This window comes from Canis aureus, chromosome 35 (genome assembly GCF_053574225.1).
Source record: "Canis aureus isolate CA01 chromosome 35, VMU_Caureus_v.1.0, whole genome shotgun sequence".
Taxonomy (NCBI): domain Eukaryota; kingdom Metazoa; phylum Chordata; class Mammalia; order Carnivora; family Canidae; genus Canis; species Canis aureus.
In genome coordinates this window covers 7,919,822-8,207,351 of record NC_135645.1, presented here as the reverse complement: position 1 = coordinate 8,207,351, position 287,530 = coordinate 7,919,822, and the positions used below count along the sequence as shown (strand labels likewise).

Here is a 287,530-nt window from a genome sequence, read left to right as displayed (position 1 = left end):
TATCAGAGTCAAAAACTCTCTCTTTGAGAACACAAGAACCATACCCTCGTCATTACTGTAATAATTGTTCATCTAAATCAGTTTCTCAAAGGGGAACTATTGACATTGTAAGTGAGACTGTTGTGCCAGACTTTTGAATTTGAGGATGTTTTGGTGGTTCCACCTCCAGAGGCTAGTAATATCCTTCCCTCCAACCAAAAATGCCCTCCATAGTTCCTGCCCTCTGCAGGGTTTGATATCATTTCTGGTATTAATTTCGTTTCTGAGAAATCTTCAGTATAAAGCTACTTGCCAGAACTTGTCATAAGTATATATTTTCCCAGTTTATCACTCATTTATAAAACCCAGAGCCAAGGTATAGACCTGTTGTTTTTATACCAATTAATTTTAGGAAGTTGCAGCGATAGCTTTTTTTCTACGGTTTAGAAGACCAGGAAGGAAATTGCCATAATTTTTTCTTCATTCGACAAGGACACTTTGTCAGAGTTCCTATACCTGTCAGGGAATAGGAGGCTCAGTCGGTGTTGCTCATGCCTTAGCAGATACTCACATGGTGTGTGTTCTAATAGCTCCTGTTTCCTCAGCTCTCTTTCTGCTTTCACCTCAGCGCTCCTGTAGGAAGTCTTTTGATGGCATTTCAGAAGTTCTATGGGGAGACTGTCCAAGAGAGAACACAGAAGGATCGCAAAGCACTCCATGAGCTAAAACTGGAAGAAAGGTAAGGAGCATGTGAAGATGAGGGTATCTGATTTTCCTAAACATTGTGGTGGTCTCTTAACCCAGGTCTTCTAAACCACCTCTCAATTCAGAGATGAGTTTCTAGGGTACCTGGCTGGCTCCGTCGATGGAGCACTCTTGATCTTGGGGTTGTGAGTTTAGGTCTCATGTAGAGATTACTTAAAGAAAGAAAGAAAATCTCAAAGAAGAGTTTCCTTTTCTTCAACTTGTACCCTACCTGGTCATTTAATCTTTTTAATGAAGGAATGAGAAAATGAAAAATACTAATTTTATTTTTAATCTGATGAGGCTCATTCTTTAGATACTTTTTTTAAAAGTTAAGATGTTGTAAATCTCATTTGATTGCATTTTTTTTTTTCTTTTTCTATGTTCTTGACTGCATAGGAAATTACCTAAAGGAAATGGACGGCAATGAATGAGTTTTAACTTGGCTTTATTTAAAAGATGATATCCCCGGTTACACATGCATCTGTGAACAATACAGAGCATGTTAGGTCTCTACATTCAAAGATTCTACTTGCTGTGGATGCCCATGAATTAGGTAGTTATAGCGGCTGCTCATAGACTGGATGCCACTGAGGAGGATAAAAACTTTCACCTGTTCCACCTAGTCATTCCCTAGGGTGCAGTTATCAGACTGAGAGTGGATTTTGTGCTGATTCTTTGTAAGATTACCAGAATAGGCTGCTGTTAGCGCTCCTGGTACAAATGATTCTCATGGCTCAGCTTCCTGTGTACAACTAAAGCTTCTGCTGTTTTAGTAGTTGATAGTCTTTTTTCCCTCATGTTTTTACTTGAAGCTTCCATTTATGCTAAGCACACATACACATATGGAAACTCTTAATATCCATAGGTCAGTTATTCAGGGACTTAGGTTCGATAGGAGAAAAAGCATGGATTTTGCAGCCAGTGAAACCTTGAAAATGAATCCTAAATCCCAACTAGGCTATTAATTTTGTGACTTAGATATTTTACTTAACTTCAAGCCCTCTGTTTTCTCAGCCAATCTGAGGGCAGAATCACACCACAATGCTCAATATGTGTTTGTTTCATTCACTCCTTTAGTAAGAGGGTAGATGGGATATGTAGTTGTCTAAGTTCTAGGATAAAGCACTTAAGATTCTAAATGCCAGGATAAAATGTAATGTAGAGAATTAAAAGCATGAAAGCATTAGCTTACTTTTAGTTCTTTAGGTGTCATAAGAAACTTTTTTTTTTTTTTAAGAAAAGAAAGCTTTGAGTAAGAAATTGGAAAGGTAAAGAAAGTATATTTGATACAGAAAGTTGCAGGAGAATTTACATTTGGAAAAATATGAACATAATAATTGTATCCCAATAAAAAAAGGAAAACAGAAAAGTAACTAGAGAGGTCGATCGGTTATTTAGAGATGGAAAACCCACGAATGGCTAAAAATAATAACTTGAATTGAATTATAGTACTGAAGGATACTTTAGAAGGAAATAAGGCCAAAAATTTATGGGGCACTTAAATGTCTGTGATCTATATGTGTCATTCCTGAGGAGTTAATTTAAATCACAGTTAAGAGCTTATTCTATGCCTGCTTCTCTGCTTGAAAATATAGAGAAGTCAAACAAAGTGAGAGTATAAATAATTGCCTTAGTGAGCCAAAAATGTGGAAAACTGTAGAGATATGGAAGAAGAAATGGTCAAACCTGGTATGAAGAGTCGAGAAAAAAGTTATGGATGACCTTGCTAATCACTTAAAAAAAGGAGGACACTAATAATAGATTTAGAAAAAGAACTGATCTGTTATTTGGAAATTGATTTTAACTCCTTGTAAATAATACATTTATAATGTTGTCCCATCTGACTTTTCCATATTGAGTTTACCATTGTTCTAGCCTTTGTGCAGTTCTCACAAGGTCTGGCAACAGAGAGTTAATGGAGTGGCAGGGGGCTCATATTCACCCCGCAGCCCTGAGGGCAAGAGGACAACCAGTTTGCAAGGCTCACACTTGAGCATGACACCCTACAGGAACTCTGGAATATCTTAGGGATCAGAGCTGCTGCCACAGCACACACCATTTTGGTGATATGAGAAGTGTAGTTGGCACATGAATGGAACTAGTTAGGAGAATGAAGAAAGTCATTGTTTTTGAAGTGTAAGGAGCAGTGTTTGCTTTTAAGGCACAGGGAGAATAGATAAACACTTTCTTTAAAAAAAAAAATCTGAGAACTAAGAAACAGAGCAGTACATGATATATCCTTTTCTTTCTTTACAGTAAAGCCAGACTACAATTTACTCAGCTCCTACCTGAAGAAATTGAAAGTAGCTTACAGAAAAATCAATCCAAAGATGATGTTAAGAAAATCGAAGCACTGCTAAATCTTCCTAGAAACCCTTCATCAACACATAAACAAGACAAAGACTAAAAATATTCTGAACTTAAAATTCATTGGTGAATCAAAGGGATCTATGTCATTGTATGCCAATAGTAGGCTTCTCCTTGGTCAGCCTGGTGACAAATGTAAGTGCAGGCACCTCTAGTGGCAATGGCCCCTTACCTTTTTTTTAACCAAGAATTGGGCTATTGTATGGTCACTTTACTCATCCTTAAGTTTAAATACACACTTATGTCTTTTCTGATTGATCTATATATTTGAAATTATATCTGTACTGATCAATCAATACAATACAATACAATACATAATTCTTTTCCCTGGATTTTACTACAGAAAATTTAAAATTTCCCAAGATTGGAGTTGACTTCTGAGGGTTGTATGTTTATTCTTGCGGCCCTTTATTTTTTTGTTTTTTTTTTAAAGATTCTATTTATTTATTCATGAAGACACAGGGAGAGAGGCAGAGACACTGACAGAGGGAGAATTCAGGCTCCTCTCGGGAAGCTTAATGCAGGACTCAATCCCAGGACCCCAGGATCACGACCAGAGCCAAAGGCTGACACTCAACCACTGAGCTACCCAGGCATCCCTCTTGCAGCCCTTTAAAAGGATACTCTAGGCATCACTAGGAAGAGGAGAGGAAAGAACCAGGTGAGGCAAATGGTCTGTAATGAAACCTTTGTGCCTTTGGGTCCTTGAAACATCATGGGCCTAAGTGTGTAGGGGCTCCTGGGTGGCTCCCCATTGAGTGTCCGACTCTTGATTTTGGCTCAGGCTGTGATCTCAGAGTCATGGGATTGAGCCCTGTGTGGGGCACCATGCTCAAGCATGGAGTCTACTTGTCCTTCCTCCCTACCCCTCTGCCCCTTCCCCCAAAAGCATGCACTCTCTCAAATAAATAAAATTTTTAAAAATAAAATAAAAAGATAATTCCTATGCCATTTGAAATATAATATAAATTTAACAAGCATGAAAAAAAATTTAACAAGCATGAAGTAGATAAGCATTATTTTTAAAAAAGAGCCAGACTTTGTTTCATCTCTTAGTGTTGCTGACAAAGTATCTATGCAAAAGTTAGAATAGCTACACAGTCTTTATACTCTAGGAGCTTGCTCCATAAGAAGGAAGCTGTCCTGCAGATTTTAACTTTTACTGAAGTGAGGGATGGGGCAGCCCCCAGTGGCTCAGTGGTTTAACACCGCCTTCAGCCGGGGGCATGATCCTGGAGACTGCATGGAGCCTGCTTCTCCCTCTGCCTGTGTCTCTGCCTCTCTCTCTATTGTCTCTCATGAATGAATAAATAAAATCTGGGGATCCCTGGGTGGCTCAGCAGTTTAGCGCCTGCCTTTGTCCCGGGGCGCTGTCCTGAGGTCCCGGGATCGGGTCCCGCGTCGGGCTCCCAGAGTAAGCCTGCTTCTCCCTCTGCCTGTGTGTGTCTCTGCCTCTCTCTGTGTCTATCATAAGTGAATGAATAAATATTAAAAAAATAATAAATAAATAAACAAATAAATAAATAAATAAAATCTTTAAAAATTAAAATAAAGTGAGGGGGGTGGGGATGTACTGCTTTAAGTGTACTAAGGGGTAAAGACTGCTAGTACTTTGTTTCAGTGTTAGACCTCTTTGTTTTTAGTTCCTGCTCTAAAAATAACTATTTTCAGAAACCAGGTTTGTGTAGCTGTGGGATATAGTGGCTAAAACCAAGGGTTCTGGAGACATCACTGTCTTGAAATCCCAGTCATGTAGCTTTGCAGCCATGTGACCTATATAACGAAGCCATTTTACTTTTAAGTCTCAGTTTTCCCTTCTGTCCAATGAGATGGTATCTACCTCAGGATGGGTATGAAATGAAAAGCATAGCACAATACCCTGGTGCACAGGGGATGATAGATAGAACAACAAATATCAGTAATTATAAGGATAGAAGAATCTCTGCACAAGTGTATTTTTACCATGATTTACACGTTATCACCACACTCCATAAAACATGTTTTTCTTAATTATCCCATTCATAAATTGCTGACAACTGGCAATTAGTTATTGTTTTATTCACATCTACATATAGGTTAAATTCTCCAACTAGAAATTATAAAACTAGATGATTGGTTTTAAAAATAATTTTATTCATATCACAAAAATATCAATAAAAGTATAATTCTTTGGAAAATAGTACCAACACATTTATCAAATGTAATAAGTAATGTAATATAATTTATTTTAAGTATAAATAAGCTGTCTCCTAGATGTGTCCTATTTTGTGATTACTTCTTGAGGTCTCCTTTTGAGCATGTCTAAGGATTATTAATTTTAATTAAATGCAGCAGTTCCCATTTTTTTTGTTTCTTTGCTTTGAGTTCAGGTCAGTCTCCAACTTTTATTTCTTTCAGTGATTTTGTTCTGAGGGCAACCATTTAAAACTGTACTTCTGCTCCTTAGACTATATAGCATAATCTGGTCCCTTGATAGCTGCCAAAATTAAACATTGTAAACCCAGCTACATGTGAGAAACTTGGCCAACTTGCTGTCCAACGTCAAATTTTCAAATGAGAATGTCTGATTCCTCCAGTCAGGTCTACCTCCAGGTCCACTGAGTTATGGAAGACAACTTCAGAGAAAGGAATCATGAGTAAGTGACACAGGAACAGCAGTTGGCCACTTCTTTATTTTTAATTCTCTGCTGATGTCAGAAGGATCAGAAATACCAAGGAGGAAGAGCAACTTGAGGAATCTAGGGAAACCCTATGGAATGCTATTTTCATTACCTCAATCAAATTCTAAGGACAGCTACTGTTTAGTAATATCTGTTTAGTAATATACAATTAAAACCTATCTCATTTTAAATGAGAACTTTCTCATGTTTTATAAATGAGTTTAAACTAGCATAAAGCCATTAAGGAGATTATCAGTCCAATATGAACCAGTAGGATGTGACTCTCTAAACCAACCTATCCCTCTCCAACGTGACTATCGCTTTGAGGTATATAAGTCATTCATCTTACATGTCAGCAGATATTAGTTTTGGATAGATCTACTTTCTCCAGAACCTGATGGAGAAGTGGGAAAGCAACAGAGGAGAACACAATGAAAGATGAGATACTGAGTAAACCCCAGTAATTTTTCCATCATTCTCATATTGGTATATATACCATCATACTACCACACATTAGCATCAGATTGCTTTTGACAGCAACACAAAACCTTCTAGTGTTGCATCAGATGAAGTCTCTGAAGTTGACCTGACATTGGACATACTCTTTTTCCAGAAGCATTTTGACTGGTGTGTACACCTGTACACACCAGTTAATAGCACAGAGCCAGACTACTGATGGAAAAGAGCACCCGAGACAGGAAATCTGGGTTCTAGCTCAGACCTTTATCATTCAGGTCACCCCCTAGGCCTTGATGTCCTTGTCATTAATGAGACAAGTATTTTCCGAATGTCTCTTCCAGGCCTGAACAATTCTTTGACCAAGGCTACCAGAGAGCTACTTATGTCCCCACCATATTCCTCTGGTCACTTTCTGCAGGGCCACTGAAATGAACAGGCTCCTAGAGAACAGATGCATGAAGTGCAAGGTGGGATAATCCTGGCCATCTGAGGAAATTCAAAGATGAGGTCAATCTAAGATGGAGGTGGGACCTGAGGAAACAAAAAAATAAACGAATACTTGAAACTCTAAATTCCCAAAGAAGGAAAGCATTTTAAAACTTTATATTTTTTACCATAAAAGTGCTCCCAAATTGAGGTGACGCTGTAGAAACTACTATTTATGGCCAAAGAATATAAAAAGAAATTAAATTATGGGAGAATTTCGAGAATTTTATTACATGAAATATCAGGCAAATATTAAGCACCAGCAATCATCAAGCAACCAAATGTTATTGATCAAGGTAATACTCTTCTACATATGAGGCAAATAAATGTATCAGGCATGGTTGTTCTCAATAAGCCTACAATTTAGTAAAGAATATAGGGAAGCCTGGGTGGCTCAGTGGTTGAGCGCCTGCCTTTGGCCCAGGGCATGATCCTGGAGTCCTGGGATTGAGTCCCACATCGGGCTCCCTGTATGGAACCTGCTTCTCCCTCTGCCTATGTCTCTGCCTCTCTCTATGTGTCTCTCATCAATAAGTAAAGTCTTAAAAAAAAAAAAAAAGAATATAAGGCATGGTACATGAAAATAACCCCAGGACGGAATGCTGTGTACTAGAGATAGCAATACTCCAGCAGTTCAAAGGCAGCACTGCTTGAACTGTACAAGACGGCCACGTAGAAGACCAGACCCATGGCTTCAATATGAGGTACCAGCTGACTGAGCAAAGGACTATTAACAAGGAAAGTCAGGGAAGTTCTAGGTAATCGCAGAACTGAGGCAGACATCCTTGAAAGGGCCTCCTGAAGAAGTTGAAAAGAAAACATGATAGGAAATGAAGACTACTATGGGGGAAACGTGCCTAGGCTGCTATGGTGCCATGAAAGAAACCGGTCTTAATACCCAGTTTGAGTCCTGGCTTTGTTCCTTGCCTGCCTGGCCTTAGGCAAACCACTCAACCTCTGGGAGGGAGCCTCAGGTTTCTCCTATAAAATGGAGATAAAGATCTTGCTCACAGATATTTTTATAAGACTAAAATGAAATGTTTTTGTAAAACATTACCTATTATATAAGTCTCAGATGTTCTATTTCATTTCCTTTTATTTTTTAAAGGTAATTGCAGACTCTCATTTCTTATGCATTTTCACCCTAGCTTCTTAAGTCAAAAAGGAACTGTTTATGGAGACTATAAACCACCCTGGACCTAGTATCAGTCTCTTGGATTCCAATGTTTCTCTTGCATGAAAAGGCCTGGGTAGTTTAGAATAACACAAAATTGATATAAGTTAATAGTGTGACTCAAAAAAGCTGCTGCTATGTTAGGCTTCCTTAACAGAACATTTCAGATATGTAGAATTAGACCATATCTATAAAGTTTTGGACTCCCATTTATTGACATCTAGGGTGTTCACATAAGGCTTCTGGAAACTACCATGTGGAGAGTAGTTCAAAGAACTGAGAACGTTTATACTGAAGAGACCAACTGAAATATGGAAAGTTAAAAGTCTTGAAACTTTTCCTGTAGGCATTGGGGTCTCTTCTGAGTTTTTGAGTGGGAAAATAACGTAGAGAAGGGATTCTTTATGAAATTTGCCTATTACTGGTTTAGTAGGATGACTCTGTAAGAGGCAGAGAGACCAATGAGGACATTACTGATCAGGGTGGTACAGAGTGACCAGTAAGTGACCCTAATCTGTGTCCATCAGTAGTGAGGGATACAGGGGGAAAAGGAATGATCAGAATAAGCAGCTGGGCCACGAATATTACTTCAAGATGAATTTACAGTAGTGTTTTATAGATAAGGACAGACACTGAGTTGACTGACAGGAAGGGGACATTTCAACATGGTGGAATGGCAGAGCAAAGTGAGAGGTTATAATCCTCTGTGGGGAGAAAGGCGAGATCTCAATCATCTGTGTAGAGTAACCTGAACTAGGTTTTTGAGAAGGTGCGGTAGTAGGTAAAAGTTTAATCTGGTGCTGAGTGGAAGAAAACACTGTGCCTCATTATATTCCATTCTGGTAGAGAAAAGCTAGAGGTTACCTCCAGATGTTCTGCTCATACAGATGCTTGGGCAGATCCTATGTTTATAGGGGACATCTTTTCCAGGTCCATGTCCTCTTTGTTCCTATTTCTCTGTCTCCATCTTGCAGCAGATCCTTGAAGACACGCACAAACAATAAAGATTTAGATAGGTGAGTTTCCCCAAAATTGTGCCCATATATTTCAGCAAGCTTTCACTGGCTTACAACTTGATCAGTGGTTCTTAAACCAGGAAGATTTCTTTTTTCCTTTTTTTTTTTTTTTTTTTTTCTAACTGTGCCCAGCACCCACCCCTTCCTGGGACATTTGTAATGTAATAGAGACATTTTTGGTTGTCATAACTGAGGCAGGGGTGCTATTGGCATATAGTGAGTAGAGCCCAGAAATGCTGCTAAGTAAACTACAATGCACTGATTAGAACCCTAAACAAAGACTTATCTGGTCCCAAAAGTCAGTAGTGTTAAGAGTAAAAAATCTAGTTCGATTGTTAAGGCTGGGCAGTCTGTATCAAAAACATCCTCAAACCACCAGACCTCTTTACCCTACCTGTGGGGTTGGGTTGTTGGTAGCAAAGAGTTTTAATGACTTCCCTATGCTTTGACAGTTTTTGTGCAGAAGTTTGGGAAAATCAGCTGATGGTGGTCTTCCAGTTTTCTTTGTTCAACGTACATGATTTCTACTCCAAGAAAGGTTGGTGCCTCTTCATGGTGACTATGGCCTCAGCTCTGGCCTAGCAGTTCCTCTTCATTTAAGTACAGAGATAGAGGGTAGCATATGTGTAAGGCCAAAAATTTAAACTTGTAGGGAAAACATCCTAGATATCTCTTCTTTCCTCAGCCACTCCTTATCTTATCCAAAAATGTATTCTGAGGAATTGAGAATTGGTAAAATCACTTGTGGCCATGTAATTTCTCAGTGTCATCAGTGCATCTTACCTTCCTTCAAGAAAATGATTCTTGACCTCAAATCTTGTCGTTCTGACTTTCCTTCACTTGAAAATCAAATATTAGAATACCACTTTGCATCAGAAGTGTTTTCAAATTAGTTTGCAAGCCCCAGCGCTTCCAAGAAAATATAAAGTTGAGGGGGGGGGGAAATGGACTAAAGTAGAATGTGTCTTGGGGGCATTGAGTCATTGTTAGTCACTCTGGTGCCTAGGAGAGAACTGAACACATAGTAGGTGTCCTTGAAATGCCTGTCCAGTGAATGAGTAGAACTTGGTGAGACAAGTAAAGAAGACACTAAAACCTCAGAGAAGTGCTGACACATACCAATAGAATTTGGGCTTCCAGAAATTGAGGTCAGAATGATAGCATGATAGTACTTACTGTGGGCTAGGCAGCCTCCTGTAATGGCAGTGATCACAGCAATCACACCACTTACTACTAAGATCAGGATGACCCAGAGCTGTTGCTGGTTATTGGGAGGGTGTGGCTCGACTGCTGAGGGAAAAGAACAGTGTCAGCTCTAACGTGTTTCCAGCTACCGTATTCTATGCCTTTTATATTAACACAACTGTAGAGAGTATTTTTTTCACTTCTTTCTCTGCTCAGCCCTCCACTAGGCAGCTGCTAGCATTTTTCTTGCGGAACTCTTTGATCAGACACATATTTATGGGCAACTAATATCCAATGTCAGATATCAAAAGTGAAAAAGAAATTTTGAACTTTTGCATTTGCCGAATTAAGTTGGCATAAAAGAGATCCTAAGAAGATAACTTTAGAAATATTCTTTTCTTGGGGCTGCTGGGTAGCTCAGTTGGTTAAGCTAAGCAGCTGGCTCTTGGTTTTCACTCCGGGGATCTTGGGGTCCTGGGATTGGGCTCCACATGGGACTCTGCACTCAGCAGGGAGTCTGCTTAAGGATTCTCTCCCTTTCCCTCTGCGCCTCCCCCTGCTCGTGTGTGCACTCTCTTTTTCTAAAATAAAAATGAAAAATATTTTGTCTTGTATTTACATCTCACTTTTATAGTTGATATTACTATGTATTACTAATTATAGTGTGTATGTGTGTTAAAAGAATATACTAAGAGAAAGGGAAAAGGCATGACAGAAAAATAAGATCTATCTAGAACATTATATCTTATTTTTCTCTCTGTCATGCCTTTTCCCTTTCTTTTAGTATATTCTTTTAACACACATATACACCATCCTTACAGTAGCTGCCTAAAGCTACAGGAGCTATTTTGCATTCATTTTCAGATGCACATTTAATTTTCACCATCCATCCTAAAGCTTCTGGAAAGATAGAAGAGGCCAACAAAGAACTAAGAGTAAATGTGGCTAAATGTTAGTGGGGTCATCCTGGAAGGGAGCTCTGCAAAACTGGCTCTCAGCTGTAGAGCACAGGGAATGGAGAGACCACAGGGGATACAAGGAAGGATGTGGGGGGAGAGTAGACAGATATATGGGACTGCTGTCTGTTGCTCCTGATTAGGAGCAGCAGCTACATTGTTTATTCTTCAACCCCTTTGAGGAATAGTTAGCAACAAACAGCATCTGAAGAAAGGGCCCCGGGCACAGACTGAATATTAGCAGCTCATCTTCTGATTTCTCTGGAATAGTTTACAAATAAATATTGAACATTTACTAACTTAAGCGCTTTTCATTTTTCTGACTACCAAGCGTTGAGGATAAATTTTGGTCTTTAGTTTGTTGGACTTCTCATCAGCATTTGGCCCAGCTGAAACTTCCTCCTCCTTAGACTTCTATGACAGCACTTTCTTCTGTTTCTGTTTGTTGTGACTCAGTTTTTTTCATAGGCTCTTCCTCTTCTTGTTCTTTAAATATTGCTGCTTCCCATTGTTCTGTCTGTGGTCCCATTCTCCTCTCGCTGGCCCCAAGCTTCTCGGGTGATGTCATCATCCACACCCAAAGTTTAAAATACCACCTGATTTCTAAATCCATATATCATATTTCTGATCTCATTTCTTTTTGTCCCCCTTAGACACATACATTTTATTTAAAATGCACATTTTAATTACAGATTGATTTACTTTAAATATTGCACAGGCATTGTCACAAAGAAAGTACTGGGTTTGTTTATTTACTTTTAAATTCTAGTTAGTTGATGTACAGTTCAACATTGATTTCAGGAATTGAGTTCAGTGGTTCATTGTTTACATACAACACCCAGTGCTCACCTTAATACCAATCACCCACCCAGCCCATCCCCCACCCCTTCCCTCCATCAACCCTGTTTGTTCTCTGTAGTTGTCTCTCGTGATTTGTTTCCCTCTCTCTCTCTTTTCCCCCTCCCATATGTTCATCCATTTTGTTTCTTAAATTCCATATATAAGCGAAATCATATGGCATTTATCTTTCTCTGATTGACTTATTTCACTTAGCATAATACATTCTAGCTCTATCCATGTCATTGCAAATGGTAAGATTTCATTCTTTTTGATGAATGAGTAGTATTCAATGGATTGTCATATATATTTACTGCTATAAATATCGAGATGCATGTACTCCTTCAAATGTGCATTTTTGTAGCCTTTGGGTAAATACCTAGCAGTGCAATTGTTAGATCATAGGGTATTTTTATTTTTAGCTTTTTGAGGAACCTCTTACTGTTCTCCAGAGTGGCTGTACCAGTTTGCATCCCCACCAACAGTGTAAGTGACACGATTCATTCCCCTTTCTCCCCATCCTTACAACATTTGTTGTCTCCTGTATTTTTGAACTCCAGGTTTGATTTTCTAGCTGCCAGCTAGATGGATGGATGCCAGCATTTCCACCTGATTTAAAATGAACTCACTATATTCTTTCCAAAGCATATCTTCCATCTATATTCTCCCATTTCAGTGAACAGCAATACCATAGTTACCCAAATAAGAGTGAAGGGTTTCTATGGACTTTCTACTTTGTATTCAGGATACTCTGCAATTGGTTCCTTTTCCCAAAATCCCATGCAGCAGCTGCCTTAGTTTAGATTTTTTTCTTCTCTCCCACTTGGTTGTCTCCATTCTGGTCCCTTTGCCTCTGGTTTCTCCCTCTCTCTCTCTCTGTCCCCTGCCTCTGGTTTCCTGGGCTCTACTAACTCCTACACATTGTGCCACAGTGATTATTCTAAAATGCATATTTGACTTTAGTGCACCTCCCACTTAGAGACTAAGGAAAGTTTTTTTTTTTTTTCTTTTCCTCTAAAACACCACATTGCATGAAGGTGAGTGATCACCAGAAGTGGCCTCTACAGACCAGAATGACAAGGAGGCTCTCGCTATTATACTGTGAGTCTAAAAGTGTCACAGGTTCTGACTCATTCCTGCCTTCCTCTCAGAGGCCATTCTCCCATCCTCAAGCCTCCCTCAGCCTAGAAAGAAGATATATGTTTGAGAGAAAGAAGGGGGAACTAGTAATGACAAACTGGCTCTGTCATGATGCCAACTAGGAACCTAATAACGCACCACTGAACAGACTCAGAATTCTAATTGCAGAGTTATGTGGGGACATCTGCACATATAGCATACTAGATGCACCATGAGTAGGACTCCCTGATTCACTCCCTTGCACACACATGTGTCTTCCAGTATATCAAGGGTTAACCAATTTGGCAGGCCCAGACTAAAAATATCATGGACCAAATCTGTTTAATTAATAAATTTGGGGGTTTTTTTTGAGTGGTTATTTATATAAAGCTTTATATAAATATTTTTTGAGAGAAAAGGCACACACGAGCAGGAGGAGGGAGGGAGAGGGAGAGAGAGTATCTTAAGCAGGCTCCACACTCAGCAGGAAGCTGGACACAGGACTCCATCTTACCACCCTGAGATCATGACCTGAGCTGAAATCAAGAGTCACGCTTGACTGACTGAGCCACCCAGGTGCCCCTATGTAAATATTTTTATGTAAATATATTTATATAAAGCTTTACTCACATGTCTGGTAACATTGCTATGAACTATACACCTAATTTTTGTTTATGCAGCCAGCTCTTGACCACCCACAAATGCATTATTTGCTTTAGACTCTAAATGATGCCTGCAGTTCAGTTTGGTTAAGCATCTGACTCTTGGTTTTGGCTCAGGTCACAATCTCAGGGTGGTGAGAGCTGAGATCGAGCCTCATGTCTGGCTCCACGCTGGGTGTGGTACCTGCTTAAGATTCTCTCCCTTTCTCTCTGCCCCTCCCCACCCCTAAAAAAAAGGGAAAAAATGGTGCCTGTAGTTCAATTAATGAGATTTGAAGTATTTATATATTAAAGCTCTCTATCATACCTAGCAAGATGCTTGGTATCTACTTGATAACTAATAAAGATTGAATGAACAAAGAAATGAATAAACCCATACACTTAATCATCTTTCCATTAACTATTGTAAATGTAGGGCAAAGAGCTAGTATTTTTCATTAGACTGAAAAGGGATATTGTTCATCCTTAGCATGAGGGAAGAATTGAGAGAAGGCATATCAGGGAAAAGATTAAAACTGGGTGTCTAAATCATCTTTAAATAAGAGCTCCATTCTTTTATTTGAATGGGCTACATTCTGTTTACTATATGTTAGCAAACTACAGTACACAGGCCAAACCTGGCCTACTGCCTCTTTTTTAAAATAAAATTTTTCAAAAAATAAAAATAAAAAAATAAAATTTTTCTGGAACACAGCCATATCCTTCATTTATGTCTTGTCTATTGCAGCTTCCATGCTATCACAGCAAAATTGAGTTTTTGCCAGAGACCATATGACCTACAAAGACTAAAGTATTTACTATCTGACCCTTTCCTGAAAATATTTGCCAATTCCTTTCCTAAAATATCATATACACTCATATTCCAAATATAATGTCCAAAATAAGATGATTGAAGCTGCTGCTATTACTATTTTGTGTGCAAATCCCTACCTTACTCATGACAATCTAAAATTGATTAAATAATGATAGTAAGGTGAAAATTAATGCTGAATTAATAAACTACATGATTCCAACCTCATTTTTATAAATTTTTTAGAACACATAAAAGATGACTGAAAGAAATGAGTTTGGGCTATTAATAAATCATGTCGGGCAGCCTGGGTGGCTTAGCAGTTTAGTTCCACCTTCAGCCCAGGGTGTGATCCTGGAGACCCGAGATTGAGGCCCACGTTAGGCTACATGCATGGAGCCTGCTTCTCCCTCTGCCTGTGTCTGTGCCTCTCTCTCTCTCTCTCTCTGTGTCTCTCATGAATAAATAAATAAACATTTAAAAATCATGTCAAAATTGTGTTTGTATTTGAACTAATTTCCCCAGGAAATTTATCTCATTACCAACTGGAGAAAATAATGAACAAGTCCACTTCAAGATGGAAAGACCTAGAGCAAATCATTCACTAGAATGATCTGCTAGACCATCTAAAATATCTCTTCTACTACAAGTACAGATAAGAGAAAGACATGCTGTATATTATATATTATATATCCATGTGCCACTATATATAAAATTCAGTATATTGTTTATTACTATGTAGCCACAAAATGTGTTGTTAAGAGTGGGTCTGGGGGGTGGAGGAGAGGCCTGGTGGTCTTCATACAATCAGTCCCACAAGTTAGACACTTATTTCAAGTATCTGTGTTCCCCCATTTTGGGTTCAACATGCATAAATTAATATAAGCTCAACTTATTCCATTGTACATTTTCAAATGATTTCATCTCTTAGGCACAGAAAATTCTGTACATTTACTATCTGTAGGGCAAAGTATTTGGTCATGGTATTTGGGGAAAATGACCTCTATTTTCAGGCTTTGTCCTCAAGTAGTTTGTCATTTACCTTCTTTACCAGATTTGGTTCTGAATGAACCAGTAACTCTTTTTTTTTTTTTTTTAATTTATTCATGAGAGAGAGAGAGACAGAGAGAGAGAGGCAGAGACACAGGCAGAGGGAGAAGCAGGCTCCATGCAGGGAGCCCAATGTGGGACTTGATCCCGGGACTCCAGGATCAGGCCCTGAGCCAAAGGCAGACGCTCAACCGCTGAGCCACCCAGGCGTCCCTGAACCAGTAATTTCTTTCTCTTTTTTTTTTTTTTTTTTTTTTGAACCAGTAATTTCTAAAAGGCACATTCACCCACAAAAGGCAACGATTTGATGCCATGGGATGACGGGAAGTAGGTATCCAAAAAGAAAGTACCAAAACCCTGAGGGAAAGTCAAAAGAAGGACAAATTTTAGTGCTTTCAGTATCAACAATATTGTTATAATACTTGCTGACTACTTGATGGAGAACATTTTTTTGGATGTCTCAGTTTTAGAAGGTTTATTAAAGGAAATAAAATTAGTAACATTATGGCCATACCTGTACAGTGACCTTAACAAGTCACAATATCACTTCATTATCATTTATGGGTCTAAAAATACAAGAAATGCTATCAAAGTTAACATACATAATTCCAAAATGTATCTGGCTGAGTTATTTTCTTTTTAGATTTTACACAGTAGAAACTCCTCAGAACAATGTTACTTACATTTTTGCCAGTTGAAGATCTGTGATACTGTTAAGTCTCCATACTTGACAAGACACACAAAGCTATGGTTGCTTGTTATATTGAAATCCAGTTCACTACTAATAGTGTACAACTCAGTGTCCGGGTCTTGGGAAACTGTTGTGTTGGCAGCATTCAATTCTTCTTCATTTTCCCACCAGGAGAGGTGAGGCTTTGGAAAACCTCCAGAGGTTGAACACATTATCCTTTTGATGTCATGGGATGGATTTCCAAGGTCAGTTATACTAGGGACAGGGAAGTCAGCTTAAGAAAGAAAAAGGATATAAGTACATATTATACTGGGGTGGGGATTGGGCAAGGGCTTTTTAAAAAAATAAATTATCTAGCTTTAATAAGAATAATAAAATTAGATATAATTTGCAACTTCCCATAAATCATTAATAGTTATGTGTAAGCCAAAGATTACTTTGGTTTGAATTGGGTATGTCAATTCTTCATTACTTTTTTTGTCAAAGATTTTTATTTATTTAAGAAATCTCTACACCCAATGTGGGGCTTGAATTCATGACCCCAAGAGCCACATGCTCTTACAACTGAGCCAGCCAGGCGCCCCAATTCTTCATCACTTTTGATGCAGGTAGAAGGGCACTTAGAGAAAGAGGTAGATCTCTGTGAATAAATAGTGGCATAGTATTTGGGATTTGTAAGAGATGAAGAGAAAAACAGACAAATGTATTGAGTTCTTGATGTTGTTAGATCTTGGACCCTACCTCATTTCATCTTTACAACAACCCTACAAAGCAGATGTACATCAAGAAAGATCAAATATCAACAACTTCATTTGATTTAACCTAATATGGTTTCCATTTTATAAATAATCAAATTGAAGTAGAAAGAAATCACAATGAGTAAATGGCAAAACTGGGAAGCGAATTCAAGTTTTTCTGATACTATATCCTTCTCTTTTCTTATCTTCTCTTCCCTTCCCTTGTCTTTCTTTTCTTCTCTCTTCCTAATATTTGACGTATACAAAGTGGTTCTCTTATTTATCTATTTATGAATTAATATGCTAAAAAACACCTGTGAGCCCACCATTCAACTGGAAAGCTAGCACATTGACTGTATCTGATGTAAATCTACTCATCTGGTCTCACCTTCATTGTCTCCCCTATTTCCCACACTTGAGATAACCACTACTCTAAATTTTTCCTTAGGATTCCCTTCCTTTTTTAAAGGTAGTCTTTAGTAAGATAAACCTCTGTCCAAACTGCATAATATTGAGCCTATAATCTCAACCACTCTACTGACTCCTTTGCTATTCTTGTGTGCATTACGAGGACAGAGGGGTCTTCCTAGCATTCCTCCAAGATACTTGAGGCACTCTTGCATTTGTATATTTGACCCCCAATAAGATATTAAAATGTAAACACAATAAATCATAGTGAAAATGACTACCGAGAACACAGGAAAAAGCTCCCGAACCCACTTTTTCCCTTATTCTTAGGCTTAAAGAGATTTATGCTTCTCAGCCTGTGTGTGGGGAACCAAGCCCCGCATACTTCATCCCATCCAGTTAGATTTCTTTTTACAATTCAGAGTTCCACAGAGAGATTAGTATATAGCATAATGGTCACCAACATTTTTTTAAGAATTTATTTTGAAAGCTTCATAGTGCAAACAAATTGTACCACTTGGATGTCATGTCACAAGACATATGATGCAAAGCCGAGGCCATTCATGAGGATTGAGCTTTTGTAGAAAGTTGGGGGTTTTTGAAAGAACAACTGTGAATCATACATACATAATTAATAAAGATTTCCTTTGAAGCACAGGCTGGCCAAGATCTAACAGGTTTTAAGACCAGTTTTGCCTTTTAGCTCTGGGCCAATTACTTAATCAGTTTCAGTTTTAGTTTGCTCATCTGTAAGATAGGGATAATAATACCGGCCTTCCAGAATTGTAAGGATTAAATGACATCATTAATAGAAATCATGAAGCACAGAGCCGGACACAGAGCAGATTAATTAATAGACTGAGTTAGTGGGTCTTAAACTTGCACTCTCTTAGATGAGTGCCCTCATTTAAATCAAGTTGCCCAGCGAAAACTTCCAAAACCACCCAGTAGCACTGTGAATAATAAGAGAAAGGGGAAGTTATGACAAGTGACAAAACTGCCAGGAAAAGGAAAAAATTGCATTTGGTAGGAGGTGAAGTCACCATTTTTGAATCAATCCTGTCTCTAAATTAAGTTTGACATTTTCCTGAGCCATTTTTAGCTGACATTTCCTACTCTTGCAATTTGTCTTATAAGATCAAATCATTACAGTGGTAGCTGACATCAAGAAAGAATATTCTCTTTGTGGGGTGCCTGGCTGGTTCAGTCAGTGGAGCGTGCAACTCTTGATCTCGGGGTTGTGAGTTCAAGGCCCACAAAATAAAATCTTAAGAAAGAATATTCCCTTTGTTTCTTACAACAACGTTATGTATTATATATAGCCTGGAATAGCAAATCCAAGTAACCCATATCCTAAATTATGGTTCACGTTCATTTCTGTGTCTGCTTTTTTGAGAGATACTTAACCACGAGACTATTTTAAAATATTCTGTATATTAGAAACCATCTTTGCAAGGTCTGGCGAGGCTTAGCACAGCCTTAGCTGTCTTCTATTCCTTCAGTGAGATGATCCATGTCAAGTAACAGCAGTTAAGGCCTTATGAGACTAAACTAGCAAAGAATTACTCCTTTGTGTCTCGTTTTAATGCATTAACCTACATTTTCACCATTCCTAATAGGTAGGGTAAAAATATCTTATTAGGAAAGGAAAAGGTGCACGTGTGTTAGAAAGGTAAAAATCTGTTACCCTAGTTAACCTGTTAACTAGGATAGCTAGTTCCCCAAATGCTGGTTAATGGAGGCTTTTATATACTGCTGTGCTGATTGTATCATTTTGCAATCTTTAGCAAATGTAGAGAAACCAACTTGTTCAGTGCCAAACCTGGTGAAAGTCTCAGGTGTCTGAGGAAACCTCTCAGTCCCTAGCAAAATGGGACAGCTGATCATCCTAAGCAAATAAGTGATTAATTTCTTATTTCTCAAACTGTGGTCCTCAGCAGCCATACAGGCATCACCTGGTAGTTTGTTAGTACAGAATCCAAGATCCAACCCCACACCTACTGAATCTGAATCTGTGTTTTAACAAGATCCTCAAGGGAGTCTTAGAGACCTTAACACAACAGAAGCACTATTGTAATAGATGCAAATAGAAAAATCAGAATTGGTTGGTTCTGAGTCAAATTAAGCAGGCCAAGTTTCCCTTTTTGTCTTCACTCACCTGACTTTGGTGCCCAGCCCCTCCTGGCCCTTTCAAGGCCCCCAGCACTCTTGTGTTGCCCTTTTAGCTGTCCTCGGTCTCCTGCTGTAGTCTGCTACTAGGGCTTGCCCTTCCTGAAATTCTGCTTCTCCCTCTTGGGGTTTATTCTTTATCTTTCTATCAAAATGTACATAGTCCTGAGTCTACTTCCTTTTGGGCATTGTTAGAGGATTGCCTATATCTAATGCAATTAACTAATATAGGTTAATATGTTTGTGTTGCTATCCCCCCAGGTAACATTTTCATTTTTAACAGAGATCTTATAGGGGGAGAAAATGCTGAAACTGTCAGCATTTGGTAACAGTTCCAGCAATAATGGTGGGAATTCTAGGATTCAATGTGGGTCAGAATTTTGGACAGGGTGGGCTTTGTAGAACCCCTAAAATCACACCATCACATAATCATTGTTCTCTCCATGAGTAGGGAATACACAGAGTGAGGTTTAAGGTAATCCCATGTAACTGGCTTACCTCCTAAGCTTTAGGTGTGATTTGGATGCTATAGTGAAAGATTCAACATAGCTTTGTTCTTTGAAGAACAAAGCAGGGAAGAGTAGTGAAGAATTCACCAAGGATCCACTTACATTACCTGTTATCAAGGTTAATGATCATCTTTTATTAAATAATAAGTTCGGTTTCCACTAAAGGCCCAAGTGTCCAGGAAGAAAATGAAACGTGGTTAAATTTCAAATATGGGGGAAAGGTCAAGGGCTATCATTTCTCAGCAAGGGCTCAAGGTATATTAGTAACCACTAGTCCTATCACCTGGGATAAACACAAGGCTCCTTCCTACCCAAGAAATGCTTTCTGTCGCAGTAGATATAGAAGTAGGGCTTTGATTTATGAATTATCCTTCTTTCCCATGACATAAATTATGTACCCAATCCTCTGGTGTCTAACTTTGTAGGAATAGCCATTAGATGAGAGCTTCAAATATAATAATAAATATAAATAGTATAATAGCCATAGCAATAGGCATTCAGTTACTATTTGATAAATATTTCTGCCTGCATTATTCTTATACCTTTCAATATACTTTCACAGAATGTATTACTGGATAAAGTGCAGTTAATAGTACAGCTACATTAAATCAAGTGTATCCCTTTATGATTCAGAAGGCACTATAGGTCATTCTAATGCCAGGATGACTGTAATGAATTTGGATGGTCAAAATGCAAGAAATGCACACTAATAGATACTTCCAGGATGTCTTGAGAATCAGTTAGGGCTTATTGTAAAACTACAGATTTATTTAACCCTAAACGAAGATACCTCCCTCTTTGGTAAGATTTTCAACCTAATCAATAGGAATATATCTTTAAGGGCATCAAGAATCTGCCAGTTTATAGTAAATCAGAAAAATCCCACTGACCTCTGACCAATAACATCACCGAAGTCATGTGTTTCACTTTGTAAGACCTTTTTTCAGTCTTTTGAACGATACAGGTGTATTTGCCATTGTCTGACAGGCGCAGAGCCATAATCACGATGGAGAGGTTATTGGTGAAGTCAGCAAAGGTGCGATTCTCATACTTGGACCACACTTTCGTTTGTCCAGATGTGACAGCCAGCACCACTTCATCATCCTTTTGCCAATAGATTCGAACTTTCATCAGTTCTGTAGTGGAAATGTTGTAATCACAGGACAGTACTGCTACTTCTTTCACTGTCTTGTTCACCTGGATGATGCCTAAGGAGAGGCAAACAGAAAGGATTTTATGTCTATTAAATATGGAGTCCTGCACAAGCAGGAATTCAGAGTTGGCAATAACAGAACTCAGGGTGTTGTATCTAGTGGCTATGCATGATCAGAGAGTTCAGTTTGATTTTGATAATTTTAGTCCCCAGTGCTTTTTTTTATTGTGGTTAAAAAATTGTAAAATACACCATCTTAACCATTTTTTAAGTGTACAGTTCAGTGGTGTTAAGTATATTCCCGTTGTTAAGAAACAGATCTCCAGATCTTTTCATCTTACAAATCTGCAACTCTGTATGCATTAAACAGCTCTCCTTTCTTTATCCCCCCAACCCCTTGGTAACCACCACTCAATGTTCTGTTTCTATGAATTTGACTACTTTAGATACTGCATATAACTGGAATCATGGAGCACTTTCTTTTTATGACTGGCTTATTTCATTTACCATAGTGTCCTCAAGGTTCATTCATGGTTTAGAATGTGCCAGAATCCTTTTCCTTCCTTTTTAAGGAATAATAAGCAAATGATTATATATATATATATATATATATATATATATATATATATCACATCTTCTTTTCTATTCATATGTCTATGGACAGTGGGGGAGAAGGTCCACTAGTCCCAGAAGAAGGACTTTAAGAGACCTAGCACATGAATGCCAACTATGGGTAGACAATGTACTCAGCCGTGATGGGGGATATGGAAGTCACTAGAATGTGAGATCTTGAAGGGATGTCCAAGTTCATTCATTTTGGTGTTCTTCTGGAAGGTTCTTAGGAAGCTGCCCCAGCTTTACAATTTCTGGTGCAGACCTTTCAGGCCACTTTCCTAGTTAACTGGTTTCCCCAATTTTTTAGGCCCAAGTTCCAGAACAGCAGGCCAACACCACCCACACCCCAGCCAAACCCCAATGTTGAGCTCTGCCTTGAGAAACAGAGTCCTTTTCTTCCCAGACCTGGATTGACCTCATAACTTCAGGCTGAATTCTCCCCTCATCCCCACCAGACAAGGTATAGTTTACACCTCTAGACTATTTCTATCCTCTTCTGTGACCCTAAATTATCTATATCTCATCTTTATCTCTTTCAACTATCTGTAATCCATGTAACAGTTGGCCCCCATTTAAAATATTCTGCCAATTTTCCTATCAGTGTATTTCAGAAAACCAACATTTCAGCATCCAAACTCCATCTTTTTGTTAGCTCCTAAGCCTTTGTCGGTAGCACCAAACTCCCCACTGTCAGACTCTGTCTTCTGATTTTTTTGGTCATTCTTCCTATCCTGGGCTTGATCTACAAGCAGAGTCCCTCAAGCCCAAGATCTTTCACAAGTAGCCACTGCCTCCCCCACCGGACAGTATCGTGTCATCATGCCCCACATCCCCCAGAGCCACACAGCATCCCCTGGCTGGGGTTGGGAGGGGTCCCCTATCTAGAGATCAAGTCTCCAGTTCCTCTCTCTCGTTATGGTAGGATCATGGAGCACTAGCCCCTTTCTATCTCAACAGCCATTCTTCAGGCCTTCACTTAAGAAATGAGTTTTGTGCTGGCAGTATCTTCACAACAATATAAAGTAACTCAGAATGATCTAAGGCACCCCTTTCAGCACTTGTGCCAAATGTTGCCAACCCCAGCTTTAAGCAGCATATCTGAAAAAAGGGTAGCCATGAAAAGATATACTCAAGGGGAGCATATAATAGCTAAATAACCCTAACTCTCTTTAAAAAGATACAGCAGAAGCAAGCTGATAGGTATAAGGAGCATAAACTATGGATTCCTATTGACTTGGCTCAGCCATTTGCTAATTAATCTGATTCCTCAGGGTATGATATGTACCTCCCAGGATCATTGTAAAATTAAATTCAGTTAAATGATATAAATGGAAAAATCCTGAGTATATACAAGTCTTCTGTAAGACTTTCCTTTCTTCTCTTTCCCAACTCTTGCTCCCAACTTCTACCCTCTGGTCCTTTCATTGCCCTCAGGGGTTATGTCAGATACACAGGACCCTGGTCTTGCTATGGGCCAAGCAGATACGACTTCAGAAATCAGCTCATTTATCTGGGATTCTAAATAGGATATTTCCCTATGATCTGTTGGTTCCTACCCAAAAAGAATCCAGAATTTCTAACTGATTTTGACATTAGCAAAAGAGGAATCTTAACTGAAAATGAGCTACTTTCAATGATGACTCTTAAGGAGTTTTTGTCCAGCCATCTGAGGAGAAGTGTGGGTGTTCCTCTAAAGGTCAGTAAAAATCAATGGGATCCTTAATGTTCCTATATGAAATCGGCTCACCACACACTCATGGTGAAGAAGAACCAGACTGAAAAGAGGAACTAAAAAAATCTTCTGAGCAGTTTGGAAATTCCACCAGGACCCGGCTTCCATACTCAGGCTTGCTGCATTTACAGATAACTGAAAGCTGTCTGAAGGGTTTGGTCTGCTTCAGTGGCTCTGAAGGGGAGAGTCAGGTCCCTGAAATCTGAGTATTACTGCCTAAACCCAGCTGAATTTTGACCTTGCTTCACCATTTTGCAGATGGGGACACCTAGCAAAGTGGGTGTGAGAATTCCGCCCACATAACACGCCTCTGCTGTCCTGGGCACATGACAGGTACCAGTGCCCTCGCCAGGCATTCACACAGCCCAGTTCCTTGCTTTCCTCAGATTTCTGCTCTGGGATCCCCTTTGTCTGGTACTCTCCCTAACCAGCACCCCCTCCCAGACCTTATCCATTCTGCTGCTCATTAGTCCCTTGTCCTGATTTATTTCTCTTCAAGCTCATCTCTAGCACTAGTTACTTTTGAGGCTATGAGAGTGGGGGCTTTATCTGTTTAGTTCATTGCTCTACCTGCAGAATCTAGAATAAGGACTGGCCCATAGTAGGTGCTCAATTAATATTTGCTGGATGCATGGTTAGGCATTAGGAGATGAGATCTGGCTCCATCTGCTACACATTAGAATCATAACCTTGATTGAGTTGGTTCCTTGGGAATTTCTGCAAAATGGGCATGATACATTCTCCTCTAAGATTTCATGGAATTATCATGGGGACTGTATGAAACCCAGATGTAAAAGTGCTTTGCTAACTATAAAACACCATACAGATTTTTAAATGGGGCCATTCCTCTCATTCACAGCACATGATTTGTTGAATGGCACCCAGGATAGGGCGGAATCAATCTGGTAATCGGCTGACGACTGGACTGAGCCAAGCGCCCAGAGCTGGGCAGAGCAGCTCATATCCCCATGTGCTGTGATGTGTGTTATCTCACTGGGGCTTAAGTGTGCTTTTGAAATAACGGTGTTCTCTGACTCTATGGGAAACACATGTTAAATTCATAGAATAGCAAATACAGGAAAGCATAAAAGATATCTATAATCAATCCCATCATCTAGAGATCTACTGTTAATGGGCTGTGTATATCCCTCCAATGGGAGGGACCCTTTGGGACACTTCTAAGTGCTCTGCATGAGATTAACCAGCACCCATGGGGTTTGTGTGAGCCTTGGGCTTGGTGCTGGGAGAACAAGGAGAATAGGTATCTGCTCTCCAGCAGCTGACAGATTTGAGACCCGTCACCTGATTTTTGCACCACTTCTGACTTCTCTCCTCTTGAGACCTAGCCTATACACACTGTATAAATCTGATCCTTTATGTCCCCAAATGGTATTTAAGTCTCCAAAAAGCTCAGGGACACAGCAAGAACCGTGGCTCATAGGACCCCTTGGCTAGCAGCCTTCAGATAGTACAGGACAACAGGAAGAGTCTCTGTGACACTCTGGGGGCATTCTTTTCCCTCTGGCTCAGTCTCCCTCATGCCATAGACATGCAGGCAACACCTTTCCTGTGTCCCTGGCCCACAACCACCAAAGGCCTCTCCCCTTCCCTTAGACTTGTGCTTCCCTGAAAATGCCCCACTTCTGAGAGAAAGCTGCCCATGTCGGCCCCCCTGAGAGCGACCTGTTAGACCCTATGCTGTATAACTACCAGTTTCTGGAGTACGTGAGTCCAGTGTCTTTACCTCCACAGACCAAACCAGAAGTGGAGAGGAGTTCAGGCATCCCCTCCCTTTTCAGGACAAAGTGGTCACCTGTCCTGGGCAGCAATGGGTGGGGATAGGCGGAGTGCAGCTTCCTGGCCCAGACCAGGAGAGGAGGGTGTGTGGTAAATCCCTGTCCCTGAAGCAAAGGCCTCCATGATCTCACCCAGCCTTGCCTCCCACAGGCCATATGCAGCTCCCAGCTGCACCCAGTCTGCCAAACCCTCCCTGAGACTACACCACACATACACTCTCCAGTCTCCACATCTCCCTCTGACTCCAGTCACTTCGTCAAAGCTCTCTAAGATAGCCTCCTGACAGGTTTTACACAATCCCTCTGGCAGCCCCACAGGCCATTCCTTATGCTTTAGCAACACTTCTTTTTTCAAACATCATTTCAGAGCTTTACTACTCAAACCGAAGGTCTGTGGCCCAACAGCATTGGCATCACCTGAGGGCTTGTTAGAGATGCAGAATCTTAGGCCCCTCCCTGCCCCACCCTAGCAGAAACGTATTTTTCAAAAAATTATGCCTACTTTATTTCAGAGCATTTTAGGTTCACAGCAAAATGAATGGAAAGTAAAGAGAGCTCCCATATACTCCATCCCCTTGGTGCACACAGCCGCCCCTTCCCTAGACATCTTCTGCCAGAGGGTACATTTGGGACAATCAATGAACCTTCATTAACACATCATTACCACTCAAAGTCTGCAGTTTACTTTAGGGATCATTCTTGACACTATACATCTAATGGGTTTTCACCAACGTAAAATGACACGTATCCACCATTATAGTATCATACTGAGTCTCCTCTCCTCATTGCCCTGTGCTGGAAACTGCTTTCAACCTACCAGGTGATTGGTATGTATACCTGACGTGTAAGCAGCATTGGTATAGACCATGTCAGTCCTTAAAACCCTTCCGCGGCTTCCCAGTGCCCTCCAGACAACATTCAGATTCCTGACCATGGCCTTTAAGCACTGTGGAGTCTGGTCCCTGCCTCCACTTACCCCACCATGTCCACTGTCTTCACTTCCCCTCTCCTCTGTTTCTTTCGTATGTGGCTCTTCCGCCTTCACCCAACTCACTCTAACCACCCTCTTCTCTGGCAGAGAAAGACACTGTACATCCTTCGTACATTCATTTGAGTGTTTCTTTGATTAATTTTCATGTTCTTCCTAATGACCGTAAATTCCATGAAGGCAAAAGCCATGTCAGTCTTGCTCACAACTTGTCCCCAGGACCAAGAAAAGTATCCTCCACATAGGAAATGCTCAATATTTGTTGAATTAATATGAGTAAACAAAAGAAAGAACCCTTGTGCCAGACTCATCCTTACCTTTGTGCCTCTGTGCTGTTGCCCCACCCAGAATTCTCCTACCATCACCCATCCTCCACCATAAAGCCTGCCAGCTGCCTTAGCCCGTCCTGGCCCCATCTGTCCAGGTCTTGGCCCCTCACAGTCAGGACCAGACACTGCACTGCTCTTCACTTGCTTGTAGGTTAGTTTTGCCTTCTTCAACTAACACACTCAAATCTCCTAGAGGGCCGGAATCCCAGGTTCAGTTTTTGAGTACATAGTAGGTGTTCAAACATAAGTTGCTCATGGATTTGTTTGTCGATTCAGTACAGAAATAATAAAATCTGAATGTAGCTGTAGGACAAAGTGCTTTCCTAAATATTTTTCTTTAGCTCAAAGATCATCTCCTTCTGCTTGCCCTGACTAATTTCCCTGGTATAATTGCTAAAACCCTAGTTTTAATTTTATATTTTCTTTCTCTTTTTCATCGGTACTTTCCCCCCCCCGCCCCCATACACACATATTTCTAGGAAGCCTGTATAAATTTCTTTCTAAATATTTTAAAACTCTTTGGACTCTCTCAGAAGATTCATTAGCTCCCCCAGCTTCCCAGAAGAAAACTAGAACTGTTGCAAATGTCATATAAGTGTAAAATATATACAATTTCTGATGCATAAATTATAAAACTTAAGTCATGGTTCTCTTGGTTCAGCAGCCGTGTAAAATAGCAGGCTTTCCAGCCCAGGACAGAAAATGTACTACTAGCACCACTGTAGGCCAGTAATCCAGCACCCAAACTCCTCTCCCATCCCTCTTCCTCCGTCCCTCACACTTAGACATTCCGGTTGATGCCTGCAGTGCAGACATACTTCAAGTGAACAGCTCGTAAGACAAGGAGCTCTGAAGCCAAGCTGTGCTGAAGCCAAAGCCTTCTCTTTACTTGGGAGAAACAAGGTGGCATGCTGATCAGCAGAAAGAAGATCTTTTGTTTTGACTTTAAAAATAAAGTCAGAACCATTCTTCAGCAGGATGAGCCCCACTCTTCTTAACAGCCCCCTGGATCCAGCCCTTGAAGCCCAGCCTGGAGGGTGGCAGAGAGGGACAACACAGAAAACCCCACCTCCTAAACCCTGAAGCAGCAAACTGAGTCAAGTTCCTGAAAGTTCCTTACCTGAACAGAAGTAAAAGAGACTAGCTAGCACCAAGAGCTGAGAGACCTTGAGATATGGGTGTTTGAGTGGTGGTGTTCTCCACTTCGCTGTGTAATCCATGGCTTCTGCTGCTTAGGGTAGAGAACAAAAACAATTTCAAACCAAGTGAAACCTGGGTACCTCCCAGTAAGCGCCACGCAGGAGCAGAAGACAATTCAATTGCCTCACACAGAGGGTTCTCCTATGATGTTTGCAAAAACACCATGGATGGTATACCTGGGTCTCCAAACTCCTGAATATAAAAGATTGTGGATTTATTTTCACAACTTGAAAAGGAAAAAAATTAAAATCACCCAGGAAAGAAGGTTGGCCTCATGTGGGTTATAAAGCTCCCTGGTTGTCTGCCTGAAATGAGTCAGAAGCTTTTAATCTGAGCATTCTCTAAACCACACAATCTCAAGGGCAAAGCAAAGGTTGGGGGAACTCCGAGGAGGTGATCCTGTTTTGTATATGTTCCCAAAACTAACCGCAGGTCTCCCATGGAATTGTTCTGCTTAATGGGGACAATAAGACTTTGGTAAGAGGACAGAGGATTTTAAGAGTCCTCAAGAGCAGTTAGCCAAAATTCAGAACCTCTTCAAAACATACCAAGAAACACATAGCACCAGTGAGATCCTATTTCGTCCAAGGCAGGACTAAAATTATAAAACTACTTCCTTCTCAACACATTAACGTAAAAGAAGTACCTCCATTCTTAAAGACCCCATGCGAGGAATACGTCTTAAACTGGCAGAGGATCTGAATCAACAGAAATCTGTTTGTAAAACGGGAAAAGATGTATTACAAAAAATACTTATTTATATAACGTATACCGCATGAGGAAGCTGTTTTTTTTTTCAGTAAATTTACAAAATTTAGAACTGAAAATGAATGTCGTGCTCCACTGTGATCTTCTGAGGTTGCCACCACAGACATAGTCCAATGCTACTCAGAAGCCATTCAGGACCCCTCTTTGGGAACCACCCCAGAGCTCATTTTCCAGCCACACTTGACTATTTTATTAGCCACACTCCATTTTAATCAGGATTAGTTTGCATTTGCTTCTTCACCAGAATTTTTTGAGCCATAACTCTGTTGATGATTCACCAACCAAGCTGGGAAGCCCCAGCCCCCCGTAAGAATGAGACCCCAGGCAGGATCTTCTGGAAGTATGCATCTTGAAGATAGAAGTGATAGTATGTTTATTTAAAAAGCAGTCGGGTTGTTGGTAACTATCCCTATCAAGCTATCCCATATGAAGATAACAGTAAATGTACTTACCTGCTGAAGGATAACTCCTCTTTTTTTTTTTTTCTTGTGTTAGAACAAAACAAAACAAAACGTCAAAGGATGAGGCCCCAGTTCTGAGATGTTCCTTTCTTGCTGTCTCCAAAATAATGGCAAGTTGCTCAGCTTTTCTTTGGGTGATATACCAGAGGCAATCCCCTTTCCAACTTCCTTTTACTCGCTGGAAGATCTAGCTGATGTTCATTACCAGCAGTATTTAAGTCAAAGCAGGGGATGTGTAGATGTTATGTATAACTTGAGGAAGCTGGTTCTGCTGTCCCTTTTTGTCAGCCACCTCAGAGAGTGTGGCTAGGACAAAGCACACAGCCCCTCCCTCACCATCTCTCACCATCTCTCATAAAAAGTCTCAAGAGCAGAGCAGCCTGTGGGAGAGTGGGAGGGGCAGGCTCATTGGCTTTGGGTTAGATTGTGAAATCTGTGAACCAGCTGTTTCTTTTTTCTTTTTTTCCAAAGATTTTATTTATTTATTTATTCATGAGAGACACGGAGAGAGAGGCAGAGACACAGGAAGAGGGAGGAGAAGCAGGCTCCAGGCAGAGAGCCCAGTGCAGGACTTGAGGATCACACCCCGAGCCAAAGGCAAGTCACTCAACCACTGAGCCACCCAGGCATCCCGAACCAGCTGTTTCTAAGTTGGTCTCAAGTTTTGTTTTAGCACCCAGTAACCACCTTGCTACTCAACAGTCATGTCACTGCAGGAGTGGGCGGTCTACCTTGTATGTAGTGGCCACTTTTTGGAGAGTGCTGAGTTCAATAGACGGCCCTTAACTGCACCTCTATTATCTTCACAGACTGGACTTTCCAGCAGCCATGTTGGACAGGAGCGCCATAGACGAAGTTGAGGGCACCTCAGGTGAGCACAATGACAGAACCGAGGGATAGGGTGAGGAAGATTTTAGGTAGTCCCCTAAACCCCCACCCCCCACCCCTGAACTCTTATTTTCAATCAGCCTGCTACCCCTGTGTAGAATTTTGGAGCATTCTGTGGGTAAACAGCTGACTCATGCTGGCCCAGTGAACCTGTTTTGCACAAATAGAACCTGATAGCACCTTGCCTGGGCCTGTACCTTTTACGGTCTGCTCCTGGCCCCAGGGCTCCTCTTTTGCTTTGGCATGAGATATCTTTGCAAGTTCTCTACTTAAACGTGTGCAGCCTGGGAATATGGTGGTAGTCAGTGCCCATGGAGTACTCCTGACCAGATGGGATTGGAAGCTGACAGCTTCCAGGTGGAGAGTTCTGAGAAACATTTCATGAGGGTCTTCAGAAGGTCCCAGTGGGATTGAGTACCAGCTGTCTGTGGCAGAGGCCAGTGTGGTAAACCACCCTTGTCCTGGAGTTTCTTTCTTCCTAAGTCCTCCTGTGTTCTACACCACTGGACTGCATCCCCAATAAACTAGACTTTTGTTTCCAGCTTTGCTTTCTGAGTACTCTAGGTTAAGCCAAGAGGGATGCTCTCGTGGTTTTCCATCTAAATTTGTAAAAGTAGGCCCTCATATCCCTCCCATCTTGTCCATCTTTCTGTAGAGGTAGAAACGTGGCACTGGAAACAGATGTGTTGTAATGTGGGGTGGCAGGGGTGGCAGCAGCTTTTACTGAACAAACGTGGCCTCTTCTACTTCCTGTCTATTGGCAAACACACCGTCTCTTCCAAGGCAGCCAGAAAGAGCAAAGAGAGTAGGAAACAGGGAAGGCAGAGGCATCTTGCTTCAACCCAGTGACAGGTTTGTGGCAGGGTTCAGTGGGTGGCTGCTCTGTCAATCTTAGATTTGGAATATTCAAGCTCTATAAAGTGTGCCAGGCAAGACTTTATATGACAGGGGCCCATTACATTTTCATCTTCTCTGCGAGGGAAAAAAGCTTGGTGAGCATTTTCATGCATCTGTGTCTTGGTCTGTGCATCTCAGCTGCATTATTTTGAATAATGAGGAGGAAGGATGTAACAACTTCTACCTTACAGTTGCAGTGATCTTCAGCCTCTCCGTGCAGGGGCTGATGCTCTCCTCTGGCTCCTTTCACTGCTTCATTCAAATTTGCTTATAACCTGCACCCAGCATGGGGTGGCTAGATCTAGGCTTTGAGACACCTTAAGTTCCCAAGCAGTGCCACAGTATGCTAAAGCTGGTGGAAACGTCATCAGTGTTAAGAGTGGTCACCTCTTCCTCTTTGAATATTGTCACACTCTTTCTGATTCTCTGAAACAGAAATCACTGGAATTCTTAAAGTGAAAAGAGAAGTGGAAATTCAGAGTTAACCCCTGTCCAAACTATCCCACTGCCCCTCTTCTGCCTACATTTGGTGCTATATTCTCTCTGCCTGAAAACAACTGACTGTTCCTTAACAGTTCCTCCAACTGTTTCTAGATGCCTTTCCCTGCTCTCTGTCCATCCAAACATCTTCCTTCCTGAAAGGACCAGACCAAATGCCAGTTCCTCAAGAAGCTCTCTTTAAGTCTTCTAATCCCTCTCTGCTCTTTCTGTTCTCATATATGCACCACTCCTTTGGCATGTCAAGACAATTCCCCTAAAATTTATTGAGTTTGTACTGTAAGCCTGGAACTGTGCCAAGGACCGGGCATACAAAGATGAGTAGAATGGGAAAAATAAGAACAAGGTGGAGGGACCGTAAGCAAAAGAAGCAAGCAATAGCAGAAAAAAGGAGCAGAGCAATCAGCTGAATTGGAGTCTGCAGAATGGGAAGATGCCCCCCACCCTACACCTCCCCCAGAGCAGTAGCTCATGGCTATAAGTCACTAGTTCCTAACCTTGGATTGGGAGATCCAGTCACCAGTAGATTTTTTTTTAAGATTTTATTTATTTATTCATGAGACACAGAGAGAGAGAGAGAGAGGCAGAGACACAGGCAGAGGGAGAAGCAGGCTCCATGTAGGAGCCTGATGTGGGACTCGATCCCGAGTCTCCAGGATCAGGCTCTGGGCCGAAGGGGGCACTAAACCGCTGAGCCACCCGGGCTGCCCCCACCAGTAGATTTTAAGCCCTTCTTTGGCACGCTCCCTACCAGATGACCTCGGCCTCTCTGCTCAGCTGCCCAGCTGAATCCCCAGCTCCCCTCCCAGGGTTTGCGATGGGGCTCTGATGCTCCACTTCCACCGGCTGGCTTTCAGTGGGTAAAACTACAGCCTCCAGAAAACAGAAAGCACCTATTCCTGCAGTGAAGCTTGGGGTGGGGAATCTAAAAAGAGTGAAACCAAAAAAAAAAATAAAATAAAATAAAAAGAGTGAAACCACTGACTTCACAATGGCAGCTGGTTTTGGCATAGTGGTGTCAGGCCCCTAAAGAGTCCCTCAACCTCCCCCGCCGTAGACCCGATAAATCAGTATGAAGCTGGAGGGAGTTATTCTGAGAGCACTGTTAAAGCTCTTCACTCCATCAAATGCTGCCTTCGTGGTGGGTACTTGCTCTCTGCAGAGGCTTCAAATAGTCAAATTCCTTCTCGCGTTCAAATAGCAGCTGAATGTCTGTGCAAGGTGTGCTTTAACAGGTGCCATTTCTGGGAAGCCCTGCTGAGAGATAAATTTCCCTTTCCATTCAAGCTATGCAATTTCTCTTTAATTTTATGAATAGAATTCAACTACTACTCTCTGTCAGCCTTTTTGAAGCCTGGTGACCATGACCTTTTGCTTTGACCTTTTGGTTTTCCCCGTCAGTTTATATTACATTGTCCATAAGAAACAAATGACAACTATTACTTCACTTTTCAGAAAAATATTCCACGAAGAAGAAAGAGGAGAAGGGGGAGGAAGGAAGGAGAAGAGGAGAAGGAGAAAGGAGGAAGATGAAGGAGGGTGTTTACTCCATTTTAGGGGTCGATAAATAACTTAGTGTGTTTAAGCAGCAAATAACACGCTCCCGTTAAATCTTTAATTCACATAACCTTTAATTTACTGAAGTTTGCTTTCGTGGTACTACACTGTCCCATTTTGAAAACACGAAGATCAGAGACACCTGGGTGGCTCCATGGTTGAGCTCCTGCCTTTGGCTCAAGGTGTGATCCCAGGGTCCTGGCATTGAGACCCCCATCAGGCTCCCTGCAGGGAGCCTGCTTCTCCCTCTGCCTGTGTCTCTGCCTCTCTCTCTCTGAATCTCTCATAAATAAATTAATTAATTAAATCTTTTTAAAAAATGAAAGCACCAAGATCATTTCTGGGTTCTCCTCCTGCCTGGTGCTTGGCTTCTTACCATGTTTCTCAGGGGACAAGGAAAGTGAAATAGAAAACTGAAAAGAGAGACTTTTGTAAATTTGTTAATGGCTCTGGTGGACAGTGTGGGTGAGGGAGTGGCAGCCAACGGCTGTAGTGACCCTTAATTCCCCCAAATCCTAGAACAAGGATTGGCCAGGATTCCAGGGCAGGTCCTACCCTCAGACACAGAAGCCTCAACTTTCCCCAACAGTGTTTGTCTCTTCTTTTCTTAAAGGGTCAAGCAATAAAACACTGTAAGCTCCTTTGACAGGTGCCCTTTCTAGTTTTGTCAGAAAAAAATTCTTTCCTAAACACAACCAAACTCTCTCCTGCTTTGCCTTAAGATTATGTTCTCTCCTTCAGTCATCCACAGAAGGGGGGGGGGCATTTATGTCCATTACAAGCTCAAAACAAATTAATAGAAACACTGCAAGACGATAGAGAATCATTTCGAACCTCCTCAAAACCACTCCTCAAAACAACTCCGGACTGCGTGAAAAAAAACCTCAGCTCTGCATTGCTCTTTTCTCTGAGTTACCAGTTTGGCAGCCTTTTTATTATTGCTTGTTACTTTTCTCTGCATCCATTTTTCTACCTGTAGTTTGAATCTGAATGTAATAATATATCAATAGGGATCTGGGTTCATTTAGAAAGAATCCACATTGGGACACCTGGGTGGCTCAGCGGTGTCTGCCTTTGGCTCAGGGCGTGATCCTGGGGGTCCTGGGACTGAGTCCCACACTGGGCTGCCTGCAGGGAGCCTGCTTCTCCCTCTGCCTGTGCCTCTGTGTCTTTCATGGAGAAATAAATTTTTTTTTTTAAAAGAAGGAATCCACATAAATAATTCCTGGCCATGGTATGTCATATTTTCACTCATTATTTCCACGATTTCCACTCAATATTTCCACATATTTCCGTGAATATTGTTGCCATTTTCACCTTCCTACTGATGTATATTTAGCTAGTTGCTTTGGGCTGAGAAAATGCCAACTTAAAGTTGCATTTTTGGTTTTACTTTTTTTTTTCTTCTCCCATGTGTTTTTTAGGTTATTTCTGGGCTTCTGGCAATTTTAGTTTATCTTTTTAATTATGCATCAAAAATCAGCCCAGGTGTAATTTTCTCTGGATGCCTTCTATGAACACTCTAAGCTGTTAATGTCTCTTTCATATCTGCCGATCTTAGATCTTGAACATTTTGCCACAGTCCAAGTGGCCTAATGTCATTATACCCTACCAAGTCTCCTGTGTCACATGATTTTGGCCTTACCTCTGTAACTGCAAGGAGCAGCTAGCAGAGTGCCATGCTATATTAGTAAGGATTCTCTAAAGAACCAGAACCAAAAAGTATACATATGGAGGGAAAGAGGTTTATTTTAAGGAACCAACTCACCTGATTGTGGAGGTTGGCAAGTCCAAATCTGTGAAGTAGGCTAGCAGGCTGGATGGAGATCCAGGAAAGAGCAGATGCTGTAGCTCAACTCTGTCGTTGCAAAATGAATAAACCTTTTAGAATTTTTGTTTTAAAGACTTTACTTATTTATTCAAGAGAGACACAGAGAGAGAGAGAGAGGCAGAGACACAGGCAGAGGGAGAAGCAGGCTCCCTGTGGGGAGCCCAATGTGGGACTCGATTCTGGATCCTGGGATCATGACCTGAGCCAAAGGCAGATGCTCAACCACTGAGCCACCGAGGCTTTCTTTTTTAGAATTTCTAAAAAAGAAAAGGAAGAGAGTTTTATTTGAACCTGAGTTAGGACAGCTGCCTGGGATACACAATCTTCACAAAGACAGGGCTCCTGTAAGGGAACATTGAATAGGGTTATGTACTTTTTTACATAGAAAGTTACAAATTCTGGGAAGCCTGGGTGTCTCAGCGGTTGAGTGTCTACCTTCAGCCCAAGGTGTGATCCCGGGGTCTTGGGACTGAGTCCCACATCGGGCTCCCTGCATGGAGCCTGCTTCTCCCTCTGCCTGTGTCTCTGCCTCTCTCTCTGTCTCTCATGAATAAAAATAAATAAAATCTTTAAAACAGGGGATCCCTGGGTGGCTCAGCGGTTTAGCGTCTGCCTTTGGTCCAGGGCGCGATCCTGGAGTCCCGGGATTGAGTCCCATGTCAGGCTCCCTGCATGGGCCTGCTTCTCCCTCCTCCTGTGTCTCTGCCTCTCTCTCTCTCTCTCTCTATGTCTATCATAAATAAATAAATCTTTAAAAAAAATCTTTAAAACAAAAAGTTACAAATTCTTAGACACAGCACTTCAGAATGTTGCAGACCTTAAGTTTCTAATATATGCAGGATCGTATGACTAATCTTCTGGGAAGGAGGGAAATTTCTTACTTTTTCTTGTCTTTTGTGTTCAGAAAATACCTTTTTGGTGATTTTCTTTCGTCAAGCAGATGTACAATGTGGGCTCTGGGCAGAAATAGAGCACATGCTTTGAGGTCCTGCCGAATCAATTTGACTTGGTAAATATTAAAGTATAGCTTCCCTAGGAGCCCAGGAGCAGGGCCCACAAACATTAAAAGTTGAAAACTTGGGGCTCCTGGGTGGCTCAGTCAGTCAGGCACCTGCCCTCTGCTCAGGGTCCTGGGATCCAGCCCCCCATCGGGCTCCCTGCTACTTCTCCCTCTCCCTCTGCAGCTTCCCTTGCTTCCCACACACACTCTCTCTCTCTCAAATAAATAAATAAAATCTTAAAAATAAAAATTTTTTAAAAGTTGAAAAACTTCCTTTATCAAGTCTCAAGACAGTCTGCTGGCATTATTCCTCCGTCCATGGTGGAGGTCAGTCTTTTTTTCTCTTAAGGCCTTCCACTGAATTGGTCAGGATTGCTGGCATCATGGAATATCATTGGCTTTCCTCAATATCTACTGATTTCAGTGTTCATCCCATCTAAAAACTACCTTCACAGAAACATCTAGAAAAATGTTTGACCAAATATCTGGGTATCATTGCTTACCCCAAGGTAATATGCTCGCCGAGTTTTCTGAATTGAGTTGATGTTACAGGATCTGTGAACAGTGGCTTTGGGCTTCCAATTTCTCCTGTACTAGCTTTTTTTCTGTTTTCTTCTAAAAAGCCTCTACTTCATTTTCTTCTCCACTGTGTCATTTTAGCAAGAGTATATTGAACTGTTCTGTGGTATGATTTCCTTTGAATCTTTTTGTTATTTTGTGTCTGTTAGAGAGTTCAAGGGGCCCTGCCTATTAACCATTTCCTGTTACCAAGTGCACAAAGCTTTTTTTCTCTCTCTCGCTCTCAAGCTTTAACTAGGTGTGGTATTACTTGGGACCATGAAGTGGCAAAGATTTGTTTAATTTCCTGTTTTTCAGTTATTTGTGCTTCTGTTTTCCTTGGAATGAACCAGCTTTGACTACCTTGGCTGGAGAACAACAAAACAGCAAGGCTTCATTTTCTTTGTATCGATATGAAAGGGAGTTTATTCCAGAGGCACTATCTTATCTGAGCATTTGGAATTAATGATATTAAAAATACTATCACTAATGACAGAAATGCTCACAATGTAAAGCTTAGTGGTTAAAAATAATATAAAGTTGTATATACAAAATGATCCAATTTTTTTCAAGAAACGTGCATAAGATAAAGACTACATATAGTATGAGTGAGAAAATGTGAGTGGTTCTGTTTTTTTCTATATTTTCTAAAATTTCTTTATACACATTAACATATAAAAATTCTAATTGTGAAATATTAAAAGTTTCTCCTTAGTCCTGGCAAACTCTCCCATTACTCTCTTCAGAGGTAATCATAATCATTATTAACAACTTGATGTGTATCCTTTCAGCCATTTTCTCTCACACACAGAGTTTTTTTTTTTTTTTTTTTTACATAAGATCATATATATTCTTCATTTTAAAATTTGATTTTGGGGGGACACCTGGGTGGCTCAGTGGTTGAGAGTCTGCCTTATACTCGGGGCGTGATCTCTGAGTTCTGGGATCAAGTCCCGCATCGGGCTCCCGGCATGGAGCCTGCCTCTCCCTCTGCCTGTGTCTCTCATGAATAAATAAATAAAATCTTTTAAAAATAAATAAATAAAATTCGATTTTTTTTTTAACCTACAAATGTCTCTAAGCTCTTTCCATGTAAGCTTATTTACCCAAAGTCTTATTTAAATATCTACCTCATGGTTTTGAACAGTTCCATAATTGTGCCATGATTTAGGAGGAGGAAATGCATACTCCCTACATGGGACATATTGAAGTTATTTTCAACTTTCTTCTATTAGAAACAATTCTGCAAAGAACATTCAGGAACATTTATCTTCATGAACATGTGTGGCTATTTCTTTAGGAGAGTTTTCCCAACATTTCTGCTGGAAGTATGTATTTTATCATTAAAAAATTGTAAACAAGGACGCCTGGGTGGCTCAGTCAGTTAAGCATCTGCCTTCAGCTCAGGTCATGATTTTGGAGTCCTGGGATGAGCCCCACATAGGGTTCCCTGCTCAGCGGGGAATCTACCTCTCCCTCTCAATCTACCCCTGCCCCAGCTCATGCTTTCTCTTGCTCTCTCTCAAATAAATATTTTTTAATGTAAACATTTCATTAAAAAACATTTTTAAAATATCATGAGTCAGCAGCCTAAAATGAGATCACATGCCTGGGTCCATTTCATGAGAGAGGGTTCTGAGTCAGGGTCTAGCGTATACCTGGTACACAGTAGGTGTTTAATGTCTGTGGGATATAGAGAGATCACTCCCAGACATTGTTAACAGCTCTTTATTAAAAGTGCCTTTATTGGAATGCCTGGATGGCTCAGCAGTTGAGTGTCTGCCTTTGGCTCAGGGGGTGATCCTGTGGTCCTGGGATGGAGTCCCACATCGGGCTCCCCACAGGGAGCCTGCTTCTCCCTTGCCTATGTCTTTGCCTCTCTCTCTCTCTCTCTATCTCTCATGAGTAAATAAATAAAATATTTTTTTTAAAAAGAAAAGTACCATTATTTCCACCTTACAGATGAAACATCTCAGAGATCGGGTCTGAGTCCCATAAGTTTGTTTCTCAGTAAAAACCTCAAGATGGCAAATAATACTTGATTGGTGAGTAATGAAGTCTTCAGTATGTCTTCTTCAGTAAAACTGGGGAAGAGGACCTAAATCTCCAACACCTTTGTCTTTCCAGTATCTATACTAATGTCTAGCACCAGTAAAATGCCAGATAAATATTAGTTTTTCTTGGCAGAACAGAATTCACTCTTTCCTTTATGAACAAAATCTTGGGTTTTGTATATGTATCCACTTCTCAGGGAAGATGTTTTATCCTTGATCAAAGAGGAACTCATAATCTAACTTGCCTGCCAGTGATCGGTTTAGTCTCAGAGCTGGGCACAGGAAGAGGCTTTCCTAATAGTTTCTTCATCCTTGAAAGAAGAGACACCGTCTTTCTCATCAGAATTGTAATCGTAATTGGATTTTGGACCTGTCAGAGAAGTCAGCCTGGGGATAAAGCTAGCATGGTGAGAACAGCAGGGCAGAAAGATGGAAGAAATTGGATCTTTGATGATAGTAATTAACCCTGGGGATTTTCTGTTATCTAAGATTTTTTTTTTGTCAGTCAATCTAGAAATGTCTAAACATTTTGTTATATAAGATAATAAGTGTCTTTATTATTTAAACCTTGTATGGGGAGTGGTGGGAGAGGGGAAGAGGGAGTATAACGGTTATATGCAGGTATTTGGAGCTAACTGACAAATTATTCTTTTGGTTTGTATGACCATGTCCTTGACGTCCCAGAAATATTTTCCAATTTTTGACCAAGGAGGAAAAAATGTCAGTAGGTCAACCTTAAAAATAAAATAGCCAGTTATTTTACCAGCAAAATGAGTTTATTCAGGAATAGCAGAGCAATTGCAATTTGGGACATGCAAACTCCAGTAAAATATAGTCAAGATCCAGAGACTATATGAGAGGGGCTTGCTTTTATGGAGGAACAGAGCAAGTTGGGAGAGGTGGTTTTGAATGAAAGCTTACTGGAGGAGAGCCAGAGTTCAGGGTTGTGGCTACTTCTCAATTGTTGAGATGTGGCAGTTCCTCATTGGCTGGGTTGTTACTGGGCAAAGGGAAAATCTTCACTCCTCCTGCAGGGGAGGGAAAGTGACCTTCTTCCTGTCAGGATATATATATACAAAATAAACTGCAATGCATGGTACATGCATGAGAGCTCCCCTCTTCAGGGCTGCCTGATTCCATTTTGAATAAAGCTTTCTTTTATTCATTTTCACATTTCCCCCTTTTGTTCAAGATATTTTCTTGAAAGCACCACTGACCAGGAGTCAGGTTTTCTGCATTTAGTTGTTTTGTCCCTTGGTGCCAGGAAAGACCTTTCTTGGTTGTCACATCCCATGTCAGAGAGTTGGAAAACACTGAAGTCACATTTGAGTAACAAGGAAGGGTAGGAGGAAGAACTCTCAGGCATTTCCTATCTAAAGTTTATATCTTATCAGGATGTTAAACAACTACTAAGGAAGCCCCAGTGGCTCAGTAGTTTAGCGCCGTGTTCAGCCCGGGGTGTAATCCTGGAGACCCGGATTCGAGTCCCATGTCGGGCTCCCTGCAGGGAGCCTGCTTCTCCCTCTGCCTGTGTCTCTGCCTCTCTCTCTCTCTCTCTCTCTCTCTCTCTCTGTGTCTCATGAATAAATAAAATAAAAATCTTAAAAAAAAAATACTGGAGATCATCTTAGAGTATTGAGTCTGCATCACCCCACTGGGCATGTTGCTTTTACAAAGGCTTGACAGGCTATAGGTACAAAACTTCAAAATGATCATACAAAACAGAATTAAAAGTAATATGACAAGTCCAGTTTGTGTGACGACTCTAAATTAGGATCCTAAACCTGAAGGTAACCATATAAAGAAGCTAAAGGACCATGGATCATTACATGAAATTTATTGTAGCCAATGTGCTTGTTCCTTAATTTTATGCAGCTGGGTGTCTACTTTCCCAGAAGAATTTATCCATGTATGACAGGTGGTATTGCCTATTCAAATACCTCCTTGTTCAACAGATGAATAATCAAGGGCTATTCGATTATCCCAAACTACTTAGGTAGCAAGCCAAGTGATTGTTTTTGGGCTGCTATTGCTTTGCCCATGGTTGGTTAACTCTCCCAATATTAGGGAGAGATTCCTGATCATGTGTTCATTCAAACTTACTCTGGCTCAAGGGAGAAAGGCCCTCCCTCAGCAAACCCAGAGTCCTGTATGCCTAACTGTTTAAGTTGGCCATGGAGGTTTAGTGGAGTGGACAGTGGTAGGCTTATGATTTGTTATGAAAAGAAGACAGAACAGTAAATAGATGAAGAGCACATTGCCCTTTCATCCTCCAGTGGTCAAGACAGTGAGCTGCACAAGTATAGGGGCCATTGCGAAAACTTCCTCATATAAAGGAGTAGCCAAGTGGTGCTCATAGGGCTTCCTCAGAAGTATTAGCATTTACAGACCCTTTGTTGGTAATAGAGGCTTTAGCAGCATTCAGCCAAGACTCAAACCCTGTTATTATCACATGTTGAAAGACAACCCTAATACATGGGTTTGATAGCAAGCCTATAAATAGTCTGATTTATGCTGATTGCAGTATCATATATATATATATTTTTTTTTTTTTGACGCATATTGTTCTCCTACCGCAGGGTTAGGTTAAATTGAGGCAAGGAACAAGGGTATGTGGATTTAGTATTCTAACTTTATAAAAGGATGTGTGGAACAATTTAGGCATATAGCAGCGTCTGGGATTTCAGCAAAATCCCTTACAGGGTAAACTAAGGAGTCACTGCTGTCAGGACAGACTGAGGTTTCTGATGACAAATATAACACTTGGAGAGGTTTCCCCCTTTTACAAGGGGTTGGCAAATGCTGACAAAAGCATTGTCTTCCCATGAAAGAGAAGGTGAAAAAAGAATGAACAAGGGAAAGGAGGTTTATAGGCTTGTTCTGGTCATCTTAGGTCAAACTTCTAGGAGCTGCCTTCTTTACCTGCCATCTGCTTCAACTTTACTTTCAGGTCACTAGCTCATGTGCCCAGTTGGGGTTTGGTGGATTCTTTAGTGTGACACATGGATTATTCCCAGGGTTATTCCCTGGAGTTTAGTGACATTGTGGTTGGTTAACAGTACCTGATAGGGGTTCTTCCAATGAGGCTGAAGAGACTCTTTCTGGAATTGTTTTTTCCAAGAGACAAAAATCTCTGGGTTGTAAGGAGTGATGCTTGAGGTCTTCATCTCCTGGGAATGTACTATGGAAAGACTGTTCTACAAGAGCATGGTTATTTTCAACAGAAGCAATTAGGCCTTTACAGAATCGAAGTATTCCTCCTTTTATCAGTTGTAGATCAAAGGAAACAGGAGCCATGTGCATTGGACACCCTGTGATTATCTCAAAGGGTGAGAGTTTATGGGCTCCAGAAGGTATGTACCTGAGACTTAGAAGGACTGATGGCATTGCCTTTGGCCAGGGTATTTAAAGGGTCTCTACAAATTTTGCCAACTGAGTCTTAACAATGCTGTTAGTGCATTTAACTAGATGTGAGGATTGAGGGTGTAAGCACAAAGTGTCACAGAACTGTCCAAATAGCACAGACCTTTTGACCAATGAAGTGAGTTCCCCAGTCACTATGAAGTTCAAGGTGGGGGCATTCCCCAGGTAGAGATAATATTTTCTAACAGGATTTTAGCCATAGAAGAGGCAGTAGACTGCCTATAGGGAAAAGTATCAGTCCAATGAGAAAACATACAACCCATGACTAAAACATCATTTTTATCCCTTAGGTAGGAAAAGCTGAATGAAATCCATTTGCCAAACCTCAAACGGCCCATTGGGGAATTTAAAGTGTCCAGGGACAGTTGTATTTTGTACTTCTCTAGGTTATGTTTTGGGAAAGTGGAGCAAACAAAATAGGCAGTTTTTGCAACTCTATTGTTATTTCCCCACCAGTATGGGCTCATAAATACAGTGAACCAATGATTCAATATATGTACATTAGTCAGTAATGGGAATATTAAGGCCTCTGGCAAGACTGAGTTTCTTTTTTTTTAAGATTTTATATATTTATTCATGAGACACACACACACACACACACAGGCAGAGACACAGGCAGAGGGAGAAGCAGGCTCCATGCAGGGAGCCCGATATGGGACTCGATCCCAGGACTCCAGGATCACACCCTGGACCAAAGGCAGGCACTAAACCACTGAGCTACCCAGGGATCCCCAATACTGAGTTTCTATTTGGGCCAAGCCAAAGTTCTCTTTTTACTGAACCAACAGTTATTAGATTTCCAATTTTGTTTTCCCTTTTCTGGGGCCAATTGCTGAGCATCTCTAGTCAATTTTTCTAGATTATCATTGGGGGAACATCCCCATGGACCATGACAGAGACTTGGTTGTTGGTTCTTCTAAGTGCAGTGTGCATGGTGGGAATGTCAGCAAGGTGTTTGGAACGCCCAGGGACCTGAAAAATAGCCAAAGTGACTAGTAGAAATATGGTATCTAATAATATTAGTATGACATCTAATAATACGGCATTTTGAAGGTAAGAACCATTTAAAATTTTACCTTTGTTGGAAGTTAAGGAAGCCTCAATTTCCATAGCATTCCAAAGTCATGAGCTACTCCAAAGACCTATCTCAGGTCAGTATAGATATTTGCAGTTGGCCCTTGGCTAAACACAGGCCTCCGTGAGAGTGTACAATTCAGCCTGCTATGCTAAGATAGCCAAAGGCAACGGTGCCACCTCAAGAGCTTCAAAAAGGAGTTGCTGTTATATAGCTATCATAATATTTGTCATTTTCACCTTTTAAATAGGAAGCCTTAGTAAACCATGAAAAGTCAGCATTATCCAAAGCACTTTCCTGTAAGTCATCATGGGGGGTCAGAAGGTGATATGTCAGTATTGAGCAGTAGTAAGAGGTTTTGTCCGTGGAGGAAGGAAGAATAGCGGAGTTAAGGTTATTACAGTGAGGAAGAATCTGAGAAGTGGTTAGCAAGATTTTATAGGAGGTGAGGCGACTAGATGAAAGGTGTAGAGTATGGTGAGAATTTAGAAAAGCTTCTACCACATGGAGTGCAAGCTTTTCCTACCTAAGCTTCTACCACATGGAGTGAGGGGAAGGGAATCTCATGATAAAAGAACTGTGGTAGGAAGGGTCTGAGACAAGTTTAGGGTACCCTTATATTGTAAGGTCTAGCTATTGGCTATAATACCCTTGGGGTCAATGTGGTCCCCATGTTTTTGGATAGTACCGTAAGAGCATTCTTCCCATTTTTTTCTTTTAAAGATTTCGTTTATTTATTCATGAGAGACACACAGAGGCAGAGACCTAGGCGAAGGGAGAAGCAGGCTCCTCTGGGGAGCCTGATGTGGGACTTGATTCCAGGACCCTGGGATCATGACCTGAACCAAAGGCAGACACTCAACCACTGAGCCACCCAGGAGCCCCATTCCCCCCCCCTTTTTTTTAACATACAAAAAAGAAGAGAAATTGATAATTGGGATGCCAAGGGATTTATGAAGCTTTCTCTTAAGGCTTCAAAGGCAAGGTCATCTGGCACCTGGGTAGCTAAGTTGTTTAAGCATTTGCCTTTGGCTTAGGTCATAATCCCAGAGTCCTGGGATTGAGCCCCATGTCAGGCTTCCTGCTCAGTGGGGAGCCTGCTTCTCCCTCTCCCTCTGCTGCTCCCCCTGCTTATGTGTCTCTTGCTCTCATTCTCTGTCAAATAAATCTTTATTTTAAAAAGATTTTATTTATTTATTCATGAGAGACACAGAGAGAGAGAGAGAGGGGCAGAGACACAGGCAGAGGGAGAAGCAGGCTCCATGCAGAGAACCCAATGTGGGACTTGATACTGGATCCTGGGATCACACCCTGAGTCAAAGTCAAACGCTCAATCGCTAAGCCACCCAGGTGTCCCTCAAATAAATCTTTAAAAAGGCAAAGTCATCTTGATCTTCCTAAATAATATGGTCAAGTTTATTGTTTTTTAGGAAAACATCTAGAAGATAGGCCATAAGAGAGAAGTTTGGACAATTTCCACAGTCGGTAGCTAGGTAGCCCCTTAAAAACCTCATAGTTGGTACTTAGTTTTGGGTTTTGGGAAATTGAAGATGCCATGAAACCTATTTGGATCTAAATGTAGTCCTTGTTCCAAAATCAGGTGCCCTAGGTATCAAACCTGAGTTGTTTTTTTGTTTTGTTTTTTCAAACCTGAGTTTGAATAAACCAGTTTTTCCTTGGAGGCTTTATGTCCCTTTAAGGCTAAAAGTTTTAACAGATGAATGCTGTCTACCTACAAAGAGGCTTGGGCAAGGGATCAGAAAAGCAAGTCATCTACATAGTGTAATAGGGTAGAATGTTCAGGAAATCTTTTGGCATCTAGATCAACCTTTAAGGTTTGTGAGAAGTAAGAAGAGGTTTCAGTACAGCCCTGGAGCATTACCATTCAGGTGTATTAATGTGGTTTCCAAGTCAAGGCAAAGCTATCAGCTGGCCTCATGCACTGGGGTGCTGAAGAAGGCAGCACATAAAATCAACCGCAGTAAATAATGTGCCTTCAGCAGAGATGGAGGCTAATAAAGTATGGGTGTTGGTAAAACGAGGCGGTGAAGGATGACAACACTGTTTATGGCTCAGAGGTCCTGGACAACCCTCCACCTGAAGCCATTTGGTAGCGTGAATGAGTCAGCAGTCTAAGTGACAGCAAGGTTCACAGGCACCATTAAGTGAAAGGAAACTAATGCCTAAGACACCCCCCCCCCCCAGTTATTATTTATATCCAAGCCAAAGAAACACTTTTCCCATGGATTCTTGCAGAAAGAGCAGCATGAAATACGGACCATATCCTCAACAGGCATCTTAAACTGAAACAGTTAGGAGTTTGATAGGGATACTTATTAAAAATGTCCATGAGTGGGGGAACTTTGACCACATCCTTGGAGGCTGAAGGTGATTTGATTTTTGTAAACGATCAAAAGTCATTTTGGGGGCAGCCTCGGTGGCCCAGGGTTTTAGCGCCACTTGTGCCAGGGGTGTGACCCTGGGGACCCTGGATCAAGTCCCACGTCGGGCTCCCTGCGTGGAGCCTGCTTCTCCCTCTGCCTGTGTCTCGGCCTCTCTCTCTCTCTCTATGAATAAGTAAAAAAAGATTTAAAAAATCACTTTGGCTCAGGGTGGTGGTGGAGGTGGAAGACAGCATAAGGGAGCACTCTGGAGTAATGAGAATCATCTGTGTCTCGATCGTGGTTATGCAGGTACACACATTTATTAGAACTCATCGAACAGCACACCCAAAGGAGTACATTTGCATCTCGGTTAAAAATAAGACCCAAGAAACTCCCAGGCCAAGTCTGGGGAATTACACCCATTAAGATAGGCACAGCAAGTTAAAGTTCTGGACAAGGGTATGGAATACCTACAAACGGTGATTCTGATTCTTTTCAAGGGTGACATTATTCACTTATCCAGACTAAAATGCCGTTAGTTTTTCTTTGCCTTCTTCTACTATCAGGATGCAAAAAATCCTAATAGATGATGATGACCAAATAAATGATGCGTTAAAATGAATTTAATCCTTATAGCCACCATCACAAGTCAGTGCTATTTTCCCATTTTAGGAGAGGGGCTCGGACCCCCCCCCGGGCCCCCCGCGCGCCCCTTGCACTCAGTGACCTCTCTGCAGGGTCTGGCCACACGGGGACCCACCAGAATCCCCCAGAGCCGGGAAAAGGGCTGCAGGTGAGTCATCGTCACTCAGTCCGAGAGTCTGGTCCCCTGAGCCGCGACAGCCGCGACATTCCGACATGCCAGGCGCTGTCGCGGCCGTCGCCAGCCCAGGTGGCCGGGGACGCAGCCCGGGCAGTCCCCGCTCGCGCGCGGAGGGATGCGCTGCCGGGAAGCCGGGGCCCGGCGCTCGCCACGGTCCGTGGGCTCTGCGCTCCCGAGTGCGCCTGCGCGGCCCCGCCCCCGGCCCCGCCCAGGCCCCGCCCCCGGCCCGCCCCGCGCCTGCGCGCCTTCTGCGCACCCGGCCCCTCGCGCGCGCCTCCGCACCTGCCGTCAGGTAACCCCTCCCCGCCGTCCTCCGCCTCCGCGGGCGCTCCCCACCCCCGCTCCCTCCCGGAGGTGCCGCGGCCGCTCTGCCCTCCTTCCCCCGCCACCTCCGCCGCCCCCTGCCCGCGACCGCGTCCCCACCGCCGCCTTCAAAAAAAAAAAAAAAAAAAAAAAAAAAGCGAGGGCTGCCGGGGAGCAGCTGCCAGGCCTTAGTGTTGAAGTTTTGAATGTATTTGGATGTGCAGTTCGGGGCCAAGGATGCAGACGGTAGGAGGGAGTTGAAGGGAGCACGGCGTCCTGGAGGCGGGAGGCTGAGAGCCGCCGCGCGAGGGCGGAGAGAGAATTTCCGAGGACAGAGGTGGCCTCGTCCCCCCGCCCTCGCTCGCAGCTCGGAAGAAGCCCGCGTTCAGACGGAGCCGGGAGGGACTGCGGAGGAGGAGCCCCGACGGGGGGGGGGATGCAGGGGGGTAGGAGTTGGTCCTTAGAGCGACTAGGGGCAGCCGGGCGGCCCAGCGGTTAGCGCCGCCTGCAGCCCGGGGCGTGACCCTGGGGACCCGGGGTCCAGCCCCGCGTCGGGCTCCCTGCGTGGAGCCTGCTTCTCCCTCTGCCTGGGTCTCTGCCTCTCTCTCTGTGTCTCTCATGAATGAATAAATAAAATCTTAAAAAAAGACAAAAAAAAAAAACACAAAAAAAAACAACTAGGCTTGGGACGGCTGGGTGGCGCAGTGGTTAAGGATCCCCCTTCAACTCAGCGTCCTGATACCGAATTCCGCGTTGGGCGCCCTGCAAAATAAATAAATAAATAAATATCTTTTAAAAAATAATAATAAATAAAAATCTTAAAAAAAAAAAAAAAACAACTAAGCTTGGTCTCCGAAGGTCGCAGCGCAGGATGGGAGCTCCTACTCTTTTTTTTTTTTTTTTTTTTTTTTTACAGACGGGGAAATCAAGGTCCTGAGTGGGGTGGCTTGTTCACAGTCGTGTACCTGATTCTTGGCAGAGCCAAGAAGTCGAGTTCCTAGGCATCCTTTTGTAAATGATAAAATATGATAAAATAACGTTTTACAAATCTCCTTTGTAGGTCAAGAAAGTCAGCAGCATCAGTAACTTGAGTTTGGTGTGCTCAACCAGTCTTTTTTTTTTTTTTTTTTTTTTCAACCAGTCTTCATCATTCCTTCTTCTCCCAGTGCTTGCCAGCCTGCCCTCCCTGGCCCACGGCAGTGCCGCTGGAGAGGGACTTCTGGAAGCCTTGGGACTTGACCTTAACCCAGAATAAATAGGGTTTTGGTAAGTGGAGGGGAGGAAGAGCGTGGTGGGGGGTTCCTGGAAAGAGCTTGAGCTCAGGAGAAGGTGAGCAAGCCCAGCTGCAGTGGGCGGTTAAGAGGGCCTGGCCTGTGCAAGGGAAGTAGGTGGGTAGAATTGGTGACCAGCGTGGAGGGCTCTGAACATGAATGCAGCAGGCAGTAGGGCATAAGGGAGAATTGGAAATGCACCTGTGGGAAAACCAGCACTTTACCAGGTATTAGATTCATGGAGGGAATATTAGCCGAGATCCCAAGACATTTAGCAGGAAGACCAGATTAAAATATAGCTGTTGCCAGGAAGGCCGTGGGGAGAAAGGATTCTAGTTCCATAACAGAAGAATCTTTTCCCCTGGTTGTGTATGAGTAATAAAAGCGGTGCTTACTGTGTACTAAGCACTGTTGTAAGTGCTTTACAAACATTCCTTATTTCTCACAACAAACCAATGAGGTTGTTACCATTTTGTCACCATTTTCAAGATGTTGAGGCTGAGGCACAAAGGGGTTGCCCAAGGTGAGTAGATCTCTGCTGAGGAGAGGTGGCATGCAATCAGAAGATTCGAGTCCCAGTCCCTCCAGCACTGGCTGTGTGATTACCCTCTGAACCTCAGTTTTCTTATCTGGGAAGTAGGTATTGTAATTCCTGCCTCCTGTGGAGGCAGAGAATGTGCAGATACTTTGCAAACCGTGCATTGTGGTGCTGGTGGAAAGTACTACCATTTAATAAACAAGGGGTGCCCTTCCAAGGCCAAATCCCAACCAACAAGAGAAAATGACAAACTTGATTTGACTTGCCGAATTGAATGGGCTTGCTGCTCACAGAGAGGCAAAGATGGAGTCATAGTTAAAATCGTTGGCTGTGGAGTCAGAAGGACCTAGAATGGGAATCCCAGCCCTGCCACTTGTTAGCTCTGTGACCCAAGGCAAGGCACATAACGTTTCTGATACTGCATTATCTCGATGATCCTCAATGTACTCAGATGTAAAATGGGTCTAATATGTTTCCCCCTAGAGCAGTTGCGAGGATTAAATGAGATGCACCTAATATATTGCCTACAAGTAGTGAGTGCTCAGTAACATGTAGATGGGGCCATTATATCTTCTGACTTTTCTTTTCCTTATCCCCTGTGTGTCTTAATATTCCCGCAGAGACAGCCTCACCATGTGTGAAGGACTGATGGAGAGGTATGTGGCTGCCATGGTGCTGAGTGCAGCTGGAGATGCCTTGGGGTACTTCAACGGGAAGTGGGAGTTTCTCCGGGATGGGGAAAAGATTCACCAGCAGCTGGCCCAGCTTGGTGGGCTGGACGCCATAGATGTGGAGAGGTGGAGAGTCAGTGATGACACAGTGATGCACCTGGCCACCGCAGAAGCTCTTGTGGAGGCTGGCAAAGTCTCGGATTTGGCTCAGTTGTATTCTCTACTTGCTAAGCATTACCAAGACTGTATGGAAGACATGGATGGCCGGGCACCAGGTGAGTGCAGCCATTGGAGGTCACGAGAGGGGGGAAAATAAAGCAGGCCCAAGGTAGTCCTTAAATATGTTTATTGAAATTTAAATATCAAGGAGACAGTTATTTTTGGTAGATGTGATAGAAATAGAAACAACCTAAATGTCCTGTAATTTATTTAATCATGGTGACGTGTTCATAGCCATTTAAAATTATGCAGGTAAGAATTTACTGATATGGAAAGATGTTGTAGGTAAAAAAAAATGAGGATTACAAAGGGCACCCAAAGGCACCTTGTTGCTCTGGACCCATTGCTCCTTTTCTGAGCCTGGTATTCGTCACTCTCGAACCTGCAGCCTCTTTCTGGGCATTCAGGATCTCCAATGGTCAAGTTCTCCTTGGGTTCTCTAAAGGCTTGGGCTCAGAGTCTGATGGTTTTGGTGGGGCCACTAACTAGCTGGTTAAGTGCTTCTGAGCAAGGTTCTTAAGCTCTGAGCCTTAGCTTAGTTGTTTAAGAAAAGACAGTAATTTGTTAAACCTACCTTTTTGAGTTACTGTGTGGTCTCAGTAATAACTGATAAAGATTCCAAGACTCTCTATATGAATCTGATTCTTTTATCATCAGTCTTATCATACTAGGGGTTATATAGAAAGTATGGAACAGTGTTGGCTTGGGGTTTGGAGGCATTCATCATATTTTGGGGCTTTCCCTTTCCATCAGAGAAACTTTAGAGACTGAGCTTGGTTCTTTCCTCCTGCTGGGGCCTTTCCTTTGGTTATACCGAAACTCTGCTCTACCTGACTCTTCCCAGGGTGTGCTTCAGTGCAGAATGCCATGGTGCTGAAGCCAGATGAGGCCAATGGCTGGAGGATTCCCTTTAACAGCCATGAGGGTGGCTGCGGGGCTGCCATGCGTGCCATGTGCATCGGTCTCAGATTCCCTCACCACAGCCAGCTGGGCACACTGATCCAGGTGAGCATCGAGAGTGGCAGGATGACCCACCACCACCCTACAGGCTACCTGGGAGCCCTTGTTTCTGCTCTTTTTACAGCCTATGCTGTGAACGGCAAACCTCCCAGGCAATGGGGAAAAGAACTGATGGAGGTGCTACCAGAAGCTAAAAAGTACATTATCCAATCAGGCTACTTTTTGGAGAAGAATCTTCAACACTGGTAAGTTGGTAGGTGCACGCTCCTGCTAAACAATGATTGAATCTGGGGGCACCTGGGTGTCTCGGTCAGTTAAGCATCTGCCTTCGGCTCAGGTCATGATCTTAGGGTCCTGGGATCGAGCCCCTCATCACATTGGGCTCCCTGCTCAGCGGGGAGCCTGCTTCTCCCTCTGCTTCCCCTCCCCTGCTCATGCTTTCTCTCTCATGCCTTCTTTATCTAAAATATATGAATAAAATCTTTAAAAAAAATAGATGTTTGATTCTGAGTTTCATGCACATGTAAGCTTAAGTAGCCATCTTGGTTCTCATGATCCATTTTTGCTATCTGCTGTGCCCAGCACCACACCCCACATCCCCGCCCCACCACCTGCTAAGGATTTCAAGTTTAATGCCAGCAGTGATTGCCACCAAGTAACCAGTGAAGACCTCGATGAGTAGTACCTGCAGCTCTTCTCTGTTGTGTAGGGATCCTGTTCTGTATTCTAACCTTCTATAACTTTTGTGGTTATCTTATACTGCTGTAAACTTTCCTGCTTATTTCCTGGAACTTGTTTTTTCGGTGTTGCCATGACACATGTTTTGAAATACTTGATTACAGTGCCCAAGAAATAGATTTTTTTTACTAGTTAGTTAAAAGTAGTAAAGCCACAACTTCCCTTTTTGGTGAGTTCACGTCACATCACCCTTCTTAGAATAAAAAGGTCCAGAAGCTTTCTACTGACATCACCTGTGGTTGTGATGTTCCAAGGTTCTATCTTGAAAAAACAATACAAGTATATAAGGAGATGATATGCTAATTAGCTTTACCATAGTAATGTATTTACTATGCCTCTATATGCTGCCTGTATTATATCATCATGTTGTATGCCTTAAACATATACAAGTTTTGTTAAGAAAATAAAGTGTATGCCTTGGTTGGCTAAGCATCTGCCTTCTGTTGGCTAAGCATCTGCCTTCTGTTCAGTTCTTGATCCCAGAGTCCTGGGATCAGGTCCCACGTTGGGTTTCCTGCTCAGTGGGGAGCCTGCTTCTGCCTCATTCTGTGCCTGAAGCTCCCCCTGCTTTTATGCTCTCTCTGTCAAATAAATAAATGAAAAAGAAAAGAAAGAAAGAAGGGGTTCTGGGCAGGTCAGTCAGATAAGCTTCTAACTGTTGATCTCTGTTCCAGTTTTAATCTCAGGGTTGTAAGTTCAGGTCCCATGCATTGAGCTCCAGAGAGGGAAACAGAGAGAGAGAGAAAGAAAATAAGTTGAATGATGACACTTGACACTATTCTCAAATCAGGAAAAATAGGCCTTCATTTCTCACATTTAACTTCCTGTGTATCCTTTATTTAACAACAGTATCAGTGCCTTGATTATACAAAACCTTGGCAAAAATTTATTGAACAAGTCCCACTTAGAGCTCATTCTGAGTTTTTCATATGATTTTGATGTTAGTACAAGAAGCTGAAGTCATCTTGGAATTTGCCTTGTTCACACATCTATCTGGTACCTTCCCTGATGGCTTTCAAAGTTATTTTTTCAATTGACTGTAGAATTTTTCCTTCCTACAGGTCCTACTTCCAAGACCAATGGGAAAAATACCTAAAACTTAGAGGGATTTTGGATGGCAGATCAGCCCCCACCTTCCCCAAGCCCTTTGATGTGAAGGAGAGGGATCAGTTCTATACCTCCGTGAGCTACTCTGGCTGGGGTGGCAGCAGTGGACACGATGCCCCCATGATTGCCTACGATGCCATCCTGGCTGCAGGAGACTCCTGGAAGGAGCTCGCCCACCGTGCCTTTTTCCACGGTGGAGACAGTGATTCTACAGCTGCTATTGCGGGCTGCTGGTGGGGAGTGATGTATGGTCTGAAAGGAGTGAACCCCTCCAACTATGAGAAACTAGAATACAGAAACCGGCTGGAAAAGACAGCCAGGGCTTTGTATTCTCTGGGGTCAAAGGAAGATACCGTAATTGCCCTTTAGGGAGATGTGATGTCATTTCTTGTGGTTTTTCCTCTTGTGTGGTCCAGTTTCTTTTCGCTTTTTTCCAAAGTCAAGAGTTTTAAGCTTGTACTCCAGGAATTTTGAGATGACATGTCCCTTGAACACCTGAAGCTCGTCTTTCCAGATTCATCCTGTTCCCGCCAAATTTGACCCTCTTTTCTACCCTGAAAAATCTTGAGCTCAGTTGACAGGGTCCTCGTCCTCCCAAACTAGAAGTCTTGTAGTCTCATATTTGAGTCTTCATGTTCATCGTCTAAACTTTCACTAAATTTTTTCTGTTTGTTTCAGGTTGAGTCCCCCAAAAGTGGACTCTGTGAGATAAAGATTTAAGTACAAGTAGTTTATTGGGGAGGTGATTCCAGGAAGCAGAGATAGGAGAATGGGGAAGTGAGAGATAAGGAGGTGGGGGGAAGCCAGTACAAGGTGCATTACTGAGCATGTTACCACTCTGGGCAGTTGGGACTTAGTCTATCTGGGTTTTCTGTGTAGGCCACTCCCCAGAGTTGTCCCACTTGAAAGGCAAGCAAACCTGAGGTGTTTATCTGCCATCTTCCATCTGATAGTGGTTGAGGACCATTCCTAGGGATGCCAGCTATCCGGTTCTTCTTGGCTTGCCTCTTGTGCAAGCCAAACACAGATGTCTTCAAGAAAAGACTCCGAGATGCTTGCAGTGGCAAGCTGTACAGTGCATGGGAACAGTAAGGGTGATTATATGGGGTCCCAATGTCATCTGCCAATGGTTATACCTCCTAAATATCCTTTACATCTACTACCTCTTTTACCTTCTTGCACCAGCCGTTTTTCAGCTGATTTCTGCAGTCCAGGCTACTCAGGTCTGGGGAGGTGCTGCTCCTAGCTGCACTCTGTACATTACTGGCTGCAACTCTTAATGCATTACCAGTTTTACTGTTTGCTTGTCTTTCTTCTCCTCTAGACACAACCTCGCACAGTGCCTGGGAACACGGGTGCCTGATTAGGTACCTAACCAGTGTATAATAAATGAATGTTAATTAACCTGTCTGGCGCCTTAACTTGCCTTTCTTCTTGCACTCCAGAGTTACCTTTACAAATAACCAATCAATCATGTTGAACTTCTACTCATGTTCTACCCAGTGAATACTCACCCCCTTCATTTCCTGGTGCTCTTCCCCTTGCACTTTGACTCGGTAGATTCTTATTCATCCTTCAAAGCCCAGCTCGGGTAGATCCTTCTAGGTGAAATCTGCTGAGTGTTCGGGCACTTGGCCACTTTCTCCTTGTACGCCTATAGCCTTCTGTCTCCAGCTCCACCACCACGCTGATCCTGTCATGTGGTAACCATTGAGTGTCTTCTGAGGACAATCTCAGGTTCCTTGTGAGGACTCATTTATTCTCTTTGTGGCCCGGCCCATGGGAGACATTCAAGTAAGCATTTACTTTGGAGGTTCATCAAGTAGTGTGGCTGTGAATGCTTTCAGCATGCAGTTCCACATCTGTTTCAGACCCCTGCCACTTCATGGCTGCTCAGAGTAACCTGCAATGCACTGTGAGAGATGGAGAGTCTGCTGCTTTAGCCATGCACAGGTGTGAACTTCCACAAGACAAAGCTCTCACCTCTGTATTTCCAGCAGGATTCCAGCAAAGGCATGCAATTTATAATTTTATATGTAAGAGGAGAAGGAAATTCCAAAGTTCATTTTATGGCTCAAAAAACTTTTTTATGTATTTATATATTTCAGAAAACAAACGTTTTAAATATTATGATATGAAAACATTCTTCAGTAAGACAACCAACTGGAGTTGGAGACTTTCAAGGGTGCTGGGCTGCAATTCACAGAACAATAATAACTTCTTAAATTTGGGTGTCTTAAAGATTCTTTTGTGTAAATATGCTGAGGACAGCTTTAGAATAATAGAAAACATAGTATATACATTTTTACACAAGATTCCTGAGCAGAAGATGTAAGTTGGAGACCCTCATGACTACTTTCAATTTCCTAGTTGGTAAGAACTGACTTTATAGCACAGAATAGTAGGTGCATTCTGCAGATGTAAGAAAAAAGGAAACATTTCTCCTTGTCTTTCTGAGGTTTCTTTTCCCAATAGTTAGGTGCCTGCACTTTCAAGGTGGAACACGAGAATTCTCTTAGCACTGACCAAACAACAGACCTGAGATGCTTAAACCTTACAGTTAGCAAAGAGCAGAAGAGAATTTTAACAAGTGGAATATGAAACATGACCTGTTTTATCTCTGTACCTGGTTTGGTAACTTGTTTGAATTTATTGAGAAACAAACATAAAATTTTATTTTTTCTCCAGCCACTGCCTTCAGAGTGCTCTGTTGAAGCTGCTTTTCCTGTTCCTTAGCAGATCACATAGTGTTTGGTCTTTTGGTGGAGGGGTGGGGGGTGGGGAGCATAGTAAAATCCCAGTCCAATATTTTTTTAAAATTTCAGCATCACTGAAGCATAATTGCCTATAAAGTTGTAAGATTTTTAAAGTTTGCTGATTTAAAGTATGGTGATTTGATGTACATACACATTATGGAAAGACTCCCCCCATCTGGTTAATGAAAACATCATCACTGCACATAGTTATCTTTTGGAGGGGGTGGACAGTGAGAACATTTAATTTCAACTCTCAGCATATTTCAGTTATATAATAGTGTTATCAACTGTCCTCATCCTGTTATACCTCAGGTCCTCAAACCTTATTGATCTTACAGCTGAAAGTCTGTACCCTTTTACCAACCTCTCCCTATTTCCCCACCTCCCAGTCCCTGGCAACCACTTTCCTACTCTGTTTCTATGAGTTTGACCTTTTTTGTTTTTGTTTTGTTTTGTTTTGAAGATTCCCCATATAAGTGATGCCATGCAGTATTTTCATTTTTTTTTTTCTGTCTGGCTGTTTCACTTAGCATAATTCCCTAAAGTCTATCCCTGTTGTCACAAATGGCTAGATTTCCTTCTTTCTCATAGCTGGATGATACTGCGTTGTGTGTGTGTATATATCACATCTTCTTTATTCATCTGTTGACACTTAGATTGTTCCCATATCTTGGCTATTGTGGATAATGCTACAGTGAACATGGAAGTGGAAACCCTTTGAGACCCTGTTTTGATTTCCTTTGGATTTCTTTTTTAAAATAATTCATTCATTTATTTGAGAGAGAGAGAGAGAAAGCGCACAAGCCGGGGGAGGGGCAGAGAGACAAGCAGACTCCCTGCTGAGTGGGGAGACCGGTATGGGGCTCAATCTAGGACACTGAGATCATGACCTGAGTATAAGATGCCTGACTGAGCCACCCAGGTGCCCCTGATTTCCTTTGGATTTCTACCTAGAAGTGGGAATCCCACTCCAGTTTTATCAATTCTAGAACTTTAATGTGATGCCATCCTTCCCACCACTGTTCCTGGGCCCAAGGAACTTAGAGAAGAAATGGGGACATTCCTCTTGTCCCTTTACTGGGCTCCTTGCTCCTCCCCAGTGTTGCCTCGAGACCCTTCTCATTGGTGGAGCACTGGTAGGAAAGGCTCAAGACAACTGTCTTTCTAGGGGGTCACTCAGCCCAAGGGAAACTTGTCCTTCCTGCTCACATCCAGCAGTGGGAGTGCAGGCTTCCCACCTGCTGCTATCTTACATTGCCCCCTCAATGTCTCAAATAGGCCCTGAGACATCCAACTCAGAAAGAGATAGATGCCAGTGTGACCTTGATGTGGTCATCTTCAATCTCAGCTGGTAGGCCCTCCCTCACTGGCTCGTGAAGGATAAGAAAAAGCACCACCTCTCCGACCCCTTCAAGAAGGTAAGGGAGATGCTCCACAGAAGTGTAACTCTCTTTATTTTTCATTCAAATCACTAGTTTTTAGCTGGGGGAGGTGAGGGAAGGGAGGTCTGATAATAGAGTCATTGTGCTAGCTCCTAAATCCTATGGGATTTGTCTTTGCAAGTCTTCCCAGTCCCTTTAGAATGTAGTGGAGGAGGTAGGAGGGGGAGGAGAGGGGGGCCTAAGCATTTGTTATTTCCCAGGTAGGATTTCAGCTACAACCAGAGACACTAGAGAAAGACACTAGAGATGCCTCAGGCTATATTTGCTCTGAGATTCTCTTTCTTCATCACAGGCACACTTCAAAAAGAGTTCAAACTTTCAGATTCTTTCTTCTCAAACCTCAAAACCTTGTCTTCAGACTTTATTCCCAACTGGTGACCTTGCTTTGCTATCTCTCTCAGAAAGGAGAGGTAACCAGAAAAGAACAATTGCACACACACCTCACCACCTCTGCCCACCCACCTGCATCTGGCTCATGGTCTCCACCTTTGCTCCTGACTCTGAGTATGTGTGTGTGTGTGTGTGTGTGTGTGTGTGTGTGTGTGTGTAGAAGGAGGAAGAATGAGAATGAACTGATGGAAGAGATGATAAACTTATTATATGCATGTTAAAGTAAATTAGAAAATGACCTGATTAAAAAAAAGGAAAATGATCTGATGCACAGTATGAATTTATCATGTTTATCAAGTTAATCTGTGTACTAAAACAGGCAACAGGTCATGTGTAACATTACAGGAATTAAAGATATATTTTTGACCTATATGATGGTCATTCACTTTCTTTGTTATCTAAGGTTGCTAGATTTGTCTAGAAGTCTTGGCAATATTTTTTTTAAGATCTGCAAAATTAGCTTTGACCTAATCCAGCCTTCTTCAAGCTTCTTCAGCCACCATATTCTCTATTTACTCCCCTCCCTAACCTCTCAAGGGCATATTTTTTTGAGACAACCACATTGCTATGGGAAGTGTGGGGAAGGAATGGAGATTCTGAGGATTTCACAACCAGCCAGCCTACTGGATCAGTTCCTCAAGGAATGGCTGCTGGAGTCTGGTTAGGAATCCAGGGATCATCCAGATAGGGCATAGTGGGGAGCCTTGCCATCATTTGTCATCTTTAGGGTTTGGGGGTTGGAAGAAGTGACATCTAGGGAGTAGGGTAGACTCTTTCCATTTGGAGAAGGAAAAAGAAGAGGAGGAAGAAAGAGCTGCTCTATGTCAGATAGTTCACCACAACCCACCAACAGATGAAGAAATGGCTCCAAGAAGCTGCCATCTTTCCAAAGTCACACGTCTAGGGTGAGAAGGAGATGGGGTTTAAACCCAGGCCGTGTGTCTTCAGTCCTATCACACTACAGCTATTAGCTGTCATTAGAAAGTTTTCCTTAGACAAAGCCAAAATTAAACCCAAGAGTTACACGGGTGATGGTAGAAGCCTGTGCCCTCTGTTTACCTTCCCACAACTATGAGAAGTCAGGACTTCAAATGTGGATTCGGATGCAAGGGTAGGGAGCGGCGGAATGGGGCCCAGGTCAGGCTGTGAGATGGACAGAGTCTCCACTCTCCTCCCAGCATCCCTTCCCTCCTCAGAGAGCCTTCTCTTGCTCTGACACCGAAGACACTCCAGCCAATGCCTAGGCCATGATTGGGACTTCTCTCTCCATACTGTGCTTGGTCACGCCTGCCCCACTTAAGGTTCCTCCTTTACCTTTTTGTGTCTTAGTATCATCATTTATTCAGGCAGGGCAGTCAGGCAAGTGTCCTCTCTCAGGGTCTCTGGGCTCGGTGCCCATGGACTTCCAACTCTAACGTCCAAAGAACATGAGTCAAAAATTACGTTGTCTGAAGATTGGGAAAGAATCCAAGAAAGAATCCTATGGTTTCTCCTGAGCTACAGAGCTGCAGATAGAGCTTTGTGCTGTGAAGAGAGGGCCATGCTTCAAACCAGTGTTTTCCATCATTTTGGATGGTCTATGGGCAACCATCCCAACCCACCCCGCCCCTGTTGCTAATGCCATCAGCTGGAGGTGACCCAGTCTGCTTGTCAGACCACTTCTGGGGCTCGTTATGTTTTCTTTTATTTTATTTTTTTATTTTTTTTTTAAATTTTTATTTATTTTATTTATTTATGATAGTCATCAGAGAGAGAGAGAGAGAGAGGCAGAGACACAGGCAGAAGGAGAAGCAGGCTCCATGCACCGGGAGCCCGATGTGGGATTCGATCCTGGGTCTCCAGGATTGCGCCCTGGGCCAAAGGCAGGCGCCAAACCGCTGCGCCACCCAGGGATCCCCGTTATGTTTTCTTTTAATACAAATCATCCTACTAAAGTACATTTATTAAAGTTTACTTAAGTGAAAACTTGAAAGACATGTAAGACATGGTGTTAAGTGGACATGAAAAGAATAGGGAAAGTGGAACTGAATGAAATTGGGAAACATGGCCTTCATCAAACAAATGAATCTTCAGCAAGATGATTTCTACTGAAGACTGCTCTAGTGAAGGTGACATTTTGGGCTGAGATGTGGCTTTCTGGTGTCCCTCATTTCATACCAGCCCTGAATCTAGGAAAGTGGGAAGAAGGCACTCTCCGAAGGCATGCATTTTTTTTCCTTCTTGTGGGAACATGGTAATCAGACCTAAGAAAAGGCACATTCTGTGCCATTTTGCAGAAAGACCTGCTGCTGAAACCTGGCTCTGCCCCTGGACATGATAGTTACCTCTCTGAGCCTCAGGTTGCTGAGGGCTAATGTACATTTGGGCTAATAAGGCCTCCCTTGAAGGCTGTGGTGAGGGTACGACTAGGTGTGAGATAATAGAAAATATGTATATTGGTCTGTGTCCTTGGGCCAGAGTTCCCCAAAACCCCTGTGATTTTCTACATTATAAGAGTACTAGGAGCATCTGTAGTTCTAATATTTGGTCTCTGACCCCAGGTCTTGACACAGGGCTCCTGAAACCCTTATAAATTTTGGGGTGATACGAGTGTTTTTGTTCTAATGAAGTCACTCTGAATGGGTTCCTGGATGGCTTCTGGATGAGGGCTGGTCACTAGCAAGATCATCCATGATTGGAAGCTTGGGTTTTTCAGCCCTGCCCCCCCCCTACATTCTCTTGAAGGGAGAGGGGCTGAAAATGGAGTTAGTGATTGAGCATGCCTACATGATGAAGTTTCCATAAAATCCCCAAAGAAGAGGGCTTGGAGAGCCCTAAGTTGGGGGCTGGTGAACCCATGGAGGTGCTGGGGGACTGGCATGCCCAGGTAGGGCATGGAAGCCCTGCATTCTTTCTCTACATACCTCGCCATAGGCATCTCTTCCATCTGGATGTTCATCTGCCTCCTTTTATAGTAAAGTGGTAAACGTTAAGTAAACAGATTTCCTGAGTGCTGTGAGTTGCTCTAGCAAATTGATCAAACCCAGAGAGGGAGTCATGGGAACCTCCAGTTTAAAGCCAATTAGTCAGAAGCACAAGTAATAACACACACAGAAGCAATTGGCATCTGAAGTGGGGAGTATCATCTTGTAGGGGTGAACCCTCATGGGGCTGAACATATCTCTAGGTAGATAGTGTCAAAGTTGAGTTAAATTGTAGGACACCCAGCTGGTGTTGCAGAGAATTGCTTCGTGGCAGAAAATCCCACACGTCTAGTCTCTGCAGTACCATGAGTGTAGCAGTTGTGTGAGGAAAGGAGACACACAGGAGGAAAAATTTTTTCTGAAACACTAAGCAACCTATGAGTCATTGTAGTGGATAAGGACATGGTCACTGGTGGCAGTTTTTCAGATTCAAAAACTTGTTCCACAGCTTATTAGCTTTGGGCAAATGATTTAACTTCACTCTGCCTCTCTTCCCACATGTGTAAAATGGGACCAGTAATAGTACCTTTTCTGTGGAATTGTTTTATGGGTCACATAGATAGTACCTGGCATCGTAAGCACTCAAACAGAAGGGTGGAAGGAGATGTGTCAAGGATATAGAGAATACATTTTAAAATATTTCTTGGTGTTTCCTTTCCATCAGCCTGTCATGAAATGGAGACCCAGGGAAGATCCCAGATGGACCACTCATAGCCATTTCCTTCCACCACTTGGAAGACACAACCCAGGGGGACCCTGGAGCTTCCAGCCTTCTCGTACAACCTCCCTGCAGTACTGCACACCCAGTGATAAGCCCTTGAGGTTCACAAATAATTTTGCTTTGAAGTTAGGGGATCTAAGGAAACAAACATGAAACCATAGAATTTTAGTATCAAACTGTCATTTAAAAAACTACAATTAAAAAAAAAAAACACTACAATTTTCAGTCGCTCTCAACACTCGAGACTTGGAAACACCTATGGAGTACACACTTCTCCATTCTGGAAAACCACATGTGGCCTTTTGCCCGGGCAAATGTAAAGCAGGCTCTACCTTTTCTTCCCCAGAAAAACAGAGACAGAGCAGAGATGGTATTAAAATTAAAGCAAAATTATGTGGTTTGGGGCACAAGGGGCATGAAATATTCTTCCTCCATAAGTATATCGATTGTTCTATGCTCATACATTCTGGCTTGTTCTGAGAAGAGGGTGTGTGTGTGTGTGTGTGTGTGTGTGTGTGTGCTTGTGCCTGTGGATGCAATATTCACTTCAGATTGGAATGGAACCTGGCAAAACATTGGACTTCCCAAAAATTGAGTAGGATGGGGCTTGAGCCATTTTGAGTTGGGCACTAAAATTTCACAAGATAGCCTATCTAATGGGATTTTATGCAACCTTTAAGAAAAAAAAGAACGAGGCAGGTGTAAAGTATTTTGTTGAGTGTGAAAAGCAAGGTACAGAAGGGTTTGTGTAGAGGTTCAGTAAGTGGGTAAAAAATTTCCAAAAGGATGAGATCGAATATATGTAGAGGAATATGCAAGAAAACGCTAACAATGACTGCCTTCTGCTGGGCCTGCAAGTGGCAGGGGTGAAGGTCATTTGCTATTTATTTATTTATTTATTTATTTATTTATTTATGTTTTTTTATTTAATATTTATACCACATGGTTTTGTGCTTGATTTTTAAGAAAGCCATATACATGTACAACTACTAAAAAACACACTTTGAAAATCAATGTGACTTCATTTTGTAGTCCTAAGCTGGTGAGGCCTAGAAATATTTCCTAGAATGAGTCCCTACTGGTTATGATATTAGTTCATAGGCCTGCGCCCCACCCCCCAGCGAAGGCAGTGATGCCACAGACACGTGCGGACACACAAACACAAGTAATTAAAGGGATAGTCCCATATGGAACTGTCAGCTAGGGATCCTGCCAGGAGGCGAGAAAGCTGGCAATCTGAACTGGGAACAGGCAGACAAGGAAGGCTGAAGGGGATTCAGTGGACTCCAGGGTGGCAGCCTAGAGGCCTCCCTCTCCTCTCTCCAGTCCCTCCCTCCTTTTCCTCTTCTCTCTCTGTCTCTCTCATTTTTTTTCCAAACAAATATTTAGTGAGCACCTATTGTATGCCAGACGGTGTTCTAAGTGCTGAGCATGTAGCAGGGGACTCTGGGTACCGAACACACATCCTTGGACTCTTGTTTGCTGCCTCGTGTTCTTGGATCCCAGGCAAATGAAGCCATCTGACTGCACGAGACAATGCGGACCAAAGTGTTGTCTCAGCTCAGGCCCGTTGCCACTGCCCTCTCCAGACGAGCACACCCTACCAGATGTACCATGCCTTCTCCCTTAGCAAATATTGAGCACCAGCTGTGTGGCAGGCACTGTACTAGGCTCTAGGGATACCTCACTGAGCAAAAGACATGAGAATTTTGTCCTGAGGCTGACATTCTCCTTGAGGGAGACAGACCGTATACACTGATTATAATTGGTGTTCCCTCAGGGTCTCCTGATAGAAGGTCTCTATCCTCACCTTCAAAAATCTGCCACCACCACCCCCTTCCTTGGTCCCTTCCAGCTGTGCTCCCCATGCTGCTGGGCTCTTTGAGCTTCACGCTCATCTCTGGTAAAATGGAGATGACTGTAGGAAGAGTTAGCAGAAAACTAGTGATTCTAGCATGTGTACAATCCTCTGAGGAGCGTGCTGGGACTGCAGAGTCCTGGGCTCAACGCCAGAGATTCTCATTCAGTGCAGCTGGGTTCAGGTCTCCTGGATGAGGCTGAGGCTAGTGATCCTGCGTGGGAGCACTCCAACCCCACCTGAGGAGCACTGTTCTAGATGACAAAGGGGAGAGGGAAGGTGCTCTCTAAACGTCAGCTGTATTAATGTCGCTCCACAAGGAATACCGTGCTGGAATAACTGGAGTAACAGGCTTGACGTGCCAGCCTTGGAGGTGGTGTGAATGGCTATGAAAATGGAGCCCTCAATCTGCTGCTACAGAGAACCTAATCAATTGATGGTCCCAGTTGCTGCCTTTCTGGATCTACCCTCGTCTTTGTGTTGACAATGACCCCAGCTAGTGACTGAGCCGGGTAGAGATGCTCAGCCAAGTTCATTCCTATAAGACACAGGACTGCATTGACAAGAAATTTCAGTTTGAGGATTCCCCAGTTCCCTTGCCAGAACATTCCAGGAAATGAGGCAGTGCAAGACTGTTCCTATGCTTTCCTCTCTCCTTTCCCCTCTCCTTCACAGGTGTCAGGCCTGCATCACAGTCTAAGGGTTGTCTCTAACTTCTCTAGCTCCCCTTATCCTTGACACATGTTACCTCCAGTAAATCTCTTACATGTCTAGTCCCATCTCAGTATCTCTTCTCTGAGGACCGGGACTGCCACACCTGGCTGGTGTGTGACCCCAGAATAACCTTCAGTAGTGCCCTGTTTATCGCCCCCTTTCCTTCCTGGTGGCAGCAGTGCTTGGCCTGTGGGATCACATGCACAAAGGGAAGCAAGGGCTGCCCCCTCCAAAATCATTTTATCCTCACTTGGGTAGGTCTGGCATGGCCATGCTGGCATGGCACCCATGCCTCTCTGGGGGTCGTTACTGTCTGGTACATGTCAGACCATGGCCACTGGGGTTAGTTTGTCCTAACTCCACATGACCTTATGCAAGTTATTCAACCTCTCTATGCCCTACAGCTATACTCACCTCACAGAGCTATTGTCCAAGAGGTTTAGTACTGCCCTGTTGTCGCAGTGTGCTCGAAGGAGCGTTGGGCAAGTACCTTGCCTTCCCCTTTCTCCTGACCTGCTTAAAACTCGCTCCCTGTGGTTTCTATCACTCCTTTGGGTGAAGAGGCCATATGGTATACTGGAAACGCCCTGGTTCCAGGCCAGCCCAGTCACTTCTAGCAACGGGGTTTCTATAGGTCACTTTCTTTCACTACTGTTCAGTTCCTTTATTTGCAAATTTTAAGAAGTTGAACATCTCTTTTTAGAGGTTGGGCTTTACTTCTAGCTCCAAGAGTCTATGAAGGGATAGTACTCTCAGAGGCAAATGTCATATTCTTCTACACTTTCCTGTTAAATGTATACGAGACACGTATTGGTTCAGTTCTATTCTAGGCCCTGGGGATCCAAAACTGAAAGGGGGATGCCCGGGTGGCTCCATCTGCTTTTGGCTCAGGTCATGATCCCAGGGTTCTGGGCCTGGGCCCAAAGTCCTCCGAGCTCGCTGCTCAGTGGGGCGTCAGTTTCTTCCTCCCCCTCTGCTACTCCCCCGTCCCCTACTCATGTTCTCTCTCTCTCTCTCTCAAACAAAAATCAAAAACCCCCACAAAAAAACTGAAAGGAGATGGTCTTTGACCTGAAGTTGCTGAGTCTTCCTAGGGAGACAAACAAGTCCACAAATGATTCCAGTACGACGACGGTTTTGTCACCACCTAGAAGATGAAAGACTTCTGCCTCGATTTTTACTAACATTTTACAATAGGAAGTGGGAGAGGTACAGGAAATCATTTCCTGATGATGTTTGGCTCAGAGAGGAAGGACAATGTGTTTCAATGTCCCTTGCTTTAAAAAGAGAAAACAAAAGTGTACTTATTTTCATAGAGAAGAAGAAACCAAAAAACTGTGAAGGTTAAACAAATAGGGAGAGTTTATTTTTCTTCTGCAGGTCAAGAGGCCAGTTAATGATTACTGAGACCCAAGCGAGTATGTGGTGTCCAAAACTTCAAGAGGCCGGTTAGTAGTAGTCGGCTTCACCCCAGCTCTGGGACTTCCAGCTCAGCGATGCCCCCGGGCCTCAGGGAGAGACACTTCTGCTCGTGGGGGCTCCTTCTGTGGCTCAGCATTGGAAGTGCAGGTAATTCGGGAGCTCGGGCCTTGAGTGGCATTTCTTTCAGTCAGTGGTTCTGTTGCTTAAGCCATCTATTTATGCAGTGCTAACCTTTGGAAGGTCCCCTAAAAGCCCTCTCTTGAGATGAATTTAGAAGAGGGAGGAAAAAAACCCTACAATCATAAAGGGACTGATGACGACCAGGACACCTTCCCAAGTGTCTTGTTCTTGTCCTCTTTTCTCCAAAAGCTGCATTATAATCCTCTTTGCCCGGCACAAGCCAGGATGAACATCAGAAAACAAACCTTGTGATCCCTGGGTGGCGCAGCGGTTTGGCGCCTGCCTTTGGCCCAGGGTGCGATCCTGGAGACCCGGGATCGAATCCACGTCGGGCTCCCGGTGCATGGAGCCTGCTTCTCTCTCTGCCTGTGTCTCTGCCTCTCTCTCTCTCTGTGACTATCATAAATAAATTAAAAAAAAAAAAAAAGAAAACAAACCTTGATCGATTCCAAAATATGATTGACATCCACCCTAAAAATATCCACTGTGCCAAGATACATTTAACTTTAAAATTTAAAATTTCCTGACTAAAGAAGATTTTTGTCTCTGAGAAGAATAGATGTCCTTGCTAATCTGCCGACCCAAATCAAATTCAGGTTTGTCGTCTTCCCTGGGAGGACTACGATAGCTCATCCCTGCTAACCACAGATGACAGGATGGCCTTTAGAAAACATTCCCGCAGGTGCTACTTGCATCTTACCTTTCCCCAGGTAAAAAGTCCACCCACCACGCCTGCTGGTTTAATGTAGCAAATCTAAACACTCCTGTGGCCTGGAGGTTCTCCTGCTGGTGAAGATCCCTCTCCTCCAGGCACCGGTCCTCCCCTGTGGACCCCCTCACTCCCCAAGTTCCCCATAACAGGCCCCCATTCAGTTGTGTCACAAGACATTTAATTGTCCCTGCCCAGCTTTAGAATGTGTCAGTCCTTCTGCCTGGAGCTGCTCATGCCTTTTTGTTCATCTATGCTCCTCACACCTCCCAGAAAGTCTGCCAGCATTCTCCCTCTCTTGCAACACCTCCTGCCTCTACTCCACACCCTTAACTGCCCAGATGTTCAATGAGTAGGACAGCATTCACCTCCGGCATTGAAGGGTGGCTTTTAAAAGGTGCTGCTTAGCTGCATGGGTGCTTTCCCTTAAGCGCTTATTTGTGTGTGTGTATAAAACGGCCTCCTTATATCTTGTGTGTGAAATTCTTCCATATGAACATACATGGGACACCTGGGTGGCTCAGTGGTTTGGCACCTGCCTTTGGCCCAGGGCATGATCCGGAGTCCCTGGATCGAGTCCTGGGTCAGGCTCCCGGCATAGAGCCTGCTTCTCCCTCTGCCTGTGTGTCTCTGCCTCTCTCTCTCTGTCTCTCTCTCTATGTCTATCATAAATAAATGAATAATAATTAAAAAAAAAGAACATACACAGCTATCTTGTTATTTGAAATGGCTGTTCATACACAATATACTAGATCTGAAAGGATTTCTATCTTCTACGTTTTTGATAGACGTGGGAAATATTGCCCTGCAAAGAAGGTGTGACCATTTACTAGTAAGTATGCGAGCATGGCTGTTTCCCCACCTCTCAGCCAATGCTTTGTAGTATCAGACATTTTTCATATTGTCGCCTTGATAGAAAAAACAGTATTACATTGTTGTCTTAATTCTTACTTCTTATTATAATTTGTGCTTCTGGTGTCTTGTTTAAGCAATCTTACTCTAAAGACACTTTTTCGTATTTTCTTCTAAAGCCCCATGTGCTAGCCTAATCAGACTAAGATCACCAGGGACAAATTCTTTAATCATGGTGTGTTTTTAAATATAATACTGAATTTTATTTTGCCACAATTAAAAAAATTTTTTTATGTATTTACATGTATATTATTTGCATATATGTCCATAAAAAATTTATCCATCAGTTTATTTTCTTGAGTTACCCTTGTCCTGTTGATACTAGGATTATTATTACCTCATGAAATAAGTTTTTATTCTATAAACAGTTTATATAAGATAAAGATTACTTATATTTTAAAGCAGTGGAGTTCTCAAATAAAACCACCTAGCTCTAGTGTACTTTAGGGCCAGAGAAGACTCTTGATTACCAATTTAATGTTTGGATGCTAGTAGTTTTATTTGGGCTTATTATTCCTTCTTGATTCGGTTTCACTAAATCACATTTTTCTAGAAAATTATCCATTTCTTGTAAATGGTGCAATACATTTGGGAATTTTTAAAAATATATTTTTTTATCTTTGATGTTCTGCTGTTACAATCTACTGATAGCTAGATAGATAGACACATAGATACATAGATAGATACATAGATTTATTTATTTATACTTTTAAAAATTCATTTGATAAAGAAGGGGGGCAAAGGGAGAGAGAGAATTCTGAAGCAGACGCCAGGCTAAGCATAGAGACTGATGCGGTGCTCATGATCTGCACAGAAATCAAGAGTTGGGTGTTTAATCGACTAAGCCACCCAGGCGCTCCTATTTGTTTTTTATCTCACTCATTACCCCAAGTGTAATTTTTGATTGGAGAACTCATATGTTTTTTTGATTATGGAAAATTTTTAACCATTACCTTTTCAAAATATTGCTTCTTTTCCTATTCTCTTCCTTTAGAGAACAGCTACTGGATAAAAATTGGAACCTCTCCATCTATTGTCTATACATTTTAACTATACTTTCATGTTAAAAGCTTTTAACTTCTGTACTGAATATTATAGTATTGATTCCTTTTTTAAAAAAATTTTTTAAATATTTTATTTATTTATTAATGAGAGATACAGAGAGAGAGGCAGAGACACAGGCAGAGGGAGAAGCAGGCTCCATGCAGGAAGACCAACATGGGACTCAATCCCGGGTCTCCAGGACCACGTCCTGGGCCTGCTGGAAGGCAGGCGCCAAAATGCTGAGCCACCCAGGTGTCCCTGATTCCTTTTTTATTTTAATGGTCATCTTTTTCATTTCCAATTTTCGAACTAGTTTTTTCCTAAATACCTTAATTTATCATTTATGCATGTTTTTATTTCATAATTTCTTATGTTTCATCTTTATTTTTAACCTTGATTCTCAGCATACTTATTTTAAAATCTTTGTCAAAGGCTTTTATTTTATTTTATTTTTTTAAAGATTTTATTTATTTATTCATAGAGACAGAGAGAGAGAGGCAGAGACACAGGCAGATGGAGAAGCAGGCATCATACAGAGAGCCTGATGTGGGACTCGATCCAGGGTCTCCAGGATCATGTCCTGGGTTGCAGGCAGCGCTAAACCGCTGCGCCACTGGGGCTGCCCCTGTCAAAGGCTTTTAAAATATTATTTTACCTGGAATGAATTCATGGTTCACTTATTGGCTTTATTGACTATCTTGGTAAACATTCAATTTCTGTATATATTTAGACACTTTTTTAAGATTTTATTTATTCATTCATGAGAGACAGAGAGAGAGACAGAGATACAAGAGGGAGAAGCAGGCCCCCCGTGGGGAACCGGATGCAGGACTCGATCCCAGGACCCTAGGATCACGACCTGAGCCAAAGGCAAGCCACCCAGATGTCTCTGTATTTAAACATTTTGTTTGCAGGATTTAAAAAAGTAAACTCATTACTGAAATACAGCATATATACAGACAAGTGCACAGATTATTAATATACAGATTAATGGATTTTCAGAGTGAATTCCCCTGTGTAACTATCATCTGGATCAAGAAATAGAACATTACTAGGTTCTTAAAACCCTTTGCACATATCTCCTCTCTCTTAAGCACTACCAACCCAAAGATATCTTGACTTCTAACATAATAGATGAGTTTCATTTCAATGTTTAATGAGAAGCTTGTGTCTGGCCTCTCCCTACTTTCTCCCATCACCCCCTTCCCTTCTCTTCTTACTTTCTTTCTTTCTTTTTTTTTTTTAGATTTTATTTATTCATTTGAGAGAGAGAGAGAGAGAGACAAAGCAAGAGTAGGGGTAGGGGGGCTGGGTGGACTCCCTGCTGAGCCCAGAGCCCAGCTAGGGGCTTGATCTCAGGACCCCTGAATATCATGACCTGAGCCGAAGTCAGACACCTAATTGACTGAGCCACCCAGGCACCCTCCCCTCACCCCTCATCTTTAGACTGTCTTCTTCAGTTCAGCTCAGATCTTATTAGTGAGGCCTCCTCTTTCCATCCTGCCTCCCTAAATAAAGCTATAAGCCACAGTCAAAAAGTCAATAGCAATGTTTTTTTGGTTATATTGCTTTTGTTTTTAGCTTCCTTTACTGAGTTGCAGAGCCCCTCCCTACCTCACAGGGGCCTGGTGCTGACCTTCCACACCTAACATGGAGCACTCTAGGATCCTGCTTACTTCACAGAGCTGAATTCTCACAACCATTGCCTTCTGCCAAACTAGGAACCCAGCACCATACTGGAATGGTGACATAATCTTTATATTTAAGATTGGCTATGTCTTTCTCTCTCTCTTTTGATTTTCAACTGTGATTAGTCTTTAGTTGGAGTGGTGGTTGGGGAGAAGGGATATCTGAGCATGATTCACTGTGCCACCTTCCATACTCCCAAGTGATCAAAAGTTTTATTCTATCATATGCAAATCTTGGCAATTTTCTCTCCTCCTTTTGAAACTTTGTAACTTTCATCCCATTTTATTGTCTTGTTTCCCTGGCTAGGACTAGACCTTCCAGTACAATATTTCATAGAAGCACTGATAACAGATATTCTCATTTGTTCCCAGTTCTAAATGGAATGCTTCTAACATTTCATCCCAAGTATGGTCATTGCAATAGATTCTTGGTAGATACATTTTCTTAAGAAGTGTTGGGTATTAAATTCTACTGTGCTTTTTCCTTCTACATCTATTAAGAGGAGCATATGGGCTTTTTTTCTTTAAATTTTTATATGTCAATTACATTAATACATCTTCTAATGTTAAGCCATCTTTTCATCCATTGGATTAAACCCTGCTTGGAAAAAAAAAAAAAAAAAAAAAAAAACCCTGCTTGGCCATGATGTGTGTTTCATTCTTGTTATCTTTGATGGGCTTAAATTTGCTGATAATTTATTCAGGGTTTTTATGTCTGCGTTAAATAGTGAAATTGGCCTTTCCTTTCTCCTGTCCTTGACCAGTTTTGATATCCTGGCTATTATCATAGAATGAATTTATTTATTTATTTATTTAAAAGATTTTATTTATTTATTCATAGAGACACACACAGAGAGAGAGGCAGAGACACAGGCAGAGGGAGAAGCAGGCTCCATGCAGGGAGCCCAACGTGGACCTGGGACTCAATCCGAGGTCTCCAGGATCACGCCCCAGGCTGCAGGCAGCACTAAGCTTCTGCGCCACTGGGGCTGCCCCATAGAATGAATTTAGATTCTCCAGAACAGTAATAAGAATTGAAGGATTGGTAGAATTTTTCTGTAAAACTGTCCAGCCTGCTAGAGTTTTTTGATAAATAGATTGAAAACTATGGTTTCAATTCCCTAATGCTACAGTTTTAACATTTGACTTTCCATTTTTTCTTTCTTAAGTTTCAGAAAGGTAAATTTTTCTAGGAAATTGCCGATTTTCTAGGAAAATATTTGTATTTTGAACTTTTGGGTGGGTATAAATATGCTCTTTTATGGTTTTAAAAATCTACAGTAGATTTTTAAACTATATTGTTTACTTGTGACTTCCTTCTTTTTTTTTCTTACTCTGTCTTATCAAAGGTACATCTAGTTTATTATTCTTTCCAAGAACTTGCTTTTCATGTTTATTGTGTGTGACAGATACTATTCTAGGCAGCACAGTGAGCAAAATGGATAAAAATTTCTGCCTTCTTTGAAAGTATATCCTACTGTAGGGAAATCAAAGAATACACCTAAATAATAAACTAGTGAATTCCATGGGAGATTAGAAGGGGATGATTGCTATAAAAGGAAATGATCAGGATGAGGAAGATTGAGAGAACTTGGGTGTGGGGCACAGGCAGATGGCAATTTAAACAAGGTAGTTACATTTGACAAGCAAAGACTTGAAGGAGAAGAGAGCGTTAGCCAGGTGGCTGTCTGTGGAAAGACATTCCAGGCAGAAGGGATGGCCAGTGTAAGCACCTTCAGGTGGTCTAAGACTGTGTAGAGGGAAAAGAGCTAGGAGGACAGGTGGTCAGAATGGAAAAAGCAGTAGTTGGACAGCAAAGTGCTCCCAGAGCCTGTGGCTTAGATCATTCAGGGCTTTAATCCATTGTTAGGACTTCAGATTTCATTCTGAGGGAAATGCCTCAGAGGCATGTTTTGCATAGAAGTGTGACCTTTGACTTAATTTTGGCTTGCTGTTGGCTATCTACTCCATGTGTCTTCATGTCTTTCCTCTTTGTCTGTATCCAAATTTCCTCTTACAAGGACACCAGTTATACTGGATTAGGACCCATCCTGTTGGCTTCATTTTAACATAATAACCTCTATAAAGACTCTATCCTGAAAAGCAGTCACATTCTGAGGTCCTAAGTGGTTAGGACTTCAACATATGGAGTTATGGGGGCAACTCAGTTTATCTCATAACAATATCCACTTCACCATGGCCTTTAATCTGCTCTAGTTGAGTAACAGTCATATCCTTTTCTGGCATTGTATCTTTAGACATGGAAACTATGCACAGGTTTTGGTTACAGAAGTGATGTCTTTATTAAATTAATCTGAATATTGCACTAGCTGATTTATAATAAATGCTTGTAAGCCTCTAGTTCTTTCTTCTTCTCAAGAACACTTTTCTTCCTTCTAAGAACAGATGAACTCACCTTGGTGATCTTTCTTGTTTTTCTTTTTGTTTTTTTCCTCCAGGAGATGCACCTCCTACCCCACAGAAAAAGTGCACTGACTTCCAGAATGCTAATCTTCTCCAAGGCACCAATCTCAAAGTCCAGTTTCTCCTCTTCACCCCTTTGGAACCCAGCTGTGGGCAGCTAGTGCAGGAAAGTGGTGACATCCAAAACTCTGGGTTTAATGCCACTCTGGGAACCAAACTAATCATCCATGGATTCAGGTGGGAGTAATCAGCCAATAGAAACATCTCAGCTAAAAACTAGAGAGTGACCAGATGCCATAGGAAGTTAGTGGGGAGCAAGAGGAGAAATGAATTTACTGACAGTCCCATGTTTCATCTCTCACCTCTTGTTGCTTTTGAAGGTATTTCAGATCAACATGAGCACACACTGCATTGTTTATTCTTGTTGGTCATGTGCATTACTTCTCTGCTCAGTCTTGTCCAAATGCACTCAAACACTAAATATGTATAACCCTGGGCAAATTGCCCTGGCACATAGAGCCTTGGTTTCCATATCTGAATAAAAGGGAAGTTGTAGAGATGGTCTCAGTGATCCTTTTCTCCCTGAAGCATGGGTTAGATGATTCATCTCAGCCAATGAGGTCAGAGGCTTTGTGCAATTGGGGTAACAGCATGGTGTTTTTATCCAGGAGTTTATTTCCTCTTCTTCATTTCTTCCCTAGTTTCATGATTTAAGAAACTTCTACGCATTGGTGCTGCTTCCATCATCTCCTGAGGTTAACCTTTCTCAGATGCTAGGTGCTTCTCTTCTTCAATTTCTTTGATGCCCTACAGTCCAAATTTTGTTATAATACTGAGTCTCAATTCAACCACCATCCTTCCTTCCAACATCTTCTCTCTAGAGCCCATCAACAAGGCCAGAAACAGAAGAAGGTTGGTGGGGGGAAAGAGGGAGAATGCAGTGAAACAGTAGCAGTATAGAGCAACTAGAGATGGGGGTGTCCAATGAAGAAGTGGACACAAAGGCACTGCACAAAGTATCACCATTTCATGGTCTCTGGGTTCTCTCTGCTTCTCAAATCCCTGGACTCCAGGGACCCAGCCACATCTCTCCTTAGGCATTCTTCTTCACTCTTGTGCTAAAGTATCTCCTCTAGCAAATCTTATATTCAACCACTATCCAAGGCTGGGTGTGTATCCCCAACCCAGAGATAGCTAAAAGAGCTGGAGAGCTCAGCAGGCTGTTACTGTGTCTGCTCTTAGATCCTTTGAATCCACATTCTATGGCATACACGTTTGTGCTCCTCTGCCCACAGGAGCATGCTCTTACTGTTCCCTTACTGTGGGCCATTGAGAAAACTTCTCCCGATTTCAATCTCTTGGGAAAGTTTTATGAAATTTTTTCTATCACTCTCCTTTTCCTAGAAAAGCCCTATTACACTGTAAGTTCCAGAAGAATAGAAAATGTATCTCGTTTTTCTTTATTTCTCACAAAGCACATAGCATACTGCCTGGCTCATTGAATTAATGAAAGGATGACCGAATGGACAAGTAAATAAAAACATCCCTCAAGGAGAGTGCTTATATTATAGAATGAGAATTAAGATTGCAAAGCATAACTCTAAGGTACAAAGTTACCTATTTTTCCCTATGATTAACACAAGCAGTGTCAGTGCAAATGGTTTTGTGTAGTAGACATTGCATAAACATGCCTGACTGAGGGTTGTTTGGGGTTGAAATCCAACCTAAGTTCTGAGCCCTGACATGAGGCTGCATCTACCTGGAACAAAAGGTACCCTTTAACAATTTACGCAAAGGTTCCATATACGTAGGCAGAAGCCCTGGTGACTTTGGGATTGCACTCTTCCTATGCTCAAAGTGGTATATGATTTATTGCCCATATACTCCTCTTATTTGTTTCCACCTTTTTTCTCCCTGGGTTTGTTCTGTTAATAGAGAGTGGCATTGTAATTTCCATGACAATGGACATTGGCCTGGGAGATAATTTTCCTATCCTTTCTTGGCCCTGTCTAGGGCCTTAGGTACAAAGCCTTCCTGGATTGATACATTCATTGGCACCCTTCTCCGGGCAGCAAATGCTAACGTGATTGCTGTGGACTGGGTATATGGCTCTACGGGTGTCTACTTCTCAGCCGTGGAAAATGTCGTTAAGCTGGGACTTGAGATCTCCCGTTTCCTCAGTAAACTCCTGGTAGGTGTTAAAGAGCTTGGTGTGAGTTTTGACTGGGAGGAGAAAGGGGACCCAAAGAAAGAGTCAACACATGAAGGGGAGCTTCAGGGTGGTAGCAGAGCCACCAGTAGCTTGTGGGTCTTCCCTTCCAAGCTCAACTTTACCACTTACAGTGTCGACTTTGGGCAAGCTGTTGACCCTATCTGAGCCTCCTGCTTCTCCTCTGTAAAATGTGCCACTCATGTCGGATAGGGAGTCTCTCAAGAGGGAGTGGCCATGGTCATTGCTCACACACTTTGGGCACCAAAGAGAAAGTGAGGCAGTCCTCAAGGTGGGGTATCTAGGAAGAGGGCAAGTGATGAATGGAATGAATTCTGACTTTTTACCCCAAAGCATATGTGAGGCATATGTCATGCCCAGAGCCCTTTGACTCTGAAGCTTCAGGGAAAAGTGTGATCCTGTGGGTCCAGAAGTCTGCTGTGGCCCAAATGCAATTCACTGTAAATGCCCCATTCTAGGTGCTGGGTGTGCCGGAGTCTTCGATCCACATCATTGGTGTTAGCCTGGGGGCCCACGTTGGGGGCATGGTGGGACATTTCTACAAAGGCCAGTTAGGCCGGATCACAGGTAACATTCTTGCCCATTCTCCCAAGTTTGGAGATAGAGAGAGAATGCCCAGGAAATGCCTCTGTTGAGGCAAGCAGAGGGGATCTTTGTTCTTATGATTATCTACTTCTGCTAAAATCTGAGGCCCTATGATCTCTAATGTCAGTTATTACCTAATATTACCTAATATTACTCTAATGCCTCAGTTATTACCTCTGTAAAATGAGTTGTAATAGCTCATTTCTCCTTGGCCCACTATGGAAATCACCTTTAGACAATTATGCTAAATACTTGCAAAAGCACTAGGGACTTTATGCTTCAGAAGCTACCCTCAACCAATAAAGGACTAGAGTTGTGTGGTAAATACCCTTACCTTCTGACCCTTCAGTGGGACAATTCTGAGTCATGTACTACAGAGCCTCTCAGAAGGGTCCCAGTGGGATGAGACCAAGTCACTCAAAGTGATAATCCATCCGTTAATTTTTGTTATACTCTGACTCATTTTTCTACTCCCTCACTATACTTCCTGTGATCAACTCCCAAATAAGCTACTTGTGCTTGAAATCCTTGTCTCAGGGTCTCCCTGTGTTGTTATGAAGACTAGCACAAGACCTGACACATAGTAACTGCTCAAAAAATTATAGCAGTTGTGATGAGTACATGTGGATTAAAATTACTTACATTAGCCCTTACCAAATGGTTGATGTTATCAAGCTTATTCCAGAGCCAGGGAAGCTGGGTCATTGAGAATCAGAGAGAACAGCGTGGGGTTTCCTGGGTACGATGGTCTTCTTGCCCTTGGGTCCTGAATACAGTTTCCTCTTGTCCTTGGGTCCTTGCTGGGGGACTCTAAGAGCTGACCAGGAAGGGCTGCCTTGAGAGATATGCGGTGGATCCATGAGGGTTCCTGTAGCTGAGAGGAACAGGGCCCCTGACATCAATCTGTCCCAGCAGGCCTGGATCCTGCTGGACCAGAGTACACCAGAGCCAGCCTGGAGGAACGCCTGGACCCTGGAGACGCCCTCTTCGTGGAGGCCATCCACACAGACACTGACAGTGAGGAGAAGCTGACCTTCCTGGGGTGGGAGGACTGAGCACGGCAGGGACTAGGAGGCTGGCATCTATCTGTGTCACCCTGGGCAGCTTCCCTCCCTCCTGAGCTTCTGTTGCAATGAGGAGCTTATCAGTGTCATCTTGATCTCTGATTACTACTAAACCTTGTGATGAGGCTGTGGGGGGAGGGCATTGCTGCCGGGCTGGTATATGGGAAAGTCACACTGCTTTTTCAGGGTGAATGTGGCCGGCCCCATGGGACTGGGACATTCCACTTCTAGGGCAGATCCTCAGGCCTGTCAGGATTTCCCTCCTCCCCAGGGAGGATCCCAGCCCTTCAGTGCAGTGAAGAATGAGAAACCTCCTCTCCAACAATGACAAGCATCGGAAAGACCCCCAACCCTAAATCTATTATGGCCAAATTAAGCTATTCTGACCAGTTAGGAAAGAGGATGGGCATTCCTCCTCATTTCTACTCTTTATGAAATGCTCAGGAGTCAGCCAGGCCTTGTGCTCGGCATGGTGGGTACAAGAAGAAATAATGCCTATCCCCCACCAGAAGAGTGTGCGGTTCAAGTGACAGGTGTCTATGTCTCATTCTTTTTGATCAGAAGCCTTCTTTTAGCACCCAACACTCAGATTTATAATTCTGGAAGAAACCCAAGCAGTCACATTATTCAACCCTCTTTCCCACTTTCATCATCTCACAGACAGGAAAGCAAAGCCCACAGGCCTCCACCTAGCTGCTGGGTGAACCATGTTAATTATCAAGGTTAACCTCTTCTGTTTCTAAATTTGCTGAATAGGGGACTTACTAGGTCCCCATTTACCAGAGCTAGGCCTCGCAGTCCCCTTCAGAGTTCCTCCTAGTGTGACCAGAGGGGAAAAAAGTATTCCATTTGTCTAATTTTTACTGAGCTATGCAGTCAGCCCGGAGAATACTGCAATGCACACGGCATTGAAGAAGGTCCCTGCCCACGTGGAAATATAGGCTTCATTGAGCAGGCATTCATTCATTACTCCCTTCAATAAATATTAGGCACACACATGTGACAGGCATGGTGCTGGTATTGGGGCTACAGCAGAGAAAAAGACAGGTAATGTCCCTGCTGTAAATTGCAGAGCTTATGGACGAGGAAGCAGATGTAATTACACCCTGTGAGCATGATGATGGAGGATGTGGGGCAGAGAGTGGGGGTGGGGACCTCTTCAGGTAAGGTTATTGAGCAAAGTCTGCTCAAGGAGGTGATATCTGAGGTGATATTATGCGGGTCAGAATGAGCCAGCCCTGGGAAGCGCTAGGAGAACATTCGAGGTGGAGAGAACAAGATGCCGGTGGGGACAGGAAAGCCAACCACGTGGCTACAGGACAGGGAGTGAGGCTGGAACCGGGCCAGGCTGGCCAAGGTGAGGAGCTGACGGCAAGAACAGAGGGGCATTAGGAGTTCCTGTAAAGATTACTGTGGCTGCTGTGCAGAGAGTCAGCTCCAGGGGACACTAAGGGAGGTTGGAGGCTCATTAGAGGTTGTTTGCAGTAGTGGTGTGGGCGAGAGGTGGTGGTGGCTTGCACAGAGGTGGGCGCAGGAGAGACGGAGAGAAGTAGAAAGATTCAAAGTATATTTTGGAGGTAGAGCTGACCAGACAGGTGATGGGCTAAGTGTAGGGAGTGAGGGAAAGGAATGAAGCAAGGATGACTTCTAGGTCTTTGCCTAACTCTTGGATAGATGCCATTAAACAAATAACATACGACCAATCACTTGCAGTAGTGATGGATGTGGGAAGGGGAAAGATGTTATGAAGGGGAAAGTTGGGGTCTTTGGTAACTAGCTGCCTCTGACCCAGTCTGAGGGGTCAGATATGGTCACGTGATGCGATGAGGGCGATAGTCTCTCAAACTAACCAGGTCAAGACAGCACAAAAATATGAGGGACACTGTGGAAATGTGGCTCCAAATATATATATATAAACTATTGCTCAAAATAAAATAAACACTTGCTTGACAAGGAAGTTTACCCAGCTTATGACATTTAGTGATCTGTAAGAACTTATATTAAGGGATATTTTTCCTGATTTTGTTAGACAAATATGAATATCTTCTCATGGCGTTATTCTTCTTGGCTTCCTTTCAGTGTAGATAAACGCCTGTAGAAAACTGAGGGCGTGTTCTGCAGTGTCACAGCACTTAAGGGTGAGGTGGGCACAGAGTGTGGGGGGGTGGCTCCCAAAGTTAGAGTTCAGGCTTTGCTGCCAGGGGACCCTGCGTTGGGGCCTAGAAAACATGCCCCTGCAATAAGAAATAATGGGGTTTTGCCTTCTTTCAGATTTGGGTATCCGGATTCCTGTTGGACATGTGGACTACTTTGTCAATGGAGGCCAAGACCAACCTGGCTGTCCCACCTTCATTCACGCAGGTCAGAAAGCCAGAAAGGGTTGGTATTTGGCTGCCCCAGAGGCTGGAATTCACCAACAGTTTTCATGTTGAGTCAGCCAGTGTGGGCCGCAGGAGGTCTTCCTTCTAGTGTCCTTTACTATGCCCCGTAAGACCTCTCGCAGCACTTATTGAATGGATGTCTATAGGAACCAGGGGAATTCTGGGGGAAGAGTGCCTGAAATTGAAAGCTTGCACCATACTTTTGCTGGTCTCCCCACTTCTTAGGTCCTACAGTGTATATCATCACTCCAGCCAATATTCTGTTCTTCCTGGGCCCCACTTTGTGGTATGGTCCACACTAGCTACATCTCCTGCAGAGCCTAGTTGTGACAGGAGTAGAATGATACACCCAAAGGTGGCTACCTGAAGGATCAATTCCCCAAACTTATTAAATTTGACAGTTCTCCAAAATTGTTTTCAAGATAATCGTCTTGAGTACATTCAATGAATATACATTTCTTCTTTTCTAAATACACTATTGATCCTTGACCAACATGAGTGTGAACTGCACAGGTCCACTTGTACATGGATTTTTTTTATAAACACAATATAGTACTATAAATGTATTTTCTCTTCCTTATGGTTTTTAACATTTTCTTTTCTCCAGCTTACTTTACTGTAAGAATATGGTGTATAATATATATAACATGCAAGATATGTGTTAATCAACTGTTTATGTTATCAGTAAGGCTTCAAGTCAACAGTAGGCTATTAATAATTAAGTTTCGGGAGAATGAAAAGTTATACATGAATTCTCAACTGCATGGGAGGTGGGGTGCCCCAACACCCCTGTTGTTCAAGGGTCAATTATATTCTTCTGGAATGCTCTTTTGTTTTTTAAGATCTTATTTATTTATTCATGAGAGACACAGAGAGAGAGGCAGAGACATAGGTAGAGGGAGAAGCAGGCTCCCTGTGGGGAGCCTGATGCGGGACTCAATCTCTAGACCCCAGGATCATGCCCTGAGCCCAAGTCAGACGCTCAACCACTGAGCCACCCGGGTGCCGGTGGAATGCTCTTTTTGAATACATTCTTCTTAACATTATCTTAAATAACATTAAATTTGTCAAAAGCTAAGGATCAAGGGTTGTTTAGTCTTTTTATAGTCTTCTTATGAATATAGGCAACCTATCAGCATTTCTTCTTTTTTTCTTAGATTTTATTTATTTATTCATGAGAGACAGAGAGAGAGAGAGAGAAAGAGAGGCAGAGACACAGGTGGAGGGAGAAGCAGGCTCCATGCAGGGAGCCCGACGTAGGACTCGATCTCCAGTCTCCAGGATCACGCCCTGGGCTGAAGGCAGCGCTAAACCGCTGAGCCACCGGAGCTGTTCTATCAGCATTTCTTATGAGAATTTTATCCTGATTTGTTTACTACGTTTTTAGTCTTTTCCTGCTTTACCACATTTTTTAACATTTTAAGGATTCTTTTAACAATGTTATTGAATAACCCCTAATCTGATTTACCAAACTTAGTGATTTTCAAAAACATGTTTATTTTTATAATTTATAGATTTCCTAGCATTTTTTCTCAGATGGGATAGTTTGGTTTTATGACCTTTGGATATATTTATGTGGCATTTTAGTTGGCCCTTTTCATTTTTCCTCATAACACAATTGTAAGAAGGGTTTAGTTTGTGTTCCCCAGCTCCCTGTTGCAGCTGGAAGGAGCTTGCCCATAAAGAGTGTCCCAACCATAGGGGAAGGCAAGTTAACACAGGCTCAGATTTGGTTGCTGGTCCCAGAATAGGGAGTGGTGGTCCCAAGATGAAGGGAGAATGTGAAGACCCCAGAACCCTAAAACGGTAGCTCACCATAGACCTCTTAGCCCAGCAATTCATCCAGTGTGAGTTACTTCAAATTTTTATACAGTAAACAAGGTTTTTTATTAAATTGGGACATTTGGCATATTCAGTGTATCAGTCATTTGGCCAGGTAAACTCGGAAGCACATTGACTTTCAGATTTACCATGAACTGCGGCTGACTCCCTTGATCATCTCATTGCTAGGCTGAGTATCATGAGGTTGTAAAAAGTTTGATTGTGTAGGTGACTATGAAGAAGCTAAAATGTGCAGGCAGATATTCATTGTGAGAAGTTGGTCAAGATCACCAAATCCCCGTAAGCTCCCATTTTCCAAAAGAGCGTTTGCATGATTATGAAAGATGGGTCTCAATTTAAGTAATTTTTTTGATAGATTAAGCTTAGGTATCTCAGGAAAATTAAAAAGAAGAGGGAGAATGTAGTAACCATTTCCATTAACATTTTAAAACGTGGTTCAGGAGACTTCCTGCTGGAATTTAAAATTTATAGCCTGCTGGAATATAAAATTCAATAGAATTACAATAAGTAGCATGGAGGGGTTTTCATTTGTCTTAAACTAAAACCATGGTTATATTTTTCCCCTGTTCAGGCTACAGTTACCTGATCTGTGATCACATGAGGGCTGTATACCTCTACATCAGTGCCCTGGAGAATTCCTGTCCACTGATGGCCTTTCCCTGTGCCACCTACAAGGCCTTTCTTGCTGGACAATGTCTGGATTGTTTTAACCCTTTTCTGCTTTCCTGTCCAAGAATTGGTAAATGCCACCCCTTTGGCAATTTGGGGCAAGTTCAAGTCTTGCTAGTTGTCACCTCTGTAAGTCCTGATTTCCTATGGTCAAGAAGTCTATCCAACTGGATAAGGAAATTCACTGATCGATGTTCAGCCTATTTCCATCTGGAAGATGGCATATGGCCTTCTGTGTCCCTCCCCTCACCCTCTATACTGCTGCCTGATGCCATACTTGCTCTGCACACACTCTTCACACACAGCCCCTCATCTGCAAGCCCAGACTCAGGACCTGTTGGAAACATTGGAATAGCCCAGAGCCGCTGCCCTCACTCCAAGACCAGATGCTTGCCATAGGTCTTTCTAGCTAGGCCAGCCATTCTCCAAGTCCTGATAGACTGTAAACCAAGGCTTTGTGAGGAATCCCCAAGAATGGTGTACATGACCCTCTTTAGAGGTGTGAGGCTGTGGCAACCATGCACCAACTAGAGGGCTGCCTCCTTGCTGGTTGGCTTGGGCACATTTCTGGATGATCCAGGATAGTCTGGGAGAAGGGCTTGGGAAAGGCTAAGGGATCTGGCCTCAACTCACCCTGTGCTGGTCATTGCTAAGAATATCCTAGGGTTCTCCAAGATGGATTTCAGGAAGAACTCTGGGAAATATAAATGGTTCCTTCCTCTCTCCCATTCTCACCCCCCATCCCTGGTTGCCACTCAGAACTGCAGCAACCTGTCATTCCTTATATGAATGAAATGGATATCAGCTTGAGAAAATGTTAAAGTAGATGTAGTTTCCCACAATAAAGCAAATCAACATTACTTCCTACTCAGGGGGCATATGCCACAGTTTCCCCCAATGTGATGGTCCTGCTGCTATAAACAGCCACCTCATACTATCCGCCAGCGTCACCTCTCACTACACTTTGCCTGGCACTGAACACCAGGATGCTAACTACTTGTACTTCCAAGAATATTTCGTGTTTCCTCACCCTGTGTGCCTTTGTCCAAACCATATTCTCTGCTTGGAATGCCTTTCCCTAACTTGTTAACCACTATTCTTCAGGTCAAATGCTTCCCTGTGCTTTGTCTGCAAAGGATATAAAAAGCCATTAAAACAACTGTCTTATAGATTATTTTGCAAATTGGAGACATAATTTCAAATTTCTGATAAATACCTCCTGGAATGGGCCCAATGATCTGAAGAATGTGTGTCCTGTTTACTTGTATGTTTATCCTTGGCTGGACTGGGCATGGCATGTAATGAGCATACAGCGTAGTTGTTTATAGAATGATCGGGTACATGAATTAATCAATACATGGGTGGGTGCCAAGGGACACTGAAATGGCCTTCTCAGGACTCTGCTGTCTTTGTCTTTGCCTCTCTACTTCCAGGGCTGATGGAACAAAGTGGTATCAAGATAGAGCCGCTTCCCAAGGAAGTGAAAGTCTACCTCCTGACCACTTCCAGGGCTCCATATTGTGGTGAGTTGGGGGAAACATGTGTAGCTCAGCTCTGCTAGTGTGCTGTCCTGCAGAGTCCAGGGTTTTGATTTGGCCTGTGTCTAGCACAGCATGGAAGCCAAGGTGGGAGGTGAAAGATTGGGGCAAAGATGCTATAGAAGGGGTGGGAGGGTGGGCAGCAGCTAGTCTTAGATCCTGAACTTTCAGAGCTAGTCCAACTGCAGATGAAGAGTTAAGGACATCTTACTCTCCATATATTTATCCTAGTTCCTCCCTCCTTCTCTCCAGCGTGGGACTCTGTAGTCTGATATTTGGGAGGACCTTCTGGTTCCCCACTTCTTGCATACTTTTTTACCCCTTCCTTGGTGCCCATCTTATGGGTCTCTCCCCCCACCCACTCGCAGCCCTCTTAGGTCAGGATCTCTGAGGAATATTGAACCTTGCCCTCTGCCCTCCTTCCCCTACACATACATATTCCAGTTCTTCACTGTTGTTTCTAACCACTGCATTTCACTGAAGCGAAGATGCCAGTAAAAGATATGAAATGTGAGAGGAGAGTGTGTCTTAGAACCCATGAAATATATCACAGGTTGGAGCATCATCTTTTCCGGTGCTATTTGCATCTTAAGTAGATCGACTGTACTTCCTTTTTGACATTTGTTATCCTGGGATCTTGTCTAGTTTATTGTTTATTGAGTGTATAGGACAAGTATGCTGGTTAAGATGATAAATTGTATGGCCACACTAATTCCGACTGATTTTCTGATTTGCTTGTGTCTGGTTGGTGGAGAGATCTTTTATTTTTTAAAAAAGATTTTTTTTTTTTAAATTCATGAGGGACACACAGAGAGAGGCAGAGACATATGCAGAGGGAAAAGCAGGCTCCCTGAGGGGAGCTCAATGTATGACTTGACCCTGGGACTCCGGGACCATGCCCTGAGCCAAAGGCAGATGTTCAACCGCTGAGCCACCTCGTATCCTGGTGGAGGGATCTTTGTGGCTATTCCTTCCTTGTACCAAACTCCTAGTGCTATGTGTTATGGAGCCCAAAGCTCAGATTGTAGTCACACAAACTTGGAGTTGAATCTCAGCTTCTGCACTTACCAGATATGTGATCAGGAGAATCTTACTTAAGTTTTCTGAACCTCTACATCCTTATGTAGAAAATGGGAACAATAACAGTACCTACTTCAAAGAATCAACGTGAGGATAAAATAAAATAGTATACAGGAAGTTGCTAGCACAGGGACTGGAACTTGCTAAGAAATAATTGCTTTCCCTTTGTCAATCAGAGAATTGGAGGAGACTAGATGCGGGTGTTTATGATGCTAGAGAGAATTCCTGGCTACCTCCTACGAACAAGTGGGTTTCAAGAGTCAACTGTGGGCTTCTCACATATATCTATTCATTTGACAGCCCAATTCTTGGGTTAGGTATGAGGAAGGGGAGGCTCTGAGACACTCAGCCTTGTGCCCAAGGCTACACAGTGGGGTGGGAAAAGTATAATTCAACTCCAGGTCTTGTGACTCCAAAATCTACACCCTTTCATGCCACCACCTGCTTCCACACTGGCTTCTCTGCCTCTGCTTCTGAAAGAGAATCTGTTCTTTACAGCCATATTTCTAGGTTACTCCTCTGTCCTCACTGCCCCCTCCTGAGGTCAGCTGGAAGGAGGATGCTTTGTCCAGTGACAGAGGCAGTGATGCCAGGACCAGATGTCCAGTTTTACTTCCAGCTCTGGACAGCTTAACAGCAACCTGAACTGGCTCCTCTCTGTCTGCACAGCCAGGAACACACATGGTAGGGAGACTGGGGCACACTTGAAGTTAGAGGCATTTTCAGTTCCCTGCTAAGGCAGGTTCACATAGCCACAATTTTTGTGACTGTTTCATATTTGTTGTGAGACTCCCTCTTGGTGCCCCAGAAGTATGGCCCTGTCTGTTCACAAACCTCAGAGAGGCACAGAAAGAACCAAGGAGCATAATACCTGTTTGCCTACATGCTCTGAGCCTTCCAGTGCTGAGCCTTTTGTTCTGAGCATTGGAGCTGGGATCCTCCTTTACCTCGAGTTCGGGTGGTGCCAACAGCCTGTAGCAACCTGCTCCTACCCACTCTCAGGCCACCATGGCACTGGGCTCCCATTGCCCAGCTCTCTTGGCCTGCCTGGGCTACAGCAGTGTTCAGCAGGACAGTGGTCACCCTTGACTCCTGCCAGGCATGTACCAGCAGGGCAAAGAATCAATCTTCTCCAAATAATAATCTTTTCTGACAATATTACTTTCCCTAGTGTTTCACATGAAGTGTGTTCTCCCCATTACTTCACTAATCCTTGCCATGTTCTGTGAGGTCATGTCAAGGTTACTGTTTACATATGAAGGGACCAGGACACAGAGAGGTTCAGTAACTTAGGGAGAAGGACACAGCAAGGAAGCAAGGCTGGACCGTGGATCCAGGTCTCCTGACTAACCGTCCAGGGCTCTGTGTGCTGCTTCCCATGTCTTACTCCTGCACCGATTGGATTCCACTCCCAGTTCATGCCCACCCAACATTAGTAGACCTGACTCTCCTGGGGCTTCCAGATAATGAAAGGGGAGAAGCAGAACCTTAGGAAACTTACTTGATGAGGTGAGACCTGCCAGCAAAGGAAGAAGTGGTACAATATATCAAAGTCAGCCTAGGGAGTTAAATTCGTAAAGCTTATGCAATTTAGTGTTTTTCCCACATTGCAGTTATCCACTCCCCTTCTGCCCTTACCCATCACCAGAACAATCTGAACCCCCTAGCAAACAACTGAAAGACAGGAGGGGCATGGCATTGGATGTCTTCCTCTGTGGAGGGGAACCATACCATGCTTTCTTTCCTTCCTGTGGGTTCTTGGCATCTTAGCACCCATCAGTGAGTCTTGTTACCAACCCCATGAGCCCAGATGGATCACAGCACTCTTCTGACTTAATGCTCAGTCTACCTAAGTCCATTCGATGTCCCTCCTATATCTGCCTATTAAATATGACAAATGAAAAAGTACAAGTAGGGTAAGAGGCAAAGGACTGCCTCTCCAGCTGTGTCCCAATCACCAGAGAAGTGTGTGAAAATGCCCCAAGACCAAAGATACAGCAAGATGCCACCAGATGGGCCACCCCCGTAATAAGGAAAGGATAGGATGTTAGAGAAGCTGTACTTCTTAACTTCTCTTGCCAGAGAGACAGCAGGTCGCAGGGATATCATCATGAGCCAGGCTCCTCATCTAGTCTGTGTCACTGACATGAGCTTTGAAAGCCCCAGGATCCATGCTGCCTGGGAGGGTGGAGATGCCATGTAGGCACCCAGGCTGCCACAGAGAGGAAAATAGTCATCTACACACAAGTGGGCTTCCTGAAACTGTGTGTATGGTGGGAAGTCGAGGAGTATCATTACATTTTATGAGTTAATTATTTAGTATAAGAGACATGCTTTTCTTTCAGAATCACTACACCAACACAATGTCATCAAGCAGAGAGGAGTGGGACATTTTAGTGTTATAAGTAATAACAAGAACTAACATGCATTGAATGCTTCCTAGCCACAGGCATTGTCTACGGAATTTCCAGTATTAACTCATTTAACTCTCATTCAGACCTATTTTTATTATCCCCAGTTGGAAGCTAAGGATTTGGGGGACAGCAGGTAACCTGCTACTAAGAGGTAGATCTCAGATTCCTGCACTGCTGCTCTCTGGGGCTTTGTGGGCAGTTTGCACCGCTGACCTCTGGCCCAGGCATCTGCTCTGCTTCGGTTTCCCAGTGCATCACAGCCTGGTGGAGTTTTACTTGCAGGAGCCAAGGAACAAGGATACCTTCATCTCAGTCACCTTCCTTAGCAGCAACGTTACCTCCCAGGTCAAGATCACCATGTACGTAAGTGTCCCGCATCACACGCACACACATCTCCCACAACAGGCACTGTGTGATCACTAATGGGTGGCCAAGCCTGCTGGGCTGGAGGTGGAGGTGAGGGCAGGACCTGCTGCAGATGCACCCACAGACACATGCTGGGCAACTGTCCCAGGTTCATGATCAGTACTGGATCCAAGGGTAGTTTATTTAGACAACAGCAGATGAGGCGGGTGAGCCGAAGATATGGGGTGTCTCAACAGGTGGTGAGAACATGAGAACCTAGATAGGAAACATGAGTCAGGAATCCAGGAAGGGGGCATCAGGAATGTCAGCAAGCAGGAAGACCTCATCACTGGCCAGGGAGGGCTGACCAGAGCCTGGGAAGCACCTACTCCTGGAAAGTGGGGCAAGTACTAGGTGAGTTATTAGAACTGAATCACAGGCAAAGGGGCTAGTAAGCAAATGAGTACAAGGTGAGGCCAGCAGGGCTTGATGCCATGTGGTGCTAATCCCTAGAAGCAGGCTGAGCATTTCCTTCCCTTCTGGGATCACATTTGGGCCTAGCAGCTGGCAGGACCAGGCTTGAGGTGGGAAGATAGAGAACTTCAACTATAGGAAGGCTCAAGCCTGACAGAGGATAGGAACAGCAGCAGAGGTGCATGTTTCTTTACAAAGCAATTGGTAAGTTACTCGCAAGCCAGCAGGAGCCGGTCTAATCAAAGAAGTCACTGTCTCAGCAAGCAGGTCCCGTCCAGAAACCAGAGCCCAAACTGGGAGTCCAACAGAAGATATTTAACCCAAGGAACTAATTACAAATATGTCCAGAGAGCTGAAAAGCCAAAAGGAGGCGGGGGGACAGTGCAGAAATCAGCAACAGGGGGCAATCCTCCTGTGGGGTCAGAGGAACAAGGCCAGGTGATGTTGGTAGTGTGTCAGCAGGATCCACCGAGGTGGCTGTTTGGCGGGAGCTGGAAGCAGGCAAGAAATATAGCCCCTCTGAAAAAAAAAAAAAAGAAATATAGCCCCTCTGGAATCACAGCCCAAAGTGGTCTCGCCACTAAGTGTGCCTCCTGCAGGTTAGCTCTCACTGGAGTTTGCTGGCAGGGGAAGCTGAGAAGTGTAGTTTGCAGGTGAGCGGATGAAGCACAACCATAGAAATGCATGCTTTTCCACAGTGGCAGGTGCCGTGAGGACAAGTAGGACAGAGCCTGACCAAGACTGAGAAGGTGAGGTTTCAGTAGTGATTTGACGGAGTTACCCAGTCCAGGGGTTAGTGAGAATGCAGAGAGGAGGCGGGGGTGGCGAGGGGAGTACGGGGCAGCCGCTCAGAGCCACACTGTGCCAGGTGTTGAAGGACAGTTAGGGATTTTGGGTTTTATCCTGAGAGCAGTTTGGGGGGCCAGTGGGACTTTTAAGGAGGAGAGTGACCAGATCAGAGTGGAATTTGGAAACATTTCTCAGGCTGCAGTGTTAGACATTAATGGTACTGAGAGGAGCACACTTCTGGACTCCCAGACACCCTGGCACTGGTCAGGGCTCCAGCTCACACAGACCACAGAGAGAGGTATGGCAGTCAGGGTCCCAACACGGATCTTCAGGTGCCCACCAGAGTCTTGCAGATTACAGCTGAATGATTTTCATTAGATCAGTTTAAGGTCGTGTTACATCCACAAGGTGCTTTCATTGCCTCTCCTGCACCTTGAAAGATGAGCCAATACCGGCAGGGGTCAAGACAACCACACAACTGGTCACTGATTAGAATCACCTGCAGAGTCCTAAACACCACCGACTCCCTAAGCCTCATCCCAGGCCAATTACAGCAGAGACTCTGGGCACAGCCTCAACCACTACACTTTTAAAAACTCCCTGAGTAACTGGAATGGATATCCACAGTTTCTTCCTTCTCCCAAAAGCAATTTGCATTACTCTTTTGAAGAAGACTCAAGACACAGCTATCTTCAATTCCTTGTTTTATTTTTTCTTCCCGCCCCCCTTGCAGAATAGAAATTGAAAAAAAGGAGGGGGGTTTATGTGTGGTCTTTCCCTTCTTTGTATAATTTTGTGAAACCCCAGGATTTCCTTCTAATTAGAAAATTTACCCAAACCAAGTCCTTAGGTCACTCACTCACAGCGTCCTTCATATCCTGCTAGTTTGCAAGTCCTTCTATCCATGTAGCTTCTGAAAAAGAAAAATCTTATTTTTCCTCTGAAATATTTTTTTTAATTAATTTTTTTTTTTTTTTATTTATGATAGTCACAGAGAGAGAGAGAGAGGCAGAGACACAGGCAGAGGGAGAAGCAGGCTCCATGCACCGGGAGCCCGATGTGGGATTCGATCCTGGGTCTCCAGGATCACACCCTAGGCCAAAGGCAGGCGCCAAACCGCTGCGCCACCCAGGGATCCCTCCTCTGAAATATTTTAAAATACTTCTAAACTTAAAAAACAAAAACAAAACAGGAACGGCTCTGGAAGACATACAGAATCTTCCTCAAAAGAAAAAAACAAACTCTGACTAACCTTGGGTTAAAGAGTACACAAAGAAGACATTTTATCACTCCGCAAAGGCCAGAAAGGAAAGAGAAACCATGTGGCTGAGCCATAACCCCTCTACTTTCGATGACCCCAACGCTCATGCGTGAAGGTGAAAGTTCCACCCCCTCACTCCTCCTCCTTCTCCAGTCCCCGTTCCTTCTTCCGAGGTGGAGGCCAAAGCGGCCCAGGCAGGGCCCAGGAGGCAAGTGTCTTCCCTGCTCCCCAGGACTTTGCCCACCTTGGTGACTTCCCGGCAGGCCTCCTTGCTCCACACCTGAGTCTTCTCTTTGTCACCTCTCTGGATGGGTGACTTCATGCTCCTCCTTCCATCTTGAGCCAAGAGAGACCTGGATTCTGCTTTTACTCTGGGTCACCTAGGCTGCCTTCAGAGGTGTACCAAGCCTGTGGGTCAAGCTCATGGCTCATGCATGGGAAAGCTGGGGTTTAGACCTAGGGCTGTATGACTCCAAAGCCACATAGTTGGGAAGACACAAAACCTGCATAGTACCACAGCAGCTCTGTCTGGTTTCAAGATCCATTTTTTTTGTTTTGTTTTTTCCCATTCACACATTCATACTCAGTATAAAATACAAAAGTCCACACAAAATTTATGGAACTGAAGGCCCTGAAAGAGGGCTCTACTTCCAGTAGGTAGATCTGAAAGTGAAGATTTTCTCCAGTTAGGAATCTAAGAACAGGGACATTTTTCCGGATATGAAAATCCAAGAACTACCATTTTGCTGCCATGTCCACTTGTTTTCTTTAAAAAATCAACAACTATTTTCTGAGCCATGTTTAAAGCTGTGAGTATACACGCAGAGGGGCTGGTGAGTGTGATATAAAAGATTGTGGTCCACACCTTCAAGGAGTTCTCTTGTGTGTGAGAGCTAACCAACACTACCTGCAGAGCCCCATAGGAGCCAAGGGGAGGCAAAGGCCAAATGCTCTTGGGTAATTTAATTTACCTCTCCCTTGCAGACCTAGACAGGAACTCCAGGGGAAAGGAGTCATAGCTCATGCCAACCCTCAGTGCCAGATAAACCAAGTGAAACTCAAGTTTCACTCTTCCCACCGAGTTTGGAGAAAAGACCGGACTACCATTGTTGGGAAGTTCTGCACTGCTCCTTTGCCCGTCAATGACAAGTAAGTCTACCCACCCCACACCACTCTACGCTACCGTGACACACCCATGAGGACCAATCCTGACCTTTGATGTGACATTTGTTGAGGTGCAGTCTCATCACAGCAGTTAAGTTCTTCAATGGAGAGATGACGAAGACCCAGGGTTTTCTTGAATTTCCAGTGGGGCCATCTTGGTTTGGAGGTGTTAGAAAGCCAAAGAGGATGAGGAATGGCTGGGGTGTGGGTGAGGAACAGAGAGATACGGCACGCACCTTCACCACTCTTTCCACAACCCAGTACTCTCCGGATTCTTCGGTACTTAATCTTTTCAACTCTTTAAAAAATCACTGTAATCATTTTTAAGTGTACAATTCAGTAGCACTAAGCACATCCATACTGTTGTACAACCATTACCACTTTCAATTTCCCATTCCCACTTCAGTATAAGATATTTCATTTTTTCTGATCTATAGCTGGATAATTTTATATAGAAATATAAAATCTGCTTTATGTATGTCTTACTTAGTTTCTACGTATGATTTTATTGGAACAAGACTTCTCAGTGCACAGCCTCCACTGGTTACATTCACAGGCATGGATCCTCCTGTGCCTCTAGCAGGGTTTTACACTAGTCTTACCAGCCCTGGCAAGAGGAGGACAGGAGTAGTAGATGCCTATAATAGACGATTGTAGACTTCTTGCACCTGACATCATGGAAACACAAGAGCACGTGACTGCTAGCCCTCTCTCCTGACCAATCAGGACCCTGCCCTGAGCTCTACTTTCTTGTTGCTCTTCTTTTGCAGCAAAAAGATGGTCTGCTTACCTGAGCCAGTGAACTTACAAGCAAGTGAGACTGTTTCTTATGACCTGAAAATAATGTGTGTTTAGTATAAACCTGGGCAGGATACATCTCCCTGAATTTCAGAGGAGGGTGGGAGCTATGTTCAACTTATTCTAGGCCACTACTATTAGAAGGAAGGCAAAAACTCTTGGTTGTTTTCCCTATAATTAGCCACTTTAGAGGGGAGAGTTAGCTCATCTAACAGAGCTTTGTCTCTATTACCAATTTGAACAGCCTTACAAAAATACATTTTGAACTTTTCTATTCATATTTAACTGCAATTGCCCCATATCCTTGAACATTTGTATCTAGGATTCAGTAGAAACATTCACAGGAAGAATGCTTTTTTAAAAAATAAAATATCTGACTGGCTTCATTGTTTTATTGGAATGGAATTCTGTTATGTACAAAAATATGATTGTCTATAGGATTGGAGAAAACAATCCTACAAAAATTGTACAGAAAACAATACAGAATTCTCTGTATTAAAATAGCAATGGGAAAGAAGTTCTTGGAACAAGAGAGGGGAAGGAGGGCAGGCTGGAAGGGAAGATCCCTTCCTCTGGGTAGCTGGAAAATTTTGGGGATCAGAGAGATCTTTGGGGAATATAGGTGGATTTTCTTTGGGTCATTGTTTCCCCAACTTTGTTATAAGTTACCTTGTATCAGCCATAGTCCAGCATGAAATCGATGATGTGCTCAAATTGGGTAAGTTGAGGAGAATTTAATAAAAGGACTGTTTACAAAGGTGTTAGTAGGAAGTGGGAAGACCACAAGGGATAGTGCAGTTCCAGGGGGCCAGGGTCATGGCAGCTGCTACTGGCCTAGGTCTGAAGAGGCAAAGGGAAAAAGCACCAGACTCCTGGGACAGAGAGGGCCTGCCAGGCCTTCAGAAAAGGGTCATGGTCACCTCACCTGCAGCAATCCTGCAGGGAGGGAACAGAGGAAATAGACTCTCTGACCTCACTCTTCCCTCTGCCTCATCCCCTGCTAGTGCTCCCCATCGAATGACTCCAACCAGAAGCCAGAAGGCAAGAGGCATGTTGATGTGAGCCAGGGCATAGAGCAGGACACAGAAGGGTGGAGAATGGGGAGGTGGGGCTGAGGAACAGAGATCTTCTCCAAGAAGATGTGAGGCACACATCTTCTCCACTCTCTCCACAGCATGGTACTCCCTGGTTCTTCCATACTGAATTGTTTTCTTTGACTCTTAAAAAAGTCATTTAAGTCATTTTTAAGTGTCCAATTCAGTAGTCTTAAGTACATCCATACTGCTGTGCAACCATTACCACTTTCCATCTCTAGAACTTTTTCAGCTTCTCTAATTGAAACTCTGTCCCCATTAAACAATGGTCCCATCGCCTCTCCCTGCAGCCCCTGGTACTCTACTTTCTGTCTCTGATTCTAGAACACCTCATACAATCATATAATATTTTTCCTTTTGAATCTAGCTTATTTCACTTCGCATAATGTCTTTAAGGTTCACTCTGGTTATAGCAAGTATCAAAATTTCCTTCCTTTTCAAGGGTGAATAATATTCCACTGTGTATGTATATATATATATATTTTTTTTTTTTCCCGTGCTTTGTTCATTGATTTATCCATCCATGGACACTTGGGTTGCTCCACATTTTGGCTGTTGTGAATAATGCTGCTATGAACATAGGCATACATATATCTATTCAAGACTTAAAAAAAAAAAACTAAATAAATGTGCTTTGAAAGAAACTGCTGACTTGCTGACTCATGCTCCACAGTAAAGGCAGGAAAATGATGTAGGCTACTGGCTGCAACTGCTCCACCTGAGCCAGGTCAACCAGCTCACCAGAATAGAGAACTTGGGCCTTTGTCTAGGTTGCAGAAATGCCACAAAAGGACAGGTGACACATTGGCTTTATGTAGGTAGGGATGTGTGGGGCTCTAAAAAAGGGAGAGGTAACAAAGAACTCTGCTTGACGGCAAGACAAAAGCATGGGTCTCCCTTCCACACCTACATTGCTCACAACTCCTTTGAAGATCTTTTCATGAACAGAAACTATTACAGAAGCAACTCACTTCAGTAGTCAGCCTGTGTCCTTAAGTGGCACTACAAACATGGTTTCCAGACCCTTCTCCTCTCTGGTCACTCTACCTTGAATATGTTCAGTTTGTGCCATAATCCCAGGACTGGGCTCGATATTTGAGGCCTTCCTCTCACAGAATATACCAGGAGTGTGTCCTCACATGTTCCTTGTTACAATCTTCCAGCAATTCAACCCAAGAGTCACTTCAGGGTAACTGTAGAGTCTTTATTTTTATAGAGTCTATATTCTTATTGCTCCAGCTTGCTTTCTTTCTTATGGAGTTGATTTTTGAACCTGAATGAACTTTTCATATATGAACTTTTCATATAACCCAATTCCACTACATATTATTGTTGTAGTCTCTCCAACCTGTCAAGAATTTCTTATATCCTGATTTTATCCTTAAGAATATTTAGTTCTAAAAAAAAAAAAGAATATTTAGTTCTCCCTCCAAGCTTTATGCAATTTTTATGTATTTACTTTACATATATAAATATATCTGCACATTTATATATGACATTTTTATAGACTCCTTTTTTTTTAATTTATTTTTTATTGGTGTTCAATTTACTAACATACAGAATAACCCCCAGTGCCCGTCACCCATTCACTCCCACCCCCTGCCCTCCTCCCCTTCCACCACCCCTAGTTCGTTTCCCAGAGTTAGCAGTCTTTACGTTCTGTCTCCCTTTCTGATATTTCCCACACATTTCTTCCCCCTTCCCTTATATTCCCTTTCACTATTATTTATATTCCCCAAATGAATGAGAACATATAATGTTTGTCCTTCTCCGACTGGCTTACTTCACTCAGCATAATACCCTCCAGTTCCATCCACGTTGAAGCAAATGGTGGGTATTTGTCATTTCTAATAGCTGAGTAATATTCCATTGTATACATAAACCACATCTTCTTTATCCATTCATCTTTCGATGGACACCGAGGCTCCTTCCACAGTTTGGCTATCGTGGCCATTGCTGCTATAAACATCGGGGTGCAGGTGTCCCGGCGTTTCATTGCATTTGTATCTTTGGGGTAAATCCCCAACAGTGCAATTGCTGGGTCGTACGGCAGGTATATTTTTAACTGATTGAGGAACCTCCACACAGTTTTCCAGAGTGGCTGCACCAGTTCACATTCCCACCAACAGTGTATGAGGGTTCCCTTTTCTCCGCATCCTCTCCAACATTGGTTGTTTCCTGCCTTGTTAATTTTCCCCATTCTCACTGGTGTGAGGTGGTATCTCATTGTGGTTTTGATTTGTATTTCCCTGATGGCAAGTGATGCAGAGCATTTTCTCATGTGCATGTTGGCCATGTCTATGTCTTCCTCTGTGAGATTTCTGTTCATGTCTTTTGCCCATTTCATGATTGGATTGTTTGTTTCTTTGGTGTTGAGTTTAATAAGTTCTTTATAGATCTTGGAAACTAGCCCTTTATCTGATATGTCATTTGCAAATATCTTCTCCCATTCTGTAGGTTGTCTTTGAGTTTTGTTGACTGTATCCTTTGCTGTGCAAAAGCTTCTTATCTTGATGAAGTCCCAATAGTTCATTTTTGCTTTTGTTTCTTTTGCCTTCGTGGATGTATCTTGCAAGAAGTTACTATGGCCGAGTTCAAAAAGGGTGTTGCCTGTGTTCTTCTCTAGGATTTTGATGGAATCTTGTCTCACATTTAGATCTTTCATCCATTTTGAGTTTATCTTTGTGTATGGTGCAAGAGAGTGGTCTAGTTTCATTCTTCTGCATGTGGATGTCCAATTTTCCCAGCACCATTTATTGAAGAGACTGTCTTTCTTCCAATGGATAGTCTTTCCTCCTTTATCGAATATTAGTTGCCCATAAAGTTCAGGGTGCCCTTCTGTATTCTCTATTCTGTTCCACTGATCTATGTGTCTGTTTTTGTGCCAGTACCACACTGTCTTGATGACCACAGCTTTGTAGTACAACCTGAAATCTGGCATTGTGATGCCCCCAGATATGGTTTTCTTTTTTAAAATTCCCCTGGCTATTCGGGGTCTTTTCTGATTCCACACAAATCTTAAAATAATTTGTTCTAACTCTCTGAAGAAAGTCCATGGTATTTTGATAGGGATTGCATTAAACGTGTATATTGCCCTGGGTAACATTGACATTTTCACAATATTAATTCTGCCAATCCATGAGCATGGAATATTTTTCCATCTCTTTGTGTCTTCCTCAATTTCTTTCAGAAGTGTTCTATAGTTTTCAGGGTATAGATCCTTTACATCTTTGGTTAGGTTTATTCCTAGGTATCTTATGCTTTTGGGTGCAATTGTAAATGGGATTGACTCCTTAATTATATCTATAGCCAAGAACTTGAAAGGAGAAGCCAAGAACTTGAAAGGGTAAAGCCCTACTTCTAGAAGTTTCCTTAAGACTAATCAATACCCTGGGTCTGAGCCTTCATACATATTTCTAAGTCATGTTTATCTTGAGTACTTACATATTATGAGAAAAGTTTCAGTACTTTATATCTACAATGATCCCCTGATTTGAAGGAAAGAGAGAAAAGAGAAAAAATATGATTAACTGAATTTTAGCATGACTTAATTTCCTGGGGCCCATGTAGGCTCTCCTACTAATTCCTACTTCATTTCCTAAATATATACAAGCAATGTTTTTAGTGATTTGCTCCTGGACTTTGCTGGTGACATGCCAAACTTTCTAGGAAGCTGTGCTTTCCCTCTTTTTGGTTACTGGAGCAAATGTAAACCTACCCACCATCTTCTAACTTCTTTTCTTTGGGATTATTCAGTGGTTACTGAACAAAGAGCTCAGTTACCCTACAAAGTCTTTCTAAAGCAAGATTGTGATTCAGGATCTGGGTCCTGGGATTCATTTAAAGCTTCTGGGTGATCTCTTTTCAATTTTGGTCTTCAGATTAATTTCCAAAAAAAAACACCTCCTCTACATTATTAAATATATTTTTTTAAACTACAGAATCAATAGATGTTCATTTTAACAAGTCAAACTGTAAGTATATAGCTACCGTGGCCCTGTGGTAATCAATGTTAATAGCCATATATACGTTCTTCTACACATTTCTCCATGTAAATACAAATATATACAAAGCTTTTCTTAAACAAAAATTAAATCATAGCTCACCTATCATAGGCTCTGTAGTTTTTCTTTATCATTTAACAACATATCATGACTTCACTCCAATTAGACATAGGTCTAATTTACTCACTTGATGTGTGATAATCCACACTATGGATCTGCTAAAACTCAGTCAACCGTTTTCTTTGTGATGGATATTGAGGTTGTTTCAACTACAAATGATGCCACAAGAGATATTTTTGTACATCTCTCATGTACTGGTACCTCCATTTCTATATGGTAGATTCCTATGTGAGAATTGCTAGGTCAGCAGATATATCAAGAGATAGTAATGACGGGTTACTTTCCAAAAATATTATACCAATTCACATGATCTCTGACAATGGTTCAAAGAAAATGTTCTCTTGAAATTACTTATCCAAGTATTTGTCTTCCTAAGATAAATTACTCAAATCCTCAGATTTCTTCTCTGGAGTTTCCATGGGGTATTCAACTGGTTCCAAGTTGGCTGACCCATACCCATCTGTGAAACTGGAATGACACTTTCCTTCAGAAGTATAGGGGCCTGAGATTTAATTACTTTTTAAAAAGGGCATTCATTCAGACACCATCGTCTCTGAGCAGTGAAACCCACTGGGAGGGGAGATCTATAAAGAACTTTTAAAAAATAAAGGCTTACTTTTTTATGATTATAAAATTCAACTCATTTAAAAAATTTCACCCAATGCAGAAAGTTAAGAAAGAGAAAGTGAAAAACGAAAACTTCCTGAGCATTTAGTATCTGCCAGGTAGTGGTCTAATTTCTTTATATAAATTATCTCATTGATCCTCCCAGCAAATCCATGTATTACCTCATTTTACATATGAGAACACAGAGGGAGAGGGGAATTTAGCAAGTTGCCCATGGTCATGCAGCTAGCAGCGGGTGAAATCAGGATTCACACCAAGGCGTGTTCCTCCTAAACCTGGGCTCTAACTATCGAGTGAAACACGTTAGCCTGCTCAAATTGGTTTCTAGCACATGCAACCAACTGTCTTACTGAAATAGAAACTTCCTCAGTCTGGCCCCACTCTGCCTAACTAGAATTACCCGCCATGTCCCCAGTGTGCTGAAGCCAGTATCCCCCTAAAACATACTGTAGACGATGTCACCTCCTTGCCTTTGTACCTGCTGACCCAACCAACCCCTTCAGAATTTTCCAGGCATTAAAGGTCCACTTCCAGTTCTATCTCTTCTAGTAAGGCTGGCCATCAATATGTCTTTTCAGTCAGTATCTATGCTGCTTTGTGATCGTGGTCAATATTTTCCTGCATGTATGCCAGGTTTATAAAGAGATTATAAGGTCCTTAAAGGCAAGGGCTATGTTTCTCCTTCTCTGGGCCCTCTACATTGTAAGCATGCAATAAAAAGACGATAAATGTCTGCAATAAATGACATGCAAATAAATGACATGCAATAAATGACAATAATAAAATGCATTAAAGACAGCATTCTAATGATGTTGACAAAAGCAAAGGGAGATTAGGCTTAACTGATCTAAGAGGCTTAATTCCAACAAGGGGTTGGTGTCTTTTCATCAGTGTCAGAATGGCCTTCATTTATTCACCTTGTTTTAAAATTTTAATCGCCAGTGTTACATTTTAAGCTTTAAAAAGCACTACAGGGGGCACCTGGGTGGTTCAGACAGTTAATATATTCAGTTTGTGCCATAATGCCTTTGGCTCGGGTGGTAATCCCAGGTCATGAGATGGAGCCATTGGTCGGGCTCCCTGCTCGGGAGTGGGGTGGGGTGGCATGGGGTGGGGCGTGGGATGTGCTTCTCCCTCTCCCTCTCTCCCTGCCTGTGCTCTCTCTGTTAAATAAACAAAATATTTTTTAAAACATAAAAATTAAAATCTCTACAGGAGTGGGGTGCCTGGCAGGCTCAGTTGGTAGAACATGTGACTCTTGACCTTGAGGTTGTAAGTTCAAGCCCCACGTTGGGTGTAGCGATTACTAAAAACGAAAAAAAAATTTTTTTTAATCTCTATAGAAGGAAGCTCTGAGTGTATGAAAGGAATTGTACTGAAACATAAATCTTCTCGAATTGCTGAAATCTTACCCAGTCCTGGTTCTCCCTATTCAGTGGTCCTGAGTGACCTCAGAGAGACAGACCCTTCTGTCCCCAGCCTTGAACATACCTCTGACCTCACTTCTGGGCACTCTCAGGCTCTGGGGCAACCATTACAGCCCTACCTTTAGCCCAGAGAGGTTGGTTTCTTCCCCTCAGAGGGGAGCCTGGAGGTGATGTGACCATCCCTGTGCCTGAGTTCCTCCATTCCCCAGGCCCTAAAATTCTCCCTATTCCCAGTATTCACCTTCTCATTTACGAAAATACAACTGTTTGCTTTATGGGACCATTCAGTGTTCTGACAACAGCTCAAACTGAACCCATTCAAAATCAGCTCAACATCTCCCCCAAAGTTGTTCCTTCTGTCCTCAACAGTAATAGCCACAACACCATCATCCAACATCCAGGCTTGAACTTGAGTCATCTTTGGCTTAGAACACTATAATGCTTTAAAAAAACCCACACACACACAAACAGAATCATTATCCTCCTTCCTTCCTCCCAAAACCTTATTCACACTTAGACACTATGTCTCTCAATTTCTTCAAAATGTGTCTGATATTTGTCCCTTCCTCTCTGTTCTCTCAGACATGTGGTAAGACCCTGGATTAGTCAACAAGCCACAGAGGGTCAGAGGAGGAAACCAGAGCCCAGAAAGATGGAGGGAATTGCCTGAAGTACAACAGCCACTAGAGATAAAGCACAACCCGTTTGCATCACACTTCCAAACCGCTTAGTAACTTTTTGGAGATTAACAAGGGACAGTGTTTACCTGGAAGTAAATGCCTGCTGCTACTTGAAGTTCTGGGTCTTTCCCATCTATCCAGGCCTATGCCAGTATTAAACAGATTCTTATTTTGGACAGAACCAGAAGGTGGAGAGGTAGAAAGAGATCTAGGTAAATATCCAGGGAAGGAGAGCCCACTGTGTGAACCCTTCTCTTCACGGCACTGGGGTCAGACTGAATCAAGTGGAAAATGTCCCTTCTCTTTTGCAGTTACCAGCCCTCACAACTGTACAACTTCCGGTGTTCATTTGGCCCTCCTGGTTTGGACTTGAAACTCGGTCCACCCCAAACTCAAGATCACTCCTTTTCACTCTCAGGCCAGGTTTCATTTCCAGAGCTGCCCTCTGTTGTATTTCTTCTCTGGAGAGTACAAGGAAATGGGCAAAACTGGAGACAAGTGATCATAAAACCAGAATGTTCTTCCATTCATTCATTCATTCATTCATTCACTTATTTGGCAAAACTTTATTATAAGCCTACTATGTGCCAGGCGTGGTTTTAAGTTTCATTCAACTCCTACAACAACATATGAGAGAGGTTTTTTTTTTTTTTATTGTCATTTTACATATGGGCAAGCTGGGATGCAGAGCTGTTACGTAACCAGGCAATGAAAGTGGCAGCACTGAAATTCGTACTGGGATGGTCTAGATCCAGAACTTTGTTTTCTTAACCCTACACTATGTTGATAGGACATCCTAACTCAATGTCTGCTTATGTCATCCCCGTCTCCTTCTTGTTTTCTAAACATGATTTACTGGCAACAGCAAGGTGTCTGGCCATGTTGCATTAAAGTGGGTTTAACCGGGTCAGATAAAGTAACATAGCATGGATAGGAGGGTTTACAAAACATGTGTTTATATTTCTGATGAAGAAATGACGGGTGTTAACATAACTTGAGAACTAATGAAGGTGGAAAAGGAGAAGAGAAATAGAAGTATGTGGTAAATAGCGAGGAATAAGGTTACAGGAAGCAAAATTCAGGGAAAAGAGAAGAAACCACATTGGAAAAATTAGGAGTGACCAACGTTCTCTCCTCACACATTTCAGGGAGGAGCAGGCAAGCAGTCTGAGCTGTCCACAGGCAGGAGATGGGAGGACAGCAGGCCTGAGCTCCTCTGCTGGGCCTGGAGAAACCAAACAGAAGGGCCCTCCTTCCTCAGTCACACATGAGTCAAAGACAAAGTGTCCTAGCTTGAATAGGGGGCAGAAACAAAAGAACACTGGAAAGCGGAACTAGAAGTTTCTAAAATCCTAATCTGACCCACATTGAAATGTTTAGCAGCTGAGTTTAACAAAGATCTAATAATTACCAACTAAATGCCAGGCACATGGCACTGTGTAAGGTGCTGGGACCACGGCAATAAGTAAGAATCTACCCAGCCCTCAGGCGCCTGGAAAGGAAGTCTGGAGGGCGATGAGAGCTGAGGGAGCTGGTCCCAAAGGACTAAACATGATTTACTGGCAACAGCACGTTGCCCATTTCCTTGAATCCTAGAGGGGACAGATTAATGCTGGCAGAGGTGGGGTAGATGGCAGGGAGAGCGTGGGAGGAGAGGGGACATTTGTACTAGCCTTGAGGAATGAATAGGATTCAGAGCAGAGGGTGGCTGGGAAGAGGGCAACTCCGGGCCATTGAGCAACTGTCAGTTGGCAGTTGCCAGTTGGCAATCATGTGCTGTGCAGGAGAGGACTCTTGGTAGGGATCACGTCAGAGGAGTGAACCAAAACTGAAATAGTCTCATGATCTCCAGGGAAATTTCTGAGTGGGAGACATGTGTCAGTGTATGAATTCCATAACAAATAGAAGTGAAACCACTGAGAGCATTGTTCACATTTTTCAGTCAAGATTTGTGGGGAAGTCTATAGGAAACCAAGGTGTCAAGAATATATGGGAAAGGAGATGCAGAACCTCGAAGATGGATTTTGACTCTTCTCCCAAGCAATTCTCCCCAGCCCATTTCTCGGGTATCTGCCTCTCTGTTGCCATCACCATCATATGTTCTGGCCCTTGGTACCTCACAACCCCAGTGATCATCTCAATGGCCAACACTCTTCTCCTGGCTTTGTATTCTCAAGTCTCTCAGGACATGAACATTTATTAAACAGCTATACTCGCCAGGTTCCGTGTACACACTCAATACCATCTCCCTCAGCACTGCTCTGGGTGCACCATTTTCCTGCTCACTTCCCATTGCCTTTTGATTAGAGCTCAGACTCCACAAGTAGTGACTAAGAGCTTGGGTTCTCTTCCCTAGCTGTGCTTTTCATGTACCTTCCAGCCTTGCATCTTTGACTCACACATTTCCTTCCCCTGGATTGTTTCTGCCTTGCCTAACCCTTGTCTTTGAAGGGACAGCTCAAAGTCAGAAATAGGAAGTTATATCTTCTGCTGAACTTCTGTAGGTCATACAGTGGTTTCAAACACTCGCGTAATGTTTTCCACAAGTGGATTGACATAGTGCTTATTTGTATATACGTCAAGGATCCAGCTACACCTTAAACTATTTATGGGCCACAAGAAGCCTATTTATACAGGGACTGAGGAGTCTTCTGGGAAAAGATTAATCCTCAGTGGAGTCAGGCCTTGGTGGGGAAGGGACAGGTACCTATGATTCATGTTTTTCCTTTGCTAGAGCTCAAGTTCCTTCAGGAAAGATATCATGAATGATTCACCTTTTGAAGTATGTGGTGTCCTGCATAGAGTTTGACAGCAAGTGGATATTTAATAAGCATTTATGAGATAAAATAATATTTACTATTTTCTCCTTAGGGAAAATCTGACTATATGTCAGACTTTATTGCTGAATATATTAAGCTATATCCCAAAGATTTTTTCACAAGTGTGGACCTCTAGTGAGGGGTTAGTGTAGGAGGTTCACAAATCCATATCATGTCAAGAATTTTCCATAGACTGAGTAAATAAAATGCTTTATATCTACATGGCATGCTACATTTCAAATACATAAAGATACCATTGTTGTTAATTTTAAAAATCCACAAACTTATCTAAAAACCTTATAAGAATCCAGATATCTTTTGCCATTACATATACCATTAGATAATAAAAGCACAACTTCTACCATATAAAGTCTGTTCCTTTTAAAAACAAATATACATACATTCAAAGGGGTTTGCATCCACTTTTGGTATATATCACATGTGTGTAACAATAGACTTACTTAGGCAGTCCTCTAGCTTGAGGGCTGGCACTATGTCCCAGGTACAGTTGAGTCTCAATTTAAAATGTATGAGCTTTTTGTTGATGTTTATTGCTTCATTTATTCTCCACAACAGCCCTCAAGGGTTGACAAGAGAGCTATTGAATTTCTCAAAATTGACAGGGGAGAAGTACATTGTGAAATATATAGGGAAGAGACAGAAATAAAACAAGAAAAGAAATACACAGTGTAATTTCAGAAAAAAAGAGAAAATAACACACTGAACAGTCCTATCAAATGCATAATTGGAATACCAAAAAGAGAGGAAAGAGGAAATAAGACTGAAGAAAGTTTGAGCAGGACAAAGGGACGATGGTGACGGTGAGGTGAGTGGATATCTTAGCTGGGATGGTGACAGGGGCTGAGAACAGAATGGCCAGAAGAAGTCAGCCAGGAGAAGTTATGAGTGAAAAGGATTTCAGAGAGAAAACACAACTGTAAGTGCCCAGAAGAATAAGACTCACCAATCAAGCCTTTTGCTTCCCCAACATTTCCCAGTCTCTTTAATCAACAAAGCACAAAGCTGATTATTAAGTGGATCCACGTGACTACCTTTAGTGGGTCCATATGACTACCTTTAGCCAATGGGCTCTGGCCAGATGTGATTTGTATCCTTTCTTGGCTACAGCATCAAAAAGCTAGCACCGGAATGTCAAACTGTTTCTTTCTTCAGGTGACAGAGCCAGAAGGTCAAAGTAGATTGAGTCACTGAGTTGCAACATGATGACAGTTGCCATCATGAAACATGCAGACTCTCAGTAAACTTTAAGAGAGAAATAAACCCTTGTGCTATTAAGTCATCATAAGCTGATCCTGACTAATATCACATAGTAAGAAGTTTGGATTTTATTCTAAATATAATAGGAAGCCATTTGAAATTTTGAGCAAGAGAGTGATGAGATCATATACATGTTTAAGTGACCACTTTGCTGTGTGTATAGTAGATTATGGGGAGGGGAAACAGGAGAGAGCAGAGGGCCAGTTGTAAGCCTCTTGAAGTTAACCTAGGTATGAAATAATAGTAGCTTGAAATTAGTGGTCACAGTAAAGGTGGTGAATTGAATTCAGGATATATTTTGAAGATAAAATGAAAATGGATGGAAATATTCCAAGGTTTAGTGCATGGGCACCTGAGTGAAAAGACAACAGAATAGAAGGTAAGGTGGGTGGGGTGGTACTCAAGAGTTATAAAGCTGTTTGGCTTGAAGATCTCTTCCAAAGAAGAGGAAAGAAGAGAGAGAGAATACTTCCTAACTCCTTTTAAAAGTCAGCATAACCCTGATATCAAACCTGACAATGATATTGCAAAATACATAGATGTAAAATTCCTAAAAAAAAAAAAATTGTAAACTAAGTTCAGAAATAGGCAAAGAGGAAAATGCAACATAATAAACTTGGATTTGCTCCAGGATGCAAGGTTGTTCCAATATTCATATATCTATTAATATAATTCATTAACAAAATAAGGGAGAAAAATAACCTCAATAAATGCAGAAAATCATCTAATGCAATTCAATTTTCATCCATGATTTAAAAATTAGGAATAGAACTTATTTAATCTGAGAGGGGTATTATAAAAACCTAATAACACACATCATACTTAATGGTGAAATACTGAAAACATTTTCCCTAAGTCAAGTATGAAAGAAGGATGTCTTCATTATCCCTTCTATCCATCCCTGTCCTGGAAGTCCTACCCAGCACAATAAGCATCAAAAGATAAAGAAGGAGAGAGAGGAGGGGTGGGGAAGATATAGATTAGGAAAGAAGAAATAAAACCATCATTATTTACAGATAATATATTTGAATCTATGGAAAATCCTGAAGACTCTATGGATTAATGATTAGAATCGATAAGTGAATTTATCAAAATCATTGGATGGAATTTGAAGATACAAAGATCAACTATATTTCTATATGCTAGCAATAAAAAAATCAGAAAGTAAAAAAATGTTAAATGGTAGCATTTACAATAGTATCACATTCAACAAATACCTAGAAATAAATCTAACAAAAGTTGTACAAGGATATCTCCATGGAAAGCTACAGAACACTATTGAAAGAAAATAAAGAGGATCAAAATAAATAAAGCGCTATACTATGTTCATGGTTTGAAAGTTAATATCATAGAGCTATCAATTATTTGTCAATTTGATTCACAGGGTGAATGTAATTCTGATAAAAAAAAAACCAGCAGAGTTTACATTTTTGTGGAGATTAACAAACTGATCCTAAAGTTTTTATGGAATACAAAGGGAAGAGCCAAGAATAACAAAGATTTGAAGAACAAAGTTTGAAGGCCACCAGATACCAAAACTTATTATAAAGTTGCAATAATTACAACCAAGTCGTATTGCCAACGGTGGACGAACAGGCTGATGGAACAGAAGATCCGGAAACAGACCATACAGATATATGAAGATTTGGTTTATGACAAGGGAGACACTGGATACTAGTGAGGATAGGATAATTACTTCAGTAAATAGTGCTCAGTCTATTGGATATCTACTAGAAAATAAAGAATTTAATCCTTACTTCATACTATACACAAAAATCAAATCCAGATTGTCTGTAGATCTAACTGTGAAATGTAAAACAATAGAATATCTAGAAGGTAAAATAGAAGGATATCTTCAGAGGAGGAAAAGATTTCTTAAATATAACACAGAAAGGACTAATGACAGAGAAAAAGATTGATAAATTACTACACTAAAATTAAGAACATATGTCCAGGGGCACCTGGGTGGCTCAGTCAATTAAGTGTCTGACTGGAGATTTCAGCTCAGGTCATGATCTCACGGGTTGTAGGATGGAGCCCCGAGTTGGGATCCATGCTCAGTGGAAAATCTGCTCGAAATTCTCTCTGTCTGCCCCTCTTCCCACTCATGCTCACTCTCTTTCTCTCAAATAAATAAAACAAACTTAAAAAAAAAAAACAACGAACATATGTTCATCAAAAGACACAATTTAAAGAAAAAAAAGAAAACTCACGAAGTGGGAGAGAATATATTTGAATATATATAAGCAATGAAGGACTTTTAACTTGAATATTTAAGTTTTTTTTTTTTTTTTTTTTTTTTTTTAGAAGCAGGCTCCCTGCAGGGAGTCTGATGTGGGACTCAATCCCAGGACCCCAGGATCACGCCCTGAGCTGAAGGCAGACGCTTAACCACTGAGCCACCCAGGTGCCCCTAAAGAATTTTTTTAAGTTGATAGGCAAAAGCATACAAACAAATAGTGAAATGGGCAAGAACAATTATAGACAACTTCACAATATCTATGAAAACATGAAAAGGTACTCAACTTATTACTCTTCAGGCAAATGAAAACTAAAACCACAGTGGTATGCTGCTACATACACCCAGATGGCTAAACTATTTTTTTAAATGACAATGTCAGCAATTGGGAGGATGAGAAGCATCTAGAACTCTCACATACTGCTGGCGGAAATATGAATTAATACAATCACTTAGAGAACCGTTTGATGGTATTTACTGTAGTCGAACATACACGTACCCAATACTTGAGTAATTTCAGTCCTACATATACCCCAGAAATGTACACTTGTGTGTACCAAGAAATGCATTCAGGAATGCTGATGCCAGTACTATTCATAATCACCCCAAGCTAGAAAGCACTCCATGCCCATTAGCAGAATGGATAAATAAATTATGATATATTCATGCAACAATAATCAAGACAGCAATTTTGCAAACAGCAAAACAAATGAACAAACCATTGAGAGAGAAAGAGAGAGAGAGAGATGCCCGAGGACTCCCAGCTGTTTCAGTCCTCAGCTGTTTGAGTGTCTCCAGACTCCGCCCCACACACGAGTGAAGAAGGCTTGGAGAGGACTCTAGCTCGAGCCATTATCTGCACACGACAGCATGAGAGACTGAGTGAGAACAACCCAGCTGGGCTCACTCAAGCCCCACGTGTATCAGAAAAATAAACTACTGCAGGTTACCATTTCAGGTATGAATGTTACATGACAATAGATAATAACCACAATATGTGTTGAAGTATTTAGGGAAAAAGTAAAATAGAACGTGTTAAATTTATAAATCCACTTTAAAATATTTAAGGAAATTTAATTGACTGAGTTTGTTCAAGTCCCCCTAAAAACTACTGTTTAATGCTAGGGTCCTGAACAGAACCAGGGATTTGGAAGTTGAACTTGAAAGCTTAAGGGAAAACTAGGTTTTTAAATATCCACTTCTATAAATTGAATCTAAATGGGAAAAAACAAACAAGCAAACTTCTTGGCTAGTTGACTTCAGAGACCCTTTCAGACAGTTCAAAGAAACCACATAGGGAAAAAAAACAACTGAGCGATTTATTGAGTGGCTACTCAGTGTCACACCATGTCTGAGGTGTGTTACCTAAGTCAGCTCATTCGATGCTCACAACCACCCTGTGGGATGGTTTTCATAAATCCCAACTTTACAGGCGAGGCTCAGAGAGCCTATGTAACTTGCCCAAAATTCTGCAGTTAGTGGAGGATGGAATCAGTGCTTTTGCACTTTGGGGTGCCTTCTCCTGGAAGGACAGCTGGTGAAGGTAAATTTCCACAAGTTGCTTGGGGCCCTTGGTGTAGCTGTAGTGCCAGAGTCTTCCGTGTCTGCTCCGACCTGGCCAGTGGGCCTTCCAGTGGGTAAGACCGGGTGTGCACTCCAGTGACCCTCCTGCGAGGATTAGTATGGCCAGAGAAAAAGATAGTCCGTGGATCCTTAAAGTCCGGGAGTGTGGGTTGGAGCCAAGGGGGCCTGTCCCCTGGACATAGCTTGAGAGTAACTGTGGAGAGGACTTCTAGAAGCTGTGGGAAAAAAAAGAGGAAGGATTTCAGTGCTGTGTCTCCAGGTAGCTTGCCTAACTTCACAGGGTTCTTTACAGTTTTGTTTTTATTTTTTATTTTATTTATTTATTTATTTATTTACTTACTTACTTACTTACTTACTTAGTCATTCATGAGAGACAGAGAGAGAGAGAGGTAGAGACATAGAGGGAGAAGCAGGCTCCTCGCAGGGAACCCAACATGGGACTGGATGCCCGGACCTGGGATCACACCCTGAGCCCAAGGCAGATGCCAACCACTGAGCCACCCAGGCGTCCCCCAATTTTATCTTCTGCTAATTCCCAACGTATTAGCTGCACCCAATGTCTGCCACGGTAGGGCCAGTCGTATCTTTGAATCATTTCATGCTAGAGTATTAGGATAAACCTGCTTTGAAGTTATTTAGTCCAACCTCTCGTTTTACAAGGGAAGAGGCCAAAACATCCACGCCTGGGACTTCCTTTTTTTTTTTTTTTTTTTTTAAGATTTTATTTATTTATTCATGAGAGACACAGAGAAAGAGGCAGAGGGAGAAGCAGGATCCCCACAGGGAGCCTGATGTGGGACTCGATCCCAGGACCCCCAGGATCATGACCTGAGCCAAAGGCAACACTCCACCGCTGAGTCACCCAGGTGCCCCTCCTGGGGCCTCCTATGAAGAATCTATGGAACTCAACTTCCTGTCTGGCACTACCGAATGAGTTGCCAAAAAATCTGTATCACAAAATGATGAGTTTAATAAGGCCCCTGTCTTTTATTTTTACAAAGAGGGGGGTAGGTGACTGAGGCCTGTAGAACACAAGTAGGAGAGCAACGAGCGGGCACGGGTGGCAGGCGGCTGGGCTCCCGAGGGCCGGGAGGGAGCGGCTGCCTCAGCTGAGCGCACCCAGCACGGGGCCTTGGCGGGCAGTGGTGCCACCACCCAGGGAACCCGAGGCCCCGGGGCAGCTCCTGCCAGGCCACGGTCAAGGGCACGTTTTCCGCTCCAGGAATCTTTCCAGGGGTCCTGTGAGAAGAGTTGTGACCAAACTGCCAGCTACAAACGGACGTCAGAGCCCCCAGAGAGAGACACGGAGCGTGGCGGGTAGAGTGTGAACCGGGTGAACGGAGTGTGAAACTGTTGTCTCCTCTGAGCCAATAAAGGACACAGGTGAGGGACTGGCCAGTTCTTGGGTCCTCGGGGACTGAGGAGCTCGTCACGTGTGTTTTCTTTGGGTCACCACCTTTTTGCTGACCCTTTTGTTCTTAGGGGCCTCTGCCACTTGCTGCCTCCCCTGGAAAGCCAGACTGGGGGAAATAAGAGGGAAAATCAAGGGACGCCTGGGTGGCGCAGCGGTTTAGCGCCTGCCTTTGGCTCAGGGCCTGATCCTGGAGACCCGGGATCGAGTCCCACATCGGGCTCCTTGCATGGAGCCTGCTTCTCCTTCCGCCTGTGTCTCTGCCTCTTTCTCTCTCTCTGTCTCTCATAAATAAATAAGTAGAATCTTAAAAAAAAAAAAAAAAAAGAAGGAAAATCATGTACCTCTGACAGAGGGAGAGGGAGATTGCCAAACCATTCCACACACAATAGGATATTGAAATTCCTTACACATCCATCCAGCACTTTACAGATTACAAACTACCTTTATATTCGTTATCTCAACTACTCCTCACAGCAACCTGCCAAGGGAGACAGAGGCTACCTGTCTACCTATGAGTAGGTATGAATTATCTATGAGACCATTAGTCCCGTTCTGCAGATGAGAAACTGGTCCTTATGGTGGTTAAGTGGCAGAACCAGAGTCCGACCTCGGAAGCACAGAATCATAGCATCACAGAGTTAGAAGGCACCTTCACAGCAGTAACCCAGGGCATCCTTCTCTCAGAGCCTGAATCACCTTATAAGGTTTCTGAGATTTCCTCTTCTTCTTGCTTGGCCTCTTCCAATGGTGAGAAACTCACAATTCTTTGAGGCAACCCATTATTAACACTGAGCAAAGCCCTTCTCCTTGTGACATTCAGCTCTTAAGTCATCTCTGCCCTCGAGAACTGTACCAAAGGAAGGCAAATTCTAATTCCCCTTCTTTTTGAAATTTGGGGTTATCACTCTTGCTCATCTCTTCCAGGTTAAATACCTGCACTTCTTTCTCCTGTTACTCATGATGGTTCATGATGTAGTTACTGGGTACAGTGCCTGAAATATATAGTAGATACTCAAATGTCTGTTGAATTGGTTCTCTGGCCCTTGGTCCTGTGCTCCTTCCCTGACCACAGTTAGCCCCCATGTTGTAATCTGTTTCTCATTTGCTTGTTTATTTAAATAATAGGGAGAAAGACACCATCATATGGTTTCTACTTTCGAATCACAGAGTTTTCAGAATAATTTGAAAACATAATCAAAACTGTCCAGATTTCAAACAGCTTTTAATTAATTTGCGCTAACAAGACTTGTTCTCTGACTTAATTGCTCATTAGAGAGTTGAATTCACTGAGCATCTCCTGTACATAAGACGCCACACGGAGCACTGTGGAGAGTGTCCATGTAATTAAAACCTGTAGTGGAGGCCGGGTTAATGTGAGGTCTGACTGGAAGACCCTGCAGGAGTGTATCATGCAGTAGTGCTGTTTTGCCCATTAAAAGAAGCAGCATTCAACTCTGGGCACCACCAGATGAAAAGCCAGGCTCTGTCTTCCAAAGACAGTTCCAGTGGAAGCCCTGACTATTTTTAGCTGGTCTCGGTGTGAGAAACAAGCACCCGTGTCAAAGTGCTGAAGCTGTGTCATTCTCAATGAGGCAGGATGCAGCCAGCTTCGTGCCTCTTACATAAGCGCTGTGCCAGGACGAACAGCAAACAATCCTGGTAACTCAAGAGCCAGGGAACAGAGGGTGAGTCGTGCCCTGCGTGTTTAAAGGAAACCAGAGTCAATGGCTCCCCATCGCAAGGGACTATGCTTACTCATTAAAGTAATAACCCTAGAAGGGTTTTGATGGCAAATAAGTCAAACCAAGCACCCAAACACACAATTCCAGACAAGGCTCTCTGGTTTAAATTATCCCACTATCACAGACTGGATTGAAAGCCATTTGAAATTTGTACAACTTGATCAGGTTTTCAAGTCGTTCCCAAAACTCTGTGGTTTGGAAGTATATGTTTTTCCCATTCTATTACCTAAATAAACAAATGTTTAAAAACCTACTCTCTTTATATCGCCAGTGCTAATACTTTAGAAATGGAGTGATATTAGCCCTTTTCTCCTCTTGAGGTTCACAAAAAGCTGCATTTGCAAAGGGGTATTTCATATGATAGTCTTAAGGGCAGAGGAGCTTCGAAATTGAGTGGTGACCTCCCTTCACACAGAACATCTGCTCTGTCATCACATGGGAGGTGATAGAGTCTTGACAGGTACAGCATGGAGGGGACTTCGAGTCAAGTAGGACCCTCCATTCAGCAAGGAGGAGGACAGCCCTGAGTCAAAAGAGAAATTGTAGCGAAATATGGCAGATGGTTCTTACTGGAGGACACTTGGATGCCCTGGAGCCTGTGCCCATAATACTACTGACTGTGCTTTCTCTTTTCCTCTTCAGAAGAACTCATCCATGGCCTTCTTACATAAACCCAAGGAGACCTTTGGGGGCCAGTTGGTCCAACACACTCAAACGAAGAAAGTGAGATTTGGCGAGGTTGTGTGGTTTGCAAAAAAAATAGCAGACCCAGACGTAGAAGGCAGGACTGCAGCACCCAGTCTGGCCCTCTTTCTTGTTTATCATGCTGCCTCCTGATGTCTGGGAAGATTCACGCAGTGAATGTGTAGCTGCCCACAGCTGGGCGTTTTCACCCCTTCACTTGAGTGGTTTTATCTACAGGTGGAGGGAGAGGTACCGATCTCAGAAGAGTATGGGTTAAAGACCGAGGTGGGGGTGCAGGGTAGTTTAGGAGGGAGAATAGACAGAGCGAGGCAGGAAAGTGGGGATAAAAAGGAAAAGAAGGTACTAGAGCAATACATGAAGAATAAAATGGGGGACGTGTAAGGAACAAATACAGAGAGGAGAAATTGCCTGAGAAGAAGAAGAAAAGGACTTTTTTCTAATTATGAGCAGCAAACTGAGGCAACCCAGGACCGAAAAGAAGTCAGAAAGAGGGAAGAAAGAAGAGCAAATGGAACCAGGGAAAGAGAAGGAAACAGGGAGATCGTGAGAACCCCAGGAGCTGCATGGGCTGAGTGTGTACAAGCAGGTAGGCTGGACCGAGACGGGGTCCGCGGGGTGAAACCCATAAGTGTGGATGGGGGGCCTAGTGGGATGGTGGGAAGGGCGCCATCAGAGTGGCCGGTGCAAACGGGGGAACTCAGCACGTGATTGCAGGTCCTGGGTAGATCCATGGAATTAGTCCAGAAGCCCCCCAACTCTGCTTCTAGGGACCCAGGGACTATAGGAGACGACAGATTGCGAGTCTATAAAGCAAGCATTCTCACCTTTTATCACCCGCCCCCGCCTCTGTCATTTCCACGACTTGTTTGACAAAATCTACAGACATTCACTCGTTCACCTCGTGTCCCCTGGAAACCTTCCTCGCTGGGCTAGCTTCTTGAAAGGTGTGTCAGCACTTCCCAAAGGACCATGGGTCCCTTAGGCCCCTGTGCCACACACGCACTTGGAATCGCCTCCCCAGTTGGCAACGGTGGGATTTTCCTTAGGAAAAGCCAGGCCCCACCATGGCTGGGTGGAGTCCCAGAGGAGAAGGTCACAGCACTGTGAGAGCAACCAGGGGGAAGGTGAGAGCAGTTTCCCAGAACTACTCAGTACAGCCTTTCTAGGACATTCTCCTGAGCTGTGAGGGAAATCCTGCCCTTCCTTTTTATGTTTTTTAACTTTTTAAAAAAAGATCTTATTTATTTATTTATTCATGAGAGACACCGAGGGAGAGGCAGAGACACTGGCAGAGGGAGAAGCAGGCTCCATGCAGGGAGCCCGATGCGGGACTCGACCCTAGGACCCCAGGATCACCCCTTGGGCTGAAGGCAGCCGCTCAACCCTTGAGCCACGCAGGGCTCCCAAATCCTGCCTGCCCTTCCTGTTAGGCCCTCCCACATGGTGCCCATCCACCTCACACAGGTGTGTGGTTTGTGAGGGGAAAACCAGGCGGCCGTGTGACCCGTATGATCAGAGTGACCAAGCAGCACCCAGTCCTCTGGCTGAACAAGAAGCGTACTCTCCGCTGGGCAAGAGGACAGCAAGGTGGGCGATTTGCCTCCCGGGGTCATCAGCCTGTATCACAAGCCCCTTAGAAGGATATGATTTTAACAGAGATCGCTGCCAATCCCAGCTACAGAGCGGCTGCTTTCCAGAAGCTACCTTTAGGCTCGCAAGAAACTGAACCCATAGGAGTTAGAACCGTGTGAGCTTTCTTCCCCTTTAGACCCAGGCTACAAACGGACTCCCCTTGAGCCCTAGCGAGCTAGGCCTTGACTGCTCACACACTGGCGACCAATTTAGTGACCATTTGCTTGCTCAACATGTCACCCAGCCCCCTTTCCAAAGTGCGAGGACACTTCATAAAAAAGGCGTTTTTAAAAGGATCCCCCTCATGCCTTGCATGCACCTGGAGGGAGCTCCCCCTGCAAGGTTGAGTTAGGTCACCGAGGGGACGGGCTTCACGTGGGGGTTTTGCCCTTGCAATGGGAGGCCTCTGAGGGGACAGGCTCCATGTAGGGGTTTTGCCCTTGCAATGGGAGGCCTCTGAGGGGACAGGCTCCATGTAGGGGTTTTGCCCTTGCAATGGGAGGCCTCCAAGAGGACAGGCTCCACGTGAGGGCTTTGCCCTTGCAATGGGAGGCCTCTGAGGGGACAGGCTCCATGTAGGGGTTTTGCCCTTGCAATGGGAGGCCTCCAAGAGGACAGGCTCCATGTGAGGGCTTTGCCCTTGCAATGGGAGGCCTCTGAGGGGCCGGGCTCCATGTAGGTGTTTTGCCCTGGCAATGGGAGGCCTCCGAAGGGACAGGCTCCGTGTGAGGGCTTTGCCCTTGCAATGGGAGGGCTCTGAGGGGCCGGGCTCCACGTGAGGGTTTTGCCCTGGCAATGGGAGGCCTCTGAGGGGACAGGCTCCATTAGGGGTTTTGCCCTTGAAGTGGGAGGCCTCTATGTAGGAGTTTTGCCCTGGCAATGGGAGGCTTCTGGAGGCCAGACTCCAGGTGGGGGTTTTGACCTTGCAATGGGAGGCCTCCACGTGGGGGTTGCCCTGGCAATGGGAGGCCTCCTCCACCTAGGGGTTTTGCCCTGGCAATGGGAGGCCTCTATGTAGGGGTTTTGCCCTGGCAATGGGAGGCCTCCGGGGGGACAGGCTCCACTGGGGGTTATGCCCTTGCAGTGGAAGGCCTCCGGAGGCCAGACTCCAGGTGGGGGTTTTGCCCTGGCAATGGGAGGCCTCCACCTAGGGGTTTTGCTCTTGCAATGGGAGGCCTCCGGGGGGACAGGCTCCACGTGGGGGTTGCCCTTGCAATGGGAGGCCTCCCCGTGGGGGTTGCCCTGGCAATGGGAGGCCTCCCCGTGGGGGCTGCCCTGCAAGGCGGGCTCGGGCCCAGGCGGCCGCTGCCTGCCGAGTACTTACGCGGGCTGGCGAGGCGGCGGGGGGCGCCCGGGGGCGGCCCTCACCTCATGTACTCCCCGTCACTCCTATAATCCATGAACGATTCTGATCCCGACACCTCCTCAAAATCCTCCAGCACCAGACTGGCGGAGTCCTCCCCCAGGAGGCCGCTGTCGGGCCTGGCCCCGGCGCGGGGCGGGGGCGCGGGCGGGGGCGCGGGCGGGGGCGCTCCGCGGGCCCGGGGCTCCCCGGGGGCCTTCTCGGCCTCGGGCCCGGCGTCGGCGGCCGCGGGCCCCAGCACGTGGTAGAGGCTGGGCAGACGGATGTCAAAGCGCAGCCCGAACTTGGCGAAGAGCTTGTCGTTGAGGGCGTAGAGCTTCTCGGAGATGTCGTAGCCCAGCAGGGCCGAGAAGAGCTGGCAGGTGTACCGCTCTTTGGTCAGAAGAAGGTGGAGGCTCTTCCGCGGCCAGGAGATGTAGCTACAGGGGGTCTCCGCCGTCAGAGTGACCTGAGGGCCCGGAGGAGAGAGCGGAGGCCTCATTAGCACCCCCTTAGACAGGCAGGGGCTCTGCAAACAGCTGCACTTGCGGGGAAGAAGCCGTGGGAGCCGCGCCCTGGCCTGGCCTGGCCTGGAGGGGGTCACATCCTGAAGGGGACCTTGCCCCTGCCCTGGCTCCAGCCCCCGCTCTTTGGCCTCACTCCCTGGAGCTGCAGCTTCACACCCGGTCTCCTCAGCTCTCACATTTCTTATTTCTCTCTCTCTCTCTCTCTCTTTTTTTTTTTTTTTTTTTTTTTTTTTTGCGATTGCATTGATTTATTCATGAGAGACACACACACACAGAGAGGGGCAGAGACACAGGCCGAGGGAGAAGCAGGCCCCATGCAGGGAGCCCGATGTGGGACTCCATCCCTGGACCCCAGGATCATGCCCTGGGCCAAAGGCAGAGGCTCAACCGCTGAGCCCCCCAGGCGCCCCTCAGCTCCACATTCTGTGGTCCCAAAGCTGACCCCCTTCAGGGCCGAGGGAAGTTCTGAGCCTGTTGTGAGAGAAACGGGGGCCTCCTCCGGCTCTGAAGCTAGGCTGCATGCTGATGACAGTTTGTTTTGAGAATCAAGAAGGGTAATATATTGCAGGAGGGATTAAGGAAGAGTTGGAAAGCGTCTCAGTCAGAGGAGAGCTCCTGACCAGGCACGCCAAGCTTCGTCACCTGGCCTGGAATTCAGGCCCAGGAAGCTGCTCTGGACTCGGCCATGACAATAACCAGGGAGATGTGACGGCTAAAGTCAGAAGAAGGGCGGAGAGGAAGAGGTGCTTTTAAGAGCACAGAGTCGAGGACGCCCCACTTTCCATTTATTTAGGCACCGAGGGATTTCTGAGCGCTCACTACGCACCCACCATGCAAAGCTAAATTACACTTGTGGGGTAGGTAGGTAATGTGTGCCTGGCATGTAGCAGGTGCTTGATAAACCCTTCTTAAAACGATGATGAGTGGTAAAGCTAGTGTTGAACTAGAAACATGCCTAGGATAGTGAAGGAATAGGGTGTAGAATCACACAATTTTTAATAATAGGATTGGCCACAGTATTTTTTAAAACTGTTTTAAAAAGATTTTATTTATTTATTTATTTATTTATTTATTTATTTATTTATTTATTTATTTAAGAGAGAGAGAGAGAGCACAAGCAGGGTTGAGGGGGCGGGCAGAGGGAGAGGAAGAAGCAGGCTCCCCACTGAGCAGGGAGCCTGACACCGGTCTGGACCCCAGGACCCCAAGATCATGACCTGAGGTGAAGTCAGACGGTGAAGAATCGACTGAGCCACCCAGGCGCCCCATAGCCACAATACTTTAAAAATGAGAAGGCCAGCAGGGCCCACGATGAAGGTTTGTGAATGGAGACGGTGGAGATGATGGTGAGGGTGACGGCAGCTAACATTTATTAGGAGGTGACTGTGTGCCAGGCCTGGTGTTCAATTCTTCATGTGGATTTTCTAACTAAAGGTCGGGTTGACTTCCAACCGTCCTTTATCAGAGATCTTCCATAGTGCTTTGAATTCCTGCCTCGTGTCCCGGAGCCCCACTCCTCTTCTCTCCTCTCTCCTTCTGCAGTACCCCTCGTCCACTTTCTCCGCTCATTTCCTTCTCTCTGCTTCTCGCCCCCTACTCGGTAGCACCAAAGTCAGGCCCCTCAATTACTTCATCAAGGCTGGGATCTGGCTTCAAGTTCCAGCGTCCCCCCTTGACCAGCTGTGTGGCATCGGACAAATCACTTAGTCTCTCGGGACACCCTGCCTCAGGACAAAACCTGCTGAAAGTAATGCTCACAATCTGCCCGTTCCTAGCAGCTCAGTGAGGAGGTGTCACTGGGCGCCGGGCCCCCGCTGCAGGTGCACCTAATAGTAATTCCCAAACAAGAAATCAGAGTCCTGACTCTGAGGCGGATGTACGTCAGAGCCACTCTGGACGTAACCAGGGTCCTTGACACCAAACACAAAGACCTTGGGCATGCTTATGAACGTGATCTTAACTTCTTCCGCCTTAGAATAGATCAGAATCCTTTTTCTTCACCCCCCTTCCCTGGCTAGCTACCACCTCATTAGTTTACCCCCTTTCTCAGCAAAACGCCAGGGAAAGAGTTGCCCGTACGTGGTGTCTCCAACTCCTCTCCTCTTGCTATCTCGGAAACCAACAAGGCTTTGCCCCTCGCGGGCCACACACACTGCTCCTGGTGTGGTCACCGGTGACCTCTAAGCTGTGATGTGATGCCAGTTTTCCTGGTCAATCCTGCTGATTCTCCTTCCTCTATGATACACTTTCTCTTCTTGGCTCGCAGGGTACCCCACTCTCCTGGGACGATCACCTGGCCTCTCCTTGAGGCTTCCTTTGTCCTCCAGCTTCTACACACTAGAGTATCCCAGGATCGGTCCATTCTAAAACCCTTTCTCTCTCTAAACTCACTCACTCAGCGATCTCATCTGATCCAATGGCTTTCAATAACACCTGTGTGCCAAAACTTCCAAATCTGTATCTCAGCCCCACACTACATCCCTTAATTTTAGACAGATATTCAACTGCCTGGGCAGCATCTCTGTTGCAATGTCCATAGATGACACGAATCTAATATATCCAAACAGGAACTTCCTCTCTTCCCCCCAAACCGATTGGACTTGCAGGCTCCCTTATTTCAGTTGATAGCAGCTCCATCTTTCCACTTGCTCAGACCAAAAGCCTTAGAGGCTTCTTTGGTCCTCTTTCTCTCCCACACACTACATCCAAAGCCTTAGGCAATCCTTTCTGCTCTATTTAAGAAATTTATGTACCAGCCCTACCTGATCTGGTTCCTCATCCATCTTTGACTTACTCTCCTGCTATTCTCTTCCCTTCCTCTCTCTGTTCCAGCCACACTGGCCTCCTTTCTGCACCTCAAACATGCTAGTCCCTCCTGGCACAGGGCTTTGGCACTGGCTCTTCCTGTCTGATATGCTCTGCCTTCAGCTTCTCAGACCTCACACTATCACCTCCTCCAGGTGTTTGCTCAAGTGTCACCTGCTCAACACAATCTTCTATGCCACCTTATTTAAAACTGCAGCTAGGAGCACCTGGTGGCTCAGTGGTTGAGCGTCTGCCTTTGGCTCAGGGTGTGTTCCTGGGGTCCTGGGATCGGGTCCTGCATCCGGCTCCCCACAGGGAGTCCGCTTCTCCCTCTGCCTGTGTCTCTGCCTCTCTCTCTGTGTCTCTCTCATGAATAAATTAAAATAAAATAGCAACTAGGCCTTCCTTATACCACTCTATTTTTTTACTAGTCCTCATTATCTTTTAACATATTACTTAATTATTCATTATGCCTATGTCTTATTTTTTATCTCCTCTACTAGAATGCGAATTGAACAAAGGCAGGGAACTTCCTCTGTACTGTTCACTGATTCGTCCCAAGCATCTTTAACAGTGCCTAGTATATAATAAACACTCAGTAAACATTACTTGAATGAATGAATGAATAAGTCAAGTAAAGACTACAAATCTTACATGTTGCAAAACAACTGACTGTCACTTTCTCAGGTCCTCTATACAATTCTTCCTCAAAGGTCTTCAGGAAACCTGCATATTGCCTGGTTCCCACATATAGACGCATATGTCTATAGTAAAGTATTGACAACCTTTCTCTCTAATTCTCATTTCAGAGGCTGGTGAAATGGATTAAATGATGTAACATATGGAAAGAGGACTCGTGTCCAGTAAGGCACAGGCTAAATTGGAGACATCATGATGATTTCTGTGTGATGCTTCCTCTGCTATGTTCCCGGTGACTAAGGAGAGGGCCCCAGTGCTGAATACTCCATAAATTCTTATTTAATTGGATCGCTGAGAGGTATGATGGAACATTGACTCATTGGTGGTAAACACGATGAGAATTAAGATTTAGACAGTCACTGTGGATTGTCCTTTTAGTCCTCAAAGACTGTAATCCCAAAAGGCAAGGACAGGGTGAACCTGACATTTACAAAGAGGAAATGAGACTTTATACAGCCAATAGCGAACGTGTGGATCTCATTGCTCCCAAAGGAGGTGCTCACTAAAAATATAAATGGGAGGACTATGACAGTAGCTACATTCCAGGCTGAGAGGCCATCTGGGGTTATAGCCCCTCCTTTTAAGCAGAGCTTAGAGGAGGACACCCGGCTTATCCACCACCTGTTCCTTGGCGTCAGTGTCAGAAACAGAGCCTGGTCTGGCTGGCTCAGGACCTGACTCGGCCCTCCTGGAGGTTAATAGAGGCCTGAAAGAGTTCTCATAGAGAACTGCTGGGCTGGTTTGAGAGGGTGGGTGCATGTTTGGAGTAAGAGGAACATGATCAGTGGAGGTCAATGGCTGGTAGCCGGGCAGTGGGATCGGGATTGCCTCTCAGGGTCTGTCCTCATAGAGCCGGGAGTTAGGGTGGAGCAGAAACAGGCCCAGCCAGGTGGCCCAGCCATGTGTCTATTCTGGGGTTAGCTCATATGCTAGCTTGAGGGACTCCCCCAATAGAAGCAGTAGAAATCACATGGAACCCAGTACTAGCAAACTATCTGGACAGGGGAGTCCCTGTAACGTGTGTGTGTGTGTGTGTGTGTGTGTGTGTGTGTGTCTGTGTACTCCACTCTACTGGTGACCTGCTCATTTTAAAAAAGAACAGAACAGAAATAGTAGAGCCAGACAACTTCACTTTGCCACTTTCTAGCTGAAGACTTTGGGCCAAGTGCTTGATGTTTCAGAGCCTCAATTTTCTTATCTGTTAAATGGGGTATTAATAATATCCAATCCAGAGGGTTGTTTTGAGAATCAATAAGGCAGTATAATATTTAGTGCCTGACATATACTAGCCATTCAGGAAACGAGAGCTACAAAGCAGGGAACCAAGGTTTGAAGGATTGGCAGAGAGAAGAGCAGGGACCAAGCAACCAGGCCCCTACCTTGGAGCATGTCGGTGAACGCCTCAGAGTTCTCTGAGACACCAACTGCCCACTGCCAAGCCAGTTCAGCAAACCCTTATTAAACACCTACTGTGTTCAGGGTACTGTCTTCTGGAGCCTGAGAATAGAGAGGAGAGGAAGCCCAGATTTCTACCTCAAAGGCTTGGGAAAGGAAACCAGGGCATCAGAGCAGAGAGCTATCTGTGCACCAGTCAGCAGAAGTAAAAGGAATGGGAAGCCACACAGCCAGGAGCATGAAGCTGTGGGAATAGAGGCTGATGAGGTCAATCTGGGCAGGCTTCAGAGGAAGTAAGATGCCACTGCCTCATTTAGATGGGGGAAGTGCATTTCAGATAGAAGGTCCGGTAGGGGCCAGCCATGGCCGGTGCAAAGACAATTGGGATGTGTTTAGGGAAGTGCTGGGGGTTCCATTCCGTGTAGCTGGTATGAACAAAAACTGTGAAGGAGGAAGAGGTTGGAGATGTGGCTGGATATCACTAACGGTCTTAGGTTACTCTCTAAGGAGTGTGGATTTTTATTTGGTGGTTGCTGGGGTCACTGGGGTCTTCTGGATATGCTCCGCCTATTAGGGTTAGTCGCTCTCTGCCCAGCCCACCTCTGCCAGCAGCCCAGGCACTCTTTCCCCAGAAAGAGAGCACTCCCACCACCAGCATCACACAGGCAGCGGTTCAAAGAACAGACGTGAGTGGGGAAAGTGGAGGGGGGCATATTATTGGGTGGCAGTGCCGCCCCAGGCTCCCTATTACCTGAAACACTCCCTCCTCAGAGGGCCGCAGCGATTCCCACTCAGGAGAGTCCATGAACTGGTAAGGAAAGATGTAGTGCAGGAACTGCCCGTCCTGGCTCACACGAACCCTGGCAAAAGGAGAGAAGAGACCATGTGGAAAGAGGGAAGTGGCTACCCAAATCCTCTTCAGTCTAAATTCCATATTTTAAAATGGAAAATGATGGGATCCCTGGGTGGCTCAGTAGTTTAGCGCCTGCCTTTGGCCCAGGGCATGATCCTGGAGCCCCAGATTCGAGTCCCACGTCGGGCTCCTTGCATGGAGCCTGCTTCTCCCTCTGCCTGTGTCTCTGCCTCTCTCTGTCTCTCTCATGAATAAATAAATAAAATCTTTTAATAAAATAAAATGGAAAAGTATTAGGATCCAATAAGGGCTTTTCCCTCCTCCCCCCAGAAAACTCAGTTTCAGCTTCAACCTCTCTCAAGGGTTGAGTTATACAGCAAAGGAGGTGTCTCTGCCAAACAAAGGGAGGCAGATAAAAAGATCTCAGAGGCACACTCAATGGGAAGGAGCTATTGTTCCTTTTTTTTTTTTTTTTTCCTGGAGCTTTACTGAGTAAATAAATACGCATGGAGTACCTCCCGTGTTCCTGGAGGTCTAGAAAAACAGAGTTGGGTATGATCTGATCCTTGCCTTTAAGGATTTCACAATTTAGTGGAAATCACAGGCACGTACATAACTGGCTGTAAGTCAATGTGTGCTGTTGTGGAACAGGAGACTAGAGGAGGGACGGAGCTTGGTTCCCTTCGAGCGGCAGATTTCTCAAAGATGACATGAGCTGACTTTTGAAAAATGAATAGGATGTTGGGAAGCCAATAAGGATGGGCATAGATGGAGAGCTGGGAAATGCGGTACGGTCACCTGTTTACCCATCGCTGCTCTTCCTCTTCGTCCACGGCACTAGAGTTTTGGGAGGGCTTGCAGCTGCGCGGCTAGACTGCATTTCCCTGTGGCCCCTGCAGCTAGGTATAGCCACGTGAAAAAGCTCTGGCCAAATGGGGTATTAGCCTCCAAATCTGGCTCCTGATGACTACGTGCATGCATACAAATTACCAGAGACCATCACCGATTAATAAGCTATTGCCTTTTATCTGACAACCTAAAGATGGAAGACAGAAGGGGATGTGGCTCTCAAGCCAAGCCAAGGATGTGTCAGCCCATGGTCTCTAATGGCAGAAGCAAGCTTGCTCCTACAAGACCAGGTAACATATAGAGGTAGCCGGCAGCACTTCCCTGAGTAATTAACGGGCACAAGAGAAAATTAAGTGCTGTGCTCTCCTACCTCAGGGTCTCCACATCGTCTGTCCCTCTAGCTAGACCTCGTCCCAATCTCCACTTTCTCCTCAGGTCTCAGCTTAAATGTTCCTTCTTCCAGGAAGTTCCATCTGACTTCCCCCCAAAAAGTTAGCTCCCCCAGGTACAAGCTGTCAGGACACTTCGCATTTCTCCTTGGAAATATGTCTTTGAGCCACCACTACGTCAAACATTAATTATTGATTTTCTTGACAGACAGTGGGAACAGTATTTTTCATATTTTAAAAAATCACCGAATCCTTAGTCCCTTGCACTTTTAATAAATATATTTGGAAGGAAATCCCTGGGTGGCTCAGGGGTTGAGTGCCTGCCTTCGGCCCAGAGCGTGATCCTGGAGTCTTGGGATTGAGTCCCACGTCGGACTCCCTGCATGGAACCTGCTTCTCCCTCTGCCTGTGTCTCTGCCTCTCTCTCTCTCTCTCTCTCTGTCTCTCATGAATAAATAAATAAATAATATTTAAATATATATATATATATATATATATATATATATATATATATATATTTGGAAGGGGAGGGGCACCTAGGTGGCTCAGTGGGTGAGCATCTGCCTTCAGCTCAGGGTGTGATCTTGGGGTCCGGGGATCAAGTTCTGCATCAGGCTCCCCACGGGGAGCCTGCTTCTCCCTCTGCCTGTGTCTCTGCCTCTCTCTGTGTCTCTCATGAATAAATAAGTAAAATCTTTAAAAATATATATTTTTGGAAGGGGAGAAGTGAGAAAGGAAGGTAGGAATGAGGGAGAAAGGAGAGAAGAAAGGAACACTGAACAGATGAAATCACTTGTGTCACCATAAAAGGGGAGCAACATCTCAAGAAAAAGCTTCTCATACACAGGAAGAGACACGACAAGAGAGAGTGAGGCTGCTGCTGGATACACTCAGTTCTCGGGCAAGGGGTCTGATCACTCCAGCAAACTACTAGGAGTGACATCATTTAAAGTACAACATCTAATGAGCCCACGTGGCTCCCTGAAGCCATTGAAATTGGTATACTGTGCCCTTTATCATGGAAGTCTCTTCTTTCTTCTCGATCCCCTGGACAAGTACTTTCCCCTACATGAAGAGCTTAGTGAGGTGCGAGCTCAGGAGGCTGTGCACGAGACAATTCTGTATGAGAGAAGCTCACCAACAGTAAGCCCAGCTTAACCGGGTGATAAACTTTGGGGAAGTTACTTGGCCTTTCTGAGTCCTAAGAGGGACTAGTATTAAAACAGAAAGGGCATCTGAGGTTTCAGCAAAGAGCTCCAGATAAGAGCCTGCACATGATATGGGGAGGTCTGCACCGGAAGCCCCTATCCCTACCTTCCCCCCCTTCCCCCCACACAGAGCTCTTGTTCACAGCTTGGAGGTGTTTGGTCTATAACCAGCCCAAGCTGCAGGGATTCTCCTTTAAAACTGGAGCCTGGTCATAGACAGGAAGCCTTTTCTCCCAGCTCCAATTGAGCAAAGTTGAGACAAGATGACATTGAAAGATAACAAATAAAACTCTCACTCCAAACCTTGAAAAGCAAGAAAAAAAATTGTCTAATTTCTGACTCGGGTTCTGGATGCCAAGTATAGTAGGAAAAGCCACACTGAGGGGGCAAGCCCACCTCCCCCTCATAGGGAAGCGGTGTGATACAGGTTCATGGCAAATCCATCATATAAAAAAAAGATGGTCAAATCATACAATAGTCATAATACGCTTCCATAAACGTACACCATACAAGTGCTGTGGGCCTTTCTCCCTCCTGACTCAGTGACCTCCTTTGAACAGAGGAGCTCCGAGCAGCACACACCATCCTGGATCTCCTGAATGAGAACGTTTCTTAAATTGTCTTTATTTTAACCATGGAACTGTCGGTGGCAAACATTTTGGCAACAGTCATAATGTACCTGTACTTACACATGTATTTATTTACAAGTAATTGCATTTGCTTATACTTCAGTTTATTCATAGATGAAATGAAATGTCTCCCCGCAAAATCTCATGGATCATTCAATCCGGGACTCTGAGTCCAAACAAAATCACATGTACACCTAATACTTTTGATTCTACGCAGCAGTACGACACAAGCACACGCTGTTACTATTGGTAGCCATTGTAGTTCCATCATTATCATTCCGAAACTTTGTGTTTTCCCACTATGTGGTTGGCAGTCTTATCTGGTTCCCCCCCGCCCCCCGGCCCCCTGCCACCCCTTTGGAATCAGAGCCTTCTGATAAGATTACTATCTTTTCTATCACCTTCTCCTGGTCTCAAAAAAGCAGGGAAGGAAACTGAGGACAAAGCTTTCGAAATACTTTGCTTGCTTTCACAGAGGCAGCCCAAGTGTATCAGGTTAAGTAATTTAATGTTGGATGCTCAGCCCCATATGTAAGCCCCACGAGGGTAATATTTCAAAGATTCCACAACTGCCTACCAAAGGTACAGCATGGAGCCCCATGGTATTTGTTCAGAGGATGCCAGCCAACGGCCAGCACTCGCGTATAGGCTGATGGGGCATACTCTAATCCTTACGAAGACCACTTCTGCTAATTTCCGCTGTCACCCATCCTAAAAGACCACTTCTGCTAATTTCTGCTGTCAGCTAGGTATCTGCACCAAATTCTCAGTGAGACATGTGTGGGCACCACTACTCTTCCCTCACTGTGTGGTCCTCAGATTTATAGTACTTGATCACTGGTCTGGAAGAATCTCAACACAACAAATGGGAATGGAAAAGTGGACAAGGAATATTCTCTCTCTCCACCTGATTGTATACTAAGTGGCTTTCCCACAGAGTTTATATAGGATATCCTCAACATAATTGGGGCTGTTTCCTTGATGCCCTGGCAAGGAACAGCTGCTGTTCCCTTCACATAGTTGGCCCTTAGGAAATCCTGAATACATACAGAAGGAGAAAACCAGCCTTATTGAAATATTCAATTTGTCAAAGCTCCCCGAGACACTGTGGCAGCTTACGCAATGACCTGCTGGTGCGTGTAATACACGTGTGTGTGCACTCATTTTAGACCCAGGCTTAAGAAACCCTCACCCCACACTTCCCAGGACCAAGTGCACACACAGTCTTTCCTGCCAACGGAGAAGATGCCTCATGATCTTGTTTCCTCTTGGGAAATGCTGAGAAAGAGGAACCAAACCCCTGCTTCGAAAAATCTGTTTCTGTTTGTTTGACTTGCCACATCCGTCCCTCAGTGGAAGGGGCCTCAGAATGGAAAGGGACACAGTAGGAAATGAGAAGCACGGGCGGAGGGGGGATGCTGAGCAGCGACAGAGTAGCTTACCGGCCAGAGAGTAGCAGGGACAGGCGGTTGATGGGCGTCTCGCCCTCCACAGCGTACGTCTGCTCAGTGGCCAGAGTCAAGACCCGCTCCTCGCAGCAGCGAACAATCTCCTTGTACACCTGCAGAGGCACCTGCAGGGGTAGACACAGGGTCTTGTAGAGGACATCGAACTCCTCGGGGAGGGTGTTCTTGCGCAGGTGGTAGGCCAGGTGCGCCAGCTGGAGCACGCAGGCCACTGCCAGCAGGAAGCTCCAGAGGACGATGTCCAGGCCGCAGGCATCAAACCAGCCCCACATCAGGCAGCACACGTAGCCCGTGCCCAGGAAGCCAAACAGGTAGAAGCATCCATACACCCCGCTGCCCCCCATGAAGCCCAGGAGCAAGAAGCAGTTGGCCAGGTGGAAGACGGCCCCTTCCAGGTCCCGCTTCCAGCCAAGGCACGCGGGGCCCTGCCACGGGGCCTGGCCCGCGGGGCTGCTGTGGGCGCTCATCCTCGGGGGCTCGGAGCCTCCCGGGCCCTGAGGCTGTCCCCGCGGAGCAAACTGGCAAAACCGGATTAATCTGTCCTCCCAGGGGTCTTGTCACGTGCGGCTTCTGGCCCCCAGGGCCGCCTGTCCTGAGAGGAATGCTTCGGGCAGCTTGGGGAGTAACCTGCAGAGCACGGGACCCTCCATGCAGGATCTCAGGGCTGCCTTCCCCTCCCGCTGTCCCGCAGCAAGGCCCCGGCCCTCTCGGGGAGCTCTGGCGCGCGTCCCCGGCTGCAGGTCTCTCCGGACGGTCCTCGCATTTGGCTCTGGGCAGAAACCCGAATTGTCCTGAGGCAGAGAGAGGACGGCGGGGCGACCGCTTGGGCAGGAGGGGTAAAGGGCCCGTCCTGCTGCCCGTTGTCCCCAGAGTGAGGAGAGCCCAGCCTGGAGGCACACTTGTGTTCCATTTGGAATGCGTCTCTCTTGGCACCGGGAGGGAGGGTGACCCCAGACGGATACCATGTTTGGAATTGGAATCCAAGAGGTACTGGCGGCGAGAGAAAACAGGCCAGGCTCGCGGGCAGGCTGGCAGAGCGCTTCAGTATCTCCCCTGGGGACAAGGGTGAGGCCGGCAGGGGAGGACAGAGGAACAGTCAGCGCAGGACTTACCACCGCTTCTCCGGCAGGGCCGCCGGGCTTGGAGGGGAGCGCTAGGGGCTCTCCTGAGGCGGGACGCATCGAAGTAGGAAAGTATGGGACTATTACCAGAAAAAATCCTAACAGTGAGGACTGGAAAACCCCGCAGAGGCCTTTATTAAGTCACATTATAAACATCACTAGGCGTTTATTTGACAACCAGTAAACAAAAATGACTAGGCAGGGGCAGCCCGGGTGGCTGGGCGGTTTGGCGCCGCCTTCGGCCCAGGGCCTGATCCTGGAGACCCGGGATCGAGGCCCACGTCGGGCTCCCTGCGTGGAGCCTGCTTCTCCCTCTGCCAGTGTCTCTGCCTCTCTCTCTCTCTCTCTCTGTCTCTCTCTCTCTGTATGTCTCTCATGAATAAATAAATAAAATATTTAAAAAAATGACTTTGAAGTCTAAGCTGACTCTCTTCTGCACGTATCTGGATCTAGCAATAGTTAATACGATGGTAATGCATTGCTCAGACCATCCCTCTACCCATCACTTGCAAATTATAATAACTGCCACCTGTTAAATACCTGCCAAGTATCAGGCTGTGATTAGGCACTTTAGACACAAATTATTTAGTCTGGGGATCCCTGGGTGGCTCAGAGGTTTGGCGCCTGCCTTCAGCCCAGGGCATGATCCTGGAGTCCTGGGATCGAGTCCCACGTCAGGCTCCCTGCGTGGAGCCTGCTTCTCCCTCTGCCTGTGTCTCTGCCTCTCTCTCTCTGTGTCTGTCATGAATAAATAGATAAAATCTTTAAAAAAATTATTTAGTCATTACACAATCCTTCCAGATAAGTACTATTTTCCTTCTAGATCTGAGAGAAACTGAGGCTTACAGAGGTAACGAGTTCCCCTAGGCAACAGTAGTCCAGCCAGGACTTGATCCCAAGTCAGACTCACTGCTATGCCAAGTAGTTTGCACAGTAAGTGGAAATAGACTAGATCCATGACTCCCAACCCCACATGCACACACACACCCCGGAAGTCTGATGACATCCAAAGAACTTCTGGATGAACGTGGAGACTATTTTGGGTCATCAAAAAATAAATCTGGAATATGCAAACGTTAAGACATGCTCTTCTGGTTTCCAAATGACTCTGATTTTTTTCCCTTGCTGCTAGTTAGTATTCATTATCAGTACTCCTATTGCCCCTGAAAAAGGAGAGGGGGGAGGTACCTAGTAACCTTCTAGAACTATTTGAGTACTCAATGCATAGGGACTTTTATTATACTGCTGATAACCTAACTATAATTAGTGAGATATTAGAAACTGGCAAATATGCGGAGTTGAAGTTTAAACCCAACAAAGATTTACTGGATGCCTACTATGAGCACTTGGAGAATCAGATTCCTAAGAGCTTTCACTCTATTAAGGGAAAGATACCTCAAAAAAAAAAAAATGGCAATTCAGTGTGTGAAGCACAATAATTAAGCTTAAAGAGAGGTGACTGCCTAGAAGGAAGGGTGGTGTACACAAGGGATGATGTAAGAGCGGTATACCGCTCTTGGGATTGGAGGCTTAGGTATGGAATTACCCAGGTAGGTAGAGGAAGAAGAGCATTTCTAGAACAGCAGAAGCATAGCCCAGAGTTGTGAAAATGTATGGCATGTTGAAGGAAACCAGTTTTTTTTTTTATTTTTTATTTAAAGATTGCATTTATCTATTTGAGAGAGAGTGCAAGTGAGCATGAGCAGGGGAGGGGCAGAAGAAGAGGGAGAAGCAGACTCCCCACTGAGCGGGATGCAGTGCTGGATCCCAGGACCCTGAGATCATGACCTGAGCTGAAGCCAGACGCTTATCCGACTGAGCCACCCAGGCGCACTCTTTTTTTAAATTAAAATCAACTGACCAACAAATGTGTATATTATTCCCTTTACTCTAAAGTAGACTGGGGGAAAAATCGGCAGTAAAGGAGAAGAGCTAGAGAGCGCCCAGAGAAGGAAAGGGCCTGCCCCTAGTCTCAATCACAGCAATGATTTGGATGTCATTTGAGCAGTAGAGTTTGGGGATTTCCATATGCTGCCTTAATGTCACCTGCCCGCCTCCCAACCAACCCACCAGACTTTAGCAAGTGGCAGCTGCTCATCCTTCCAGTTTAGTCATGCGCCCAGAGCCCCGGAGTGGCTGTTCCTGCCAGCTGTGAGCCAGGAAATCAGAAACAGGAAAAGAGAAGCACCCAAGGCTCTGCTCCAGAGATGATAGAATTTCAAAGCAGGTCGTCCATCTCAGCAAGCCTGACCAGTGGGCCACCCGGATCCATTAAAGAAACAGGGAGACACTTTGACTATTATTCTCAGCCGGCCTTCTTCGTCAACCCACATAGGTGCTCACCTGAGCAGAGGATGCAAACATTTATCAAGCAGAGACTGTTTCCTCATGTCATCCCATGGTACCGTTTTTCTTTTTAGGAGAGGTTAAGGAAGGTGGCAGAGCTAGTATGTGAACTAAAGCATAGGTCACTTAAATTGTCTGCTCTCTGTGTTGTCCCACCCTGCTAGGGGCCTTTGGGCACTTCTGTGTACCCCTATACAGGCTCCTTGATTGCTCCAGGGGATTTGACTATGCTGCTGGTGGTGTGGCATCACAGCACATTACCCCACATGCTGCCTGCAATGACAGTGAGGGTGATGCCTGAAGGATGGGAGCTGTGATGGGAATACAACAAAGCAAAGTTGTATCTTGTTTTTAAAACCACATTTGAGGGCAGCCCCGGTGACTCAGTGGTTTAGCGCCGCCTTCAGCCCAGGGTGTGATCCTGGAGACCCAGGATCGAGTCCTGCATTGGGCTCCCTGCATGGAGCCTGCTTCTCCCTCTGCCTGTGTGTCTCTATCCCTTTCTCTCTCCGTGCACCTCTCATGAGTAAATAAATAAAATCTTAAAAAAAATAAAGAACTCTTTAAAAAAAACACATTTGATAGAACAGGGGAAAAATTGTGTAAAAATGGTACATCCTTTTTTAAAATTAATTAATTAATCCTTTTAAGTAATCTCTACACTCAACATGATCCAAGACCAAGAGTTACATGCTCTACAGACTGAGCCAGCCAGATGCCCCACAATGGTATGTTCTTCTAAGGAGATCCCCCAAACATGCAGCTAGAAGCACAGTAGAAAATATTGGGGGAGAATAAAAGGAAACAAACAGAAGTCACACCGTTACATCATTTGTTGAGTTGACTCAACGCAATAAGCATTTATTTAGAGCAAAGTATGTGTGTCAAGCGCATGGGATATAAAGACCAGCAAGGGGCACCTGGGTGGCTCGGGGGTTTAGCCTTGGGCTCAGGTTGTGATTCCGGGGTCCTGGGATCGAGTCCCACATCATGCTCCCCACAGGGAGCCTGCTTCTCCCTCCTTCTATGTCTCTGCCTCTCTCTGTGTGTGTCTCTAATGAATAAATAAAATCTTTAAAAACTAAAATAAAATAAATAAGTACATAAAGACCAGCACGACAATTGTCACTTTCAAGGAATTTTTGGTCTAATGAGGGAGAGTGACCCAGAAATAATTGCAATCCAATAAAATAAGTTTATTTGGGGTTCCAAGGAAGCACTAATCGGGGAGAAAGTATTAAAAAAAAAAAACTCACAGGGAAGGTGACATTTAAGCTGGTCTAAAAAGATGACTAGGTGTTCCCCAACTAGGGGAACATTCCAGGAAGGGAGAACAGAATGTGAAGTCAAGTCCAGAAGTAAAACAAAAATACATGACATATTCTGGTGACAGAGTACAGCCTGCTGTAGGTGAATCAAAGAAGCAGCAAGACACAAGGCAGGAGGGGCGGGCCGGGGCCAGATTATGAAGTCAGCTGGCTAACCTGCCTCTCCAAGTATGGCTGTGAAATACGGATCGTCTGAGAACTGTTACTGGTCCATGAGGAGATAAGGACAGAAGCTGAGAGAACTTAGACGTTTTTATAGCAAGTTGACAGAGGAAATTACGGCCTTTTAATGCAATAAAAACTAGTGGCCTTATTTGGTACATGTGGTTTTAAAAGTGTGTATTTCCTGTCTTCCTAGGATCGATTGTTAAATAGAAGAAACTAAACCACATATAGTTTGAAAAACACTGAGCTTGAAATTAATCCTTTCCTAATATATATTAAAATAGAATAAAGGCACGATCTAGGCTTTGGACCCATACCGCCAAGTCGACCTTAGGCAGACACTACTGGTTGTCTCTCCTATAGTCACTCCCTGTTTTTCCTGAGTTTATGGAACTGATTTTCTTGGGCAATATGTTAAGGAGGGTGGGCTTTGCCCCAGTTGCCAGCGCCTAAAATAGGCCTGGTCAAAGCCAAGCACGATATCCTATTTCCCTTGATGGCAACTGGTTTACGAGTGGGCATGGGACTAATGGGATATAAGAGGCAGTGTATGTGGAAGCTTCTGGGAAAAAGACTTCCTGACAGTGAGAAGGCCTGCTACCTCTTGTCCTGGCTTGAATACAGATGCGCAGCGATGTAATGCTTGAGCTACCAGGAGATATGAGGTACCTAAGGATGGGAAGGATAAAGAGCCGAAAAGCAGAACAAGTTATAGTTCTCCAAGTATTACTGAGCTATTGTCTCCAATCTGGAACTTTCAACCTCCAGACTTCATGAGAGGAGGTGAACTACATTTAATGCTTAAGCACCGTAGTGAGGTGTTCTGGTACTTGCAGTCGAATGCTTCCAGATTCAGATCTCCCTTAGGCTCTCCGTAAGGACCACTCTTCAGGAAATAGTTCTCTGAACACCCGATTGCTTTATTCTGTGAAAACTGAACATCAGACAATGTATTGTGTTCTACCAATATCTTTTTCTCAAAAGTTTAAGTAAACGGATGACACATTTAAACTCAATGTGGCCGCTCAGGATGACTTGGTTGTTAAGTGAACAAGGTGGGTTAGTGGAAAATTGGTTGCCTACTCAAAATCCATTTATCCCTTCCTCCTTGTTACAGAATTCCTGTTTTGTGCTGATATCTATAATTAGGCATGGATCAGAGGGCAGGGGGAGGGGGTCCTGTTGCCAATCAGCATGAGGCATTCTGTTTGGCAACTATTATTGGTCCATAAAAGTACACATAACCTAATTTGGCTTAATCAGACTTATAAAAAAGTGGGGAAGATTTCATGCCTTAGGAATGGTTTCTCTCTTCTGTTCTACTCGAACAAGGAAGCATATGGTTTCATCAGTCCTGTAAGAAATCGCTCTGAGGGATGCCTGGGTGGCTCAATTGGTTAAGTGTCTGCCTTCAGCTCAGGTCATGATCCCAGGGCCCTGGGATCCAGCCCCATGTTGGGTTCCTGCTCAAAGAGGAGTCTGCTTCTCCCTCTACCTCTGTCCCCACTTGTGTTCTCACTCTCTCCATCACTCTCTCTCTTAAGTAAATAAAATCATTAAAAAAAACCCTCTAAGACGAAAATAATTTGAGTCTTGGATGGTATCACAGAACCTATGATATCACTGCATCTAGAGCTCACCCTAACTCTGAATTTCTAGTCATATTACTTGCTTTCGGAATCACCATGATTGACACAGATGGAACTACCAGCTAGCAGTTTTTGATAGCTAAAGGACGAAACCTCGGGTAGTCACACATGCACTCTTTTTAGGAAAGTATCTTGGAATATTCACCATAGTACCGAGTACTCAATTTTACACGTTCATATTTTATTACATCTACTAGATTATAAGCTCTTTGAGAGTAGAGACCGTGGTTTATCATCTTTTTTCACTACTTAGCACGCGGCTAGCATATATTATGTCCTGAGTAAATAAATGTTGAGTCAAATAGCCTCCCGTCTCCTTGAGGATAAGATGTGTCTGATTCATACATGAATATTTAACACCTAGAGCAGTTCTTGCATCTGATAGGCTTTCATTAAGTATGAGCTGAATGAATAAATGAATTTAGAACTATGAATATGTGATATTTGTATTAGATACTTGGCATAGGAAAGAACACTGGGCTTGAACTCTACTGACCAAGACTCACATCTCAGGTCTGACCACAGTGATTTCCTTAAAGTGAGTACCTCTCTCACCTATAAAACGGGGATTATGTTTTTTCCAGGAGCCTTGCACCATACCTTTTATTAGTAGGCCTTGCTTAGAGTTATGGTCCTATTCTTATCAACCTTTCAGTCAAATGTTTTAAGGTTAGACTAAAGGAAATGATTAGAAAGAATGGTGTGAATGTATCTGTATTGAGTTTGGGAATTACTGTGAATAGCAAGGGCTTAGGAAAGATGTTGTGTCAGAATGTGGTGGTCACCTACCAGGAAGTGAAGTTCATTTTTCAAATTACTGTGGGAGCATCTCTTACTATTATTAGTACCAAAATGTTGTGTATAATCTTTGGGAAGGCTTACTTCAGTATTAGGGGAGGATGGGCAGAGGGTCTGTGAGATATATTTTTAGGAACTAAAGCACCCTTGACATCTACCATGTTCCTTTAGTTCCTTTACATGTCATGTAAGCATATCAAACTGGCAAAGGTTGAAAAAATTAACCTTGCTGAGAGCTTAGGGAAATAGGACCCTCAGATACAAAGGTAAAAGTGGGTAACCCCTTTCTAGAGATCAGTCAGGCAGTACTTATCCAAAGCCTTGAAAACATGCATAGCTTTGGGCCCATCCTTAGCTAGTGATTAGTAAAGGATTTATTGTTGATTTAAAGATTTTATTTATTTATTCATGAGAGACAGAGAAAGGCAAAGACATAGGCAGAGGGAGGAGCAGGCTCCATGCAGGGAGCCCAAAGTGGGACTCGATCCCAGGACTCCAGGATCACGCCCTGGGCGGAAGGCAAGACACTCAACTGCTGAACCACCCAGGCGTCCCTATTAGTAAAGGATTTGTAAAGAATTTCCTATGGAAACTCCAGTGCAATGTTATTATGGAGTAGCCAAAAAAAAAAAAAAAGTAAAAATAAAATATATACACGCAGAAAGAGATGAATGGTAAGGTCACCAAAAAGACCAGTGGGATTTCAGGTGATTTCTTCCTCATATGTTTCAATTAAACCAATCAACAAATCAGAAATAATTTAGGTATCAGGTATATATGTTCTGTTCAAGACTGTTACTCAATTCCATGAATGGTATGACACATAGCAAGCAATCTACAAAACATTTGGTTTAATGCATGAATGTATAAAACAGTAGGGAATTGGTTAAACTACAGTAAGTTTAGAATGGATTTATACATAGCCAATACAAATCATATTGTGAGAACTATATTCACAGCTGGTAAGTTACATCAAGGGGAAAAAGTAACTAATACTATGATTTCATTAAAAATATATAGCATAAAAAATGAAATAAAAATATAGCATAACAAAAATAAAAATATATAGCATAGAAAAATGACATCATTTTTTATTTTAAAAGGATGTATAAATGCATTAGAAAAGTCTGAACAGCATACAGCAAAAATTCACACTGGGTGGTAAGTTTATAGATTTTCTTCCCCTTTTTTATAATCCAGGACATATTCAAGCAAAATCTGGATGACCATCTGCCAAATACTGGTGTTTGGTGGGAAGTTGATTTTTATCGGTCTTGGGAATCCAAGATTCTATTCTTCACCTAGAATGCTCTGAAAGCTATAAATTACTTCCTAAAAATAGTATATCCAAACAAATATTCAGGTGGAAACATGAGTATAGAATCAAAGAATTAGAGTAACACTAAATACTAGATACTATGCCAAATGTACAGTATATACACCATTTTAATAGTGCTCACAATCTTGTACACTATTACTACTATCCTTTTATTTTTTTTAAAGATTTATTTATTTATTCATGATAGACATAGAGAGGCAGAGACACAGGAGGAGGGAGAAGCAGGCTCCACACTGGGAGCCCAACGCGGGACTCGATCCCGGGACCTGAGGACCGCGCCCTGGGCCAAAGGCAGGCACTAAACCGGTGAGCCACCCAGGGATCCCTCCTTTTATTTTTTTTTTTTAAGATTTTTAAAAAATTTTTGTTTATTTATGATAGTCACACACAGATAGAGGCAGAGACACAGGCAGAGGGAGAAGCAGGCTCCACGCACCAGGAGCCCGACGTGGGATTCGATCCCGGGTTTCCAGGATCGCGCCCTGGGCCAAAGGCAGGCGCGCCAAACCGCTGCGCCACCCAGGGATCCCTTAAGATTTTATTTATTCGTGAGAGACACACAGAGAGCAGAGACACAGACAGAGGGAGAAGCAGGCTCATTGCAGGGAGTCCGATGTGGGATTTGATCCTGGGACTCCAGGACCATGCCCTGAGCTGAAGGCAGCTGCTCAACCACTGAGCCACCCAGGCGTCCCCCTTGCTTCTTTTCTTTCGGAGGAGAAAAACAGACCCAAAGAGGTTGTGACCTGCTTGAGGTGACAGAGCTAGCTGTTGAACTGAAGTCTGTCATACTTCAAAACCATGCTCTTAATTAACTAGGAATCCTAAGGAACAATTTAATTCAGCTCCTTTAGAAGAGAGGCAACTTTCCCATCAGAGAATGACATATGGATACTACATATTATGTTCTTCAGTATCTTTTGTTGTTGAGATTTGAAACTCAATTCCCTTCAGGCAGAATGTGACTAATTGCTTCATTAGCCCATAAGCAGCTAACAGGCCCAGGGGGTTGCTATAATAAGCAAACCACACTCTATGTTCCATCCCAGGTATCACTACAGCAGAGCACTGAGCTATTTCATTGGTGACTTAATTATACTAGTCTAGCCTCTGGCCTGGGACAGCTACTAACCAGTAAGAGACAATTATTTGGCCAGTAGGCATTAAATTAATGATCCTAGTTTATCTTAAAATGTAACTAGACATCTACAGATTAATCATGCCAAACAGTTGAGATCTTCTAAGCCAAGGCACCCTAACGTGGTCCAAAATCTAAACAAATAACTTTCCCAAAAGAGAGAACTAAAAAAAGAAAAAAAAAAAAAAAACCAAAAAAAAAAACAACCGAGAGAGAGAGAGAGAGAGAGAGAGAGAGAACTAGCCAAGAATAACAATAATGATATAAAGCATGAAGACTGAAGGCTTGTCTACCTCTTGCCTTTAAGTAAGTTAAAAATGAAAAACAAAACATTGAATGAGATGGTATGGTATGGCTACCATACTCATTCTGAATTGGTAAAGGGTATTTCCTTACTTCTATGCCCTTCATTTTGGAGATTTCACTAAACGAGATTAGTATTTACTTTCTCCTTACAACAGGAGTATCTAGAGTTCCCAGAATGACACAAGAACAGAAGGAACTAATATTATGAGTTTTTTTTTAAAAAAAATACTATATCCTTTAAGGAAAATAAGTAAGTGCCATGTAGGGATGTATGGAACACAAAAAGAAAACACACCTGAAGATTTCTGACCAGTGATATTTTCCTTTATTTTTTTTAATAAATTATAAATACTTTTTCCATTTATCAAAGTTCCTCAAAGAATTCTCAAAACTATTCAATCTTCTTCATTCTTCAAGGATTATTCATTTACAGAGTAAACCACCTACAAAAAAAAATTTATATTAGAAAATTAGATTTCAAACATCGTGCTACAGCTATGGAATTAGGGAATTAAGACCACTAGAAATGAATGTCTCATCCACCTACTATTAACTAATTGCCACAATTATTCTAAACCACAGTTTAGAATTAAAAAACTCTACAGTTTTAAATTCTAATTTTGTCTAACTAAAAAACATCACTGAAACTATTCAATCCAGTACATTTTTTAATCTTTAGAAGTCTTTGTTAAAAACTCTGTATTTATTTACTAAAAAATCTCTTCCCCAAAAGACTAGGGCAGTTTATTTTTACAGATAGTCAAGATAAGAGACTTGCAAAGCCCTCCTTGCTGATTCAAGTATGTTTGGCAAAGACCCATGAAGTGGAAGGCAGGTCAGCTCTGCATACAAGGCACTTCCTGTGGAAAGTTACTCACTTTATCCCCAGAGCAAAATATGGGTAACCCTTTTGAAATCTATTTAGAAATCAGAAAAGGAAAATAGTGGAGGATAGGTTTGCTGGTCTAAGTCAAGCAGTATCAGGCTTCTATCCATGTTGTTCTCACCCACCCCAACCCCCAGCCCCTATTCCAGAAGACAGAGAACAATGCTTAAAACGGTTAACTAAATAATCTGGGTCAGACAACTCTTCAAACCCAAAGCAAGTGCTTCTTCCTTCATCTAGCTATTATTCCCTGCGTGTGGTTTAGAAAAGGTAAGCCTCATCAACAATACAAACATCTAAACTTTTTCTAAAAGGCTCAAAGGAAGAATACACTTAAGGAAAGGACTGAGCAGGAAAGATAAGCAAAAAAGGAGCCACTCAACACTGTAAGAGATAGCAATCCATAGTACTGCTGCCTCTTTTACCACTAACTATGTATCAGGAGGGGCTATCCCGAAAGCCTCTGGGTGTAAACCTCTTGGTTATATATCTGGGTAGAAAGTCCTCGACAAAAGAGACCCTGTCTTTCTCATGCTGGCATTTTCTAGGGTATTCAACAATAAATATATATTGAATGAATATAAGTTTGAATAGCAAGAAATAACACCTTTTCTGGATTTTCTTGGGATATTTTCATACATAATCAGTTGTGTATGTGTGTGAAATCAGCACATTTTAACCAACTATTATGTTCTGTTAAACAGTAACTACTGAATATCTCCACTACTCAGTGCTAGTCCTTTCATTTTCCTTCAATGATTTTAGCCCCCAAACTGAGTTCTCAGGGTTCCTTCTGACTCCTGAAGTCAGCAAGATACTAGCTACCATTTCCTCTTTACATTTTTAAGCAGGTTCTCAGTTCCTCTAGTTTCTTTCAGTAAGAATCTTAAGATAGAAGAAAGTGTCAAAAATCACCACCATCACACACTTATTCTTCCTTAGGAATAGTTTTCAAGTTTCTGCCTTTGCTACCATTAAATATTTAGATAGTTTATATTTAGCAATACCCCGGCTACTTCTTCAGCTTAAACCCAGTGGTTCTTTAAGAAGGTTACATGTGAAAATTATCTAGGAGTTTCTGAGTCAACAGGAACAGATCAAGGCCCAGGGCATGTGAATTTTGGAAAACAGTCCTTAGGTGATTACAAGGTACACCTCTGGTTGAATGTAGCCTACTTTTAGGCTACTAAATTCAAGGTACAATAAGACCTATCTTACTTAGGATATGGCATTAAAATCTACAAAGGTTTTTTTTTTTTTAATCTCAAGTTTATTTATTTATTTTTTTAATTTTTATTTATTTATGATAGTCACACACAGAGAGAGAGATAGAGGCAGAGACATAGGCAGAGGGAGAAGCAGGCTCCATGCACTGGGAGCCCAACGAGGGATTCGATCCCGGGTCTCCAGGATCGCGCCCTGGGCCAAAGGCAGGTGCCAAACCGCTGCGCCACCCAGGGATCCCTACAAAGGTTTTTGAATTAAATAACTTTTGTGATCATTACTGGGAAGATCTAGGTGTCAAAACTAGGTTTCCTTTAAAGCTATCCTCAGAAAAATGTGGTCTAAGTCTAAGAGATACCAACTTAGGTTTATCTTATAACAATGTAGACAGTAGTACTGGGTTTTACAGCCAATAAGCTGGTTACTGAGTTATATGTACCAACACATTTCAACAATAGGTCTTTAATTTGCATTCATAAGGTTTTAGGATTGAAGATCAAAACTATGTGCATTCCTAAAAATGAGTATGTTGGCAATAAGATCTCATTAAGTGCAAGGAATGAAGTCTAAAGTGTGTTTTAGAGAACATAAAAAAAAATAGAGAACATAAAAGACCTACACTCTTAGTGTTAATTCCACCAGCTAGCCATTCTTAGCTTGAGCAAGTCTTTTTTTTTTTTTTTTTTTTTTTTTTTTTTTTTTTTAACTTCACGGTCTTTTTATTTTTACTTCACTGTTTGTCCATTTCCCAATGGGAGTTGGGGAAACAGGACACCTGGGACCAAAGGAGATCCAAACACCTGTTCCTTTTCCAAAAGTACTATCATGCCGAAAACGAAAACATGACATTTGAATTCTAAGAAGGCCGTATGTGGATTCAGACTGCTCTCCTCATAACCAGGGTTCAAAAATACATAATCAGGTCATATATTCAACAGACCTCAACTGAATGTCTGCTATCCACAATTCCCAAGATATGGGCTATTCCGTTCTGGTTTCTATCTGATAGTTTACAAATCCTATTCATACACCTGTCATTTAATCATCACAATGACTCTGTGAAGTAAAACTAAGGTTCAGAAAGTTAAGGACTTGACGAAGACCACACAGTTAAACACCAGGTCTTGTAAGTCCAAAGCTCTTGCATTTTCTTCTACACACAAATCAAGTATATAGGAATCACTCTCATTCTTTGTCCCAATAATATAAAGACAACTAGGACATCTTTGAGTCCTTGTGAATTCATGTTAAGTATGACAACAGTTGTAGCACCCTTAAAAAATCACCCTTTTAATTTTTTAAAAAAGATTTTATTTATTTTACTTGAGAGAGAGAGAGTGTATGTGAGCACAAGCAGGGGCTATGGGGTAGAGCAAGAAGCAGACTCTTTGAACCAAGTGGGGAGCCCAATGCAGGGCTGGACCCTAGGACCCTGGGATGATGACCTGAGCCAAAGGCTGACACTTAACTGACTGAGGTACCCAGGTGCCCCTAAATCACCCTTTTTATCAGGACAGGCTTGGCATTAGCAAAAAGTTTACACAACAACCTAGGAAGAAAGTTAGATTATGAACAAGGAAACTATGTATAAATGTTAAGATTTTAGGTCTTTAAAAATAATAAGTAAACTCACTCTTTTAAAGAACACCCCCCTCCACACACATACACCCAAACTTACTTATTTTACAAAATGATTCACCATAGGATTTAAAGAATGCCACTTAAGAGACACGCCTGGGTGTCTCAGCGGTTGAACATCTGCCTTTGGCTCAGGGTGTCATCCCAGGTCTGGGGATGGAGTCCCATATCGGGCTCTCTGTGAGGAGGCTGCTTCTCCCTCGAGGTCTCTGCCTCTCTCTGTCTCTCATGAATAAATACATTTTAAAAAAATCTTTATAAATAAAGCCACTTAAGTATGTCATGTACACACAGAGTAGATATACCATACCATATATAAAATCACAAAATGTATTATGGTTCTCTTTTTATAAATTAAAAAAATAAAATCCAGAGAGGATTAGTGTCTTGAATGTTAAATGTAGCTGAAGTAGAATACATGCTAAGCTAGAGGTCCAGAGAACCAAAATTAAGTCTCAGGGCTTTCAGCCTAGACTATTTTCCACTACATAAGTGGTATTTCTTATCAGCTTGGAACAGGTTCCTTATCTGTCCTTTTTTTACAGCTCAAAGAAGACTAGCCATATGTGAAATTCTAAAGAGGCAGGAGAGAGGTGAAAGGGAAAGAAGCCAGACTTTCTATTGCTGTTATATTGGTATGTGACTTTGGCATTATCTCTCAGCTATTATTAAGTTAAAAGTGGTGGTGTGCTGTGGATGTTGGGCGGTGGGAGGGGTGGGCAAAAAGCAAAGAAGTCTGCCTGGAGACAGAGGCTCCAGTTCTGATCTTGCTAACTCACTTTGGGAGCCATTCCATACCTACAGGCCTTAGTTCCTCATTTATTTATTCATTAAATTAACAACTCTCTGTTGAGCACCTACTATGTGCCAGGCATAGTTATAGGGATATGACAGTGAGTAAAGCAAAAATTCTTACTTTCTCAGAGTTTATATTCTACTTGGAGTAAAGCAATGCAGATATTAAATAAATATCTATTATGCAAGCAGTGATGTTAAGGAATAGTGTAGCCACTAGCCGTTTGTGGCTATTCAAATTAAAATAAAGAAAACTAAAAATTCACTTCTTCAGTTTTACTAGCCATGTTTCAGAGGCTCAATAATCACATATGGCTAGTGGCTACCACAGTGGAGAGTGAAGGTACAGAACATTTTCACCATCACAGAAAATTCTATCAGACAGTACTGGGATAGAGTGATGGAGAAGGGATGCTATTTCAGATGGAGTGTTGAGCCAAAGCTTTTCCAATGAGACTTTAAAATTTTTTTTTTATTTATTAATGTGAGAGAGAAAGCACAAGATGGGGAGGGGCAGAGGAGAAGGAGAAGCAGATTCCTCACTGAGCTGGGAGCCCCATGAGAGGCTCAATCTCAGGACCCCAGGATAATGACCTAAGCCGAAGGCAGACACTTAACCGATTGAGCCACCCAGGTGCCCCATAAGGTGACTTTTGAACAGAGACCTGAATGAAGTGCGGGAGGGAATTCAGGTGCTATCTGAAGAAAGAGCTTCCAGGGATCCCTGGGTGGCGCAGCGGTTTAGCGCCTGCCTTTGGCCCAGGGCGCGATCCTGGAGACCCGGGATCGAATCCCACATCAGGCTCCCGGTGCATGGAGCCTGCTTCTCCCTCTGCCTGTGTCTCTGCCCCTCTCTCTCTCTCTCTCTCTCTCTCTGTGACTATCATAAATAAATTAAAAAAGAAAAAAAAAAAGAAAGAGCTTCCAAACAAAAGATCATTTATTTGTGGGACTGTATAATTTAAGGTCCCTTTCAGCATTAAAATTTAGGTTCAAAGTTCTTAAAAAAAAAAAAAAAAAAAGGTCTGAGGTTGTAGTATTATTAGAAGCCTAGTACAAAAGAAATAGTGAGAATTCCTTTTTCTTTTGCAGAAAGCAATGCTTCCATGTATTGCCTACTCCCTATTTAAAAGCTCCTACTAAAGACCCACAACAGGGCACCTGGGTGGCTCAGTTGGTTAAGCATCTGCCTTCGGCTCATGATCCTGGGGTCCTGGGATGGAGCCCTACATCTGGCTCCCTGCTCCGTGAGGAGTCTGCTTCTCCCTCTCCCATTCCCCCTGCTTGTCCTCTCTGTCAAAGAAACAAAATCCTTAAAAAAATAAAGACCCACTTCAGAGACAAGAAGTAAAGATTATTTTCTTTTTAGTTCCTTTAAGTCAGACAACTGAACATTCTGAGCTTCTTAAATTATTATCTCTTCTGACTCTGATGTAACTCTAAAGGCTTTTATCAAACCCTGTTTTAAAAGATAAATTCTCCCTCCCCAAATCCACTGAATGCCTCTCAACTTATTAGCATCATTTAGTCCCTACATTAGAAACTGAAAATTAGGGATCCCTGGGTGGCGCAGCGGTTTGGCGCCTGCCTTTGGCCCGGGGCGCGATCCTGGAGACCCGGGATCGAATCCCACGTCGGGCTCCCGGTGCATGGAGCCTGCTTCTCCCTCTGTCTGTGTCTCTGCCCCTCTCTCTCTCTCTCTCTCTCTCATGAATAAAAAAAAAAAAAAAAAAAAAAAAAAAAGAAACTGAAAATTATTTTTAAGTGAGACTTGAGCATCTTAACCAGGTGAACTACACTTTGAATGGAAGCTTGCCCAATGACTGCTAAATATGCAAAGCACAAATTTGAAGCAATAAGCTTATGTATTATCTTCCCAATCAGAAAGTATCACGCTCACCATTTCATATCTTAAATCCCAGGGCTCTCATGCACTCCTTGTGGGCCTCAATTAGGTGTCCACAGTGCTCCTCTCCTTTCTCAATGATGCTATAAAACAAAATGTACTTGTTATCTAACAAAGTAGGCATTAAGTACATTACTAGTAAACAAGCAGCATGATAGTGATGGGGGGTGAGACAGAACATGGGTCTGATGGAATGTAGCTGAAGCTTTATTTTTTTATTTCTTCATTTTTGTATTTATCTTTTTATTGGAGTTTGATTTGCCAACAGTAGCTGGAGCTTTAAAAAAAAAATGCTATTACACCGAATGGCTTTGTTTTTATTGGCTTTTGTAATATTTCTGTGCCCATGAAGATATTCCACAGACAACTAGCTTTTAGGGAGAATCTAATTAGAAGAAATAATTATGCCTATCAAATATTGCCTCTAACTTATATCCAAGGAACATACATAGTTCTCTAATGAAATAAACCATCTGAACATTTACCTTCAATTTGCCTACTATAAAATAATTAAATTTTTCATTCTGCCCTACATTCAAATAGACCCAAATAAATCTCCTTCTAATCAAAATACACCCAACCACATAAACATCAAGATCTGCCAGCCAACAGCAGCCTAATGAGCCTCCCTCATGATGATCAAAGAACTTTCTATTTGTAGGATGCACAAAGTAAAAACTAGGACCATACAGCTTGACTTCTAGGGCCTGAAAAGGCAATTTTAGTAAAGATGAAGTTAAGCCGAATTTAATTATAAGAAAAAACTGACTACTGACTATAGATATTTGTGCATAGTGGTCTGAGGCAACTAACATGAAAACAATCGGAAGGATAGGTTTTCCTTCTTTAAAGAAAAGAAAGAAAGAAAGAAAGAAAGAAAGAAAGAAAGAAAGAAAGAAAGAAAGAAAGAAAGAAAGAAAAGAAAGGAAAGAAAGAAAGAAAGAAAGAAAGAAAGAAAGAAAGAAAAAAAAGAAAGAAAGAAAGAAAGAAAGACCATACATCCTTCAATAGCTCAAGGGCTGCCTGCAGATGAAGGGATGCTGGGGATAGAGCCCCCTGTGAAGAGAACAGCTGGCGAGGCCCTCGTGTGGCTTGTATCATTGACCTGTACAGTAATCCTAGAGGCGGACACTTTTATTAGACCCATTTTACAGACACAGGACGCAGGTACCTTAAGTGATTTGCTCAAGGTCACAAAGCTGGTGGACCAAGGATTCAAATCAAACCTTGACTCTGCATCTCAGGCTCTCAGTCATGACTCCGGGCTCTTTTTAAGATTCAATAAGCACTTACTGTAAACTAGGAAAGCCATTTCTGCATCAGACTGTCGCCTTTCGATTCTTTCGCGGTATTAGTTGCGAAGTATCGAGCAGTAATAAAAAGCACTAAGCTCCTTACAACTTAACCGCACTATGCCACTTTTGATTTTTTTTTTTTTTTTTTTTTTTGGTGTGAGGATAAAAAAGGGGCTGGAGGGAGAGGTGTGCATTCACATTTTCTGCCCATTCCCCCGAATGAGATTTGTTCCACAATCCACAACGGAGGCGGTATCAAATGAAAAGAAACGAAACCTTCCGTGGGTTGATGGTAATTGGTAATTTAGATGTACTATTCTCAACACGGTGTCACCCTGCTTCACAGATGATTTTTTTCATTCATCTCTCCAAAGATGATGGAGGAGGAGAGGCAAGGGGGACTCTTCAGTACTTTTAAGACACGTAACCGGGTCCCGCTGTGCTAAAATTTTACCAGAAAACTTTTACTCTTCGATCTTGCCAAGTCTTCTCTCCTACCCCGTACCGGGTGGTAACAGCAATCATTAGTATAGGCTTCCATTAATTTTAAGCTCCTTTTTAAGTCAATTCGCATCTTTCATCTATTTCTACGTATTTAGGAGACCGAAGGGCAGCACTTGACGCGTAACAGATGCTCAAAGACCCTTTGCAGAAAAGCTGAACGGGTGAAGCGAGCCCGCTTCGTCCACGTCCCCCGGCTGGGCTACGGGGACAGCCGGCCCACAGCCCACGGCGCCCTACAACTCCCAAGGGCGCAGCACAGCGAGCCGGGTCCGGTACGAGCCCGAGGCCGAGCGGGGTACGGAGGCACCTGCCCGCCGCCCCCTCCCGCTTGCGCACTGACCACGCATCGCGCGCCTTCTTGGTCTCCGGGCAGGCGCAGCAGGGCTTCAGCGGCTTCTTCTCCTGTGAGTCAGATGGGGCAGGGCTTGCGGCCGCCAGGCCCGGCATCTTTGAGGCCTAGAGGCAGCAATGAGCACCGCCACCTTACCCGGTTCCAGGCCCGGCGCACGCCGATTCGCTCGCCGTCACTTCCGGCGGAGCCCTACGGGGGACAGGAAGTCCCGCCCCTCCCCCCACCGCAGGAGACGGAGGGGGGGAAACTTGGCGCCTGCGCAGAGGAAGCTAACAGAGGCAATGAAGTGCGGGCGCTTCTTCGACGCAGGCGCAGAGAGGCGCGGGGTGAAAGGGCAGGTTGTGAGGCGCCCCGGGGGCGGCTGGAAAGGCGGCGACCGGCAGGTATCTCCGCCCAGCGGTGGGAAACCGAAGCCCGAGAGGGTGAGATGACTTGTCCACGCCCACCAGGAGGAACCGCTGACGAAAGCCGGTTCCCCGCCGAGTCACGGATCGATTCCGCGTGTTTCCTGCTGTCGGATGGTCGGCCCGCTCCTCCCATTTTCTGATTCAGTTAAACTTGATGAGCAAAGACATTTGAACAGTGCGACCCACCGGTGAGAGGGGAAAACGCGCCTGCCGTTCTCCATGCACCTTAATTTTTTTTTTAAAAAGATTTTATTTATTTATTTATTCGTGAGAGACACGGCAGAGGGAGAAGCAGGCTCCACGCAGGGAGCCCGACGTGGGACTCGACGTGGGACTCGACCCCGGGTCTCCAGGGTCACGCCCTGGGCCGAAGGCAGCCGCCAACCCGCTGAGCCACCCGGGCTGCCCTACACTTTAATTCTTCGCGAAAAATTGTTCCTAGCTCCCTTTCTGAGTGATTTGATTTCACTATGACTTGTTCTCACTCGTAGGGCAGAGAGACCAGTTAATGAAGTTGAAAAATGACTATTTCCTTGGCACGTCTCGAATTCCATTAGGTACATAAGTAAACGGGTGCCTACTGTTTGCAGTTGTGGAGGGTTGTTGTGTTTTGTGTTTGTTTTGTTTTTGTTTTTTTTTTCCTGTAGAGAATTGTTGGGAGAAAGGGATTGAACTTATTTTTTTTTTTTTAAACCAGGACTTAAAGGCGTCAGAGAGCTGCCTAGTGATTGATATTTTGGGTAATCAAACTTCTCAGTATCCCCTAATCAAGGTTCGTTTCTGTATGCTAGAGATTTGGTTCGGGGAATCCGTAGGTATGGCTGTAAACTGGCGCTGTATAGAAATGATTTCTCGGTTTGTGCACCTGGTCTCCCGAGACCCCCTGAGCGCCAACCCCCCCACCCCTCCCCTCCGCGCGCGGTCCCATTTCTGCTCCAACAAGAGGAAAGAAACCATTGTGAACGGGGAGAAACTCGCCAAACTGCAAGCACAGGTGCGCATTGGTGGGAAAGGAACTGCTTGCCGAGAGAAGAAGGTGGTTCACAGAAGAGCTGCAGCAGATGATTAAAAACAAAACAAAACGAAACGAAACAAAACAAAACCTTCAGTTCTCCTTAAAGAAGTTAGGGGTAAACAATATCTCTGTTATTGAAGAAGTGAGTATGTTCACAAACCAAGGAACAGTGATCCACTTGAACCACCCTGCAGTTCAGGCATCCCTGTCAGCGAACACTTGGACCATTATAGGCCATGTGGAGACCAAGCAGCTGATGGAAATGTGACCCAGTGTTTTAAACCAGCTTGGTGCAGACAGTCTGACTAGTTTAAGAAGACTGGCTGAAGCTCTGCCCAAACATCTGTGGATGGAGAAGCAAGCACCACTTGCCACCAGAGAGGAGGAGAAGGAGGAGGATGAAGTTCCAGATCTTGTGGAGAATTTTGATGAAGCTTCTAAGAAAGAAGCAAACTGCATGGAGTCAACTTCTGAAGAAGATAAAACTTGAAGAAGTTACTGGGAGCTGCTCTTTCATATTATGACTGCTTTTTTTTTTTTTTTATGACTGCTTTTTAAAATTTTGTTCATGGATCTGATAAAAATCTAGATCTCTTAATATTTTTAAGCCCAAGCCCCTTGGACACTGCAGCTCTTTCAGTTTTTGCTTATACACAATTCATTCTTTGCAGCTAATTAAGATGAAGAAGCCTGGGGATAAAGTTTGAAACAAGGTTAATAAAGTTCTTTGCCTAGGAAAAAAAAAAGAAAGAAAGAATTTCTGTGTATTTTCCAAATTACAAAAACGATCTCCATTTATTCACTACTGTTGTTTAATATCTTGCTATTCAAACAGTGCCTCTTGGACTGCCAACATCAACATCGTTTGGAAAAGTAATGTACAATAAACATGGCTGAATAAATCAATGGGGAAAAGAAAACAAATGGAAGAAAATTGAACATCACATCAGAAGGTGGGTCTCTGGAGGCCCCTGGGTGGCTCAGTTGGTTAAGGGGTGCTTTTGGCTCAGGTCATGATCCTGGAGCCTGATGTTGGACTCCTTGCTCAGTGGGGAGTCTGCTTCTTTCTCTGCCCACCCCACTCCTGCTGTCTCACTTGCTCACTCTCACATAAATAAAATCTTTTAAAAAAAATGCATCTGTGGATGCATTAAAGGTCTACATATGAAAGGTCAAACTAAGAAATTAATAGAAGGTAGTGATAGTAGAAGAGCTAATCTTTTTTTCTTATTAAAATAATCATCCTAACTCTAGGGGTGCTGGGCTGGCTCAGTCAGTGGAGGGTTCGACTCTTAATCTCGGGGTCATGAGTTCAAGCCACACATTGGGTATAGAGATTACTTACAGATAAAATTTTAAACAATCATCCCAACTTGTATAGCATGTCTCTGTTACTGAGGATTCCAAAATACATTAATGTAAAGTTGGTAGAGGTTATCTTTACACTGAGGAGTGGAGTACAACCTATTTGGCAACATTTCAAAATCACAAATTGTGAGTGTCAACACAAATTGAACAAACCATTTAGAATCTAATAGTAAAGAGAGACAGTTTTATCTGAGCCCACATTAGGACAGTGCTCAGGAAACACTCTTCATAGGGAGGAAAGTACTCTGGAGAATGAAAAGTTTTTACAGTTGTGTCTTTTTCACATCTTGTAAAAGCTCAAAAGATTATAGATTAGCATATAGGCAGGAATCATGAGTTTTACTGTAAAGGAATGCAGGGAACAGAAATGTTGATTGATAACTCAGGCACAAGATGGGTTTTCCTTTAGGCTACTAGTTCACAAAGCATGTGTGCATTGCATGTGTGGCAGACCATATATCAAGCTTTTGGTTTGAACAAAGTTTATGTACAGTCATGCTAACTTAGAAAGAAATCTAAAATGGCTTCCCTTGTATATAAGGCCTTTTAGAGAGTTTCTTTCATCATAAGTTAAAAAAAATATAAAGTTAATTACATTAAAATAAAGGCTTGCTGTTTTCTGTAGGACATATTAAACAAAGAAGCTATTAGACTGATGTGGCACTAATGGTGCAGTGATGTACATTAAGCAAACAAAGTTAAGCCTACAAATACCTCAAGGTTACAAAATCAAAATGCTAAGGACAACCATTCACAAACAGCCAACTAAGGTTTTAAGCTGTGGCCAATCAATAATATACTTTCTTCTGCTTTTTCTCTGTAGAGGCCTCTCTCTGAGCTCCTGTCAGTGGAGTGAGTGTTCCTAACCATTTCTGCTGCTCAATTTGTAACAATTTTTGTTCAAATAAACTCTTAAAATTTTTAATATGCCTCAGTTTATCTTTTAATAGAAACTATAGACAAAGTTAACACACAGATGATGAATTGGTCAAAGATATTTGAAACATCTAAATCCAACAAGGGATTGATGTCTAGAATATTTAAGGAGCTTATAGAAAGTAATGATAAGAGAAGACCAACCCCAACAGAGATATGGAAAAGAGATATAAACAGTATATAGAAGCAGAAATGTTCAACTTGTTTTTGTTTGCATACTTATTAAAGGCAAGAGAATATGTAGAATAAATAGAAAACTTGAGGCCAACATTCACAAAAAGAGCTCTTCCGAAAGTGTATTAATTGTAGAAATGGAAAAGAAAACAACAGTGAAATATCACTTTTACCCATTAGACTGACAAATTAGAAAGCTGAATAATGCCAAGTACCTGTGAGAATGCAGGTTACTGTTGGGAATGTGCATTTTGGAAGGCAGTTAGGCAATATCCAGTTAATTTAAGAATAGTTGCATAGTCTGTGACTCAACAATTCTGTCTCTGGATGTGTATTCCAGAGAACTTCCCAGCAAGTCCATAGGGGACATACATGGGGATAATTGTCACAGCATGTTTATGTGGCAGAGAATTAGAGGCAATGTGGGCATTCATCCCTGCGGGGTGGATAGGGAAGTGTATTGTACTGGGCACACACTAGAAGAAATTGACAGCATACACAAAGAAACATGAATATTTTTTTTTAAAGAGTGTGGGTACTGAAAAAAAGAATAAATACATACCCCGATACCATTTACATAAATTTAAAGAAGGGGTACAAAAACCTGAAGAAAATACCCATAAGAATACATATGTATAAAATGACTTGCTTTAAACAGAATGGTTGTTTAAGAAGGAAGGTAAGTATGGGAAGAGAATGGGGATAAATGCAAATGAATAAAATGACTTTGCAAAGACCAATGATGACAATGTGTCATGCACAGAGCAGGATAAATAGGTCAATTTTCTGTGCTTGAAAAACAGGGAAAACTATACTGGTTGCATCCCACTAAATGCAATCTGGAAAACACTGCTTCATGGAGTAGTAATTGAATTTAATGATTTGATGTCCTCTTTCACTACGCTTTTAGCTGGTGCAGAATAAAGTAAGTTTTATCCTAAGAGCTTAAGCCATGTTCTTGCTTTTAAGTAAAAAATAATCATTTTGTCATAAAGACATGTTGTGAATCTGTAGATGACGTGCTGTGATCTTATACTCATTTTGGTGCCCTAACAGTAGTTAGTATGCAGTAGACACCGCATGAAGTTTCATCCAGACAAATTATTCCAAAGAAAGCTTTATTTTGCCCTGTTGCTACAAAGAATCTTGAAGTATTTTTTCCCATAGAAAGATCTCTTATCTTAAATAAGTAGCGAGACAAAATTTTTTAAAGATTTTATTTATTCACGAGAGAGAGAGGCAGAGACACACATGCAGAGGGAGAAGCAGGCTCCATGTAGGGAGCCCAATGTGGGACTCGATCACAGGACTCCAGGATCACACCCTGGGCCGAAGGCAAGGGGCCCAACTGCTGGGCGTCCCAAGAAAAGGTCTGAACGATTTTTGCCTCTAGTACTGTCCAGTAACACTCATATTGGCACTGATAATTCTTAATAGAGAAGTCAGATTTTTAAGACGTGCTCACTTAGAATGTATAAGCAGGGGCAGCCCGGGTGGCTCAGCGGTTTAGCGCCGCCTTGGGCCCAGGGCATGATCCTGGAGATCCGGGACTAAGTCCCATGTCCGGCTCCCTGCGTGGAGCCTGCTCCCCCTGCCTGTATCTCTGCCCCTCTCTCTGTCTCATGAATAAATAAATAAAATCTTAAAAAAAAATGTTTAAGCAGTTAAAATGGCAGCATAATCTTAAGCTACGATGTCTTCCATACATGATGAGTTTGTGAACCATCATTTGATCCTCACAGCATTATTATTTAGATTATAGATGAGAACACCGAGAGATGGACATGATTTGTTCAGTCACAAAACTTATAAGTGGCAGGCCTGAGGCTCAACATCTCCCTCTAAGGTCTGTGCTCTATCTACTATCCCATTTAATTTGTCTAAATGCAAGGTGAGTATTTCTTATTTTTAAATTAATCATTGATTAATATTTAATGTGCTACTAAACTTTTGTGTCTAGGAAATCAACAAGAAGAAAAGAGAAATATCTAAGAATTTAGGTATAGAAAATTGAGATACACTGTAGATGTAGGTTATAGACCAAAATACTGAAACAGCTTCTGCAATTGAGAAAAGACTTTTCTTGCTCACTCTCCTTCCTTCCTTCACTGAAATAAGGGTCCTGCAACCCTCCCTGTGACTTACTAGGGTAAACTAGTATTGGCAGGCCTCAGGCAAAGCTGGGTAGCCGCTCCATCTTGCCCTGCCCCCACTTCCTTTAATGGGCGGTGTTCCAGATATTAGCAACTCTTAGTTTCTTCCTTGAGCTCTGTGACTTTTTAAATTTTTATTTTATTTAAATTCAATTAATTAACAGATAGTATATGATTAGTTTCAGAGGTAGAATTCAGTAATTCATCAGTTGAGCACTGGGACTCTTAAAACCCTTCCAACAACTGCTTCTTCAGGATGGAATAGTCTTGAAAAAATACCAAAGACATTCCAAAGTGAAATATTTAGTTTCAGAGTAGTTTACAGCTACCCTACACACGTAGGTTGCTTTTTCTTCTGCCTTTTAACTTACGAAGAGGTAAGCTTTAAGACTAATGATTTTTACATAAACATTCTTTGCCTTTCTTACTCAGTCTAAATGCCTTCAGACTTGTGGGCTTGTCAGAGTAGGCACTTTGTTAGGCTGTATCAGGATACAGTGCTGGAGGCTAGCGCGGTGGAAGTCTAGGCCAGCTGGTGGCAAAGGCGGAGGCCCTTCCGGGCAGTACACCACAAGAAGCCAGATCTAACCGGACAGGCCCAAGACGGTGGAGGCCATGACAGGAAACCCTGACCAAATTGGAAGAAAAAGTGTTAACCGTTGTGTCCCACCCCAAGTAATAAATATTCTGCCTCCCACTTAACGATCAATAAAAGATAGAAACTGAAACCCCCAGGGCACACATTGCTCCTGCTATTGTTCTTGCTCTCAAATCTCCTCAGGGTACTTTTTGTTGTAATAAGCTTTCCAGCTTCTGTTACTCATCCTCTGTGCTGCACGCCTGTCCTTGAATTCCTTCTCTTGACAGGACCAAGAACCTTTGGCAACTCCTTCAGGTCTGACTGGGTTGATGGCTCAGGAACCAGTTCACCCGGCAACATGATGGCCTTAGTCTTTGAGGAAAAATAGAGGAGTATAGAACAATGACATTTAATGTTTCCCATTCTCTTCCCAAGAAAAATCTCAAAAACCCATTTCCCCCAAGAAAAACACCATTTTAGAGAGCTGTAATTGGAGATTAAATCAGAGGTAGGTGGCATGTGGAGACTAACAAAGGATTAGATTCAAGCATCTGTTTAAGAGAGGCAACTCTGAGGTTGGTTTGATTAAGTACTTTCATATCAAGTTCTTGCTTCCCAATGCTGATTCTAACCAGCAATATTTTACTATTTTAAGCCCTTAGGGGCTTTTCGCTATTGCTATTGTAACTGCTATATTAATAGGCAGCAAGAGTTGAAATGGGGACTATAATGGACTTTTGTATAGTACAGTGAATATGTTATTGTGTGGTACCGAATGGAAGCAATACCTGTGCGTGGCACCATGTGGATGACAGCCTTGGTAATGTAACAAGCAACAAGTAAGGAAATACTCTCAGATCCCTCCGTGTTGAAAGTATTAGCTATTTTTCCTGCCTAACTAATTCCAGGTGTGGAGACTTTACCAAGGAAGGGTAGGTAGTGGATGTTGGTGGAGGAGTGACACCATATGCTGAGAGAGAAGAATTACAAGGCCTGAATTCTCACTTCCCCAGTTCGTAAGTTCAGAGGTAATTTTGTATAGTATTTACATTTCTGCCTCTTGGGGAAAAAAATAAAAGCTTTCCAATTTCTACAGATAAATATGTGTTATATATCATGTTCTATAGCTTTTCAAGAACTCTGAAGGGTTTGAAATTTTACCCTATTTGCTTATCATAGTCCCATGAATGCTATTAGAAGCCAGCAAACTGCCAGGTCAGAGATAAAGGGTAATTCATTCCTTACAGCCATAGCAGCAATGCATCATATCGGCACTTTTGTGCCAGTTCTCTGAGCCTCAATTCCCACAGGGTGATGTAAAGAAGGCCAGATGGCATCTGCACACACTCTGAGTTGCATTACAGGAAAAAAAAAATAGTGAACTTAGGAAACCCAAATCTTTAATAGTGGGCTGTAGGAATGCCTGCCCTTTGCTCAAAGGGAGACTGACTTTGTAGGCTCTAAGCAAACCTGCCCTTTGCTCCACAAATGCACACGATCTCTCTTGTCCAAGGTTGTTTCCTACACAAAGGAACGAAAGCAGACAGTACCCACCTCACAAGACAAGCAGAAACATGGCCAACTGTCTTCCAACATGGCAAAGTATAACTTTTTTTTTTTTAAGATTTTATTTATTTATTCATGAGAGACACAGAGAGAGGCAGAGACATAGGCAGAGAGAAGCAGGCTCCATGCAGGGAGCCCGATGTGGGACTCGATCCCAGGTCTCCAGGATCACACCCTGAGCCAAAAGCAGGTGCCCAACCGCTGAGCCACCCGGGCGTCCCTTGGCAAAGTATAACTTTAATGATTTTTTTAATTAACTAGTAGTAGTTAATTAGTAGTAGTACCCCTCTACAACATCAAAGTTACAAATAAACTGCATGACACAGAATGTAATTTTCTCAAGACTGCACATTATTTCTTGCTTGTGTAGCACTGCCAAAACCTAGTGGTAATACACATTTATTATCTCAGTTTTTATAGTTGGCAATCTAGGCATGGCTTAAGTAGCTCCTCTGATGAGGGTCTCACAGGACTGCAATCAGGATATTGGGTGAGACTGTGGTCTTATCTGAGGTTCTAATGGGGAAGGATATACTTTTAATCTCACTCGGGTTTGGCAGAGTTCAGTTTCTTCCAGTTGTAGGATTGAAGGTTTTGGTTTCTTGCTGTGGTTTGGAGGTTGCCCTCAGCTCCAAGAGGCTTGGTTCCTTGCTACGTGGGGTTCCCCAACATGGCCAGTTGCTTCCTCCACCCAAGGGAGAGAGTGAACAACTCCAGTAAGATGGCCTGAACTGTCCACAGAAGACAATCACATAGTCATATATACCTCATCGCACTGGACATATTCTGTTGGTTAACGTCTTTCAGTGTATCAATGGAGGGGGCTGGCTATTGGCTACTTAAGAAAATTTATGTGATTCAGTGAGGAAAAGTCTGAGGAGGGGACATTTTAGCTGAGAACGCAAATGATGAGGAGTCAGCAGTGAGAAGATGGGGACAGGGGTAAGCAGCATTCTGGGAAGAAGGGACAGAAAGTGGGAAAGGTAGCTATGCCCACAGACCATTATAATATTGTATTTTATTTGTTTCTCTGTTTTCCCCATCATGGAGTATGCTGCACAGATTATCTCAGAATCTTCAACACCTATTCTATAGTAGACAGTAAACTTTTTCCATAAACGGATGGATTTATTAAAGTTTTTTTTTAAAGACTTTATTTATTCATAAGAGACGAGAGAGAGAGAGAGACAGAGAGAGACAGAGACAGAGAAAGAGAGAATGAGAGAGAGGCGGAGACACAGAGGAAGAAGCAGGTTCCATGCAGGGAGCCTGATGTGGGACTCGATCCCAGGTCTCCAGGATCACACCCCGGGCTGCAGGCAGCGCTAAATCGCTGAGCCACCCAGGGATCCCCGGATGGATTTATTAATTTAGGAATCATAAGTTTTCATTTATCAGGAACTTTAAAGATACAAAATGAGCATGTGAAGGCCTGTGCCCACAACGAACTAACAGTTGTGTGGAGAGAGTTGCAAACAATTAACTAATGCAAAGTGGTCCATGCTATTGGTGCTCCTATAGTGTTGGAAGAAAGAATGAAGCCTGAAGCCTCACTCTATTTGGGAGATTTGAGAAAACTGCATAAAGGTAATAAAGTCAGCACCAAGTCTTCAAGGATGCCTAAATTAGTGCATAAATAGGAAAAGGCATTGTAGGCAAAGGAATTTGCTTGAGCAGGGGCTTGGGAGTGACAAAGCATATGGCTGGTTTGCAAACCCCCAAGAAGTTTAGGGGTAAACAAAACAAGAAATATGTGTGTGGAGTGATAGCAGGCCAGGAGGCTTATTCAATAAGTGACTATGGATCACATCAAAGGACAAAGAAGTCAACTCTAAGGTGTGTGCTACTAGCCTAATGGGATCATCTGAGTATCGTAAATAATAATAATGGATTAAAACACATCAGCTATGTAAAATGTATGCATTCCTAATGATCCTAAACAAACAAAACTTTACTGGTTAACACTGGAGGTTGCTAGGGCATCAATTCATTTCTCTGAAATTTTATAATTAAAGTGAAAAAATCCCAGCATTTTTCTAGTCTTTCTTCTAGGATCCCTGTATTTCAGGATACCAATGAGTGGGTGAAAGTTCTTTTTACAAAAGCATTCCCAGGGGATCCCTGGGTGGCACAGCGGTTTAGCCCCTGCCTTTGGCCCAGGGCGCGATCCTGGAGACCTGGGATCGAATCCCACGTCGGGCTCCCGGTGCATGGAGCCTGCTTCTCCCTCTGCCTATGTCTCTGACTCTCTCTCTCTCTCTCTCTCTCTGTGTGACTATCATAAATAAATTAAAAAAAAAAAAAAAAGGCATTCCCAGGTAATAAGGAAAATCCATTGAAAGTATTAGAAAATCTAGTGTTCTGCGATAAGACTTACAAGATATACTAAAATACAATGGATCTTTTTTTGATAGGAAAAACAAACACAAATGACATTTTGGCTTTGACCAGGTTAATTTGAGTATGTACTGAGTATTAGATGATATTAGAAATGATTTTGTTAGATATGATAATGGTGAAGTCAAAAAACATCTGTTATCAGTTTGAGATGCACATTAATTTTAAGGGTAAAATACTGTCTGAGATTTGAAGATTGAATGTTTTCAAAATATTCAAGCACAGAGCATCTGTATCAGTTTGAGACGCACATTAATTTTAAGGGTAAAATACTGAGATTTGAAGATTGAGTATTTTCAAGATACTCAAGCACAGAGCATCTGTATCAGTTTGAGATGCGTATTAACTGTAAGGGTAAAATACCGTTTGAGATTTGATCTTCAATATTCAAATCTCAGTATTATTGAAAATATTCAATAAGAAGATTGAATATTTTCAAAATATTCACGCACAGAGCAGGGGAGAGGACGAAACCAGATTGGCAACGTGTTAAATAATTGTCGATTCTTGGTGACGGGTACCTGAGGCTTATGAAAAGTGAATTCACTTTTGCCAATGTTTAATATCTTCCTTCACAGTTTTGAAAAGCAGAAGCAGCCCCGCGGAAAGGGGATGTCCGAAATGAAAGACCCCAGTTACTCCTGAAGGTTCCGAGATTTCCCAGGGATTTCCGAAAGGCACGAACCGTAATTGCCGGACGGCTGCTCACTCGCGCGGCGGCCGCGGGCTCCCCGGGGGCGGGCCCGGGCGGGGGGCGGTGGAGGACTCGCGGCAGTCGGGGCCGCCGCGGGAAGCGGGGACATCGCTCGCCTGCCGGGCGCCCTCCCGCCCCCTCGGTCCCCTCGACCCCTCGACCCCCTCGACCCCTCGACCCCCTCCACCCCTCGACCCCCTCCACCCCTCGACCCCCTCCTTTCCCATCTCTCTTCTCGCGGGGCCCCGCCCATCCTCCCGGCGCCTGCGCGCTCGCCTTCCCGTCCAGCGCCTAGCCCCGCCCCTTCCGCTCCCGCACCCTACCGGGGCCGTCTCCCACGCCAAACCCGCCCCTTCCGCCTCAAGCCCCGCCCCGCGCGTTCGCCCCGCCCCTGGTCCCGGCGCGCGGACGCAGGTTACCATGGCTACCGTGCACGCCGCGGCCGGGCGTCGGTAGTGGGTCCCTAGCTGGCGGGAGGGTCAGGGCTGCACCATGAGCCGCGTGGTGACTATCGAGGAGCCCCCGCCCAGCCCGCAGCTGCCTCAGACCCGGTGCAGGGAGAAGCCGGGGGCCAGCGGCAGTGTCTCCGCCAATCGACCGTATGATTTTCTGTACGGTAAGCGCTGCCCCGGACCTCCCTCCTGGGTCGTGGACTCCTGGGCCAGGTGGGCTGCGGGACCTGGGGCGCGGTGAACGGAAGCTGAGCCTCGGGACAGATTCCGCGCCCGCGGGTATCCTCTGTCGGGTGGGCGCTGCCCCGAGGTCCCCCCCCGCCCGCCCCCGGCGGTGCTCCCCGCGGGCGTCGGAAGCCGCAGGTGCGCCCGGTCCCGGAGCCCCGCGCGGGATCGCCTCGCTGTTCCCACCGTCTTTTCCCTGGGGACTTGCACAGCCTGAAGCGGTCCCGGGTGTTCTGTTATCCAGGAAAGCAGGCAGTGATTTGCTAAATTTGGAGATTCTCTCAACATTCGCACATTCCACCTGTGGGAGGGGCCGGACCAAAAGGACGCTCCCGCTCCGGTTCTCCCGGCAGCTCCACCTTTGGCTTTGTAGATAAGGAAGGAGCAGTCTTATCTCACCTTTGTTTTTAGTTTTCTCTTCTTAAAAAAACAAAAACCTTACTGTTACTCATCAGAGCATTGCTTATAAACTAGGTCCACTAAGTTCCTGGAGTTCTTGAAGTACTGGTTTTATACATTTTTGCAGCCTTTGGGTGTCTTCCAAACTATTCCAGTGTTGGTGCATGTGCTCGCTACTTCATAAATGTTTACTGAAACTTGAATTTATTATAAGAATTTTAAGCAGTTAAACGTGAGTTGTTTTTTTTTTTTTTCTAATATCGCCCTCCGCAGTCTCATGCTCTTCACTTGAGCCTTAGGTTGCTTTTAAACCATGTGGTAAACAATAAAATAAATTAATAAAATAAATAATAAAAAAAATAAAATAAAATATATAAAATAAAATAAAATATAAAATAAAATAAAAAATAAACCATGTGGTATCTCCTCTAGGATTCCCAGAATCTTCTTTGAATGGGAATCCATCGGTTACCCATTTCGTGGTATAGGGGGTATGTAATGGTTGCGTAGCTATTCTGGCCGGTGGTTTTCTTTATTCACTCTTGGTTTCATCTTGTAAAAGAAGTCTAGTAAACTGTAAACACATCACTACAGTTTCAAAAGTAATTTGGGAATTGGATAGACCTCTTCAGTAAAGAAAGGCAAGAATTTATCAAGCTCGTCTCTCTTTTTTTTTTTTTTTGGCAGAAGGATTGCAAAACGTTTCCATATCCCTTGCAAGGAAGAGAAACCCACTCAGAATAGGCCAAATAAAGTTTGGATTGTTTCAATAAAACAGGCAGTCTCACAGCTGTTAATGGACGGGAAGCAAGTATAGCCAGGACAAAGTAGAACCAAGACAGGGAAGGTTAGAACTAAGGTGTGGTACCCTTCTGTGTGATTTCTTGGGCCTTACGGTTTTTTACCTTGTTTAGGTTGTCAGATTTAGCAAGTAAAGATACAGGATGCACACAGTTAAACTTGAATTTGAGAAAAATAACGAATAATATTTTAGTATAAATTTTTAGCCCCATGCAATATTTGGGATATGTCTATATAAAAAGTTATTCATTGCTTATATGAAATTTAAATATAACTGGGCATCCTGTATTTTATCTGGCAACTCTAACCCTTGTTTTTTTCTGTGCATATGTTTCCCTTCTTCCATCTGACAGAAAGCAACTTGTTTATGGATTTCTCTTACTATGACAGGGACTGGAGTGGCAGTCTCCATGACCTCTTGTCCTAAAGCTCACTACCAATTGTATAGAGTCCTCGTGTATCTTAGCTGAAAATTGAAGAGAGAAATAAGATATGTTGTTGACAAGCCAATGAATTGACTGGCCTGGGTCAGATTTCCACCCTGGCAGAGCTGTGGTGGTGGTCAGTTGTACACATATGAACACCTTTCTAAGCCTTTTCACCCTTCCCTCGCTCCCACCCCTCAAACCTAATGGCCTTTTCATCATAGTTAATTGTCTGCAAGGCTTTTGCTCCTCTAATCAGCTTTGGATGTCTTCACTAAATGTAATTTTTACTCTTCTGATCACTCTAGCAATTAAGATAGATTCTAATACCTTGTTTTTCTTAGTATTAAAGTTAACATCATTTTCTTAATAGATTTTTACCTCCTTTATATACCATTTTGCATTTTACTTTTATTTTTTTATTTTTAAAAATTTTAAGAAGATGTTATTTATTTATTCTTGAGAGACACACAGAGAGAGAAGCAGAGACATAGGCAGAGGGAGAAGCAGGCTCCATGCAGGGAGCCCAATGCCGAACTCGATCCCGGGACTCTGGGATCATGCCCTGAGTGGAAAGCAGATGCTCAACTGCTGAGCCACTCAGGAGTCCCTGCATTTTACTTTTAGTTTTTTGGTAAATGCTTTGTATCTCTCAAGTGCCTCCCAGAGTGACCACCATACACTGTCACTTTCCTGAATTTGTATATTGATTAGTAGCTACACTACTGCCCTGATAATTAAAGCTTTTAAATATATGATATAGTTTTCCAAAAATGTTTTAAAATGCTTTCTAGGTTTGTCATAAACTCTTTCCTCCTTTCTTTTCCCCCAGAATATGCAATTCATTATACTTTTGCCTAAAAGTTTACATACTTCCTCTCTCTCTCATGATTACTTGGTTATGACAACTTCCTAGGCTTGTCACAACAGTTTCTACAGTATGGGTAAATTGGTTGAGGGACTTTTTCATGGTTTTCGTAGGAAACTTTAATCCATAAAATTCATGGAGTATTGATAATATTAGGCCTGGGAGCCAGAAGGATCGGAGTTGAAATTCTGTCAGTAAGTGGCTAACTTCTTGAAGCCTCAGTTTCCTTCCCTTTAAAAAGGAGCCCTAGTGCCTACCTCATTGGGTTTTTGTGAGAATTAAATGAAATATTGCACATAAAGCACTTAATACTTACCTAGGAATAAGCAAGTGATACCTGGTGAGTGCTATTATCTGGGCATCTCAGAGGTCCTACTGTTGCCTTTCGAGCACTGATTATGATCACACTTGTAGGACACGTCGCAGAATGTGTAGTCATAACTCATACGCTATTGTGCCATTATCTTCTATAGGTGGCAGGAGTGTTTCTGTAGATAGCATGCTTTTGTACTCCTTATGGGAAGAAGAGGAGGATGGCTTGTAATTTATTATTCAGACTTAGGGGAAATGTAGGCTAAATTCATTTAAGAGGAACGACACAGTTAGAACCATAGACCCAGTGACATCTCTTAAATCACTTAAAATAAGAGTATGAATAGAAATTTCCCTTTGTCCCGTTCTGTTCCCAGTATATCAGACAGGTTGAAGCTACAGCCTTCTTCCCTTTAAGCAAGTACATTCATTCGGTCTTCCAATACGCTAGCCTGTTATTTGGGGCCATAAAATTTGCCTTTGTCATTTCTTTTTTTTTTTTATTTAAAAAAAATTTTTTTTTGCCTTTGTCGTTTCTAATCAGCCCCATTTCCATAATTTCCCAACTTGAATCATAGATATGGATTTGGGTGCTGCAGCTAAAGAAGAGTATATCTAAAGGTGATGATTCCCAAATACATATTCGCTGGTCCAGACTTCTCTCTCAAACTGTAGATTTGTGTAGCAAATTGCCTCTTTTGGGACGCCTGGCTGGCTCAGCGATTGAGCACCTACCTTCAGCCCAGGGCATGATCCTGGAGTCACAGGATCAAGTCCCACATCTGACTCCCTGAGAGGAGCCTGCTTCTCCCTCTGCCTATGTCTCTGCCTCTCTCTCTGTGTCTTTCATGAATAAATAAATAAAATATTTAAAAAACCCCACCAAATTGCCTCCTTGTTTCTCCACTTGGACATATAATAAACACCTAAGGCCTGCTTTTCACATTCTCCCTACAAACCCACAGGCTTTCCTGTGTCAATTGATACCAACCCCATACTTTAGTTACTAAAGTCCAAAAATCTTAGAGCCATCATTGTCCCCTCTCTCTCTCTCTCTCTCTCTCTCTCATACACCATTCCAATCCATTAAAAATTCTTCTCTGTTCCACTTTAAAAATAGATCTAGAATCCTGCCCCATTTCATCACTTCTATTGCCATCACCATCATCTCTTCTCTAGGCTCACTGCATGAGCCTTCTAATAGGTCTCCCTGTCCTTTTCATAACTTCCATACAATCTGTTCTTCACTGGGTAGCCACAATGAACATTTAAAAAAAATATTTATTTTAGAGTATGCATATGCATGAGTGGGGAGAGGGGCAGACAGGCAGAAGGGTAGGGAGAGGCAGAGGGATAGGGAGAAAATCCCAAGCAGACTCCTTACTGAGTGCAGAGCCCTATGTGGGGCTCAGTCCCACAGCCCTGAGATCATGTCCTGAGCTGAAACCAAGAGTCAGATGCTTAACTGACTGAGCCACCCAGGAGCCCCTACAATGAACATTTAAAAATGTAAGTCAGATTTTGCCCCTTCTCGCCTCAAAATCTTGCAGTGGTTTCCCACCTCACTCAGATTAAAAGCCAAAGTCTTTTTAGTGGCCCACAAAGCCCCATGTGATCTAGGCCCCTGGTAACTTGTCTGACCTTTGATCTGCTATATTTTGTCTCTCTTCCTCTGTTTCCATGCCTTTGGTCTCTGCTCTTTTTCAAACATGTCAGGCATGCTGCCATCATAGGGCCTTTGCTCAAGCTGTTTCTTTGCTTCACATGCTCTTCCTTCAGACAACTGTGTAGTTAACTCCCCACTTGCAAGTCTGCTTAAATGTCACCTCTCAGTGAGGCCTGCCCTGACTACGCTGTGTAAAATTGCAACCCAATCTCCCTCACTTGCTCTTCCCCGACTTTTTTTTTTAGTAGCACTTACTATCCTCTAATGTATTGTATAAAATGTTAGTTTGTTGTGTTGTTTATTGCCTCTCTCTCATGAGGTCAGGGACCTTTATCTTTTTCCTTGATATGTTCTAGGCACCTCAAACATAGTAACCCATCAATAAATCTTTCATGAATGAAAGAGAGCTGAGCCTCCTGTAGCTTTCCAGCCATGGGGAGAATATTAAGTGTCTACATCTAATAAATCATTTTTGTTGGGTAACTGAGGAGTTTTAAGACTCTAGGAATTGACTCATGTAATCTAAATTAAATTTAAGTTACCTTTAAATCACAATAACAATTAGTAATTTCTGTGAAGATTTATGTTGCCAAGTGATCTAGACTAGTTGGTCAGTGTATTTGTTTCTCAAGAGATGACTACTTAGGAAATCAAGTCTGTATCTGATGGTAGCTTATGAATTTAATGTCATATTATTTAATTTTAAGGGATGGTATAATCCTAAATATTCTCTGTTGCTTTAAAGATATACCTATCAAGAATAAAGGGGAAAGGAAAAAAAAATGAGTGGAAAATGTCAGAAAGGGAGACAGAGCATGAGAGACTTGTAACTCTGGGAAACGAACTAGGAGGGGTGGAAGGGGAGGTGGGTAGAGGGTGGGGTGACTAGGTGATGGGCACTGAGGGGGGCACTTGATGGGATGATGAGCACTGGGTGTTATTCTATATGTTGGCAAGTTGAACAATAAAAATAAATTTATACTAAAAAAAAAAAAAGATATACCTATCAAGCCCATACTTATAATAACAGAGTAATCTTTTGTTGAACTTTGGAGAAAAAATTTAGTCCATCATCAACATCCTTCTAAATTTAAGGAGTGAATTATAGCTGATTTTATTTATTTATTATTAGAGAATGACATTTTCTTACTATGTTTATCAATTCAGAGGTGACATGTTGTTAAGAGTTTGTATCTTTCCCTTGTACTGAATATGAGAGGTAGTGTTCCAGTGTGTTATTTCTTTTACTTGCAAATGAGTATAGTTAGTGTATGCGGGGTCTTTTGTCTTAGAGTATTTCCTGGGCTACCCAGACCCAGAAGGTAGTTTGTTCTTAGGAGAGGAAAGACAATGTGTTTAGATTTTGGTGCTTGAGAATATATCAGGCCTTCTTCTTACCTTCCTATTGCATAAACTGACTTTGGAATACATAGAGAAGAAATGCATCTAACAGACTCTCACTGGTGGTAGGGATGTATGAGCTGCTGTAGAGTTAGGCAATATCTAAATCTTGTAATTTGTTTTCCAATTAAGAAATTACATTGTTTTGCCATTATTCTCAGTCAAGAGTAGATATATTCTATTCCTTATACCACTTTATTGTTGATTTTGCAGATCCATTGTTTATTGTGTCAAGTGAGAAAGATCACACACAGGCAAATATCCAAGCTAACCTGATTCGAAACAGACTGGTAGGTCTAATTCATTCACTAAGGCAGCCTAATGAATTTCAACCACCTAGTTTTGCTAACCACACTGATCAGATTGACTAATCATCAGAACACCAGTGGATTTTATATTCTGCAGAAATTACTCTGCCATGATTACTAGGGGACATCTTGATATTTGTGGCCCAGTGTGAAGATTAATTAACTAATAGTGAATAAAAGAGTCATTATAACCTAATTTATTTCAGTGGGAAAAGTTATATGTGCCCGTGATAAAGAATTCAAGTAGTACAAAAACATGTACAGTACAAAGGAATTCTAACCCTCAGCCCCCTTCTCATGATCATCCACTGTCATCAGTTTCTTGGGTATCTTTCTGGAGATATTCTGTGTATGTACAACTACCCTTCTTTCTGTGCCACATACACTGTTTTATAGCTGTCAAAAAATTTACAAAAATAAATAAAATGCTTTAGAAAATCTGAAGGTAACATTTTGTCTTTTTTTTCCCCCTGCCTCCCTGTCCTAATATTAGAGAAGAGTTCCCAGGTTTAGAACCATGTTCAGTAACTTGATCCATTATCCAAGATATTCTCTGTATTGGAGCAAGGTTGACCCTGTCCCAGCATTCATGCGCCGGGAATGGAAAGGACAGGAGGAGAAACACAGAGAAGGCCTCTGGCAGCTTGCTATGTAAGTGTCTGGTAGCTTCAGCTGCTTCTCATGTTTTTAATGAATGCATTTTTCTTCTTAAGATTTTTTTATTCTGCACTTTTTTAAAAGTACAATTGTTATACCTAGATCAATGGACCCCAAATTACTCTCTTAAGTCCTCTGACCAAAATGAGCTGGATTCAGGGGCAATGGTTATGGGTTTATAGGTTAGTAGATGTTCTCAGAAGCTTGGAGTGAATATATATATTAAATGACAGTTTGCTGCCAAAGGTAGAGGTAGAGGTGACTGAATTTGTTTCTTTGATCCATCTTAGAAATTGTAACTATACCCTTCTGTTAGTATCTAAATATATATATATATTTGGAGATTTGCAGCCAGAGCAACTTCAGAGATAAGTATCTTGAATTCTTTGTTCTTTTAATTATTTACAAGTCATACCTAGGAAAGTAAAAGAAAAAAAGCTACCTTTCAACCTGGACATAAAAAGTTGTCTCTTAAAACTCTGTTATTCCTATGGACTATTGATTAAATGCATGCATTTTTGTATGTGAGTTTTCATAAATCTACTCTTTTCTTACTCTTACTTTCTCTTGTTAGCCCCTAGTTTCCTGGTTCAGGGAAAGTAATTGTTATCTAGTCTGAGATGTAGGTCAGTCAGATGCATGTTGTAGAAGACTTTGGTCTCAGTTTCATCAGATACCCTGTATATCTTCTACTTTGTAGATCTAAAACTATTAAATATAGAAATTATATTTGGAAATGACATGTCAGACTTTAATAATGTTTTCCTGCTTCATTTTAGAATGGATACATCTTTCCAGATGGCTAAAGAGGTTTATGAAGATCCTGACGTGACTGGAAAGAATCGCTATAAATATTTTGAAAGGTAAAAAGTAATTACTAATGAAAATGAGCCCTGGATTTTATTAGAAAATGTTTATGGGGTACCTGGGTGGCTCAGTGGTTGAGCATCTGCCTTTGGCTCAGGTCGTGGTCCCCAAGTCCTGGGATCCAGTGCCATATCGGGCTCCCTGCAGGGAGCTTGCTTCTCCCTTTGCCTATGTCTCTGCTTCTCTCTGTGTCTCTCATGAATAAATAAATAAAATCTTTTAAAAAAAGGAAGAAAGAAAGTGTCTTTATGATAATGATAGCAGCTATCACTTTTGAGTGCATGCAATGTGTTAGGTACCAGTTTAGTACTTTATGTATATAAAATCAATTTTTTTAGACTTTATTTTTAAGAAATCTCTACACCCAATGTGGGGCTTGAACTCACAGCCCCGAGATCAAGAGTTGCATGCTCTACCAAGTGAGCCAGCCAGGTGCCCCTATATAATTAATTTTTACAACAGAAATGTAGGATAAGATGTATTATCCCTATTAGTAAGGAAGCTGAGACCAAGAGAGGAGAAAACAATTGCTTGAAGTCTCTTTTTTTTTTAAATTTTTTATTTATTTATGATAGTCACACACAGAGAGAAAGAGAGGCAGAGACATAGGCAGAGGGAGAAGCAGGCTCCATGCACCGGGAGCCCGACGTGGGACTCGATCCCAGGTCTCCAGGATCGCGCCCTGGGCCAAAGGCAGGCGCCAAACCGCTGCGCCACCCAGGGATCCCTGAAGTCTCTTAAGTTAGCAAGTGGCAGATCTGGGATTACAGCTAAATCTGCCTAACCTCAGAGGTATTAGTGTAAGTAAGAATGTATATTTGAGAACAAAATGAAGTCATCAAGTCAAGTGAAGTACAGGAGAGACACCGTGATAGTCATAGTACATGGGAAATTGTTAAAAGTGGGCAAATAGGCGACATTCACTGTCTTTGTGTGAATCTTGCCAAAACTAACATGGTTGAAAGTTTCACTTTGTTTCATTTGTGATCAATAATCATGTGATAATCATATAGTTAGGTTAAATTAAAATGAAGATCTCCCTATAGGTCTTATCTTGTTAGAAAAATAGTCTTGATGTCACATGTACATAAGCTTCCTTGAGAAAGTAAATTTGTAGTCTACATTATTATTTGTGAGCAACCTCCTTATAGAAGTTTTATAATGCTGACTTTTTAGAGAAATGGTAAATTTTTCTTTAAATATTTTATTTATTTATTTATTTATTTGAGACAGTGAGAAGGAGAGAGAGCATAAGCAGTGAGAGGAGCAGAGAGAGAGGGAGAAGCAGACTCCCCACTGAGCAGGAAGCCCATGACTAAGCGGGGCTCCACTGGATCCCACAATCCTGAGATTATAACCTGAGCCAAAGGCAGAAGCTTAACCAACTGAGCCAGCCAGGCGCCCCGAGAAATGTTAAATTTTTAACACAGGGATGCCTGGGTGGCTCAGAGGTTGAGCATCTGCCTTTGGCCCAGGGCGTGATCCTGGGGTCCCAGGATGGAGTCCTACACTGGGCTCCCTGCAGGAGCTTCTTCCTCTGCCTGTGTCTCTGCCTCTCAATCTGTGTCTCTCATGAATAAGTAAATAAAATCTTAAAAAAGAAACACAAAATAGAAATCTTCCCACTCTCAGATCCCTGGGTGGCACAGTGGTTTGGCGCCTGCCTTTGGCCCAGGGCACAATCCTGGAGACCCGGGATCGAATCCCACATCGGGCTCCCGATGCATGAAGCCTGCTTCTCCCTCTGCCTGTGTCTCTGCCTCTCTCTCTCTCTTTCTCTCTCTCTGTGTGACTATCATAAATTAAAAACAAAACAAAACAAAACAAAAAAAAAAACAAAAAACAAAAAGAAATCTTCCCACTCTCTAGTGATTTTGTGCCCAGATTTGAGGATTACCAGGGTGGGATATTCAAGCTCACTGATTTTCAAGGATGAATATGGAAATTAGAGTAAAGCTCAGAGAGTACACATTGCAAAAGTCCCACGCGTTTGTGTTCTTCTTTCTCTGCAGGCCTTTCCTTCCATTTCATCAACAGGTGCCCTTCAATGTTGTTTTTGCAGCAACCAAGTAAGTAACCATTATTTTACAACTCTTTTTCTAGTTTATTTATTGCTTGTTCCCATATTTGTTACAGAATTCCAATATTTTTCAAATTCCAGATCACAAATCATTACAAAGTCATGACATATTTTACTGGGGCATGGACAGCATTTTTAGGAAACGAGATAGAAAATAACCCAAAGCGTCAGATATATTGAGGATAATTGTGGTATTTTTGCTAATGACTTCTGTTTTGGGTAGATATATATACATAAGTTCATATGTCATGGTTATGATGTAAAATGTATTTATTATATGGTATGGTAAATAAAAGTCAAAAAATGCTTTAATTACCCTCTTTTGCATCCCTGAAACACACACTTATTTGGCAATAGCTCTTTAGCATTTTATCAGGAAAACTAGGGGCACTGTGATCCCAGGGTCCTGGGATTGAGTCTTGCATCTGGCTCCCCTAGGGGAGCCTGCTTCTTCTTCTGCTTGTGTCTCTGCCTCTCTCTGTGTGTCTCTCATGAATAAGTAAATAAAATATTTTTAAAAATATTTTTAATGTATTTATTAGAGAGTGTATGAGTGGAGCAGGGTGGGGGGAAACAGAGGGAGAGAGAGAAGCAGACTCCCCATTTAGCAGGGAGCCCAATGCAGGGCTTGATCCCAGGACGCTGGGATCATGATCTAAGCCAAGGGCAGATGCTTAACTGACTGAGCCACCCTAGTGCCACTGTCTTCTGATTTTTTTAAGACTGTGCATGGATACCTTTGGCTCTTCTGTAGATGGAGAGTGAATTTCTCACCCTCTCCCTAAAGAGAGCAACTTTATGTGGTGTCAGTTTACCCAGGGACAGCTGCAGACTTGTTTTCAGTGAAATGCTCTGTATGAGAAAAGAGGAACATATGAGATCAGTAGATCCCTATAGATTCGTTTGATAATTTTTTAAAAGCAGACTTACTGGATCACCTTCTTTGGAGTTAATAATTACATTAGGTCTAAAAGTTGTTCAGTTAATCTTGGGAGTTCTAAGGTCTATGGTGATGAACACTAGGCCTCTTCTTTTGTAAATAACTGTGACAAGAGGGACATCCTCTAAGAATTAAACCATAACAGTTGACATCTTAGATACTCTCTTTCTTAGAACTTTTAAAGGAATTAATCAGTATCCCTGAATGAAGTCAACTCTGGAATTCTGGCAGGGTTGAATTTTTGAGCAATGAGGATAATCCATCCTAGGTTAGAAGGATGGACTTGTCTGGGGGACCAGCTGCCTTCTCCAGGCATACCTTTTCATGGTTAGCTGATGGAGTCTTTACTTTGGACTCATCTAGGCATCTTGGTAAAAAGGATAAAAAGTTAATATTTTTAAAAAGTTCAGTGGTGGTTATTAGTTCCACATGTAAGGAGCTTGGCAGTTGCCATTTGTCCTAAAAACAAGTAAAAAGCTGAACAAACTGAAAAAAGCAACAACTTTTCTTGGATCTGTAGGAAAGGGGAGGATTTAGGGTAAATTGCTGCCCTCAGAGAGTCAGACAGGTTATCTATTTTTTTAAAAGATTTTATTTATTTATTCATGAGAGAGAGAGAGAGAGAGAGAGGGGGGCAGCGACACAGGCAGAGGGAGATGCAGGCTCCATGCAGGGAGCCTGATGTGAGACTCGATCCTCGGACTCCAGATCACGCTCTGGGCTAAAGGCAGGCACCAAACTGCTGAGCCACCCAGGGATCCCCAAGAGTCAGACAGGTTAATACAAGGAGGCATGGCTTCCCAGAATCCCAGAGATTCATGAGCAGAAATCACGCCAGAAACCAAGTCCAGGTAGGAAAACCTGAACAATAATTTATTAATTGCTGGAGGCTCTGAGAATTAAAATTCTAGGGGGACCTAGTCACTGGGGCTACCACAATTCTATGAGATGAGATTTACCTCCGAGAGCTCAACTAGCTTATCACAGTAAATATTGGGGAAAAAAACCCTCGTGCTTTGAATTGGGGGAATGGAAAAGGAACCATTTTGAAATATGCCAGAGCACTCTGTTCTTAACAAGGTCAGCTGTTAGGAGAAACTAGTTAACCAGAGCCTAACCTGATGGATATTATTAGAGCCTAACTGACCTGGTGGAAGGAAAATATGCAACTCTAGCCTCCTCTAGCAATCCTGCCCCACCTAGAGGGGATAGAAAAAAACTGAGAAACACTTAAGTTCACAGTCCCTATGCACAGGCTCACCAAAAGACTGTAACATTATCATGGGACAATAGAACACTTATCTTCCCCCTCCTCCCCATCTTACCACCACATTACTAAAGGCCTATTTATAGTAGTTCTTTTTACCCAGTACATTATGTGTCACAGTCAAAAAACAAAAGGCATACTAGAAGGCAAAAAACACAATTTAAAGACACAGCATAAGCTGTAGAACTAGACATGGCAGGTATGTTGGAATTATCAGATCAGGAATTTAAAACAACTATGATTAACATGCTAAGGGGCTCTAGTGGGTAAAGTGAGTAGCATGCAAGATCAGATAGACAATGTCAGCAGAGGAAAGGAAATTTTAACTAAAAAAAGAATGCTGGAAATCAAAACTCTGACAGAAATGAAGAATACCCTTGATGGGTTCATTCATTAGTAGGCAGGATACCACTTAGGAAAGAATTTGGAGCTAGAAGTTATAACCATAGAAAGCTATACAACTGGGAAGCAAAGAGAATAAAGACACAAAGACTGAAAAAAAAAAGGAGTAGAATAGCCAAGAACTTTGGACAACAACAAAAATATAATAAATGTGTAATGGAAACACCAGAAGAGAGAAAGGAACAGAAGACATATTTGAAACAATGACAGGATTTTCCCCAAATTAATGTCAAACACCAAACTACAGAGTTAGGCAGCCCAGAAAACACCAAGCAGGATAAATAAAGAAGTACACTGAAGCATATCATATTCAAACTAAAGAAAATCAAAGATAAAAAATTTTGACAGAATCTAGAGGACAAAAATACCTATAGAGGAACAAAGATGAGAATTACTTCTGATTTCTCAGAAATCATGTGAACAAGAAGAGAAAGAAGTGAAAATTTCAAGTGTTGAGAGAAAAAAAATCAACCTAGAATTCTGTATCCTATGAAATGACCTTCAAAAGTGAAGGAGAAAGAAAAACTTTCTCAGACAAACAAAAATTGAAGGAATTTGTTGCCATTAGATCTACCTTGCTAGAAATGTTAAGAGAAGTGCGTTAGAGAGAAGGAAATAATAAAGGTCAGAAACTTGGATCTGCGTAAAGAAAAGATTGAATAAATGAAGGTAAAATGAAAGGTTTTATTTTTTATTTTATTTTATTTTATTTATTTATTTATTTATTTATTTATTTATTTATTTATTTATTTATTTATTTTTAAAAATATTTTATTTATTTATGCACGAGAGACATAGAGAGAGAGGCAGAGGGAGAGGCAGGCTCCTCGCTGGGAGCCTGATCGTGGGACTTGATCCCGGGACTTCAGGATGTCGACCTGAACCAAAGGCAGACAATCCACCACTGAGCCACTAGGTGCCCCAAAAGTTTTTATTTTTTTATATAACAGTTGACAGTTTGTTCAAAATAATAGCAACAATGTATTTGGAAACATATACAATCGCTACACATACAGTTGACCCTTGAAAATATGGTGATTAGGGGCACTGACTCATGCATATTAGAAAATCCATGCATAACTTTTGACTTCCCTAAAACTTAACTTGTAGCCTACCCTTACTAATAATATAAACAGTTCATTAACATACATATTTTGTATTTTATATATATTATATACTATATTTTTATAATAAAGTGAGCTAGAGAAAAAGATTTCAAAATCTTAAAGAGAAAATACATTTACAGAACTGTACTGTAGGGAGGAGGGCGGGGGGTGGGGGTGAATGGGTGACGGGCACTGATGGGGGCACTTGACGGGATGAGCATTGGGTATTATTCTGTATGTTGGTAAATTGAACACCAATAAAAAATAAATTTATTATAAAAAATAAAAAAATGTAAAAAAAAAAAAAGAACTGTACTGTATTTAAAAAAAAATTTAGGCAGCCCACGTGTCTCAGTGGTTTAGCGCCGCCTTCAGCCCAGGGTGTGATCTGGAGACCTGGGATTGAGTCCCACGTCAGGTTCCCTGCATGGAGCCTGCTTCTCCCTCTGCCTGTGTCTCTGCCTCTCTCTCTGTATATCTCTCATGAATAAATAAATAAAATCTTTAAAAAAATTTAGTTATTTATTCATGAGAGACATACAGAGAGATGGAGAGACACAGGGGTATTCAGGATCCCTGCGGCAATCCTGATGCGAGACTCAATCCCAGGATCCCAGCATCATGCCCTGACTTGAAGGCAGATGCTCAACCACTGAGCCACCCAGGTGCCCAGTACTGTACTGTATTTATGAAAAAATCCATGTATAGATGGATCCATGGAATTAAAACCTATGTTGCTTAAGGGTCATTTGTGTGTGTGTGTGTGTGTGCGCGCGTGCGCGCGCGCTTATATAAGTAAAATGAATGACAGGAATGATAAACAGATGGACAAATTAGGATTATTTTGTTGTATAACAGTCTGCTCTCAGAGCACAATGGAACTAAACTAGAAATTAATTAACAGAAGGGTAACAGAGAATTCCTGAATATATAGAGATTAAGTGATGTATTTTCAAATAACACAAGAGAGAAAGAAGAAATCTCAACAGAAGTAAAAAAAAATATTTTGAACCTTGTGAAAATGATGATACAATTTAATCAGAATTTAGGGTGCAGTGAAAGCAGTGCTTAGAGGGAAATTTATAGCATTAAATTAATATATTAGAAAAGAAGAACTAAAACCAGTCATCTAAGCTTTTACCTTAGGAAACTAGAAAAAGAAGAGCAGATTAAATCCAAAGCAGGAAAAGAAAGGAAATAAGAATTAGAGCACAAATCAATGGAATTGATCAATGAAATCAATAGAAAAAAAAATCAGTGAAACCAAGAGCTGGTTCTTCAAGAAGGTTACTAAAATTGATACCTCTAGCCAGGATAACTGAAAAAATAAAGAGAGAGAGAGAGAGAGGACACAACTTACTAATATCAGAAATAAAAGAATAGATTCTATTGACATTAAAAAGATAATGGAATACAATGAATAACTATGCTGCAAATTTGATAACCTTGATGAAAAGTCAAATTACCTGAGGTGCTGCATCTGTTAAGTGTCTGCCTTGAGCTCAGGTTGTGATCCCAGGGTCCTGAGATTGAGCTCTGCATCATCAGGTTCCCTGCTCAGTGGGGGAATTTACTTTTCCCTCTCCCTCTGCCTCTTACCCTTCTTCCCTGTTTGTGCTCTTTTTCTTACTCTGCTCTCTCTTATAAATAAATAAAATCTTTTAAAAAAGATTTTAAAAGGACTAATTACTTGAAAGACACAATCTGTCAAAACTCACACAAGAAGAAGCAGATAATGTGAACAGACTTCTATCTATTAAGGAAATTGAATCAATAATTAATAACCAAAACATAAAGGACCAGACTCAGATGGGTCTACTGATGAATTCTTCCAAACACTTAAGGAAGAAATGATACCATTCTCCACAATCTCTTTTAGATAATAGAAGAAGAGGGAATACTTTCTAACTTTATGAGGCCAGCATTATTCTAAATCCAAAATCAGACAAAGACATTAAAAGAAAACAGTATGCCAGTGAGCATAGGCACAAAAATCCTCAACAGAATATTAGCAAATGAAATCCAACAGTGTATAAAAAGAGTTATACACCACAACCAGGCTGATGCAAGGCTGTTCAGCATTTGGAAATCAATTAGTGTAATCCATCATATTAACAGGCTAAACAAGAAAAATCACACAGTCATATTAATAGAGGCAGAAAAGTATTTGACAATATCCAATACCCATTCATGATAAAAAAAAAAATTGAGTAAACTAGGAATAGAAGGAAACTTCCTCAACTTGATAAAGAACATGCACAGAAACCCTACAGCATAGTTAATGAAACTCAAAGCTTTTCCACAAGATCAGGAACAAGGCAAAGATGTCTCTTCTTACCTCTCCTTTTCAACAGCACAGATATTCTAGCTAATGTAATAAAACAAGAAAAGGAAGTAAAATTTATATGGATTGGGAAGGAAGAAATGTCTTTGTTAGCAGATGCTATGTTCATCTATGTAGAAAATCGGGGAAAAGGACTAAAAAAACTGGAACCGGTAAGTGATTATAGTAAGGCTATAGGCTACAAGGTTAACGTATAAAAAGTCTGTTGCTTTCCTATATACCAGCAATGAAAACATGGGATTTAAAATTAAAAATACAATACCACTTACATTACCATAAAAATGAAATATTTAGGTATAAATCCAATAAAATGCAAGATCTGTAGGAGGAAAACTATGAAACTTCAATGAAAGAAATCAAAGAACTAAATAAGTGGAGAGATATTCCATGTTCTTGAATGAAAAGACTCAATATTGTCAAGGTGTCAGGTCTTTCCAACTTGATCTATAGATTTAATGTAATCTCAATCAAAGTCCCTGCAAGTTAGTTTATGGATATCAACAAACTGGTTCTGGAGCCTATATGAATAGGTAATATGTGTTGACAGTAGCCAACACAATATTGAAGGAGAAGAACAAAGTTGAAGGACTGACAATACCTGACTTCAAGACCTACTATTAAGCTATAGTAATCAAGACAGAGTAGTATTGCGGAAAGAATAGATCAGTGAAACAGAATAGGGAGCCCAGAAGTAAGCCTACTTAAATATAATCAACTAATTATTTAACAAAAAGAACAAAGACAATACAATGGAGCAAAGATAGTCTTGAAAAGATGCTGGGATAACAGGACATCTACGTGCAAAAAAAAAATCCAGACACAGACCTTATACCTTTCACAGAAATTAATTCAAAATGGATCACAGATCTCAATGTACAATGCAAAACTGTCAAGTTCTTAGAAGATAATATAGGAAAAAACCAAGATGACCTGGAGTATGGCAATGACTGTTTAGCTATAATACCAAAGGTACAATCCTTTTAAGAAATGATGGATGATCTGGACTTTATTTAAATTAAAAGCTTCTGGTTTTTTGAGCAAAGATGACAGAGTAGTAGGAGGACCCTAGTCTTACCTCATCCCTTGAACACAGATAAATATCAAGTTGTTCTGAACACCCAAGAAATCTGAGTACTGACAGAATAGAGTGAACAACCAGAGGGAGAGAAGAGGCCACATTATGGAAGGTAGGAGGTGTGGAGATGTGATGTGAGGGAGAGAGGGATGGTGGGTGTTGCAGAGGGGATGGAGCCCTGATCATGGGAGAGAGGCAAGGGGGGTTTTGCATAGGGGATCACACAAGGAGAACATTTCCCAAAGCCATTGACTGGGAAAATGAGAGAGGCTAATTATTGTGTTTTAAACAGCCAATGGAACTCCAAGGCTGAAGTTTTAGAGTTCCATGCTGTCACTGGTGTGGATCCTGGTAGGTGCTGCAGTGCTCCTGTGAAGAAGGAGGGCAGAGAGCCTGGGAGCAGATAGTGTGATCTGAGGATCCCCTGGGAGAGAAGCACTGAGAGAGATGGTTCGCCCTTCTTGGAGTGCATCTGAGACAAATGGGGGTCAAAAGAGGTGGCAGGCACCATTATGCTCCCTCACCCCTTAGCTTAGACACAGACATCTGCTGAGGGTGGCTAACCTGGACACTGGCTTTTTGTTTTGCTTTACTCCAAACTCTTGTGCATTCATGCTACTTCTGGGACAAACCTGTAGCAGCCCCAGTGTGGCAAGACCCTCCCCCAGAGGACTGGCATAGGTCCAAGCCACATCAGGTCCCTAAAGTTTTGGAAATTTAAAACTCAACCAGCCTGCCTGGGATAAAACACAGGTACCCTGCACTGCTGGGTGGGCAGACATCTGGACACAGGGTGAAGGGAGGGATCTGAGGGACACCTCAGACACAGGGGTGTCTAAGGGGAGATTGTTCTTCTCTGAGGGCTTCCCAGACAGTGGTGGGCACGAACTCCCCTCTCTAGGATGAGGGAGAGGGCTGGTGCCATTTTCCTCCCTTGTTCCTCAACCTAAACTAACTTCAGTAAGCAGCATATGCCAATAGTTTCAGCATAAACTGCTTACACCAAGCCCTGCATCCCTGTACTATGCAGGTGTTTCTTTCTTTCTTTCTTTCTTTCTTTCTTTCTTTCTTTCTTTCTTTCTTTCTTTCTTTCTTTCTTTCTTTCTTTCTTTCTTTCTTTCTTTCTTTCTTTCTTTCTTTCTTTTCTTTTCTTTTCTTTTCTTTCTTTCTTCCCTTTCTTCCTTTTCTTCCTTTTCTTTCCTTTCTTTCTTTCCTTTCGCAGGTGTTTCTTTACTAGAACAAATGTGCCTGAGAATCTGAGCAGCAGGCCCCTCCCCCAGAAGACCAGTGTAAATCCCCTGTACACACCAAATTTACTGACCATAGAATGCTGCAAAGCATCAGGTCTCTTTTAACAAGCAGACTAGAGCACACCTGGTTAAAACTCCCCACACTCTGCCCAAGGTCCAAACAGTCCCCACTGTTGAGGTGAGATGAAACTGTGGAGGACTGACCTGAGGGAAAGAGCAGCCAAAACACAGCAGCAGAGTGCACACAGCATATACCAGAGATGCTTCATGAAGTGCCAGGCCCTGAACAGCATATGAGGCCATTACTCTCAGGAACAGGAAACCTAATAGGCTTTCCTAACACACAGAAGAAGACAGAGCCCTAGATAAATGTCAAGATGGAGGAATTCATCCCAAAAGAGAACAAGAAAAGGTCATAGCCAGGGATCTCACTGAAACAGATATAAGTAATATGCCTGATTCAGAATTTAAAACAACAATAATAAGGATACTAGCTGGACTTGAGAAAAGCACAGAAGACAGCAGCGAGCCCCTTACCACGGGATAAAAGACCTAAAAACTAGTCAGGCTGAAATAAAAAAATGCTATAACTGAGATGAAACTCACTGGATGTAATGACCACAAAGATGGAAGAAACAAAGAAATGAATAAGTGATATAGAAGATAAAATTACTGAAAATAATGAAGCTGAAAAGAAGAAGAAAAGAAAAATATTGGATCATGAATACAGACTTAGGGGACTCAGTGACTCCACAAAGCATATAACAATCTTTTCATAGGAATCCCAGAAGAAGAAGAGGGGGAAAAGGAGGCAGAAGGTTTATTTGAGGAAATTTAGCTGAAAACTTTCCTAACCTGGGGAAGGAAACAAATATCCAAATCCAGGAGGCACAGAGAACTCCCATCAAAATCAACAAAAACATGCCAACAGCAAAACATAATAAAATTTGCAAAATACAGAGATAAGGAAAAAATCCTAAAAGCATCAAGAGAAAAGAAATCCCTAACTTACAAAGGAACACAAGTAAGGTTAGCAGCAGATCTCTCCACAGAAACTTGGCAGGCCAGAACAGTCACATGATATATTCAATGTACTGAATGGAAAAATATGCAGCCAAGAATACTCTATCTAGCAAGACTGTCATTCAGAGTAGAAGGAGAGATAGTTTCCCGGGCAAACAAAATCTAAATGAGTTCTTCACCATTAAACCAACCCTGCAAGAAATTTTAAAGGGGACTCTTTGAGTGGGAAAGAAAGACCAAAAGTAATGAAGACTCAAAAGGAATAAGGATAAAACAAGCAATACAATGGCACTGAATTCATATCTATTAGTAATTACTCTGAATGTAAATAGACTAAATGCTCCAATCAAAAGACATAAAGTATTAGAATGGATTAACTAAACAAGACCCATCTAGATGCTGCCAGCCAGAGACTCACATTAGACCTAAGGCACCTACAGACTGAAAGTGAAGGGATGGAGAACCACTTATCCTGCCAATGGACATCAAAAGAAAGCCAGAGTAGCCATACTTCTACCAAAGTAGATTTTATTTTTATTTATTTATTTATTTTTTATGAGAGTCACACAGAGAGAGAGATAGAGAGAGGCAGAGACACAGGCAGAGGGAGAAGCAGGCTCCATGCACCGGGAGCCCGACGTGGGACTCGATCCCGGGTCTCCAGGATCGCACCCTGGGCCAAAGGCAGGCGCTAAACCGCTGCACCACCCAGGGATCCCCCAAAGTAGATTTTAAATCAAAGACTATAACAAGAGTTGAAGAAAGGCACTGTATCATAATAAAGGGGTCTATCCAACAAGAAGAGCTAACAATTGTAAATATTTATGCCCCTAACTTGGGAGCACCCAGATATATAAAACAATAACAAACATAAAGGAATTCACTGATAATAATACAATAATAGTAGGGGACGTTAATACCACACTTACAGCAATAGACAGATCATGGAATCATAAAGTCAACAAGGAAACAATGGATTTTAGTGACACACTGGACCAGATGGACTTATATATGGTCAGAACATTTCATTCTAAAGCAGCAGGATACACATTCTTTTTGGGTACACATAGAACATTCTCCAGAATATATCATATACCAGGTCACAAATCAGGTCTCAACAAGTTCAAAAAGACTGAGATCATACCATGCATATTTTCTGACCAAAACATGAAACTCAAAGTCAACCACAAGAAAAAATTTGGAAAGACCACAAATACATGGAGTTTAAAGAACATCCTACCAAAAAACGAATGAGTTAACCAGGAAATTAAAGAAGAAATAAAAAATACACAGAAACATGAAAATGAAAGCATAATGGTCCAAAACCTTTGGAATGCAGCAAAAGCAATTATAAGAGGGAAGTATGTAGCAAGTAAGACCTACCTTAAGAAGAAGAAAAATCCCAAATACACAACCTAACCTTACACCTAAAAGGGGTAGGAAAAGAACAAATGAAGCCTAAAGCCAGCAGAAGAAGGGAAATAATAAAGATTAGAACAAAAATAAATGATACAGAAATTTAAAAAACCAAACAGGACAGATCAATGAAACCAGGAGCTGGTTCTTTGAAAGAATAAAAGTGATAAATCCCTAGCTGGACTTATCAAAAAAAAAAAAAAAAGAATAAAGACCTAAATAAATACAATTACAAATGAGAGGGAGAGATCACAACCAATAGCACAGAAATAGAAATAATTATAAGAGAATATTTTGAGGGGATCCCTGGGTGGCTCAGTGGTTTAGCGCCTGCCTTTGGCCCAGGGCATGATCCTGAAGTCCCAGGATCGAGTCCCGTGTCGGCCTCCCTGCATGGAGCCTGCTTCTCCCTCTGCCTGTGTCTCTGCCTCTCTCTCTCTCTCTCTCTCTCTCTCTCTCTATGTCTATCGTGAATAAATAAATAAAATCTTTAAAAAAATATTTTGAGAAATTATATGCCAACAAATTGGGCAATCTGGAAAAAAAATGGATAAATTCCTAGAAACATTTAAACTACCAACACAGCAGCAGGAAAAAATAGAGAATTTGAACAGAACCACAACTAGCAAAGAAACTGATTCAGTAATCAAAAATATCCTAACAAACAAAAGTCTAGGGCCAGGTGGCTTCCCAGGGGAATTCTATCAAACATTTAAAGAAGAGTTAATACCTATTCTTTGAAGCTGTTCCAAAAAATAGAAATGGAAAGAAAACTTCTAAATTAATGCTATGAGGCCAGCATTACCTTGGTTCCAAAACCAAAGGCCTCACTAGAAAGCATTACAGGCCTATATCCCTGATAAATACGGATGCAAAAATTCTCAACAAGATAATGCAAGTTGAATCCAACAGTATTTTTTAATTTTTTAAAAAGATTTTATTTATTTATTTGAGAGAGAGAATGACAGAGAGAAAGCATGAATGGGGTGAGGGGCAGAGGAAAAGCAGCCTTCCTGCTGAGCCAGGAGCCTAGTGTGGGGCTCAATCCCAGGACTCCAGGATCATGATCTGGGCTGAAAGCAGATGCTCAGCCTACTGAACCACCCAGGCACTCCAAACAGTACTTTAAAGAGTTATTCACCATGACCAAGTGGGATTTATTCCTGGGCTGCAAGGTGGTTAAATATTCACAAATCAATCAACATGATAACTGCATTAATAAAAATAAGGAAAAGAACCATATGGTCCTCTCAATAGATACAGAAGAAGTATTTGACAAAGTACAGCATCCATTCATGATAAAAGCCCTCACTCAACAAAGTAGGGATAGATGGGACATACCTCAATATCATAAAGGCCAGATACAAAAGACCCACAGGTAATATCATCCTCAGTGGGGAGAAACAGAACTTTTCCTCTACAATCGAGAACAAGACAGGGATGTCACTCTCATCTTTGCTATTTAAAGTAGTACTGAAAGTCCTTACCTCAGCAATCAGAAAACAAAAAGAAAAGACATCCAAATGGGTAAGGAAGAAGTCAAACTTTCACTATTTATGGACAATATGTAGAAAACTCAAAAACTCCACCAAGAAATTGCCAGAACTGATATATAAATTTAGTAAAGTCACAGGATAAAAAAAATCAATGTACAGAAATTTGTTGTATTTCTATACACCAATAATGAAACAGCAGAAAGAGAAATCAAGGAACCAATCCCATTTACCATCGCACCAAAACAATGATACCAAAGAATAAATCTAACCAAAGAGGTAAAAATCTGTACTCTGAAAACTATAGAACATTTATGAAAAATTTAAGAAGACAGAAAGAAATGGAAAAACATTCTGTGCTCATGGATTGGGAGAGCAAATATTGTTGAAATGTCTATACCACCCAAAGCAATGAATACATTCAGTGCAATCCCTATCAAAATACCACTAGCATTTTTCACAGAACAAACAATCCTAAAATTTGTGTGGAACTACAGAAGACCCGGAGTAGCCAAAGAAATCTTGAAAAGCAAAACTGGAGGCATCACAGTCCTGGAATTCAATTCAATTTATATTACAAAGCTGTAGTCACCAAGACAGGATGGTACTGGCACAAAAACAGACACATAGATCAATGGAACAGAATAGAAAAGCCAGAAATGGACCCACAACTATATGGTTAACTGATCTTCAACAAAGCAGGACAGAATATCCAATGGAAAAAAGTCTCTGACAAATGATGTTGGAAAAACTGGACAGCAATGTGCAAAAGAATGAAACTGAACCACTTCCTTACACCATACACAAAAGTAAATTCAAAATGGATGAAAGACCTAAATACAAGACAGGAAATCATCAAAATCCTAGAGGATGACACAGGCAGCAGCCTCTTTGAGCGCAACTGTAACAACTTCTTATAAGACATGTCTCCAAAGGCAAGGGAAACAAAAGCCAAATGAACTATTGGGACTTCATCAAGAAAAAAAGCTCTGCACAGCAAAGGAAACCATCAAGAAAACTAAAAGACAACCTATGGAATGGGAGAGGATATTTGCAAATGACACATCTGATAAAGGGTTAGTATCCAAAATCTATAGAGAACTTATCAAATTCAAAAAAAACCAAAACAAATAATCCAGTTAATAAATGAGCAGAAGATGTGAATAGACATTTTTTTTTCCAAAGAAGATATCCAGATGGCTAATAGACATGAAAAGATGCTCAACCTCACTCATCATCAGGGAAATACAAGTCAAACCATGATGAGATACCACCTCAGACCTGTCAGAATTGCTAAAATTGACCACACAGGGAACAATAGATGTTGGTGAGGGAAAGGAACCCTCATGCATTATTAGTAGGAATGAAAACTGGTGTAGCCACTCTGGGAAACAGTATGAAGATTCCTCAAAAAGTAAAGATGAAAATTCCCTATAATCCAGCAATTGCACTACTATTATTTACCCAAAGGGCACAAAAATACTGATTTCAAAGAATACATGTACCTGATATTTATAGAAGTATTATCAAGAATAGCCAAATTATAGAAAGAGCACAAATGTTCATTGACTGATGAATGGATAAAGAAGTTGTGGTACACACACACACACACACACACACACACACTGGAATATTACTCAGCCATCAAAAAGAATGGCGTCTTGCCATATGCAATGACATGGATGGAACTAGAGTGTATTATGCTAAGCAAAATAAGTCAGAGAAATACCATTTGGTTTCATTGACATCTGGAATTTAAAAAATAAAATAGATGAACATGGGGGGAAAGACAGGCAAACCATAAAACAGACTCTTAACTATAGAGAACAAACTGAAGGTTTTTGGAGGGGAGGTGGGCAGGGGGATGGGCTAAATGAGTGATGAGTATTAAGCAAGGCACTTATTGTGATGAGCACTGGGTGTTATGTGTATGTGATGAATAACTAAATTCTACTCCTGAAACTAATACTATACTGTATGTTAACTAAGTGGAATTTAAGTAAAAACCTAAAGAAAAAATAAATAAAATGAAAAACTTCTGCTATATGAAGGACAATGTCAATAAAATGAGAAGACAAGCCACAGACTGAGAGAAAATATTTGCAAAAGACATATCTGCGAAAGGACATTACTCAAACTATGTAGTGAACTGTTCAAACACAACAAGAAAAAGAATAACCTGATTTTAAAACAGGCCAGGGACCTTAACAGACACCTCACCAAAGAGGATGGATATACAGGTGGTGAATAAGCCTATGAAAAGATGCTTCACATGATGTGTCCTTGGGGAAATGCAAATTGAAAAAACAATACGATGTCACTATGCATTTACTAGAATGGCCACCGTCTGGGACACTGATAACACCAAAAGTGGAGCCCTGGAAACCCTCATTCATTGCTGGTGGGAAATACAAAATGATACAGCCACTTCAGAAGACAGTTTGGCTGTTTCTTATAAAACTAAACATACTCTTACTATATGATCCAGCCATCGTGCTCCTTGGTGTTTACTGAAGGAGTTGAAAACTTATGTTTATACAAAACCTGCGCGTAAACCCATAGATGTTTATAGCAGCTTTACTCATAAATGTCAAGACTTAGAGGCAACCAAGATGTCCTTCAGCAGGTTGATGGATAAATAAACTATGGTATATTGAGACACTGTAATATGTTATTCATTACTAAAAAGAAATGAGCTATGAAGTCATGAGAAGGGGGTCATGGAGGAATCTTAAATGCATATTCCTAAAAGAAAGAAACCAATTGGGAAAGGATATGTACTGTATGATTCCAACTCTATGACATTTTGGAAAACGCAAAACTCTGGAGTTTTGCGTGGGGAAATACTCTGTATGATGGATGCATGCTATTATATGTGTATACCATATACATAGGGATTTGTCCAAACCATAGAATATGTAATACAATGAGTGACCTCTAATATACACTATGGGGTGATTATGATGTGTAAATGTATATTCCTCAGCTGTAACAAATGTACCACTCTGGGTGGTAGGTGTAAGGATATTGATAATGGAGCAGGCTATGTATGTGTGGAGCCAAAACATATATAGAAAATCTCTGTACGTTCCTCTCAGTTTTGTTGTGAATGTAAAACCACTCTGAAAACATCAAATCTTTAAAAAAATACAAATAATCATTAGAGTTCATAGTTACAGAATAGGATTTGCTACTTTGTGAAACCCCTCTTTGTGTTTAGTTTTGTTGGGGCTGGGAGGAAAATCTAGAAGACTGTGGATATGGCAGACAGTGCATGCTTTTCCATCTAGTGGAGGAGGAAGGGCCCGGGAGAGGGAACGGAGCAGAGGTAAGTGCTGTCAGCACACCAAACCTAGAATAAGTGAGTGTGTGGATGGGATCCAGGGCTCAAGCCACATAAGAAACAGGTATGGGGTCTTTCTGGGTTTTGAGTCCTGACTGAAGTTGGGGAGGAGTAGGAAAGAGATCATTGTTCTTTCTTACTCCATTTATTCTCCCCTAAAACCAACTGAAATAGTTTGGAGAAAAATAACAAGTTAGAAAAGAAACTGTATTAAGTTACCATAGGACTTCTGTCAAAGTATCATTTCCCCTTTGTATCCTCTCCTCTGACCTACCTGTAAGGATATTTTTTTTAAGATTTTATTTATTTATTCATGAAAGACACACACAGAGAGAGAGGGAGGCAGACACACAGGCAGAGGGAGAAGCAGACTCCCCACAGGGAGCCCAATCTGAGACTTGATTCCTGGACACTAGGATCATGCCCTGAGCTCAACCACTGAACTACCCAGGCATCCCCACCTAGAAGGATCTTAAGTCATCAGAAAGCTTAGTCAGAGGATTCATTAGGCTTTATCACAATCTTAGCATATTTGATCAGATAGTTCAAGCATGTAATTTTTAATTTGGAAAACAGTTTATTCTCTTGATTCAAATTAATAGTGTTACATAGTAATAGTCATATGATCTGGGATGATATAAAGCTGATTTGAAGTTATTTCCTCAACTAGAATTTTGGTAGTAGAATAATTTGTGCTGAAAACATAAATTATAAATACCTAAATTATCTACATAGGTTAGAAATCCATAGCAGCTGCTGAAAAATACCACTTAATTCCACTTAATACCACTTGAATTCAGCATTAACAACTTATTATTTTTTAAGATTTTATTTATTTATTCATGAGAGACACAGAGAGAGAGGCAGAGACATAGGCAGAGAGAGAAGCAGGCACCCTGCAGGGAGCCCTATGTAGGACTCGATCCCAGGACCCCGGGATCGTGACCTGAGCCAAAGACAGATGCTCAAACACTGAGCCACCCAGATACCCCAGCATTAACAACAATTTATTTTATTTTATTTTATTTTTAATTTTTATTTATTCATGATAGTCACACACACACACACACACACACACACACACACACACACAGGCAGAGACATAGGCAGAAGGAGAAGCAGGCTCCATGCACCGGGAGCCTGACGTGGGACTCGATCCCGGGTCTCCAGGATCACGCCCCGGGGCCAAAGGCAGGCTCCAAACCGCTGCGCCACACAGGGATCCCCTTAACAACAATTTAAAGTAGTATTTCATTACAAGTTTAACCTCTCAGTAGGTGCTTCTTTCTAGCTGACTTGAAGTGCATTTTTCTTAGAGTTAAGCTCTATATGTTTTGCTTATTATATTTTTTTGACCAAAAAAAATCACATTTATTTCAATAGTTCAAAGTGCAAATACAGCAAGTCAGTTCACAATGTTTCAAGATACAGTTTTAAGTATAATGAAAACTTGATATACAAAAATGAAAGGGTAAATAGCAGAAATCTCAATTTTTAAAAAAATTCAAGTAACCCAAAAACCTTTAGACTAAAATATTCCATTTACAACAATTCAGAAACGCCTTAATTTATAGATACCAGTAGTACATTGCAATCCAAAAGGACTTCTCAAAGGAGAATCACCCCAAACCAGTCAGCTCAGGACAAGAGTGGAAGTTCTTGGGGCGGCCTGTTTCTGATTTGGCAGCCTCACTCTCACTGTCGATTGATATGGTTTGACCCATGATACTTGGATGTTTAAGCAAATTCTAGAAAATATTTATTTTTTTTTATTTTTTTTTTTAAATTTTTTTTTTTTTTAAATTTTTATTTATTTATGATAGTCACAGAGAGAGAGAGAGAGAGAGAGAGGCAGAGACACAGGCAGAGGGAGAAGCAGGCTCCATGCACCGGGAGCCTGATGTGGGATTCGATCCCGGGTCTCCAGGATCGCGCCCTGGGCCAAAGGCAGGCGCCAAACCGCTGCGCCACCCAGGGATCCCTCTAGAAAATATTTAAAGTTCAGTATGAGGCCAACACCCTGATAAGAGATACTGAAATGGCTACCATATATTTGCAAGATTTTAAAGACCTATTTTATTTTATTTTGTTTATTTTTTAAAAGATTTTATTTATTTATTCATGAGAGACACACAGAGAGAGAGAGAGAGAGAGAGAGAGAGAGAGGCAGAGACACAGGCAGAGGGAGAAGCAGGCTCCATGCAGGGAACCTGACATGGGACTTGATCCTAGGTCTCCAGGATTAAACCCCGGGCCGAAGGTGGCGCTAAACCGCTTAGCCACCGAGGCTGCCCTAAAGACCAATTTTAACTTCAGGCCTATGGTGTTACTGGGGGAAAGACACAGATTGATACTTCTTCCATTACTTAAAACCTTTCTGTAAGGTTAGCAATGTGGCCTTTACAACTTCCTCATGAAAATCATACTTCATTATATATTTACTTATTTCTACACATACAGAACTTTTATGTAAAGTAGAAAAAGTTCCCACTAGGAAGATAATTAAAGGTTGTTAATGTTCTTTGTATCACTTAGCAGTCAAGACACATGTTTATTTCTGCTCCGCAGAAGCAATGTTAGCTATTTGCTTCAATTCAGGAAAGGTGTGGGTTTTCAGGATGGTTTAGATGAGATATTTATTGAGTCTTTTTCTCAATCTTCTTCATCATGATAGACAGTAAATTGAGAGTCTGTTCTGAAAATTCTATCCCACCATGTAAATGTGGAAGCATAGTTTCTGATGAAGTTCATGTGGTAGAAATCATGATGCCGACAACCAGCAGAGAGAGGGATCAGATTTAAAGGGTTCAAAGGAATGTCATAGCCACTATGGACATCAATAGTTTCTATCAAACGAATAGTCACCCATGCCCAAAGGAGGATGACATGATCACATAAAAGCATGATTCCTATGAAAAATCCAGTTCCAAGAATCAGAGTTTCCAAAGAATATGCATATTATTCAGCTTCCATTCCAAATGGATCCTGAAACTCATGATGAACTTTATGAATATATTTATATATTCTTTTGTGATGTAAGGGCCTATGCAGGAAATAGTGTCAGGTATCCTCAATCACTGCACAGCCAAAGCATCTTGCCAAAAGCATATACCATCTTGGCATTCTTTCCCAATCATAAAGTATATTAAAATACTCTGTAAAATAATAAGGTCCACAGATCAAAGGAAGCTGGATACAAAAGTGATTAAAGAGAACTACTTTAAAACATTTCCACTGGTTTTCCCATGTTTCTGGTTTATCCTTTGGAATTTTGTACTTTTTCATGAAAGGTATAAATTGAAACAAAAATCCAGGTAAACAGAACAAGAAATAAAGAACCTCGTGAAATACCAAGGATCCCCATGTTGCAATCTGGAACTTTGTATAATTCTTCAACATATAGTTCCAAGCATTTTTAAATGGTTCTTGTAGAGGGTTCTCAGGTAAAAGTGAACCTACATACTCTACAGCCAAGGATGCTAAACTAAAGATGCTGATACTTTCATTTGTTACCATTTTTCAAATCTCTGCAGAAAGCCTTAGAATTCTGGCCGAGTGGTGGGAATGCCTGTTTTGCTTATTATAAACACCTCCCATTGCCTTTGACTATTTTTTTTAAAATGTTAATCTCTTTTTTTGCCATTGTATTTAGGTTTTTAAAGATGTGATTTAACATACTTCTACCAACTGGAAAACATATTCTTTTACATGGAAATGGCAGTATTGTTTTAATAGTACTATATGTCTAGGTTTAAAAGAATAGAAAATTTAGAAAACGATGAACATGAAAAAAAATTCTGTAGTCCTATCCAGAAATAATTGTTGTTAATTTATTATATATCCATTTAGGCATTTTTCTGTGCACAAAACCCAGTTTTTAAATATAAAAATGAGCTTCTGTTGTACATCCTGCTTTACAGTGTCTTTTGTTCCTACTTTACATTGAATCATGGACATTTTTGTATGTTCACAAATACTGATTACATTTTTACTTTTATTATTTTTTTAAAAGATTTTATTTATTTATTCACGAGAATATACAGAGAGAGAGAGAGAGAGAGGGAGAGACACAGGCAGAGGGAGAAGCAGGCTCCATGCAGGGAGCCCGACACGGGACTTGATCCCGGGTCTCCAGGATCACGCCCTGGGCCGAAGGCAGAGCTAAACCGCTGAGCCACCCGGGCTGCCCGACATTTTTACTGTTAATAGCTGCATAAATTCCATTATATGGGCCATATTTTTTGAAGTAGTTTTTCTGTTGGTCATGATCATTTAAGTTTAACTTTTCTTGAAAAAGAGCCACATGAATAGATTGGAAAGATTTCTGTGAAGTATGATTTAGTTAAAAAAGCAAGATGCAAAAATGCATTCATGTTGGCACAACAATAAAATAATACTCTGTATATTTGTGTGTAGAAAAATAAATGTGGATAAAAATACAGCAAGGTTCAGGGATAATTCAAGGATATATTCTAGATCTAGGATATACATAGAGGGTACTGATAAAGGTGGATAAAGGAGGAAAAGATATTGAGGGAAACAAACTTTAAAAGAAAAAAGCACTGCTGGGTTGCCTGGCTAGCTCAGTTAGTAGAGCATGCAACTCTTGATTTTGGGGTTGTGAGTTCAAGCCCCACATTGAGTATAGAGATTGTTTAAAATAAAATCTTTGTTTTATTTTTTAGATTTAAAAAAAAATTAAGTAGTTAACATTTAGTGTATTATTAGTTTCAAGGGTAGAATTTACAACACCCAGTGCTCATTACATCAAGTGCCCTCCTTTTTTTAAAATTTTTTATTTATTTATGATAGTCACATACACACACACACAGAGAGAGAGAGAGAGGCAGAGACACAGGCAGAGGGAGAAGCAGGCTCCATGCACCAGAAGCCCGACGTGGGATTCGATCCCGGGTCTCCAGGATTGCGCCCTGGGCCAAAGGCAGGCGCTAAACCGCTGTGCCACCCAGGGATCCCTCAAGTGCTCTCCTTAATGCCTATCACCCAGTTACCCCATCCCCTCACCCAACTCCCCTCCAGCAACCTTCAGTTTATTCCCTTTAGTTAAGAGTCTTTTATGACTTCCCTCTCTGTTTTATTTTTCCTTCCCTTCCCCTATGTTCCCCTATGTTTTATTTCTTAAATTCCACATATGAGTGAAATCATATGGTATTTGTCTTTCTCTGACCTATTTCACTTAGTGTAATACACTCTAGTTCCATCTGTATCATTGCAAATGGCAAGATGTCATTCTTTTTGATGGCTGAATAATATTCCATTGTATATATGCGCCACATCTTTGTCCATTCATCAGTCAATGGACATCTAAAAGTATAATCTTAAAAAAGAAAAAATAACCACTAGAACGTTAAAGCATATGTGCTATCATACTTGTTATATAAATTATGTTTAAGAGTAGACATAGGTTTAAGTGAATTAATCTAATTTTTTTTACTTAAAAATAGCCAGAATTAAAAAGAACCAAAGATGAAAATATGAATCGAAGTTGATGCCTAATAACCTAAGGTGCAACCATTTTTTTTAAATGGGCCATTAAAATTTTTTTGTAAGTTTTTACTCTTACACATTAGACTTTATGAATGTGTTTGCATATATCTCTGTACACTTGTCCAATTATTTCCTAGAATAAATTCCTATGAGTACAGTGGCTGGGGCAAAAAAGTATTTTAAAGGTCAGATATATATTGCTAAGTTACCTGTTAGGTTATATCTATTTGTATTTCAATCAACAGTTTATGTGAATGCCTGTTTTCATCACAACTTCATCAATCCTGGGTATTTTCAATCTTTTAAATCTTTGCTTATGTGATGTAATAAAACAGAATCTTTATGTTTTATTTTACTTTTCTTTGGTTACTAGTTATGGTCATTTTTTCATATGTTAGAAATTTTAATTTTTGTGACTTGTTCTTTACTCATTTTTCTGTTAGTATTTAACTGTCATTGATTTACAAGGGCTTTTTGTATAGAAAGACTGTTTAACTCTTATCATATATGTTGCAGAACCTATTTCTAAGTGTGCCATTCATATTTTAAATTTATGATACTTTGAGGTATAAAAGTTTCAACTTAACCTTAGTTCTACTGATCATTTTCTTTTGTAGCCAGAGAGGCTTTTGAGCCATGCTGAAAAAGACTTGCACTCAAAGGGGGTATATTTACTTATGTTTCCTATTAATACTTTTGTAGTCTCATTTTTATATTAAATACCTTAAAATATCTGGAATTAATTTTTGTCCAAGGGATGAGGTAACTTTTCTATAGCTAACCAAGTTATCTTAGCATTAATTATTGAGTCATCTATCTAGAAAGAGCCTTGTCTTTTTAAAAAACCAGAAAGCATCTCTAATCTTTTCTCTGCTCCTGAATTTCTAGAGGGAAACAGTTAAAATCGGTTGTGTACCTAAAGGCAGAGAAAAAAGAAACCAGGAAGTAGCAATTCTAAACAGGTTCAGAAGTAACTCTGTGACATCCTAGAATCTACCTCTTACGGTTCTATACTACAGTCCTGCCCAGTGATACACAGATAAATAGCTGCTTTTGTGAGTAGACCTGGGCTTCTGTATCCCCTCGGGTTTTTGGCAGAGGTGAGACTAATAAGGCAGTTCTCTCAAGATAATTGGGCATAATCCTGGTTACACTGTATTCATGAATCTGTGCATGTTTAAAGGGGGAATGGGCTTATTAAAGCTAAGGACTTATTTCTACTTGACTATGTAGTATTCTGAGTGACTGGATCGGGTTTTAATTTTTAAAATCATTTTCCCTTTTAGGACACAGGCATATACTTTTCTCCCTATTTCTGCTAAATACCCACCCGTACTTTCGAAGCATACTGTGGGTACCCAGACTGATTATCGGGATGCTGAAGTTCAAACTGATCCATATTCTCCAGAATATGTAGTATGTCAAGATTCAATCCCTGAGCTCTTGACCCTGGCTACTCTTACTTGGGGTGAGTTGGTAATTATCTTGGATATTTGCAGATGTCTGTCCTGGTCACCTTGCATACTGTTGAGTTCCTGGAAATGATGTGCTCAGAAGCAACTGGGGTATAAATGTTGCTATTTAAAATGTCTTGCTCAACAGAGCTACTTCTTATTTTTTTTTTTTTGAGCTACTTCTTAGATTCATACTTCTGCTGATACTTTTTTTCAAAAAGAGGTACCCTTTTCACTTAAAGGAGGGTTATTGTACTTTATCCCTGAAGCTGAAGTTCTATTTCAGCTTAATTTTGTGGTTATTTGGTGACAACTCACCTTCTTCCTTCCACTGTTTTTCCTAGTGAATCAATTCCTTTTTATTGAGCAATTCTTACTCTTTTACACATAAATCTTTTTTGAATGTATAATACTGAATGTATATTACACCATATGTAACAATATTGTCTTACTTTGCCCAAAGTATCTTGCAATTTATCAAATCTCTCTTAAATACCCTATTGGATGATTTGGATGATTTCTTTTGCTATGATTTCGGAAATGCTAATATGGTTCTGACTCAGAAATTCACTCTTAGAATGCAATAAAATCTGACTGAGGCCTATATTATGTGAAATTAGAAAAATTAATCAGAAAAGGGGTTTTCAGAAATAACAGCTTCTTGAACTCACTTGATTGTAGCTGGGAAACTGAGAACCAGAGACGCCAACTCCTCCCAGGTGTTGGAGGTAGTTGGTACAATGTAATGGCTTTTATTAAAATGAGATGACTTTTGTTTCCCATTTGTGATGGTTTGCTGTGGTCAAGTCTGCATCACAGGCAATGAAGATATACATATCTGAACTCTAGTTTGATTCTCATTTCCTGGCTCACCTTAATGAATTCAGATGAAGCATTCTTGCCATCCATACTTGAAATCATTGGCTCTAATTTCACTAGATGACGGATTAAAAATATGCTGAAACTTTTCCCTTCTGCTCTGAATACACTAATGTGTATATTAGTGTATATATATGTGAATATACATATATTCATATATTGGTTATGGGTATATTAGTGTGAGTTGGTAATTGTCTTGAATATTTGCAGATGTCTCTCCTGATAACCATGTGAGCTATTGAGAGGAGAAGGAGAGAGAGAGAGTATGTGTGTATACACACTGATATACACATAACGACACTTTTAAAAAAAGGAATAAAATTTCCATAGTTTTGAAGTGGAGATTTCTTCCTAAAATAAAGAAATAGCTGGGAACCTATGATGATGAGTAGGGATTGTGAGTGGTAGGGAACCAGATCTGAGTTACCTGCCTGAATTAGAGGAAGCAGGACTTTTCTCCTACCCACAGGTGGGACTAAAGCTCATTGCCTGCGAGCACAGAGGTTGAAGTATCAGTAAAAACCACTGTGAGTCAGGCCTGCTCCTTCATTTGTGAGGCCTTGCCTCAGAGTCTAAATGGAGTCCTATAAACTATATGTATAGATGTTTAAAAATTATAAATCAAGTTAATATCTGTTAAGTAAAATATGTTCTGTATTTTTCACAAATATATCTTTATAATGAATTGAAAGGACAAATTTAAATTGAAAATTCTTAGATTCTATGGGATTCTTTGGTAGAATGGGGCAGCAGGGGAGAGGCTGCCTGTGACTTGCTTTTTTCTTTGGCTGTGTTCCACATCATGAGGGGTCTGTCATGTACGCATGTGATTACCTCACCCTATTTTTCTAGTCTCTGTGTACATATCCCTGTAAACAGCCGCCACTTGGCTACCCTTTGGGTTTAAGGGTAAACAAACAGCAGGATATAGTCTGCCCTTGGGAGTCTGAATTCTGGGAAATGGTCCTTGTAAATTTTGGAAGGAGGCTTGGGCCATTTGTTCAAGGAATTCCAGGATCTTTAAGAGTAGAGTAGTTCCAGATGGGCAGTCTGTTAACTCGTCATCCTCAGGGCTCTAGAGAATGAGGCTGTAGAGCTGTTCTTCTTGCCAGGTCAGAGTGTTACTACCCAAGGTGATTGTGAGAGAAATCTTTGGATGATCTCAACCCAAGAATCACAAGGCATCTAAGGAACACAGACACCAGGAGTGATCCACAAAAAGTTCAAAAAAGGTGTGTGTGTGGGGAGCAGAGAATAAATTCCTAAGCAAACAGAGCAAGCACATGGAGCAATCTCAAAGGGACTTAGGAAGTACTTTTTATATCCTCAAAGAGATCAAGGAGAGTAGAGCATGAAAACAAGAAGGGGAGCTATGAAAAAACCAATTGCAATCCCTGGGAAGGATGACTATGAAGTTTGAAATAAAATGAACTCAGTAATAAACTAAGTAGAGCTGAAGAACAAATTAGTGAAATGAAAGATTAAATGAACAAGTATTCCAGAATGTAATGTGCAAAGGTAGAACAAGATAAAAAAGGTAAGAGCCATGGGGGATAGGATTATAAGATCTGATAGTAGAGAGAACAGTGGAGAAGCAATGCAAGAAAAGATAATGGCTAAAAAATAATAATAAAAATAAAAAAAGAAGAAAAAAAAAAAAAAAGAAAAGATAATGGCTGAGAATTTCCTAAAACTAAAGAAAGATATGAGTCCATAGTTTGAAAGATTTCTTTGAAGACCAAACAAGATTAAAAAAAAAAATTCATACCTACTAATAGAGGAAAAAAGAAAAAACTGCAGAAGCTTTTGGAGACAAGTCAGATTACCTAAAAAGAGACAAAAACCAAATTGACATTTCATAGAATTATTTTTAAAGTGTGGGAAAATAATAGCAAACCTAGAATTCTTTTACCAGCCAAACTGTTATTCAAGAGTGAAGGTGAAATAAATAAAGACTTTTCATAGGATAAGACATTTCATAGGATCTACCTTATAGGATATTGTATTGATTAAATAAACTCATTTATGTAATGTACTTAGACCAGTGCCTAGCATGTAGATAAGCATCTTGTAAATGTTAGCTATTAATCTGAGTAAAGGAAGATGAAAGCATATATTTCAGTGAGAAGAAAAATGATCTCAAAAGGAAGAAGCAGGGTTTGAGAACATGATGAGCAAAAAAAAAGAGAAAAGTATATAATTAAAATAAAATTAAATTAAATTACTTGTTAGGTGTTGATTTTCTAAAGATGATATTTTTTAAAAAAGATTTTACTTATTTGAGAGAGAGAGTGCACAAGTGTGAGGGAGGGGCAGAGGGAGAAGCAGACTCCCCGAAGAGCTGGGAGCCTGATGTGGGTTTGATCCCGGGAACCCGGGATCATGACCTGAGCCAAAGGCAGATGCTTAATTGACTGAGCTATTGAGGCACCTCTAAAGATGATAATTTTTGAAAAAAAGAAGCAAGTACTAAAACTCTAGATCAGGACTGGCACACTATGGTCCATAAGCCAAATTGGTCCTGGAAAACTACATGAAGTCAAAATTTCAGTGACGCTACAGAGGTTTTATTGGAACATAGACACACTCATTTGTTTGTATACTATCTGCTTGCTTTTGTATTTTTTTTTTTTTTTGGAAAAAAAGTCTAATGTTAATTCCAGTATAATTAACATTCAATGTTATATTAATTTCAGTTGTACAATATAGTGATTCAACAGTTCTGTACATTACTCAGTGCTCACCACAGTAAGTGTATTCTTTAATCCTTGTCACCCATTTCCTCCATTCCTTCCCTCTAATAACTTCCAGTCCTCTATTATTAGGAGCCTATTTTTTTGTCTTTGTTGTTTTTTTTGTTTCTTAAATTCCATATTGAGTGAAATCATATGGTATTTGTTTTTCTCTGACTGATTTCGCTTAGCGTATCCTCTCTAGCTCTATCCATATTGTTGCAAATGGCACAATTTCATTCTTGTTTATGGCTGAATAATATTCCTATATATATTCATTCATCAGTCCATGGACACTTGGGTTACTTCCACAATTTGCCTATTATAAATAATGCTGTTATAAACATAAGGGTACATATATCTTTTGAAATTAGTGTTAGCTTTTGTATTCTTTGGGTAAATACCCAGTAGTGGAATTATTGGATTATATGGTAAATCTAGTTTTCAATTTTTTTTTTTTTTTTTTTTTTTTTTTTTGAGGAAACTACATACTGTCTTCCACAGTGGCTGCAGAAGTTTGCGTTCCCAGGGCACTTGGCTGGCTCAGTCGAAAGAGTTTCCTTAATCTATTTTCATCTTTTATTATTCTTTTTTTCTCTCTTGTTCAGCTTGATTGCTTTCCATGACTCTCTCCTCCAAGTCACTGATCTGTTCTGCTTCCTCTACTGTACTATTTTTTCCCCTCTAGTGATTTTTAACTTCAGTTATTGAGTTCCTCATCTCTGATTGGTTCTTTTTTGTGTTTTTTATCTCTTTGTTGAGTGTCTCACCAAATCTTTTGCTCTTTTATCCATTCCAGTGAGTATGTTTATGACTATTACTTTAAATTCTCTATCAGGTATATTGCTTATCTCTGTTTCATTAGCTTCCTTGTCCAGTCCTTTCATTTGGGACATATTCTTTTGTCTCCTCATTTTGTCTAACTCTCTGTGTCTATTTCTATGTGTTATGAAAGGCAGCTACATTCCTGACTCTTGAAAGTCATGGGTGTATGAAGAAGTGGTCCTATGGTGTCTTGCAGTACAATGTCCTCTGTTCACCAGACCTTGGCATTCAGGGATGTCTCCTATGTGTGTTGTATGTGCCCTACTGTTGTGACTTAGTCATGTTTGCCTTCAGTCTAGTCCTCTACAACGGTTCTCTTTGCCTGTTGTGGGCAGGGTTTGGTCCCTGTGTTGTAATTTGGCCAGTCTGGGGTTGCCTTGAGCTTGAGTTGAGTCAGACCAGGGGCTTGCTAGAGCTTCAGTAGCACTGAACTGCAAGGTTTTCTCCCTGCGTTGTCCATGGCATGTGTGATTGGACTGACGTGCGGTAATCTTCCCTTCTCCCTGGGGCAGGAATTGCTTGCAATGGTGGTGGTCCTTATTTGGGCTGCATGATGTCAGCCTTGGATGGACTAGGGTAGTTCCACAGGAGACATGAGGTAAGAGTGAATGGTGTCAGCAATGTCTGTCAATATGCAGGGAAGTGACCTGCAGCTGCTTGGGACTACTCTGCTGAGGCAACTTGGTTGGAGTGGGCAGATCCACAGAAGACTGTGGGGTAGGGCATGCTGTTAGCAAGGTTGGTGGAGATTATTCCTGCTGTTCTGGTTCTGGCAGGTGTCCATGTATCTACACCGGGGGGTGGGTATGTGAAATGGCTCCTGCTAGCTCCTTTGTTCCTAGAGAAGTCTCCCAAAAATCTCTGCCCCTACAGCACAGACTCTGAGATTAGTAAATAAATTTCCCTCTTGTATACCCCAAGTGTTTTTCAAATTTCTGCTTCTAGGCTGAATCTCAGTGAGCCTGTTTGTTGTGCAGTCTCATTAAGGTGGGGGCTCAGTTTCCTCTCAACCTCCTCCTTGATCCCACTGATTTTTTTAAGTTTTGGGTACTAAGCCTCACTGATTTTAAGAGATTGTGAAGCCAGGCCCCTCTGGCTTTCAAAGCCAAATGTTATGGGGATTCATCTCCCCAGTGCCTGTCCCCTGTGCCTGGGGTGCCTAGCATGGGTTCTCGTCCTGCCTGCACTCACAACATTCCTCCCTTTTGTGGATAGTCCTGCAGGTCTGCTTGGCTCCCACCATGTCTCTGCCCTGCCTACCCTCCTCAATGTGGCCTCTTTTCAGCATATAGGTGTGGAAAGTCTGTTCTGTCAGTATTTGGGGTTTTATTCTGGTTATTTACACTGACGGGTGTATATCTGGTTGTATTGTGGGATGAGGTGAGCCTAGGATCTTCCTACTCTGCCATCTCCCCATAAGTCGCTCTACATTTTTTAACGTAATGATAATTAGGAGGTGCTCCTGGCATTTATCACATGGGATGGGGTTTGGGAGCCAGGCTAGTGTGGTACTAAACATCCTGTCCTGCATTCAGCAGTCCCATACAAGAAATAATTGTTTGCCCAATATGGCAGTGATGTCACTTTGGTTGAGAAATATGGACTTAGTGCGGTTAAGAGGAAAATATTGAGGTATAAAGATTAGAAATGAGAAGCAAAACTATTTATGATGTACTCATTTAGAAAATCAACCGAAATTACAAATTATCAGAACTAAGAACCTGAGTTCAAGATGCCTGATTGTGGAATTGATATGCAATATTTAATTAGAAATATTTGAAAACATTATATTCTTAATAGCAACAAATAACAACCTATGAAAATCACTTAACAAAAACATGTGCATAGCATTATGGAGAAAAATATAAAGAGTTTCTTAAGCATATGAACAAAGATGTGATAAAAAAAAAAAGAGGCATACTGTTTTTATGAATGGAAGACTCATGCTTTAGTGCATATTATTTTTCCTCTAAACATTTTATACCTTCAAGAAATTCTAATTCAAATTCCTGCTGTGCCTCTGTAGATCACTATCTGTCCTCTTCTCTTACCAGAAATCACACAAAAGCAACAAGCACACCAGAACTTCCACAAATTACACTTTCAGTGAAACTAAAAAAAAAAAAAAAAAGAAATCTGTAAACTACTACTAACTTGTTAGGACTACAAAAAGCAACTGAGAGGGATGCCTGGGTCGCTCAGTGGTTAAGCATCTGCCTTTGGCTCAGGTCATAATCCCCGGGTCCTGGGATTGAGTCCTGTGTCAGGCTCCCCACAGGGAGCCTGCTTCTCTCTCTGCCTGTGTCTCTACCTTTCTCTCTGTGTCTCTCATGAATAAATAAATAAAATCTTAAAAAAAAAAAAAAACTGAGATTACACAGAAACTATGTGAGAGGAAGTAAGAAAACATGGGCTGTAGGAGAGCATCAGGGGAATCTCAGAAGGCTTGAGCAAAATTATACTTCTGGGAGACAAGTTTGGCAATATCCAGAAAACTTTTAAGCCATTATATTTTATGATCTAGCTGCTAGACTTAAGATCTTCTAAGAATCCTAGAGAAATTTGCATATGGACATAATGACCAGTACAAGGATGTTTGTTGTAGCATTACTATGTGTAATCAAAAAACTGAAGCAATCTAAAACATTAGTTTTTAGAAGTTAGCTTAAATTGTGGTAGAGTCCTACAATGGCAGAATGAAATTAGAACTCTCTGTATCAGTGTGACTAGTGTCCCCAACACTAAGTTGAGTAAAAAAGTTGCAGAATGATACAGTAAAATATCATGGATATGGATATTAAATAAAAGACAATATTATATTTTTACTTATGTATAGTTCATTTTTCCCAGCTTTATTGAGATATATAATTCACATATTATCTAAGGTTAAGGCATACCATGTGATGATTTTATATACATATATTTTGCAAAATGATTACCACAATAATATTAGTTAACACATCCATCACCTCACATAATACCATTTTTTTTTGTTATGTGTGGTGAGAACATTTAAGATCTATTCTCTTGTTACCTTTCACGTATGCAATACAGAATTGTTAACTGTAGTCATTATGCTGTATATTAGCTATCCAGAACTTATTCATCACTTAACTGAAAGTTTGTACCCTTTCACCACTTCTACCCATTTCTCCCACCTCCTCACCCCTGACAACCATCAGTCTACTCTCTATGAATTCAGTTTTTTAAAATTCCAGACATAAGTGAGATCATACAATATTTACCTTTTTATTTATTTATTTATTTTTATTTTTATTTATTTATTTTTTAATATTGACCTTTTTATGTGTGACTTATTTTACTTAGCACAATGCCCTCAAGTTTCATTCATGTTGTCACAAATGTCAGGATTTCCTTTTTGTATGGCTGAATATTGTATATTTTAAATTACATATAATGAAATTTATCACACGTTAATAAGCATAAAATTTTATTATGTCAAAAAATTTTATTGTCACATTAATTATATTCAATATAATATGTTAATTATATTTAGTATGTTATATAGGAATTGTATACATATATATCTTTTTTTATGCATTGTCAATGAACAATGAAGTTGTTTCCATGTCTTGACTACTGTAAATAATGCTGCAGGGAGCATGGGAAAATCAGATACCTCTTTGAGATAGTAATTTCATTTCCTTCAGATATATACCCAGAAGTGGAATTGCTGAATCATATAGTACCTCTATTGATTTTTTGGGGGAACTTCCATATTGTTTTTCATAGTGGCTGTATGAATTACATTCCCACCAACAGTATACTAGGGTTCCTTTTTCTCCATATCCTTGCCAGCATTTGTTATCTCTTGTCTTTTTGAAAACAAATATCCTAACAGGTGTGAAGTGATATTTAATTGTGTTTTTCTTTTGTAGTTTTCTGATAATTAGTGTCTATTCAGGTCCTTTGTCCATTTTTTAATTGCATTATTTTGGTTTTGTTACTGATTTGTAGGAGTTCCTAATATATTTAGGATATTAACCCTTATCAGATACGTGGTTTGAAAATATTTTCTCCCATTCCACAGGTTGTCATTTAATTTTGTTGCTCATTTTTTCCACTGTGCAGAAGCTTTTTGGTTTGATGTGGTCCCATTTTTAATTTCTGCTTTTGTTTGTGCTTTTGGTGTCATATCCAAAAAAATCATTGCCAAGACCAATATCAAGAAGCTTTCTTTCTATGTCGTCTTCTAGGAGTTTTACATTTAAGTATTTAATCCATTTCAAATTAATTTTTATGATTAGTGTAAGATTGAGGTTCAGTTTCACTCTTGTACATGTGAATATCCAATTTTTCCAGCCCCATTTATTGAAGAGAGTATCTTTCCTCCATTGAGAATTCTCGGCTTCCTTGTCAATACTAGTTGACTATATTTGGGTTTATTTCTGAGCACTTGATTCTGTTTCATTAGTCTTATGTGTTTTTTATGCCAGTACTATATTGCTTTGATGACTGTAGCTTTGTAATATAGATTGAAACCAGAAAGTGTGATGCCTTTTCTTCTTCTTCTTTTATTTTTTAAAAGATTTTATTTATTTATTCATGGGAGACACAGAGAGGCAGACTTGAAAGCAGAGAAAGAAGCAGGCTCCCTGCAGGCAGCCTGATGTGAGACTCTATCCGAGGACCCTGGGATCAGGCCCTGAGTCAAAGGCAGATACTCAACCACTGAGCCAACCAGGCACCCCTTGTTCTTCTTTTTCAAGATTGCTTTGGCTCTCTGGGTTTTTTTATAGTTCCATATGAATTTTACAATTCATTTTTCTGTTTCTGTAAACTAATGTCATTAGGATCTTGCTTGGGATTGTATTGAATCTGTGGATGGCCTTGGGTAGTATGTATATTTTAATAAATTATTTCTTCCAATCTGTGAACATGGAATGTTTTTCCATTTACTTTTGTCATCTTCAGTTTCTTTCATCAAGATATTTTATAGTTTTTTGTGTATAGATCTTTTATGTCCTTGGTTAAATTTATTTCTATTACATTATTATTATCATTTAAGATTTTATTTGAGAGAGAGGGAGCACACAAGCAGGGTGGAATGGGGCAGAGGGAGAAGCAGGCTCCCTGCTGAATGAGGAGCCCAATGTGGGGCTCACTCCCAGAACTCTAAGATCATGACCTGAGCTGATGGCAGATGCTTAACCAATTGAGCCAACCAGGCGCCTCCCTATTTCATTACTTTTGATTCTTGTATAAATAGAATTGTTTTATTTGTTTTTTAGGTAGTTCATTGTTTATATTTAAGAATGCAACTGATTTTTATCTGTTGACTTTGTATCCTACAACTTTACTGAATTCATTTGTTCTGTTTTTGATAGTCTTTATAGTTTTCTATGTATAAGATCATGTTATCTGCAAACAGCGACCATTTTACCTCTTCCTTTTCAATTTGGTTGGCTTTATTTCTTCTTTGCCTGATTGCTCTGGTAGGGCTTCTAGTACTATCTTGAATAGGAGTGATAAGAGTAGGCTCTTGTTTTATCCCTGATCTTAAAGAAAAAGCTTTCAACCCCACTGTTGAGTGTGAAGTTAGCTGTGGGTTTGAATATAGAGTTCATTTTTGTTTTATTTCTCTATGGAGAGGGAGTATAGAGTAGTAAATAAGACCACAAGAGTCAGATTGCCATGTTCAAATCCTGATTTCTACTTGCTTACCATCTATGACCTTTGTAAGCTACTTTGATATTTCCTTGCATTTAAAAATATGGATTTGTCTAATACAGGGCATTCCAAGGTATGATTATTCAGTAATATTCTTCAAACTGTCTAGCATCTTATATGCAACTAAAATGTCTTCTGGCCAAATAACTAACAAGAGGTAATACAGGACACAGATAACCAGTTGTGAGGCACATCATGAGGATATTTCCTAATGTCATTTCATCCTTCATAACCCTTGAAGTTATAGAGGACAGGAGCTGAAAGAACGTAAATGGTACATGAATTTCTCCATGTGTTTCTAAAGTGCTTTGCTTTATCATCCAGGTCGAGGGCTCCCAGCTGGACAAGCTGAAGTTGAGATGATAGAACGTGCCCGGGAGAAACGTGCTTGGGAAGCCACTCTTCCCTGTCTGAGTGACACCTCCCAGTTTGAGAAGAGGAGAAGGATGATGAATGCAATGGAAAGGAAGGAGTGGGCCTTCAGAGAGCAGGAGATTGAAAAGTAAGTTCTAGATTACTGAGACATCTGCACCTGTGCTGGTGGAGTAATATAAATATTTTTTATCTGTAAAGCATTTTCCCAAATGTATGGGTTTAAAGGCAGCTCTCTACCTGTAGAGTTAGGAAGTTGGATTTCTGGTTCTTTTAGGAATAATAGTTCTACAATTTTCTCTCTAACAACGTAAAACTGTATATTGCTCTCTTTGTATGTAAAGTTAAGCATGGAACCCAGATTTGAATAATTTCTCAAAGCATCTGTGATTCTTCTCTTTCCTTTTTTCTTTATTTTTATTTTTATTTTTTTAAAGATTTTATTTATTTATTCAAGACAGACAGAGAGGCAGAGACAGAGGCAGGGGGAGAAGCAGGCTCCATGTAGGGAGCCTGACGTGGGACTCGATCCCGGGTCTCCAGGATCAGGCCCTGGGCTGAAGGCGGTGCCAAACCACTGGGCCATCAGGGCTGCCCCCCTTTTTTCTTTATTTTTTATACTTTTTAAAAGATTTTATTTATTTATTCATGAGAGACAGAGAGAGAGAGAGAGAGAGAGAGGCAGAGACACAGGAAGAGGGAGAAGCAGGCTCCATGCAGGGAGCCCAACGTGGGACGGGATCCTGGGTCTCCAGGATCACACCCCAGGCTGAAGGCAGCACTAAACTGCTGAGCCACTGGGGCTCCCCTTTTTTTCTTTTTTCTTTTTTTTTTTTCCCCTTTTTTCTTTAAAGAAAAATCTAGGGATCCCTGGGTGGCGCAGTGGTTTGGCGCCTGCCTTTGGCCCAGGGCGCAATCCTGGAGACCCAGGATCGAATCCCACATCGGGCTCCCGGTGCATGGAGCCTGCTTCTCCTTCTGCCTATGTCTCTGCCTCTCTCTCTCTCTCTCTCTCTGTGTGTGTGTGTGTGTGTGTGTGACTATCATAAATAAATTTAAAAAATCAAAAATAAAAAAATTAAAAAAAAATAAAGAAAAATCTAATTACTATCATAGAATCCCACTGAAATGCCTTTTTTTTTTTTTAAAAGATTTTAAAAATTTATTTGACAAAGCACAAGCAGGGGGGAGCAGCAGAAGGAGCTGCGGTGGGAAAGGAAGAAGCAGGCTCTCCACTCAGCAGGGAGCCTGACATGGGGCTCAGTCTCCGGACCCTGGAATCATGACCTGAGCTGAAGCCAAGATGCTCACCTACCTGACTGAGCCTGACTGAGCCACCCAAGCACCCCTAAAATGTCTTTCTTTTAAAAAAATTTTAATTTAAACTTTAGTTAGCTAACATATAGTACAGTATTGGTTTCAGGATTAGAATTCATTGGTTCATTACTTTCATATAACACCCAGTGCTCATCACAACAAGTGCCCTCCTTAATACCCATCACTCATCTAGCCCATCCCTCACCAACCTCCCTGTATCAACCCTCAGTTTGTTCTCTATTGATAAGAGCCTCATGGTTTGCTTCCCTCTCTTTTATCCCCTTCCCATATGTTCATCTGTTTTGTTTCTTAAATTCTACTTATGAGTGAAATCATATGGTATTTGTCTCTCAGACTGACTTATTTCGCTTATCATAATACACTCTAGTTCCATCCACTTTGTTACAAATGGCAATATTTGAATCTTTTTTTATTTATGTTATTTTATTATTTATTAATTTTTTATCTTTTTGATGGCCCAATAATATTCCATTGTATGTATGTGTGGAGATATGCACACACACATGCACATACTACATCTTCTTTATCCATTCATCAGTCTTTCAAACTGACCCTTTCTGTTCATTCCCAGTGCACCTCTGCCTGGACCGTGGCCCTCTTTATATCCCTCAGCCTCTTAGCTAATCATCTTAGTCCCTTTGATACTGAATTCACAGTCAGGACATCCTGGGTTCTAGCTACAGTTAATGGGAGCATTTTCTATTTAAAAGACAAATTGTGGAATTCCTCAATTAAGAGATGAACTCACAGTGCATAAATAACAATATGTTTAGGTACTTCTGGTTTTCAATAATTTTAATGTATTTTCAGTAATAAAGCTGTCCTTAGAATGTGTGGAAATGATGAAAACCCCAAAATTACAACTCCCTAACAATAAAGAAACATGGGATGTTTTTCCATTTATTTTTGTCATCTTCAGTTTCTTTCATCAAGATGTTTTATAGTTTTTAGTGTACTAAAAAGAAAGGGAACTTGTTGAGGTTTTCCTTTGTTCTGTGCTGCACTAAGGCACTTTATTGCCCATAGCAATGCTACACCTGTCAGTGTACTTACACAAAAGAAAGCTAAGAACCAAGACAGACTTAGCATGGTTCTGAATTCAAAGTATGTTTATCTTTTTATAACACCTTCTGTTAACCCCAAGTCCAGACTGTGTGATGTTTTGGTAAAAGCTTGCAATTAAAGAATGCAAAGTAGGTATCAAAATTAAATTTATTGCTGCAATTTGGAGAGGTATATTCTTATCAGAAGGGCAGTAGGAACATTTATAATGTTTCTGGCTAGTTCTGTTTGGGATGGGTGGAGATTTGGGAAAATTACTGAGAGAAAGTAGCTGGGTGTTGAAGGGTGAGTAAAAAGCCATCAGGAAGATAGTATTAGTGATGATGATGATATTCATAGAGCATGTTACACTTGTAGAAACTTACTGTGTGCTGGAGCCATGTTCCAAGCCAGTGGTTCTCAAATTGTGGTCCACAAACTAGCAGCATCGGTATTTCCTGGGAATTTGTTAGAGATCCAGATATTTGGGCACCATCCCAGACCTACTGAGTCAGGTGGTGGACTCCAAATTATCTGAGGCATGCTCAGGTTTGGGAACTACTGTTCTACCATTAACTCATTTAATGCTCACAACCTTATGGGATAGGTACTATTATGTCTGTTATATGGCTGAAGAAATTGAGGTAAGTGATGAACTTGAGAATGAACCTAGAATTTCTAACTCCAGAGAGAAAAGTGACAATTGGCTTTTGGCTTTTTTTTTTAAAACACCTGTTTTTCCATATTCATTTTCACTACTTCTCCACCTTCTCCTGTAAGTCCACTTTGAGAAGCTCCACCAGTATGACATGTTAGCTCTGTCTCTAGTCCTTTGAGTTGAACTTTCCTCTGCCAAGGCCTCACTTTTTCCTCATCTATGTGGCAAATCTCAATCCTTGTTTATCTTCAAGACTACAGAGGTAATAGTAAAATTACTATTTAATAGTAATTATTAAATTACTGTAATTTAGTACAGTAAGGGAGCCTTCTCCATCTTCCTGGATCCATTGGGAATAGCGCTAACCATAGTTGCCCTGTTCTTTTTTCTCCCATGGTGTTCATTCCTTTGGTCTGGTATTTATCTCTCTCTTTTTTTTTTTTATCTCTTTGTTTTATAAAATGCTAGTTGGGGGATCCCTGGGTGGCTCAGAGGTTTAGTGCCTGCCTTCGGCCCAGAGCATGATCCTGGAGTCCCAGGATCAAGTCCCACATCAGGCTCCCTACATGGAGCCTGCTTCTCCCTCTGCCTGTGTCTCTGCGTCTTTCCCTCTCTGTGTCTCTCATGAATAAATAAATAAAATCTTTAAAAAAATGCTAGTTGATATGCCTGCTCCAATAGAACAGTGCTTCTTGAGAGAAGGTGTTTGATCTTGTTCATCATTGTTTGTTTCCTGCCTGGCATATGGTGAGGATTTAATAAATATTTGACAGATGAGTGGCTGAATAAATTACTCTATGAATTTTTAAGTAAGCATAAAATGTTCAAATGTCTATTTTAGGAAGGAAAATCTTGACAGCTGTGTGGAGCAAAATTGGAAGGAGAGACTAGATTAGCAACTAGCGTCCAAGTTAGGAGAGGGATGATAAAAAAAACATGAGATAGGGACTGGATGCGAGAAGTGTTTTAGAGGAGGAATTGTTAGGGGAGGGAAGAAGATAAGAAGGGGTAGATTTCTGGGAGAACAAAATAAGTGAATTTTTTTGAGATTCTCAGGATTGCTGGAAATTCAAGTAGATAGGAATTCTGGTTCAGAAATACCTGGGCTGGAGGTACAGATTTTGAAGTCATGTGTGCATGGTTGCATAAACATGAGCAAGGCAACTTTAGGAGAACAAGATGAAGGGAAGGGGAAAGGAAACAAAGATTGATTAATGTCTATATGTGCCAGACACTGACATTTTCACATGTATTTCTTAAAATAGCATGCTGTCTCATTTTCTCTTCACTCGTATTACTTAACTCTCCAGCCAATACCTGTGGACCTGGAACTGTGCACAGACATCTTCTTGTTCATTTAGACCCATCTGCCTAGAGAACCCTTTTATTTACCTGGCATACTCTTCTTTGCCTTTCAGAACTATGCCCATACATATTCCCTTTTTGAAAAATATTTTATTTATTTATTCATGAGAGACACAAAGAGAGAAAGGCAGAAACGCAGGCAGAGGGAGAGGCGGGCTCCATGCAGGGAGCCCGATGTGGGACTCAATCCCGGGTCTCCAGGATCACGCCCTGGACTGAAGGCAGGCGCTAAACTGCTGAGCCACCCGGGTGTCCCATACATATTCCTGTTATAGAGAGATCCACTAGGAGTTGCCTCCCCCAAACACCCAATGTATCTGTCACACTTTGATAGAGTGGTCGTTTTAAATACATGAATATGGTACCAGCCCAAAGAGAAGATTCTGTTTATGGCTGGTGTTTCCTCTCTCCCTAGTAGAATAGTCTGAGATAACAAACACTTCTTTATGTTTGGTGATTTACTTAAAGATTACAGGAGATTCGTCTGGAAGTTCTAAAAGAGTTGCTGAAAAAACGTGATGAGAATCAAAATGAAGTGAACATGAAGCACTTGAATGCCCGATGGTCTCAACTGCAGGAAGCGAAGGAGGCAAAGTTGGCACAGATTCAGCACACACATGTAGTAGGTAATGATGTCATATTAACGATGAAGAGAATGGGAGGGTTGGCTTTGCTTTGAATCTTTGATCAAACCTCATTTAGATAGAATTCTTTTGCATCCTAATGTTATTAAATAAGTAAAAGAGATGAATTACTTCTCAAAAGTAGAAGAGTGGAGGAAAATTCTTCACTAAGAAAACCAAGTAATGATGTTCCAACAGGTAGTCAGGTTATTGACACTATGGGGTAAATGTGTGTGTGTGCATGTGTGCGTGTGAAAGGGGTCGGGCTTCCCATATTCATGGGTTGAAGTCCTGGATAGAGAGCCCTATTTTCTCAACCTTTTTTATTATTGCTCCTAAGTGATACATTTAGACATCTTTTCTCCTTACCCCCTCCCATGAAATTTTAATACCATGGGTATACTGTGTATCTGTTTATGTACTATATCTGTAGACATAAAAAGAGCAGTCAGTGGGTGATTAAGAATAACTATGAAAAAAATTAAAAAAAAATAATATGTAATATTTTTAAATTAAAATTAAAAAGGGCCTGGATGGCCCCGCAGTTTAGCACCTGCCTTCAGCCCAGGGTGTGATCCTGGAGTCCCAGGATCAAGTGCCTCATCAGGCTCCCTGCATGGAGCCTGCTTCACCCTCTGCCTGTGTTTCTGCCTCTCTCTCTCTCTCTTTCACTCTCTCTCTCAATCTCTCTCTCTGTGTCTCTCATGAATAAATAAATAAAATCTTTAAAAAAAAATTAAAAAGAGGGTACCTGCATGGCTCAGTTGGTTAAGTGTTGACTCTTGATTTTGGCTCTAGTCATGATCTCAGGGTCGTGAGATCAAGCCCCATGTTGGGCTCCTCACTGGGCATGGAGCCTGCTTAGGATTCTCTCCCTCTGCCCCTTGCTAGCGCCCCCTCCCTCTCAAAGAAAGTAATAATAAAAATTAAAATTAAATAAAATTAATTTTTTAACTTATTAGTATTTAACTTTATAATTTTGGTTGCTTAGTAACTTCTAATGTAATTTACTTATAAAATAATATCAATTATATGTGCAAATTGACAATTTATATGCATAATAGATTAATCATAATTTTTAAAAAATCAAATTTGTTATTTTTCTAGCAAAAGTAAAACAATTATAAAAATTCCGTAGAATTATTTTTAGTTGAAAACAAAAAGAATTATTTTTAGTTGAACTTTTAACGCTTTCTTGATGTGAGAAAATAACTTTTAACTAGCTGCTAGATATGCACTTAGATATTGTCAGCATTTTTTCTTTTAGGTACCTGATATAACTAATGATGAGTTGACTAACTTTTGTAGATAATGAACTGAGGGTTGCTGGAGGGGAGGAGAATGGGGAGATGGGATAACTAGGTGATGGTCAGTAAGGAGGGCACTTGATATGATGAGCACTGGGTGTTATATGCAACTGATGAACCACTAAATTCTACCTCTGAAACTAATAAAAAAAAGATACATAACAAACGTAAACTATATTTCGTTTCAAAACCCCAAGTCCCACACAAAAGCTTGGAGAACCAACATAAATGCCCACGAGGAAGCAGTGGTGCCTGCAGCCACCTCTTAAAATAAGACTTTGCAGTCCCACAGTATGATTTTAATCCCATCCAGAGTGCACAGTGTAGAGCCCTCAGCAGGGATGGCTCTATGATAGATCTGAAAGAAAAGGAACAGGTGGAGGTAGTAAGCATGAGTCCTTAATGAGTAAACTCCCAGTGTGCACAGCTGAGCCTTTTCCCTCCCACTGCCAAACAGTTCTGAAGAGCTCTGAGCTGGGATACATTGTGCTTTATTCTGGTGTGAGCCAAGATGGAAAGAGATTATCGAAGAACCTGTAGTCTTTCCTCCCTTGCAATTATTTTCCTAGGAGAAAATAATTTTCCGAATCTCCACTGACCATGGTTTTTTTGGGTTACTTTGAGTTTCTTTCATTAGCTTGACAAACTGTTACTGAATACCCCTTCTTGCCTCAGAGCTTGGAATGCAATTATAAAAGATTTCTGTTGCATACCAACTGAGGACACTAATCGACTCAGCTTCTGTCACTTGCACTTGTCTCATGATGATCTGGTCCACACAGATGACAGACCTCTGTTCTTAGTGTTACATTCCGGCTGCAGTGAGTGGCCATCGTTGAAATTCATTCCACTGAGTAGCTTCCCTGTGAATAAAAGTAGAACTGGCCTATTATTATGCATTTGTTCAGAACAATATTTTGAAGATAGTCACAGAGGTATGTTTTATTCTAGCAATCAGAAAACTTGCGGGAAAGGGAAGGAATATAGAAGGGAAGTTAGAGAGAAGAAATATCATCAAGGATTATTCTGATTATGCATCACAGGTCTATGGGCCTCTGTCTCGTCTTGGTCGTTTCCCTGACAACAATTCAGAGGACTTTGTAGTAAAAAACTACTATCTCAACACCTATGAAGGTAAGCAATTTACATAATTACAAGTCCAGTAGTAGCAGTATTAAAGTACTAGAAATATTAGATTAAAGGCTAAACAACAAATAAAAATATTTTCAAGAAATAGCAATGAACACATTTATTATTATTAATATAAGTTCATACAAACCAATAAAAACTCCTAAGACCCAAGTAAATGGATCCACTGTATAACAATATATCAGTGTTTAGCTACTAAACATTTAAACGTGTTCAATGTCACTAATAAAGTCACAGAAAAATGAAACCAAAAAAGCTTTTATACAAGCTTTAGAAAGTAAACAAGGAACTTATCATGAAATCAGCCCTTAAAGAAGAAGTGCTAGAAAGCTAGTGGGTAACGAAATGGATAACTAGGGGATAAAATTCATGGTGAGGGCTATACTTCTCATCAAGTCCCAGAGAGGCTTATTTAGGTTATTTAAATTTTCATTGACAAGTTGAAGCATACACATGGCCAAGATCATGAGTTGGTGGTCACACTGTTGAACTCTCCAGAGCAGAATATGATAAATCGGTGTACATCCCCGATAGAATGGTGGTCCACTAAATTTCTGTTGGTTATTATCATAAAACTCATTCCTTTTTTTAGGGAAATATTTTATTAGAATGCATTTTGCATTTTATGGTCTAAATCACTGAGAACATGAGCTAATTTATGCACAAATTTGCTTTATGTTTTGGGGCCACTTCAATTATGTGAGCTATATATCTGATCGATTCCAAATGAAACCACTTGGCAAACAGCTACTAAAATTAACAATATGCTTTCAAACGCCAACTGCAGTCACTGAATACTAAAAACATGTACTTCATTCCTGTAGGATTAGTTGAACTTGAGTCAAGTCTCCCAGATTTTGTGACACAACCCCGAATCAGACCTCCGAAGCCAAAAGTCACTACCACGAAAGCCGGTTTTCTCAAGAGGGCAGCAAGGATGGACCATGAGTTGGCAGAGGTTCATAAGGTAGAACAAGATGCTATTAGTAGGACTTTTGCAGTGAGATACCCCATCTCCAAAACTGCAGTGTCCAGTAGTTCTCAACACATCACTCTACATTTTTTCTCCTCTCCAGACTTTCATCTTTTGGAATTTGCCAGTGCTATGCTGAACCAGTGTTTTCCCCCCTCATTTCAAGCTGTAGGAAAATCTGCTGGAGGCTCTTCTCCCAATTTGCAGGAGTCATGTTACTTCCTAAAAGTGGTTCTGACTTTGGATCTACATAATAAAACCTGACACTGCGTTTAGGGGTAGCAGGTTTCTAGTGTTAGGAATTACTGCTGGTTTTAATAGTCAAAAAGACTTCATTTTCTCTCTTTTAGAATGTTCCCAGGGCATCAGGAAGAAAGGGAATCATGTTCAAGTGCTCTCTAATCTGGTTTAAAGCCCAACCACATGAGAAAGTGCAATGGTTGTCCTCATGAAACGAGTACATGGCATCTACCAGCTGTGCTTCCCTTTTGTTAATTGGACTACAAGCGTACAGACTCTTGAACTTGTGATTTATGAGTGCGCTCCTCAGTCTTTAGCATGCATCAGAATCACTTGTTAAAACACATGTTGCTAGGCCCAACCTCCAAAGTTCCTGATTCAGTAGGTCTGGGGTGGAGCTGGGGTATTTGCAGCTGTTACAAGTTTCCAGGTAATGCTGATCTGCAGGAACTACCCTTTGAGGCTCACAGGTTCATGACATAATCTCATCACTGGTCCATGTGTTTGTGTGTTCAGTTGGTTTTAGTAATAGAATAATCCACAGAAGCCCATAATCAAAATAAAAATTAGGACCTTGGGGCGCCTGGGTGGTTAAGCATCTGATTCTTGATTTCAGCTCAAGTCATGATCTTAGGGACGTAAGATTAAGTTCTGCTGTGGCTCCATGTGGATGTGGAGCCCGCTTAAGATTCTCTCCCTCCCCCACCTCATCCCCCTTCCCCAGCCCTGCAAGGTGCACATCCATGCTCTCTCTCTAAAAAAAATTTAGGACTTTGACAATAATTCATGTGTATCTATGTGGTTCTTTCTCACCTCATTCCCCTATCTCCATTTACCCATTCTGAACTGTGTTCATTATTCTCTCACTTTCTGTAAGAGTTTTTTTCAGACACTTTTTATTAGAGTATGGAAGTTCTCTTCTTTCCTCATTTACTGAAACTTTAATCATGGGTTCCTGCTGAATTTTATCATGTTTTATCTGTATGAATTGAAGTAATTATATATTTTTCTTTTTAAAATTATGGTAATAAGGAACATTTATAGGTTTTTGTTTTGTTTTTTACAAAATTCATCTATTCTTATGCACTGGGAATGAACCTAAATTGGTCAAGGTGTTTTATTTTCTTTTTTCTTTTTTTTTTTTTTTTTTGGTGTTTTATTTTCAATACAGTGTTGGGTATTAGGGAGGGCACTTGTTATGATGAGCACTGTGTGTTATATGTAAGTGATGAATCACTAATTTCTACTTCTGAAACCAATATTATACTATTTGTTAACTAGAATTTAAATAAAAATTTGAAAAAGAAAAAAACCAATACATTGTTGGATTTGATTTACTAATAAGTTTATCAGAATTTTGATTCCATATTCATGAGTGAAATCACCTTTTTCTTTCTCATTTTGACTACGTATGGCATTGGTGTCAGAGTTATCCAGGTCTTCTGAAATGACTGTGGAGTATTCCTTCTTTTCTACTTTTGAAAAGAATTTAAATAGGTTTAAAATGACCTATTTCTAAAAAAAAAAAAATAATAATAATAAAATAAAATAAAATAAAATGACCTATTTCTTCAGTTTGGTAGAATATTCTTATTAAAATTATGAGACTGATGTTTTCTTCATGGGAAAATTCCAACCACTCCTTCAAATTCCTTACTGCTTACGGAACTATCTGCATTGTTTTAGTAAATTAACTTTTCTTTTTTTTTAATTTCTTTTTAACTTAAATTTTTTTTTTTTTTTTTTTTTTTTTTTTTTTAAGGAGGGATAGGAGAGGGAGAGGAGGAGGAGAGAGAATCTTAGGCAGGCTCCATGCCCAGTGCAGAACCCAACTTAGGGGTTCGATCTCATGACTCTGAGATCATGACCTTAGCCAAAACCAAGAGTGGGACACTTATAACCCAACTGAGCCAGCCAGGTATCCTGAAAAATTACATTTTCTTTATAGATTTTGTTGCACCTAGCTTTTCATATTTTTTGACATATGGTTGTTGATAGTATTATTTAAAATCTTTTTAGTGTTTGTTGTACTATAATCATGCCTTTTTTCATTTATAATATTATTTGTGCTCTTACTCTTTTTCCTTATTCATTTTTGCTGGAGGCTTATTAATTTTCTTGGTATTGTTTTTCTAAAGAACGAAATTCTGACTTTGTTGATTTTCTCTACTTCATTTGCAGTAACTCCCATTCATATATATCTTTCTTCTTTTTGTTTTGTAGTTCTTTTCCTAACTTAGAGTAGACATGTAGTTCATTAATTTTCAGGCACTCGTCAGTTTTATAAATAAGTATTGAAGGCTAAGCATTTCCTTCAAAACACTGGCTTTGGTATATTCCATTAGTTTTGATATGGAGTGTTTATCAATACTAGTATCTAATTTTTAAAAATATCTGTTACAGTTTTGAACCTATAAGTATTTAGGTTTTTAAATTTCTAAGTTTGCAGGAATTTTCACTCTTTTTGAAATAACTTCTAACTCCTTTGCTCTATGGGCAGTAATCCCTATTTGAAACTTAGGTATGTTTGTCTTGTGAACTAGTATATGAGTTTACATATAAAATAATCTAAGTACACCTTCAAATAATATTATCACTTTACATGTAGTACAGGTCCCTTATAGCATATTATTCCCCATTCATTCCTACTGTCCATTGGCATTGCTGTCATTCATTGCACTGATCCATATGCTATAATCACCCAATACGTTTTTACTCTTGTTGCTTTAACAGTTATATTTTGGATCAATTAAAAATAAAAATATTTTATTTTACCTTCATTTATTCTTTGTATTCCACTGTTCCTTTCTTTATAGAAATGCAAGTTTCTGACCTATATCACTTTGCTTCTGCCTGGAGAACTTGTTTTACCAATTATTACGGGGAAGGTCTCCTGGCAATGAACTCTCTGTTTTTGTTTGTCTCAGCAAGTCTTTATTTCTCCTATATGATTTCTTTTTTAGATATAACTCACATACTATAAAATTCACTCTTTTAAAATATACAGTTCAGTTGTTTATAGTATACATATTCACAAGATTGTTCAACTATCACCAATTTCTAATTCCAAAATACTCTCTATCCCAAAAAGAAACCTTGTACCCATTAGCAGTCACTCACAATTACCTTCTTCCCCCTAGCCCCTGGCAACCACTAATCTTTCCTTTTATGGATTTGCCTATTCTGAACATTTCATATAAATGAAATCAAACAATGTATGGCCTTTTATGTCTGGTTTCTTTAACTTAGCATGATGTTTTCAAAGTTCATCTATGTTGTAGGTAGGTACCTCATTACTTTTTATGACTGTATGATATTCCATTGTGTGGATGTATCACATTTTGTTTATCTGCTCATCAGTTGATAAAAATTTGAGTTGTTTCTACTTTTTATCTATTATAAATTATGCTGATAGGCACATTTGAGTACACATTTTTGTGTGGACATAAGTTCTTCAGTTCTCTTGGCTTTGTACCTAGGAATGGAATTCTTGGGTCACCAGATAACTGTTTTACTTTGTGAGGAACTACCAGATTGTTTCAAAAGGGGCTATACTGTTTTACATTTCTGCCAGGAATGTATGAGGATTCTGATTTCTCTGTACGTTTTTAAAAAAATTTTATTTATTCATGATAGATATATATATATAGAGAGAGGCAGAGACACAGGCAGAAGGAGAAGCAGGCTCCATGTTGAGAGCCCAATGTGAGACTCGATCCCGGGACTCCAGGATCATGTCCCGGGCCAAAGGCAGGCGCTGAACTGCTGAGCCACCCAGGGATCCCCTTCTCTGTACCTTTGCCATCACTTATTCCTGCCTATCTTTTTTATTTTAGCCATTCTAGTGTGTGTACTGTGATATTCTCATTATGGTTTAAATTTGCATTAGTCTAATGATTAATGAGTGTTAGCATCTTTTTCATGTGCCTTTCGGTCATTTGTATCTTTTTTTTTAAAGGTTTTATTTATTTATTTGAGAGTGTGTGCATTAGCAGAAGGAGAGAAGACACAGGGCTTGATCCTAGGACCCGAGGATCATGACCTGAGCTAAAGGCAAACACTTAACCAACTGAGCCACTCAGGCACCCCAGGTCATTTGTATATCTTTTTTGGGGGGAAATGTCTATTCAGATCCTTTGCTCATTTTTAATTGGGTTGTCTTTTTGTTTGTTTATTATAGATGTTACTTTTAATGTCTATTTATTGTTGAGTTGTAGGAGTTCTTATATATTCCAAGGACTATACCCTTGTCAGATATACAATTCACAGATTATCCTCCCAGTCTGTGGGATGTCTTCTTATTTTTTTGTCTTTTTACTTTCTTGATAGTATCTTTTGAAACAGGTAAGTTTAAAATTGTGATCTTTTCACTTTTGAATAATGATTTTATTGAGTGTAGAATTCTAGGTTGGTGGGAGTTTTTCCCAACACTTCGAAGATTTCCCATTATTCTCTTTTTGCATGGATGGTTTCTGACTAGAATTCCACTGTAATTTTTAACTTTGTTCTTCAATAGTTAAGGTGTGTTTTCTCTCTGGCGACTTTCAAACTTCTCTCTTGGTCTTTGGTTTTCTCTAATTTAAATATTATATGCCTGAGGTGTTTTGTGTGTGTGTGTGTGTATGTGTGTGCACGCATGTGCATGTGTGTCCTGCTTAGTGTTCTCTAAGCTTTTTGGATCTGTGGGGGGTGTTTGTTATTACTTTAGGAAAGTTTCCAGCCATTATTATTTCAAATTTTATTCTGCATTCTCTCTTCTCCATCTGGTATCCCAGTTAAACATATTATTCCTTTGATATCATTTCACAGTTCTTGGATATCTTGTTCTACTTCCTTGTTTCTCTTTGCATTTCACTTTGAGAAGTTTTTATTGACATATCTTCAAGTTCCTGGTTTCTTTTATTTTTTTTTGAGTCTACTGATGAGCCCATTGACAGCATTCTTCATTTCTGTTACAATGTTTTGATTTCTAGCCTTTCCTTTTGATTCTTTGAGTTTCTATCTCTATTTACATTACTTATCTGTTCTTGCATGTCATCTACCTTTTCCATTAGAGCCCTTAACATATTAATCATTGTTATTTTAATTTTTCTGTCTGATAATTCCAACATTTATATCATATCTGACTCTGGTTCTGATAGTTACTTCTCTCTTTAGACTGTGTTTTTCTTGCCTTTGGAATGCCTTTTAGTTTTTTTGTTGAAAGCCTGACATCTGTTATAAAGCAATAGGAACTGAGGTAAATAGGCTATAGGTGGGATTTATATTAATCTGGCTAGATGTTGGGCTGTGTTTAATGTTTGTTGTAGCTGATGGTATCAAAGAATTCACATTCTTTTACTGTCCTTGTTTTTATCTGAACTCTTGGCTTTGGTATAAGATGTTTTCCTTCCAGAGATATCTTACAGGCAAATATATCTGTATCTATATATATCTCCATGTAGAGATCTCATGTGTGCACACACACATGACCAATATGTATATGTGTATATTTAGAAATATATGAAAATAAATATAAATACCTATAAGTATCTTCAACTTTTTTACACAAATTTTTTTTGCACAAATGTTAATACATAATCCACACTGCTCTGTCTGTGCTTTTATTATCTAATATATCTTAGAGATCATCCCGTAATTGTGTTACATCATTTTTTGCATGATACATCATAATATAAAGGTAACATGTTTAACCAGTCCCAAGTTTTTTGTATCAAAAATAATGCTGTTTGCATATAATTTAGTATATGTATGAACATATCTAAAAGAAAATCCCTAGACATGAATTGCTGGCCCACAATATGCCTGCATTTATAGTTTTGATGGATATTGACAAATTTTCTTACATAAATGCGTACTAAATGCTGAATATGTGAGAGTGCCAGTTTTCCCAGATCCCTACCAACATATTATAAATGATTGGTTTTAAAATGGTTTCATTGTAGTGCTCTTCAGGGCAACACACTCAAGAGATGCTTGACTTCAGAATTATTATTTTTTTTAGACTGCTGCTGCTTTCTGTTGAGTCTGTTGTTGTGGTTATTGTAGAACTGTTATATATTAGAGCTGTTATGTATTTGGTGTCAGTTTTTATCTTGTAGAAACTCAGAGGGTTCTGTTAAAACCACAATAATGTCATGTGGTTTCAAATTTTACTCAATTTTCATATGTTTATTATTTCAAGATTTGGCTTAGTACTTGTTTTTATCTATGTTCTCTGTATTTTCTGTGGGAAAACTAATGTAAAAATTATATGATAAAAAACATGATTCTCAAGTATGATTTTTAAACAACAGAGATCAGGCTTTTTGATACTTTTAAGTTAAAAGTATCCCCGTATGGCTGAAAACAGAAGCAATGAACAAAACCATTATAACAAATTATAATGTCATGTATAATTTGGGGGGCTTTTGGTGATCAAAAGTAAAATCAATAAAATGTATGTTGAAATCAAAACACACACATACTCTTTCACAAGGAAACAAGTTCATTTTCAGAAAATGTGAGCTGCAGGCTTTCATGGCCAAAGGAAAGCTCTTTCTTCACTTGGAGACAATTGCCTTTAATGCTCCTCAGTTCCTTCATAACAACAGAACATAACAGATTTCTGTCATTTATGGCCGGGGGAAATTTTCTGTTGCCCAGGAACTTGTTTTAAACAGTTAATTGGCTCTTGTAGAAGAAAAGGAGTCAGGGATTTGCTTGCACACACACATGACCAAATCTTTTAAAATCTCAATTTTTTTTAAACCTCCAAATCTTTGATTAAAATGGATAAAACCTACGTGCCCTGTTTACTGAGTGTTTAGCTGATGTTTAGGAGTATCGTACTATTCCATGGGTCATACAAGCACCCAGTTTTGGCCTTATTCAAAAAGTCCTGGCATAGCCATAGTGAAGATTATTTCTGATTGATATTCAAACCTGTGTCTAGATCTAGTAGTGGAAGAAAATACAAAGGTAAGAAGTGATGCTAGTTGGTGTTATTCCAGGCAATATTGGATAAGAAGAATAAAGTTCTTGAACCAAAGAAACTTCTGCGCTTCCTTCAAAGAAAGGCTGTACCTCAACCTCGGCTTCCAACGCCAACCTTGGAAATGAGTTCCAATGTAAGTTTGAAACTTTATTCGAAATGCTAAATTCAGTATTGTTGTCTGTTTATCCTTAGATACTTTGGTTTAAAAACAAACCTAATTTAACAGGATTACCTTCTCAATATCTGACTTCTATGGCATATATTCTTATGCTTCAAACATCAAACACACAAATAAGCAAAATGACAAGAAAAATAGGCATCAAAAGGTATTCCTCATGTGTGTCAAATAAAAAAAGATCAAATGACGATCAGTTACCATAACCATCTTGCAACATAGGGAGGTGGCTTCTGGACAGCTGAAGTCAGAGAAGAGTGAAGTGCCAGAGATGTCATGAGGACAGGCTGGCTTCTGAGGTAGGACTGGCTCAAAGAGTTCACCCTGACCAGGGTCATACCTCACCTTCATAGATCTCCTAACCCAGTTTGGCCAAGGTACCAGAGTTAGTCAGGATTTAGGACTGACTCGGACTTGACAGCCACCCTCCCCCTTCAAAACCTTCACCCCCCACCTGACCAAGAAACTCCTAGAGAGCAGTACACAATACAAATGTACTGCTCAGTGGGAGGATAACTGCCTGGTAGATGGGGATATTCTTAGCAACCCTTCTTCTCAGCCCATTATCTCCCTGTTTAAGGCAATTCTCACAAGAAGCCAGATCATATTAATAAGGTTGTTGTGCTATGTCAGAGGGAAAGGAGTTGACAGATCTCATTAATGCCTCTGACGGGTCACCTGTGTGACCTGTGTAGAGATACTGCAGTACTCTCACTGACTGGCCAGGATATGCTTCTGGACATCCACCTTTCTAGACTTTGTGCCAATCACTCCTATGGTTAACACATCGTCTATTAAATGTGTTTATGCTGTTGATTTCTGTTGGTTTCTTTTGTATTCAGAGGTACTTTAATAGATTTGCAGACTGTCAAAAGCAAAAAAACATAGTCATTTAAGGTGATTTTCGTGGTGGCTAATCTTGTCCATTCTGATTTTACCAGTTTATCTAAATTCTTGTGAGAAGTACCTTACTCTAGACTCTGACATAGACTAGCTGTATTCCTAGTCTACTCTTGATCAAACATGAAAAAAAAAAAAAAAACAATTGCAAAAGAGATATTATAAGCAATACTTGTTGCTTCAAGAAAGATTTTGCTGGAAAGGAATATAGAAAAATGAAAATGGCTTAATTTGTAGGGGTAGAATGAATTTTTTGCTTTTGATACGATTTTTTAATGATGTCTTATAAAAATGATGAATTTTAACAATACAGTAAGTAACATTTAAAATACTCTATGTTCAATGAGAGTGTAGGCCTTATTTATTTCTCTAAATCTTTTTGGCATCTAGCACAATCTCTTTTGCTTGATCTAAGTCTTCAAAAAACTATTTGATGCTGACCACTGCTGTTCTCAAGCTGCTTGATTCTTACTTTGTTCTTTTAGGAAGAAGAAGATATAGAAATGGCTGTGATCTACCTTCAAAAGTTACTTCGGGGAAGAGTCGTTCAGAACATGGTGTGTAGGGTCTATCCACTGGTCCTGTGCTTCTCCTTTGAGAATAGATATATAGAATGTGTATGTACTGGTTCTTTGGGGTGAATTCCCTCTTGCACCCTGCTGTCTTATGGAGCTATATACTCTTGCATGACCTGCTCATTCCTTTCTACTGTCATAGTTTGCCAAGTGGGCAGCACGGTGTCAAGGAAAGAAAGGATCTGCTTGCTTGCTGTTTGTCACAGTTGTAACCAAGGCAAGGTGAAATTAATATCTTCCTTAGAATTGCTAAATCTAGCAATTTTCTTGCTTGAATTTAGACTTTTTTTTTAAAAAAAGTTTATTTATGTAAGTAATTTCTATACCCAACATGGGGCTTCAACTCAGGACCGTGAGATCAAGATTTGTGTGCTCTACTAACCGAGCCAGCCAGGTGCTCCTGAATTTTAACTATTAAGGCATCACAAACCAAGTGGATTCCCTAATTTTCCGTAAAGTTGTAATTATTTGAGTTTGCATATAGCTAGCAATATTTGAGTAATAAACAGATAAGTAATACTAACTACAGTTTCGAACCCCTAATGTAAGCTCACATTGTATATTCTTTACTTTACATCTATCATCTCATTTTTTTTCCTTTTAGTTACCTCATTTTACAGGCAAGTGATGTGAGTCTGAGATTATGTTAACTGCTAGCAAATTCAGCTCTGGTCTTCCTGACTATAGAGCCTTTACCATGTTATTTGTACAAGCACACTTTAATTTTAAAATGGATTGATATAAAGCACCAGCTAAAAAAATTTTTGTCCTCTTATAGCTGTAACTTGTAAGAGACTCAGTTATAATTAGTATGTCCAGAGAAGCTGGGTGAGCATCTCATGTCCAGCATTACTCTTTACTCTCCTTGAGTATTTCCCCAGGAAAAATGTCACAGCAGACATTATTATATGTATTATAAACTAGGGGCAGATCTCTTGGAAAAAGAAAAAGAAAAAGAAAGCATGACTATAAAAAATACCATCCATCCTCAGGCTTCTTAGGGAAAGAGCACAGAAAATGAAGGGGAGATTCAAGTTTCTTATATGACACTATAGTAACCATTTTGTCTTTGAGAGACATTTTAAGAAATTGAGTAAACAACTGTTAACAACTCTTTCTCTACCTGAGCTGCTGACGGTGCAGAAAAGAGGGCTGGGCTTTAAGCTCTGTGGTCCCAGAGGGCAGAACTAAACCCACCACTGTTCACAAGTGCCTCACCAGTCACAGCAGGAGTCCTTGTGCCTCGCACGAGGGATGCTAACCTGCAAGTTTCTTTCTGATTTGATTTGATTTGCTACAGATGTTTGAAGGCAAGGAAAAGCGACTGGAGTTGATCCAGGAGCTACGCACCAGCCATGCACTGCAAGAGGACGACAGGCTGCTGAAGAAAGCCGAGAAGCAAGTGACGCTGGCCTTACAGCGGCAGAGAAACCTGCATGAGCACAAGGTTCTTTCCTTTATTTCTTGTGACTCTGTCTCCTCAGGTTGTTATTACTGCACAAGCAGCATCATAAGAACAGTAAATGAAATGACAAAGAAACATCCACCACCCCCATCCCATCACTCTATCAGTTGGCATTTTTAAACAATGCTGCTGCAGTCTAGAATTGGAATGGGGGGGTGGTGCCCTCACTGAACTGAATATGGTCTTATTTTATTTGCAAAAAAAAAAAGGACAAATCCCATATTTTAAAAAGGTTTTTCCTTCCAATTTTCTTAAGTATTTGATGATTCTACTATATTTCAGTGGGGGTTCAGCAGTATGAAAATAAAAGCAAAAAAAAAAAAAAAGACAGGAGATTTGTTTTAAAATATCAGCACTTATTTTATGAGTTTTGGAACTGTACCTAGCCCATGCTGGTTAAGCTGCATGTTAAATATGTTAAGATCTCATGGTATTCTGTGGCTCTCATCATGTCATCTGACAACAGCTGGTAATTGCAGCTCTACTCAACAACTGTAAATGTTTTTCCTATTTTCTTCTGGCATTTGTCCATGTGTGCAGCTTTTAATGTTGCTGACCAAAGGGTAGACAGGATTTTACTATCTTTCCCACTTAACCTATAAATCAATATGAAAAAGAATCAATTTGCCCAGTTTGGTGTTATAAAAAAGCAAACTCACAGTGAAGTTAATATAACCCACCCTTAGTAACACATGTACTGCTTGGGCCATGTGGGATTGGGCACAAAAGGTAAGCAGCTTGGAAATGAGCACATTAGTCCTTTTACGTGACACTGGGCTTATGGATGGTCTCTGAGTTTGGAGGAGCTGGTGTAGGCGAGGGAGGAGGAAAACCAAAGGCTAACAGACCCAATAGAGAGACCAGAGAAATAAGGGAATGTGGACACTAGAGTCTCTGAATCTGGAGGTCTGAGAGTCCTGGAAATGAGAGAGCCAGGGCCTGTGCTTCTGTTCAGATGGGAGCGCCAGGACCCAGAAACTGGGTAGAAAAATGCCCTCCTTGGCCCTTTGAAGTTTCTGATTATAGACATTAGCAGGTACACGTAAGCCAGTCCAGGCTTTTTAACTCATCTGTCCCAGTTAGTGGGCACATACTTAACTGCTATCATGTCACCTAACAGCTAAAGGAGGAGTTAATGGAAAGAGCAGTCACTTAGCAAAGGACTCTCACCCTGCTTACCTTTCGTCTACCTGGATACATCAGTGATATGCAGGAATCTGAGGGAGGGGGCACCTCACATATACCTCCAACTGATCCTCTCCTTTTCTCCTCTTTTTTTTTTTTTCTTTCCTCCTCTTGTATTTTCTATGGGGAATAGTGCAGAAAATGCACAGTTCCCTATTATGTAATATATTGCATGATATGATCACAGCAAAATCACCTTCCTAAATATTTTTACTTAATTTTCAAATTAGATTGCACTACCTTAGCATTCTCAAATTTCTTGCTGAGGGAGGAGGCTGTACATGAACAAATAGCCATCTTGGGTTTTAAAGGTTGCATCTGCCCCCCTCCCCCCAACTGAAGGAGCTTGTGATCCTGAGACAAGGAGAGGATTCATTTGTGGTCTCTGGGCTGAATGATCAGTTTATAATGTAAGCAGTAGTGAGGCACTCTTCATGTGACCCTTCCTTTCCACCGCCCTCTATCATGTAAGTAAAGCTGAACTTTGTAGTTAAAAAGCATGTATGGGCTGGGAGGTGAGGGAGGAGGAGGAGAAGGGTGTTGGGGCTGATGTCCACACTTGAATGACAGTCTTACCAGTAGCTCCATCACCTTTGAGATCTGTGTTGTTACCTCCCTTCGATACAAACCAGAGAAGAACCCAGTACAGAAGGAGTACAGAACCCAGTACAGACTGGGAGAAGAGCCCTTTCCCCTTATACCTGAGGATAGGAGAAGGAACAGGATGAAGCTGCAAAAGAAGCAATCTTCTTTTTTTTTTTTTTTTTTTTTTTTTTTTTTAAGATTTTACTTATTCATGAGAGAGACAGAGAGGCAGAGATACAGGCAGAGGGTGAAGCAGACTCCATGCAGGGAGCCCAATGTGGGACTCGATCCCAGGACTCCAGGATCACGCCCTGGGCCAAAAGCAGGTGCTAAACCACTGAGCTACCCAGAGATCCCCCCGGAAGCAGTCTTCTTAAACACTTTTATTCTCCAGGTGTCAAAGCCAGGACAGAAGGGTCCATAAATAGATACTCCAGGCCCCAACTTTACCTCAACACTTACATAGACCTGTAGGCTTTTTCCTGCTCTGTTTCAAAGATAGTTCTTAATGACTTTGAAGTTATTTAAAAGAATAAAGAGTCTCACAGTTCTCTACTTTGATGATTCAAGAACTTAAAATTCCCCAAACTTGTGTCAAAGAACCAAGCATTAAAAAATTAAAGGGTGGGCAGCCCAGGTGGCTCAGCGGTTTAGCACCACCTTCAGCCCAGGGTGTGATCCTGGAGATCCATGATCGAGTCCCATATCAGGCTCCCTGCATGGAGCCTGCTTCTCCCTCAGCCTGTGTCTCTGCCTCTCTCTCTCACTGTCGCTCATAAATAAATAAATAAAATCTTTAAAAAAAATTAAAAGGTATCCTGAGTGAATTTCTTGGAGACTCCATTTTATTGAGCTCCAAAAAAATCTTTTTAATAAAAACCCTGACATTTCCCTTCCTGTCTGGGAAAATAGAAGCACTCTACCTTCTAGATAAAAATGAAAAAAAAAAAAAACTTGTGTGGATACTAACAGAAATGTTTTGTTAAATCCTCATCATAATTTGAGGAGTCTAACCTGTCAGTGACTGACTGAGCAATCACTTTCTTATGTCTAAGTTTGTATCATAAGTTTTCTTAGTAAGAACTCTTGGGATGGGGCCAGCCTAGTGATAATATCCCTTTAAAAAAATTTTTTTTATTCCTATCTTATTTAATTTATTTTTTTAATGGAAGCTCAATTTGTCAATATATAGTTTAACACCCAGTGTTCATCCCATCAAGTGCCCTCCTCAGTGCCTATCACCCAATTACCCCATTCCCCCCACCCACCTCCCCTTCTACTACCCTTTGTTTGTTTCCAGAGTTAGGAGTATCTCATGTTTTGCCACCCTCTCTAATTTTTCCCACTCATTTTCCCTCCTTTCCCTTATAATCCCTTTCACTACTTTTTATATTCCCTGTATGAGTGAAACTGTATGATGATTGTCCTAATAACACTGAGTTCATTCTGAAAGTGAAGTGGCTGTCAGGAGTTCTGGGTAATCCAGCATCCTTCTTAGACATCCCCATGCTTAGTAGAATTTGAATCCTTAAAAATGTATTATTATTTTTAAGGTCTCACTGGTTGAAAACCATTTGGCTGGACTGGAAGGAAGGGTGCTGGCAGACATGTTTGACTTTCTGTCCAAAGAGCTAGTGAGACTACAGGAAGAGAGGAGGATCCATGCTTTTGCCATGCTGGCCGAGAGGCAGCGGAGGATGCGAGAAGCTGAAGAGAGTGGTCGACGCCAAGTGGAGCAAAGGCGCCTGCGGGAGGAGGACCAGATATTTAAGGAGGCAAGTGGGGGTGCAGCTGGATGTCTGGAAGCTATTTGTTTGTGAGGAGCTGAATCAAACCCGAAGAAACTCATGATGTGAAATGGCATTTGTCCTTTGTTTTTCATTGTGTTTTACAACTATGTATTGAGTTACTATGATATGCTAGTCACTGTGAGGTACTTTGGAAGAGAGAAACCAGACATGGTCCCTTTTCTCCTGGAGCATAAGTTCTATATAGCATGCAAATATGTGTAGAATTAGAAAATCTAGTAAAGTTCGTGGAGGAAACAGATGGGGCCCAGTGACACATTTTTAAACAGATTACTTTGCTTGCTGTGTGGAGAACAGGTTGGAGGGAGGACAGAGTGAGAACAAAGAAATCAGGAAGGAGGCTGTTGAAGTAGTTTAGGCCAATGAGAAATAGGGAGAATCAAGGAAGATGTCCAGTTTCTGGTTTAAGCAACTGGGAAGATGATACTGTTTTTTGAGGTGGAAGAGCAGAGTGTGGAATTAGTTTAGGGACAGGGGTGGAATCAGGAATTTGATTTTTATTAGGTTCAAGACATTCTAGTGGAGGTGTCATTTCAGCAGGTGGATAGACAAGATGGGATTTAAAAGAGAGGTTTTGACCAAAGATATAAACTAGCGTACCAGGTTGGTAAGTTAGAATTCTGACCAAGACATCATGGGTGTGAAATTCCAAAGTGAGCAAGATGTAAATTCAGAGGAAGTTCAAGGAACTAGTAAGTTCTCAAAGCATTCATCCTCATCAAGACTATAAAAGTTCAAGTGTGAAAATTGGAGGGGGCTTATGAAGATTTCCTTTAAAAGGAACTATGCTGTGACTACCCATTCCCCTCCCCAACACACACCTGCCAAAACACACCCAGAGGTTGGTTTCTTTTCCTGTACTCATTGATGATCTTGATATGTATCTTTTCACTTAGAGTGTCTGACCCTCTAGAAATGGAGAGAAAGGGAGCTGGGGAGCTGGCTGCTTTGGAGGTGGGCATAGATGAGGCTGTGTGGGTGGCCACCACACCCAGAATATGTCAAGGCAAAGGCTCTGTGAGAATTTCCCTTGGACCAGATGTGGGCCACATGGGAAAGAGAACCAATGGGGATCTTAAAAGATTTCCTGTCCAACAGGCAAGAGGGCTGTCTGAATTTTAAGTGTGGATACTCAGTTTAAAAAAAAAAGTGTCCTTTTAAGATCTTATTTAATCTGAGATTTTTAGGATTTACCTAGTTCTCATGGAATTAGGATTGATTCATGAATAGTATTTGCTCTGTGTGTTTCAAGTGTTTTTAAAACCAAACAGATTGTTCTCCCTCTACACAGCTTGAGGCGTTTTGAGTTACATATTGTCAAGTTCAGCTTTTTAACTGGACTAGCAGATCATCTACAATTTGTAGCAGCCTATAATCCATATCCTAGCTTCCTACCATCCTAACACATTTTGCTTCAGAAAGAGTTGCTGAGACTTAAAAAGTATTAGTAAACCAAAACTTACTACCACATCTAATATCACTAAGGAAAAACCAGCTGGGATGAGAAGAACCAGCCTAGGGGTGAGAATAAAAAGGAAAGGGACATAGAAACCACTCTGTTCAAAAACACAGGAAGGAAGGAGGAGGTGACAGCTTCAAGAAAGGTACCTTTTAAGTGGGAATGACCCCAGGAAATTTCAGCCATGTCTAGGAAGGGCAAGAAAGGGCTAAGATGAACCTTCTAGCCTGATTTAAGGATCATTTATGTGAGTCATGTATCCACCTATGGACCCCAAGTTGAAATACCATCCATCATTTATTTTTTAATTTTTATTATTTTTTTTAAGATTTTATTTTTTTATTCATGAGAGACACACAAAGAGAGAGAGCAGCAGAGACACAGGCAGAGGGAGAAGCAGGCTCCATGCAGAGAGCCTGACGTGGGACTCAATCCCGGGTCTCCAGGATCAGGGCCTAGGATGAAGGCAGTGCTAAACTGCTGAGCCACCCAGGCTGCCCCCATCCATCATTTAAATTTCTAATCTCCCTTCACATGACCCTCTTAAAGATAAATATGCTTGCACATAAATATACCAAAAAACAGAAATGTTTACATTACGTAAATTTCCAGAAAAATAAATATATTGAGAAACATAGTCATTGGCGTATATTTAAACACAGACACGTGTTTGTATGCACGTACTCAAAGACATTCAGAAACAATGCAGAGCACATAATGTTAAAGACATAGAGGAACATACACAATTCACAGCCACCTACGCATTTCCTTATTCATTCAAGCACAGACAAGCACAAGTGTGTCCAGAAACTTACACATTAATAAAGACATATGTAAGCATCCAAGTGCATATACTGCTAGAGGCAGACAACATTAAACTTTTCACCTCTGAACTCGTATAAGACTCAGTTGTCTAATTATTTCACATAGGTGCGACTTGCCTCCTGAATAAGACTGTGGGTGGGCTCCATGAGAGCAAGCATATTGTATATATATCACTTTGTGCCTTCTTCAGCACCAGCACAGGTCCCTGCACAGAAGACACTGAGAAAATATATTTTGGTTGATTGCTTGCTTGGTTGTTACTGTATTAAACTGGTCATTGAGTCTCATCCACAGGGAAGGCCTTGGGATTCCAGGTTATGGTCTTGGTGTTTTACAAGTAGATGCACAGTAAACATTACATACTCAGAGTCTTACTGCAATGCCAGTCAAGAAATAGTGAGTTGTTATCAAGTACCAAAGCATTATCTCAGATACAAAGAACTATTCTGACATGAAATATAAAAGTACCTTTTGCCCAAGAAATACAAAATCTGTTCAGGAGACAGAATACATATAAAACTAAGTATGCTGCACTTGATGCCTATGATGCTTCTTGTCCATCTACCTACAAAACAGGGAAACTAAACTGTACTATTTATTATTGCATACTTAGGGAGGAAAACTGTAAAGAAAAGTGTGTTTACCGTAAAATCATGACAGTAGAAAGGGTCTATGGTCAGGAAGAGCCCATAGTGGCTGCCTAGAATTCTAGCAGTGGCTACCTGGGTACTGGCTTTACGCTAATTCATTACACAGTACATCTGTCACTGTGCACTTTTAAAATATGTGTTCTATTTCACAATTTCAGAAACCTTAAAAAAGCAGCAGTCCAGGATATGATCATTTAAAAATTCATCAGAGACCTGGGATCACTCTAGGTTTCTGCTTTTCCGTCCTTATGGCATGGCCCTCATGTCAGTTTTAGATGACTTCTGGTGCTCCAGTATTATGACCCCATGAAATGAGAAGTGAAAGAGAATAAATAAATAAATAAAATAAGCGAGGTTTCTCCCTTAATCCTTTCTAGGGGCCTCTCAGTTAATTTTGACTCAAGTCATGATCTTAGGGTCATGAGATCGAGCCCCACTTCAGGCTACATGCCGGATAGAACCTGCTTAAGATGTTCTTTCTCCCCTCACTGGGTTGTGTTCTATCTCTCTCTCTTAAAAAAAAAAGCAAAAAGAACCTAGAAAGTGCACAGATGGCTTCAGCATGTACACCCTTAACCAGAACTATGGGTATTAGGAAATGTAGTCTTGACTCTAGACATCTGTTGGTGCAGCTAAAATTCAGGGGGCTCTGTTATGTAAGAAGGAGAGAAAGGACATTGGGAAATACCTCTTAGTCTCTGCCACATATGGGTAGTTTGACCAAGTCACATTGCCAGAATGAACAAAGCCAAGATCCAAAACAGGGTTATTGATTGAAGCCCATGATCTTTCTGTAGTGTTATATTGCCCACCCTAAGTAAGACCCATAATTCTAAAATGGGGTAGGTGGAGAGGAGCTTCACCGAATGGGAAGGTAAGTGGACTGGAAACAGACTGATTGGACAGGAAAACAAAAGGATTGATCAATGAGGGGACTTTTGACTTAATGAACAAAAATAGATCTGCTTAAAAAAGGTCAGCCAATGTTTGCAACCAATTTTGCTCATACAGTAGTATTCCTGTTCTCAGTAACAGGGGTATTTTTGGGTTTTGCAGGTGATTAAAGTTCACCAAAATACTATAACTTCCTATCTGGAAGACATAATCCTGAATACTGAAGAGAATACTGCAGAAGAACAAGCCAGGGCAGAAATTGAGAAGATGGCTGAGGAAATCAATGACGTTGCTTATGAAATGGAGAGCCGGTTTGTATCAAGAGAACATACGGCAGAATGGATAACCCATTGGCTGTTACTCATATGTATTTTTCAAGAGCTTAAGATTTTACCACCAAGGAGAAACAAGTATATATCTCCTGTGTCAGTGTCCTTTGTTTTAATTGCATAACTCTTCAAAAGTCAACATGCCCATACCTTTGTATGGCAGGAGCACTGGGAGTAGAATTTTTAGTTATCCTCTGCAGTCTGGATCGCTAACATATTACTTTTAGAATACCACAAATCATGAAAACAATGTGAATAAGCATATGTAGTATTACCTCACCCCAAAACGTTTGGCTTCTTGTATAAGTTATATCTTTAAAGTTCCCTTCCTGGCAGGCAGGCTAATTGAAGGATAGGGTCAAATCTGAATTTGCATGAAGTTAACCAAGCCCACCAGGAGTGTAATATTTCAGACTACTTCATCAAGGAAAAGGCAGTGGTGGGACTTGAGCAGTGGAGTCCCTTACACAAGCAAGGAGAACCTAAGTAGAAATCAGCAGCAGAAGTAAGGCAGCAAAGGAAAAAGTTTACTTTTTTTTTTTCTTTTTTAGTCGAACTCAGCTTCAGTCAGAGGAGATTGTTGCTGAGTTGGTTTATAGTTTCCTGATCCCAGAGGTACAGAAGGAGTTTGTCAAAGAAAAAGGTAAGCCAATGTAATGCTTTGCTTTGTGATTTCTTTGAAAAGATGTAAACTGTTGTCAGTATCCCTGAGATTTAAAATGAGCAGAAGTAGGAAGAAATTTTTGAAGGAGAATGACTGAGTTTTTTTTATTTTAGAGCTTGTCAAGTTCTTTTCATGCTGATTCCAGAATATAATGATCTCTAATATAGATGGGATGCAGTTCTAAGTGTGACAGAATATCAAAAGCCAAACCTTCTTTAAGAGGAAGTTCCCAAAAGAGTTGTATTTTGTGATTTGATTTTTTTTAAGACATAAAGCAGATGTTGACAATATATAGGATTTTCAGATTGTGCTAAGCTTTGGAGGTGGGACACATACAAGGTGGGTATTGGAAAGCTGAGATGCTTGAAGGGCTTAAGTCTATCCTGCTCTGTGCACAGATGTCTTCTGTTTCTGCCAGAACTATATGGAAGTATAAATATCTTCACTTATTTGTCAAAGGTGGCATGTTTTGAAGACTAATGCTTTTAGTCAATAAAGAAAAAACTTTAAAAAAGAATACTTTGGGGGCACCTAGGTGACTCAGTCGGTTAAGCGTCTGACTCTTGATTTCAGCCCAGGTCATGATCCCAGGATCATGAGATCAAGCCCCACATTTGGCTCCACACTAAGCATGGAACCTGCTTGAGATTCTCTCTCCCCTCCGCCCCCACCCAAAAGCACCCCTCAAAAAGAATACTCTTCTGGAGCTTTCAGACTGTTGGTGACAGGTTACCAGAGAGGGGGGTACAACCAGAAGATCAGGATTTAAGTGAAGTAACTTCCAGGGAAGATGGCCAAGTAGGAAGATCCTAAACTCACTTCTCCCATGGTAATTCCTAGATAAAACCCACATCAGTGTAAATAACCCAGAAAAATGACTTTAAACCTGGCAGAATGCACTTTCAATGCCTAAATGTAGAGAAGAGACCACATCGGAAATGGTAGGAAGGGTGCAGACACGGTTGGGAGCCAAACTGACCAATGTCACTGTCCATGGAAGTGAGGGACACCATGAGCATGGAGAGGGGAGAGCAGCAGACCCCACACCAGCCACGCTAGCAAGGGAGAACCTGCACTGAGAAGATGAATCCCAGTCGCTTCGAAAACCAGAGGGGCTTAACATTGTGAGTTTTACAATCAGCAGGGCTCAACACTTGTAACTTTATAAATCAGCGGCTTGGTCCTGGAGAGCCAGAGAGCGCAAGGAAACCGTCCCCACTCTTAAAGAGACAGCATAACACACAGCCCCACTGGGATACAGCATGGAAACAGCAGTTTGAGTCCAGTGGAAGGAGATTTACTAATCTCAGAATGTGTGATCTGGGGCAAGGATCTTTAGAAGACTTCTCCAAAATCAAAATTGCTATCAGGTGCCATTTACCTCCCTCAACCCCAGCCTAGATAAACAGATACCTACAAGGACCAGTAAAGTGCACACACTCTCCACTTAGCTTACTGACAATGTGTCCCATCCCCATGTTCCCCTGTGGATCCACGTTCTCCAAACTAATCCACTTATCAGGAGTTCATCCAAAGCAGTGCCACAAACCTGACATTATGCCAGCAGGCCTAGTGGGCTAGCAACACTCCAAAGTGACTTCTGCCCCAGGGAGGGGTAAGATAACCACACACACATCAATTCAACTGTAGGCCCCGCAGTGGGCAGACATCTGGTCTGACTACACCTTTGCGCACCAATGAAAGCCTCACAGGAGTCAACACAGGGGAATGCCCTGTAGTTCAGTGTGACCACAGCTCTGGCAAATATCTGGGCTGACCAAAATCAAGCCCAAGGTGATCCCAGTCTGGCCCACTAAAACAGGGACCAAACCCTGCCCACACAGACAGAGAGCCTTTGCAGACAACTAAATTGAAGGCAAATACGATTCAGCCACAACAGTAGGGCACATACAACACACATACAAGACACCTCTGAATGCCAGGGTCTGGTGAATAGGAGACATTGTACTGCAAGGCACCATAGGACCACTTCTTCATATGTGCATAACTTTCAAGAGCCAGAAATGTAGCTGACTTTCATAAGACATTATAACAGACATAGAGAGTTAGACAAAATGAGGAGACAAAAGAATATGTCCCAAATGAGAGGACTGGACAAAATCACAAGAAAGCTAATGGAACAGAGGTAAGCAATATGCCTGATAGAAAATTTAAAATAATAGTAATAAAAATACTCACTGGAGTGGAGAAAAGAGTGAAGGACTCCATGAGATACTCAACAAAGAAAGATAAAAAACACAAAAAAGAACCAGAGATGAAGAACCCAGTAACTGAAGTTAAAAATACACTAGAGGGAAAAAAAACAGTACACCAGAGGAAGCAGAACAGATCAGTGACTTGGAGGAGAGAGTCATGGAAAGCAGTCAAGCTGAGCAGGAGAGAAAAAAAGAATAATAAAAGATGAAAATAGATTAAGGAAACTCAGCCACAGCATCAAGTCTAATAACATTTGCATTCTAAGGATCCAAGAAGGAGAAGACAGAGAAAAAAGAGGGGAGAAAATTTTACTTGCAATAATAGCTGAAAACTTCCCAAATCTGAAGAAGGAAACAGAAATCCAGATTCAGGAGGCAAACGAGGCCCCCAACAAAATCAACCCGAGGAGGTCCACACCAAGGCACATGGTAATTAAAATGGCAAAAAGTAGTGGTAAAGACTTTTTAAAGCAGCAAGAGAAAAAAAGAGTAGTTATATCCAAGAAATATCCCATAAAACAACTAGCTGGTCAGCAGAAACATTGCAGTCCAGAAGAGAGGGGCAGGATATGTTCAAAGTTCTGAAAGAAAAAATGTGCAACCAAGAATATTCTATCCAACAAAGCTATCATTCAGAATAGAAGGAGAAAGTTTGCCAGACAGACACAAATTAGAGGGATTCATGACCCCTAAGCCAGCCTTACATGAAATGTTAAAGGGGACGCTGAATAGAAAGGAAAGACCACAAGCAGGAGTAAGAAAAGTAGGGAGCACAAAACCAGTAAAATTAAGTATATCATGAAAGGGAATCACAAAATAAAAAGTATGTAAAGTATGACACCCTGTACCTAAACATGATAGGGGAGAGGAATAAAAATGTAGTGCTTTTAGAATGGGTTCAAACTTAAGCAACTATCAACCTAATATAGACTGCTACATGCATAAATTGTTACATATAAACCTAAAGATAACTACAAATCAAAAACCAATAATAGAAAAAAATAAAGAGAAGGGAATCCAAAAATAAAGAGAAGGGAATCCAAATATATCACTAAAGAAAGCCAGCAAACTGTGAGAGAAAAGAGTAAGAGAAAATAGAGAAGAGCTACAAGAACAAACATAAAATATGTTCTCATTGCTATTTGTTACTTAACCTATCAATTACTTTGAATGTAAATGGACTAAATGTTCCAGTAAAAAAACATAGGTTCAAGACATAAAAAAACCAAGACCCATCTATATGCTATCTGTAAGAGACTGGTTTCAGACTTAAAGACACATGCATATTTAAAGTGAAGAGATGCAAAAACATTTATCATGCAAATGGAAGGAAAAGAAAGCGAGGGTAGCTATACTTATTGCAGACAAATTAGGCTTTTTTTTTTTTTTTAAAGATTTTATTTATTTATTCGTGAGAAACACAGAGAGAGGCAGAGACATAGGCATAGGGAGAAGCAGGCACCCCACGGGAGCCCAATGCGGGACTTGATCCCAGGACTCCGGGATCATGCCCTGAGCCAAAGGCAGATGCTCAACCACTGAGCCACCCAGGCACCCCATGACAAAATCGGCTTTAAAACAAAGACTGAAAAAAATAAATAAATAAATAAAACAAAGACTGTAACAAGAGACAAACACTACATAACCACAAAGGGAACAACAATTCAACAAGAAGTTATAACAATTATAAATATTTATGCATCCAGCATCAGAGCACTCAAACATGTAAAACAGATAGCTATCTATCTATTAACATAGATAAAGAAAGTAATTGATGGTGATATAATAGGAAACACCTCCCTTTTTCCTCTGACCCGCCAACATGCCATCCAGACTGAGGAAGACCCAGAAACTTCGGGCTATGTGAGTCATGGCCGCGGCTGCATCGGCAAGCACCGGAAGCACCCAGGAGGCTGGGGTAATGCTGGTGGCATGCATTATCACAGGATCAACTTCAACATATATCACCCAGGTTACTTTGGAAAAGTCGGTATGAGACATTACCACTTAAAGAGGAACCAGAGCTTCTGCCCAACTGTCAACCTTGATAAACTATGGACCTCAGTCAGTGAGCAGACACAGGTAAATGCTGCCAAAAACAAGACTGGAGCTGCTCCTATTATTTATGTGGTGTGATTGGGCTACTACAAAGTTTTGGGAAAGGGAAAGGTCCCAAAATAGCCTGTCATTGTGAAGGCCAGATTCTTCAGTAGAAGAGCTGAGAAGAAGACAAAGGGTGTGGGGGGCACCTGCTTTCTAGTAGCTTAAAGCCACACAGGGGGAGGTTCATTAAATGCTAACAAGTGCAAAAAAAAAAAAAGAGAGAGAGAGTAATATAATAATAGTTGGGGACTTTAAGACACCACTTACATCAATGGATATATCATCCAAAGAGAAGAATCAAGGAAACAGTGCTTTGAATAACACAGTGGACCAACCAGATGGATCTAAGAGATATTCAGAACTTTCCATCCTAAAACAGTGGAATACACTTTCTTTTCAAGTGCACCTGGAACATTTTCCAGCATAGATCACATGTTAGGCCACAAGATAATTCTGAACAAATTTAAAACATTTTAAGTCATATTCTGCATCTATTCCAGCTACAATGCTATGAAACTAGAAACCAACCACAGGTAAAAACTGGAAAGATGACACATGCATAGAGGTTAAATAACATGCTACTCAACAATGAATGGGTCAACCAAGAAATCAAAAGACACTTGGAGATAAATGAAACTGAAAACACAATGGTCCAAAATATCTGGGATGCAGCAAAAGCTGTTCTAAGAAGTAAGATTGGGGACAGGCCAACCTCAAGAAGCAAGAAAAATCTCAATCTAACCTTACACCTAAAGAGGCTAAAAAAATAGCAACAAACCAAACCCCAAACCAGTAGAAGGAAGTAATAAGGATTAGAGAAAAAAATAAAAGAAACTAAAAAGCAATAGAAGAAGTCAAGGAAACAAGGAGCTGGTTCTTTGAAAAGATCAACAAAATTGATAAACCTTTAGCCAGATTCATCGAGAGAGAGGGAGGGAGAGAGAGAGAGAGAGAGAGAGAGAGAAGACTCAACCAGAAAAGAAAGAGAAGAAATAACAACTGACACCACAGAAATAGCAAAGGTTATGAGAATATTATGAAAGATTATATGCTAACAAGTTGGACAACCTAGAAGAAATGGATAAATTCCAAGAACTATATAAGCTCTCCAAACTAGACCAGGAAGAAATAGAAAATTTGAAGATTGAATATAGCATAGGAGATGAATCAATCATCAACTTCCAACAAACAAAAGTTTAGGACCAGATGGCTTCACAGGAGAATTCTACCAAACATTTAAAAAAAGAGTTAATACCTATTCTTCTCAAACTGTTCTGAAAAATAGAAGATGAAGGAAAGCTTTCAAATGTATTCAGTGAGGCCAGCTGTACCCTGATAACAAAACTAGATAAAAGATGCTACAGGCCAATATCTCTGATGAACGAAGATACCAAAATCCTCAAAAAATATTAGCAAACCAAATCCAAAAATACATTTAAAAATTCACAGTAAGGTAGGATTTCTTCCTGGGATGCAAGGGTAGTACAATATTTGCAAATCAATTAATGTGATACATCACATCATCAACAGAAAGTATAAAAAAAAACCCATATGATCATTTCAATAGATACAGAAAAAGCATTTGACAAAGCACAGCATTCTTTCGTGATAAAGACCCTCAACAAAGTAGGTTCAGAAGGAACTTACCTCAACATAATAAAGGCCATCTATGAAAAACCCACAGCTGACATTATACTTTTCCCCTAAGATCAGGAATTAAGACAAGCATATCCACTCTTACCATATTATTCAACATAGTATTGGAAGTCCTAGCCATAGCAATCAGAAGAGAAGAAATAAAAGCCATCCAAATTAGTAAGAAGTAAAACTTCAACTATTTGCAGATGACATGATAATATAAAGAGAGAAAACTAAAGACTCCACCAAAAAACTACTTGAACTAATAAATGAATTCAGAAGGGTTGCAGGATACACACTCAATATACAGAAATCCACTGCATTTTATACATTTCTAATGAAGTAACAGAAAGAAAAATTAAGATAACAATTCCATTTAGAATTGCACCAAAAAGAATGAAATACCTAGGAATAAACTTAACCAACAGGGTGAAAGATCTCTACTCTGAACACTGTAAAATATTAATGAAGGGAATTGAAGATGACACAAACAAATGGAAAGATATCCCATGTTCATAGATTGGGAGAACAAAATTATTAAAATGTTCATACTACACAAAGCAATCTACAGATTTAATGCAATCCCTATCAAAATACCAACAGCATTTTTCACAGAACTAGAATAAATAATCCTAACATTTGTATGGAACCAAACAATGACCCTGAATAACCAAAGCAGTCTTGAAAAAAAAGAACAAAACTGGAGGTATCACAAACTCTGATTTCAAGCTATGCTACAGAGCTGTAGTAAAACAGTAAGTTACTGGCACAAAACAGATGCATAGATCAATATAACAGAATAGAAAGACCAGAAATAAACCCACAATTTTAATGGCTGTCAAGTTTTCCACAAAGGAGGCAAGAATATGCAATGGGAAAAAGACAGTCTCTTTAACCAATGGTGTTGGGAAACTAGACAGCTACATACAAAACAATGAAATGGAACCATTTTCTTACATCATACACAAAAATACACTCAAAATGGATTAGGGGCCTATGTGTGAGACCTGAAACCATAAAAATTCTAGAAGAGAGCACAGGCAGTAATGTCTCTGACATTGGTTATAGTAACATTTTTCTAGATATGTCTCCTGACATAAGGGAAACAAAAGCAAAAATCAACTATTGCAACTACATCAAAATTAAAAGCTTTTGCAAATCAAAGGAAACAGTCCACAAAACTAAAAGACAGCCTACTGAATGGGAGAAGATATTTGCAAATAACATATCGATAAAAGGTTATAAAATATATAAAGAACTTTTACAACTCAACACCGAAAAAAAAACCCCACCACAAATCCAATTAAAAAATGGGCAGAAGACATGAACAGACATTTCTCCAAGGAAGACATAGAGATGGCCAACAGACACATGAAAAGATGCTCACATCACTGATCATCAGGAAAATGCAAATTAAAACCATGATGAGATATCACCTCATACCAGTAGAATGACAAAAAAAAAAAAAAAAAAACCCACAAGAAATAAGTGTTGGCAGGATATGTTAAAAAAAAAAAAAAAAAAAAAAAAAAGGAATCCTTGTGCACTTATAGTGGGTATGCAGCCATTGTAGAAGACAGTATGGAGGTTCCTCAAAACAATGAAAAATAGAATTACCAAATGATCCAATAATTCCACTACTGGATATTTACCCAAAGAATATGAGCAGTAATTTGAAAATATGTATGTACCTCTGTGTTTATTGCAGCATTTATTTACAGTAGCCAAATTATGGAAGCAGCCGAAGTGTCCATCAATAGATGAATGGATAAAGAAGATGTAGTATATATCCGTGTTGGAATATTACTCAGCCATAAGAAAAAGAATGAAATCTTTCCATTTGCAACAACGTGGATGGATCCAGAGGGTATAATGATAAGTGAAATAAGTCAGAAAAAGACAAATACCATATGATTTGTCTCCTGTGTTAAATTTAAAAAATAGATCAAATCAACAACAATAAAAAAGAGATAAGTAACAAGACTCTTAAGTATAGAGAACAAACTGATGGTTACCAGTTGGGAGACTGGTAGGCAAAGAGGTGAAATAAGTGAAGGGGACTAAGAGTTCACTTAACATAATGAACACCGAGAAATGTTTAGAATTGTTGGATCACTATATTGTATATCTAAAACTAATATAACAAACACTGTTTTTTAATTGTACTGGAATTTTAAAAGGAATTTTAAAAATTAATTTATATTTTGTAAACCTCAAATATTTACATAAAAAATATATAAAGAACCCAGATGTCCATCAACAGATGAATGGATAAAAAAGATATGGAATATGACTCAGCCATCAAAAAGAATGAAATCTTGCCATTTGCAACAATGTGGATGGAACTAGAGGGTATTATGGCAAGCAAAATAAGTCAATCAGAGACAATTATCATATGATTTCACTCATATGTGGAATTTAAGAAACAACATGGAGAATCATAGGGGAAGAGAGGGAAAAATAAAGTGAGATGAAATCAGAGACTCTTAACTATAGGAAGCAAACTGAGGGGTGCTGGAGGGGAGTTGGGTGAGGGGATGAGGCAACTGGGTGATGAGCATTAAGGAGGGCACTTGATGTAATGGGCACTGGGTGTTGTATACAATCATCAAATTGTACCTCTGAAACTAGTATTACAGTGTATGTTAATTAAATTGAATTTAAATTTTAAAAATCTAAGTGAAATAACAGCTTGGTTATTTCTAACAAGCTTTCCATGTTGTGCAGGGGAATTCTGGACAGGTTTAATAGAAATATAACATTTCAGATCACCTCAAGGAATAAAGGAATGGTGCAGCTCTGATGCATTCAAAGAGAAGAAAGAAATATCTTATTTTCCTATTACACAATTGTACTGTAGTTTTTAAACCAGTATCTTCTAGTGATAAGTATTTAGTTTGTTTCAGTGTGTTTTACTATAACTAGCAATGCTGCAAGCAATATATTTTATGCAAATCCTGATCATGCTACTGACAGTAAATTTCTAGCAGATTGGTGCTAAAAATAGGGTATGTGCATCTTACTTTTGCCAGGTACTAACAAACAGCCCCCACAAAAAGACTGTTCTAATTCATACTCCCTGTCATCAGTATATACCAACAATATTTAATTTTCAGATAAAATAATCAGTATTTCTGTGTCACCTTATAAAAAGGAATCTTGTGTTTTCTGTATCTTTAAGAAAATATGCAACTCCTTTTAAATTTTCTTGGGTCTAAAGTGAGGTCAGCCTGGCTCAAGTCAATTCTAACTGAGGGAATTGAAGGAGGTAGAGAAATAGTGTTTAGTAATAACTAGTTTGTTACACCTTCCGCTGGCTTCTCTGAGCTCCGAAGGAAAGAGGGAAAGATGCTGGAGGAGGCACTTGAGCTGAAGGAATGCAGAAGGACTTGTCTGTGAGTGAACTGGGCAAGTCCTTAGCCTCTTCTCTTTATATAGATATACCAAATGAAGAAAGCCATGTGAACAGGGACCCACAATACGACCTTCTGTTTTTCTTTTCAAATGAAAGAACCATATGAATTATATGTACTCTTTACCCCCAAGTTAAGATAACGTATACAGGCCATTTGAGATACTTTATGATTGAAAAGACCTTGAAGAGACCTATTATAGATGTAAAATAACAGTAATTACCAAATTTTTAAGTGCATGCTAAGTTCCAGACACTGTACTAAGCATTTAAAAACTACCTTATCTCAATTTCTTAAGGTGACTGTAGGTGTATTCTCATTTTTCAATTATGGAAATTATTGCTTAGAGATATTATACAACTTACAGATTTGAACCATGGTTTCTGCAGCTCCAAAGTCCCCATTCTTTCAGCCATACTACTATGAAGTGTAAGTTGCTGTGAGATTTATCCTCTATAAACTCAGATACCTGGATAGCACAGAATCCACAGTACTTCCTGCTCTCCTTTACTAGCTGTATGATTTGGGGCAAATTACTTAATCTTTCTGGGTCTCAGTTTCCTCATCTGAAAATGGGGATATTATTAATATTTCTTTTTTAGGGTTGTGGGGTGGTTTAAATGAATATATGCCCACTACTTAAAACAGTGCCTGGCACAAAGTAAGGATGAATGCTAAGTGCTAACATCATCATCATCATGATTAGTTCTTTCCAAGGGAAATGGGAGGCTTGATAATAAATATTCTTAGAATATGGAGCAAGGGCCACCTTCTAAAGCCATAAGATCAGAAATTCATCATCAGTCAACAAGTATCCTCCATGTTAGGAACAAAAGCTCAAAGAGAAGAATGAGACAAGGTCATTTCAATCTAGTTAAAAAACAAAATGGAACTCACATCATGTGCTTCAGTGCTCCATGGGTTTGTCTGAATTCCAGTGTGGCAATGGTAAATGTGGGCTGGCACAATCAGAGGAGCCTTCCTGGAGGAGCGAGGAGCTGAGATCCACATTGGGCTTTGCAGAACGGGTAGGATTTGGAGTGCAGGCATTCCAGGGGAGGGCCGCTGCAGGGGAGAGGAATAGAGGTGAGCCTCATGGGGAAGAGTAGGACTGGATCGAACCAGAGTGGGAGCAGGGATAGGGTAGCAGGGTAGGACCTCTGTCCTACTTTCTTGAAAATCTTTAGGAATGATTCTGTTCAGACTTTCAGAGTAAAAATTCTTGTCACTTTGTCACAGTGAGGAATGCACAGCGGAAGCATATCCTTGCGGCCCATCAGATCATCCACGGGCACACAGAAGGCATGGTCAAGAAGAATTTTGTTGAGCAAGAGCAAGATGAAGAGGTCTCAGACACTGACAAGTCACCTGAGGAAGATACTCAAAATAAGAATAGCAGCTAAGGTGAGTTTGGTTTTTTCATCTGAAGGGAAGCAGAAAGTAGGAGAGGCAGCATCATTCAGCTCTCTGCTCTCCCTAACAACCATGTGTTTAAGAAAGTGAGACACTCCCATTGAAGCTGGCACATTTCATCTAGGTTATAGAATCTACTATCAAAAATTCTTAGAGAATAGAGTTGACATTATAGCAGTTGGACTCTTGTGTCCAGAAAACAGGATTCTAGATAATTTTTTATGGGTCCTTAAAGTATATAATGGTATTCCATCACAAAGCTGTAAAATGTGCCCATGTTATTTGTGTGTGTGTGTGTGTGTCCATGTTATAAAAAGCAGCTTTTTCTTACGGAGTAGATACAGTATCTCCATCTCATCATGCTGGCTGTAAGCACAGCAGAAGACACGTTTTCTGATTCTAGCCCAAGTACCTCGTGCAGTGCCCACCAGGAGTTGGTCTTAGACTCAACTAAATGTTCCTACTCACAAGACACATAGACCAGGTTTTAAATGATTTTAGTATCCATCTACTCAGAAAGATAGAAGATGGGAACCACAACTTCAAGCCGGGCAGCATCAGGTATTTCTCTTCCTATGGAAGCTCTTACCATATCCACACAGAAAAACACATAGCTGTTTTCTTTAGTCCCCCAGTTACAAAGCTCAGGTGCAAGGAAGAGAGATTTACACTGGGTAGGTACAGGACCTGCCTTGGTTTACATGCCTCAGGGGCCAGTGTGTCTTATAATGATTCCATAGGCACTATTTCCAGGGTCCCCCTAATGGATTTACCTGGTTACAATAGTCAGCACTCAGGAAAGCTCAAACCTACGGTTTCCTGTGGCATTAATAATTCCTTTATCCTTCCAATCAAATGCTAGTTACCACTTGGAGGTCAAGTAGTGTTGCTTAGTAACAGAGTTGATATAAACGTCTTAATGAATTATTAGGAGAAGAGAGCTAGAGTCCATTTAAAGTAAAGTTCTTGGGGTACCTAGGTGGCTCAGTGGTTGAGTGTCTGCCTTCTGCTTGAGGCATGATCCCAGAGCCCTGGGGTCGAATCCCACATCAGGCTCCCTGCAGAGAGCTTGCTTCTCTCTCGGTCTCTGCCTGTCTCTCTGTGTCTCTCATGAATAAATAAATAAAATCTTTTTGTTAAAAAAGTAAAATTCTCATGAGAATTCTCGTAAGAAAGGGAGTGAATCCTTTGCCTATTCCTTCTCCCTCAACTGTCATCTGATGGGTCCACATCATGTACTATTTTGGCCTAAGAGTATGCTATCAGGATAGAGAAGGCACAGGCTTGGGGAGAAATTTGTGACCAAAGACCCTCTGCACAGGAATCTATTGAGGCCTTAAGTTTTAATCAAGGAAGACTGGAAGGAATATCAAGATGAGGGGGCAGTTAAGAAGGAAAGCAGAGAAAAAAACTGATAAAAGTACTCTTAAATACCAAGGTATGGCTATAAATTACAGCAGAAAATCTTTTGTTTTTAATTAATAATGAAATAACCTGTGAAATTTCTGAAGATATAAACCATGTATTTACATGTAATGTTATCCATGTATCTATATAATATAAATTCAAGGGCCAAATAATGAGATTTTGCCAATCTCATTATTATGATAAAAATCACCTTCAATATTTGGATAGTCCTTTTTCTTACATGAAAATTTAACAAGATTAATAATTTACATAGTTTAAATTGAGTATGTATGCCTTTACTTCTGAGTATAAAGTATCTCTTTATTTTGCTTTATTAAATGTTTGGAACATGATGCTTAGTTGCCCCCTTAATATGTATTACTCTTTCTTTCTTCTCTGTGGGAAGGAGGGAAGGACAGATGTCAGATGTGAAATTTTTTAACAATGCCTAGGGATGTAGAGATGGAACATTCATTTTAAAATATGTTTGATCAGCTTGAAGACAATGGAGAGCTAATAGTGAGGAATTTCTGGGCAAATATCTAAGAGAAGACAAATTCAGAGAGTTAGTTGGTTCTGGCATTTGGAGTCACTTCTTTTTCCTGAGGGAATAGGCACATCCTAGAAAATGTGGCTAAAAAGCTGAGTGATGCTTTCACCAGCTTTGTAAAACTAGAGGGACAAAGACTGGAGTCAAGGTAGAGGCCCTGGTAAGCCTCCTCCATTTGGTTTGCACCTTGGTGGCTCAGTCAGTTAAGCATCTAACTCTCAATTTTGGCTTAGGTCATGTTCTCAGGATTCTGGGATCAAGCCCCGCATGAGGCTCTGGGTTCAGCATGGAGTCTGCTTGGGATTCTCTCTCCCTCCCTCTCTCTCTCTCTCTCTCTCTCTCTCAAATAAATCTTAAAAAAAAAAAGTACATAACTCATCTGATTCATAGCTGGAGAGGAATTTGGCTCAAGATGAATCATACCTTGACTCACCTATACCTGATTTAGAGGATATTTAGATGAGACTTAGTTGATGCTCTAAGACTTTGGGGGCTATTGGGCTGGAATGAGTGTATTTTGCAGGTGAGAAGGACACCAATTTGGGGGTGGCAGTGGAGGACTACAGACTTGTGTCCCTCCAAAATTCAGATGTTAAAGTTCTAACCTGCAATATGATGACATTTGGAGATAAGTGCTGTGGGAGATTAGGCATAGATGAGGTCATGAGGATGGGTCCCCCGTGATGGGAATGGTGCATTTAGAAGAAGAGACACCAGAAAGCTTATTCTCTTTTTCCTTTCTATGTGAGGACATGGCAAGGAGGCAGCCATATACAAACCAGGAAGAGAGTTCATCCCAGAAACCAGCTATGCTGACATTTTGATCTTGGACTCTTAGCCTCCAGAAACTGTGAAGAAATTAAGCTTAAGCTACCCAGTTATGATATTTTGTTAAAGCAGCCTGAGCTTAGACACTTATGTTTAAAGAGATAAAAGTCAGTATTGAAATTTTCAGGATAACTGTAAATCATAAAAATGATATAGCAGATTTGAGGAAAATAGAAATTCTAGGATCTAAGGGTGCCTGAGTGGCTCAGTCGGTTAAGCATCTGCCTTCAGCTCAGGACATGATCCCAGGGGAACCGGGGGGCACCATCAAACATCTGTCCACCCTTATACAGAATGACCTGAAAAAGAAAGCAAAATAAATAAATAGGCCACTACATCCCCATCTAGACACACAGTACATAACAATAACTATCTGGTAGATAGGAGACGGCACCAAACATCAGAAAACTTTACTTCTCCTCTTACAGTTGTCACCTAGTTTCTACCTCAGCACCAGTGCGTAGGTCTATTCTGGGATTCTAAATTCTTATATCCCCAAACTGGAATAGCACTGTTTACTTCTAATCCATCACAATATAGAAAATGTCTTTAATGCAATCTTACTCTCAGCCCATACATATTTTTATTCAAATAATTTCAAAATAAAAAGTTTTAAAAAAAATTAGCACTGCCATTCTCATGCTTACTAGGTGACAAAATGATAGATCATAGTTATAGCCTGAATATAAACGAATGTCATAAGAGGGAAGAAGAGTTGTGGGTCATGATTGCTCTTATGTCAATTTCTATTATCAAAGTCAACTATTTATGAGAGATTGAAATTTTTCAGGATAACTGTAAATCATAAAAATGATATAGCAGATTTGAGGAAAATAGAAATTCTAGAATCTAGGGGTGCCTGGGTGGCTCAGTTGGTTAAGCATCTGCCTTCAGCTCAGGACATGATCCCAGCGTCCTGGATTGAGCCCTACTTTGGGGTCCCTGCTCAGCAGGAAGCCTTCTTCTCTTTCTCCCTATGCCTCTCCCCCTGATTATGCTCTCTCCCTCCCTCTCAAATAAATAAGTAAAATCTTTAAAAAAAAATTCTAGAATCTAAAAATACAGTAATCAATATGAGAAACTCAGTGAATGGACTTAAGAGCAGGACAAATACGGCTACAGAGAAAAATCAATAAATTAGAAGATAGGGCAGAAGAATTTACTTAGAAGAATAAAGGAACAAAAAGGTGGAAACTACAGAAGAAATGCAAGGATAGTGGTAGGATAATTTAATCCTTAAGAGACAAAAGGATAATAGGCATGGACCGCTGATTCAAGAAATTTGACTACTAGGAGAAATATGTTAGGAAGTCATGTGTAATGTGAATTTTTTTAAAAACAAAGACTCAATATTTAACAAACCTTCTTAACCCCAAGCAAAAAAATAATTAAAAATCTATACCTAGATACATTTTAATATGACTACTGAAAACAAAAGAAAAAAATCTGAAAAGTTTTCAGAAGAAAAAAAAGTTTTCAGAAGAAAAGTATGTGAATTGCCTTCAAAAGAGCAATAATTAAGCTGAAGTTGACTTCTCATCAGAAACAGCCAGAAAATAATGAAATTATAGTTTCAAAATGCTAAAATAGATTAAAAACATAGGATCTATCCCATGCAAATATATCCTTCGAGAATGACAAAGAAAGACATTTTTAGATAAATGAAACAAAACTTATCACTAGGAGATTTTTCACTACAAGAGATTACTAGGGGGTGTTATACAAACAGAAGGAAGATTATCCCAGGTGGAAAATTGGAGATAAATAAAGAATATGTGGATATTTATTGACTGCATAAAAAACAGTAAGAAAAAGCAACACTAGTGACATTAGAGTTAGCATAAGTAGTGTGGGAGTCCAAAATCCATACTTGGACTAAGTTGTCCTAAGATACTTGCATTATCTAGGAGGGGGATAAAATGCTATTTAATATTATCTTTGATGGGGATCCCTGGGTGGCGCAGTGGTTTGGCGCCTGCCTTTGGCCCAGGGCGCGATCCTGGAGACCCGGGATCGAATCCCACATCGGGCTCCCAGTGCATGGAGCCTGCTTCTCCCTCTGCCTGTGTCTCTGCCTCTCTCTCTCTCTCTGTAACTATCATAAATAAATAAATAAAAAATTAAAAAAAAAATTATCTTTGATGACTCAAGGCAACAGTCTGTAACCTCTAAGATAACTCCTAAAGCATAGTAGAAAGTTGTATGACATCTAAACTAATAGAAGAAAATGGAATAAAAAACCCATTCAGTATAAAAGGAAGATAGAAAGGATAGGAAAAGGAAATAAAATGGTAGATGTTTATCATTGATTCATCACTCATTTATATTAAAGAGCTAAATGCTCAAAGTCAGAATTTGGCAGACTGAATAAAAACTAAATCCTGTTTGTAGGAGGCATATACAAAACCTAAATATACAGAATGCTTACAAGTTAAAGGGTTAAAAAAGATACCATGAAAACATCATCCACAGGAAAGCAGATATAATTGTATTAATATCGAACAAAGACAACTTTAAGGCAGAATGGCCTATTAGACAAAACGGACAGTTCATAAAGATAAAGGTTTTAATTCATTGTGAAGGTATGAGTCACAAATAGGAATGTATCTAGTAACCTGGCCTCAACCTTTGTAAAGCAAATTTAATAGAACTGCATGGAGAAACAAATCCAAACTAATTCTAGGAAATTTTAATCTCTATCAGAAGCTGATGGAGCAACCGGAGGGGGGGGGGCGGGGGAGAAATGGAAGGCTTAAAATACATAATTAAGAAATTTGATGTAATGCACATTTATAGAATATTACACCTAACAAGTACAGAATGCACATTATTTAAGGGCACACACAACAAACACGTACAAAAACTGACTATATACTGTCCTAAAGCAAATGTTAACCATTTCAGAGTTGAAATCACGCCAAATGTGTTCTTTGATAAAAATGCAATGGAACTAGAAATCAATAACAAGATGATTCTAATATGTTTAAAAATTAAGAAATACAGACATTCATCAAAGAAAGTGTCAGAACTAGAAAATATTTTGAACTGAAAAATGACAAAAATGTGTATGTATCAAACTTGTGGAATGCTGTTAATGTGGCACTTAGTTAGAAATTTGTAGTTAAAGGCATTGATTTGAAAAGATGAAAATAAGACTAAGCATCCTTTTCAAGAAATTATAAAAAATGGTAAGTTAGATACAGAAAAGCAAAAGGAAAGAACTAATACAATAACAGCAGAATTTAATAAAACAAAATAAAATTTGAAGACAAACATTATGCATAAGTTAGGGGAAAAAATTTAACAAAACAAAATAGACATATCTTCTGATTTTAGGTAAGATGTACGTAGCTGCAACATTTAGAGAAAATAATGGATACATAGTAAACACCATATTTTCAAAGACATTGGAGAGCTGTGAAAATCAAAAGGACTAATTATAACAGCAGAGAGGAAAGTCCTTCCTAAGTGATCTGAGATACTGGCCATTTTCTTGCCTTGGGGTTGGCCAAGTTTGGGAATAAGCTTGGGCTCAGGTTTGCCAGGGGGCAGAGGGTCTTTATTCACTAGGGGAAACAGAAACCAACAAGACTCTTAAAATCAGTACAGGCAAGCATGATGGATTGCAATCGAGAGGAGCTCCGAATGTAAGGGCAAATTTCCCCCACAGAATGTCAGCATTAGCTTTTGGTGGATAAACTTTTTACTAGTGAAAACATGTTTGAATCTAACATGTGTTACTTAACCAGCTGTTTTTTTTTTTTTTTTTAAGATTTTACTTATTTATTCATGAGAGACACACAGAGAGAGAGAGAGAAAGAGAGAGAGACGCAGAGACACAGGCAGAGGGAGAAGCAGGCTCCATGCAGTGAGCCTGATTGGGGACTCGATCCTGGGACTCCAGGATCACGCCCTGGGCTGAAGGCAGGTGCTCAACCACTGAGCCACCCAGGCATCCCTATCCAGCTATTTAAATGGTGATCTTCACTCAGTCTCGTGGATTTAACCATTGCTAATTTATTGTTCCATGAGTTTTTTTTTTTTTTTTTTTTGTCAGAAATAGCTGTGTACCCTGACTTGCTTACCTCAGTGATACTTGATGGCTTAGCAATCTTTCAGTGTGAGTTTTTCAGCTCAAACTAAGATTGAGATTTTTCTAAGTAAGAAAATTACCCTTATCTACTATTATGGAACAATGAAAGGCTTTGGAAATTAGCTTTTGCTGTAGACTTGATACTATTTTTTAATGAATCCAACCTAAAATTACAAGGCAATGGGCAGCCCCGGTGGCCCAGCGGTTTAGTGCCACCTTCCACTCAGGGTGTGATCCTGGAGACCCGGGATCGAGTCCCACGTTGAGTTCCCTGCATGAGCCTGCTTCTCCCTCTGCTGGTATCTCTGCCTCTCTCTCTCTCTCTGTGTCTCTCATGAATAAATAAATAAAATATTTTTTAAAAGTAAAATGAAATTACAAGGCGAAACAGAGCTTATATTGCAGAATTTGCACTACGGTAAAGTCATTTCAGAATCACTAACACTGAATTACAAGTAATGGCCAGCTGCTTTATATACTTGCTGTGCTGTCAAAAGTTAAAACAAGAAGCAAGATTTTAATTCCCACACATATCTGCAGTGAATATGTTTTCTGAGTTTAAACTACACCTCCAGGAGCATTTTTTGGAACCTGAAACAAGTGCAAAGGAAATTTTTCTATTCCAAAGTCTCTTTTACTGTGCAATGGAGGAATGTCCCCTTAACCTTTGACGGGAAGTGATTACTATGTGTCGTAATGGCGTGCTAGGAGGAAAGTATCAAGAGACGGATCTAATGGAGTTCTGTAAATGCTTCCCAAGCAATAAATATGCAAAATTAAAAGCATATGTTCATGGGTTGATATCTGTATTGGCAGCACCTGTCTGTATGTCAGACATTTTCAAAGCTGAAATGTGGGTGGAGGTCTCATTGCAAATGTTTGTCTGCTACTAGTGATATGTAATCAGTTTTGATGATCTGAACCTCAATTAAGCAAAATGTTACCCCTAAATAAAACTTCTATTTTTCTCATTAGTAGACCTATATTAAAAAATAAACCTGTCATCATTATTACCATCTTTTGAATTTTATCAAAAATTTTGTGGAAATTTGTTTTCTCTCATTGAGGACCCACATAATATCCTTGATTTTGTTTACTGACCCACAAAGCCTAGAATTCTTACTATCAGGCCCTTTGCAGAGGTTTGTCAATTCCTACTATGTAGCAATTAAAATGAATGAAGCAGAACTAAATACAACATGGATGAATCTTGCAAATATAGTAAGTATTGAAAGAAACCAAACAAATCCAGAGATGCCTGGGTGGCTCAACTGGTTAACCATCTGCCTTCAGCTCAGGTCATGATCTCAGGGTCCTGGGATTGAGCTCTGCATCGGGCTTTCTGCTTAGCAGGGAGTCTCCTTCTCTCTCTCACTCTCCCTGTGTTCTCTTTCTCTCTCAAACAAATAAATAAAATCTTTTTTAAAAAAAAAAGAAAGAAAGAAAGGAGCCAAATCCAAAAAGAAACCTATAGTATGAGTCTATTTATATGGAATTCAAAATCAGCACTAAACTGTGGCACTTAGGAGGTAAAAAAGAAAAGAAAAGCAAGGAAATGAATACTGTAAAAATCAAATAAAAATCAGAATAGTGGGGCAGCCCAGGTGGCTCAGCGGTTTAGTGCCGCCTTCAACCAGGGCGTGATCCTGGAGACCCGAGATCGAGTCCCACATCAGGCTCCCTGCATGGAGCCTGCTTCTCCCTCTTCCTGTGTCTCTGCTTTTCTCTCTGTGTCTCATGAATAAATAAATAAAATCTTTTTTAAAAAATCAGAATAAAAATAAATAAATAAAATCAGAATAGTGATAAGTTTTAGAGGATAGGGAGAGGGTTGTGATTGCAAAGGAGTAAGAGGGAGCTTATAGGACTTCTTCACCTGGGTAGTATTTAGACAGGTGAATATTTAACATGTATTCACCAAGCCGCACATTAGTTTTCTGTTATTTTCTTATATGTGTCATACTCTTTAATTAAAAGCTAGAAATATGTGTGCATATATACAAACATATATATACATCCATGATGCTTGCAATATACATAAAATATTTCTGGACAGATCAAGAAATTGGTTAAGTATTGTCAGTAGGCTTAGGGACTGGGAGGAAATAGATATATTTTCCTCATGTTCATTTCCTTTTGTAGTCTGAATTTTTTTACAGTGTACACATATTAAGTTTTCAGTTATAATTCAGCTAATATAAAGTTTATAAGTGCTATAAGTTGGAAACTGAGACCCTGTGAGTTAAACATTTGGATCATGGGGCTCATAAGTGGCAGAACTAGGATATTTCTGGTGATGTCTGCCTTTTGAACCAAGGCTCTGTATAATTGCATCACAGTAATTTTTTGAATGTATTGTTCTGATAATGATTATTTCTTAAAAGATGACATAAACATTTGTGGGTTTTTATGTGTGTGTTGTTTGTTTGTTTATTTTTTACAGATTATCTTTCCTAAAAGAAGCTGTACAAATCATCATAAAGAATTCCTATATCTGTGCTTCTTCCAAGATGTACAGCTCTTATGGACTTGTCAATGTGTAATTCATGAGGAAAGATCTTTATTTTCCATAAACTTCCAATAATTTAAAATGATTTTCAGTAATAATAATCAAATGAAAGAGTTTATTCTCTTTGGTGTTTCCCAGATGCTCTACTTCAAGAGAAAATTTTCTTATGTTTCATTTCAACATTTTGTTAACTACGAGGATATTCTGGCTTAATCAAACAAAAAGAAATGTTACTGAATATTTCTTACATAGTTTTGGCTTGATATTCATGGTACATTGACCTTATCTGCTAAGTTTGAAAGCATCCATACTCCATGACCTGGCATTTCACCTCCTAAATATATACTCAGTAGAAATACATGAGTATATGCATCAACAGGCATGACAAGAATGTTCACAGCAGTACTTTTCTTTATAGCCCCTCAACTAGAAACCCAAACATTCATTGACATTGAAATAAAAAAATAAGCTGTGGCATATCCATATAATGGCACATCAACTTACCCTTGAGCTTTAGATCTAAGAATATTTATGCAACACCCCTATAGAGAGGGTGCTGTTGGAGAGCAATCTGCCCACCCTGTGTGTTGACAAACATTAGGATCCCTCCTCATTTAAAGATTGGTAAATAGGAAACAAACCCTAAAAACAAAAGTATCAACAACAAATCTACCTGAGCCCCATGCATGTTACTCTGAAAGCAGAATAAAAGCCTATCTTAGAAAATGTCCTTCTATAAGAAACAAGAAAATCTTCAGAAGCTACCTGCTGGTGATTTTAATAGGAGGCAAAAAGAAATGGCCTCAGGAAACTGAAGCAGAGAATAATAAGAGCAGATGCCAACAGAGAGATGTAGGCTGGAAAGAAAGGAAAGCTGGTTAATGTGAAAAAAAAAAATGCAAAAAGATTAAAAAATCCAGTGAAACACATTTGGATGCAGTTTAAAGAACAAACTTCACAGCAGAGAATAAAAGAGGTGATGTTGCTAATGAAATTAAGTCATCCAGTATGGTTTGGGAAGGATAAAGAGATGAAAATGACAAAGAGGTTAGCTCTGGATAACCAATCCTACAAGCAGTAGGAAATCTTAAAGAAGAAATCAAGACAAATAAAATAGTTTTAACAAAAGATTTTCTGAGCTGAAAAAATACTTGATCATACAACTTTGGAAAGGTTTACCTTGTATTAGGATAACTGTGATCAAGGTAACTTTTCTTCGCCTGAGAATCACTGACAAACAGAAAAGCACTACACAATTAACGAGGGAGTTGAGTTTTGTTCCTTTAAAAATGCTAACCTGTTTGAGGTAAAAGTTATTTGTAAAATAAAAAATCGGGGACACAAGACAGAATGAGAAGAAGCAAATTAGGCAATGGGATAGAAGATAGTGGCAGGGTGGGCTATGGGGAGTGAGGGTGCCATACTATAGCAGGCAACAGCAGACTTATTCTGTAAAGAGCCAGATAGTAACTATTTTAGGTTTTGTGGGTTAGTTTCTGTTGCAATTACTCAACTCTGCCATTATAAGGTGAAAGCAGCAATAGGTAACATATAGAAGGCACATGGTTGTGTTCCAATAAAACTTTACAAGAACTGGCAGCAGCCAGATTTGGCCCTTGAGCTGTACTTTGCCCATCCCTGCTATATAGCAATGAACTAAAGTTGAAATCAATACCTACTTTCATGAAGTGTTTAAAGCAGCTTTTAATAAAGAACATATAATGAAACAATATTTTCTAAAACAATCTTTATGCAGTCTTTGAAAACTAAGATTTGTTTTTAGACAAAAAGGAAAATACAAAGTAATACAGAATTCTCATTAGCTAACTGAAGTTTACCAGGAGGGGAAAATTTTCTCTTACTAGCAAACTTCTACTTATAATGGCTTTAGTTAAAACACCTAAACTTTAATAACCATTGCTCTTAAAAATAAAAGTGATGAGCAAAACTCATGTTTAAAGCATGCGGTCATGGCAACTGAAGCTATGTAGTTGGTTGGGACTAGTCGAATAATCAATAGCAATACACAATCACAATGAGCTGATTTGTAAAGTAGAAAATTTTTTTTTCATGGATGCATAATCGTATACAGTGAACCTTCATGCCACTTAACAAAGGCATTGCCTCTTCTCAACATGCTTAAGAACAGGCAAGGTAAAATCCAAGGAAGAAGTGTGTAGTGTGAGTAAAGGATCTCTTTGGGATGAGAAACCATTAAGTGCAAAATTGTTAGAGATTCCAAATCTTTAGGTGCAGAACCCGAGACAATTTAAAGGCTGAGTATACGTTGATTCAAGAGAACTCTCATCCCCATCCTCAATTCTGGACCCTAGTACCTACCTGGGAGTAGAGTTGCACCTACTAAGACGACTTGGAGTACACTTTTATGCAGCAAGCTACGCAGAGAATTAAAGGCCCAGTTACCAGTAGAATGGAGAATGCTAGCTGGCAAGAGTGATATAGAAGTGGCCTCCAACTGTGCTTACCGCTTGGTGGAACGAAGGCCAAGCTAGCCTCTTAACATTGGAGTAGCCTGGAGGTTAGGAGAATATGCTCTGGAGCCAGATGCTCTGGATTGAAACCCCAGTGTGTCCTCAAACAAGTTACTTGATCTCATTAAGCTTGAGCTTCCTCAAATCTAAAATGGTATAACAATAGAATGTATATCATGGAGTTGGTATGAGGATGTAATGAATTCATTCATGTAAAGGGCTTGGGAACAGCAGCTGGCATATGATAAGCATTCAACAAGTACCATTTAGCTATTTTTATTATCACTATGGGATAGAAGCAAAAGATACGGTGGAGCAAAGTAACTACATCTACCGCTATGCAGAAAGTAGCTCAGTGGATGTCAGTTGCTAACTAATCAGATGAATTTCTCCATCTCACTTGGGGATGAGTGAGAAGGAGAGAGAGAGGAACGAGTGTCCCATGTTCTGTAGAATCCTGAAGTATTGGCAATAAGGGCATATTCTACTAGACACCAGAGCAGTAGAAAGAAGCCATTATGAAGAAGAATTTCCCAGAAAACTTAACTAAAACCATTGAAGGAGGCTTCTTTTATTATAGTTGTCAAAAATTGAGGAAACAGGAAACAAAGACTGTAATAGTTCTTAACCATGGCTGCATGCTAAAATCATCAAGTACTTTAAAGAATTGGTTCTTGGGCCTCTCCAGGCCAATTAAGATAGAATCTTTAGAAGTGGAACCAGGCAAAGGTTTTTGTTGTTGTTGTTGTTGTTGTTGTTGTTTGTTTTTGTTTTTGTTTTAAGTTTCCCAAGTGATCTAATGTACATTCAAGACTTAGAATAGGAGAAATCTTTCCCAAAGTAACTATCTCTCCCCAAGTACTGACCATTCAGAAACTTACCAAAGGAGACATATCTTTAGTCAGGCTTTAATGATATTTTATTTCTAAAGCCTCAAAGATTGAAAAGACTAGAAAAAAATTGTGGGCACTGAGCACAATCATAACACTTGTACTTCCTCTGCCATAGCCCATATCACACTTGATTATAATTGCCTGCATAATCATCTCTCTCACCAACTGGACTGTTAGCTCTGAGATGAAGGCAGGAGCTATGCCTCATAAGTACATTTGTTTTTATTCCTGGTACCTGACACAGTTTCTGGCATGTGGTAATCTCTCAATAAGTATTTATTGAATGAAATTCTACACACTTAATATTTGTAAAAGCAAATACTTCTATGATTTGGAAGAACATTTGTGAATATCTTGGTATTTTATGGTATGAAATGAGTTTTTAAAAATAAAATTCTCGATTTATAATATTCATTTCTAGCAAATAAAGGTGTAACTTTTTGTGATTCAACTGGTGAATATTTCACAGGAACCAAGTAAGTCATAAAGGGTGTAGGAGCTTCTATACTACATCCAAAAGGGAGTTTATCCACTTATTCTGGACAAACAACATTAACAACTTTAAAAACCTCCAACAGAGGTTTTAGAGAAATGTTTTTCTCAATAATATTTTTAATAGAGGTTAAAGGCATCATATTAAAATATAACCATAATATCAGCTTCTAATTATGACAGAAAGAAGAGGCCAGCAATTCTCCTCCACTAATAGATAGGGAAGTAGGTAGATAGATGATAGATACATACATACATACATACATACATACATACATACATACATAGATGATAGATAGATATAACTAGACAAAATTGTAAAAAAAAAAAAAAAAACCTCACCCATTTTAGGGCCTAGAAATCTCAGAGATGGCCAACACTTTAAAAACCTACTAAAGATTCAGGTAAGAACAGCACAGGTCTACACTACCCCTAACCCCCATGCAGCTCAGTCTGCAAGAATGGCAGTCTTCCAGTCTAGCAGTTTTGTTGCCAGAGAGGAAAGACTTAATTTAGGGTGGGGAGATGGGGAGAAATCTTGTGACATTACATGCTAAAGGTAGCACCTTTTCAGTAGTTGATAGAACAATTAAATAAGAAATCAGTAAAATTTAGACAATCTGAACACTACTCATTGCCTTAACCTAATGCTAATCAGAACACTACACCTAACTACCACAGGATATACATTCTTTTCAAATGTACATAGAACATTTGTTGCGATAGATCATATCCTGTGCCATTAAACAAGTCTCAATAAATTCAAAGAATTGAAATAAAATATGTTCTCTGGATGCAAATAATTAAATTAGAAATCAAAAGAAAAAAGTAAAGTTAGAAAATCCCCCAAACATTTGGACATTAAACAATAAATAGCTTTTGGATCAAAAAGACATCACAACAGAAGTTAGAAAATACTTTGACCTGAATGATTGAGAAAATACATCTTTGAAATTTATGGGATGTAACTAAAGCAGTCAACAGATAAATATATACTTTTATATGCTCATGTGGGAAAAGAGGTTTAAAACCAAGTAAATTTCCACATGGGAAAGACACAAAAAGAAAAAGCAAACCCAAAGTAAGTGCAGCAGATATTTTAAGAACAGAAATCAGGGCAGCCCAGGTGGCTCAGTGGTTTGGCACCTGCCTTCAGCCCGGGGTGTGATCCTGGAGAGCCGGGATTGAGTCCCACGTCAGGCTCCCTGCATGGAGCCTGCTTCTTCCTCTGCCTGTCTCTCTGCCTCTCTCTCTCTCTTTGTGTCTCTCATGAATAAATAAATAAAATCTTTGAAAAAAAATCAATGAAACAATAGAGATAACAAAGCCAAAATTTTGTTCTTTGAAAAGGTTAATAAAATTAATTCCTAGCAAAACTTGTTTAAAAAAGAAAACAAATTTCAATGTCAAAATGAGAGGGAGTATCATTTTGGGGAGTGAAAGAAGGAATGTCACTACAGGTCCTATAGGCGTTAAAAGAATAAGGGAGTATTTGGAAAACTTATAACAGTAATTTGATAGCTTACATGGAATGGACAGTCTTGAAACAATTTACCAAAACAGATATAAGAATAAAATGCAATTTCTGAGTAGCTCAATACCTGTTAGGTAAATTGAATTTTTGGTAAAAAAAATTTTCCCTCAAAGAAACCTTCCAAACCAGATGGTTTCAGTGGTGAGTTCATCAATCAATCAATCAAATAAATGAATTCAATCCCATAAATTCATCCAACATTTAAGGATACTGATACTAATTTTATACAAACTCAGAAGATAAAGAGGAAGCACTTCTTGATGAAGTTTTGGAATGTAGGTGAGGTTTGGTGGGGTGAGGTCCAGAACCGACAACCAAGAATTCTTGAGATGTCTTTGGTACAAAATGGTGGTTTTATTAAGGCCCGGGGACAGGACCAGTGGATAGGAAGAGCTGCTCTCCTGGGCCTGTGAGGGATGGCTGATTCCCTCCATCATTCCATGGGAATCAGCCATCCCTCACAGGGAGATAGCATACTCTAAGGAATTTTGGAAGCAAGGTTTCCAGAACCTTGAAAGGGCTAGCTATTGTTGGGGAAAGGTCATTTATTTCCGTCTAATAAAACCTGAGTCATGAGACCCTTCAGGTGTGTATCGGTGGGCCACGTGCTTGGGGATGATTGCCAACATGTATCTTGCAGAGTAGAAATAAAGCAAATTTCTAAAAGTTTAGATTGCCTTTTGCCCTTAGCAAAGTATTAACATCGAGGCAGTTGAGTCTGTAGACTCTGCCTGTTTCAAGGACTTGTCAATGTGCTGCCCCAGGCTTGTGCATTGTCTTCAGCTAGCCCTGTTCCCCCATAACTTCATATCACACTTTTAAGAGGCCAGTAAAATCATAATGCCAAAACCTAACAAAGGTAAGAAAATAAGGTTAAATATCTATATCCTTCATGAATATAGAGGCAAAAGTCATTAAGAAAATGTTACCAAATCAAATCCAGCACTACATGAAACAAAACAAAAACCAAGACAATACATCAGGATCAGTGGATTTTTCCAAAGATGCGAGGTTGGTTCAAGATTCAGAAGTCAATATAATTCACTACATTAATAGGAAAAAAGGATAAAAGCATTATGATTTTAATAATCAAAGAAAAATCAAAATGCCTCTCTCATTTGGGATTAGAAATTCTCAAAAAAAAAAAAACCCAAAAACCTAGGAATAGAAAGTAACTTCTTCAATCTAACAAAAGGATCCATATACAAACGTACAGCCTGCATAATATCGGATGGTGAAATACTGAATACCACCCACCTCAATACTGGTAAAAAAGCAAAGATATCCACCCGCACCATTCTATTCTATATTAGCTCTAAATGGTGCAATAAGGTAAGGGGGGAAAAGCATAAAGATTGGAAAGGAACAATTAAAACTAAAAACATTTTGCAGAAAACATCATTGTTTACACAGAACAACCTAAGAAATATTAAAGAATGACTCCTGGACAACTACTATTTAACAAAGTCACAGGACACAGGCCAATATACAGAAAAATATGTATGACTATATACTAGCAATGATTGGAAGATGCAAAAAAATTAAATTCTATTCACAGTAGTATTAAAAGACCTAGACACCTAAAACTTAATAAATTTAACAAAAGACATAGAAGACCTCTGCGCTGAAAACTACAAAACACCATGAAAAAATTAATGACCTAAATGAAGAGATATACAATGTTCATGAACTGGAACACACAATGCTATTATGATGTTGACTCTCCCAACTAAATCTGTAGATTCAATGCAATCACGAAACAGCAGAGGCATTTTGATAAGTAGATTTTAAGATTTACATGGTAAAACAAAGGGCTAAGAAAGAGCCAAAACAATTTTAAACTGGAGGGTATTATGCTAAACGAAGTTCAATCAGAGAAGGACAATCATTATATGGTTTCACTCATACAAGGAATATAAAAAATAGTGAAATGCATAGGGGAAGGGAGGGAAAATGAGTCGGAAAAATAAGAGAAGGTGACAAAACACGAATGACTTCTAACTGGGAAACAAACAAGGGGTAGTGGAAGGGGAGTCGGGTGGGGAGATGGGGTGACTGGGTGACGGGCACTGAGGGGGGCACTTGACAGGATGAGCACTGGGTGTTATACTATATGTTGGCAAATCGAACTCCAATAAAAAAAATATACATATTAAAAAAAAAGAGCCAAAAAGCCATTTTGAACAAAGTTGAATGGTCCATGCTACCTGATTTCAAAACTTGCTATAAAGCTGATTCTAAGACTTGCCAAAAGACCGCATAATGTTAGCATAAGGGTAGATAAATAGATAAATGTTACAGGATATGGAGTCCAGATAGTGGCCCATTCATTTACAGTTAGTTTTTGACAAGGTGTCAGAGCTATGTAATGGGAAAAAGAAAGTCTTTTCAACAAATGGTACTAGAAAACTGAATAAATGAAGGGAGGAATGAGTCTTGATACCTACATCACACAAACACAAATATTAATTTTGTATGGATCTCAGAATTTAAAGCTTAAACAGTAAAACTCCATGAATAAAACGTAAGAGAATGTCTTCATGACTTATCTGCAGAGGACCCAAAAAATATTTATCATAAAGAAAAAAGACTAATATGCCTATAGATCCTTCTGAAGAGGGGTTATTCACCTTTATGACCAGGATGGACACAAAACCCAACACACTTCTGAAATAGGCTTTCTTATTTCATTGATCACCTTTCTCAAAAGGACCCTTACCTGTATCTGTATCATTTCCTTGTACAGAGAGGGAAACTGAGACATACACAAAGAAATGAGGCATCCCACTAGCATTGGTGATATCAGCAAAATGGCAGAGTTAGCAGCTCCAAATTCCTGTCCTTCCCTAGAAACATTAAAGAACAAACAGCAACTATTAGAACCAACTTTGCCTGGACTCCTGAAAAAAGTCAAAAGTTTATAACAACCAAGCAGATGCTGAATCAAAAAAAGGACAACTTAAAAATGGTAGGAAAGCGATCACGGGACTTCTGGGGAAGATGGCCGAGTAGGAGGATCCTAGACTCACCTCCTCCCACAGATACACATATATAACACCCACGTCAGTATAAATAACCCAGAAAATAACTCGAAGACCGGCAGAACAGACTCTCCACGGCTAAATGTAGAGAAGAGGCCACAGTGAAAAATGGTAGGGAGAGCAATGACGTGATTGGGAACTAAACTGACCCATGAGACTGTAGGAGGGAGGGACCCACTGGTGTGGGGAGGGAAGAGGAGCAGACCCCAGACCGGGAGGTCCAGGCACAAGCAATCTGCATTGGGAAGACAAACCCCCATAACATTTGGCTTCAAAAACCATAAGACCTAAATTTGTGCATTCATTTTTTTTTTAAGCTTTATTTATTAATGAGAGACACAGAGAGAGAAGCAGGCTCCTTGCTGAGCAGCAGGGATTCCTGCTAAGCAAGGAGCCCCATGCAGGACTCCATCCCAGGACCCCAGGATCATGCCCTGAGCCAAAGACAGACACTCAACCACTGAGACACCCAGGGGTTCCAACTCTGTGCATTCCTACAATCAGTGTGGCCTAACATCTGGAACTTTAAAAAATCAGTGGGCCCACCCCTGGGAGAATTGGAAGGTTATAAAAAACTGAGTCCCTGTCCTTAAAGAGACAGTGTAACAAACAGCCCCATGGATATATAGCATAGAAGCAGCAGTTTGAAAAATGCCTGACATAAAGGGGAGGAGATTTGTTCACTAATCTCAGAGCATATGCTGGAGGGGTAGGGATATTTGGGAGACTTTAGCAAGAGCAAAAGAGTTGGTGGACATCCTTTCCCTCTCCTGCACTCTAGTTTAGATGTAAGGACAACTGTGATAACCAGCACATTGTGAACACTCTCACCTAGCTGGCTAATGGTTCGCCCTGCACCCCCCTTCTGCAGACTGCCCCCTCCAGCCCAGCCTTAGCAGGGATTTTCCCAGGTGGCTACAGGTTCCCTCCTGCAGCAGACCAGGTGGGACCTTGCTGGCATTGCACCCCCCTTGCTCCCTCATTCTCCTGCAGATCCACCCCATCAAACATGGCCTTGACAGGAGTCCATCCAAACAGCACCACAAGCCTGGCAGTGTGCAAGCAGGCCCAATGGGGGTCAGTCCATTCTAAAGTGACTTCTGCAATCGGAGAAGGACAAACATTATATGGTCTCATTCATTTGGGAAATATAAATAATAGTGAAAGGGAAGGGAGAAGAAATGGGTAGGAAATATCAGAAAGGGAGACAGAACATGAAGACTCCTAACTCTGGGAAACGAACTAGGGGTGGTGGAAGGGGAGGAGGGCGGGGGGTGGGGGTGAATGGGTGATGGGCACTGAGGGGGGCACTTGACAGATGAGCACTGGGTGTTATTCTGTATGTTGGCAAATTGAACCAATACAAAATAAATTTATTATTAAAAAAAATAAAGTGATTTCTGCCCCAGAGAGAAGTAAGAAAAACACACATACCAGTTTGCAGCCCCACTAGTGGGCTGAGCAAGACACCTGGTCTGAGTACAGACCTCACCCCCCAAGGAAAGCTTCTCAGGGGACAAGAGAGGGAGAGTGCCCTGCAGTCCTACGACTCAAGCCCAAAGCATTGCCAGACTAGCTCACTAACAACACAGGAACTAAGCCCTGCCCACAACAGACAAAGCCATTGCAGATGACTGGACTGAAGGCAAATATGACTCAGCCACAACGGTAGGGCCCACACAACACACACACCCCTAAAGCACCAGATTCTGGCAAAGAGGTGATATTGCAGTACAGGGCATTACAGGACCTCTTCTTCAAAGGTCCATGACTTTTAAGAGCAAGAGATCTAGCTGACTTTCCTAACACACAGAAACAGACACAGAAAGTTACACAAAATGAGGAGACAGAGGAATATGTCCCAAATGAAAGAATAAGACAAAATCACAACAAGAGAGTTAAATGAAATGGAGATAAATAACATATCTGATAGAGAATTCAGAGAAATGGCCATAAAGATTCTCACAGGACTTGAGAAAAGAGTGGAGGATCTCAGTGAGGTCCTCAATGAAAAGATAGAAAACATAAAAAAAAAAAAAAAGAACCTTTTAGAGATGAAGAACTCAATAACTGAAATAAAAAAAAAAAAAACATTAGAGGGAATAAATAGTAGACTAGAGGAAGCAGAACAGATTAGTGACCTGGAGCACAGAGTATGGGAAAGCAATCAAGTTGAATGAACAGGAGAGAGAAAAAAATAATAAAGAGTGAAAATAGGTTAAGGGAATTCAGCCATACCGTCAATCATAACTTTCACATTATAGAGATCCAAAAAGGAAAAGAGAGAAAAAGAGGGAGAAAATTTTATTTGAAGAAATAATAGCTGAAAACTTCCCAAATCTGGGGAACAAAACATAAATTCAGATCCAGGAGGCACAGAGAGCCCCCCCCCCCCCATCAACCCAAGGAGGTATACATCAAGACACACAGTGATTAAAATGGCAGAAAGTGGGCAGCCCCGGTGGCGCAGCGGTTTAGCGCCGCCTGCAGCCCAGGGCATGATCTTGGAGACCCGGGATCGAGTCCCACGTGGGGCTCCCTTCATGGAGCCTGCTTCTCCCTCTGCCTGTGTCTCTGCCTCTCTCTCTAGCTGTGTCTCTATGAATAAATAAATTTAAGAAAAAATAAAATGGCAAAAAGTAGTGATAAAGCAACAAAAGAAAAACAGTTACATGTAAAGGAAACTGCATGAGGCAATCAGTTGGTTTTTCAGCAGAAAACAGGCCAGAAGGGAGACATGATATCATCAAAGTGCTGAAAGAAAAAAAACTGCAACTGCAAACCAAAAAACTGTACTCTGTCAAGGCTATCATTCAGAACTGGAGAAGGAGTTTCCCAGACAAAATTTAAAGGAATTCTAAAAACCAGCCTTACAAGAAATGTTAAAGGGGACTCTGAATGAAAAGAAACACCATAAGCAGGAGTAAGAAAAGTAGGAAGCACAGAAGCCATAAAATTAAGTATATCTACAAAAATCAACCAAGGGATTCACAAAATAAAAGGATGCAAAGGGGGATCCCTGGGTGGCTCAGCGGTTTAGCGCCTGCCTTTGGCCCAGGGCGTGATCCTGGAGTCCCGGGATCGAGTCCCACGTCAGGCTCCCTGCATGGAGCCTGCTTCTCCCTCTGCCTGTCTCGCCTTTCTCTTTCTCTCTCTATCATGAACAAATAAATAAATAAATCTTAAAAAAAAAAAAAAAAAGAATGCAAAGTATGACACCATATCCTAATATGTAGGGGGGAAGAGGAGGAAAAAATTAGTGTTTTTGGAATTGGCTCAAACTTTAGTGAACACCAAGATAATATAGCCTGCTATATGCACCGATGTCATATACCAACCTAATGGTAACAACAAATAAAAAACCAGTAATAGATATGCAAAAAAAGAGAAAGGAATCCAACTATATCACTAGAGAAAGCCAACAAACCATGAGAGAAGAGAGTAAAAGAACAGAAGAACCACAAAAACTATCATAAACAAGTAACAAAATGGCAATACATACATACAATAATTACTTTGAATGTAAATGGACTAAATGCTCCAATCAAAAGACATAGGGTCATAGAATGGATTAAAAAAGCGAGATCGAACCCCATGTTGAGTGTAGAAACTAGTTAAATAAATAGAAGTAACTTATTTTTTAAAAGGCCTACCTATATGCTGTCTATAAGAGACTCATTTCAGACCTAAACATACTTACAGTTTGAAAGTAAAAGGTTTGGAAAACATTTATCAAGCAAATGGAAGTGAAAAGAAAACCAGGTTAGGGCAGCCCCAGTGGCGCAGCGGTTTAGCGCCACCTGCAGCCCAGGGTGTGATCCTGGAGACCCAGGATCAAGTCCCACGTCGGGCTTCCTGCATGGCCTGCTTCTCCCTCTGCCTGTGTCTCTGCCTCTCTCTCGCTCTCTCTGAATAAATAAATAAATAAATCTTAAAAAAAAAAAAAAAAAACCAGGTTAGCAATACTTCTATCAGACAAAATAGACTTTAAAACAAAGACTGTAACAAGAAACAAGGAAGGACACCACATAAAGGGAACAATCCAACAATAAGATGTAACAATTGTAAATATTTATACACCCAACATGAAAGCATCCAAAGACATAAAGCTGCTGATAATAAATATAAAAAAGATCATTAATAGTAATACAATAATAGTAAGGAACTTTAACACCCCATTTACATCGATGGATAGATCTTCCAAACAGAAAATCAACAAGGAATCAGTGGCTTTGAATAATGCATTGGACTAGATGGAGCTAAGAGAGAGATTCAGAACATCACATCCTAAAACAGTGGAATACACATTCTTTTCAACTGCATGTGGAACATTCTCCAGAAGAGATCACATGCTGGTCCACAAAACAAGTCCCGACAAATTCAAAATTGAAAAGTCATGCATCCTTTCCAACTACACCACCATGAAACTAGAAAACAAGCACAAGCAAAATCTGGAAAGAAAATACATACATGGAGGTTAAATAACATGCTACTAAACAATGAATGGGTCAACCAAGAAATCAAAGAGGAAATCAAAAAATACATGGAGGGACACCTTGGTGGCTCAACAGTTGAGCGTCTGCCTTTGGCTCAGGGCTTGATCCTAGAGTCCTGGAATCGAGTTCCACATCGGGCTCCCTGCTTGCAGCCTGCTTCTCCCTCTGCCTGTGTCTCTGCTTCTTTGTGTGTGTGTGTGTGTGTGTGTGTGTGTGTGTGTGTGTCTCATGAATAAATAAAATATTTTTAAAAAATACATGGAGACAAATGAAAATGAAAATACTGGTCCAAAATCTTTGAGATGCAGCAAAAGAGGTTCTAAGAGGGAATTTTACTCTGTAGTTAAGAATCTATTTCTTGGTTTGGCTCTCTCTCTTTTTTCCCCCTTTGCTAGTTTGCTGATGATTACCAGAAGGGAGGTGGGTCGGGGGACAGCTTATATTTCAGGAGTGCACTTATTGTGATGAGCACCTTGTGTGTATGGAAGTATTGAGTTACTATATTGTACACCTAAAACTAATATTACGCTGTATGTTAACTCTTTTAAATAAAAGTTTTTTTTTAATTTAGTTTTTATTGGTGTTCAATTTACTAACATACAGAATAACCCCCAGTGCCCGTCACCCATTCACTCCCACCCCCCGCCCTCCTCCCCTTCCACCACCCCTAGTTCGTTTCCCAGAGTTAGCAGTCTTTACGTTCTGTCTCCCTTTCTGATATTCCCCACACATTTCTTCTCCCTTCCCTTATATTCCCTTTCACTATTATTTATATTCCCCAAATGAATGAGAACATATAATGTTTGTCCTTCTCCGACTGACTTACTTCACTCAGCAAAAGTTTTTTTTTAAAGAGGGATGTTTATAGCAATACAGGCCTACTTTAAGAAGCAAGAAAAATCTCCAACAACCTGACCTTCCATCTAACAGAGAAAAAGAATGAAACCAAAACCAATAGAAGGAGACAAATAATAAAGATTAGAGCAGAAACAAATGAAATAGAAACTGGAAAAAAAAAAAAAGAAAAAGAACAGGTCAATGAAAACAGGAGCCACTTTTTTGAAAAGATCAACAAAATTGATAAACCTTTAGCCACACTGATCAAAAAGAAGAGAGAAAGAGGACCCCGACAAAACCAGAAACGAAAGAGGAGAAATAATAAACAGCACCACAAGGAAAGATGCAAAGAAAGATTTAGGAAGTAACATGCTTGCCCAGGACGGGACACACGTTCAGAAAAGACATGTGAGGACCCTAAGCTTCTGCCACCTACCTGAGCACACCCCAGAGGGGTCCTAAGAGATTTTGAGGAGGACCACTGGACTGGTTGCTAAACACCTGCTTTCCTCAGGCTCCACCACTAGTGTGATACTCCTGTAGGAGACTTGCTCTGTTGTTCTTTCTAGACATAAATATTCCTTGACCAGGTAACACATTCCATGAATTCACACTAAGGAAACTCCCTAGGCTAATTAGATCTGCTTTCCCCTAAAGAATGACTTAAGAGCTCCAGATTTTTGGTTCCTGCAACAGACAACGTGCAGAATGGAGGTCAGACACTCGAATTTCTCCTCCTCCCCATCTGTGCTGGAGGCTGACTCAGACTCTGGTCGCAGGCATCCGGATGCTGAATAACCACGGTGTCTTTTCTGGCTGGTTTCTTAGCTTCGAGGTGTGCCTAATGTTGAAGCTGCACTTACGGATGGCAGAGGCCCCGCAGTCCCACAGCCATCCTCCTGCCTTCCGGTCCACGAGCTCACAAGACACCCAGAAGACCCCTGCAGAAACCTGAGGATAGCTTCTTTGCCTCAGTGATTTTAGAACATGTTCTTACTTCCCTGTTTTTGCTGTAAATAATTCACCATTTTTATAAGCGAGATAAGGTCAGGCCCTTGTGAGCCAGGAGAGATTTGAGAGATGATGAAAGCTACGTATTTTGCACACAACGCGAGGACTTCTGGCACACTGCCCCACTTGAGCTGGGATCCTGCTTTCCTATTCTCCCCTAGACACAAAAACGCCTATCTTTCCAAAAAGGCCAATTTTTTCAGGACTTTTTTTTTTTTTTTTAGAGTAGTTATAGGTTCACAGAAAAATTGAGAGGAAGGTACAGATATTCCGCATCTGCTCTGCCCCTGCATGCGCTCAGCCTCATAGCCTGCCCATTATCAACACTCCCCACCAGAATCGTACACTAGTTGCAACCACTGAACCAACCCTGCTACATCATCATCACTCAAAGTCTAGAGTTTACATTAGAGTTCACTCTTGGTGGTGTCCATTCTAGGTTTGGATAAATGACATATTTAGTGACATGTGTCCACTGTTACAGTATCATCCAAGAATGTTTACTCTGCCTTAAAAATCCTCGGTGCCCCCAGAAAGAGCCATTTTTAATCTTGGAAACATAGGTTTTCTGGAGTGAGTCAGTCTTCTCACCCCCCGCTGTGGTCATGGCCTACTGGTCATAGCTTCACAGGGTCCTAAAGGTGCCACCAGGCCCAGAATATAGCCCTCAGGGCCCCCTAGACAGGTTGCTTTCACTGGGACCCCAAGCCAGTGCTTCACCTCTTCTAGGTCCTCCCTGTCCAAGGCCCAAGTCAGCCTCACAACCAGTGAGATTCATAATCCAATGCTCCCCAGTGCTAGCAGAATCCCCTATGGACAGACGGAAGCCGGCCTGAAAGAAAGGAGTCCCATGACCATGGGTCCCAGTCACCACCCCTGGCCAAGCTGACTAACAGTGCGACGTGTGCACCATCTTATTTCTGCATTTGGCTGAGGAGAGCAAGGTGAGCAACCCCTTGATAAATGCTGACCCTAGACTCTCGTCCTCTTCAAACATCTGGGAGGGGAAAACTGAGAGGACAGAAGAGATCAGTTTAACTAAAAAGCAAAAACAAAAACAAAACCAAGAAAACCATACTTATTCTTACTTTTCTTATCGGGAGGGCTTGATGAAAATATCCAATTCAAGTTAAAAACAATTTAAATCAGAACCGAGTATAAGGAAGTCCGAATTTTCCCAAGAAGGCCATGGTAATTGTTTGGAGATCCCTGGTTCTTACTCCTGCCATCTAACCCATCAGGTTCCCTTGCTCCTCCTCCTCCTCCTCCTCCTCCTCCTCCTCCTCCTCCTCCTCCTCCTCCTCCCCCTTTTCCTCCTCCCATGACCCAGCTTTACTGTCGTAGGAAGCAGGTGCCAAGTCTGCTGCCCACAACTGCCATAAAGCATCTTTTAAAACAAAGCAAGTAGAACATATCCTGTGAAACCCACTGCTTTTGGCTTTTGTCTGTTCTTTTTCCTTGAGAGCTACAACAGCCATCAAAACCCACCGACCAGGGAACACAAAGGGTCATGCTGAGGAGCTGCTGGAGGAGGACAGAGCCTTGGGCCCATCCTCTGGCTCCTGCTCAGCCATCAGCCCTAAAGCTAAAGCTGCAGGTCCCACGCCCCTGCCCCTGCCGTGGGCTCTGCCCCCTCATCCCTCTCTCCAGGTGAGCCCCTCTCTTACATAATAAACACACTGGCCCTCTCATCACCCAGGCAAGTAGCACTGTCCAGAAAGGTGGCTTAGACAAAGGAAGAAATGTTAGGAGATCTAGGTTTGAATTAACTTTGCCCCAGGGGCCACAGCCCAGAGACCATCAGGTGCAGGGATTCGCACAGAACCAGTTAGACAAAGCAACACTCCTCCCCTTCTCCTGTGTTTTACAGTGAAGACGCACGAGAAGAAAGCAGGTGCATGTAATGAGAGTAAATACGGTAATGGGTTCATTTGCAAGTTGGAGCTCTGGACTTGGGACTTAGGAGTGCCAGGAGGGGCCCACTCAGAGCCTAGTCCGACCCGGACTGAAGTGTAGGTGAGAGACAAGGTTGGCTCACCTCCTGGGAACTAGGCTACGACTAGGAAAGAGGAAGCACGGCCTTAACCCCAACGGGAGCCACGGCCTCTGCCCTGCAAAGTGCTACTGAGAAAAGCAAAAGATTAAGGTAATGTTCCAGTCTTCACCAAGGCCACGGCTTCAGGGGTACTGAGGTTTTGGTTGATCCTTTGTTCCTGGTTATTGAAAGCGGACCCCAAAGGAGAAGTCACAGCAAAGAAGTTGCCACAAAGCAGGTATGGATTTTCTTTCTTTCTTTCTCCTTTGCTGGGGGCAGAGTGCCTCCCCAGCTCCCTGCAAAAAAAAAAAAAAAGTATGGGAACACAAATGTATCTTAACATTTGAGGCCAGCATCGTATAGAGGGTTGTGTATCATGTTGGCCTTACTGCTGTTCACATTTCAGGATTGAAAAAACCATGAAGATAATCACTGCATTTTGAGTTCCATTACCCATGCTCCCTGGTCATGCAATTGGCCTCCTAGAGAAATAATCACAATGGAAATCTCAATTTTACATCAGCTATGATGTGTCCTACATACAATCAGCCCCCTCTCTGTTGCAGAGTTGGAGTCTCCTGATCCAGAATATACCGAGGTGTGGGACTGTGGGGGCTGGGACAACTCAGCCCCGGTTCCTCTCAGCTGCTTAGTGTTGGCAGCCCTTGGGACCAGGGCTCAGACACAGCAGCATGACAGTCACAGGGCCTGATCACCTCGGTAAGGGGTCCCCCAGAGGTTCCTCCAACCCCTGCCCAGCCGTGGGGCTGAGTTGGCTTTGGCCCAGTAAGTTTCCTACCGTTACTTACACCCAGGGTAGACACCCAGTCCCCCAGAACAAAACCTCTCCTATATGTGCTCAGTGCCACCAAGACATGCCCCCCTTCTCCGCACATCACAGCCCAGCTTGGCTCAGGCTATGGCCAGTGGCTTGGTTTTAAGGTAACACATATCTGGGGATGGTCAAGAGTTACCTCTGAGGCCATTGAACCTTGTGAGTCAGCTGCAATAGGCACTCTGCTCCTCCCACATGGGAGGGCTGTGTGACCCTGCTGCTGGGAAGGTCAATGATGGCCCAAGATGGCCAAGGTGACTGGATTATTTCCACTGTGATGGGTGTTTGATCCCTAATGATATGGCCAGAGTCCAGAATATTCTAAGCAAGGCCCCAGAGGCTATTATTTATTTACTTAGTTGGTTAATAGGAAAGATTAATTTTTCCAAATACTTTTTTTTTTAAGTATACTTTTCAATGTACTTTTAAAGATATCATGGGGATGCCTGGGTGGCTCAGCAGTTGAGTGCCTGCCTTTGGCCCAGGGCGTGATCCTGGAGTCCCGGGATCGAGCCCCATGTCGGGCTCCCTGCATGGAGCCTGCTAATTCCCTGTGCCTGTGTCTCTGCCTCTCTCTCTCTCTCTCTCTCCCCCCTCCCCCTGTGTCTCTCATGAGTAAATAAATAAAATATTTTTTTAAAAAGTAAAAATAATAAAAATAAATATCTTTACTTATATAATAAACTTAGTCTAAACCAGGGATTGGTGAACTATGGCACTCAAGCCAAATCTGAACCACTAGCTGTTATTATAAATAATGTTTTTTAGAACATGGCACAGCCATGCACATTAATATCATCATTAATATCATCTACAGTTGCATTTACCCTCGGACAGCAAAATTGAGTAGTTGCAAAAGAGACAATATTGCCCCCAAAGCCTAAAATATTAACTATCTGTCCCTTTACAGAAAAAGTTTGCCAACTCCTAGTCTCAAGCTATCAATTTGTTCTTCAATTATTATGGAGTGAACATAATAAACAACCACAAAAGTGACTAAACTATTATTAGTAGGTAATAGCTTTTTAAAATATGAATGTAACAAGTGATTACATGCTCTTTGTAAAATGATGAATCAGAAAGTTAAAAACAGAACTACCCTACAACCCAGAAATTGCACTACTAGGTATTTACCCAAAGGATACAAAGATACTGATTTGAAGGGACACATGCACCCCGATGTTTATTGCAGTATTATCAATAATAGTCAAATTATGGAAAGAGCCCAGATGTCCATTGACTGTTGAATGGATAAAGAAGATGTTGTATTTTTATCTCTCTATCTATCTATCATCTATAATGGAATATTATTTGGCCATCAAAAGAATGAAATCTCGCCATTTGCAATGACATGGATGGAGCTAGAGGGTATTATGCTAAGCAAAATAAGTCAGAGACAAATACCATATGATTTCACTCATATGTGGAATTTAAGAAACAAAACAGATGAACATATGGAAAGTAAAGAGAGAGAGAGAGATGCAAACCATAAAACAGACTCTTAAATATAGAAAACAAACTGAAGGTTGATGGAGGGGAGGTGGGTGGCGGATGGGGTGGATGGATGATGAGGATTAAGGAGGGCAGTTGTGATGAGTGCTGGGTGTTGTATGTAAGTGACAATTTGCTCAATGCTACTCCTAAAGCCAATACTACACTATATGTTACCTAACTAGAATTTAAATAAAAACCTGAAACAATAAATAAATAAAAGTAAAATGATGAATCAGCATAGATAAAGCTAAATTCCCCTTAAGTCATCCTGCCAGTGCTAATCCCCCATACCCCCAAAAGTAACTGCTATACCCAGTTTGGTATATTTATTGCCAGTCTCCTTTGCAAGCACCTATACATATATGTACTAATAAACTATGTGTTGTCATCTTATTCTCATTCTGTTTTTCTACTCAACAAACATTCCGTATCTGTATTCCATATGGAGACTTTCCATATCCATATATAGCTCTACCTCATTAATTTTATGCATATTATACATAGAATATGTGCATTTTATTTTGTTTTTGCCAAAGGTTTATGTATTTATTTTAGAGGGGTGGGGAGGGGCAGAAGAGGGAGAGAGACAATCTCAAGCAGACTTCTTGCTGAGCGCAGACCCAGATGTGGGGCTGCATCTCAACGACCCCAAGATCATGACCTGAGCTGAAATGGAGTTGGCCACCTAACGAGCTGAGCTACCCAGGTGCCCCAGAATATGTACATTTTAATTCTTGATACTGTCAAATTGCCCAGTTTATACTCCCCCCAACCCCAGCAGAGAATAATAGTTACTGCTCCTCCACACCTTGATGCTTGCTATTTATTAAGTATTTATTACTTTCCAATTGGATGAGTGAAAATAGTAACCGATTTTTCCAAATATGTAAATGTCTCGGATTACTAATGTGTTAGTGTGCCAGGCCTGCCATAACAGAACACCACACACCGGACGGCTTACACAACAAACATTCATATTCTCGCAGTACCAGGAGCTAGAAGTCCAAGATCAAGGAGTCAGCAAGGTTTTCTTTCTTCTGAGGTCTTTTTTTTTTTTTTTTTTTTTTAAGATTTTATTTATTTACTCATGAGAGACAGAGAGAGAGGCACAGACATAGGCAGGGGGGGAGAAGCCCGCTCCCCGCACGCCCTGAGCCAAAGGCAGATGCTCAACCCCTGAGGCATCCAGGTGCCCCTCTTCTGAGGTCCTGCTGTGCCCTCGCATGGCTCTTTCTCTGTGTGAGCACATCCCTGGTATCTTGCTTTGTGTCCAAATTTCTTCTTACATGGACATCAGTCATATTGCAATAGGGCCCACCCTAATGATGCCATTTGAATTTAATTACCTCTTTAGGGGATCCCTGGGTGGCTCAGCAATTTGGCGTCTGCCTTTGGCCCAGGGCGTGATCCTGGAGTCCCGCGTCGGGCTCTGGGCATGGAGCCTAATTCTCCCTCTTCCTGTGTCTCTGCCTCTCTCTCTCTCTCTCTCTCTCTCTCTCTCTCATAAATAAATAAATAAATCTTTTAAAAAAATTACCTCTTTAAAGGTATATTTGGAGATATAGTCACATTCTAAGATTCTGGGGGGCACACATCAACCCAGAACAACCTATGTGGTTGGGCATCTTTGTATATAATTCTTGGCCATTGTATTTCCTCCTAATTGCTTAGTCATATCCTTAGTTCATTTTATATGGGGTTATCTTCTACTCATTTGTAGGAGTCTAATATTTATTCTTGATACTAATCGTTTGATATATAATAAATATTCCCACTAAATCTGTGACTTGTTTTTTAACTTTGCATGTTTTTAGTCAACGGAAGTATTTACTATGATTGTTATTGCTATTATTATTATTATCATATTATTATTTTGATTTAGTTTAATTTATTAATTTTCTCCTTTATGGATTTTGTTCTTTCAGTGTTATTTAAGGAGGCCTCCTCAACCTCCCAAGATTATGATGATAATAAAATGTTAGCACACTTTCTTTTAATACTTTTATCACCTAAAAAATAGGCTTTTAGTCCTTTATTCCAAATTAAGTCTGCCCTTTGCCTATTTTATTTGAATATTGCCTCTATCGTGTACTAAATTCTCATTTTTACGTGTCTGCTGCTGGATACTCTTTTTAAAATGTATTTCCTATTCTATTATAGGAAATATTATAGAGCCAATTTCTATTATAGCTTTACTATTTTCAATTGATTTTTTAATGATATATACAACATCTATTTTGTGCTAGTTTAGTCTTGTTTTTTTTTAAAGGTTTATTTATTTTAGAGAGAGGTGAGGGGGAAAGGAAGGGGCAGAGGGAGAGGGAATCTTAAGCAGACTCTGCACTGAACATGACACTCAATCATGCACTCAGTCGCATGACCCTGAGATCATGACCTGAGCCAAAACCAAAAGTTGGACACAACCAACTGAGCCATCCAGCCACCCCAAAAATCTATTCTGTGTTTTGATATTTTGTCTGGTCACCTTACTGAATTCTCTTAATACTTCTAAAACTTTATCAGTTGATTCCATTGCAATTTTTGGGTAGACAACCATATTATATATGTAAAACAAGTTTTGTTTCTTCCTCATCTTTACACATTCTATTTTTTTTTTGTCTTATTGCCTTTTCTTGGCCTTAAAGCACAATGCAGAGTAATAGTTAAGACTGAGGATAATCTCAGGGCTGATGTATACAGTTGTGAGAGTTGTACACTGCACAATTCTAGGGAAACCACTCACAAACTCTCTGATGTCTAGGTATTTTTATCATGTTTCTGATTTTTGTTTTAAAGATTTTATTTATTTGAGAGAGAAAGAGAAAAAGAGGACAAGCTGGGGAGGAATGGAGGGAGAGGGATAAGCAGACTCCACACTGAACACAGAGCCCAATGTGGGACTTGATCCCACAACGCATGAGATTATGACCTGAGCTGAAACCAAGAGCCAGACACTTAACTGACTGAGCAGCTCAGACACCCCAGTGTTTCTGATTTTAATTCATGATTATTTCACGCTGTGAACTATTTCTTGGAGACTTCTCTGCAGGACTCTTTGACATAGGAGTGTATGGGACTCTGCATACAGGGGCCTTCCAAGTGCTAGGATTTGAAGGGGCCTCGGAAGAGTTCTCCTGTCAGCCAACACCTGCTTATCCACCTGCCATATCTCTTAAACTTCTGTAAAACATTGCAATAACAATATCCAAATTAAAATTAAGATAAAGATATACATCCAAATTCCTTGTGTAATGTCTGAAACAATTCTCCTCGGTCTGTATGAATTCCAAACAGAGTCATGCTCTGAAGCCCGAGGCAGTGGGAACACTGCACATACACAGAAGAGACAGGCAATTAGCTCAGAGGTCATCGTGCTCTGTTAAATATTGGAAGATGGTACGGGGTGTACTTTTGACTTGGACTGACACCAGCTCTCAACCCTGATCTGTGTCTAGGAACAAATTTTCTGACCCCTTGGATCTGATGACTGCATGCCAGGAAGCACAAAGCCCAAATTTCATTTATGGCCTCCTGAAGATGGCAGTTGACCTCTCGCTTGAACTTATGCAATGTGACTTTTGCTGTCTGAGTTCCCTCCGGGTGCCTGTTCCATGCCAGGGCTAAGGAATGGGGAGACTTGTGTTCACAATATCTGATCCATTTCTAAAAAAACTTTAAATATATGATCTCATTTTATCCCTGTGACCTTGGTGACAAAAAGGACTTACATAGTACATAGTGTATCCATTTGCACTGTAGGAGGAATCAGAATCGAGGGACAAATTCTACCACTTGTTGCCTTTATGACCTTGGACACACAGCCCCAATGTCCTCAGTAGATAAGCAGATAGTAAGACCTGTCCGGGCCCTTCAACCGCGAGAGGCCCTTCTCTGCTGACCTCCTCATCGGCACCTCCACATGAGAGGATGATTTGGCAATCACTTCGTAAACCATAAAACCTGTATCCTATGAGTTAATAAAATTTGCCAACCTTCTCCCTTCACTGAACAAAGCCAATACTTTATAAGCTTCACTGTCAACTTCTAAGAAACTCAATTCTTATATAATTTCCCTTTACCTGCTTCTTTCCACCCTCTTTACCATCTGATCAGTTCTGGCATAAACACACACACATACATTTCTGATTTTATGCACTTATGAGCAGAGATAAATACATATATCTACACGCATAAGACATATCACACATAAAACATGTGTATTATAATCCTGCTGTTTCCAATAGTTTCTATTCCTAAAATCATGAGCTTTCAATCATTTTCCCCTTCCACTTAGGTTCCTTGCAGCTTCAGCTCCAAGTTCCCCACTCTTGCCTCCACATAATCTTGATGACCTGGCTCCAAAGCTTTTTGATTTGACTCATCTGGAGATTAAATATATATTCATCTTCTCCCCATACCCTTTTCCTGGGAAGGAGCTGTCTCAGTCCCAAACACATATCGACTTTAAACAACAATTCATGATGCCAGTTATTTTGCACGTGTGTTTGATTACTTCCTCTACTTTCTAGAACCCTAAAATGCTTGAATTGCCGTACCCTCTGCCTGCCCCTCAGTCGTCTTCTCCATCGTGTCCCTTTAGCGCACAGTGATTTTCTTCTGGGTTAGCTGGATTTCTTAGGTCCTTGCTACTGCAAGTGTGGACACGGACCAGCAGCGCCAGTGGCATCCGGACCCGCTGATCCGTATGCACGTTCACACTGACGAATCCTGATGTTAGAGTACAAGCACTTGCTCTAGGTGACTCCGTGTGGATTCTGAAGACACAGCGATCTTACCTGTCACAGAGATTCCAGTGTGGTTGGAAGGCTAAGGTCTGCCAAGCGCAAATGCAGCTGGATTGTGACCTGGTTTATCTTTTTATTCCTTAGTGTAGTGCTTTTAACTACTGTTGCTTCTTCTTTCCTTTGCTTCTTTAACTACTTTCCTAACCTTTGTCCCTGCCTCCTGCCTTCTGCTTCCTCACAGCCCCACCTGGCTCCACCAGCTGCCTTCTCTGTGCATTAGACCCACAGAAACTGAGATGCGGCCACTCACATCAGTCTAACATTTTGGCTTCTCTTTCAACATTCTTTGAATATCTGATTAACCTTCACTTAGTGACAGCTGATGTTATTTTTTTTAATTATGGTAAAATACATATAAAATGTACCATCTTAGACATTTCTTTAAGTGTACAGTTTAGTGATATTATGTATATATGGATTGTGGTGCAATTTCTCTCCAGAACATTTCCATATTGTAAAACTGAAACTGTTCCCATAAAACAACAACTCCTCTCTTTCCTTTCTTGCCGCAGCCTCTGGCAACCGCTCTCTTACTTTTTAAACTATCTTAAGGAATAATTACACATATAATTCTATACATTTAAAATGTACAATGTAGGGGCACTTGGGTGGCTTAGTGGTTGAGTGTCTGCCTTTGGCTCAGGTCTTGATCCTGGGGTCCTGGGATCGAGTCCTGCATCAGGCTCCCTGTGGGGAGCCTGCTTCTCCCTCTGCCTCTGTCTCTGTCTCTTTTTGTGTGTTTCTCATGAAGAAATAAATAAAACCTTTAAAAAAATGTACAATGTGATTAATTGATATATATATCAATTATATATATTCCTATGTATATAGGAATGATAACCAACATCAAAACAACTCATCCATTACCCCACAAAGTAGATATAGTTAAGTCTTTGTGTGTGTGTAGTAAGAAAGCTTAATTTCTACTCCCAGCAACTTTCAAATAAACAATACTGTGTTACTAGCTAAGTAGCTATATTAGCAATACTGTTTTAACTATAGTGACTGTACATCGCCACCATTCTACTTTTTGTTTCTATGAGTTTAACTGCTCTGCGTACCTCCTACAACTGAAATCACACAGTACTTTGTCCTTTTGGACTGACTTGTTTCATTAGCGTAGTGTCATCAAGGTTCACCCATGTTGTAGCTGTGACAGAAATTCCTCCCTTTCCAAGGCTGAAAATATCCCATTATATGTATATACTATTCATCTGTTGATGGGCATTTTGGTTGCTTCCACCTTTTTGCTGTTGTGAATAATGCTGCTGTGAACACGGGTGTGCAGATATCTCTTCAAGACCCTGCTTTCAATCCAGAAGTAGAATTGCTGGATCATATGGTTCTATTTTTAATTTTCTGAGGACCTACCGTCCTGTTTTCCATAGTAGCTGCACCATTTGACATTCCCCCCAGCAGTACATGAAGGTTCTAATTTTTCTACACTTTATTTTCCATTTTTGTGACAGCCCCCCTCCTAATGGTGGTAAAGGGAAGCCCTATTGCATTTCCCTAATGGTCAGTGATGTTGGGCATCTTTTCATATATTTCTTGGCAAGTGATACTTTTTAATGCAAAATGAGTATCATGTCCTTTGTGGTCAAAATAAGTAATTTATTCTGTGCTGTTTTTCAAACCAGACAGCTTCTTGGAAGGCCTGTTTAAGTTTTTAGATAATAAAATAGTCTACTCATTCCCTGCAAACAGCCCTACGCCAACAGCCTTACACCACACGTTATTCTGTTTCTGGCTCTGCCAATTTTAGCAGGTCATTCAAGAAGCTTATCCTCAGGTGTTTGGCTGGAGGGGCCCAGTGTGACAGGCATATACCCCTGATCGCTCCACAGAGACTAGTCCACACTGTCGAGGAATGTAGGAAAGGAAACAATTTATGGTTTCCTTCACTTCTGAGTTATTCCAGCAATGTTTTGATGCCCTTTGAATATGGTGGCTCCCTAGACAGCAGCTCAGCCCATCAGCCCTTTGAGTTGGCTCTGTCTGTGTATCTAACATTCAGTGTCGCTAGGAGAGGATCTCGGTGCGTCGGTGGACCACTTGTCCCTGGGGGAGGCAGTCACGCCATCCCTCACAGGCCCCCCAGAACCTGGTCCCAGGAGCCCCTTTGAGGCTGGCTATGGGTGGGGTAGGCCTGCTGAGCATCCTCTTCCTGCAAGGTTAGGTTGGGTGGATCTATGAGTCTCCTTGATGAGGACAGAGATGGGAGGCTGTGAATACTTGTCTGTAACATCGTTTCTTCTCACGCAATTGTCTCACAAGTGTTGGCATTTTATCTGACACATCCTGTCTTCTGATATGAGGGGACGGGGTAATGCTTTTTTTCTCTCAAAAGCTTTCCTTGATCTCTGTGCTTAAGAACAAGTTATTTGATGAATCTCCTTTCAAAACCCCAGATCTCACTTTAACTCCCACCTTGCTGCCCAACCTCTTCTGTCCTAGCCAAAGTCCACTCTTCCCCCTTCAGAGTGGCCAGGCGGAAAAAAAAGGAAGCCTCAGTCCTTGTCATTGAAGAAGATTCAAGAGTTAACAGAGGAGCAGAGAGGCAGGACAGGGTCAACCACAGGCCGAGCAGTCGCATTCTGCTTGATTAATGGACGGGGCTTCTCTGAAGACTTCCTGTTTTGCCACTTTTGTCAAGGCGTTTGGGCCTGACATCAACATCAGGCTGGAACGCAGAGGGGGCCGAGCAGTAAAGGCTCTGTCGGCTGGTCTGAGACGTGATCTCTCCTGGAGGCTCCAGCAAGTTGTGGAGCTTCGTTGATGGGTACAACTGAACCAGAGCAGAGACCGATTTTAGCGCTGAGTTGGGGACACTCATCTGGTGGCAGTTACTTGCGTGTGGAGTTGAGTTGCTGCTGACCGCCCAGTGTCTTAACCAGTCCCAGAATGCCCCGCGCTGCTGCTCATCCACCATCATTGCAGGTGCCCAGAACAGGCTAAGGCGGGGAATGAGGTTTGAAATGCGTGGAGCCAGAACCTAGACCATGGAAAATTCTTCCAAATATGAACTCTAATATGAAAGAACCCTGATAGAGGTTTTCTTGTGTTTGACAACAATCCTCAGCTAAGATGTGAAAATGAAAATTTACCCATTGTCATAACAAAAAGCGAATTTTGGTCAGTGATACTAGAGGGAAAACTTTATTGTCTTTTGGTTCTTTTTATCTAAAAGTGACATTACAAAGTCATGGTTATATTGGGGGGATAATTTGTTTTCTATTGCTGCTGCAATATTACCACAGACGTGGTGGCTTAATACACAATTTATTATCTTACAGTTCTAGATGTCAGAAGTCCAAAGTCAGTATCACTGGAGTGAAGCCAAGATATTGTCAGGCTGGTGCCTTCTGGAAGGTCTAGGAGAGAATCTGTTTCCTGCTTTTTGCAGCTTCTAGAGACTGCCTGGATTCCATGCTCACGGCCCCTTCCTCCATCTTCAAAGCCAGCAACGTGGCATCTGACCACTTTTCCATTATCATGTCTCTTTCTGTGACTGGATCCAGGAAAGTTTCTCTGATTTTCAAGGTCTCTTTCCTCAATCACATCTGTAAAGACCCTTTTGCCATATACGGAAACACATTTACATGTTCTAGGGATTAGAACGTGGATATCTTTGGGGGCCATTATTCTGTCTCCCACAAGGGACCACATTAATATTTGTAATTTGTTGTAATTTCTTTTCTCAATCTTTCTCGCAAATACATATTCTCTTTGGTACCTAATTATGTATTTGCATTGTGCATTCTTGTATTTGAAGAAGACTCCTTCAATCGCACAAGCCTCACTTGACATAAGCTGCCTCGTGGCACCTCTACTTGCCCAATGACTGAGTTGAGAACCCGATGAAGTGTCTCTGACGTGTCCCCAGCAGGGCGGAGTCTGCTGGCGGCTGGAGTGGCTCTGCTCACTGGGCGACGGAGTCGCAGGGGAGCTGGGAGGAGGGTGCCCTGGAGCCTGGCCGAGCAGCATGCAGCATGCCCACGTGCTACAGGGCGCTGCAACGGCCCCCGAGCTCTGTGGGCACTGCTGTGGGGTGCAGGCTGGGGGGCCCTGGATCTGCTGCTCTGGGAGCTGAGTACATGTCCTCTGGCAACTGCCACGATGCTTTTGTGCTGAGCCAGTCCTCTCTCTCTCCCTCTTATGGCTCCGAGGCGGGCCCAGTATTAACCTAAGTCTCTCTCCTCTCTCATGCTGCCTTTTGAAAAACACCCATCTTCAGAGTCTCCCTTTGGCCATTTACTCTGCCCTCTTCTCGTCTTCATGCTACCTCCCACCTCAGCCCTTGTGCCGCTGGTCATGCCCAAACGTCCTCCTCTCTGCTCTGCCTCGATGACACTCCCCACCCTCACCCCCTTAGTGTCGTCTCTTTCCCAAATCTACCTCAGCACCCAGGCGAGGCCTTCTCTCCCGCTCATCTTTCCCCTTCTAGCATTTTCCTCTTCCGGCTCTGGTGAGAATTGTCTGCTCCACCTCCAGACATCTCTGCTCAACTTGGCAACCCAACAGGCAACATCGTGGGCCTTCTACCGGGCACTTCCTTCTTCTCTGCCCGCAAAGCTGCTTCCCACGTCTACACCCGGTGTTTGGCCCAGAGGATCCATAGCCCAGCTCGCTGTGGTCTCACACACAGCGTCTCAGTATCTGGCTCCAAGGGTCCCTAGTGGAGACTTCCCACCCCCACTCTCTCCCAAGCCACAGACTCTCTCCCCAGCACCTCTTTTGCACGTGCTCCTTCTGCAGGGGAGGACCGGATCAGGTTTCTGATTCTCCTGGTCTTTCTTCATGATCAGCCACCTACCCCATACCGTCCAGGTCGTGTAAATACTCGCGCCGAGTGTGCTGCCTCTCACAGCTCAATCCCCCTTGATCAGCAGATGCCAGCTCTGTGGACAGGGTCTCATTCGTCTTCATTTTGGACCCTGAAGCTGTGCAGATGCTCTGCAGGGGTGTGTGCATGAGCCTCCTGCAGCCACCACCTCCGGGGTCTAAGCCCACCCCGGGGTCGTGCAGTTCTCCTCCTCCCAGGCTGCCTCTGCAGCCCTCCCCCGGCCCCGCTTGAGGATCCTGGCTCATCCTGTGGCAGAAACTTCCCTCCACGGTTCCTTGAACACTTCCCTGCGCTACCGCCCTGGGATGCACCACTGTCCTTCCGTTCTGCCTCCCAAGTCAGACTTGTCCTCCCTGTAGGGCAGGTTTTCCTGCATGCTCGGATGCCCGAGCCCGGTGAGGAACAGGTGCAGCCTCAGTCAAAACTGGATGCTGATTCACAGGAACGAGAGATGTGGCTGGCCCCTACCGGTCACCCAGTTGCCGTCATTTTCCTGTCCATGGAGCACCCTGCTGTGAGGACTGATGGTGGGGGAGTAGGGTCAGAAGTGCAGGCATCAGCTGGCACCCCCATCCACCCCAGGTCCCCATTTTATTTTCTGCATGATTCTGTGTTGACCGAGTGCAGCTACGAGTTCTGCTCCACATGGTATCAGCTGGATGCTCTACTGGACTGCGCCGGCTCACTCGCCTGGAGCCTGGTGGGGGGAAGCCTGGTGCGGGTGGGTCCCTTGCACCTCGGCACGTCAGGGCTTTCCCTCTTCACATGGCCTCTCTGCACGATCCCTTCGGGTGGGCACCCCAGCAGCATGGCTAAACTGTCTCACACCTGGGTGAGGGCCCCCCAGAAGACAGGAGCAGAAGCTATCAGGCCTCCTTGCAGCTCCAGCCCAGAACTGGCACAGTATCACGTCCCCGCGTTTCTACTGGTTGAAGCAAGTCACAGGCCCTCCCAGACTCCTCACGGGAGAGACTGCCCCAGGCTGGGGACCTGTGGTTTGTTGGGAGCCGACTCGGAGCCTAGTTGTCACGGATTCTCTAACTGGGGCTTCATAGGGATATGAGAGAATGAACTACACAATGTACCAGATCTGTTTATTTAACAGTGAACTCGGGCAAAACAAAGTAAAAGTTACACAAATGCTATGAAGGGAGACCCTGGCCTTGATCCTAATACCCCTTCATTATGGAGCTGGAGAATGTATCAGTCAGAGTGTGAGTTACTGTCTCCTTTGCAGACAATTCTTTGCACGTCTAATTGTGCCGTAAGCTGTTTCTGCTTGCCCTCCAACATCTCTTTATTTTTTTATTTTTATTTTTTTAAAGATTTTATTTATTTATGAGGCCCAGAGAGAAAGAGAGGGACAGAGACACAGGCAGAGGGAGAAGTAGGCTCCATGCAGGGAGCCCGATGCAGGACTCGATCCCAGGACCCCAGGTTACGCCCTGGGCCGAAGGCAGACGCTCAACCGCTGGGCCACCCAGGGATTCCCCCCCCCCCCCCATCTCTTTAAATCAAATCCTTAGCTTCAGGTTTTCTGGACGCTCTAAGTATACCCTTCGTGCGCACACCCATCTGAGGTCAGGACTGTGAGGGGAAGAATCTGGAGGGATTCCCCCCACACCTACTCCCTTCACGTTTCCCATCAACCTATTTATATGAGGTTTTCTGGAGACGCAGGGCTGTGGGGCAGATGAATTTCCACTGCATTTGTACAGCTGTTTGCTCTCCTCTATCGTGCCGTGTGAAATAGAAAGTTGTGTGTCGAAACTGCACTAAAAGTTTTATTTGGGGTTGAGGAAAGGCAACCCCTGTCCTGGATGTGGCCCCGCCATCAGCGCCCCGAGGCTTTGGGGAGGAGTCCCCCCGCAGGCCAACCCCCCGCCCCCCACCCCACCCCCGCCCCCGGCCTCCCGTCCCTCCAAGTAGAGGGCCCAGGGTCCAGGGGAGGGCTCCGGGGCGAGCAGCGCGGGGCACAGGCCGCGCTTCTACTCCTTGCCCGCCGCCCCGCGCCCGCGCCCGCGCCCGCCCCGCTCCCTGCTCGGCGGGAAGCCCCCTTTCTGCCCCAGCTATCGGCTTGTCCTGGGAGCGCGGGCCACGCCTGCCCGCCAGCCGGTCCCCCGGAGCCCCCCCACCCCCGTCCCAGAACGTCTTCAAAAGGTGGCCTCCCCCGGCCCTCCCCCTCCGCGGGGTCGGGGCTCCTGACCTCGGGCTCCTTGGACGGCTCCTGTGGGCCCACCCGCGCAGCACTTCCCTCCCGCTTCTTCCTCTCCCCTGGCCGGGTTCTCCCTCCCGCTCTACCCCGCGGCCCTCGCCAGGTTCTCCCCCTCTCGTTCTACTCCGCGGCCCTCGCCAGGTTCTCCCCCTGGCGCTCTACTCCGCGGCCCTCGCCAGGTTCTCCCCCTCCCGCTCTACTCCGCGGCCCTCGCCAGTTTCTCCCCCTCGGGCTCTACTCCGCGGCCCTCGCCAGGTTCTCCCCCTCGGGCTCTACTCCGCGGCCCTCGCCAGGTTCTCCCCCTCCCGCTCTACTCCGCGGCCCTCGCCAGGTTCTCCCCCTCGGGCTCTACTCCGCGGCCCCCGCCAGGTTCTCCCCCTCGCGCTCTACTCCGCGGCCCTCGCCAGGTTCTCCCCCTCGGGCTCTACTCCGCGGCCCTCGCCAGGTTCTCCCCCTCGCGCTCTACTCCGCGGCCCTCGCCAGGTTCTCCCCCTCCCGCTCTACTCCGCGGCCCTCGCCAGGTTCTCCCCCTCGGGCTCTACTCCGCGGCCCTCGCCAGGTTCTCCCCCTGGCGCTCTATCCCGCGGCCCTCGCCAGGTTCTCCCCCTCGGGCTCTACTCCGCGGCCCTCGCCAGGTTCTCCCCCTCGCGCTCTACTCCGCGGCCCTCGCCAGGTTCTCCCCCTCCCGCTCTACTCCGCGGCCCTCGCCAGGTTCTCCCCCTCGGGCTCTACTCCGCGGCCCTCGCCAGGTTCTCCCCCTGGCGCTCTATCCCGCGGCCCTCGCCAGGTTCTCCCCCTCGCGCTCTACTCCGCGGCCTTCACCAGGTTCTCCCCCTCGCTCTCTACTCCGCGGCCCTCGCCAGGTTCTCCCCCTGGCGCTCTATCCCGCGGCCCTCGCCAGGTTCTCCCCCTCGCGCTCTACTCCGCGGCCCTCGCCAGGTTCTCCCCCTCGCGCTCTACTCCGCGGCCTTCACCAGGTTCTCCCCCTCGCTCTCTACTCCGCGGCCCTCACCAGGTTCTCCCCCTCCCGCTCTACCCCGCGGCCCTCGCCAGGTTCTCCCCCTGGCGCTCTACTCCGCAGCCCTGTGGCCGCAGACACGCTCCCGCGGCTCCCTCCTCCCCGCCCCCACGGGTCTCCCAGCACCCTGAGGCCTGCCCCGAGGGGTCAGCTCTGGGTCAGCCCCGGCCTCTGTCCGGCGCCCTCCAGTCCCTGTGGTTCCCTCCCTTCTAGCCCCGCAGGCCCCAAGCCAAGCTGGAGGCGAGACCCGGGGAAAGCGGGGACCATGCTGACCCTGCGCCCTCGCAAGAAGCCGCCGCGGCTCCCGGAAAGGCTGCAGGGGGCGCGGACGCTGGAGCTGGGTGTCCCCAGGTGTGCCGTGTGTGCGGGGACAGGGCGACCGGCTACCACTTCAACGTCCTGACGTGTGAAGGATGCAAGGGCTTTTTCAGGTAGTTCCCCGGCAGCCTTCACCCACCTGTCACCCCCACGCTGCAGGTCCGTCCAGCGGGGTCCTGCCACCAGCCCACTGGGCGCCGCCTCAGGGGCCTGTCCTGGGTTTCTCCGTGTCCTTGAGCACACTGGAGAGCCAGGTCACAAAAGGGGAAAGGATCTGAAAAGCCAGGGCGGCATGTGCTCACGTCAGCTTTAGGGGGTTTTTGTTAAGCAGAGGAGGGCGGAACAGAAAAAGGGGAATAGGACCAAACAGCCTCATCTAGAAACAGGCGGCGGGGAGGCCAAAGCCCCCGGATGAGCAAGTAGCAGTCCCCGCAGGCCGCGCCAGGAGCTGCACCCAGGCCCAGAGGAAAGAAGCCAGGGCAGGGGTGGGGGTGGGGTGGGGTGGGCAGGGCAGGGGGCAGAGCAGGGCGGCAGGGGGCAGGGCCCGGGGGGCTCAGGAGTTCTCGGGGGCCCCAGGAGGGCCGTTGCCACCCGCCCCCCCCCCCCCCCCAGCTCCCAGGACAGCACTTGTCTCGGCGGCTGGGCCCTCGAGCGGCCCCCAGGCTGCAATCCCTCCGACGCGCCGCGGGCAGGGCGCCCTGGGCGGGGCCCGGCACCCACGGGAGGACCCAGGCAGGCGCTGCGGCCGCCCCGCGTCCCCTGGCTTCGGGGCTGACGGCGCAAGTCTTGAGCCACTTGCGGGTCCCGCGGGGTTGGGCGGGGGGGCAGTGCGGGTCCCAAGGCGGCCACGTGGGCATGAACACCTGTGTCCGGTGGCTCCTAACAGGGTCCGGAGAGAAGTGTCGCTGGGGCCCCGTGGCCTACGGTCCCGGGTGGCCCCCAACCTGCCTTTCGCTCTCCGACCTCCCGCAGGAGAACCGTGAAACGCAACACGCGGCTGAGGTGCCCCTTCCGGAAGGGCACCTGCGAAATCACGAGGAAGACCCGGCGACAGTGCCAGGCCTGCCGCCTCCGCAAGTGCCTGGAGAGCGGCATGAAGAAGGAGAGTGAGAGCCGGGCGAGCCCCGGGGGCGCGGGTGCGGGGGCACGGGGAGCGGGTGCGGGTGCACGGGGCGCAGGTGCACGGGGTGCGGGGGCACGGGCGCGGTGCAGGGGGCGCAGGTGCACGGGGCGCCGCGGGGGTGCACGGGGTGCAGGTGCACGGGGTGCGGGGACGCGGGGCGTCGGTGCACGGGGCGCAGGTGCACGGGGTGCGGGGGCACGGGGCGCCGCGGGGGTGCACGGGGCGCAGGTGCACGGGGTGCGGGGGCACGGGCGCGGTGCAGGGGGCGCAGGTGCACGGGGTGCGGGGACACGGGGCGCCGCGGGGGTGCACGGGGTGTGGGGATGCGGGGCGTCGGTGCACGGGGTGCGGGGGCACGGGGTGCGGGGGCACGGGGCGCCGCGGGGGTGCACCTGAGGGGAGGAGAGCCCTGGGTGCTGCCCAACCCCGCAGAGCACCCTTACTCCCTGCTCTGGGGGGTGCGGTGGACCTCTGGTGCCCCCTTCTCCCCTCAGGTGCCCTTGCGTGACTCTTGTTGCCTTCACCCTTGTCCTAAAGGTGTTTTAGCCAAATTGGGCCAGGTGAATTGGGGGGAAGGAGGCCAGAGACCCTTGGTGTGATATGACCCCCGACCTTCCAGCAGCTAGCGCCATCAGCCTCCCAAACCCCACGTCCTACAGAGGAGCGGGCTGCGGACAGGTGACACAGGACGCTCTCTTTCTCACTGTCAAGCGTTGGTGTATGATTGCCCTCGCAGGTCACTCTGAAGTTAAAGCTAGTAAGGAAAAGGCTGGAAGCTTCCAGCACGTGTGTCTTCACTGATCCAAGTGAGCAGCCTCTTTCAGGGCACAAGTTCCCTGGGCTTGTGGACAGGGAGCCTTTCTTGCAGGCCACTGAGAGCCAGGCCCTCCCCGGGCTGTCCCTGCTCTTCCTGGCACCAACCCCCACCTCCGCCCTGCACGCAAAGTAGGCTCTAGAAATCCATGGAAGGCCCTGAGGCTCCAGGCCGTGTAGAACGTGGCTGATATTTCCTGCTAAGCAGCAGCCCCAGCTCTCTAGGGTCTTGGAGACCCAGATGCCTCTGGGGACCCTACGGGGTCTTGCTGGTGTCTAATCCCACCCCCCCCCCCCAAGACGATGACCCTTTATCCTGCAGGCAATGCCTCCTTGTGGCAGCAGCGTGAGATGGCGCTGTGGCTCCAGATTACGAAGGTGACTGAAGCCCGGAGAGGTTAAGGAGCTCGCCCAAGGTCACCGCCAGCGAGTGACAAAGCTGTCGCTCAAACCCAGCACCTTTTGATTCTGCAGCCCAAGCTCTTGCCACCCTTCCAAAGTTATCACCAACCCGCTGACGAGGGCCACACACCAGCTGCACCTCATTCTTTGTCCTTAACCCGGTGTTTCTCCAGGGGAGCCCACGGTCTAGGAAGGGTCGGGTTCTTTGTGACCAGCACTTCCCCTCTGCTGCCCCGGGAGGGTCACCTGCAGGTGCCTGAGCCCGCACCTGGCTCTCCCCGCAGTGATCATGTCCGACGCGGCTGTGGAGCAGAGGCGGGCTCTGATCCGGAGGAAAAAGCGAGAACGGATGGGCGCGTCGCCGCTGGGAACCAAGGGGCTGAGTGAGGAGCAGCAGACGATGATCCGAGAGCTGATGGATGCCCAGATGAAAACCTTTGACACCACCTTCTCCAACTTCAAGGATTTCCGGGTATGGGCCTTCGGGTTGGCTCAGACGCTGTGCTAGCTCCTCCAAACCCCAGGGCTCTCAGAGAGTGGCCCCTGTTCCCCCGCAGCTCTGTCCCTGGGAAGTTGTTAGAAGTGCCACTTCCCAGGTCACCCCGGCCCCACTGAGTCAGAAACTGAGGGTGGCCCAGCGGCCGGTGCTTTGACAAGATCCCCAAGGTGACTCTGACACATGCTCCCTTCTCTCCTTCCACAGCAGGTGGCAAGTGGGGCTGAGCCCTAAAGAGAGTTTGGGGAGCCGAGTGGCTCCAAGGTTGTTGGCATCTGGCCTTTGCGAGGACGGGCTCAGGACCCGTCGGGGCTGCGGCCTTCGTGAACGGGTTTTACGTTTGTGCGCTCAGCCACGTCAGCCAGTCTGATCCCAGGCCTCTCCTCCCGCTCTGTGCTCTCAGGGGTCCGGGGGACCTGCTCTGCTCAGAGCTGGAGCCAGGGACCCCAGAAGTCGGTTCTTTCCCTCTGTCACTCCCAGAACCTTTCTTCCCCCCTAAGGTGTTATGTATTTATTCATGAGAGAGGCAGAGACACAGGCAGAGGGAGAAGCAGGCTCCTCGAGGGGAGCCCGACGTGGGACTCGATCCCGGGACCCTGGGGTCATGCCCTGGGCCCAAGGCAGATGCTCAACCACTGGGCCGCCCAGGTGCCCTGAGAATCTTCTTTTAAGTAGGGGTGCTTGGGACACAGCCACAGGCGGACAGTCCCCGGGTGGCAGAGCAGACCCGTTTCCGACCGGGCGGGGTGGAGGGAACGTTGATACACAGATGCCGGTGCACCGCCTGCCAGGGAAGACCAGAGAGGAGAACCGAGCGTGTGCGCGTGTGCGTGTGCGAGTGTGCGTGCGTCCTCTCGGGCTGCGGCTGTGGCTGTGACCCCGCCGGGGACTTGACACGCCGTCTCCCGCGCCCCCGTCCACCTGCCGGCCCCTGTCTCAGCTGCCGGCCGCGTGCAGCAGCGGGCGCGAGGTCCCAGGAGCGGCGCACACTCCAGTGGGGGAGGAAGCTGCCAAGTGGAGCCAGGTCAGGGAGGATCTGTGCTCGCTGAAGGTGTGCCTGCGGCTGCGGGCGGAGGACGGCAGCGTCCAGAACTACACACCCCAGGCCGACCGCAGCGGCGCCGAGATCTTTTCCCTGCTGCCCCACATGGCTGACATGTCCACCTACATGTTCAAAGGCGTCATCAACTTTGCCAAAGTCATCTCCCACTTCAGGTAGGCCCCGGCGGCCGGGCGCGGGCGTGGAAGGGAGCGGGCAAGCTGGCAGGCCCCAAGGGGCTGGGGCCGATTCGAATGAATGGGGTCCCTGTGATACGGAGACCCTGCTTCTCTCTCATGGAGTCAAAGAACGGATCCGAAGTTCGTTAGGCAGAGATAGAGAAGAGTGAGAGGGCCCAGGGCGTGATCTCGGGGTCGTGGGATCGAGTCCCCCTCGGGGTCCCCGCAGGGAGCCCGCTTCTCAACTCTGCCTGTGTCTCTGCCTCTCTCTCTGTGTCTCTCATGAATAAATAAATTAAAAAAAAATAATGCGGTGAGGATGGCCACGGGTCAGATTGCGGCAAATCAGGTCAGGGGAGTAAGGAGACAGGCCTGCTTACGTGTGCGCGTCCTCGCCTCTGACGCCTGTGGGCCACGAGGGCACATCACGGTGTGAGGTCACTTTCCTGACTCGTGAGCACGACCGTGAGCGTGTCCCCCGCAGGCCAGCATCACCATCGCCTGCATTCCACCCATGGGAGACTGAGGTCTGCCGAGGCCCAGGAGCTTGCGCGGGGTCGAAGTTCATGGGGGGCAGGTTTGGAAGCTGAGAGCACAGAGTTCAAAGCCAGCTACCCGCCAGGTCCTGAGCCGGGCGCCGGGAGACACGAGAGGTCACGGGTCTGAAAGAAGGGGGTTGGTGCAGAAAACAAGGGACTCCGTTTCCGAGGAGCCCGGAGACAGGCAGGGCGCCCCCAGGAGCCAGCCTACCCGGCCTCCCTTCGGGGCTCCCGCGGAGTGGCCCTCGGTGGGAGCAGGGCCTGTCCGATCCGGAAGGCGCCGGTGCACCCGCAACTGTCGGAGGTACCAGGGCGGCTGGGCCTGTCCTCGGGGCCCGAGGGGCGTCCGCGCTGCCTGGGGAGAAGCCCAGAAATATTAAACCCAAGACAGCAGGAAGCAAGTCTTCCTGGGGCGGGGAACTCGTGCAGCTTGGAGCCAGGGTGCATTTAAGGGAAGCGAGAAGGGCAGTCATCCCAAGTGGGGAAACGGAGGCAGAGTGTGAGGGTAGGGACAGCAGGTGCCGGAGGAGAGGGGCGGCGCTGGAGGGGATGCTGCACGGGGCGGGGGGCGGGGCGGCCCCCCTGGGGGTGAGGGGCTGCTTGCCTGGTGTGAGGGGAGGGAATACAGGTGATGAAAGCAACCTCCTCAGGGGAGGAACCCTGCTACCCGGCCCCCCGAAGTCTGGGTAATGAGAAGGGGCTGGCCTGTGGCCCCCCGCATGGAGGCTGGCACCCCCATCCTTCTGACAGGGAATTGCCCATCGAGGACCAGATCTCGCTGCTAAAGGGGGCCACCTTCGAGGTGTGCCAGCTGAGGTTCAACACGGTGTTCAACGCAGAGACCGGAACCTGGGAGTGTGGCCGGCTGTCCTACTGCCTGGAAGACCCTGCAGGTGCGGGGGGGACGCCCACCTGCCTGGCTGGGGCAGGGAGCAAACACAAGCAGAGGGAGGAGAGGAGCCCCCCGGGACACGCGGGTCCCCGGGTGCAGGGCGGAGACTGGGCGACGGGAAGAAAGACCTGGGTGCAGCAAGTCTGAGAAGCTGGCCTGCCCCTCCACCCTACACCCCCCTGCAGGCGGCTTCCAGCAGCTTCTCCTGGAGCCAGTGCTGAAGTTCCACTACAGGCTGAAGAGGCTGCAGCTGCATAAGGAGGAGTATGTGCTGATGCAGGCCATCTCTCTTTTCTCCCCAGGTGATGACCCCACCTGTCCTGCCTGGCCCGGCCCCGCCCCCATGCTTGCTTGCACCCCTCAGCTCTAGCTGGAGGAGGCAGCAGCCCCACCCCGACCCTCCCCAGGGAAGGTCCCAGCCCATGGCCTTGCCCCCATCCACTGCCTGGCCAGAAGGGCCCCCCCCACTGGCTGGCTCCTCCTTGGGTCGGTGGGGTGATGCCCCCTTGCAGTGCTGCCCTCACTTCCCTGCCTGGGTGCCCCTGGCTCTGGAAGGCGGTTGGCTGGCAGTTGGCCCTCCGCGGGCTGGACTGATCTTGTCTTTGCCACCGCGGCCTTGCTGGCCCCATGCCTTGGGCCCTGCAGACCGCCCAGGTGTGGTGCAGCGCAGCGTGGTGGACCAGCTGCAGGAGAGATTTGCCATCGCCCTGAAGGCCTACATCGAGTGCAATCGGCCGCAGCCTGCCCACCGGTGAGCAGAAGGCCGGGAGGGGGCCAGGGGCCCTCTGGCAGCCCAGTCCTCTGGGCCCCCGCCTGTTCTGGGCCTCTCTGAGAGGGCAGGCCCGCTCCTGGGGCAGCTTCCCGTTACCAGGGCTCTGGGTCCCTGTTCTGTGACCTCCACTGAGGCATCCGGCCCCGTCAGCCAGAGCTCCAGCCCAACACTGGAGGAACCTGAGGAGGGCCCGGGGTCACGCCCAGCCCTGGACATGGCTCCTGAGGCCCAGGTCTTGTCTGCCCTTTTCTTTTTTTTTTTTTTTTAAGATTTTATTTATTTATTCATGAGAGGCACACACACACACACACACACACACACACACAGAGGCAGAGACACAGGCAGAGGGAGAAGCAGGCTCCACACAGGGAGCCTGATGTGGGGCTCGATCCCGGGTCTCCAGGATCACACCCCGGGCTGAAGGTGGCGCTAAGCCGCTGAGCCACCGGGGCTGCCCCTGTCTGCCCTTTTCTGCTCCTGTCAGCGAGGGATGGGAACAGCCAGGTGCCCCCAAGGCTCCCACAGGCTTTTCTAGCAACAGGCAGCAGTAACCGCAATGTAGGAAAGATGACCATGCCACAATAACGATGGCAACGATAAGTGGACGTGCACTGAGACATGCCAGCCATGGCACCAAGCGGTTGACGTGTATTGTCACTACAGCCTCATGAAATGGGTGATCCTGCCACCCTGCGAGGGGCTGAGGCTAAGGATCCAGAGCCAGATACCTGGGGTCTGGAGGTGGCCCCGGGCAGGTCAGCCCATGGCCCCCACCTTTTTTTTTTTTTTGATTTTTATTTATTTATGATAGTCAGAGAGAGAGAGAGAGAGAGAGAGAGAGAGAGGCAGAGACACAGGCAGAGGGAGAAGCAGGCTCCATGCACCGGGAGCCCGACGTGGGACTCGATCCCGGGTCTCCAGGATCGCGCCCTGGGCCAAAGGCAGGCGCCAAACCATCGCGCCACCCAGGGTTCCCCATGGCCCCCACTTTGAGCGCTACCTCCTCACCCAGGAACTAGGAGAAGCGGCCGGGGAGCTGCTTGGTGTGTGCCGGTCATCACCAAAGGAGGAAGGCTGCTCAGGGCCGGGCCGGACGGGGCCTTCCACCCTTCCCTGGCTCTGCAAGGCCCGCGGCCCAGCCTGGAGGGCTGAAGGCCGGCATAGGACATGCTGCCCGGGCCGAGAACCTCGAGTCCTTACCTGGCCGCTCACTTCAATCTGAGCTAAGCCTCTGGGCCATGTCTTGATTCGCTAGGTCCTCCCCTGTTCGGAGCCAGGAGGCGGCATGCAGGAACTGAGGCCCGAGGTTTGTCTCAGACCCTAGGTCCCCGGCTAGATCCGGGAAGGATCTGCAGGGCAGCCTGCATCACTGCCCCCACGACGGCACCACCGGGTCCTGACCCGCAGCCGTTGGCCAAGGTGGTACTTTCTCCCCGGATTGCCCTATGCGCATGGATTTTTCCCATGGAAGGGGCAGCATCCAAGGGCTCAAGCCCAGGGCGTGAGGGGCAAGCAAGGAGGGGGAGTCCACACCTCAATCCCCCCAAGCCTGCTCTGCCCCTCTCATCCACAGAGCAAGAGATGCTCAACCGAGCCTTGTCCCTTGGCTTGCCTGAGATGTTCTAAGATTAATACCCCCAAACTCGTGTCCCTTCAGAGAAGTCCCAGGGTCAGTGGATGGGGGCAAGGGTGGGCTGCACCCCCAACTTTTCCTCTGGCTGGCCTGCAGGTTCCTGTTCCTGAAGATCATGGCCATGCTCACCGAGCTTCGCAGCATCAATGCCCAGCACACCCAGAAGCTGCTGCGCATCCAGGACATACACCCCTTCGCCAGCCCCCTCATGCAGGAGCTGTTCAGCATCACGGACGGCTGAGCCACTGCCCCTCAGGAGAGCCTCCCGGGGGGCAGCCAGAGCCGGAGCCCTTGGAGCTGCCGTTCCCTGGGACTAGATACACAGATGGACACCGCTGAGAGCTGCCAATGCCCTACAGGCCCTGCCTGCCCAGGCATCTCCCAGCCACAGCTCTGGCAATGCTGCCTCGCATTGGAAGGGGACAAGGGTCTCGCCAGCCCCCAGCTCAGTCTGTGGAGAGTGAAGCCACGGACACTTGGATGGAGAGCACACGGCCTATCGGTCAGGCCATCCAGAGGCAAGACCACCCTCCCCTTAGAAATGGGCCTGTGGTCTGGGGGATCTAGTGCCATGGTGGGAGAGGGCAAGGGTGCCTGGGGCTGGACCATCTGAGAGTCTCCCCACACCCAAGTTCACTAGCTCCTTGGGTGCTTTCAGTAAGTACCCCTGTGTCCCCCACCCCACTCGTTCCCCACTTGCAGCCTCCTGTCCTGAGCTCCTTAGTGCGCCCCAGGCCTGTGTTCATCAGCAGGTGCTGTGGGAGGTCAGTGAGAGACCGTGTGAGGGGCCGGCAGCAAACGTCAGAGGCTCGTCATGACCTCTGTGTCTCTTCTGCCTTCCGGGATCCTCATTCTGTGCCTCTGCATCCATGCGAACACATTCAGGAGCACCAACGGAATGCAGCTTGCTGGGGGGTGTACGCCCACTCAGAGGTGGTTCCTGACCTCCAAGACTTTGAAGCTCAACCAAAAGAAACAAAGCAGAAACACAAGTGACTTTGATCCAAAGAAGTGACATAAGCAGCACAAGGACTCTCTTCCTGTGAATGCCAAGCTCTGCGGGGCTCTGCATGCCCTTGAGGACCCAAGTGAGGGATTTCTGGAATGCGTGTTCGTGGGAGGAAGGGTGCTAACCGGTGTGTGCACATGTGTGGGACTTGGTTAGGTCTGCTCCACATCTGAGCTGGGGCTTGCGTTTGCCCCTGACATCTGACGGCTGTTGGTGTAAAAACAAAAATGACCTAACTTGGTTTGCTAATAAAATGATTATTCCACGTAAAAATCCATATAGAAATGATACACCTCCCCAACATGCTGTATGTGTTTATATGTATATAGATGATAGATAGATGATAGATAGATACCAAAATTAAAAATGGAGAAATTGAATTAAATACTCCTTGCCATCCCCCCGGATTTACCAGCCTCTTCTGCCTCAAGGATATAGAGCTCATTTTTATTTTTTTTTAATTTATTTATTTACGATAGTCACACTCAGAGAGAGAGAGAGAGAGAGAGAGGCAGAGACACAGGCAGAGAGAGAAGCAGGCTCCATGCACCGGGAGCCCGACGTGGGATTCGATCCTGGGTCTCCAGGATCGCGCCCTGAGCCAAAGGCAGGCGCCAAACCGCTGCGCCACCCAGGGATCCCTAGAGCTCATTTTTAAAAAAGAAACTGAGGAGAAAAAAGAGCTCCTCTTTCCAAATATGACAAATACAGATTTTGTTCCCAGTTTTGTCTCATTTGGAAATATAAATTTTATTCAACTGTATTCATAAATCCTATGCATCTCCTCTTCCCCATTGAGTTAATTTTATTTTTTTTATTTGTTTATTTTTTTAATTTTATTTATTTATGATAGTCACAGAGAGAGAGAGAGGCGCAGAGACAGGCAGAGGGAGAAGCAGGCTCCATGCACCGGGAGCCCGATGTGGGATTCGATCCCGGATCTCCAGGATCGCGCCCTGGGCCAAAGGCAGGCGCCAAACCGCTGCGCCACCCAGGGATCCCCCCATTGAGTTAATTTTAAATTAATTTCGGGCTCCTGAATGAATTCAAGGGCCCGAGATGGTTGTTAAATATAGGCTATAGTGAGGCAAAAATTAGGATGGGCTGTAAACTGTCCTGGTATTGATTTTAAAAATAGCTGGGCAGCTGAATTGATATGTATGTAGGATTTATATGTATTATAAAAACTGTTGTAGTCCAAGTGTAGTTAAGATTCAAGGTGAGATACACCAAATTGCTCACACAGGATATTTCAATAACTTTGTGGATCTTGAGTTTATAGCGCTAGGAGCCAGATTGCACTTTCCTGCTCTCAAACATTTGGACTGCTCCATTACTCCCTCTCCTGAGCCTTTGAGTGCATAGAACTGTCAGTTTCTAGGCATCCCTGGGGCTGCTGTTCATTTTCTAGGTCTTGCCTCAGTCAGGTGAGGCAAAGCTCAGGAGAAAAGCTCTTCTAAGTTCTTTTTTTTATTATTATTAAAGATTTTATTTATTCATGAGAGACATAGAGGCAGAGACAGAGGGAGAAGCTGGCTCCATGCAGGGAGCCTGATGTGGAACTCGATCCTGTGTCTCCAGGATCATGCCCTGGGCTGAAGGTGGCGCTAAACCACTGAGCCACCAGGGCTGCCCTCTGCTAAGTAAGTTCTGCTGGCCTTCTGGCCACCCCCACCCACCATTAGCCAGGGGCACTAAGCAGCCAATCTCTACCTGGCCCAGACTTTAAGGTCCCTATTAAAGCATTGACATCAACAAGTCTTCCTGTGGGAAGGCTGGGGTGGCCTCTCCGTTCTGGAGAAGAGGATGTAAAGAGAAACAGACTTTTGACTGACCATCCCTTCCTGGCTTCTGACAACTTGGGGGCGTCTTAGTGCCATGTTACACAGCAGCTGGTTACCTCCGGATATGTCCCCTTACTATATGCACAGTGCTCCTAAATCTGAAGGTGCTGGTGGGCAGATGAATAGCTTACTCCCAAGAAATGAGTGGCCACACTATCACTTTTGGTCACTTCCTTTCACAAACTTCTCC

General features: G+C 42.3%; 8 protein-coding genes, 4 long non-coding RNA genes and 3 pseudogenes across 48 annotated transcripts in view; 8 read left to right on the top strand and 7 right to left on the bottom strand.

Moving 5' to 3' along the window:
* Positions 1-16,984, top strand: part of TIMMDC1 (translocase of inner mitochondrial membrane domain containing 1) — a 34,605-nt gene extending 17,621 nt beyond the window's left edge. Inside the window, exons 6-7 of the mRNA XM_077883801.1 lie at positions 608-718; positions 2,983-16,984. Of these exons, the coding sequence (XP_077739927.1) occupies positions 608-718; positions 2,983-3,133 (262 nt within the window). The 3' untranslated portion in view covers positions 3,134-16,984. The remainder of the gene's footprint in view (positions 1-607; positions 719-2,982) is intronic.
* Positions 5,206-36,420, bottom strand: CD80 (CD80 molecule). 7 transcript variants are annotated; one of them, XR_013372198.1, is made up of 7 exons: positions 36,218-36,420; positions 34,652-34,741; positions 27,735-27,845; positions 20,892-21,209; positions 16,171-16,452; positions 8,737-10,178; positions 5,206-6,743 (listed from the first exon to the last, which is right to left on the bottom strand). XR_013372198.1 is itself a non-coding variant. In XM_077883800.1 (7 exons), the coding sequence occupies exons 2-6, from the start codon at positions 27,832-27,834 to the stop codon at positions 8,752-8,754; spliced, it is 912 nt and encodes a 303-aa protein (XP_077739926.1). In that variant the 5' UTR covers positions 27,835-27,845; positions 29,035-29,946; the 3' UTR covers positions 5,206-6,743; positions 8,737-8,751. The 7 variants fall into 7 exon arrangements, 2 of the variants coding, with proteins under 2 accessions (XP_077739926.1, XP_077739925.1); XR_013372197.1 differs by having other exon boundaries at positions 27,735-27,842; XM_077883800.1 differs by lacking the exons at positions 34,652-34,741; positions 36,218-36,420 and adding an exon at positions 29,035-29,946 and having other exon boundaries at positions 8,737-8,852; positions 10,065-10,175.
* Positions 21,829-38,822, top strand: LOC144305166 (uncharacterized). The gene is made up of 3 exons (XR_013372202.1): positions 21,829-22,229; positions 29,078-29,914; positions 36,591-38,822. It is a non-coding gene; the product is annotated as an uncharacterized LOC144305166 (long non-coding RNA).
* Positions 38,823-46,244: 7,422 nt separating this feature from the next.
* Positions 46,245-54,525, top strand: ADPRH (ADP-ribosylarginine hydrolase). 2 transcript variants are annotated; one of them, XM_077884103.1, is made up of 5 exons: positions 46,245-46,323; positions 47,476-47,600; positions 48,764-49,089; positions 49,878-50,238; positions 51,793-54,525. In XM_077884103.1, exons 3-5 carry the CDS (start codon positions 48,777-48,779, stop codon positions 52,205-52,207), a joined length of 1,089 nt encoding a protein of 362 aa, XP_077740229.1. In that variant the 5' UTR covers positions 46,245-46,323; positions 47,476-47,600; positions 48,764-48,776; the 3' UTR covers positions 52,208-54,525. The 2 variants fall into 2 exon arrangements, with proteins under 2 accessions (XP_077740229.1, XP_077740230.1); XM_077884104.1 differs by lacking the exon at positions 46,245-46,323 and adding an exon at positions 46,420-46,580.
* Positions 49,900-90,077, top strand: PLA1A (phospholipase A1 member A). Of its 16 annotated transcripts, none has more exons than XM_077884091.1 (14): positions 49,900-50,038; positions 55,873-56,012; positions 60,054-60,211; positions 64,063-64,251; positions 71,097-71,298; positions 73,075-73,252; positions 73,750-73,858; positions 74,792-74,893; positions 77,212-77,301; positions 79,735-79,902; positions 81,266-81,355; positions 85,115-85,223; positions 88,718-88,882; positions 89,668-90,077. In XM_077884091.1, exons 4-14 carry the CDS (start codon positions 64,179-64,181, stop codon positions 89,750-89,752), a joined length of 1,371 nt encoding a protein of 456 aa, XP_077740217.1. In that variant the 5' UTR covers positions 49,900-50,038; positions 55,873-56,012; positions 60,054-60,211; positions 64,063-64,178; the 3' UTR covers positions 89,753-90,077. The 16 variants fall into 16 exon arrangements, with proteins under 16 accessions (XP_077740217.1, XP_077740216.1, XP_077740213.1 ...); XM_077884090.1 differs by having other exon boundaries at positions 85,089-85,227; XM_077884087.1 differs by having other exon boundaries at positions 85,064-85,223.
* LOC144305329 (uncharacterized) lies at positions 70,916-75,303 on the bottom strand. The gene is made up of 2 exons (XR_013372375.1): positions 74,531-75,303; positions 70,916-71,938 (listed from the first exon to the last, which is right to left on the bottom strand). It is a non-coding gene; the product is annotated as an uncharacterized LOC144305329 (long non-coding RNA).
* A 10,583-nt stretch (positions 90,078-100,660) lies between the features above and the next one.
* On the bottom strand, positions 100,661-123,993 carry POPDC2 (popeye domain cAMP effector 2). Of its 2 annotated transcripts, none has more exons than XM_077884294.1 (4): positions 123,199-123,993; positions 118,580-118,688; positions 112,385-112,871; positions 100,661-105,782 (listed from the first exon to the last, which is right to left on the bottom strand). In XM_077884294.1, exons 1-3 carry the CDS (start codon positions 123,687-123,689, stop codon positions 112,425-112,427), a joined length of 1,047 nt encoding a protein of 348 aa, XP_077740420.1. In that variant the 5' UTR covers positions 123,690-123,993; the 3' UTR covers positions 100,661-105,782; positions 112,385-112,424. The 2 variants fall into 2 exon arrangements, with proteins under 2 accessions (XP_077740420.1, XP_077740419.1); XM_077884293.1 differs by having other exon boundaries at positions 112,429-112,871.
* A 9,721-nt stretch (positions 123,994-133,714) lies between these two features.
* COX17 (cytochrome c oxidase copper chaperone COX17) lies at positions 133,715-142,202 on the bottom strand. The gene is made up of 3 exons (XM_077883965.1): positions 142,001-142,202; positions 139,856-139,944; positions 133,715-133,855 (listed from the first exon to the last, which is right to left on the bottom strand). Exons 1-2 carry the CDS (start codon positions 142,105-142,107, stop codon positions 139,860-139,862), a joined length of 192 nt encoding a protein of 63 aa, XP_077740091.1. The 5' UTR covers positions 142,108-142,202; the 3' UTR covers positions 133,715-133,855; positions 139,856-139,859.
* On the top strand, positions 137,706-248,036 carry CFAP91 (cilia and flagella associated protein 91). Of its 9 annotated transcripts, XM_077883962.1 has the most exons (22): positions 142,232-142,607; positions 142,911-142,976; positions 144,106-144,147; positions 144,270-144,387; positions 153,187-153,285; positions 160,065-160,141; positions 160,653-160,810; positions 161,596-161,679; positions 163,696-163,752; positions 186,217-186,398; positions 196,836-197,013; positions 201,754-201,911; positions 204,167-204,349; positions 205,189-205,331; positions 212,570-212,686; positions 214,114-214,185; positions 215,504-215,650; positions 218,992-219,213; positions 223,237-223,385; positions 223,955-224,046; positions 234,677-234,841; positions 244,172-248,036. In XM_077883962.1, exons 7-21 carry the CDS (start codon positions 160,677-160,679, stop codon positions 234,838-234,840), a joined length of 2,082 nt encoding a protein of 693 aa, XP_077740088.1. In that variant the 5' UTR covers positions 142,232-142,607; positions 142,911-142,976; positions 144,106-144,147; positions 144,270-144,387; positions 153,187-153,285; positions 160,065-160,141; positions 160,653-160,676; the 3' UTR covers position 234,841; positions 244,172-248,036. The 9 variants fall into 9 exon arrangements, with proteins under 9 accessions (XP_077740089.1, XP_077740088.1, XP_077740087.1 ...); XM_077883961.1 differs by lacking the exon at positions 144,106-144,147; XM_077883960.1 differs by lacking the exon at positions 144,106-144,147 and adding an exon at positions 149,554-149,673 and having other exon boundaries at positions 142,232-142,976.
* Positions 143,481-145,727, top strand: LOC144305261 (transcription factor BTF3 pseudogene; annotated as a pseudogene).
* LOC144305263 (uncharacterized) lies at positions 146,417-153,463 on the bottom strand. The gene is made up of 2 exons (XR_013372322.1): positions 153,130-153,463; positions 146,417-149,017 (listed from the first exon to the last, which is right to left on the bottom strand). It is a non-coding gene; the product is annotated as an uncharacterized LOC144305263 (long non-coding RNA).
* On the bottom strand, positions 182,059-182,938 carry LOC144305077 (methylsterol monooxygenase 1 pseudogene; annotated as a pseudogene).
* Positions 202,572-259,137, bottom strand: LOC144305264 (uncharacterized). The gene is made up of 5 exons (XR_013372323.1): positions 258,459-259,137; positions 252,368-252,494; positions 234,335-234,502; positions 203,929-204,078; positions 202,572-203,573 (listed from the first exon to the last, which is right to left on the bottom strand). It is a non-coding gene; the product is annotated as an uncharacterized LOC144305264 (long non-coding RNA).
* LOC144305121 (large ribosomal subunit protein uL15 pseudogene) lies at positions 228,106-228,603 on the top strand (annotated as a pseudogene).
* Positions 259,138-260,754: 1,617 nt separating the features above from the next.
* On the top strand, positions 260,755-285,769 carry NR1I2 (nuclear receptor subfamily 1 group I member 2). 6 transcript variants are annotated; one of them, XM_077883708.1, is made up of 9 exons: positions 260,756-261,306; positions 276,495-276,712; positions 277,572-277,705; positions 279,222-279,409; positions 280,485-280,648; positions 281,941-282,083; positions 282,268-282,384; positions 282,728-282,833; positions 284,584-285,769. In XM_077883708.1, exons 3-9 carry the CDS (start codon positions 277,693-277,695, stop codon positions 284,726-284,728), a joined length of 876 nt encoding a protein of 291 aa, XP_077739834.1. In that variant the 5' UTR covers positions 260,756-261,306; positions 276,495-276,712; positions 277,572-277,692; the 3' UTR covers positions 284,729-285,769. The 6 variants fall into 6 exon arrangements, with proteins under 6 accessions (XP_077739835.1, XP_077739834.1, XP_077739830.1 ...); XM_077883704.1 differs by having other exon boundaries at positions 260,757-261,306; positions 280,374-280,648; XM_077883709.1 differs by lacking the exon at positions 282,268-282,384 and having other exon boundaries at positions 260,755-261,306; positions 280,374-280,648.
* Positions 285,770-287,530: the final 1,761 nt, after the last annotated feature.

Bases quoted from the DNA above. Each gene is read 5' to 3' on its own strand.
- COX17 (XM_077883965.1), bottom strand. From the start codon at position 142,107: ATGCCGGGCCTGGCGGCCGCAAGCCCTGCCCCATCTGACTCACAGGAG. The intron at 139,945-142,000 runs GTCAGTGCGCAA...TTTGTTTTATAG, and splicing joins AAGAAGGCGCGCGATGCGTG to CATCATTGAGAAAGGAGAGG.
- CFAP91 (XM_077883956.1), top strand. From the start codon at position 153,795: ATGAGCCGCGTGGTGACTATCGAGGAGCCCCCGCCCAGCCCGCAGCTG. The intron at 161,680-163,695 runs GTAAAAAGTAAT...CTTTCTCTGCAG, and splicing joins CGCTATAAATATTTTGAAAG to GCCTTTCCTTCCATTTCATC. The intron at 163,753-186,216 runs GTAAGTAACCAT...TTTCCCTTTTAG, and splicing joins GTTGTTTTTGCAGCAACCAA to GACACAGGCATATACTTTTC.
- PLA1A (XM_077884088.1), top strand. From the start codon at position 64,179: ATGCCCCCGGGCCTCAGGGAGAGACACTTCTGCTCGTGGGGGCTCCTT. The intron at 71,299-73,074 runs GTGGGAGTAATC...GGCCCTGTCTAG, and splicing joins CTAATCATCCATGGATTCAG to GGCCTTAGGTACAAAGCCTT. The intron at 74,894-77,211 runs GTGAGGAGAAGC...GCCTTCTTTCAG, and splicing joins CATCCACACAGACACTGACA to ATTTGGGTATCCGGATTCCT.
- NR1I2 (XM_077883704.1), top strand. The intron at 282,385-282,727 runs GTGATGACCCCA...TGGGCCCTGCAG, and splicing joins CATCTCTCTTTTCTCCCCAG to ACCGCCCAGGTGTGGTGCAG. The intron at 282,834-284,583 runs GTGAGCAGAAGG...GCTGGCCTGCAG, and splicing joins CGGCCGCAGCCTGCCCACCG to GTTCCTGTTCCTGAAGATCA.
- CD80 (XM_077883799.1), bottom strand. From the start codon at position 27,834: ATGGATTACACAGCGAAGTGGAGAACACCACCACTCAAACACCCATAT. The intron at 21,210-27,734 runs GTAAGGAACTTT...GCCTCTCCTTAG, and splicing joins TCTCTTTTACTTCTGTTCAG to GCATCATCCAGGTGAACAAG. The intron at 16,453-20,891 runs GTCAGTGGGATT...TTCTTTCTTAAG, and splicing joins GGTGATGTTATTGGTCAGAG to CTGACTTCCCTGTCCCTAGT.
- ADPRH (XM_077884103.1), top strand. From the start codon at position 48,777: ATGTGTGAAGGACTGATGGAGAGGTATGTGGCTGCCATGGTGCTGAGT. The intron at 49,090-49,877 runs GTGAGTGCAGCC...GACTCTTCCCAG, and splicing joins CATGGATGGCCGGGCACCAG to GGTGTGCTTCAGTGCAGAAT. The intron at 50,239-51,792 runs GTAAGTTGGTAG...TCCTTCCTACAG, and splicing joins GAGAAGAATCTTCAACACTG to GTCCTACTTCCAAGACCAAT.
- POPDC2 (XM_077884293.1), bottom strand. From the start codon at position 123,689: ATGAGCGCCCACAGCAGCCCCGCGGGCCAGGCCCCGTGGCAGGGCCCC. The intron at 118,689-123,198 runs GTAAGCTACTCT...TCCTTTTGCCAG, and splicing joins TCCCTGCTACTCTCTGGCCG to GGTTCGTGTGAGCCAGGACG. The intron at 112,872-118,579 runs GTAATAGGGAGC...CCGGGCCCTCAG, and splicing joins CTGAGGAGGGAGTGTTTCAG to GTCACTCTGACGGCGGAGAC.